Raw genomic sequence first — 252844 nt, forward strand, 5'->3', positions numbered from 1 at the left:
TACCGGTTTAGCCCAGAATGTTCTCGAACACAAGCCGAAAGCTATATAAACCCTGCTGGTCCGCACCCAGTCAGAGTGTGCCTCGTCTAGCGAGCTGATAGTCAGTCATTGAGCGAGTGTCTCGAAGTCTAGCGCCGAGTTGGTTGTCGAGTGCATCGAAAAATCTCTTAGTGTATCGCGGTTAGTGCATCGTCGAGAGAGTGTGTTAAGCTCCGGGAACGACTGAACCGAAGAGTCGGGAGCTGTGCTCTGTGTGTCGTCGAGTGCATCGCGAGTTGTAGCGTGGAGACTCTCGAGAGTACGTGGAGTTCTGAGCACAACCAAGCAGAGTCGGGAGCTATACTCTGGTGCTTTGCTCTGCTAGACTGCAAGGCAACGGAGCCACTGTTCTCTGACGTATAATAATAATAGTGAAGCTGTCTCCACCGTTATTGCCTGACAGTGTGAAGTCTGTGTCGTTGATTTCTCCAACGCGTTTATTGTAGATCTTCGACGACTGGAAAAGTGTTTTGGAGCTGTCCTGATTAATATTGGTAAATAAAGTGTGTTTCGATATTTCCTCAAGTGTCGTCGTTATTCACTCGAAATCCGCCCGAACCCCGTACGAACGTGAAGGAAGAAAATAACGTAACAACTGGTATCAGAAAAAAACGTAACAATATATGTGTGTGTGTGGGGGGAAATGTTATGTTATGATATTCCTTAATCCCCTACTGTGTGACGTATGCATTGCATAAGCATGTGTTTCCTGCCTTCGGGAGAAGACGAGGACTAGCTGGCGAGCGGAGCAGATGTCGCTCGATCGCTCGTATATTATTTCATTAATTGAAATCCTAATGTAATCTATGTTTGTGAATAGTAATAAATGTGCGTTATCAACTATGGTCGTTGCCTTTCCCCACATTTTGGGGGCTCGACCGTTACTTTTGTGCATGCGTTAATCGAACCCTAGACACCAGCAATCCCTAAAGACGTTCAGAAGGCTAACAAAGGCAAGACGTGCCTTTATGAAGATTTAATATTCTTCTTCAAGCCGGACGACGTATGTGAATGAAGACGTGCCTTTATGACGATTTAATATTCTTTAAGCTGGACGACATATGTGAATGATGTTACATGATACTTGACCATTCTTCTGATTTTGGACGTTAAATCGAAATTCGATTTTGGATTACATTGGATTGGCCAAGAAACATATTGGATTATAAGGACTTCCCGGAAGTTAGGTAGGCCCATTTTTCCCTGATTCGTTCGTAATTTATTAGTATTACGATTTTAAGTTGTGTTTATACTGTTTAATTCTCATTCAAACATACCCTATTTCATATTCATATTGTCCTATTTTACTGTTTAAAGAACTATGGTTCTAAAATTAGGTGGTATCCCGTTGATAGCGAATTCTCTTAAATATGGCACAACACGAGTTATTAAATTATTTAATACCGTGCTCGGATATTCCGATTTTGATCATTCTTCGCGAAAGAGAATGCGAAATTTTGCCGCGTTCCCGGACAGTTTCGATTTGGCAAAACATAAAGAACTTCTATTAAAAGATTTTTCTTTATCATATTTTATATCAGTGGCTAATTTATTGCATTTGGAAGCTTCCACTAATACAGATGTTTTATGTGAAAAAATTTTTCATGCGCTCACTAATCTGACGGATTTTCACAATTTCCTAGATGTTAGTTTTTTATCCGATGACGATCATTCAATTTCAAACACCGACAGTGCACCGACGCCTGTAGGTCTAAGTTTTTCTGTTCCCCCTTGCCCTCCCTCCACGGCGCCAAGCCCAAATTGCGGATTTAAGTCTGTTCCGCGATTCCTGTTTCCGCGTTTTTAAAAAATCTTCCTGTTTGCGCGAAATCGGGGAGTACATTCCCCTTCCCAAAGTTCTTCAGGGGATGTCAGGATGAGTCATTAAGAAGAGTTGGGCAGTTTCTTTGTGAATAAGTTAGTCATCGTCTTGACATTGTTAGACTGAAGCAACGAGATAATATACTGGTAGAGAGCGTATTGCAACCTTCAACCGGTTCCAACATTAGTGTCACGTGACTGCTGCGCGAATTCCGAAAGTGCGGAAATACTTTACATTGCTTTCTATGGGACGAAAGACTGCTGCTCTGCTTGGTCACATAAAATTTAAGTAAAAATGGTTATTCGCTGCAGCGCCTACGGATGTAAAGAAAGTTTCGTGAAAGGAGGACTTGTAACCTTTCATAGGTAAGTTAAAACTGCATGGTTTATTATTTTATTTTCAGTATTTTTGTCATTTTACTATCTCTGTTGAATTGGTTGGAAAGTTTCAGCCATACTGTATAAGAAAGTTGCCGCCGTATATGACATTTTCAGCATGTATTATTAGCATCAAAATGTATTAAATACTGTGACACTATTTACTGGAATCACCCTTTACAAATAATTGAATTTTATATGTTTTTTCCGTGTATTCCGTTGAAATAGAAAGCTGCGCCAATTGGCGTTAACCTTTTTTCGCCAAGTCGTACGCGTTTTGATTTCATAAACAATTACTGCTTGCGATAAAAAAAAAAAGAAAAACGCTATTATTAGCATTAAATTATTGAGAAAAGATTGTGCGATATGTTTACTTTGTTTAAAAAAAAAAAGCATCTTGATTCATGCAACATTGAACATAAACAGTTAAACAGCATTATTTTAAATATCAGATTACTTTTATAAAGCTCAATGCTTTATCATTATTTTCTATAAAATCAATTAAAATAAAAATAATCTGGATTATAATTCTGTCTCATCTACGATGCTGTTAGAAATTTATTGTAATTGAAAAAATGCGATGTGAAAAACTTACCATATTTTAAATAGTATTTTTTAAAAAAAAAAGGAGAGAGAGAGAATTTTTAACTGTAATATCGTTTTGATCCTAATAATAAATACTGAGTTGAAGTTTGTTACCGTTTGATACATATTCAATATAAAATAATTTTTATAGTTAATAAGATGTATTGATCCCCCCCATGACATACACATGAGTGTGGAAATCAGTAATTAAGATTGCATTATTTTGTTCCAGTAATATAATCTCAAGAAAAGAAAGGCAATCAATGGCATAAATACATATAATACAATGTGATTTTCTTTTTCTCTTTAGGATGCAATGGATTAAAATTAAACGAGATTTTTTTTACCTTCTCAAATATTATAACAGTAGTGCAATTAATTTTTTAACGTTATTCAAAATTAAAGTTTCCATCTCAATTTTTTATTATTTATTTTAGATTTTCTTCCTAAAATTATTTAACATAAACATCTTAAACAATGGTGCAAATAATTTAAAGCAATTATTAAAAATATAGATAAAATATTCAGGAAAAAAGGGGTTAAGTTATATCTAAATATACTTGTAAAAAATCGAACAACCTAATTCGAGGCCGTTGTCTGCTGACTGCTAGCAGACGGAAATAAAAAGTACTACCTGCCATATCAAAAGCGGGCCAAACTGGCGATGAACAGCCTAAGCTATCACTCCCCAAGAGCGCCAACAGCATTAGTCACGTGGTGTATGTTGGAGACACCCTAGCAGACGAATTCTCTGTGGGTGAGCCGTCTACCTGTTATGTGAAGTCGTTGGACTGAAGACGTTTAGGCTCCTCTCGAAATCATTAGTTTCATTACACTTTAAAATCTTTAGTATTAGCTGTTATTTTTCGTATCTAAATCAGTATGGATGTTTTAGAGATTATTGAAACTAAAAGGAAAAAGCCTTTAGATCTTTACAAAGGTTATCAATATCGAATTCGGAATAGAAATAAGGAAAATGTAGTTTATTGGATTTGCATAAATGAAAAAACTAAAAGCTGTAAAGGCTCAATTAAGACCAAGAAAAAAGTTGTTTTAGAAGAAAAAATTTATATATGTCAACCTGATACAGCACATTCTTTAGTAAGAAAACAAGTATTTGTAGCAAAAATGAGAGCGAAAGAAGAAAATGTTCCACTTTCTCAAATTTACAATGAAGAAGTTGGAAAACTATACAATCAAGGCTTTGTCATATTAACCAATATTCCGCAATTTTCAAGTGTTAAAACAGCTCTATACAAATCTAGGCAAAGTGCCGAAGGATACGATCGAGAAGCTACATGTATGGAAGATTTAGAAATTCCTAATGAATTAATAGCAATGGATGATAACTTTAGTTTCTTGTTGTTCGATGATTTAAAAGATAGCCGAATTTTGGTATTTTCAAGTAAGAAGGGGAGGGAAGCAATGAAAAGCGGCAAAACTTTCTTTATGGATGGAACTTTTAAAAGTTGCTCAAAGCTTTTCTCTCAAATTTATACTATCTATGTTGATATTGGAAGTACCTCTAACGAGATTAATGTTGTTCCTGTGTTGTTTTGCTTACTTCCCGATAAGCGAAAGCAGACATATGAGAGATTATTTCGTTTAATTAAAAATCATATTTCTGACTGGGATCCTAAAGAAATTGTGATGGATTTTGAAATTGCAGTTATAATTTCACTGAAAAATAGTTTTCCTTCCTTAAATATAAAAGGTTGCAATTTCCACTTAAATCAGTGTCTGTGGAGAAAAATTCAAGACTTAAGACTTGTTAACGAATATACGCATAAAGAAGAAATTAGAACCCATCTCAGAATATGCTCGTCCCTTGCATCTAAGCGGCATGAAAACCTCTCAATTCGTTATTTAGTTAGTTGTTGTTTTAAACGTTTGTTTAGAAAACTGCTCTTGTTGACTGTAGCGAATTCGCGGATTGGTCTTCTCTAGCTGTTTTGAATTAAGTTCTGTTGAACGTTTGAGTAGTTAAAAGATAACTACTGTGAGATATTTATTGCACTATTGTACGAATATCTGAGAAAATTTAAGTATTTTGTTTTATTTATTTGTGATAATTATAAATCTCATTCATTTTTTTATCGGATTTGTGCATTCAATTCATAACGAACCCGTATGCACGCAACAATACGATTATACTAATTCCAGCTTTCAATAATAGTATTACAATAATAATACCTATGCACATATAATGCAGCTGAACAGCTGCATATGACAGTATAGTCACGAAGAAACAAGAAAGCAATACAAAAATATATACGTAGGCACACTTGTGCAGTAATGCAGATACTTTCAATCTTTAGGTTAATACTTGATACCTTACTGTTGAAAGTAATGCAATAATACTTTAAAACGTACATTCATACCAACCTACATACTCACTATAATATATATAAACTACAGCAACGCGTACATACAACAATTTTCGCGTATATGCCATGATAGCCTGATACAGTCACAATTATACGTTACGAGCATATGAGAAAGCAATATACACATGCAATAATGCAGAATACAGTTATATTCAATACTTCAGTTAGAGTTTGCTGTAAAACATTCATGTATACCAAAATACATTCATATCAAAGTACACACATACTAGAGCAATGTGTACATATATACATATACGTACTCATATGCAAGCATACAATATACATATACATACTCATATGCAAGCATACAATATACATATACATACTCATATGCAAGCATACAATATACATATACATACTCATATGCAAGCATACCCTAATGCATCACAATATTACAATAACAGTAACAACAATACCTAAATACATATAATAATGCAGTTTAACTGTGACACACAACAGTATAGTCACGGGAAAAAAATAAGGAAATACCGAGATACATACCTACGTACGATAGTGCAGTAATACTGTTACACTCCATATTTCAGTTAGAATTTACTACTTTGCTAGTTATGCCGCCTAGACGGTATAGTGGTTAGGGGAGGTAAACCGCTGAGTTGGCTTCCGACCCAGGTATAGATATATTCATGCAGAATTGGTTACCAACTCGGCGGGAGTCAACCACTAGCTACCAGGCCGTAGCCCTGGGCAGCCCTGGCTGAGAAGACGACATTTATAAAACGCAAAATAGAGGTATACATGTGCATACAAGGCACTTGAAGAAGAGTACAATCAAAATATATGTATATACATATAAATACAAACTTATATACAGAGATATACACACTTACATACATAGATATTACGAAACAAATAAAAGTATACATACTCTCACTCATATTGATATATATACACCCATACATATACGTTATCATGATAGTTAAAGTTTACAAGAAGCATGCCATTGAGGTACGCGTGATCTTTAGTATAAATTTGGTACCATAAATAAAAGATAGAAATATGTACAGATACATTACAGCGTTCAGATACAGTACGAACTTTATGTATGAGAACCTGGCACAGCATAAATACAAAATTACATATTGAACATACATATCACATACTCTGTTGCTGATATATTGAACTAGCTTATATAGACTTTTATGACTCCTAACTTTCAGTGTCAGAAGAGTAATTGCTAGTACAGTAGTCAATTATTGTTTTCAGTTTCCGCTGGGCAACTCTGTTACTTTGTCGATTCTGGAACCAATTTGGCCAGAATCTGGCTTCTGGTTGCTTGAGGCTGTTAAGTGCTGTGTGTGGGCAGGAGAACACAAAATGATCTGGATGACCCTCCTCCCCACATTCACAGTTACCCTTCTCTCTCAAGCCAATCATTTTTTGTATTTTTGTACATAATATTCAACAGTTAGAAGAGAAAGATTCAACGGGGCCTTTAGTGTGAAAAATTTTGCCTTTATTTGACGAAAACAATCATTATGTCTAAATCCATTTTAAAATCTTGGGATGTTCATTTTCTGAATACAGTAAAAAGGGGAAAATTATGCAAATATTTTTTTTTAATTTTCAGAATCTGGTTTTAAAGCTGAGTGGGGTGGAATGTGCAACGCAATACGGTAATTCTAAAGATCATTGCTCACGGTAGTACAAACTGAACGGTGATAACTTCCATGCTGTGGAAGACGACACAAATTGCAGTTCCAGAATCAGTAAATGCTTTGAGGTCTAGGGAATAGCAGTGGACAATAATAAGAGGGAAATTCAAGGTATAGGGAAATAGGAATGGTGTATTTAATTATGTGGTGTATTTAATTATGGCAAAGCACACTAGGGCTATCTGCCTAAGGGGAGAGATGCCTTCGTGGAGGACTTTCTAAGGGTAACTGGCTCGTATACACGTTACACATGGGGAAAACCACGAAAACACCCATGCAGCCAGCCAGTTCGCGGGATTCAAACCTCGGACCGAACTGCCAGTGTTCAGCGACTTTACCGCTCGGTCGCTGGTGGGCGGAAATAGGAATGAAAATTATTATTATCAGATACTGAAATGCTAATGTTATTAAGCATTCTTATTGGAATATAGGTTTCTTTTAAATAATAATACTATGATAGTTACCAGTAGTTCATTCATGAATATTTTTTTTTGATTGGTTATGGTCTTACTGTAATCACTTCCTGCAAAATTAAATTTATTGCTTAATTTGCCCCTTGATTTGCATACTATAATATTAGTGAAAAAGAGGGAAAAAGTCTGCAAATAAAAATAACACCTCTTTCTCTCTTTATATATAGACATGTGTCTTCGGTTGCAACTAAGCAAAACAAATGTGACTTTTTCTTCTTTAAAAAATTTGTGTTAATAAACAGGATGAGATCAAGTTCATTTTAAAGACTTATGACACATGAAATATACGTGATCAAAATAAATTAGAAAATTAAGTTCAAATAAATTTTAAGCCAAATTACGTGTTTAAGTTGCAATAATTCAGTTGTAATAATTAATACTAATAAAACGAAACATCATATTCCCATTCTGCAAAGTATAAAAATTCGTCTGCAAAAATTACCAAGACCTTGGCTTATTTGATAACTTTCAAATTCACTCTTTTGTTTACATTTAGAATTTATAACTTTAATTTTCCACAGATATTTGTTTTTGAATTTAAAATCTTTCACTGGCATAATTTCATTCACTTCTGCATCTATTAATAGATGCAGAAGCTTTTTGTACCTTACATAATTTTAAACCTTATGTAACCTTATGTAATTAATAACAAAATCAAAACAGAGATCAGAAACTGCATAAATTTAATTAGTAATTACTACTAGTGTCACACGAAATGCTATGAAATTAATCAATAAATTAAGAATGAGATAAAATAGATAGAATTAATATTCCACATGTGTGAAGTGTGGAAGTTTTACGTTAAATACTTTTAAATTAAGTATTTTTAAAAATGCCCCCTTAAAGCATGGGCCCGTAATTAGAACTTGCAAATCCACTTCGCTAGTCTTTCATAACATTGCTTTTCTTTCATTAACAAGAAATATTGCATTCAGTTATTTAATTTAAGATTTCCAAAAATAATGCTACTGAAAGGCATGAATACTTACTTAAATTTGAAATTAATTTGGTGAACTTAAAATAATATTTAAAAAATAAATCTTCATATATACGTCTAAACCAGACCTTCATAATTTTCTTTCATTTAAACGATTGAATTCTGCATTAGTTTGGACTAGTAAATAATTGGGCAATTACGTGCCATGCTATAAGAGAACTAATGTAGTTTACAAATCCACTGAATTTCATTTCCTGCATTAACTTTCAAAGAAAGTAAAATTTTTTGCATATTTGCATTGATAAAATATGGCAAAGCATGCAAAGACTTTCACTATTGTAATTCTCAGTTACTGTAGAAAGTGACGAATCTTAAGAACTAGTTAGCAAATAATCGCTTAAGTTCGTGTGGCAAGAAGCAACAAGATGGATGGGTAACTAACCCTTTATTATTCCAATAAGATTTAACAAAACTCCGTCTTGGCGTGTGCAATCAAAGCCGACACTCGGGCTTGAACTTAGGAGACTAAGAATTAAACTAAAACTAAGATTAACTAAAGAAGTATAGCCGAAGCTATCAAGATTCAAATCGTGTTGACCCCTTAACTTATTTGATTACAAAGCTTAGCAAGGGCCTGAGTACGGCCGAGCGTAATAACAGCTTAGAGAGAGAGTGGCCAAAAGGCAGACGCGCGTAAATCAGAAACTCTGATTCTCTTTCTCTAAGACCGCAGTTAAACTTCGCAGTTAAATACTACTCTTCCTCATTATGTATTCAGACGTGATTCTAAAACTACGTTCTGGACGGAAGTAGTACGTTGAAGTTAAGAATTTGACAGGAAAGGAACTTTAACTTAAAATTTAACTGCTAATAAAATTAACATAATCCTTACATAGCTTCCGACCAGACTTTTAAGTACTCGAAAAATAAGGTCTCAAAACGACCTTGTTTAAGACTTTAAAGTCTGAAAAACTTCTTACATTTAACTACCCACTTCAACTTTTGAATTAACTAAAGTAATATTTTAAAGTTCTGTTTTTAGGGCCAACTTTATGAAAATTATGCAAATATTTTTTTTAATTTTCAGAATCTCGTTTTAAAGCTGGATGGGGTGGAATGTGCTACGCAATACGGTAATTCTAAAGATAATTGCTAACGGTAGTACAAACTGAACGGTGATAACTTGCATGCTGTGGAAGACGACACAAATTGAAGTTCCAGAATCAGTAAATCCTTTGAGGTCTAGGGAATGGCAATGGACAATAATAAGAGGGAAATTCAAGGTATAGGGAAGTAGGAATGAAAATTATTATTATCAGATACTGAAATGTTAATGTTACTAAGCATTCTTATTGAAATGTAGGTTTCTTTTAAATAATACTATGATAGTTACCAGTAGTTCATTCAGGAATATTTTTGATTGGTTATGATCTTACTGTAATCACATCCTTCAAAATTAAATTGATTGCTTAATTTCCCCCTTGATTTGCATACTATAATATTAGTAAAAAGGAGGAAAAATGTCTGCAAATAAACATAACACCTCTTTCTCTCTCTCTATATATATACAGGCATGTATCTTCGTGTGCAACTAAGCAAAACAAATGTGACTTTTTCTTCTTTAAAAAATTTGTGTTAATAAACAGGATGAGAATTAAGTTCATTTTAAAGACTTATGACACATGAAATATACATGATCAAAATAAATTAGAAAATTAAGTTCAAATAAATTTTAAGCTAAATTAAGTGTTTAAGTTGCAATAATTCAGTTGTAATAATTAATACTAATAAAACGAAACATCATATTCCCATTCTGCAAAGTATAAAAATTCGTCTGCAAAAATTACCAAGACTGGCTGATTTGATAACTTTCAAATTCACTCCTTTGTTTGCATTTAGAATTTATAACTTTAATTTTCCACAGATATTGTTTTTTGAATTTAAAAAATTTCACTGGCATAATTTCATTCATTTCTGCATATATTAATAGATGCAGAAAGTTTTTGTACCTGACATAATTTTAAATCTTATGTAACCTTACGTAATTAATAACAAAATCAAAACAGAAATCAGAAACTGCATAAATTTAATTAGTAATTACTACTAGTGTCACACGAAATGCTATGAAATTAATCAATAAATTAAGAATGAGATAAAATATGTAGAATTAATATTCCACATGTGTGAAGTGTGGAAGTTTTACGTTAAATACTTTTTTTAAATTAAGTATTTTTAGAAATGCCCCCTTAGAGCATGGGCCCTTTCATAATTAGAACTTGCAAATCCACTTCGCTAGTCTTTCATAACATTGCTTTTCTTTCATTAACAAGAAATATTGCATTCAGTTATTTAATTTAAGATTTACAAAAATAATGCTACTGAAAGGCATGAATATTTACCTAAATTTGAAATTAATTTGGTGAACTTAAAATAATATTAAAAAATATAAATCTTCATATATACGTCTAAAAATCAGACCGTCATAATTTTCTTTTATTTGAACGATATCTGAATTCTGCATTTGTTTGGACTAGTAAATAATTGAGCAATTACATGCCATGCTATAAGAGAACTAACGTAGTTTACAAATTCACTGAATTTCATTTCCTGCATTAACTTTCAAAGAAAGTAAAATTTTTTGAATATTTGCATTGATAGAACATGGCAAAGCATGCAAAGGCTTGTAAGACTTTCACTATTGTAATTCTCAGTTACTGTAGAAAGTGACGAATCTTAAGAACTAGTTAGCGAATAATCGCTTAAGTTCGTGTGGCAAGAAACAAGATGGATGGGTAACTAACCCTTTATTATTCCAATAAGATTTAACAAAACTCCGTCTTGGAGTGTACAATCAAAGCCGACACTCGGGCTTGAACTTAAGAGACTAAGAATTAAACTAAAGAAGTACAGCCGAAGCTATCAAGGTTCAATTCGAGTTGGCCCCTTAACTTATTTGACTACGAAGCTTAGCAAGGGCCTGAGTACGGCCGAGCGTAATAACAGTTTAGAGAGAGAGTGGCCAAAAGGCAGACGCGCGTAAATTAGAAACTCTGATTCTCTCTCTGTAAGACCAAAGAACTTCGCGGTTAAATACCACTCTTCCTCATTATGTATTCAGACGTGATTCTAAAACTACGTTCTGAACGGAAGTAGTAAGTTAAGTATTTGACAGGAAAGGAATTTTAACTTATAATTCAACTGTTAATAAAATTAACATAATCCTTACAGTCTATCAGTATATAGTCATAGACGGCTTTGTAAGGAAAAGTAATTCATGTGTGTATATATATATATTTATTCATGTGTGTATATATATATATATATAAATATTTACATTGCTAATGCTAAAATCAATGCTTCATTAAAATTTTATTATTATTTTATTTTTGATACTAACATACAGATACAGAATTGTTTTAAATTCCAATAAACAATCATAATTTATTTTTAAGAAAACTCATTTTATGATTTATATATTATATTACATGAATAAGAGAAACATTTGTCAAGAAATGTATTAAACTTGTATTAGCAGATTCATTCTATCTTAGTAGCAAGACTATCATACTTCTGGGCAAAATAAAATCAACATAAATTTTACATTAAATGTTTAAAAACTTATAAGTATGCAATGGTAGTTATATATACAATATAATAAATTTTGTCATTTATGAAATATTAATGAAATGATATTTTTGGAAATAATGTACAAAATTTTAGTTTTCGTTTAAAATTAGTTTAATGAATTTTTAGAAAAATATTTTACGTCATTTCCATCTTTGCCTTGTTGATGTTGGTATATCAAAATATATGGAATAATTAAGTTGCATCTAGTTAGTAAAACAAAACATTACGAAAAGTATGATGCGGCATATTTTTAATCAATATAATTACTTCATTGCATCTAGCTAGTAAAACAAAAAATTACGAAAAGTATGATGCGGCATATTTTTAATCAATATAATTACTTCATTTTGGAATTATAACATTTTCGTAAAAAATTAATACCACAGAAAAAAATATTATTAAACTAAAGAATAAAACGAGATTCTCGGCCGCGTTGTTCAAGTTTTTGTAATTTTACTTCATAACACACTCTTATATAAAAATATTAGACTGAATTATAAACCAAGTATAATTAATCAGATAATCCTAAAAAAAGAATAAAGGAAACTTAGTAAGCAAAAAATATATACATTACATTCAGAATTCTAAATGTTTACATAAACTTTTCTCGCAAGGTCTGCCGGGAAAAAGATGTCAAACGTTCTTTGGTCAGACGATTGCAAACGAACGCTAACATGATTAATTTTGTTTTCAACAACCACATTACTGTTTCAATTAAATACCACAACAGTGATTAAATTTTGGTATAATTAGTTATAAATAATAATACGGTCAATTTAAGGCGTAATTTATCGGATGCACAATGACAAAATACTACTATTAGATCTGCATTTGGAATAAATATTTTGCACTCTTTCAACTCATTAGACATTATGAGCATTGATATTAATTAATCGCAAAGCTTAAACGTTAAAATACTTACTCACTACATATAACAGTGCAAAATGCATGAGAATAATCTGCATAAAATGAACAAAAAATATTTCAAATAGTAATTGTAAACATTTTCTTACTTACCTGTGCTATACAACCAGCATGCATTCAGCCATGTTTTTTTCTGCGACTAGCTTTCAAACACTTTTCTCCTAATTGGCTAATTTGCAGTCAGTCACGTGTTTCTTCCGCGAGGGTTCTGAAACATTATCTGTAATGCTACAGGCAAATCAGCTGTACCCGCCACGGTTTGCTTTCAAACTGTTACCATTACAGGAAATTCCTGTATAACTTTTTGATTTCTGTAACTTTCCAAAATTTTGCCTGTAAAGAGCGACCTTTGTTTTTACAGTGTACAATACGCCAAATGTAGGACCACAATACTTAATACAGTGATACAATTTACAACATATAGTAATTATAATACTGTAATTCATCCACAACAATACAATGCGGTTAATTTTTTTGCTATAGCTCTAGCTTGGTACCTGACTTCACAGGTTACTAATATTACCATAGGAGTACCGCTACTACAAGACCTTATTTGCGTCTATGAAATGCATACGTAGACATATGACACTAAGCCTAACTGTCTCATTCTGAGGTAAGACACTTTAGATAAAAGGTTAGTGGCTCACCAACCTAGAAAGGTGTGACATGAAACAGAATTTCCTAGCTCGGTGAATTAGCAGTTTGCAGGGGTTTTTTTGCACAATGGTGCGTTAGAAGTTTAAGTTTGACCCTGGCCATTCTGTTGTTTGCAAAAACACTGCCCATGTATTCCAATTTCTTGCACTAGGTGACTTAAGATGAAATCCTGCCGCGTGTGGGCATCGAAACGCATAGTGGTCGGGATCTCCAGTAGCCCCAAATTTACAGCTGTCAGTGTGTGCCCGGTGAAAGCATTTCAAATAACTTGAAAATGGCCCATGTCCCGTGAAAAAGTTGGGTCATATAACCGTCTTTTATACTCAGGTACATATTGACCCTTGGAAAGGTACTCAGGTACATAAGACCTTGGAAAGTTCTTCCTGTTGAAAAATCATCCCATCTTTTTTTGACAAATTTCCATCATTCTTATTTTCGTTATTCGTTTCAGATAAAACCTATGACCTTTTCACCGACCTCCAACAAGTTAGGATTGTTATTAGCTGACCTCCTCGTGAATTTCAAAATGTGCGGAAGCAACAAAGGAGGGGTCTGTTAGAAATATACTCCCAGAAGTATGCTTCTAAAGTCATTTACCAAAGCCGCTCTGCCGCTTGATAGCTAGAAGACTAGAGGCAGAGTCACTAAATATTCTAGATGACAGGTAGACGTTAGGGCCAGCACAACTGTACTACTTATTAAGATTCTACTGCAATTTTGAATTCCGAGAAAAGCTACCTAAGGGCGGTCTGCGGGTCACTCTACTCTTCTCCAGATTGCCTCCATTTCACACATACTCTGTGCGCTTACAAATATCCATGCCCTTTTCGGGATTCGAACCCAAACCCTTCGATACGGCAATCAACTTCATTAACCACTATCTCGAGACAAGTACAGGTTAGGCCCCCACCTATGTGACCATAGGTGACCTACAACACCTGTGTGACGATATACCACCACCATAGGTGATTAAGGTATTGCTGTACCTAGCTAACTGTTAAGCTTCCAACCCACTTTTAAGGGAGAAGACTCCAAAGGGCGTTCCGAGGGTCTCCCACACCTCTTCCCTCACCCCTACCACTAACTTCTTCACGATTTTTGGCTCGTAGTGCATTTTGAGTGCTCCTTGCCGCAGAGACACTATACGCCTACAAACATGCCTTCTCCGGAAATCAAGCACGGGCCTTCAGGTAGTCAGTCAGTGAATCTAGCCACTATACCATCTGGTTGGCAGTAAGCATGGGACAGCATTTGACAAAGTTACGTTCTGTGTAATGGGAAGAAATAAAGAGAGCCGCCTAGGGCGACAGTTAATACAATTCTTGCAAGCGACAATTAAATTAAGATGCATTTAGCTTTCAATTTACTCCTATGCTTAATTTATACCGAGTGACGACAATTATACTTATAGCCTAGGGCACTGAAAATTTTGGAGCCGGGCCTACAAATGAATAACAGAAGGGGCACTTTGTTCCTTTATGTATATTAATATCCAAGCGAATAATTAAAAGTTACTTCACAGCTTAAGGAACAAATTGTACTTTCCTTAAGACAGATTTTTGGAAAACTGCATCTCAGACAGAAAAAGAAAAAGGCTTCTTTTGCAAATTGTAACTTCCGAAATTATTTTTTACATAAAATATGTTTCTTTCCTAGCTTGATTAAGTGTTTTTCATCCCCTTTCAGCAATGTCAGTTACGTAGGGGATAAAAATGAAAACCGTATAAACATAATACACATTCTATTTCCAGCGCCATTATTCTGTAATTTGGCATTACAGTTACCAATGCTTTAAAGAATGCCTGACAGGTGGCGGCATACCACAGACAAGAGAAACGCACCCAGACTACCAGTTTAAAACGGCTGCTCCGCTTGCGACATGCACCCGCGAAGAGCAACCTTTTGTCATACTTTTCCCGAGCAGTGAAGGTATGAAACCTATTGAAATACATTGTCGAATGAAAATCCAATATGGCAAGACATGTTTATCACTGTAGTAAATGTACAAGAGGAGTAGAAAGTTAGAAACAGCGTGACTTCTTTGGCAGATGTTCCCTGCCCAAGTCAGGCACACCGCGTTATGACACAGGCTACTTCAGCAGCTGAAGTCATCGTTATGGACAATCACCGTGTGACGGTGAATGAAATAGCCAGAGATCTGACTATTTTTCATGGTTCATCACATCACATTATTCATAAATCGCTGAAGTTTCGCAAAGTGGCTGCAAGGCCAGTGTCACGGCATCTCACTTCAGAACTGAAAGAGCTACTAATTGACGCCTATGAGAACTTTTGAGGCGCTTTAAGCAGAAGATGATGGCTTCCTTTCCAGAATCTTTACAGGGAAAGAAACCAACTAGAAACCAAATGAGCAAGCAAAGGATGGGCCATTTCTCATCACCCAAACCCAAGAAGCTCCGGGTGCAGCCATTTGCGGGAAAGGTTATGCTGAATCTCTTTCGGGATGAACGAGGCGTTGTTTTGGAACACTACATGCTAAAGGGGAACACCATCATGAGCGCGTCATATGCCGGTATGTTGAAAAGTCATCTCTGGCCTGCAATCAGATCAAAACAACGTGGAAGTCTGACTACAGATGTCATTTTGCAACACGAGAATGCTCGACTTCATACGGCTTGTGAAACAATTGCAACTATCACTAGCCTTCACTTTGGTTTTCTTCCTCATCCACCATACTCGCCAGACCTTGCCCCATGTGATTACCACGTATTCAAAGAAGCGATAGGTGGGAAGAAATTTTGTTTTATTGAAGAGGTTCACCAGACAGTGCATGAGTGGCTGCGCACACGACCACATTTTTTTTTCTTCAGAGGAATCTATGCGCTTAATATGCACTGGAGGAGGTATGTTGAACGTCAAGGAGACAAAAAATGATACATTTTCAGTCTACTTTTGTTCAATAAATCACATATAAAAAAGTATTTAAGGTTTCATTTGACTTACCTAATAGTTTTGGTAAATAGAGGCTAGGCCTCGATCCTTTACGCATCTCAAAAGAGGGAAAAGCTAGCCACCCATCTTTCTTTTTACATACTTCTGCGAGTGCTTGAAGTGATTTAAGTGTTTTGATGGAGAGGATTGGATTTTTCGCATAATACTGTAATCTCTTTAGATGAGGTGTTATTGTTCTCCAAATAAAGGGTTAGAAAATTTCTCTGGAAACTTATCTCAAAGTAAGAAATATTTTACATATATAAAATTTTCTGTTTCTTATTTCAGCCGTTTTCAAAGCTTGAACTACACAGTTATTCCAAAAATTTTAGCTTGAAATTTTTTTTAAATACCGCATTAATTATTATTTTCTTCCTTAATTTAATATTTGCTGACTGGTATTGAAGTTAAAATCCTTTGTATTGTAGTCAAACAGGCAAACCGATAAACTAAAACTCCAGACTTCTCAGTTATTAAATTACAAAGAAATTTAATTTGTCCTCATTATTCGTGGATCATTCAGTGGCACATGTACTTATTACCCCATCCGCGTATTTAGTAGTTTCGAGACGGGTTCTGATCCGTATGCAAGGAGTCGAGCCGTTTTCTTAGTAGTGAGGAGCAGTAAGGGGCTTGCGAGGGATCCTGCCAGCCTTTGTTAAATTTGGATCTAATTTTCGAGCCAACTTTTTTTTTTTTTTTTTTTTTTTTTATCTGCTTGTTATTTATTCTAAGAAAAACACTTCTTGCTTGTCATAATTATACTTTGACAAATTTTAAATTTTATAAACGACGATATAAAAATTAATTATTTTTCGAGATTTCGCAGAAAAACTGTATAACAAAATTCCTAATAGTAAGAAAGCTATCGCTATTGGTAAAGCTGAAGGTGAACGAGCTTTCAGCTTGATATGCCAGTATTTCTACAACAAAATTGTCTTTGACATTTCAGATGAAAGAGCTTTCAGCTTGATTTACGTGTATGTCATAAAAAAAATATTTAATTGTTAGACATATTTCGAATTTAAGGAGATTGTCATATTCGAATATGACAATCTCCTTAAATGGAATAATTAATGAATAACGTCCTTTAACAGAATTTAATTCTACACAAGGTTTTTATGTATAAACCTTTCTTAAAAACCTGCATTTGCTCTTAAAAATCTTCTGAAAAATCAGATGTGGTGAAAGAAAAAGAAATTAATCTGCGGCGGCATCTGGTATAAACACTGCTGCATAATTGAATTTATTCATTATTTTATGTAGCTCTGTGATATATTGTATTGTGCTTTTTTAAATATTTTTAAATTTTAAAGCACGAGCTCTTTGTTAAAATTTTCATGATTCACCACTGATTATTCCCCTTAATTTTTCTCGTTACTACGGGAGCTGAAGTTTTAAATATTCGGCGTAATTGTTTAGATAATCGTGCAATGTTTTGTATGCTGATATTCTACACTTAGTTGCTTGTCCGGGAAGTAAACCTTACGTAAATCAATGCGCAGCCGTTCACGTGCCCAGTTTGGATACAGTAACACTGAGGAGATATTGTATTATTCAAGGTTCCCTCAGCTGGAATATTTCTTCGGACTCTCACTGCTCTGTCTAACTCTAGAACAGATCCTGAAAGTGTAGACCTATAGTCTTCACCACTACAGAAGAAATATGGAGCAATCAGTAATGCGTAGTCTTGAATAATTACATCACATTACACTGCTTCGTTAATTATCAGTTTCTTGTTCACCTACGTAATTATTAGATACACTATCTTCTTATTAAAAAAAAGCATTAATGAAATATCTCTTTAAATAACTTTCTATTATTATTCCAAAATTTAAAATTAAGTGGTATTCATATTGTAATACAGTTATAATAATAATAATAAAGATTTTCCTTAGCGCAGTTTTAAATAAATGCTTATTGTTATAGTTGTTTATACTCTATATAAACTTAATGTGAGTATTTTTAATTTAATAATTTACTTTCTTCCGCAGTCTACTAACTAATTTGCTCATCATGTATTCAGAAAATTCTGTATAATTAGCACATCTGCTTGATTACTTACGATTTAGCATGCAGTTGTGCATAAAAATATCAAACAGAAGAAAATTTGTAAAATTAATGAAGCAATCTTAGCATGCAGTTGTGCATAAAAGTATCAAACAGAAGAGAAAATTTGTAAAATTAAAATTGTGAATTGATTATGAAGTCTGGAGGTGATATTTCTGTAAACTATTAACTTAAGAGGGATATTTCGACGTGGACAGTCCATCTCGGTGCAAATGAATTAAGTTTTAATTCTCACTAAGAAAGAAGTTTACTCGGAATGCAGGGCGAATGCATTGCCGACTACCAGTCATATCGCTTTGTGTACGTCACGTGATGATGGCGTAGAACAGGGAGTAAGCACGTGCTTCCTTTTAGTCTGCAGGCGTCGTTTGACTGGTATACATTTCGACAACGGTCTTCGTGTGTATAGTTTAATTTCTAAGTGAGGTGTTTTATCAAGCGTATCAATGGCAGTCAGGTCTCTCGTCAAGGCTTTTATGTCCGGTTATGGTAAGTTAAGAAAAGAGAATTTAAAACATTATATTGTGCCTTCAGATTTGGAGATTCTTACTTTTGTTTATATTGACTTACTTAAGTCGCAGTCAGCCGGATGTTTATACAGGAAGCGGGCTATGCTTATATCTGAGCTGCACTCGTTCATAAATACTGCTGTCCGTGTACGTGACTTTTCATTCTTTCATGTTTTTATTGGAAGGATGTGTTGTACTCAGGATTTAGGAGAAGTAGAACGTTAAGTTGCAAGATCGAAATTTTAATAAAAAAGAAACCAAACCATGAAAGATGTTTTTGGAAAATTAAGGAAATCTCTTCAGTACTGCTGTTGTAGTAATTAGAATGGTGTTATTTTTATTACAAAAGTTAAAACTATGGAAGACTGTGCGCAAAAGTTTCAGAAATAGATGGAGAAGTTTTAAAAAGTAATTTTCATTTAACGAGAGTGTAATAGTAACTTTAAAACACATTGACCTGTCAAATCGATCCAGTTGAACTACCAGTTCAATACGGAAAACATGACGTGAATAGTGTATTTTACAAGTTTAGTTGAATATCATCAGAAATAAGTTATAAGACTTTATTTAAAGAAATCGCACATAGGTTTCATATTTACTGTTACTGTTTATTCGAACTGCTTGGACCAGAGACAGTCGGATAGAAGCGTGGTCCCTATCATTTTATTAAAAATGCAAACAGCTTATTTCCGTGCAGAGATTTTTTTCGGCAATAACTTTATTTTTCTCTGCCAGTTACCACTTTTAAGCAATTAAACCAACATCCCATAAATGAAATTGATAAAACGTTTAATGAAAATTCAGAGTGATGTATTTTAAGGGCATAAGTATTAAAAAAAATTGCCTTCTAAAAAACATGAAATTAAGAAACAAATTCACGTTATTCCAAAGTAACCAGTTTCAAAATTCCTGTACAGAAATACTGTTAAAATCAGAGGTAGTCTTCTCTCAAGAATTATAATAATTTATTTGCAGTATTCTGCAAAAAACTTTATTGGAATTTTTTATGCTTCCATTTATAGTAGTTTCCTCATTTGTGGGGATGTCTTTCAGTTCTAAGTACTTAATTGATTGACATTATCCATCAATGAGCACAGATATTTGGGCAAGGATTTCACAGTCCATTGTTTTTAGGTATAATACACGACATCTTTTTTTTTTTTTTTTTTTTAAATTTTTATAAAACATGTATGTATTTTTGTAAAATGAAGCAGTGTAGGAGGGGAAATTGATAAATAATAACTAAACGCGAACAATTTTCGGACCGACTAATTCAGAGATGTTTTTCTGCTTCTTTTCAATTAAGCGGAGTTTTACTGTATGTATTTTTTTTTTTTAAATTTATTCCTCTCTCACTCTCGTGTGTATTTTAAGAACTGCATAACTATTCGTTGATTACAAGTGCGTTACATGTTTGTGATAGATGGCTATTTCTGTTACTCAGTTAATGCGGCAGGGAAGCCATCTAAAATAATTTAAATAAAGAATGAAGAAAGGTTGAGTTACTTTCCTATATCCGGCAATTATTGTGAATAATTCAAAGAGCCCATATTTCGGTAACGTAGAGGATGGAGTTCTCAAACTTTTCAAATTTTGTACCACATAAAAAAGAATAAAAAATATGTGTATTATCATATACCAATATATCTATAAAAAAACGCGCCGTTTCACTTTCATTTAAATCTTTTGTATAAAAATTGTGCGACCAAAAGTAATTAATTTACTATTAGGGGTACATATATTATACTTTGAGAAACTTTGATTTAAGGGTACAACGCCGAGCAGGAAAACAGTTTGTTCAAAGCCAGTTTTTGACGTATCTGGCGCTTCAGAAGCTCTTCTTGTCGCAGTTTGCGTTTCATGCGACGGCTCATAGTAAGAAACAAGCGGAGCAAAGTTTCGTCTCAACATGAGAAGAATCTGACATATTTTTTTTTTCCCCCAGGAGCTTTTGTCAATACCTGCTCCGATTTATTTCGATTTTCATCTTTAGGAAAAGAAATTTCCTACATTTTACAAATATTAGTTCTCCAGATTTCCATTTCAAAAATTTCATCTCATATTTTCAGATGTTTAAGAATCATTATTACATCTATATATATATATATATATTTATGGAATATATATATATATATATCCATAAATGATACATATAACAATAACTTGGCATTTGATGACTTTATACAACATACGAATATTTCATCAAAATCATTACCAATAACCCACATCATATATGAAAAGTATATAGTAAATTAAAATAACTCAGCCCAAATCCGTCTAGAATGGCGATGTATATAAAAAGGCCTGCAAAAGCAAAACCATAGCACATTTAATGACACATGTGAACAACTGTGTGCCGTAATACCTCAGCATTGTGACAAACGCTGAAAGACAAATTAAAAAGACTATGCTAACAGTATTCTACCTATGATTTTGCCACTCTATTGCCTTTATATTTGAAACACAAAGAAAAAAAAAAAAAAAAAAAAAAAAAAACCTCCTGAGCAAATATGAATTATATTTCGGAAAGAACAGGAAGCATATTATAATGCGGTGCCTGCATGTTTTTCTTCTGTTACTGCCTTGAAGGACTTTGTTCTATTGCAGAAAGTGCATTCGAACTTTGAACGCGAGATTTAGGTAGCAAACTGAAATGTTATCTCACATCACACAATCTCTAGTTCGTCTTTCGAATAGTTGGTAAAAAAAAAAAAAAATAATAAACGTAATAGAAAGAAAATGAAAAAGAGGTTGGGAGTTCATGGATGTCATGAAGACGTCCAGAGTCTGCTAAACGCTGTGTTACATCTGCTGTACTGTTGACATCAATTTATTTGCAGTTGCGTTAAATCCTGAAATCCTGCTTGGATATAATATCAAAATCCATCCGAAGAGTAACTCGATATCTGAATTTCAATGACGAAGTGCAGGATCGCTATACAAATATTTGTCAAAGCGCATGTTTTTGAATTGAGAACATTAAATGTGTTAACTGAATTTTAAATTCTCCCTAGGTAAAAGAAAGTAATGTTATGTTTAAAATAATTTTCTTTTTACTAAAACAAATTCGTTTCATTGTAAAAACTCTGAGAATTTATGCATACAACTTCAGTCCGTAAAATATCAGTTTCGGTGCTTTTTACAATAATCCACGATATTCTTGTTTACTTGAAAACTGCAGTTGCTGTTGAGTTTCTTATTGCTTTAAAGTTCTACATTTTTTTTTTGTGACTGACTAATGATAATTATATATATAATAGTTTCACACTGTTTACTGGATATATACATTGGCTTGTAGTAATTAGATCTGTGCTTTAAACTTAAATATAATAATGAGAAATCCCCTTAAAATATTTTCGATAACCATTTCACATACACATACAAAAAAAAAAAGGGGGTAAGAGAATGCATATGTAATTATCAGTTTTGAAGGAATATCATTCATTAGTATTCACTAGAAAATGACCGAATCCATTACTTCTTTGTATTTTCATCGAGAACATTGCCCAGAGTACATCACAAGAGAATGAAAAGATATTGAGAAAGGAGAGGTAACAAACAATCAGTATAGCAAAGGAGTCGAACACCTGTCCACAAAAACATAAACGTGACAGCTACCCGTCGCCTAAGAAAGGGTGGTAAATCAGGGCTTAATTTCTACAGTTAAAAATGCCGAAGCCTTATGCATTGCCGTCAATAAAGGTAAATAAAAATAAATAAATAAAATGCGACATAATTAATGATTAAAATTAAAAAGAATGTAAATAGATAAAAAATAAATACTTTAATGAACGATAAATAGTTAAGTAAAAATACCGGAGCTTTTCATATTTGAGATATCGGTTTGGTCTGATTTCACTCAAAACTAAGAAGTATGGAAGCCGAATCCCTGTGGCAAATATTAGCATTTGATGAAGCTTGAATGCTTTATTTCTTAATCGTAGTTTACTGTAGTGACTTATAGGTAAGGAAATCTGCTTATAGTTTTGTCTTGTTTGATTTTCAGCGCAAGAGGCTTTCCGTCTGTCATTTTTTTGTAGGTAACGTAAATACAACCAAGGAGCCTAGAGAAATGAGCGCGTCTGTAGAATGAACATTTAATCATGTCAGAGTTACGCAGAATATATACAGAATTGATTTTCTGTTATTAGTGTGTCCGGTGTAAGAATGAGAAAATTTGACGATTTATCAGAATTGGATAAAGCACATGCAGCAATGATGCTGTACTTCAGAACTACACTCTCTAGAAAAGCGCGCCTTATGAATTACTCATGTGTCGGTGTTCCGAGAAGGTATTTAAAGTGGCTCGATAACTTGCATATGATGAATGATGTGGTGTGTCATTGCTGCTCTATGGTGTGTCATTGCTGCTCTATGGTGAGAAACCAATGTAGACTGTCGCTGCGAATCGAGTTTATCCATCCATGCCGATTGCGTTCCTACTAGTGTTGGCCATTAGCAATTGAACTGTACGACTATAGTTGACCGCCGTAGCTGTGACCATGCACGCAAATACACATGCGCCATTTGTACCGGTTTACTCTCAAAATAAGGTGGATGGAATCAAAGTGGGATCATATGTTGTAAGGATTTTTTCCTTTCTTTTTTTTTTTCCTCTGTTTATTTCCACGACGTTCAGAGGGCTCAGACATAAGAAGATAAAATTACTTTTAAGTAATCTAAGCTGATATGCTGGAAACCTATCGACCGGTTTCCTTTTTTACTACAAAAAGAATACTTTCAGGGGGAAAAAAATATAGTTCTAATGATTTTCAGTGACCTTATCTCTAAAAATAAGCTATGAAATAGGGATTGTTCATACAAAATTCATATATTATTTAAAAAATTCAACGTTCTTGGTTTCCGGGCTGCAAACCAATGTGAATCTTAGCATTCTTTTCTGAAAAAAAAAAAAAAAAAAAAGAGAGAGAGAGAGAGAAGGAAGAAAGGAAAAAGGGAGGGAGAAAAAAACAAAGGCCCGAAAGACAACTGATGACAGCATCATCCGATGACATGGGGACCTTCCCTCATCCCGGTCATATAAATTCCCTCTTTCCAGAGAAGAGAGAACTCTCACGTGACCTCTCGCTTCGTGACATATAACTGATGCCCTTTTGGACGATTCTATGTGTTTTGACAGAGTGCCAGCCAAGGTTGCGTTTAAGACGATCGAACTATAACTTCCAGACTGCCAGGATAAGGAATGGTTCGACAAACATCACGGTGAATTTTGCTTAATACCATGGCTCTCATATTCAAAGTACATAAAACTAGTCGAGCATTTATGGGTGGAACTGGAGAATAGATTTTACAGTGCATCACCGGCCTCCCGTAATAATCTTCGTTCACATGGTGGTTTGAAAATCATAAGCGGTCTGAGCCCCAGCTTCGTTGCTAGGCAATCAGACCTTGCTACGTCAAAAAAAAAAAAAAAAAAAAAAAAAAAAAAAAATGGTTTAAGGATTTTGCCAAAATTTTCTAATTTTTCAAGTTTATGCCACCTGGTATGAAAGCCGACCAATCAAAGTGAAGCAAACCTCAGTCGAAGGTTTTGCTGATTCAGCTACATATTTACGCATGCACAACTTTTGTTTCCCTGATTGGTCGTGACTTTAAACCTTGCTAAACAGGTGTGAATGAACTTCATGATTTTTTATACCTTAATCCATAAACCTTTATGACGACAAAACCATCGTCAGACGAAGCATAATGTACAAGAATCTCCTGCTGTCGAGATTCTGTCACTAGATATCCCAGGATACCTATCGCCATCTCATAAAGTTGTTGTCTCGTACAGTGACTATTGCTTTGCGGGCTTTAGGAGGTCCTGTATTTTACAGTAGGTAGTATCAATAATAATGGCTGCTTGATGCATAAGTCAGTTGTTCCTGAAAGAGACCTCCTGTCAGGCTACTGGTTCACATGTTCTTTCTCATATACATCATAAGTGCTTTGTAATATCTGTATCTTAATTTATTACGTTTAATATGCATTTTTGAGTATTCCGTTCACTGTTATTATTATTTTTTTAAAATTTATCTATGACGTTGTCGTAAAGTAAGTGGGTCTCAGGTCACAACTGTAAGTATGCTTGAAAGTTATATATGCTAATGATTTTAGAATGAGACAAACATCACTATAATTTAGCAGAAGAAGCGGAACGTGTTATAGCCTTCATCCATATTCTTAACAGCTAGCCACATTTCGTCCTGCCCAAATTGAATTGTAATAGCAGTTACTTATACTACGTTAATAAATATTCATGTATATGAGGGGTCACTAAACTTTTCTGATATTTGACCCATCAAAATTTTCTTAACTTTTTATCGACCCCTTTACTATTGCATAGTTATGGTAGGACAGAGAAAGGAAAAAAAAGGTGATGTCCTTTTTAAATTGTTTATTGTGCAGTGTTCATTGATTTTTAAGATTGCAGTTATCTAATATATTTATGTCTCATAAGTAGAATTGACTTACATTGTCAGTGGGATTTTTGGTGAGATTAACAATGTTTGGTTCACATTTAGAGCGCTTTATACTTAAATTTGGCCGGTGTTTCACTTGCTTATTCTTCTTATTTTTCTCTCATTCAAATGGAATTAATATGCCTAAAACCAGCTTCAGACATAAAGCGAAAACTGAAATACTACATCAGAAAGTTTGGTATATTTTGTTTCATTGACGTTAAAAAAATAAAAATACCATTATAACCCTCAATAAACTACTTAAAATGATATGTTTCAATCTGATAATATCTCTGCAACTGATTTCTTTTCGATTATTTATATTTTACAACAATCATAAAATATAACGAATAAATGTTTTCTTCTTTTCAATAGATAATTCTTGAATTTTAATGAATCATTTCATAAAAATGGACGTTTATTAATTTCACACAACTATTTTATTAACTATTTTTATTAATTTTCACAGTTTATTTTTCCTAGAAGATAATTAGAAAAACTACTTGATAAATATATATATATATATATATATATATATATAACGTCAAATAAATTTCAAAATTAAATCGTTGCACTGTTTTATTATGATTTAATTTACTTCTTTCACCGACCCTCCTGCAAGAATCGACCCTTCTCAATATCTTATACCCTGGGAATTAATATCGACCACTTCGGAAACCCCTGATGTAGATAATGAAACAAAATAAAAATCAATAATAATAATTATTATTTTTCCTTTTTTTAATAGAAGTCTTAAAATTATATGCATCACTTTCAAACTAACAGTAACTGTATTGAAACTAACCGCAACTATATTTAAATATATTAAATTATTGAAACATTGTAAATTCATAAACATTATTGAAACGTCCGAAAATTTTTCTCCAAATTGTGTTTAATACTGAATTCGCACTCTACATAAATTTCAAACTAATTCTCATTTAGATATTATTTTGGGACCTTTCGAAAGATTGAGATTAATATTGTGTTCTGATATCTTAATCTGCTGGGAAAATGAACAGGTGGGAACACGGAGATCTCATACATTTTGACGTCATGTGATTGTGTTTACACACGTTCTACGTTTGGTACGAAGTATGTTAGACAACAGCTTCATTCATAATATTGCTTTCATAACACGTTTCAAATTGTGGCACCGAAACAATTTAGTAATGTTGCATCATGAATCTCTCATTCTCTTGCAACAAATATAGATCGAATTATTTAGACTTTAATTTCTGTTCCTAATATTTTTGATAATTTGTTCTCAAATGATCGTAGAGCATAATATTTCGCAAAACAAAAAGTGAAATTAGGCAAAAATACAACCCTATATTAGTGGAGAATAAATGTAAATCCATGTGACACAAATTCTTTTTCTGCAAGCAGTGAAAACATTTTGTTGTTAGGAAAAATCTTTTGCACCTTGAAGAACAGGGATCAATGTCACTCACTGTGGAAAGTGAAGTTTCACATAAAGTTTTCCCCAGTGTGATGTTTTTTCCTTTATCTTACATAGAAGTATATTTTCCACTTCCTTTGAAAATTACCGCTAGGTCTAAAAACTGAAAGTCCTTGGAAAAAGAACCAAAAATTTATTCCTATTAAAAAAAAATCGCGAAGTCGTAAATGAGTTATAGCGGCACCAATAGCTCAACCGAAAATGCAAAATAAACTTCTTTATAAAAAGTAATGGGTTACATTCACTCGAAATGCACGAAATGCATGGATATATGAAAATCTTTAAATATGAAAATCTGACTGAAGTGGAAAGTATTTAATTAGAGGCTTCTATTCACCTTATAAGGTATTTCTCCCGCCTTCTTAGTATGCCTTCGTGGGGTAATGGTCAGCGCATTTGGCGCGTATTCGAGAGGTACGAGGTTCGAGTCCCTACGAGGATATTGCTCATTTTTCGCATCTTTCAGCATCAAAAATCCTAATGTCTGTACAAGTGGAGCCCGAACTAGGGTGGTGGTCGATGATGATTCTCCACCACCAGGATTTGGCGATTGGGTCCCCTAATCCATAGTCACCCTTTAAAAGGGGGAGTATATAAGGTATTTCACCCGCCTTCTTTGTGTAATGGTCAGCACGCTCGGGAGGTCCGAGGTTCGAGTCCCGGCGAGGGCATTGCTCATTTTTTCACATCTCCAGCAGCTATTTAACCTAATGAGTCTACACCGTAAGGGAAGCTTGGCCCTTGTGTAGGACTTTCTAAGGGGAAATTTGCGGCTAACGCGTTAAAATCCCCATGAAGTCAACCAATTCAGTCATTAGGAATTACGTAGCATTCCCTACAACGCTCGGGTTTTATATATATAATGTTGTATGATTTTAAATTCATTTAGTGCGAAAATAAGTGACTACTACTTGCACAATTGCTGCAAAGTTAGTTAATAATAATTTATTTCCTAAACAACATTGATTAATTGATTATATTATCTCCTAAGTTTAATTAAAGTAGAATTATTTTAAAAGAGTGAATCCATACTGGTAAGTTATATTTTGAAAGATGTTTTGAAGTAACTTGAAATCAAAATGTTAATAATGTTTTAACGGGGACTGGAATTAAATCATCATGAAGAACAAAATTTCAATTGTAAAAGGAAAAATTAAATTAAAAACATGTAATCATTGTCATTGATCGGAAATTAGTTGACTTTTCAAGGGGAACAAACCAACTTCCGTTCAATGAACAATAATTAATAAAAATACGTAAATACGAAGGTGTTTCGTCTTTACTCGAGTTATAAGGTAAAGCCAAACCGGCAATTCTAGTCAGTCCAAATATTTCCGCAAATAGAACGGATTACGAACCAATGCTGATACTCAAAGAATTTATTCTTATAAAGCATTTTAGCCAATTCAATTTGAAGTAAAAAGCAATTTCTGTAGAGAAATCCGAAAAAACTCGAGTAACCGTTCCCGACACCCTCATGTTTATGCGTTTGAGTTCTATATTATTTGTAAAAATTAAACATTAGAAATTGTCATTATGAAATAGAATTCAAAGTAAAGTTGAAATAAACATAGAAGATTACAAAATAAGATAAATAATGCAAACTTTGTAAAAACAAATCAAAAATAATATAAAAATAATATAAAAAATATAATAAGAACAGTGAATGTACATGAAGATATAAAGGGCAGAAAAGGTATTAAGTAACTTACATTCTTTCTAGTGGGAAGTTGGCAAAGTGTCCTCTTCGTGTCTGACTCATAACTGTAGGGTGTCCGAAAATTCTTAGCGGCAGTGGGGGCTTTGAATAATATCAGTCGGTAAGACTTGGGTGAAGTAATTTATGGTAGTGGGTGGGACTCGGAATTCTTGAGGGATGTATTATGTGGAGTTCTTATTTGAGTGAAACTGTCTGTTAAGATTTTTTTGAAAATACTAGTGACTGGAAATTAATTAATTATAATGTTGTATGATCTTAAATTCACTTAGTGCGAAATCCAGTTATTTTACTACTTGCGCAGTTGCTGAAAGTAAATTAAAATAATAATTTATTGATTATATTATCTCGTAAGATTAATTTTAATTTTAGTAGAATTATCTTAAAAGAGTGAATCCGGCGCGGCACAAAGATGAAAAAGACTATTTATTTTCAGTTAAGATTAAATATGTGTTATATCATGGAAGGTTTTTATAGAGATATCCTGTAATTGGTTGTGTGGACAAGACTTACGCAATTTTACATAAATCAGTGCACGGCGTTACATGTGCAGTTTAGAAAGAAATGTTGCTAAGGGCTAACTAAATATTCCACGGCCACTAATGATCGTATTAGAGTGGATGAGGTGGAGCAATAGTTGCGAAAAGTCAATTACTCATCTTATAATTACACTCTTAAAAAAAACATTAAATATATACCGCGTTCATAGTAAAGCAAAAATTCTGACCTCGAGTCTGCTTACTTGTATTGTAGAGTCATTTGCTCCATCCTTCCAGCATACTTTCATGGTGTAACGGTAGCACACTCGGCGCATATTGGAGAGGTCCAGATTCGAGTCCCGGCGAGGGCATTGCTCATTTTTCATGTAAAAAACACCTAATGACTCAACAAGATTTTTTGGGGCGGAAACAGGAGACGTGAAAGCCTCGAACCCTGGACTTCTCGAATACGCGTCGAGTATTCTTCCAATTACACCACGGAGGAAGGGAGGGAGAAAATACCTTATCGTATCATAGTGAGTGTGCCTGAAGATGCTCATATTTACATCACAGTGAAATATCTTAAGGCAAAACGGAGCACAGTTTTTGAGAAGTACTAAAACAAAAAACATTTCTAAATAACTAAAAAACAGGAAAGTATTTGGATATTACAATCTTTAAAAATCTTAATGAATAAAAGCATATTTATTTTAATATAAAATTTATCTCGATGTAAAATTATGCGCAAAACCTTGTATGTATGAAATATGCTTAAGTTCCCATTTATTAATTTCAGACTTATATTTCTCGTCACATATAAGCATGAGTTCAGTTCAAGGTCAAATCAAAAGGCAAGTGATTACAGTTGCTGGATATTACGAATTTTGTACACAGATAGATAATTTTAATGAAATTATATGTGAAAATTTTGTATTTCTTTTGTATAATGTAACATGAAAATTTATAGAAGCGAAGCTTGCCGGAAAAATAAGAATACAGGGGCAAGTCTATTTAACATTGAGTGGATAGCTCTCTCGCTGAATTAGCGAGATATCGCCAAGAAGGCAGTGGTTTCGGCGACCATTTGGGAACATTTTGGTCCGGTCTCTACACCGGACCGTAATAATACACCGTAATAAGTATTGTAGCTGAATGCATGCAATTGATTTCATCTGTAACTTTATTTGCCCCTCATATGCCTTCCAGTAATATCGAGAAGCAGAAAGTACTAGAAATATCTCGGCGGCCGGGTGAAAACTATATAAGGCCGGAGAGAGCATCTGGCCAGAAAATTCCGTGTTCAAATGAGAAATATCTCAAACTCTGAAATCAGAATCTACAAGTATAAAATTATAATTACAATAGCATGACTAACAACAACAAAAGATTTATGGCAGTTTTAAACTCCAGCATTGTGATGGAAAAGTAATGTATTATGTGTTTTCTCTGCAAGTATTATAAATTTTGGGTTGTATTTACACTAATATAGTATTTCTATTTGTATTTATTATATCTTTTGTGTAAATATGTTATTACTTACTGCAATTGGGTGATTAGCATTTACCTTCTGAATTATGCACCAGTTTAGCAGATTGCCGTTTTCCCCTTCTCTTAGTTTTAGTATTCTAAATTCAAGTTGTTTAAAAAACCTATTAACATCATTATTTAAGATAATTGATCTAAGTTATTGGCAGAGTTTAATTCGTAACTTTCAATTTAATTCGATTAGAGGTAGGGTCTCGCACCCAGGCACCCTGGCGTTTGACACCGTTAAACATGCTGCTGCCCTCAGTTGTAGTTTATGGGTTGTTAGTTCAGCGTGAGTCGGAGTATTGAGATATTTCACTCAAGAAACTGATTCATATGGCGAAAAAAAAAAAAAAAAACTGAAGCATACTGGTTTAGTATTTAGTTAGACGCAGCGAAATATTAAATAGTAGAAACGGTTCTTTAATTCAATTTACTGCGTAATTTATATATGAATAAGCACTTAAATGATAAATATTTATTAAATATAAAAAATCTCCAATTGGATACATTTTGACATATCTTTTACCGTATATCCTTACTTCAGTTTTCCCTTTTACCTGTTATTTGGTCTGCACCACTTAGATGGGATCTTTAAAAATCTGTACTTTCTCTTTCCATCAATTATTAAAAGGAATAAAAAAATGTTAAACACTATAAACCTGGGAGATGAGAGATTTTGTTCCAGTTACATAACATGGCGTTAGAAACTTTTTTTTTATTAATTACAGTATACCTGTAAAAGTGCATAAAAATTATTAGTTAGATATATTGTACATTAAATGCATTTTAATTTCTATCAGTTGGACACATTATTAAAAATAGAAAGATTTAAATTATTAATAAATACATTTATTGTTTTTAAATCTTTTACTTTGTTCATCTCTAACAGGTTGATTAAATTTTTACGATGAATTAAAGATTTTACGCTTTTCCGAATGGCAACACGTTGAAAATCATGCCTCTGAGCATCGGTGGGTTCTGCGCAAAGGCATGTGGAAGATAAATTAAGAGCTGTAAGTTTGACTCGGGAGCAACACTTGCCAACGACTGCTTCTAGATACCTACCGTTTTTCCGATTCGTAAATTTTCAAGGCATTATTCTATCTATGGATTTTATTTTGCCTGGAGAGAATTTTTATATAATAAGTTAATAAAACGTACAAGGAAAAGACAAAAACAAGTTTGATGGCAATCTTACACGGGGGAGGCAGAAAGTAGAAACGGAGCACTGCCTGGATTACAGTCCAAAAGTCATATAGTAAAATTACTTATCAAACGTTGTACGATAGAATTTCTTACCAAAAGTCGTATAGTAAAATTTGATTGCTGGTCTTCCCCCTCCCTTCTGTGTTTAATACTTTTTTTCCCTCTCAGTATCTGAAGATTTTTTCTAAGATCAAACTGATATATTCTGTGAAGCACTTGTTGACCACTTTGCGGATTACAGACACATCTAACAAACTCCCTTAAATATTACACTTTAGAAGCATCTTTAGCATATTGCTGTGTAGAAAATTTGTTGTAGAGGATTGAGTTTTCCATGTAAATGAAAAACTAGATGACGCTGAGTCGCCTGGGAATTTCTGAGAAGGTTGATATCTCTAGCTGTATCTTCCCCCCCCCTTCTCTGTGTCGTACATGAACTTTATCATTGATATTTGCTGTTACTGAGATACAGTGATAAATCATTCACCTTTTATTCGTTAAGTCTTATCTATGAACGCGCAATTTTCTAGATAAGTTACCTCTTCTGAAAATCTTTAGAAATCTTATTAAACTTGAAAAAGGTTATTCATTTGAAAATTAAAAATTGAAGATTTTCAAATATTTCTGTTATGTGATGTCTTGCGATCCAAAAAGACCATTCGCTGGCTGATTTATTGCTTTTTGAGAAGCTGTTTGATTTATCAAATTTTAGTATATCTGAGATAATATTGTTTCAGAAAAATGCCATCATACTTCATAGTTTTAATTAAAAAATTGAAAAAAAATATTTGAGAGTTTTTCACTTTAATTTGGGGTTAGCTAAACATTTTGATCAAGATGCCAGAAACCGCAACTAAAATATTATATCCCATTGGCTTAAACATTTCGTATACAGGCTGTATGACTCTGAGCTATGTTTGCTACATTGAATGATTAAATGAAACTGCACAGACGAAAAATATTTTTGATAACTGGTAAAAATTGAAAATATCATGTTCAGTTTTGTGCGTTGATAAACAGCAGTTGTCTAGAAGAAGAAATCTAGGGTTATATAGAGGATGTCTAAAAGAAGGCGAACTTCACTTTTTTTATATGCTGGTCCAAACCATTTATAGAATGAGTCAGAAATACGGCTACATTTTAGATTACATCATGAGATGATAGAATTATGGATAGAGGAAAAGAGATAGTGCATCTGAAAAAGGTCAACTTTTTCAACGTAAACGACAATACACAATAATAGGAATCAGACTGACTTTATTGTCCCCCCCAGACTGCTCGCTGTTTGGAACACTTCCGCCATCTTAACGTATGTTGCTACATCGGTGCTACTGCGAGATCTTCCGGGAGGCTTTCTTTTCTGGATGTTCCCCGTTTTAAGCAGTTGATTGTGAGAATATAGAGGACACTTCGTGAGAAAATGGAGAACACTCTGCCATAGTCGATAACAAGAAAGCTGAAAACTGCATTAAAATCACATTTCTTTAGTTTCATGGCCTGGGGCGCCCAAACGGTATAGTAGTTAGGGGAGCCTGACTGCGATACCAAAGGACCCGGGTTTGAATCCCAGAGAAGGAAGAATGTAAAATTGTCTGCCCCTTCATAGGAGTTAACGGTGGCCGTCTATTAGGTGCCTCCACGATAAAATGGCCACCACTTCTGGCCTTAGTAGTGGCCAATGCCGTTATAGGCAAGTGCCCGTCATTTGTCAAAAAAAAAAAAAAAAAAAAAAAAAAAAAAAAAATGTTTCATTGCCTGGTGATCATTTTGGTATGCAGTCTCCGACGCTGCAACTATTTCATGCTACTGCATGTTCAGGGCCATCTTGGCTAATGATATAAGCTCGGGCATATTGCTCTCATTTAAAATGAAACAAAATGGAGTTTAATGTACCGTTACTATATATAATGTACAGTAACACGGTACTTGTATATTTTATATTTTAGCGTGTAGCCATATTTATAACATATCCTGTACTTACACAGTTTCTTAAATTAAGGTGCAATGTTTCATGAAAACAGTGTCAACAACATGAGTTAGAAGGATTCTGCAAAAATAAAATTTTTTATATAGTTGTCTTAGAGAAAAACGTTTAGTTCGGTGTGTGGAGTTCATTATGCTATAAATGAAAGTTCCATGCCTTTACATGGTGAAATAGTGGGGAATTCGAGTTCGCATTTATTGACTGAAAACATTTTCCCATGTCAATTATCGACGAAAATTCAAAACTTCTGAGAACGAATTTAGTGAGCAGGTACAAAAGGAAAGTTGCGGTTCTTTTTCATTAATGCTTACGTCTTGACTAAAAATGCTCAGTCATTGACAGGTGAAACTACAAAATCTATTTTGCTTGATCTTAGGCCGGTCCTTAAGGACAGAAGCAGCGTGTAACGTGTTAATTGTGCAATTGCCCCTTTATTTCCGTTGAAAATATTCTCTCCATAGTAAATATTTTACTAACTGAAATTATTACTCTTCATTTATCTGATAAAATATTAGGTCATTTTGCAGAATCCTTTTCATCCATAGTGAGGATATAGCTTTGATGCAACTCTACAAATTATTCGAACAAATTTTTTTAACGGTCTATTAAATAGTTACGGAAATGAGCCTGCAAACAACTTTTTTGAACTGACAATCTAAACAAATATGTCCTGATAAGGGACATCTGACAAAGCTGTGAATATATTATGATGCCAACCGTTTATAAGTACGTAGAGAATTTCAACCTGACATTATAATTTGTTAGGATATCAGTTATTTTCTGGGTTGCTCGACAATAATAGTTATCTTCTGCATGAATACTTTTCTTTTTGACCTTGAAAATTTTATAAATCGATTGCTTTTATTTTGATCAAGAATCATCCAGTTTTTTTTTCTTTTCGTTTTTAATATCGGCATTTTTCTGAAGAATTAATGACCTTACACCAACGTCCAAACAAAGTTAATAAAATTTTCTGACTCTTCATCTTATTATAGAGACTTCATGACCTTACGCAGACTTTCAAACAAATTAAATAAAAAAATAGAGGCCAATGTTGGTATATTAAAATACCTTAACGAGTAAAATAAAAATTATATTCTTTCAGTTGCCTGGTACCATTAACTGAAATGAGTATCAGTGATGAACGTTAAAATCGTTTAAATGCTTGTTTGAAGATTAACGTGTTTTGATTTTAAATCACATAATTTTTTTGTTTAATCTTTTTGTTTCATTAGAACAGTTTTCGGAAAACCAAAAGTATTGTCAGTTAGCTTTAAAGAACAGAGAAGGACTTTCGGGAATCACAAATCGAATTATTCGGATTATTTCTTACGTAGAGGAGCGACGTTGAGTTGTTGGGCTGTCGTCTTTTATGTGCAGAGAAATACTACAATTGAATGGAATAAATGCTGTTTAATGATATGTATGATATGGGAAGTATGTAAAGGCATTTCGAATTACGAGTAAAATTCATATTTAGTAAATCGACTGCAGTATTTGTCGTAACATGTCATTGCTTTGTCACCAAATGGTTGTGACTTACTAGATGCTTAACGCAGAAGCAAAAACACACTAATCTAAACTTTTTCTCAATTTATTATTATTCTCAATTAATTATTATTAACTTTTAATCATAATTCTTAATCTCTGGAAAGCTTATCGACCTACTGGAGTCAATTTCAAATATTTTGTGGATGCATGACTTAGAGAATTTCAGATAATTAACATTATCCTTCCTTAATTTTGTCCATTTCATTAATGACAGCATTACACACGATGCATCAGAGACGGTGAAACTATATTTCGTCCTCAGACTAGGGAAGAGACAACATATACTTCCATATTTTATCCAAGACTTGAATTTAGTCCCATCCATGTGGAAACTGCCTTTCCTAATCACTGCATCAAGTGAACAGAAGTTGAGTATAAGTGAAATTATTTTTTTTTTTTTATATCGAAAGGCGTGCTTAAAAATTAAATCTTTCGATGAACTAATGCTGGGATACAAATAAAAGAATGTACCACTGCATTAGTTCAACGCAATAATAAAATCTTAATAAAGCAGTTTTGATGAACATGTGTAATAGCATAGCAACAAAATATTTTGAAAGAATCTTACGGTGGTGTAACGCTTATGTTAACACAAGCTTATTGATTAATGGAATGAACTTAATACTGTGTTACATATATTTGCTGATGCCAGGCTAAAGAACTATTTTATTTAAAACAGTGTCTTACTTACATTTTATTTAAGGCTGATATCATGTTTTTGTAGACCTCTCAGTTGAAGAGAAGACAAGAAGAAAATTAAAGTAGCATCTGTGTATGTGAAAATACATTTTTAGAATAACTCGGGTAGTAGTTTGAATTTATTCTAGAAATTAAATAGTCACATTCAAAGCTAAGTAATAGAGTTTCTGTAACGGCGTAGGTAACCGAAAGAATGAATGAGAAACACTTGCTCTTTCTACTGAACAATGTGTTTCTAGTTCGCGAATGCATAATTAGGAGCATGATTTTGCAGGATATGTTCAAGTGTATCATGGTTGCTTACTGAAACTGATGAAATGGAAGTAGTAGTATTATCACATGGATTGCCGATTCTCTGGTATGAATGTCCTGAATTTTTTCAAATTTCTCAAAAAGCCATCATTGTTTTCAATTAACATCTGAAATCACATACGATAATGTCTTAGAAACTAAGGCAAGAATTTAGAAGCAGCATTTATCATCTACTGTGTTGACAAATGTCATCACTGCGCGAAACTTAAGACCTTTAATTCGTCTTTCACGCATCATAGTACCAATCAGCCATCATGGTGAACTGTACCGGTACGACCCATCGGTTTCGAGAGAAATGCGAAAAAAGTGTATGATGTCATATACGATCAAAAAAACTTTATTTGGAAACACGAACATCGGTATTTGCATATGTTAGGCTCGGGCGATATATCCATTAAATTCAAGGCGCGATTGAAACAGTTTTCGGATCCTAGGCAGAGCATTCTGTCAGGGACTTCAATCCTCAATTCCCTTGCTTTTATGAAAAAAGCAATAGGATTATGAAGGGGCAATTTTGGCCTCTCTACGACCTGGGATCCTAGGCTTAGGCTATAATAAGTTCACCTGAAACTTTTAATTTCTTGGTTAGTTAAGCGTAAAAATATGTCAGTCTTCGAAATAAAACACTTGCAAATTTTAAACTGTCTCCTGAATGATTTTTGTTTGTTGCGACATCGCTGAAATTCAAAACTCAGAATCAAGTTTGCGTGTAACATATACATGGTTGTGGTTCATATTGATACAAATATGTCGTGAAATGTCTTTTAATAGATTTTGCCTCTATTTGCTTAAAAGTTCCCTGAATTACACCATTACTGTTAATATTGTGATGGAGAGGGTATTTCTGTTAGTATCTTTAAACAAAATAAGACAGAATTCACCGGAATCTTCTTGATGCTTTTGTGAAAGTCCACGTAAAACTACTGTTTTTAAATAAGTACTTATAAAACTTTTTTGTTTTTGCATAAACTCGGAAAAAGAATATCTTCATCTATCAAGATTTATGCGACAGATTTCAGGTATTTCAGTGTATGCATAATAGTGGATCTGAAAATTACGAGTGATATTTTGTAAAATGTATTTAAATTTGTATATAGTACATATAATTTATATTTAAACTTGTATGAATTCGTATATATTTAAAATATATTTAAATTTGTAAAATATATTAAAATTTTCCACGGCTATTTAAACATAGCTTAAGCATTATTTCAGAATTTTTCATCTAAAAATCTGTTTTTCAGTTACATACAATAAGTTAGATGTTTGTTGTTGCGGAAATCAGCTAGCTTTCCGCATGATTTGCATTTTTAGACCTTATCACCGAAGTGGATTTTTAGACCTTATCACCGGTGCAGGTATGAACTAGCTTTATGTTGTCTAGGGCTTGCACCGATGACAGTTGTGATGCTTAAGCCATAATGTAAACATTCTGCTATGCCACATATCCCATGCCTTGAATCTTAACGTAATGCATGTAGCTTCCCAATAGCGATTTCTGGCCCATATGCTTTCGCGGTACTGTGAAGGCAATAAGGTGATTTATGACCCAGTTATGTTTTGGAAGCCCTCCCCACTGGTACCTTTCCATACGATCGCACCTCTCTGCTTTACTATAACACGCAACCCAGTTGTTCGTTACGTACAAATACAATTATATATAATTATTTGTCATTTTTGCAAGATTAATTTCTAAAGTGGCTGCTTTCAGCCTTTAGTTGGGGGTTATTTTCAGTTAAAAATTTTCTGCTTGGAGTAAAAGCTAACGAGGAAAGAAAGAAAGTACATCAACAATATAAGCAACAGGTATTTTACAGATGTGCATCTGTCTGCTATTAGCAAAATTATCAATTTCGCTTTTCCTTTAAATGAACAATTAATGATTTCAGAAATTGTAATGAGTTTATTTTTTATCAAATCAGATTCTTTGATTCGGTGCAACAATTTATTATTATTATTTTTTTTTAATGTAGCAGGTTTGTTAATCAGCGCAGCTTGCTTAAAAAGTGTGTATTCTGATCGAACAAAATGCCTTCGAGCTGGTTATTTACATATGCCATAGATGAAAAACAGCAGCTTCAGTTTGTTTTCAGATTCTTTGTCTGATAACATTCTGCTGATTTAAATGCAATGAAACCAAAATCCACTTTCAAGGTTTTTACCCTGTCAGACGACAAATACTAGCCATTACGCAATCAAATGTTTTAGTGCTGCAAAATGGAAATGACAGGTGCAAGAATAAACGATAGAAAGAGATAACGTAGCGTTTTTAATTCTTAAAATTTTATCTACATATATTTAGTGGCTGCTGATTCACTTACAAGATCATCATATCCGATGAATTGCTTTTTTTTACGAGGTAAACTACTGTCATTTAAACATAGCCTAAACAAATTTAGCATTTTTCATCTAAGAATATATTTTATCTTTTCACACAATAAATACCCAGTGTTAGATTTACATATCTGTGTTCAGTAACACGAGCTGTTAATTAGTAGATGCAGTCAACTCCAAATAATTAAGGGGCGGGATTTTCGGGTTGTGGATTAACCGAGTTTATAGAGACTTACTCTTTTTGGAAGCATAAACTGTAGAAGACGAAGTAGCAAATACTTGCTATGTAATTGAAGAACAAATACTACAGAAGAAAGTTTTAAATAACCTTTTTATTTGAACTAAATTTAACAACAGGCACTCACTCGGTGCTCACCACCATATGTAGCTAAATTGAAACAGAAAATAAAAATGTAAAATCACAGTAAATTCGGATGGCTAAACGACTGGCTCCTTAGTCTGCTATACCGTTAAATCGGCTGCATACAGTAAAGACGAGCATAGAATATAAATATAATCTGAAGGGTGTCTAGCACCGACTAAAGAGCTAATTTCAAACACGCAGCATAAACTCGGAACTAACTCCGCTACTACTCCTCACGAATCCGCATCCGCATTAGTATGGCCGAATACTGCGCGAAGCGGAACGTGTCCAGCTCTTACTTTAAAGCCCCAGTGAGCACATTACGTTGGGAAATGGTGGACGAAGTGAACGAAAAGGTAAAAGATGGGTAAAAAAACGGGTGACTAGGAGTCACAAGTCCTAAGAAGCCGAAATTTGAAAGCAAAACGACCCAACGGAGCGGTGAGGGAACTTAACAGGTGCATGTTTGTGTTGTGCATAAAGAACAGAGACCAGTCATGACACAGTATAACTTAACTATATAAGTAGAAAACAAATGACATATTACATTCCGAAAATATAAATATACAACATACAAGAGTTATATAAAATACGAGAGAAAAGCTAATTATAATATGCATATGAATTAATAGTAAAAATCATATTAGCAAGCGTATATACAATTACTAAGTAGGAAAATTTAAGTCACGGATGAGGATGGTCGCGAGAGGTCTAATATCAGAGTTTTCTTCAAGAATAACATAGTTGAAGACGCTTAATTTGTTTAAATGGCTGCAGTTCATAGCTTTCTAAAAGAAATTTTCATTCATCCTGTGAAGAAATTTGTGAACAGTCTCGATCTGTAGGTCTTTGTGCAGAGTGCTGTCAGAGACAAAATAATGTTCACGCGTCATGATTCTAAGCAGCTTATTTTGTGTGAAGTTTGGATAGATCCTTATTTCGGGGCTGAAGCCCAGGCAGGTGACGCATATGCAAATATAGGCTTGATGAAAGAAAGATAGCCGCCTTCGCCACAGATCAAGCTTAGAATACGAGGTAAGCAGGGGAGTGAGGCTTTGAATTAATCTATTTTGGGTTGAATATAATTTATATGCGCCTTCCACTTAAAATTTGACGTGTATCTGGTGCCCAAGTAGGTAGCTTTTTTCACGATCGGCACAACTGTGTCGAATAACTTGAGCTGTGTAGTAACTGGCGTTTGTGAATGCTTTTTCCTAATGATCAAAAGATTTGACTTGTCAGCCTTTATAGCAATTCTCCACTTGGAGCACCAGTGCTCAAGTTGAGGCATGAGTCTTTGGAGCTTTGTGACTGCAAGGCTAGAGCAGGCAGACTTGAGAGCAATCGCCGTGTCGTCAGCATAGCACCAAATAAAATAATTGTGATCCATATTCATCTTTGGTAAATCCGCCACATAAAACAGGTACAATATGGGTCCCAAAATTGACCCCTGGGGCTCACTAGCATTAATGCATTTGCTATCCGAGGAATCTGTACCAAAATGCACGAAAAGTTTTCTGCCCTTGAGAAAAGAATTGATAAATAGGATAAGTTCTTTACTGAAACGGAAGAAGCGTGTTTAAGATCACACTTTCGTAAATTTTGTCCATACTTAGAAGCAGACTAATTGGTCTGTAACCTTCAGGCTTAGTCCGATCCCTACGTGGCTTAGGAATGACAATCAATTTAACATTTTTCAGTGTCTGGGAAAACAGCTGTTGTGAAGACAGGCGTTAAGAATCTCGGTGTATCTTGTAATTATTCCCAGGGGGAGCCACTTGAGTGCCGCATTTGTTATGCTATCAATTCCGGAGGCCTTTCTTTTTCTAAGCCTCTTGATAATATCCACAGTCTCTCGTGGAGAAGTGAGTTCAAGATTATTTTGCGTGAAAGGTGAATTTATCCAATCGTTGACACAGTACCTAATGTCATATACAAACTCTAGGTCACAGGGATTATTGTTGGGCATAAATTGTTTTTCAAAATGATCTGCCAGTACCCTTGGCTTTATCTTTATTAGTTAGAGTAGTAATATGCTCTACACAGATAGGTTTGTTTACAGTGAGTTTGTTCTTTAGCCTTTTAACAAATGACCAAAACGCATTACTTCTCTCGTTAAAGCTAGTGATCTTTTGGTCCCATAGCTCTTTGCGGTGATTTGTGATTAATTTCTTATTCTCTCTATTGAGTTTATTCAGCTGCTTTTCAGTGTGAGGGTCTCAGGTTAAGTGAAACCTTTTCCTAAGTTTATTTCTGTCCTTGATGTGCTCTCTAATGTGGAGCGGAAGTCTTTCAGAAATATGCTGCCTTGGGATTTTCCGAGAGTAGCTTTATTGTAAGCAGTGTGAATCTTCATAGTCAGCTGATTAATAGCGAAGTCGATTTCCTGTGGTGTTTTTAAGGCTACTTGTATTTGAAGGGTACTAATTTAGTAGATTATAGTATAGTTTCCAATCAGTAGTCTTGATGTAAATCATTCTCTATATTCTTTGTAGTGCCTAAAGCCGTGTCGTCAGCATAGCACGGAGTGGCGACAACAGGGCAGTGGTCCGAGTTTAATTCGTGTAGAACGTCCAAATAAAAAGGGAAGGAAACAGTGGAGATAAACAAATCCAGGATGTCACTTCTCCGAGGATTATGTGGCAGGTATATTCATTCGGTGCATAGAAAAAGACACAGGATACTTGTTTGTGAACTCTAGTAATTTTTCTTCATTGGTGTTAGTTTTTCTGCAATACCATTCCTTATTTTTAGCATTGAGATCTCCTGCGAGTATTACTTTTTTTTTTAATATCCAATATTTTAGTAAGGCTAGTTTCTTCAAGGAGACTTTGAGGCGGATTGTAAAGTGAATTAAAGTAAACAATACCATAATATGGTAGAAGTACCGAGACCATGACCAATTATTGTCCGTTATTACGTTCCTCGTTTATCATGCAGGACTGCAGAGTGTTTTTGACGTAGATGGCGGCCCCCGCCTCTGCGACTCGACTTATCACATCTATAACGTTTATAATTTGTGATACTCATTCGTGAACTCGGTGTAGCATATGTCTCAGTCAACATAGCTATATCTATATCGTACTTAATTAAAAAGTTCGTAAGTTCAGGAATCTTGTACTGAACGCTGCAAGCGTTCATTCCTCACGAACTCTTGAGACGCAGCTTAAATATTGCTTCTGAAACACACACTCAGATTTTGCATACTACGTCATTAAAATTTACATTCCGGGAGGAAACTGAAATGAGGAGGGAAAGGAAAGTTGAACTAAAAATAATTGGTTAGAATAAAAAATAAGATCTTTACAAGCTTTTTCTAAAAAACGTTCAATTGCCGTAGTCATAGAATTACAGAAAAGTTTTAAATGATGAATATATTCATGTTTTGGCAATGTCAGATCTAAAAACAGAATTAATTTTCACAACTAACGAAATCTAACTACAATATGTAATAATAGTTTATATATGTAGTTAATCTAACAAATTTAATATCAGTTTATTGTTGTAAATATCTGACAATATCTGTTATAAGTTTATTGTTGTTCTAAAAAGATATTTGATAGGCAGCACAAGGAAGACGTGGTGTCTACATCAGAATTTTTTTTTATTTACTAAATTGTTTTTTGAGAGCTTTCTTTACCCATGGAAATAGAAAAAAATGTCTTATTGAATAAGAAAATTTTGTGAGCAGCGTGACTCTTTGAGATACAAGCACCATGTTCCTTTTCCCCCAAAAATTGTCGGATATAGAGAATTTCTTCAGAAATCTAATGGACGGTCTTTCGACAATCTTCACGAGTAGCCTAGTAAAGAAAACATCGAGAAACCAGCAAAAATAAAGAAAACATTGAAAAAGATCACCTTTTTCGGTGTTTTCTTTATTTCTGCTGGTTAGTAGATATCCAAGACGTAACAGCCTTCAATGAACGCGCTGCCATTTCTGAATCTGGAAGTCCATTAAACTTGTTATTTCGTGTTATTTTTGTAGGTTTTCAGAAGCATAATAACGATCTCAACTGCAGTTTTCCTTAACAAAAAACAAAATTTCATGCACGCACTGTGTTCTTTGTGGCAGTCCCGAATCTAGGGGCGGGCAAGCCGGGGTCTGTGCCCGGGGCGGCAACTTCTGAGGGCGGCAAGTTCAAGCGTTACGCTGGATCGTATTTGAAATGTTGTCAAATTTTGATACAACGTTTATTAAGGTTCAGATTAAAAGGTCCATTAAAAGAGAAGATGCAGACTTTTTGTTGAAACTAGGTAGTAAAGATGAAGTAGTTGAAAAATTGAGGAAGTATATTAAACCAAGGAGGCGTAGATTTATTAAACTGAAAATTTTTGTTTAAATTTTGTCTTCGAAATGACAGATTCTTGTCTTCAACATGGAACAGGAGCCCTGGTATCGAGAAATATTTTAAGAGTCAACAGGGCTCTGTAAGTCGATATGATGAGGCTTGGTGAGAGAATTAGTGCTGTAAGTGACAGTGAACAATTGATTGGTGTAGTAAACGATTTTGAAATATTGCTTCAGGCAAGAATAGATTGCGATCTGCTAATACATAGAAAAACTCGAAATGTAATCTCATTTACGTTGAAAAAGTGTAAAAGACGTATCCGTGGATATAGGAGAAGCTCACAGGTGATTGGATTAGATGATAATACTAGAATTTTACGTAAGAGAGAGTATGAAAGAGAATTGACTTTTTATAAACGTTTGATTAGGACGACCAAGAGAGTATATAAAGAGAATTATTTTTTACGAAGCGTTACTTATTACGATGGTCTTCATAAGACGGCATTGGAAAGCGAAATTTACAGCTGAAGGTGAAAAGATCTGATGGTATGGGTAATGAATAAGATATTAATACTGTACATGTTAAAGAGGTGTTTGATTTGGGTGAACCAGAAGATATACATATATAGATGTTTGAAGATGATGTTTTGAAATGTAGTGAGAATATGACTCACCATTCACATATGATGAAGTTAAGAGTATTGTACTGGGTTTGAGGAATATCGCTGCTGCAGGTCCAGATTGCATACATTCTGTTTTGATTAAAAGATTATTCTTCTACTACCCAGATTTTTTTGTTTGCCTATATAATGCCTGTCTTAAGTTTACTCTTTTTCGTTAGAAAATTGGTCGAATTATTTTGATCCCTAAGCCTAAATGGAAGGCAAAGACTCATTACTCTTTTGAATATTTTGGGTAAGGTGCTAGACATATTGGTAACTAATAGAATTTTACATTTTATGGTTAATAAATGTCCACTTAGTGAGTTTCAATATGGATTTACCTTTAGAAGAGGTATGGAGGATGCACTTTACCGGGTTGTTGGATATGTCAGACGTTTTAGAGGTGAGCAACACGCAGCTTTGATTTCTCTAGACATTTCGGCTGCATTTGACTCTGTTGAATGGTCTTCCTTGTTGCATGGTTTAATTGATTTAAAAACACCTAGAAATTTGTTTCATCTATTTAAAAGTTATTTTAGTAATAGAAAAATTGTTTTTAATTTCTTTAAGGATAAGAGTAAAGACTTAGTAATGAATATTTATAAGGTATGCCCTCAGGGCTCCTGCAGTGCTCCCCTGCTCTGGAACATTATTGTGGATAACTTGCTGAAGCAGAAGTTTTCTCAAAATGTGGAATTAATTGCATGTGCTGATGATATTATGATTCTAATGAAACACGATTCCCTTGAAAAAATGGAAATATTATTTGATGAAACTGCTCTAATACTGAATGATTGGCAAAATAAAGAAAAATTACAATTTAATATTAAAAAAACATGTGTATTGCTTTTTCTCAGAGGAGGTAAAAAGATTAAACCACCAAATTTGAAATATCAAGGCAAAAGAACACAATTTGTAGATAATATGAAATATTTAGGCGTTATGATTGATAACAAATTAAATTTTATAGAACAGTTTAAGTTTATACAAAGACGATCTGATCTGATTTTACTAAACTTATAGAGAAGAACTTTTTGATATAAAAGAACCTTTTCAGCTGAGATTTTAGCCTTGAAATCCTCCATTTTGAGAAAGATTTACTTAAATGTTGTGCTTTCAATCATTATGTATGGAACTGGAGCCTGAGGATCCAGAGCAGGGGAACTGGTAATTACGGATGAAGTTAAGACAGTATTCAGAGAGCTTGGGGTTTAGCTTTAACCCGATGTTTTAGAACGGTGCCTACCGAAGCCGTCTTTGTGTTGGCTGGGCTGTGCCTCTCTCAATTTTATACCAATTTTATTATGAGAAAATGTTATTTGGAACTGGACGAATGGAATTGAAAATGTATGAAGATTATTTGGTTACAAAAAATGTTTTCGAAAAATTTTTAATATTCACTTAATACATCCTTCCAATAGCTTGGTTTTGTTTTCGATAAAAATAATCCAACTGCTGATATATTTGATATTTATACAGATGGTTCTGTGGTCGGGGTGAGCGTAGTAGTTGCCTTTGTTGTTTATTACTATTATTACTGGAACTGAGGTGGATTGTAGAATGTTTAAGTTGAACATATATATATATATAATTCAGTTTTCCAAGCAGAAGAGTTCAAACAAGCCTTATTGTGGATTAAAAATACCTTGTTTATACTCACGTCTGTAAATATTTACACTGCCTGCCTGTCACTTTTCCATGCTCTCTCCCGCCCAGACAATTTCAATCCATTATTTATCAAAATTAAGAGTCATTTAGAAACTTTGAGTTCACATTTAACTACATTGGGTTAAAGCCCATATAGGCTTTATTGGTAATGAGAGGGCCAACAGCCTGACCAGGCAGGCGGTCTCAAATGTCAATGCGATGGATATTGAAGTAACAGATTCGAAGAAAATTCCTATTCGAAGAATGCAAGAGTTTTACGTTAACAAATGGAAAATACAGTGTTTCTCTTCACCTAAAAACAAAGGATTTATGGAACTAATTAAAATCACGAATAAGATGGAAATGTATGAACAATATTTACATTAATCAGGTTTTAACTGGACATGGTAGGTTAATTTCTATTTCAATCGATTAAATCTGCAGGAAAATAAATTATGCAATAATTATCAGGTTGATGGTGATGCTAGGCATTTTGTGGTTAATTGTAGTTTTAACAGCCCCTATTAGACAGATTTTTAACATTACTGATTTTAATGTAAGTACCATTAATTTGAAAGTTTTTAAATCATATACCATTGCTCTAATGAAGTTTATTAATGAAAATAGGCTCTTGGAGGAATCTTCTGTTAAAATTGAATTCTGTACTTATATGGGTTTTAGATATTTGTGTTCCATGTTGTGATTTTATGTTTGTGGGTTTTTTGTGTGTGTTGTTTTGTTTGCTTGTAATTTTGTGTTAGGTGTGCTTACTTATTTTTAATTTAGTATCTTTGTTGTTTGGGGCCAACTGGATTGCTGGCTGCCCTTGTTTGTGGAAATACGGAGCCCCTTCTTTTGAGCTATGGGGACACTTGTGTGCAAGTGGGCTGAAGGGAGCCTCCAGTTCTTACAACATTAGTAGCTTTAAAGCCAGGTTTAAAATCTCTTTTAAGAATATTTATAATTAATTACTCGGAAAAAATTTAATGGAAAAAACAGTTAAAAGTAAAGTACACCTGAATACGAGTCTAAGGATAAGATCAGATAGAGAACAAATAGAGGGACTCCAGGCGTCACTGACAAGGTCAAATGATCCTGTCCCTCTGCCAACCCAACATGTAATTTTATTACATAGGTACCTCGTAAACGCTTTGGTCTTCGGTCTCTGTAAGCACGAGTTAGAATATCGTGAATTAGCTGGCTGCATGGGTGTTTCCGTCGTTTCGCTCATGCGTAACTTGTATATAAGCCAATTACTCTTAGAAAGTCCTCAACGAAGACATATCTTCTCTTAGGCAGGTAGCTCTCTTATGCTTTGCCATAAGTAAAGAAACTAAACCATTAGTTATATATATATCTTTTATAACAAAAACGGCATATAAAGAATTTCTTACTATAAAATGTATTCTACAATTTATCTCAAACCCTACCTATTTCCATGTTTATTTGAAAAATTAAAATTCGTTAGAGAAGCTTAAAGGAAGATGGGTGAGTGCGGCAGTTTTAAGTTTTTGCCCCGCCTAGGAAAAATGCTAAATCCGGCACTGCTTTGTGGTCATCACGTTACGAAAATGGCAGGAAGCTGCGAGTATAACGCTTACATCACAAAAACATCATAAGTACAGTTATTAAATTAAATGAGAGGAAGCTGCGAGTATAACGCTTACTTCACGAAGACCTCATAAGTACAATTACTAAATTCTTGGACATCCTGCAGTTTAATTTGAGCATAAGATTCATTTTGGCCAGGTATGCCACATCCAATTCTGAATGAGTAATTGTTAAATTTTCAGGTTACATTTTTAAACTTATGGTTGGAGATTTTGCATTAACATAGAAGGGCTATTAAAATTCGTTTTGGCATTTTACGTTGAAAACTTTAAATTTCGATTCACTTTTCAAACTGTGGTCCTGTATTATATTTAAAGAAATGAAATAATGAAGACTCTGCATAAATGTATGTATATTTCTCGCATTGTGTTATAACGACGGTACCTAGAGCCATCAAAATTTGAATAACATACGTTTCCACCGGAATATGGGCATCTGGAAGCCCAAATTTGGTATTTGGAATTTGTTTTATTATCTATTTCACATTCTGTAAAACTTTAACGAATTTTCGATTAACAACGATTAAACTCAACAACGATTAAAATCATTAACGATTAAACGATAACAACGATTAAACTCAATGATTTCAAAGCGAGGAATGCCAACGCTGTGCGGGAGGAAAAAAAAAATCTCCAGCGCACGAGAATGTGTATGGGAAATTCAAAAGATATGCTGATTTTAAAATTATTTTGCGATATTGCTGTTGAACTGAATTTTATGGTTTAAGTGCGAAGAAGTGATATTTAATAAATAAAGAAAAAACGTTAGAAAAAAACCCAAAAAACGTTAGAAAAATGGGGGTAATGTAAGATCTGATATCTTTCAGATTTTTTTAGTCCAAAGGGGCTTTGTTCCTGAGGGAGTATTGTTTTCATTTTGCGTCGAATCCCTCTAAATGTCTGTTTCACTTTTCAAACTTTTGCCACCAAATGTTATCGCCCTGTACTATATTTGAAGAAATTAAATAATGAAAAACTGCATAAATGTATGTTTCTCGTACTGTGATAAAACAACGGTACCTAGAGCCATCAAATTTTGAATGACGTAATCCTACTGCGAATATGGGCATCTGGAAGCCCAAATTTGAAATTTGAAATTTGTTTTATTATGGATTGCATCTAAAACTTAAACGAATTTTTGATTAAAAAGCTCAAGGATCTCAAAGCGAGCAATGGCTACGTGGTACAGAAAAAACATTTTTATTTCCAGCGCTTGAGACTGTGTATCGGAAATTCTAAAGATATGTTCAATTTAAAATTATTTTGCGATATTGCTCTTGAACTGAATTTTATGGTTTAAGTGAGAAGAACATGATATTTAATAAATAAACGTAACACACAAAATGTTAAAAAAAACGCCCCTTTGGACGTAATATAAAATCTGAAACCTTTCAAAAATTTTTAAAAAATTTTCTTGTATTTATTTATTTATTTATTTATTTATTTATTTCGGTAATCCGCTTTTATAAACACGAACTTGGTAGAGCAATGAATGATTTTGGCAGAGGCTCGATTTCTTATCAGCAAGTAACTTATCTGTACCGAGGAACATGATATCAGTTGAGTTGTTCTGTTTATGAAAGCCCGATCGGCACAGTAGGAACGATAGACAGTAGGAAGGTCATTCACTTTTTCTTTCCTGTTACTTGCTGTGTCATAATAGTTTTTGTATTTACAAATTCACATATTTTCTAGATTTCATAACTTGGCACTTGTATGACAAAGTAATATGTTTTTACTTATAATTTGATTTCGCATGTAATGCATGCTTAAAAATGTTAATTCTGTAATTATGGAGACGTTTTCGAGTATTTAAATGGCTTAAGTTCCAGATGTAGTAAAGTAAATGTAGGATTGGCATTCTGATTGTTTTGAATATAATTGTCAATTAACCTCAAAATTAAAATTAAATAAAATCTTAATGCAGAAAACTGTCTCGATGCATGTTTTAAAAATTTATTTTTCATTTAAATTTTTACTATTCTCGATATTAATATGATATATAGATTTCAATTTTGAAATTACCGTTAGGTATATAAACAGTAAGTGAATAATCAACTGCACACAGTATAATCAACTGCATATTTTAACAAATTAAAAGTAAGAGTCAGGAAATATGATAGGACTTCTTGTCAGTTTTAAAAATAGTGGTGATAAACATTTCCATATCATAGTTAATAAACTGTGTATAGTGGTATTTTTAAAACTGAAGATACTCTGCAGATTTGAGGAATAGTCAATTGAAAGTGTTATTGATCTGCCAGTGTTGAAGATGATCTATAGTTTGGCTTTAAAAATTGAATTAGTTCAACAGTTGTCAGCAGACTGAGAGGTTGTAGGTCACGCTTACTTTATAAGGTATTTCTCCCGCTTTCTTAGCATGCCTTTGTAGGAGTAGTGTCAGCACGCTTGGCATTATTTCGAGAGGCCCGTGGTTCGAATCCCGGCGAAGGCGTTGCTCATTTTTCAACTCTCCGGCTTCGAAATAATTTAATGTCTCTATAGTGGCGTCCGAAATAAAAAAATGGTGGTCGATGATGATTCTCCGCCACCAGGATTTGGTGATTGGGCCCCCTAAATCCCCAGTCGCCCTTTAAAAGGGGGAATATATAAGGTATTTCTCCGCCTTCTTAGCATGCCTTCGTAGTGTAGTGGCCAGCGCGCTCGGCGCGTATACGAGAGGCCCGTGGTTCGAGTCCCAGAGAGGGCATTGCACATTTTTCATCTCTTCTGCGTCGAAATAACCTAATGTCTCTACAAATTGATGAAGTAATTTTGCAAGTTAATGATATTTATATTGGTTGTGTTACTGCAATAAATAATTAGTATCCTAAAAAATGTAATATGGAGTTATCAGTATACACTAAGTGTTAAAGCAACCTCCTAAATGGCCTTCTCTAGCATTTGTCGGGAATCGCCGTCTCTGGAGTGACCTACTCAGTGTGATAAATTTCATTAATTAAATTAAATTCTGGGAATTAAAGTCTGTGAGTAGCTAAGAAAGTGACTGTAGCAGGAAAACCTAATTTTTTTCTTTTTTTTTCTTTTTTCCTGCTGCAGACTTCTACGTGGAATGATCGCCACAAAGTGACTGTAACTGTACATGTCCCTTGTGAGCATTTGTAATACGTTCGATTAAAACATTCGTTGGAAGGCTTTGCGGTTTAGATATTTATGAAAACTTAATTTGTTGACTCACAGCTTATGTGGTTGTTGATGTCATGTTCTACTGAATAAGCATACTTATTTTTCTGCTAATACTAGTACTTTATGAATCAGCTATTTACAAAATTGTTAGGGTTGCATTGTAGCTCGTTTGACACTCTCTTACCCCATTTCTACATGATCACATGTACTCATTCTTTCAGCATTCCTAGTTCCACTTTTATGCCGCGAATATCGTGCACAACGGCTCTCTGAAGTTGCGCATCACAGTGTAACGTGAGCTCTGAACGGGATGCGTAATGGCAGATCGCACATTGAGTTGAACAGTGTTAAGCGAATTTCCCTTACTGCGCATGCTTGATTGTGTACCTTTCGCGCGGGGAGAAATATTGGCGACTAAGCAACCCTACGTTAGCTTATTCGTGATCTCCATGGCTGTCGAGTGTGTTCGAGTGATGTTTAAATTGCAATATTGTGGAACTTTGCTTATTAGTTATTTTAACGATTGCACTTGCTTATTTTTCTAATATATGTTTCATTTTAATTTGTCAATAACAGTGCATTTAATATTTGTTAACATATATTCGTAATAATTCGTTATTTAAATGTAATTTGTTTACATGTTATAATTCAGTAATTGTAAACTGGAGTGTCTCGCTTAGTTTGTTAGCGTATATTCGCGCTTTTATTTTCTCATTTCGAAGAATTTAATAACTAGCATTAAAGATTTGTAAAATTTCTTCAGAGTTATTTGCAAGCACTTGTTAAATTCCTCATTGTTTCTTTATGTATGTACGAATGGAACGTATGGTAAATCCTGAATTGTTTTTATTGCTTAAAAGTATAATGAATAAATTTTCAACTAATATATCCTAAATTTCAGTCTTTTTCTGAAAGAAAATTTGTACAGTTCCAAAGGAATGTGCAGAATTTCATAAGTATTATATCTTACATTTTGAATGCAAACACTGCTTCACATAACTTCGCAATAATTTCAGCTTTCTAGTTGTTTGAGCAGTACAGCAAAAAATAGTATTTTAACACAGTAATTAATACATTTACATTATACTCTACGAAGTTTTAAACGCCAGATTTGTTTACAATCAGATGGCGGTACATATACTGTATTTATCTTCTTTTCAAATCGCGCCAACATAGTTATTACGCCAAATTCTTTTCTGAGCATGCGCAGTATGCGACATTCGTTTAACACTGTTTAACTCAATGTGCGGTTTGCCATTACGCGAACGGGATGGGATTGGAGATGGTGAGTGAAAGGTGTGACCATTTGTCACGTGGGCTTTGAGAAGCCAGGCGAATTGTAGGTAGGTCGTGGAGAATTGAGAAAATTCAAGCAGAAATACAATTTACACCATCAAATAACGTACTCTTTCAGCACTGAAACGTTTTATTAATTATGTACAGGCGTCACAGCGCCCTTTATAACTTTTCCCACAATATTCTTTCATCATGCGAAGACTAGCATTAGATGTCTGAACTAATTTGCAGCGTCTTAATATAAATAATTTGTCAAAATTTAGATGTAATACCATATATCAACGGTCTTAAACTGAGACTGCATGCGGGCCGAATGCAGCTTCGGCCCGCATGCAGTCTCAGTTTAAGTCTCAGTTTTTTAGCTGACCGGACTTATTTTCAAGAAAGTGAAAAGTTTTTAAATAAATTTTAAATTATACATATATAAATATTTATCAAAGCATACATAAACAGTAATAATAACGCAAAAAAAAAAAAAAAAAAAAAAAAAAAAAATTCAAATTTGCGTTTATTTGGTGTCTGAAATTTAAAAGTTGGTATTTTCAAGAAATTTTTGTTGGTTGCATTTTGTAATTCAACCGTATTGACAGCTAAATATTAAATTTTCATGCTGATATATATATTTCAGATTTTTCTAATGTGTTGAATTAACCATTGAAATAACTTAAACTAAATATAAAAAAAATATGGAAAAAAATCGTAATTGAGTATATTTATGGTTTGACAAGAACGAATAAAATTTTATCAAACAGTATCTTTAAATCTTCGAATAAGATTAGTATCACAGTGTTAATTAAGTAGCTCTATTTGTAGATTTAATTTGGCGTTACTCACTGTTTATAATGGTAATGAAAACAATGTAAAATCGGACTCCAAAAATCATTTAATCTGGAAATTTTATTTCAAATTTTTTATAATAATTTATGTCATATTAATGCCAATTAATACAACCACACAATGGCAAATACAAAGCTCCAATCTATTATTTTTTCTTTTTAACAGCAGTCGCACACGTTAAGTTCTTTGTCTCTATGTAGGCCTCTAAAATTATAAGCATAGCATTTATAACAAATACGTGATTGAAAATATGTATTTGCGGGATGTGTAAAATAGCTTCGGGGTCAGATGCGGCACACGGTACGCCATTTTGTAACCACTGGCATGTATCGTCGTCAGGGGATTCTTGCACAATGAAATCGGAAATATGAAATGTTGAAGATGTATTCTCTTCAAAAATACATTTTTCGGATGCATTTTTATTCTGTAATTTACATTAAAAATATTCTTCGTACAAGTTTTTGTATCATTTATTTTAAATACATATAGTTTTCCAAAATACACATATTAATTCAAGTTAGGCTTAGAAAAGTGTTATTTGTGCTTTTTATATGTGTGCGTATGTACACTGTTTATATATGTACGAATTAAAGAATAATTATTAAAATTTTTCACCTCTAATGAAGTCGTAAAATTTCAAAATGCTCAATAATATATATATATTTTTTGTCTTCCTTCATGCTTCCTGTTGACAGAATACGCATAAGTTATCAGCTTCTCTTTTGCCGGTCACTTTTACATCCCAGGTAAATGATAAGTAGACAACTCCTCGCAAATATTGCTTAATCATGAGTACTAGGGCTGCATATCTACAACTCTTATGTAATGTATGCAAGCATTATTTCTAAAGAAGTAATGCACCCTAAAAGGCATTGCACACATAGAAAGTTACATTCGAAGCGTCCTGCCATTGATAATAGCATTGATAATAATAGTTCATAGCTTACCGTTTAATCCTATGGTAAAGCACTATCTGCAGTGAACGTTCAACTCTCCACAGTTTGAAGGTATTTAATTACCATAATAGCTCTATAAGTTCGAAATTTTTCATCCCTGATCAAAAAGTCTGGGTTCATAGCATCCCTATGCTTTTCTTCTGCAGGATTTCATCTTGAGTTGGCTGCGTGAGTTGTTAATGTTTTTCCTCATGTGCAGCGTAAATGCCAGCCACTTTTCCTTAGTCCATCACGAGAGCAGCCCATCTTAAGCAGCTAACCTTTATGTGCTTTGCATATCCAATTGAATAAGTAAACAGAATTTTATCTTTTCTCATTATTCTTTCCCAAAATGTAAACCGTCACCACGAAAACGGTGTATTCCATGAAAGATTGTGTGTTCCAGATGTGTGCTGACAGATAGCGGTCTTCAAATGTTGCAGTTATTCTCGGACTGCTTGATCAGCAAGACAACAAAGTGTTCTATTGCTTAAAAAACGTTTTTCGACTTTTGAGATTTTTGGGAATTTAGATTTTTGGAGATGTCAAACTGAGTTTCACCAGTCTAGAGTTAAATGACCTCTCGCCACTTCTGGTCATTGTCTAAACGATGCCTATCAGCCATGGTTAATGACAGCTAACCACTTTTTAATTTACCACTTTACATTTAACGAAGGTATGTACGCGACGTTAACATGTTCCCCTCTAGGATTTCCTTGCGTTCCCTATATGTACAATTCTGTGCGCAAATGTGTGAGCAGTAGTAGATTTCTCTACTCATTAGCATATAATTATCATAAGTAATTAGTGAAATTGTAATCAGTCTCTATAATTATCATCACATTTGAAATTATCCTTTTAATTTTGAACATGATTGTATATATCTATGTTTTAACTCCGCTTTTGACGCTCTGAGGATCGCATTCCATTTCTTAATAATCCAACTAATTTACTTTTAATTGTACTGTAGTATACTCTATTTTTTCGCTGGCGTCATGCCTGGAGCTTTCTAAGCCTGATTCATATGAAATGAAATAGCTTCTGTACATTGATTACGAGATATGAATGTTTTTATATATAAATTAAATATGTTAGCAGTACTATATGATAACATTTTTCTCAGATCACGTACAGAATTTTCCCGATTTGCCCTTATGTTATGGTTTATACAAAAATCTAAGCACTTTTTAGAATATATTAAGTGGGACATTTACAAATTTCTAAACATTTGGGCAAAAGGGAAACGATCCAAAGACCCTTGGTAAATTTACAAAATTATTTTGGGGTAAAAGATAAGGGCAATAGAAACGCAAAGTTTAGAGACAAATGTCATTATTTAAGATCATGTTAAACATTACTTTATTATTTAGATTGTTACTTAACATTTATCATGTTAAAATAAATTACTTAAAATTACTTTAACATTCATCATGTTAAAATAAATCATTTAAACTTACTTTAACATTCATCATGTTAAAGTAAAAAGTTTAAAATTACGTTTACGTTTATCATGTTAAAGTAATTTTAAAATTTGGGGGGGGGGGGCTTTTTTTTTTTTTTTTTTTTTTTAAATCATTGCAGAATTCCATGTTAGAATCTCTTGTGGGAAGCATATAACTTTCAGTGAAAGTATGCACCAAAACTGATTGTGAAACAGGCTTATCTTCCCGATTCTTATTTAGTTTTGCAGCATTTGTTACCTGCGATTTATGCTGCCAATGTGCCGTTAAGTACAGAAAAAAATTAGACTGTGTTTAAAGCAAGTTTGTAGAGACGATAGTATTTTTGATGCTGGAGACATGAAAAATGAGCAATGCCCTCTCCGGGACCCGAACCACGGACCTGTCGAATACACTCCGAGTGTGCTGACCATTACACCACAAAGGCATGCTAAGAAGGCGGGAGAAATATTTTAAATACTCCCCCTTTTAAAGGGCGACAGGGGATTAGGGGCCCCAATCATTAAATCTTGGTGGTGGAGAATCATCATCCACCACTTTTTTTAGTTTGGGCGCCACTGTAGAGATATTAGGTTATTTTGAAAGCAGAAATCGTGGAAAATCAGCACCGGGACTCGAATCACGGATTTTTTGAATTCGCGCCGAGTGTGCTGACCATTACACCATGAAGGCATGCTTAAAAGTCGGGAGAAATACCTTATAAGTTATGCCCCGGAACGATGCCGTTAGCAATCCAAATGGTTTTATTACGGTTAAAATTCAAGGCGAAAAATTAGGAGATCTGCGTCTAGGAGTTTTAGGGAAAAATATTTTGGAGTGCTTTCTTTGGCATTAAGTTTCCAGATCAAGAAAAATATTTTCTGATAAAATTATCTCTGTGTATTTAAAATTAAATTAGGTGTAATAAAACAGTTTTTAAAAAGTCTTGATAAGAATGGTGAATGTGTTAACATCTCTTGTAGATATTTCCATATTTATCAGATGTTAAATTGAAATAAAGTATTCATTAGTGCAAACATATGAAATATACTGGGCATCTAAATTGTATTGAAGATGGCGACCAATAGTCTGCGAAGATAAAAAGTGCAATACAGAATTTTATGGATAATCTCAAAGAGGTGAATTACACAATCATAACAGAAATCTATGCAATGTGTTAAGGAGTGTAGAAAAATAAGCTAAAGGATGATACTTAGAATCTCTTCTTTTAATTTTTATACAGATTTTCTGATATTCTTGATAATGATGAAGAGAAAGGACAACAGTTAAAAAACAGAAAATTACTAGATATTCGTACGAAGAAAACAAAGCAAAATATTATCGATTATTTTAACTGAGTGAAACTAAGTAGAAATATGTATAAACTGTTCGTAATTAAATTGTCCTCTTTTAAGTTCGTGACCCATATGCTGCGAACTTTACACAAGAATATATTATTATTTATCTGGAGAAGATTAATGGCACTAATTCCGAATTTAAATTCAGAAAACGTGGGAACCTTTAATATGTGATTAGACTATAGAATCCAGAGTCCAAATAAGGGTGTAAAGAACCCTTTATTAACTCAGTATAATTTCACAGATGGCACCACTTGGGCGTACACAAATGCCAGCACTTCTGGCTTAACTCAAACAGGTAACGATGAACTTAAAATAAATAAATGTATTAAGGTTAGCCTAACTGCTTACAGGATAATATAACGCGCAGGAAGGCTCTGTCTCGTAAAGGTTGGCGTAAACAAGCTGAATGGCTAGAAGCGCTGAACGCCACAGAAATGTAATCGCTGGTAATTAGGGATAGCAACACGGCATTCAAGCAGGCATAACACGCTCTAAAATTACTTTCCAAAACCTTCCCTTAATTGCTTCTTTCTACCTCATTTGAATACAGACGCGTTAGCTTATTAACATTCTGGCAAGAAAGTGTGGATTGAAAAACAAGGATCGAAGGAAATGTTCTTTAAAATAAAAATTAACTGTTACGTAAATGAATCTTCACAAAACTATTAAGCAAGTTAGGAAGTGCTAGGGGAGTCAAAAAATAGACTTGGAATTTCCCCTTTTAGATCGTGATATTCTTAATTTATTTTACTTGCAAGAGTTATCATGAGTATCATATATTATTCCCATATATATTATGAGTATAAATTATTGTATAAATTAGTATGAGTATTATATATTATTAGTTCTCTTCCATTTTATTTTCGAAATCTTGATATTATGTTCCTTTATGAATGTTAGAAGCAACTACTGTTGCATTTCCTTTTACCTCCGAGACCATGCAATCCTTTTACAGCATCACTTCACTTATCATCTTGCTTTGTGCTTTATATATTGCTGAGGAGATGAACTTAAAGCGAAGTATAGTCAGAAAAAATTCCGTTCCTTTGCTCGGAATCGGATCTAAAGATCTCATAATTGTTATACCGATGTCCTACCCATTATACCACAAAAGCGCATAGGAGGAATACCGTAATTCCTTACAATGTAGCATCATTTTTATTATGTATAAGAGCGCTTAGCACTAGCATAAGATCAAATCCGGGATACGACTACATCTTCATTTTGACGATGATATTGATGTTGTCTCGAGGTTCATGAACCACAACTCAAGATTTCAATGTTGCCTGTGGAACATTGGTATACAAAATGGAAAAATTAACGCCGACAATTCGAATTTGCTCTTAACCAGGAACTACAACCCAAATATAGGAAATAATAAAGTCGATCTTACACATCTTACTGTTGGGGTTCTAATTGTGTAGAAGTTTAAATGAATGTCTTTAGACCTTATTAGACTGACAAGCGAAGTATCGCTCCGTCCGAATTAACAAAGGTCTGAAAAGGTTATAATAACCGTTTCCTTAAATCTTTAAATTAAACACAAGGCACCATTTATGCGCAAAAATAATCTTCCCCACTTGCGGATAACACTAAGTTGAAATTCTAATTCGAGATAATTCGATTCGAAGTTGCTCTTAACCAGGAACTACAACCCAAATATAGGAAATAATAAAGTCAATCTTACACATCTTATTGTAGGGGTTCTAATTGTGTAGAAGTTTTGAAGTAGAGTCAAATTTGAGGTTACCCAAATATAGGAAACCTAAAATTCATGTCACTGATAAGAAGTCTTACTTGGATCGCGCCATACATATAGAGCATTATTACCAAGACATATGGTATGCAAAGATTACAGCCCATTTCTCTGTCGGTCTAAATTGTAAAACACATATTTATGTATTTCTCTTACGTTTTTAGTTTCAGTTAAGCCATTCCGGTTTGAGCAACTACAGTTAACTGCGACATATAAAATTTTGCAAACTCTTAATAAAAATACCACAAATTATCGCGGAAGCGCCGTAATTACTACATAAAGAACAACTACTTTGATAGGGATTTATTTGAAGGTAAACCAGTCTGACGACTTAAAAGACTGCATTGGAATCACTAGGAAAAACTACTTTACAGCCCAAACTTCTGAGAGTACATTTCCTCCCATGAATATCGTTATCTAGTATGTATGTATAAGGAAACCTTATGGATGGTTGACGTCGAAGATGCTGAGGGTGCTTAATTACGATATTTGCTTAATTACTTAGATTCTCTTTATTGAAGCGTATTTCAATGAAAAATAACACAGTAAAGAATAAAGGAACAAACGCTCAGATTATATATGTTCATTGGAATACAATTAACGGTAGAATAAGAAGGGATGGACATGACGTTAAGCAAAAGGCAAACGAGAAGAGAATGTGTAGGTTATGGTGTTGAAATTAGAATAGGATAACAATGTTCCACTTTAATTACTAGTAGATGATTTGTTGGCAAATTTAGCATGATTATTACCTAAAAGGACCTTTATAGACGTTATGTAATTATATGCATCATGAGCTTAGAACCATGTAACAGGTGTTAATTTTGTATTACACAGTTCAGATAGATTCATAAGCGTAGTTCAGATAGATTCATAAGCGTAGTTCAGTTTTCAGGACAGAAAGAGGAATTAGCCAAATGAAAAAGAGAACGGACTATTGCAAATTAAAAGGAATTTTAGCCAGGATGCATGCATACACATTATATGTATGTATTCTCATCCTATGTCTCACATTTTCATTTTATTTTCATTTTAAATAGCATCTGTGCTTATTTTATCTTGACAATTTTTCGAATCTTGTTTTTGATTTGGAGTGTATTTTTTTTTAAATATCTACTCTGTTTAGTTAGCTCTCTTCCGCTTTATTTTCGACATCTTAGTATTATTTCTCATCACTGCAATGTTCCTTTATGAACATTAGAAGCAACTACTGTTGCATTCCTTTTACCTCTGAGACCATGCAATCCTTTTACGCATCACTTCACTATCATCTTGCTTTGTGCTTTATATTGCTGAGGAGATGAACTTAAAGCGAAGTATAGTCAGAAAAAATACTGTTTCTTTGCTCGGAATCGGAACTGAAAAATCTTCCAATTGTTGTACCGATGTCCTACCTATTATACCACAAAAGCGCATAGGAGGAATACCGTAATTCCTTACACTAATAGCATCATTTTTATTATGTATAAAAGCGCTTAGCACTAGCATAAGAATGCACATCACGTACCCGAGCTTATAAAGTAGTTTACATGAATTAATCAAATACTGTGATTTAATTATTTACTAATTTCTCTTTTCTGTGGTCCTTACCAGAATTCAAATTAATTACTTAAGTTGAGAGTTTTGAATGTTTTAGGGTTAGAGCTTCTGGCAGGCTCTGATGCAGCTTACATCCTATCTTCAGCTTTGTCAAAGATTATTCCGGCTTTAACCGTTTTGCGGCCTACGTTAAAAACGCGCCATTAAAGTATTTGAGGCAACTGCAAAAGACCATTTCGTGTAGTCTCCGATTACGTTACCTCGAATTAGAATTGGAACCTTAATGTTACCCGCAAGTGGCAAAGATTGTTTGTGCGCACAAGTGGTGCCTTCTGTTTAATTTAAAGATTTAAAGAAACGGTTATTTTAACCTTTTCAGGCCTTTATTAATTCAGACGGAGCGATACTTCGCTTGTCAGTCTAATAGGGTCTAAAGACATTAATTTAAACATGAACACAATTAGAACCCCTACAGTAAGATGAGTAAGATTGACTTCCTATATTTTGGTTGTAGTTCCTGGTTAAGAGCAACTTCGAATCGAATTATCTCGAATTAGAATTTCAACTTAGTGTTATCCGCAAGTGGGGAAGATTATTTTTGCGCACAAGTGGTGCCTTGTGTTTAATTTAAAGATTTAAAGAAGCGGTTATTATAACCTTTTCAGGCCTTTGTTAATTCGGACGGAGTGATACTTCGCTTGTCAGTCTAATAAGGTCTAAAGACATTGATTTAAACTTCTACACAATTATAACCCCTACAGTAAGATGTGTAAGATTGACTTTATTACTTCCTATATTCGGTTTATAGTTCCTGGTTAAGAGCAAATTCTAATTCGAATTACCTCGAATTAGAATTTGAACTTAATGTTACCCGTAAGTGGCGAAGATTATTTGTGCGCACAAGTGGTGCCTTCTGTTTAATTTAAAGGTTTAAGGAAACGGTTATTTTAACCTTTTCAGGCCTTTATTAATTCAGACGGAGCGATACTTCGCTTGTCACTGTAATAGGGTGTAAAGACATTGTAAGGTGTGTAAGATTGACTTTATTATTTTTAAAACCAGTCGTCTTTCAAAAGCTAAGCTTGAAAACTTCTGTCATCATGCTGGTGGTTAATACTGCCAAAACGATACCGTACTATTTAAACAACTACAATACTGTTGCTGCTCTATCGAATTTCGTCCCCTGATCCTTATTAATCCCTGAGCCTGATTAATTAACCTCATCACCGTGAAATTCTAAATTACTCTGTGATGAATTTGTAAACATGGTAGATTTAGTTGCTGCGGAGTAACTGTAGACTAAATTATATTTAAAGAACAATTAGGTATAAGAAGGAGAACTGATAAAACATTTGCCTCAAATTATTGAGTTCTATGTTATGACACGAAATAAACAACGTATTTTTTGTATTTGTGCGAAATGTACAAAAAGGCCTCAATTTCGTGGTATCAGACCCACAACAAAAGACTGCTCGACCAAGCAAGAAATATATCTAAAAACATAGCATTACAAAATAGTATTCAAATAAATTTAATTTGTATGTGCAGAATTCGTAAATGTTACTAAATTATTTTAAATCTGCGTATTTTTATTTCAGTGAGATTGTGAAGTACAGAAAAGCTTTTTATTTACATTTTCTAAATTATTATATTAATTAAAACGGAAAGAAAGGATGATTCAGAACTGCGGTACATAACTTAAATACAGATACTTCGGTTCTACGTTTTCTAAAACCTTATGGTATTTCTTTACTTTTTTCCTTAATAACGCATCAGCAAGTGTTGATGCATTGAATTATTAAGATTATAGCAAAGCAACGATCGAAGGGGATTAATTTTGAGTGCAACCTTTGGGGTGGAACTTTTAAGGGATAACTGGCTATGTTGCACATAAACAAAAACCACAGAAACTCTTAATGCAGCCTGCCTGTTCGCTAACCCAAGTCGAACTGCCAGTGCTTAGCGATTTTACCGCTTGCTGCTGGGCAAGAAAGAGAGGGAATGAGCTGTTATGCATGAATTCTTCATGGTTGCAGTGCTTCAACTGACAGATGAGTTAAAATATTTGAAAAGCTTACTTTTCATTATATATATTTTGATTTTTTTGGTAACGTGTATTCTTTTACAATTTAAAGTACTCATGGATAGTCTGCTTTACCAAAATTTCTTAATTTGCTTTCGAGATGCTAGAATTTTGCTTTCGAAATCGTTAGGCTCTCAGAATAAGGATTTGGATTATGACAAAGCATATGAGGGCCATCTGTTTACCAAGAGAGATGCTTTCGTGTAGGATTTTTAGAAGAAAACTAGTTTGCAAAACTCCCACGCAGCCAGCCCGTTTATCAGGATTTGAACCCGAGTCAAACTACTGGTTTCTTACTGATCTTTGGGCTGTTTTCTTTTGAGATTCCGTTGAGCCTGTCTTGTAGTGCGGTTTTGACAAAGATGAGTAAAAAATTGGAGCCATTTACGTTCTAAAATTCTACATGTGTACTTTATACTCTAGCTGTCCTAGACTATAAATTGGTTACGACCGTCCCTTTATACGGACATCCTAGACGGTTAGCTAAACTGCCTGCCATATCATTGTGCTTGGGTTGAAATCTTCGAGAATACCATGGATGTTTGTAAATGTGTGATGTCTTTCTAGCATGTATAAATTTGAAATTCATCGAGCTGAACGTCAGGTAGAGAGGGTTGATGGTAGGGAAAAGGGTAAGAGATCCTTTGATTCCATTCCCCACGGTAATCTCGATCAGAATAGGAGGAATAGCGTTGAGCAACGTCATTTTGTTAAAAAGTGCTCAAGGCCTCATGCCCATGAGAAAAGCTTTCGGCTCAACCTATGATTATTAATGAGGTTGTTCGGAGTGTATACATATGAAAACTTAACAATAACAACTTTATAATATGGTATTATTCAGATAAATACAATACATTCTGTTATATCGTCTTGTGCTGTATCTTGAGATCATAAACCCTTGGAAATACCATGTACTGTTTTGAAGACCGAAAATCTTGGAATTTCGTCTTCCCACGTTCGCATAGATATTATTAAATATTCTGAACCTCAGAAAATGACCATGGTTCGGGGAAAAAAAAATAGTAAACCGAAGGGTAAAGTCGTATTTTACGGAAATGCAAGATCATCTTGTTTCTTTGCAAATGTTAGATTTTTTGGCGAGCGATATTATGTGCATTGTAAATTATGATGGCTCTACAGTTTCTTGTATTTTTGGCACATTAAAGCATAGAATAGTCCGTCTTTAGGAGGATATCAAAGAGAAATTCCTAATACACTTATCATCTTTAATTCAACAAATGCATAATGCCACTTTTTTCTTTTCAAACCTGTCGCTTTGAGCCTATTATTTGTGCCGCCTTACGTGATTGAAGCCATTGATTACTGGCGTAGAAGTATTGTTAACGTTGACTGTGATGTCCACTTTCATTCGTGGAAGTTGAGCCGAAAAGGAAAATAGTGGATTTTTAGGCGAAAATATCAGGTCGATTTTTCATGACCTGTGCCATTTCTTTATAAAGCCATATGCCATTTGGATTAAACAGCAATTGTTTGCTGAGGGTTTCCAAATTCCTCTTTAAGCCGCGATTAGCACGCAGTAATTACGTGCTGTGTTCCGGCTGTCTTGATTTAGATGCTACTAAGAGCGCTGTAGGTGGGGAAATGCTTGAGCTGGGCGGTGCAGGAAGCTGAAATGTAGAAAGGGGTGTGAACAAAGTCACGTAAGCTCTGAGATGACATCTGATTGGTGTTGAAGTATTCGTCAAAAAGTAACATACATAGAATACAAGAAAAATATAAAATAAAGTGCAGAATAAATAGTTGAAAAACAATATGCTACGTTAAATATAGATTATATACATATGTACATAGTATCAGGAAAGCTTGATTGCATGAAAATACATCTGAATAGCGGTGTGCACAGGTCACGTGGGACGCCACCATCCCAAGTGCTGGCTGTGATTAATGCTGCTTCGTTTTGGACTTAGACTTCCAATAGTCGCTAAATGAAATAGATAGCAATTACGTAGGAAAGTTCTGATTGCTATTCAGGATAAAAGCAGCAAAAGTACGGAGATGTCTGTCTTCGTCTAAGATTTCGTAATGAAATAGATTAAATAAATTCAGATGTTCACAGTCTTTAGCTTTCCTGAAGAACTTGTCATTTGTTTTGCGTAAGAAAGTATTTAGTGGCTCGATGTCTAAGTCCCTGTGGAGTACTTCGTTCCGCACAAAGTAATGAGCACTGGTTATCAGTCTTAGAAAACGATTTTGCACAACCTGAAGCATTTCTGTGCATAACGTTGAGCAAGATGTCGGAAGAAACTTCTTCTGTGCGCTTCTCCTCGGATTACTTCTTGCTTTTCTAGGGTGCGTTTTTTGTGCTGTCTTTAGTGTTTCGGCGCTTGAATCACCATGGAAACGTCGAATAGTGCGGCGAATATTTCTCCCACGGAGGAAAATTTTCCCCCGCTTCGTGATACTTCGGCTGCTACCGGCGAAGAAGCTAAGCCTACCTCGTGGTCCGATGTGATGGATAACAATGATACTATGGATACTGAAACGGACTCGATGGAAAACGGATCATCTGAAAAGGAATCGTTGGAATTTCTGCGTAATGTAAATCGGCTAAATCCCACAAATATTAACATCATCAAAAAATGTGTTTCAATTGACGTGCAAATTGTTAAAAAGTTAGATCAGGCGCACGCAGATGCAGTTATCAAGTTCTACGGTGTGTGCCTAGAAAAATTACAAGCTGCTATCCAACGGGATTGTGCACTATTGGATATTCCAGTGTTTTTAGCGGATCACATAATTAGTGAAATTAAATAGAATGTGAAACTGTATCAAGAATACTCCGTGGACTTGCAAGGTAAGTGTGCATGGTTATGTTATAATCTGTACGACTCTACCAAACTTGTTTTAGATGTAGACTGTAATGTAAATGTTAGTAATTCTAATGGTAACAAAGTTGTTAAAAATAAGAGAAAAAATTCGGCCAAACACGCTAAAATTAATGATGATGATGGCTTTCAGAAACCATCAAAAACTGCAAAAGGAGTTCGGCTGACTCAGCCTCAGGCTATCCTGCCTTTGCAAAACAAATTTGCTAACCTATCGGTGCAAAATCCTAATACTGAAATTTGTCATGATTTAGTAGATGAACATGTTAATGCTTCTATAGAAAATGTTATTAAAAATTCTGATGTTGCATGTACTAATGGTTCTTCTGATAATAATGTTGATAATGTTAACTATGTAAATCAAGCTGGTGATGTAAATCCTCAGTCAGGAAACCCGCACCCGCAGTATTACCTGCAAGCTCCCCCTCCTATTATGGTTAGGCCGAAAGTCGGCACTAAATACTATGATTTTTTGAAAGAGGTAGCTACAGAACTACCGGACTGCAAGTTCTTTGGCCGGGTCACTGGCGAATTTCTAAAAGTACTTCCTACTACTGCCGATGATCATCGGACTTTAAGTGAATTCTTTCTGGCTCACAAGATTGAGCATTATGTAGTTAGTCCAAAAAACAAAAAACCAGTCAATGTCCTTATTAGAGGCCTCCCTATCGACGCAGATGTAAATATTATTGCAGAGGCACTGCGTGAGTTAAACTTCAATATTAACAAAGTCGTGCAATTAACGAAGTATCGCACCAAGGCACCCATGCCGCTATACCAGGTACAAATTTTCCCAGATAAAAACTTGGATGATATTTACCAAATTAAGCACCTAATGTATTTTAATATTACAGTTGAAAAATATATTAGCAAAAATCAAGTCCCGCAATGCCATAATTGTCAGAAATGGCATCACTCTTCTGAAAACTGTCACGTAGCACCTAGGTGCGTTAAATGTGCGGGTTTTCATAAAACCGGAAACTGTGATAAGCCAGGAAAAATTGAAAATCCTGTTTGTGTAAACTGCCTCGGGCCTCACGTGGCTTCGTATAGAGGGTGCCCCAGGTTCCCTACATACAAAAAAGCAAATAAAACCAATAATACTAAGCCAGGAGTCAGTTATGCTCAGGCAATTAAAAATACTAACAAAGTCAGCAATGCCTCTGCCACAAGTGTCTCTGCGTATGCGGGTCAGGCAAAAATGTTACACCATAACAAGGCTGATTTACCCAATTATGTAAGCAAACCAAACCCCAGGCATGAAAATGCTCTTAAATCTAATTCTGAATTTATAAGCAATGATAAGAAAAATTTTAGTCATGGTTCAAATGATATTTTTGAACTCATGAACATAATGAAGGAAATCGAAAATATCTTCGGATGTAATTTAAGTAAAATTATTAATGTGTATAAAAGTAAACTGCCTGAACTAAGGAAATGCGAGCATATCCTGGATAAGATCCAGGTTCTGCACATTATGCTTGAAGAAATACACGGGCTCGCACAAAATGAGTGATTATGAATAATGACCTTTTAATTGTAACATGGAACGCAAACGGATTGTACCATAAATTAGATGAATTACGCATTTTTGTAAATGAGCACTGTCCTGATATTTTACTCCTACAGGAACACAAGCTTAGTCCACACACGAATGTCCAGATCGCCAATTACTGTGTCTACAGGCTCGACCGGGAAAGGACCAACAGCCACCCAGGAGGTGGACTTCTGATCCTCGTCAAGCGCTCCATCACCCATCATCACACAACACTGCCACAGCTTTTAGGCCTTGAAGCCATAGCTATTACAGTCACTACACTCACCTCACATCCACTCACTGTTATCTCTGCCTATATACCCAGCAACAAAAGATCACAAGCAAATATTGCGCAGGATTTTGAAGCGCTATTCCAACTCAACAGGAAAACAATCATAGGCGGAGACTTCAACGCACACCACCGCGCATGGAACTGCAGTAGATCAAACTACCTAGGCTCTGTACTTCACCGATTTGCCACTGAGGCCGGTGTTACCATTGCAGCTCCAGACACACCAACACGCTACAGTGCCAGATCAGCGAATGTTCTGGATTTCTTCCTTCTAAAAGGTTGTTATCACAGATCCATTCAAACCCTCACCGAGTTATCCTCTGACCATAATCCGGTCATGATACAGGTGGGAACTGCTGTTTGTAGCACATCACACAAAAAGGCCTTTATTACTAACTGGGCAGGATATGCCAAAGCCTTAAACAACACCACATTACACATTCCAACAGCCACCACGGGTGATGAGTTAGATGCTTTAGTCCAAGATTTTACTGCAAACTTAACAACTGCCTTGGATGCAAACAGCATACCAGTTACTCACCGGCACAAAGCAACTGATCCAGAGCTCAAGAAACTCATACAAGAAAGAAACGCTGCAGGAAGATCTGGCAAAGGCATCGATTCCCGGCAGATAAAACCACACTCAATAGACTGAATCATCTGGTCAGGACTCGAACCTACAAACATACACAACGTGACTGGACCAACTATCTCACGTCCCTTTCAGCAGATCCTAGCTCTGTCTGGAAGGCGACTGCTAAACTCAAGAGATGCTACACAAACATTCCGCCCCTTAACGGCCAACAAAATATTGCCCTCACAGATATTGAGAAAGCTGAGTCACTAGCTGACCACTATGCTTCTCAATTTTGCACAAACAACATTTCTCACCCTCAAACAGAACATCTTGTTAACACCACACTCACAGAATTCCTTTCAAAACCACGCACGAACAACATCACTCCTGTCAGACCCTCGGAGGTCTATGGCTACATTGAAAAACTGCTCATCAAGAAAAGCCCTGGCATTGACAAGATCTCAAACAAGATGATCAGAAACATGGGAACTCTCATGCTACTGAAGCTTACTTCTATCATCAATGCCATCCTAAGACTTGGACACTACCCATTGCCATGGAAGATTGCTGTTTTAGTACCCATCCTTAAGCCTGGAAAGCCTCCCACAGAACCAGCCTCCTACAGACCAATCAGTCTTCTGTCCTCGCTCAGCAAGGTGGCAGAGCATATCATCCTGACAAGAATCCAAGCCTACATGGATCTTAAAAATCTAATTATCCCTCAACAACATGGTTTCAGGAAGAAACATTCCTCTGTCCACCAGCTGTACCGGGTGACAGATTACATCTCCAAAGGACTGCAGGAGCGGCAGACCACAGGTGCCATCTTTCTTGATGTAGCTAAGGCCTTCGATCGTGTTTGGCTGGAGGGCCTCATGCACAAAATCATCACTCTGGGTTTCCCAGACTACATCACAGCCATCACCTACTCCTATCTTAAGGATAGACACTTTGTCGTTCGTGTAAACAACACATACTCAACCACACGGGCTATCAGGGCTGGGGTCCCACAAGGGAGCCTCCTTGGGCCCATATACTACAATATTTACACGAACGATATCCCACAAACACCACACACCACCCTGGCTATGTACGCTGATGACACGGCAATACTCTCAAAAAATGCATCTCCTGGTCCAGTTATACAAGCACTTCAATCTCACATCCACACACTCGAGTCCTGGCTGACTGCCTGGAAATTTAAAATCAACGTAGACAAGTCGGAGGCGATCTGGTTTACAAAAAAAGTACATATCGAGTTGGAGGACATCCTCATGTATAATACCCCTATTCAGTGGACTAGGCAAGCCCGATACCTAGGCATCACTTTAGATAGGCGGCTCACATGGACCCCACACATTACACAACTTATTGCCAAGTTCCGTGCTCGTAAACGAACACTTACCCCCTTAATTAGCCGGAACTCCGTTCTCTCTATTGATAATAAGTTGCTCATTTACAAGACCCTTTTGCGTCCCATATTTTCTTATGCCTGCCCTGTTTGGGGATATACCAGCAACACTAATATCAACAAACTGCAAGTCTTGCAGAATGTCACCCTTAGGCAAATTTCCAGAAGCCGATGGTTCATTAGAAACACGGCAATCCAGGAGGAGTTGGAAATTCCAACAATCCCAAATTATTTTGCACTCCTCGCTGAAAAATTTTATGAAAATATTCCTAATGTAAACAACAATACAATTACTGTACCTCAATATGACCATACACTTGCTGCTAATAGCAAGCGCCCGCTTGCGATTCTCAGACATTTAAATTAACCCCTTTTTCTGGTAACCAATTATGTAAACACCCTTCCTTACTTCAGCTTTGTTTTTGTTTTTTCTTTTGATCTTAAGTATAGATTTGTACTGCTGCCTGACTCTTATTTTTGTAAATAATGTACATAATTCCTATTTTACATTTTATATATGTTTTCCTACTATGTATTATTTAAGTATCTCTGGATATATTTTGTATTTAAGTATCTATGTGTGTTATTATGAATTACCCAAATGTGTTATTACGAGTGGTCACACGGACGCTTGTTCGGACAAGCAATAGGGAAATTCTTTTACATGCCATTGCACACTTACCTTCGTCTAAAGGCTGATCAGTTTCACTGGTTGTTTCTTCTGGACTCTGTCATCGGTTCGTGTTATGAACTTTCATTGTGTTCGAATCTTCATGTCAATTGTTCGAAGTCTCATTGAATCGAAAGTCGCACATATTATCCCGGGATAGCGTTGTCACGCGGGCACCCACTTTGCGATAACTCATCGAGTTTGCCTGAGCCGAAGAAACTTCTTCTGTGCGCTTCTCCTCGGATTACTTCTTGCTTTTTCTAGGGTGCGTTTTTTGTGCTGTCTTTAGTGTTTCGGCGCTTGAATCACCATGGAAACGTCGAATAGTGCGGCGAATATTTCTTCCACGGAGGAAAATTTTCCCCCGCTTCGTGATACTTCGGCTGCTACCGGCGAAGAAGCTAAGCCTACCTCGTGGTCCGATGTGATGGATAACAATGATACTATGGATACTGAAACGGACTCGATGGAAAACGGATCATCTGAAAAGGAATCGTTGGAATTTCTGCGTAATGTAAATCGGCTAAATCCCACAAATATTAACATCATCAAAAAATGTGTTTCAATTAACGTCCAAATTGTTAAAAAGTTAGATCAGGCTCAAGCGGATGCAGTTATCAAGTTCTACGGTGTGTGCCTAGAAAAATTACAAGCTGCTATCCAACGGGATTGTGCGCTCTTGGATACGCCACAGTTTTTAGCGGATCACATAATTAGTGAAATTAAACAGAATGTGAAATTGTATCAAGAATACTCCGTGGACTTGCAAGGTAAGTGTGCATGGTTATGTTATAATCTGTACGACTCTACCAAACTTGTTTTAGATGTAGACTGTAATGTAAATGTTAGTAATTCTAATGGTACCAAAATTGTTAAAAATAAGAGGAAAAATTCGGCCAAACATGCCAAAATTAACGATGATGATGGCTTTCAAAAACCATCAAAAACTGCAAAAGGAGTTCGGCTGAGTCAGCCTCAGGCTATCCTGCCTTTGCAAAACAAATTTGCTAACTTATCGGTGTAAAATCCTAATACTGAAATTTGTCATGATTTAGTAGATGAACATGTTAATGCTTGTATAGAAAATGTTGTTAAAAGTTCTGATGTTGCATGTACTAATGGTTCTTCTGATAATAATGTTGATAATGTTAACTATGTAAATCAAGCTGGTGATGTAAATCCTCAGACAGGAAACCCGCACCCGCAGTATTACCTGCAAGCTCCCCCTCCTATTATGGTTAGGCCGAAAGTCGGCACTAAATACTATGATTTTTTGAAAGAGGTAGCTACAGAACTACCGGACTGCAAGTTCTTTGGCCGGGTCACTGGCGAATTTCTAAAAGTACTTCCTACTACTGCCGATGATCATCGGACTTTAAGCGAATTCTTTCTGGCTCATAAGATTGAGCATTATGTAGTTAATCCAAAAAACAAAAAACCAGTCAAGGTCCTTATTAGAGGCCTCCCTATCGACGCAGATGTAAATATTATTGCAGAGGTACTGCGTGAGTTAAACTTCAATATTAACAAAGTCGTGCAATTAACGAAGTATCGCACCAAGGCTCCCATAACGCTATACCAGGTACAAATCTTCCCAGATAAAAACTTGGATGATATTTACAAAATTAAGCATCTGATGTATTTTAACATTATTGTAGAAAAATATATTAGCAAAAATCAGGTCCCGCAATGCCATAACTGTCAGAAATGGCATCACTCTTCTGACAATTGTCATGTTGCACCTAGGTGCGTTAAATGTGCGGGTTTTCATAAAACCGGAAACTGTGATAAGCCAGGAAAAATTGAAAATCCTGTTTGTCTAAATTGCCTTGGGCCTCACGTGGCTTCGTATAGAGGGTGCCCCAGGTTCCCTACATACAAAAAAACTAATAAAACCAACAATACTAGGCCAGGAGTCAGTTATGCTCAGGCAATTAAAAATACTAACAAAGTCAGCAATGCCTCTGCCACAATTGTCTCTGCGGATGCGGGTCAGGCAAAAATGTTACACCATAACAAGGCTGATTTACCCAATTATGTAAGCAAACCAAACCCCAGGCATGAAAATGCTCTTAAATCTAATTCTGAATTTATAAGCAATGATAAGAAAAATTTTAGTCATGGTTCAAATGATATTTTTGAACTCATGAACATAATGAAGGAAATCGAAAATATCTTCGGATGTAATTTAAGTAAAATTATTAATGTGTATAAAAGTAAACTGCCTGAACTAAGGAAATGCGAGCATATCCTGGATAAGATCCAGGTTCTGCACATTATGCTTGAAGAAATACACGGGCTCGCACAAAATGAGTGATTATGAATAATGACCTTTTAATTGTAACATGGAACGCAAACGGATTGTACCATAAATTAGATGAATTACGCATTTTTGTAAATGAGCACTGTCCTGATATTTTACTCCTACAGGAACACAAGCTTAGTCCACACACGAATGTCCAGATCGCCAATTACTGTGTCTACAGGCTCGACCGGGAAAGGACCAACAGCCACCCAGGAGGTGGACTTCTGATCCTCGTCAAGCGCTCCATCACCCATCATCACACAACACTGCCACAGCTTTTAGGCCTTGAAGCCATAGCTATTACAGTCACTACACTCACCTCACATCCACTCACTGTTATCTCTGCCTATATACCCAGCAACAAAAGATCACAAGCAAATATTGCGCAGGATTTTGAAGCGCTATTCCAACTTAACAGGAAAACAATCATAGGCGGAGACTTCAACGCACACCACCGCGCATGGAACTGCAGTAGATCAAACTACCTAGGCTCTGTACTTCACCGATTTGCCACTGAGGCCGGTGTTACCATTGCAGCTCCAGACACACCAACACGCTACAGTGCCAGATCAGCGAATGTTCTGGATTTCTTCCTTCTAAAAGGTTGTTATCACAGATCCATTCAAACCCTCACCGAGTTATCCTCTGACCATAATCCGGTCATGATACAGGTGGGAACTTCTGTTTGTAGCACACCACACAAAAAGGCCTTTATTACTAACTGGGCAGGATATGCCAAAGCCTTAAACAACACCACATTACACATTCCAACAGCCACCACGAGTGATGAGTTAGATGCTTTAGTCCAAGATTTTACTGCAAACTTAACAACTGCCTTGGATGCAAACAGCATACCAGTTACTAACCGGCACAAAGCAACTGATCCAGAGCTTAAGAAACTCATACAAGAAAGAAACGCTGCCAGAAAGATCTGGCAAAGGCATCGATTCCCTGCAGATAAAACCACACTCAATAGACTGAATCATCTGGTCAGGACTCGAACCTACAAACATACACAACGCGACTGGACCAACTATCTCACGTCCCTTTCAGCAGATCCTAGCTCTGTCTGGAAGGCGACTGCTAAACTCAAGAGATGCTACACAAATATTCCGCCCCTAAACGGCCAACAAAATATTGCCCTCACAGATATTGAGAAAGCTGAGTCACTAGCTGATCACTATGCTTCTCAATTTTGCACAAACAACATTTCTCACCCTCAAACAGAACATCTTGTTAACACCACACTCACAGAATTCCTTTCAAAACCACGCACGAACAACATCACTCCTGTCAGACCCTCGGAGGTCTATGGCTACATCGAAAAACTGCTGATCAAGAAAAGCCCTGGCATTGACAAGATCTCAAACAAAATGATCAGAAACATGGGAACACTCATGCTACTGAAGCTTACTTCTATCATCAATGCCATCCTAAGACTTGGACACTACCCAATGCCATGGAAGGTTGCTATCATTGTACCCATCCTTAAGCCTGGAAAGCCTCCCACAGAACAAGCCTCCTACAGACCAATCAGTCTTCTGTCCTCCCTCAGCAAGGTGGCAGAGCATATCATCCTGACAAGAATCCAAGCCTACATGGATCTTAAAACTCTAATTATCCCTCAACAACATGGTTTCAGGAAGAAACATTCCTCTGTCCACCAGCTGTACCGGGTGACAGATTACATCTCTAAAGGACTGCAGGAGCGGCAGACCACAGGTGCCATCTTCCTTGATGTAGCTAAGGCCTTCGATCGTGTTTGGCTGGAGGGCTTCATGCACAAAATCATCACTCTGGGTTTCCCAGACAACATCACAGCCATCACCTACTCCTATCTTAAGGATAGACACTTTGTCGTTCGTGTAAACAACACATACTCAACCACACGGGCTATCAGGGCTGGGGTCCCACAAGGGAGCCTCCTTGGGCCCATCTACTACAATATTTACACGAACGATATCCCACAAACACCACACACCACCCTGGCTATGTACGCTGATGACACGGCAATACTCTCAAAAAATGCATCTCCTGGTCCAGTTATACAAGCACTTCAATCTCACATCCACACACTCGAGTCCTGGCTTACTGCCTGGAAATTTAAAATCAACGTAGACAAGTCGGAGGCGATCTGGTTTACAAAAAAAGTACATATCGACTTGGAGGACATCCTCATGTATAATACCCCTATTCAGTGGACTAGGCAAGCCCGATACCTAGGCATCACTTTAGATAGGCGGCTCATATGGACCCCACACATCACACAACTTATTTCCAAGTTCCGTGCTCGTAAACGAACACTCACCCCCTTAATTAGCCGGAACTCCGTTCTCTCTATTGATAATAAGTTGCTCATTTACAAGACCCTTTTGCGTCCCATACTTTCTTATGCCTGCCCTGTTTGGGGATATACCAGCAACACTAATATCAACAAACTGCAAGTCTTGCAGAATGTCACCCTTAGGCAAATTTCCAGAAGCCGATGGTTCATTAGAAACACGGAAATCCATGAGTAGTTGGAAATTCCAACAATCCCAAATTATTTTGCACTCCTCGCTGAAAAATTTTATGAAAATATTCCTAATGTCAACAACAATACAATTACTGTACCTCAATATGACTATACACTTGCTGCTAACAGCAAGCGCCCGCTTGCGATTCTCAGACATTTAAATTAACCCCTTTTTCTGGTAACCAAATTATGTAAACATCCTTCCTTACTTCAGCTTTGTTTTTGTTTTTTCTTTTGATCTCATGAATAGATTTGTACTGCTGCCTGACTCTTATTTTTGTAAATAATGTACATAATTCCTATTTTATATTTTATATATGTTTTCCTACTATGTATTATTTAAGTATCTCTGTATTTTTTCTGTATTTATGTATCTATGTGTGTTATTATGTGTTACCCAACTGTGTTTTTATGAGTGGTCACACGGACGTTTGTTCGGACTAGCAATAGGGAATTTCTTTTACATGCCATTGCACACTTACCTTCGTCTAAAGGCTTATCAGCTTCTGGTTGTTTCTTCTGGACTCTGTCATCGGTTCGTGTTATGAACTTTCATTGTGTTCGAATCTTCATGTCAATTGCTCGAAGTCTCATTGAATCGAAAGTCGCACATATTATCCCGGGATAGCGTTGTTACGCGGGCACCCACTTTGCGATAACTCATCGAGTTTGCCTGAGCCGAAGAAACTGCTGTGCGTTTCTCTTCTTTTTTCCCGGATTACTTCTTGCTTTTCTGAGGAGCGTTCTGTTTGCTGCTTTTAAGGTTCGAGACGACTTAAGCTCTGATCATACTCCTGTGATTGCTACACTAGGGGTCACCAGTATTAATTATACGAATGTTAAGACCCATACCGACTGGAGAATGTACCACAATGTTGTGAAAGTGAGGCTCCCTAAATTAGGTGCTATGAAAAGCCCTTCTGATATTGACAAGGAGATTGATAAGTTTACTACATGTCTTAATGACTCTTACTATGAGGCCACCAAGGTTACTCAAAGGTCTTGTAAAATCGCTAAGATTCCAAGGTACGTCAAATCTCTCATAGCCGAAAGAAACAGGCTGCGAAGGAGGTATAATATCACCTGGGACCCAATTATTAAAACGGAGTTAAATAGGATCAGTAAGCATATTAAGCTTGAAATGCATAAATTAAAGTGTGAGGCTTGGAATGTTAAAATGGAGGAGTTAAACTTAGACAGTGATGCCTTCTGGCAGTTTACAAAAATGTTAAAGAGGACGCATCAGTGTGATAGGCCAATTATTGCTAACGGCGTGACTGCTTATTCAGATACTGACAAATGTCAGATTTTTGCTTCACATCTTGAAAAGCAGTTTTCTCCCAATCAGACACCTCGTAATATTCACTTTGAGACCCAAGTCAGAATGAAAGTAAAAGAATGGCTAGGTGCTCCCACGGCTCTAAATGCCGATGGTTTAACTAATCCAAGAGAAGTTACGGATATTATCTCCAAATTGAACCCCAAGAAAGCCCCAGGTATTGATGAAGTTACAAATTTAATGATCAGGAACCTCCCGCGCGGTGGAATCACAAGACTTTCCAGCATTTTTAATATATGCATTACGTTATGCTACTTCCCGGACTGCTGGAAGTATGCAAAAGTTTTCCTACTACCGAAGCCTGCAAAAGACATCACTAAGGCGGAAAATCACAGGCCCATAAGCTTGCTCTCTAATATAGGCAAGATCTTTGAACGAATAATTTTAAGGAAATTCCAGCCTTATTTACAGGTACTTCCGGAAGATCAGTACGGATTTAGGAGCGAACTTTGCACATCTAAACAACTGATTAGGCTTGTGGAATTTATCGGCTCTGCTCTGCATCATAAGAGTTGTACTGCAGTGCTCATGCTGGACGTGGCCAAAGCATTTGACCGTGTCTGGCATGAGGGCTTAATATATAAATTGATAATGATGAATTTGCCTAGAGAACTGATCTTACTCACCAGATCTTATATTGCAAATCGTTACTTTACAGTTAGCTGCAAGCAAAGTCATTCTGGATACAAAAGTATCGCTGCAGGCGTCCCCCAGGGGTCCTGTCTTGGCCCAGTACTCTATCTTTTCTATGCGGCTGATTTCCCGCGGGATAAACTCAACAGAAATACATTGCTGGCCTGCTATGCGGATGACACCGCTGTAGCGGTCAGATCTATTCAGCCTAACAGGGCAATTTCTGTTATGCAGGATATAATTATGGACATTGAGGAGTGGTGCTCCAGGTGGAAGATTTCCATCAATGCGACTAAATCACAGCTACTTCTTGTTAGAAGGAAGAAAATACTGGTCTCAGTTCAGCCACTTTACCTATTCGGCCAACGTGTCCCGATGGTAAACAAGGCCAAGTATTTAGGTGTTTACTTGAATCGAAGACTCACGTGGAGTACGCATGTCAATTACATTGCAAACAAGACCAGAGGAATTGCTCAACAATTACAAGTACTGCTAGGGCGCAGCTCGCAGTTAGATCTGAGAAGGAAAAGACAGATTTATATTTCCATTTTAAGACCAATTATGTGTTATGCGTCCCCTGTCTGGGCGACTGCTACGAGCTCAGATATCAACAAATTGCAGGTGACTCAAAACACAATCTGACGCACCATGACAGGAGCGCATTTTTACATCCGTAACAAACTCCTGCACGATGATTTACAAGTTGAATATATTGACAAATATCTGCAAAAACTTAACAGCAAGTTCTTTGACAAAGGCTTGAATTGCAGTAAAGGAAACTTTAATGCTGTACTGAACTATGTCTGCATTCCTGAGGACTACATCAGGCCTTTCACGGCTCACAGAATGAGGGATCACAATTTTGTCACTTAGCCCACTCGTTTTCAAATATGTAAATAACACATTTTTATGCGTACATTACTTCACTTTCATTTGTTTATTACATATTCAACACTGTATCCTATGCACATTTCGTGTATTTTCATTTCTTTTGCATCTTCATAGCTCCATACACGTGATTATTACTCTTGTCTCAGGGGTAAGAGTTAAGTTACTTTGATGATTGGACTTTGTCACTATGGCCGATGGGCCCTCTTTTCCTTACCCGCTCCGATTTCCTGGCTGGGAACTAGCTGATAGTTGACATTCTGATTGTCCTTAGGGGATTAGATCAATATAGCTTATTAAAGCCCAACTGGGCTAATATAAGCATAAGCAATTAGCATTTAAGCATTTAAGCTGCTTTTAAGTGAACTGTGTTCGGCGCGATCGAAATGGAATCAACGGATAGTAAAGTGAATATTTTTCCCTCGGAGGATAATTTTCCTCCGTTATGTGCTAACCCGGATGAAAATGGCGAGGGCGCTAAGCCTACCTCGTGGTGTGATATCATGGAAAGTGCGGATAAAATGGATAGAAATACCTCTGTAAATCTTACGGAAAATGTGTTCTCGGAAAATGAATCGCTTGAAAATCGCTTGAATTTCTACGGAATGTTGATCGACTCAATCCTACGGATATTAATGTGGTGAAAAAGTGTGTTACGATAAATGCGCAATTTAGCGAAAAAATTAGATCAGGCTCATGCGGATACTGTTATTAAATTTTACGGTGTGTGTCTTGAGAAGCTTCAATCTGCTATGCAACGTAATAGTGCATTACTGGATACGCCTGTGTTTCTTTCAGAAAATATTATCAAGGAAATTCGCAAAAATGTGCAAATGTACCAGGAATACTCTGTTGATTTACACAAGGTAAGGGCGCATGGCTTTGTTATAATTTGTATTATTCTGCTAAATATGTTTTGGGTGAAAATTGTGATGTAAACTCAAATGTTAATTCTAATGTTAGGTAAAATTGTTAAGAATAAGCGGAAAAATTCCGCTAAACATGCTGACAAAAGTAATGATGGTTTTCAAAAACCCTCTAAAATGGCCAAAGGTGTTCGGCTGACTCAGCCCCAGGCCATAATACCTCTGCAAAATAAATTTGCGGTTTTCATCCGCAGAGAACCCGTTGGCGCTTCGGGAAAGAACCCGTTGGCGCCGTTGCATTTTTACTCGCCAAGCTCGCGGTTCATCGACGATGAGCCGAGCCGTAAGCGTGATATTTATTATTTTGTAAACGTGATTTTTAGTGCATGTAAATTCAAGTTAGCAGACAAAACAATATATTAAGCATATGGTAATAAAAATTCACAGATAATATGCATGTAGATGTAAAACTAACAGGTTAAACGTGATATACGGATATAAATTTGTATTAAATTCAAGTTAGCACAGAAAAGAATATATTAAGCATAAGACAATATATAAGCATTTATAACGGAAATAAAAAATATAAATTCGTATTAATGTACTGAAATTACCCGGTTAAACGTGATAAACGAAAAAAAATTGTCTTAAATTCCAGTTAACACGGAAAACAATATAATCCTTACATCAGCAGTGGTTTGCTAATTTTGATGACCATGGTGATGCATCAAACTATTCTGTCATCTTAGATAATCAATCATATTTTTTATTTCAATTTAATGATCTATTTATGTCACACCTGCAATCCTCTGAAAGGTTATTGTTAGAAAAGCATTAACAAGATATTATCTTGTTAAAATTTTACGCCATAAAAATTGATTTATTCTCATAATTTTAGATGACAATAACCAATAATAAAAATAAAAGCATTACTTAAAATGCACATGCATATTTTTGCGGCCTACGAAAACAAATTATTTTACGGGTTATAAACCTCATAGTTCTGCATGCTTACACCTGTTAATAATTAAGAACACAACGTCAACAGCCGTGTTACAAATTAGCATTCACCTCTCCCGCCGTATTTTCCTTTCATCCCGAACCGAGAACCGGCATTTATCTACCAAAATATTTCTATCTATTCGTTGTTAAAAAAATTCAGAAAAAATAATAATAAATAAGAGAAGAATAATATAAATCTGCAAATGCGAACAACGACAGTGATAATTCAACAAAGTGAACGCAAGAGGACTGGTTGCAAACTTCGAACAAGCGAGTAGGATAAATCCGCGGGGTTACCAGTTTGAACTATTATCGCCAAAGTTGGCGATGTTTACATTTACCGGGTTCTCTGCGGAAGTGCTTCCTAAATTTGCAAATTTATCTGTTAAAAATACAAATGTAAATAAAAATAGTGAAATATGTAACGACCTGCGTGATGAACATATTAATGCCTGTATAGAAAATGTTGTGAATAATGTTACTGTTGTTACTCCTAATGTTGAAAATGTAAATGTGTTTAGTAATAATGAAAATATGGATGTTCACGCTGGTGATGTAAATCCCCAAACAGGAAACCCACATCCGCAGATCGACACTCACCCCCCCCCTGTTATGGTCAGGCCCAAAGTGGGCACAAAATATTACGATTTTCTTAAGAAGTATCCAGGGAACTACCTGAATGCAAGTTTTTTGGTCGCGTTACTGGTGAATTTTTAAAAGTCGAACCCTCCACCCCCAATGACCACAGAATACTTAGTGAATTCTTCTTAAAGAACAATATTGAGCACTATGTTATCAACCCGAAAAATAAAAAGCCAGTCAAAGTCCTCATTAGAGGCCTTCCCATTGATGCTGAAATAAGTACTATTACAGAGGCCTTGCGAGAGTTAAATTTTAATATAAACAAAATTGTGCAGCTTACTAGATTCCGGACTAAGGCATTAATGCACCTTTTCCAAGTCCAAATATTTCCAGATAAAAATATTGAGGAAATATATAAAATTAAACATCTCATGTATTTTAATGTGTCTGTGGAAAAATATATTTCTAAAAACCAGGTGCCACAATCTCACAATTGCCAGAAATGGCACCATTCATCTGAAAATTGCCGCGTCGCACCTAGGTGCGTTAAATGGGCCGGTTTCCATAAAACTGGCAATTGTGATAAACCTGGAAGAATCGAAAATCCTGTATGTGTTAACTGCCTTGGGCCACATGTAGCTTCATATAGGGGGTGCCCTAGGTTCCCCACCTACAAGAAAGTCAACAAATCAGCCAACATCAAGCCAGGAGTCAGTTATGCCCAGGCTATTAAAACTGTAACAAACTCCAGCAATGCCTCTGCGGATGCGGGTCACGTAAATATGCAAAGTTCTCAGAAAACTATTATGCCTATGCATACCAATAAGGATATTAGCACTCCTGATCATACTAAAACTCAAAAATTAAATTCTGAAAATGTAAATTTTGTCAAAAAATAGTTCTAATGATATTTTTGAATTAATGAATGTTATGAAGGAAATTGAAATTATTTTTGGTTGCAATATTAGTCAAATTATCAATATTTACAAAAGCAAACTGCCAGAGCTTAGAAAGTATGATAACATCTTAGATAAAATTCAAGTCTTACATTTGATTCTGGAAGAAATCCACAGGTTAGCTAATAATCTGTGATTATGGTTAATGGACTTGTAATTGTCACATGGAACGCTAATGGGTTACTCCACAAACTTGACGAATTACGTATTTTTGTAAATGAGCATTGTCCTGATATTCTACTCCTAGAAGAACACAAGCTTAGTCCACATTTTACATTCCAGATTGCCAATTACTGCTTATACAGACTCGACCGAGAGAGGACAAGCAGACATCCAGGAGGAGGACTTATTATCCTCATCAAGCGCTCCATCACCCACCACCACACAACACTTCCACAGCTTTTAGGCTTTGAGGCCATAGCTATCACAGTCACCATACTCACATCACACCCACTCACAGTTATCTCTGCCTATGTACCAAGCAAATATTGCGCAGGACTTTGAGGCGCTATTCCAACTCAACAGGAAAACAATAATAGGCGGAGACTTCAACGCACACCACCGCGCATGGAACTGCAATCGCTCCTCATACCTAGGCACTGTAATTCACCGTTTTGCCACTGAAGCAGGTATTACCATTGCAGCTCCAGGTACCCCAACACGCTACAACGGCAGATCAGCCAATGTTCTGGACTTTTTCCTCCTCAAAGGCTGCCACTCCAGATCCATCCAAACCCTCAATGAGTTATCCTCTGACCACAACCCGGTCATGATACAGGTGGGGACCTCTGTCTGTAGCACACCACACAAAAAGGCCTTCATCACCAACTGGGCAGGATATGCCAAAGCCTTAAACAACACTACATACACTACACATTCCAACAGCCCTCACGGGTGATGAGTTAGACGCTTTGGTCAACAATTTCACCTCTGACCTAACAGCTGCCCTGGGTGCCAACAGGTGACAGGTGACGGAGGACGGGGACGCCTGGCGTATAACATAGGTAAACAGGTATATGTCCCACGTCCTCCACTATCTCGAAAAAGCAACTCGCTGGAGCCCCGTGAGGCTGCACCGGGAGTTTACATGGCCATACAGGTGCTAGATGTCGGGTAATTTTTACATAGGACGTTGTTAATATCACAAAGTAACTTAAAAATGAATATTAAGGATAGCATTAAAACACTAAAACACTCATATAAGCTGAAACACATAGATATACAAAATTAAACGTAAAAGCATAAAAACACGTAATTACGTAACATAAAGACATAAAAACACACACGAGAATACATATCATGACACATAGAATACATATGGAAACACGTAGAGCACATAAATGCAAATATTACACACAGAAGAAACATATGAGACATAGTAACGTGTGCGTAAAGCAGTAGCGCTGTGCGGAAATATGCTCAGTTCACATAATACATAATGTACACTGCTCAAAAAAAAAAAAATGGGACAGTCCTATATCTCCCGATCTACTGGGCCGATTGACAAAATTCAAATTGCGTTCTTCATGTCTCGAAAGCGCGACTTAGGATATATATTAGATTTATATATAGCACTAATCTAACATAGGTATTTTGACACAAAATCGGACTTTTTCTGAAATAACATACCAATTTTTTTACATATTTCGATTCTACGACTCAAATTACGCCTAAATATGAAATTTTGTAAAATTTGGAGCGAAATTTACGGAGAAATTCACAAATTTATGTTGGCACTTTTTTGTCAGTTTGCGCCTAGAATACTTCACTTGGCGAACTTCTTAATATATGGCAACCTAGTTTCCTTTCCCATGAGAGGAGAAAAAGTCACCATCGTTCCTTTTTTCCAAATAATATTCGTTATATTATATTTTTAATTATAACTTATTATTTTAAGTAATTTTTTCTTTTTCGAATTTCATTTTAATTGTTTAAGTTGCACGTTTTTTTTTTTTTTTTTTTTTTTTTTTTTTTCGAATAACTGTTTTAAAAATTTCTATTTACCTATTCGAACTGCGTAAATAAAGGTGCAGCGTTTATTTTTTTTAAAATAGTTTTCTTTATATATATTTTTCGTCATAGTTATTATTTAAAGTAATTTTTAAATTTTTATACTTTTATTTTAATTGTTTGTGTTGCATTGTCTCTTCAGATAATTGTTTTAAAAATTTCTATTTATTTCTTCGAACTGAGCATTTTAAATATATTTATTAATATCAATTTTCCAGAATTTGATTTTATTTATTTGAACTGCGTTTCTTTCGGAAGAATACTTTGTAACCCAGACTACGATGAGTTTGAAAACTGAATACTATATTAAAAGAGAAAATACAGTAAAGCACAGTTTTACACGCCTTTCAATGTTCCGTTCAGAAAAGATATATATAAATAAGAGAGATGTATAACCGACATTTTAACTTAGGATGACTTGCATACACTGCTTTAAACAGTTTTATCATTGTGCCCATTGCTTTACACAATTTTATCCTACATTTGGTTTCTTAAAATGTTATTCATATTTTAGTCAAATATTTTATTTTTGAAATCGCAAGAATCAAATATCATAAACATTGAAAAGTTTTAAATTAAAAAAAAAAAAAAAAACAAATACTAAATTTTACGAAAAAATTTATTTTTCTTCTCTTTTTCTTTAAGCATTCTGAAAGTATATTAAAAAGTATCCAACTTTTCGAAACATTTTGGTATTTCTGACAATCATTTTAAATAAAGTTATCGCCTTCCATTTCATAAAGGCCCACAAACGGCCGAGCGGTAAAGACGCTGATCACTGGTAGTTCGGTCCGAGGTTCGAATCCCACGAACAGGCTGGTTGCATGGGTGTTTTCGTGGTTTTCCCGATATGTAACGTGTATACGAGCCAATTTCCCTTAGAAAGTCCTCCACGAAGGCATCCCTCCCTTCAGGCAGATAGCCCTCGTGTGCTTTGCCATAATTAAATAATCCAATCCAATCCTTAATTAAATATAATTGATTTGTAACTTCTACTAGAACTGACGTTAAGAATTGAAGTGCAAATAAATAATATCGTGTGCAATCTTGATTAATATAAAATTAAAAATATTTGCACAGAAAAATATTTGCATTCAGACAGAAAGTTTTTTGAAATATTTGCAATTACTTTATAAGAAGGATTTATTAATAACCGTAATAATTACTTATTATATTACTGATGATTAGGAATCAGTTCTTGACAATTACATTCTAAATTAGAATTTTAAATTAGAATAATAAAAATACACTACTCACAAAAATACATTTTAGGATAAAAAATGAGTTGATTTTTTATGTTTTAAAACTTCTTGAATTCATTTAATAAACATCGTATCCTCGTTGTTAATTGAATTCAGAATGTTGGGTGTCGTTTATATAATTATTCTTACTTGTCCACGGAATCTGCTGACTTATCCAGAGATTAAGTAGCTGCGGATCATTTCTACATAACCATTGAACTTCCATTAATTCAGTTTCTAGAGGGTTGTATATTTATATCATAATTTGACTTTTATAAAAATGATTATTCTAAATCTTATGTTTCTATAAAAATATACTGTGCTTTAAAAATATGGATGATAGTACCAGCCGCTCTTTCAGCCACTTCAAAAGCATCAGTTTGTTTAGAAATAAATTGTGCAGTTAATGTCATAAAATTGAAATAAACATCAAACGAAAATTCTCAGTTTTAGACAATTCGATTTAATTGAAGTAAAGTAGCAGACGATAAAACGCCGAAGGTAAAAATTTACTCATACAAAAATTTACTCATATTTAAAAAAAAAAAAAAAAAAAAAAAAAAAAAAAAAAAAGATAGAGAGAAATTTAAAAAAATATTAAAAAATTTATTTATAAAAATAGCTTTTCATATAGTATTAATAAATATTTATTACGTATCATTGAGGGAAAAAATGTCATATAATTAATTCTCCGTAAAATTTTACTTAAAATTTAAGGTTAAAAATAGCTGTGGCAATACAGTGTAACAAAAATCCATAGACCACATTTGGCGTTATTATCGCTAAAAAAAAAGATGCCAAATTTCAGAACGCGAAAATATGTAAATTTCTGTATATCTTAGAAAATTTTGAATAAAAAATTCTAATTTTTTGCAGATATGCTTAAAAATATACCTACTTTAAGATGATGGTAAAAATTTTATAGGTTATAATTCAAAATTTTTTTCGAAAAATTTATAAAAATTATTTAAAAATAGAAATTTAAAAAATAAAACACAAAAAATGGGTAAATTTTATTTGGAATGAACCTAAATTTCGAAATGTGAGAGAAAAAATCAAAAAAGTTTAATAAAAAAAAGAGATATAAATAAATATTTGCCAAATTCAATTAACATTGAGGAGCTAAAATTTTGAGAGCTAATATTTCAAAAACTACTCGTACGATTTTTACAAAACTTGGTATTCTGGCATAATTTGAGTCGTAGAATCAAAATATGTAAAAAAAATTGGTATGTTATTACAGAAAAAGTCCGATTTTGTGTCAAAATACCTATGTTAGAATAGTGCTATATATAAATCTAATATATATCCTAAGTCGCGCTTTCGAGACATGAAGAACGCAATTTGAATTTCGTGAATCGCCCCAGTAGAACGGGAGATATAGCACTGTCCCATTTTTTTTTTTTTTTTTTTTGAGCAGTGTACATACTTTCATTAGGGGCTTCTGTTGCATGAATTACATATTTCGTTGCATACACTACATTCGTGCATTGTACGGATATTATATATTTCGATTTACGATAACACATCATTCCATTGGGTGCCCAGTGCTTTACACTGATAAACATGTCAGTAACATTATTTCTGCAAGTTGGTGGCTATTGAAATCAGATGTTAACACGAGGCTCGAAATTGAATGTGGAATGTGTATTACAGAATGCGTACATACTGCGAATATCTAATCGTTGAGTACATTGTCTGCAGTACCATGCTACTGTGGCTCGCAAATGTCTTGCCCTAGGGCGTTGATTTGCTGTACAACTGCGCAGATACTCCTTATAGCTGGCGGGTGTTTGATTATGAAACGATAGTAAAGTGTTTTATCATTCGTTGGATGTGGTAAGTGGTGGTTTGTTGTTAGACCGCAGTCAAATAGGTAGTGCTCGGGAGAACCTAGCATGCCACAGACACAATTGTCAGATGCTGAGATGCCATGACGCATAAAATAAGATGGAAATGGGCCATGACCCGTTATGTACTGTGTCAGTGGGGCTATTGTTATAAGACGTTCCGTGTCTACCTTTGGTAGGAAGTTATACGTCCTTCTCCCTGTGTCGCAACTATTCCATTCTTCTTGCCACTTTTCTTTACAGATATTACGCAGAGTTTTCTTGAGGTGTGAGACGGGGGTAGGGGCTCTTATAGTTTGAGCGTGGATGTTGTTGGCAGCCTCATTAGCCAGTCGGTCTGCGACGTCATTTCCTTCGTTGTCGGAGTGTCCTTTCACCCATACCATGTTAAAGCGGGCTTGATGATTATTGCGTAAAAGTTGCTGTATATCTATGATGATGGGTGAAGTGTGGTGATGATCCCTGAGTGCGTGTAGCACTGACATGCTGTCCGTGTAAAAAGTCGCATTGGTAAGGGAAAGGTTGAGGGCATGTCGTAGCGCATTAAATATTGCTAGTGCCTCTGCTTGGAAGATACTATTGCTGTTAGTGAGATGTCCTTTCCATTCCTTTACTAGTGTGCCATGTTCGTAGTGAGCAAACGCGCAGCCCACTCCCTGATCATGTTTTGATCCATCAGTGAACAGTTGTGTAGTCGCAGAGGAAGTGTGTTGTCTGGAGTGCGATTGCTGATGTTGGATTTTGACATGGATCCCTCTACCTTTGATGGCAGGGTGGATGTGTTGCACACTGCCAGGGAGTTCATAGTCTGTTGTTCTGAACGTAATTCCTGCATATGTGGCTTCTTGTCTGTGATGGGTGATTCGTACATAGGTAGCCTCTGCCTCTGCCTTTATGTGTAATGGCAGCAGGCCTGCAAGTATCGTGGCGGCGCTGGACGCTGTTGTGCGATAACCTCCGCAGATGTTTAATGCAAACGGCCGTTGAATTGTGGTCAGTAGCTTGGTCTTTCGGCTGCTCATTGGTTGTGCCCATATGACTGCTGCGTAGAGAATTATTCTCTCTGCCACTGTCAGATATAATAGTTTCCTGATATGAGGGTTTTGTCCCCAATTTCTCCCTTGAAATTGCCTGGCTTTCCTTGCGATGGTCGATGTTTTTGTACGTATTTCTTGGAGGTGCGGTAACCAGGTGAGTCTTTGATCCCAAGTGACTCCTAGATATTTAATCGTCTTCGTTATTTTTAAGTTCTTGCCCAGTAGCTTTATACATGGACGTCTTGTGGGATTTGTGCCAGGACGTGGAATTACGATGGCTGCGGACTTTTGTCGAGAGATGATTAACTTAAGTTTATTTCATAGGTCCGTGAATATCGAGCAGGTTTCTGTGGCATTCCGTTCCAGTTCATCTCTTGTGCGGCCAGACACCAGAAGAGCTACATCGTCGGCGTATGCTATGATATCTGTGTGCAAAGGCCATTCATGTTGTAGTATGGAGTTAAAGGTGATTATCCAGAGCAACGGACCGGCGCAAGAGCCTTGTGGACACCCTCTTTCCTGCCGCTTGATAGTGAGGCCATTGTTGTCTACTATGAGGCTACGTGCATGTAGATAGTCCGTGATGATGTTAAAGATGTTTTTGGGACATTGTGCCTCTCTAAGTGCTTGCTTTATAGCAGGCCACCAGAGGGTGTCAAAGGCGCTTTGCAGGTCCAGGGATATGAATGCCGTGTGAAGATTTCTGCCTCTATTTTGTTCTATGCTATCTTTAAGATGACTCAGGGCATGCGTGGTTGACAAGCCAGTTCGGAACCCGTATTGCCGGGGACTGAGGAAGTTGGTCTGCTGGAGATGGAATTTAAGTCTGTTTACCAGTAATTTTTCATAAATTTTTCCCAGAGACGAAAGTAGGCAAATTGGCCGAAACGAGCTTGGGTCATCTGGGGATCTCTGCTTCTTCAGGAACAGGACCACTTCTCCTTTTTTGAAAGCAGTAGGGAAGATCTGGTATTTTAAGAGCTTGCCGAAATATTTCTCGAAGAAGGTAGGGCGGGATGTGTAAGCCACCTTTATTATTGCATAGTCTAGACCGTCTGGCCCCGGAGCCTTTTTTATGGGAAGAAAACGGAAGATTTGCTGTATTTCAGCTGAGTCGAAGGGTATGTCGTCTGGTGTGTTAGGAATGGAATGGTTGTCCCGTATCTTCTGTTGTTCTGTTGAGTCATCATCCGGGTTATCTGCTAGGAAGATTGCATTAAGGATAGCAGATGCTGTGGTTTCTGCAAGATTGGTGTTGTCTGAGTTATTGGCTGATTGGGCATAAAGCTGGTCAGGCTTGTAAACTTTATTTGTAGCTAGTTTATGCAGGATTCCATAGACGTTGGTATTAGCTGTGCAAAATTTCCGCCAGCTATTGACTTTAGCTCGTAGTATGCATTTTTATAATGCGCTCTTTCCCTGCGGAATGTGGTCAGCAATGCCATTTTGGTGCCTTCGTCCATTACACCTCGGAGACGCCGTCTTAGGGCTCTGCACTTTTGCCGTAATTGGCGTAGTTCCTTAGTCCACCAGCATATGCCTTGTATGCGTTTAGCAGTGCGAATCTTCAGGAGCTTGTCGCAAATACATCGCAATGTATTGAGGAGATGATCTGTATAAGTGTCTAATTCCTCTGGGCTGTTTATTTGGTCTATTACTTCTTCTTCACTCTGTAGGGTATCCGAGAAAGCCTTTGTTAATGCACGCAGTTTATTGCCTGGGATCTTGTAGCGCTTAAGGATAGTGATGCTTGTGTCGGTATTAATTGCAAAGTGGATATATTTATGATCAGAGCAACTCTCGTCGTCTGTGACCCTCCAATTTGTTATATTGTTGGCTATGTTACTTGTAGCTATTGTTAAATCAGGCCATCCTTTGTTGTATGAGTTGTCGAACGTCGGTGGGGCATTCTGAGTATTTATTAACTGTAGATTGGCTGTCATTATAAATTCTTCTAACGCTGTTCCTTTCGGTGAGGTATCTGGGTATCCCCAAATGACGTTGTGCGCATTTAGGTCTCCACTTATTACGTGAGGAATGGTAGTATGTTTTCTGTGTATTTCTGCAATACTATCTACTGCATTGCTGATGTCTTCTGGTGGAGAGCTGTAGACGGATGATAGGAAAATCTGGGAGTTATTATAATTCAGAAGAATTGCAACATGATCTCGTGCCTGCTTGATAATGAGTGGGGACCATTGTGGATTACAACAAATGATCGCCGCTCTCGGGGGTAGTTCGTTAAGTTGCGCTTTCCGCTGGAAGATCTTCCATGAGAGTGGTAGGCAGGCTATTGCGCCATTTCTGCAGTAAGGCTCGTGGAGAAGAATGATATCTATCTCATGATCGAGGACATGCTGTACTAGTTGCGTATTAGCTGCTTCTGCCCGCTGGAGGTTAATTTGCGTGCATTTTATGGAGCCTGCTGAAGAATGAGTTAGAATCAGGTTGACTGGGTTGTCAATATTTGTCGGTAGGATCTCTTGTGAGAAAGTGTTGCTTTCTTCAGACGCATTAGGTAGTAACATAGCATTGGTAGGCTGCTGAGATGTTATAGCTTTAGTATTGTGTGTTGCAGCGTGTGTTGTAGACGGCTCTCTGGTACATCAGGCATTCCGGGTGGTATGCCGGATGTTCAAAGTAGTAGGAGGTGCCGTTGCGGTAGTTACAGTCCCCGCAGTTAATACAGACTGGTGACTCTGCTTGACAGACTTTGGTGTTGTGCGACCCAGCGCAGAAGGCACAGAACTGTTTCTTGCTGCGGCAGAGATCCTGGGAGTGCCCGAATTGCTGGCATCTATAACATCTACGGATTCCCAAGAACTCCGTGATAGTATGAGCCTGCCATGCTGTGAACAGACGTCTGATGTTGATGGCGATTCCAAAGCTCTCCGTGGTACACTCGAGAACCCATTTGACTCTGTTTGCTCGGCGCTCTTTAAGTCGGAACAGGGGTTTGTATACTCTTGCTGATAGACCTGCTGTTGCGCTGAGCTGTTCTGGTTTAACATGTTCTGGAACATTATGGATGGCTATTCTCGGCTGCCTCTTTTGCCTGAGACGAACCTCTGCCTGTACCTCAGCTTTTTTGATGTGCTCCTGTAACTTGAGTACCTCCTCGTTTGTATTACAAAAAACTTCTAGTCCGCCTTTTGGAGCCGGTTTGATAGCGTTGACGACAACTGGGATCTCACTAAGTGGAACCTTTTCTTGTAACTGTGTTCTTAGATCACGTGGATGGATACTCCCTAAAGGGTTGATGATCAGACTGGGTTTACTGAACTGTTTAAGCACTGCCGCAAAGGTTGGTTTCTGGGGCATAATCGCTGATGGTGTTGTCGCTGACTTCAAGTGGCTATGCCTTTCCCCTGTGTTCCTGGGAGCCTGCGTAGTTGCTGTTACTGGCAGGGAGTCCGTGTTTGTACTTGAAGTAACCACCTCAGGGTAAGGGGTGTTAGTGCCAGTGGTACAGCGCGGGATTACAGAAGTGTTCACGTCTTTGTTGACTACCTCTGTTCCATGTAATGCGATGTCCCGAAAGATCTCTAGAGTGGCTATGAGGCGTGGTAATATATTTTTATTACCTCGAACTGTATTGGCTATTTGTACGCTCTCGTCGAAGACCGCTTTTATTTTTCCTCTATATGAGAAGTCAGTTGAAACTAAGTGATTTGGCAAATCTGGATCACTGCAGTGTGTGGAGGTACGCATTTCAGACATACTGCATTGAGTCTATTGTGTGAAATCGCTAATGATAAATAAAAAATATATAAATTATTCTGCTATTCCACAGAGTCACTAATTACTATTGGAATCTTTAAAATTATGCACTAAGTCTCTAATTTCACTGTGTAGACTATCTCACTACCAACCTGGGTGCCAACAGCACTCCGTTTCTCACAGGCAAAAGGCCACTGATCCTGAACTAAAGAAACTTATCCAGTAGAGAAATGCTGCCCGCAAGGTATGGCAAAGGTACCGGTTCCCTGCGGACAAGACCACACTCAACTACCAAGTCAGGACTCGTACTCACCAACACACACAACGCGACTGGACCAACTATCTCACTTCCCTTTCAGCAGACAAAAGCTCTGTCTGGAAGGCAACTTAAGAGATGCTACATCAACATTCCGCCCTTAAACGGCCAACAGAAAATTGACCTCACCGAAATTGAGAAAGCTGATTCACTAGCTGATCACTATGCTTCTCAATTCTGCACAAACAACATCTCCCACCCTCAAACAGAACACCTGGTTAACACCACACTAACAGAATTCCTCTCAAAACCACACACGAACAACATTACTCCTGTCAAACCTTCAGAGGTCTACGGCTACATTGGAAAACTCATCAAAAAAGTCCAGGAATTGACAAGATTTCTAACAAAATGATCAAGTGTATGGGGATCCTCATGATACTAAAACTGGTTTCAATCATTAATGATATGCTTCGCCTGGGAAACTACCCCACGCCCTGGAAAACTGCCATCATTACTCCTGTTCCAAAGCCTGGAATCTCCGGCAGTTCATAGCAGTGGAAAAGAATATGTTCGTCTTAATTGTGGGCTGGTTTGCTTGAATTTTGTATCCACCTTGGATTAGTTGACCATAGTAATCTCTTTCACAAGTGAGATTGTGGCTTAGGAGTAGTCCTCTAATCTTAGAAAAATTATTTTTCTCATCTTTTACCATAATAGGTGGTGGTTTCCTTCCTCCTGAATTCTGATTGGCCGTTGGTGATGGCTGTGCAGTTATGGGGGTCGTATCCATATTCTCATTGTCGTAACTTGCTGTCGTTATTTCCGACGAATCAGCGTTGTCCGTGAGATTTGTCTTTCGAATGGGCTTTTTCAAGCGAACAGTGATATCTCCTCTGGGACCAGAGTCTGAGTCGCTGCTGTCTTTATCTAGAGCTTTGAATTTTCGTGTTTTCTCCTTATCAGAGCGGGCAGGACTGCTTGCTCGGCGGGCATTAGGTTTATGTAGTTCTTAATTCTGGTTAATTCCGTCAGTAGTCTTAGCGGCTGGCAGCTTAGACTTCGGAAGAGCTGCAGTACGCTGTAGGGTGATCTCATTTTAGATGAAAAGTTTGAGTTTCAAAAAGAATTGTAGATCCCGGGCATCTTTTTCGTTGAGAGATCCGTCAGCTGCCTCTATGCACTGAAGGTTAGTAATTTCAGCACTAATAAAGTTGATCATGCGATCCATGATGTATCACTGACTTGCAAAGTACGAGCAAAATCAGAGTTATTGCAGCGGTGGCCTACTGTTACTGCACCGTGCACTCTGAGAAAGCATAGCAAAAGATTAGAATCACAATAAAAATCAGAGCATCAACTTTAGAAGATGATGACAAATACTCGAACAATCAGGAACGAGGGGACAAAGCACCTTCACGCTTCAAGTCGCGACGGCTACTCGCTGAGGGTTTCTCGCTTCTGAGTCTGTTATACTTCAGCCTGTGCTGACAAAAATAACGGGACTTTCGGGGCAGCGTTGTCTGTATATTAGTACAGAATGTGTTTATACATTTTTAGTACGATTTCGGGGCCGTTTAATCCATGTTTAAAATGTAAAGAGTATTTTTTTTTGTCTGTATATTAGTACAGAATGTGTTTATACATTTTTAGTACGATTTCGGGGCCGTTTAATCCATGTTTAAAATGTAAAGAGTATTTTTTTTAAATGTGATTCTGATAGCCTGTTATCTGGACTATAAATATATGTATCGTAATTTCCATAATAGAAGGGCTTTTCGTAAAATTTTCAGGGCTATTAATTTCCGTTCCTCTTCCGCTACTTACCGGAGTCTAGGAATCGTGGTGGGTTTGCGTTTAGAAAGAGCTCCTTTTAAAGACCGAAGATACAATGCTTCATAGGTGAAATTTCTGGGGACTTCGCAGGAATACGTTGAAAAGGTATATATGCAACATCTGCATCAATTTTCATATTTTTTCAAGGAATGAAGTAGTACTTTTCAAAGTATGACTCATTGCTTTGTCTTGATGAAATTTCAGTCTTTGAAAGTCAATGGAATTTCTTCTCTAAATATTCGACTTAAAAGTTATCTCTTAATAGTACATTGAGTTGATCTTAACAATTTTGTTTCACTCATCTTATTTTTAATTTCCCACTGTAAGAGAATCCTGCGAGGATCATAGATCCCTTACTGAAACTTTCTTTGCATTGACAAAACCAAGTTTGTAAGCTTTTTTCTCCTCTTCGTTTCCGATAGTAAATAGACCTGTTTTTTGTTGCAGTCATTTCGGTAAAAATCAATGTTTCATCAAGGAGCGCGATGTCTTTCTATTTACCTCCTGGGAAATAGTTTTTATACCGGGTGCTACGAATTGTTCTGCGTTTAGCCATATGCCTCCACAAAATTTGATGAACATTGTTTTTTAGCTTTACCTTGTAAATCTTGGTTTATTATTTTATTTATTGCTGTTACAGATGTATTTAAAGACTTTGGAATTGTTCTGCATCGGCGGATTTTCTCTTGTTACCAACAATTTAACTTTAGAAACATTAGAACATTAGAAATAATGTTTCTAAAGTTATAATAATGTTATAATAATGGTTATAATAATGTTATAAAAATAGTTATAATAATGTTATAATAATAGTTATAATAATGGTATAATAATAGTTATAATAATGTTATAATAATTATAATAATGTTATAATAATGTAATAATAATAAGTCTAATTTTATGTACCTTTTTCGAGAATTAGTTTGGAATCTCTTTTCCATGTAGAAGAAATAATTGGCGGGTTTTCCCATTCTGACTAATGATGTTGCTTATTTTGCACTGAGAGATTTTAGTACCGTGCATTTCACAACTTATTTGAATTATAGAATAGGAATATTTTTATTCTGAAAGCGCAAAAACTTATTCATCAATTCTCAGTTTGTTTACATGCGACATTTTAAAAAGATAATTAATTTAAAAGTAGAGGACGATATTTCTCATTTCAAAGAATAAGCTGTTGCCAGAAAGTTTTATATCAAAAATTTGCTTTTTTTTTTTTTTTTTTTTTTTTTTTTTTTGAATTCTTCGTCGAAATCGTTCTAAAAGTGCGTAAATACCCTCCGAAATAACCGAAAATAATCAAAAATATTTTTTTGATTAGAAGGTACCAATTTAGAAGAGATCAGATTCGCCTTTACGGAGGGTATTTACGCGTTTTTAAATCTAATCAAAAATATATTGTTGATGAGAGGATACTAATCTAGAACCCAGAACTTTCCTAACGCGTATAACTCTACACCTTCCTTGATCAGAACACAGGGAAATAGGCATTATTCTTGCAGGATCCCATGCAATGTATCTGAAAGTAGAATCTAACTTGTTTAAATGCAGTGATGTAACTTTCGTCGAGGACGTCACGCCCATAATTAAGCACTCATAACTCTGTGCCATTAATATTCAGCTGTTGCTTGTCTTCGAAATTCAATTTGCGTTTGTCTATTAATGTCTATATCAATCATTTGCATATATCACTAGGAAGTAAAAACCTTTTGTATACTTTGCTCATTTGTATTCCAGTTTCCTCCGTCTCCGTATTATTTAACTGAGGTTTGAAATAAGCGTCGGTTATTGAAAAGATTTGCTTATAGTCATACTGCATACACTTCTCACTGTTCCGACCTTAATCGGTATAACTTCGTTCTTGGAAACACATTGTACGCACATTAAAAAAAAAAAAAAAAGAGAGAGAGAGAGAGAGAGAGGGAGGTAGATTGTGCGAATCTTGTTTGTTAAGCTAAAATTCTTGCGCCCAAAATTTATCAATAAATAAACACAATGATTTTATGCACAAATTTTGCATAAACATATGCAAAAGAATAATCAGCCATTAATGCATTAACACCTGTTTAATTATTTCCTTAAATAGTTTATATATTAAAATAATATTTTGTTTTATATAATTTTAATCTCTTTAGTATTTTTGAAAAGCACAAAGTTTTCTTTTTAACATTTCATTTTAGAAATTTTGTAATGCAGAAAATTCCTGAACGGTTGTCGCTACAGCGCATCTGATCTGCGCAACTGGCAGGATATTTAAGAGGAAAAATTACGATTCCAGGTCATAAATTCTTCGCGAATTTCATTACGTGTATTCTGGTAGACAGTAACTATGCCTGGCATACAGGTACGCGAACGATATGCGCAGATGTCAGAATTTGAAGGAGGTCGTGTAGTTGGGCTCAAAGAAGCCGGTTGGTCTTATCGGCGAATAGCTCGACATTTGAGCAGGAGCGATGCCACTATTAGACGATGTTGGCAGGAATGGATGAAACATGGCCGCACACACCGTCAAGAAGGAAGCGGTAGCAATCGTCAGAGCGGCACTCACAGCCCCAGATGCATCATTATCATCGATTGTACGTGCAACTAGTGCTTCAGTGACCGCAAGGACCATTCATAGTTGGCTCACAGAAAGGAGCTGAGGTCACGGCGCCCCTTGCGCTGACTACCATTGACCTCTGTACAACGTCAAGCCCGTTTGCAGTGGTGTCGGGTTCATTCGCACTGAAATGTCACTAACTGGAGTAGAATAGTCTTCAGTGATGAGTCCCGCTTCTAACTGAGCCCCGATGGCCCGCGAAGGCGAGTCGGGAGACGCCCCGGACAGCGGTGTGATACCAACCTGACTGTCTTCCGGCAGACAGGCCGACAACCAGGAGTGATGGTCTGGGGTGCCTTTTCATTTCATAGTAGGAGCCCTTTGGTTGTCATCCGTCGCAACCTTTCAGCACAGAGGTACGTCGACGAAGTTCTAAGGCCCGTTGTGTTGTTTTTCATGTCACGCCACCCTGGGTTTACATTTTAGCAAGATAGTGGCCGCCCCTACACTGAACATGTTTCTACTGCTTGCTTAACATTACCTTGGCCAGCAAGGTCGCCGAATCTCTCTCCTATTGAGCACGTTTGGAGCATTATGGGCAGGGCCCTCCAACCAGCTCGGGATGTTGACGATCTTAACGCGCAAGTTGGACAGAATTTGGCACGATATCCTTCAAGAGGACATCCGCAACCTCTATCAATCGATGCCAAGCTGAATAACTGCTTGCATACTGGCCAGAGGTGGACAAACGCGTTACTGACTTTTTCACTTTGTGAAGCTCTATCACTTCAATAAATCATCCAATTTTTTCTCAAACTGTAATCATTTGTTTTTCTGTACATGTACATCACTTCTACCAATTTTTGTCCCATTCGGATAACTCCTTCTTGGTGCGTCTTTTTTTTTTTTTGTCTAAGAGTGTATATAAGTGATTCTTATAAAATCTCTGATAACTACCTTTGGAGACTTCTGATATAAATTATGGATTGTTTTGGGCAGTGCTGCCCAAATTCGATATGTTAGGAAACCATTTCGCATTCTCTATAAAAATGCCACAGAGAATATTAATAGTTATATTTATGAAGATTCTGTGTAAGTAAATGAGACGGAAATTATTTTATTAATAGAAATTAAATTACCCGTCAAATCTAAAAGACACGCATACTATATAAATTTGGTTCCCAACGAGCTAAATTTTTAGACAGTAAGCAAAGCAATTACAGATGCTCATTTTGATCATTATACTTTACCTTTTAATTAAATATCTCCATCAATGAATTTTATCATCGTAGCGTAGCATTTCTTGTACGTGATTCTTTTTATTAAATTTAATAAGATAACTCTTCTTTATAACCAGCAATAAAGCTTTTAAATTATATATTTATTTCAAATAGAAATAAGATCCCATCAAATTATAGGATGCTTCTTTTATCCGATATTGAAGTCAATTCCTTTCATCCTGGAATTGATGACTGAGTATTTTGAAATTTCTTGAAGATATCAAGTTTGGTTTTCTTAGCTATCATAAGTTGTATCCAAACTCTAGGTAGACTGACAGCAAATTATTGTTAAGTCTGAAATAACAGCTGAGCCTTAAAAAGAGTGTAAAGAGCCTTTTATTATAACTAAAATAGAGTAGAATGCACACTTGGTACTCACACACTCAGCCTACACTTACGGCGAAATAACTTAAAAATAAGAGTCGATTGAAATTTAAATAAGCTAGTAGTCAAGGGACTACAGAGATCAATTTAACGCGTGGGCAGAAAAGTAACGTGCGCGCACGCAGGCAGAAATACGCTCTCTCTTAGATTCTACAAACCTCAACTTAACTACTCCTGTCTAATGTACATTCTGGCGAAGAAACTGAAGAGCCAGTAAAAGATCCTAAACATAAACTAACTGGTAATAAAAAATAATAGTAAACCTTTTGAAGTTTATTTTAACTTCTGAGATCTGTCATTGTATTTGAAGAAAACGATTTATTTTTAATACTGCTATTTTTGCCATTTAAAATAAGATTGCCTAATAGTCAAAAAGCATCTAAATGGGTTTGATGTGGCCAACAGTTTTCGTAAATGAATGAGTGGTTTCCTTTCCAGCAAAAAGTAGAACATTAGCATGTTGGTTGTATTTCGTTCGATGTCAAAAAAAAAAAAAAAAAAAAAAAAAAAAAGTACCATTTTGTTGATATAAGCCTTTAAATAAGAATCTACATGTAATTCTGGGCACGTTGTGGTTAATTTGTTGTGTCTCGTTGGACCGCGATCTACACTGAAATGTTTTGAAATACCATTATTTTTTACACATCTTCTTTTGAAGTACACTCGCAAAACATGCAAGATATGAGAATAATTTTTGTACTGTGTGATGATATTTATAATTAATTACGACAAAACTCGACTTTAGGCATTGGGATCTTGAATAATTATTTTATATTTGTAAATAAAAAAATAGTATATATAGTATAATATATGGCGTAGTAGTATCTGTTAATGAAATGAAATTCCAGGAGTAGTCCTAATTTTCTTCGGAAGGGAGAAAAATCAACAGTCACTGAAAGGTTATGAAGTTTATCAACAGCTTTATGAGTTTTAACGAATCTATTCTGCCGAAACTATTCCTTTTAAATCATTATGTATATATGCTTTATAAATTAACAGTCAGTCGCTTATAATTTAACTACTTTTTGATGTAACAACTGATAATATTCTGAGAAACACATTTCCCAAACAAGAGGGTCTAATAAACACTCTAAGTTTGTGTCGTGTTTAGTTGCGGTGACTGAACAAACTAGCTGTATGAGGATTTATGTGCCGTACATGTAACCTGAATATGAGCCTATTTTCCTTGAAAAATCCCCCATAAATGCATCTCTTCTAAGAAAGATAATCTTGGTGTGCTTTGCTACACCATCAACCAACCAGCGAACAAAATCCACTAATATTGTCAGTGAGATCATTCTCGCAATTCACTTGAATTATCGTATTGTTCTCATCAATACTATTGTATTTGCATTTTTCCTTCAAAATATTTTCATTTAGCTCAGGAACAAAACTGGAATCTGACCTTATACTTTTAGGTTTCACTGCATGACAGAAAAGCATTTATTGCCGATACAGTAAAGGATAAATATGCCTATACACAGTTTCCCGGAAAGATGCATACATTTTGAATGATTATAAAGTCAGTGTTTAATAGTTTATTTTCAGAATTTAAGAGAATCTACAGAAATGAATAATTCTTTTGTCAGAGCGTGTTTCCAAACTGATGATAGTTCTGGTTCAGGCACTGCTACTGACACAAAGCAATAAAATCGCAAGCATCGAAATAATTTCGTTCGATATTTGTGTGTTCGTTGATTGCGTTCAATTTGTAGGGATTTATATTTATTTTAAATGATCAATTTTATTAAATTTAACATGCTTTCCAAGCCTTCATTCCCGTAATTGTCAGTGCCAGAATGTTTAAATTTGGTAGCGCGCGTGAAGGAATGCAAATTCTGCCTTATGGGGAAAGAGTTTAAATACCAAGTTTTCGGAGGAAAGATAGAGAGAGTTAGGTTATTGCCGTTACCTCTCTTGCGTAAGCTTCTACTCTCGGAGTTACTGCTGGTTTACGTGGCGTAACTGTATTTACTTGCTGCCACTGGTTTCGACGCGGGTTTAAGAAACAGGAATATCTGAGCCCTGTAGCTTTAAGTCCTACTTCTTGTGAACATATTCGAATTTTTAGTTTAGTTCTGTGATTTCAGTTACCGTCCAAGGGAGGCGTAGTGTGTTAGCGTCGAGTTGACGCATTGTAAATTTTAAAGAGTTAATAAAGGGTACTTTTAACCCTTCTCTTGTGTAGTCCCTGCAAGAACTCGCTACACGTACTGTTGTCACTTAGAAGTAAGCAAGTGGACCCTACAAATTATGTGGATTGGCTGGTCAGTATGTGCAATTTTGGCTGTTCATTGCACAGTTTAATTTGAATGTAGCCTCATTGCACCCAGCAATCTTTCTCGGAAACTCTGCATCCTTTGCACATGTTGCTAAGTACTTTTCACCAAATTGGGTTCTCTTGTCTCGGTCATTTTCATTGAGAGTATGGATTTTTCTTGCAATGCAGTTTTTCTAAGGATACTGTTTCAAAATGTGATGGATACTTGATTTTGAAATTTTATCACAACCCGCTTGCGCAAAGGTTTTGTGCAATTCCAATCAAACTTCTTTTCCTTGTGGGGCTTCCTTCAAGGCTTGCCTAGCTTCATCTATTATTTCAAATCGGTTTACCTAAAAGCGAGTCTAATTTAAATGAATTGCCAACTTTTAAAGTATATATTCATTTTTGAAACACATTGTATATTTTCTAATTACTTCTTATACGTTATCAGAAATATGGCTGTCTATAAGTTACTCCTTTGATTCAGCCAGTTAATTAAGTGTATACCCAAAGAGGTAATTTTGTAATAAAAGCTGTAGAGAAACTTTTGAGAACAGCAAACAAGCTGTTAAAAGCAAATTGTTATGCCTAAGCGCGCAATAGTTCAAGCACAGTTCTTGATGTACAATATGTTTTTCGAAAGTTCTGCATGTAACGAAATATATAATAAACGAATTAAATAAAAAAAAAAAAAAAACAGAAATATTATGAAAAAATATTTAAGCACACGCCTTCAGGAAATGTAGAGTAGCAATATTATTGCATTAATTTGTAAACAAATTAGAGTAAACAATTATGGTATTTTCTAATTTAAACTCCACGAGAAATGCTTTAGCGCAACGGGCTCTTAAATTTTGTAAATTTGACCACTCCTTTCATATAATGCGCATTCTGTCAGTCTTTTAACCATTAACTTCATACTTTTGCTTTGCACAAAGTAAAAAATTTCTTTCATGTATATAAAATTTTTAATTTTCGCTTTTGAAATTACTACAAAGTCTGAAATTTATTGAAAAATGAACTTTAATTACTAAAAAATGAAACGTAATATACATTTAGTGCTTTTTTTACGAGCGCATCAGTAGATATGAAATATACGTAGGCTATTCAGAAAGTAACTTACATTTTGGAATTAAAAAACAAGTAAACATTTTTTATCACTTACATTTGAAAGGCACATTATTCAATCACTTACATTTGAAAGGCAATGCGTAAGTATTTTTCAGTTATTTTTCTGCATAATCTACGTATAAATTTAGACACTTATCATAACGGTACACGAGGATGCTAGTTCCACTGTCACAGAATGTTGCCGCCTGAGACTTCAACCATGCCTTAGACACCTGCATGCAGTTCCTCATCATCGTCGAAGTACTGTGTTGCAAGCCTGGTCTTCATGTATGGAAACAAGTGGAAATCGTTAGGATCAAGGTCTGGACCAGTGGCGTAGCGAAGGGCGGGGGGGCAAGGAGGTGTATCATGCCCGGGCGCCGCTCTCAGAGGGGCGCCAAATGGTCTCCAAACAAGATTTTCCGGAAAATTTCAGTTTTTATTTTGATCGATTTCTGGAAAATGTATTTAAAATTAATAATTATTGTAATATAATTAATTAATTATTTTCTTGATTTGTCTGATAAAATGTGTAATAAAATGTTTGCAGAACATCAAATATCTCCGCATGCAAAACGCTCTTTCTGACCACTTTACTTCCCTAAAATAGAGATATATTTTTAGTTCTTTTTAAACAAAATGCGCATATAGCTCCCGTTAAAACTATCGTTTTAAAATTAAAATTTTGGACGAGGTCGTGTGCTTTAAATAATTCTTCAGTTTCGGTGCAGCTACTATAGCATCAAAGACTCGTGTAGCTCCCCTGCTCGACAAGTTTTGCTCGACAAGTTGCTCGACAAGTTTTAACTAAGTTGGGTGTAGGTGAAAGATAAAATGGCTAATTCCACAAAATGTTAAAAATTGGCCATAGAAAGCAAGTATAAATTGGAAAAAATAGTAAATTGTCAATTAAAGTCGGAATTCTTCAAGCTTCAGGCTATCAAGCTTCATGAAGCGAAATAAGGCCCATAAAATCAATAACAGTATAGATATGGCCAGAAAAAGTTTAAAATCTATTCAAGAATAGAATTAGAAGTACTGAGCCAAATTTGAAGAGGAAAATTGAAGCTGTGAGATGAATTAATTTTACATTTTTACATTAGATCCTTTGAATCAGCCATAAAAACAATTATATAAATATGTAAAATAAATAATACCTTTTTAACTAATTCCAGATCATCGTCTGTCTGATTTTTCAGCCGACACAGATACATTTCCGAATCCAATGCTATTGTAGTTAGGTAGTGACTATTCTTAACATATTTTATGGCAGATTCAGCATTTTATTATTATTTGCATTATTTTCTTATTACGAATATATTCTATATATTATATTACTCTAAGTGTTTTTTATTGAGGGGGCGCCAAAAGGTATTTGCCCCGGGCTCCTGTTATGCTCGCTACGCCACTGGTCTGGACTGTACGGTGGATGACCAAATAACTCTCGTCCGAAACCATCCAAGAGCCATCTCTTTGGAATGGCTGTGTGGGGATGTGCATTGTCATGAATTTAAAAAAAAAAAAAAAAAAAAAAAAAAAAAAAAAAAAAACAACCTTGGAACTCAATTTTTCTCGACGCTTGTTTAGTATCGCTCTTCTTAACTTCTTTAATATTTCGCAATATCTCTCACTAGTTATTGTTTAACCACATTCGAGGTAATCCACCAGAAGCACAACTTTCCCTGTCCCAAAAAATAGTTGCTATGATCTTTGTTTATGACAATATTTGCAAATATTTCCTTGGTTTTCTGGGAGAACTTTTGTGACCCCGCTCCATAGACTGTCGTTTTGTCTCACAAGTCACGAAATTTACTCAAGTCTCGTCTCCTATTATGACACAATCGAGAAGTAATTCACTATTTTCGTGGTAAACTTTGAAAAATGTCAAAGCTGCTGCCATGCGCTGCTTTTTGTGGTGTTCTGACAAAAATTTCATCTGGCACGAAACTTGTGATAGCCTAAGTCTTGCGTCACAATACCAAACAACAAAGTTCGTAAAGATTGAGGAAACTCTAGTGAGAGCTCCGAAATTTTTGAAGCAGCGATTTTCATGAATCTTTTCTTTGAATTTCTCTACCAGTTCAGCATTAAAAATGCTCGGCCAGCCACTTCGTGCTCCCTCATGAACAGTAGTATGGTCATTTTGAAACATTATGCACCATTGTATCACTCCAGTTTCACTCATTCTGTCGTTTCCATACACCGTAGAATGTTCCCGATAAATTTCAATTGGTCTCAGTTTTTTTTTTTTTTTTCCGCGAACGGAAATTAAATCACTAATCGCACTTCACAACTGGCGGGATTTTCTATTGCCGTAGACATTTTAAACATTCACAGTGAACAAAGCAGAGGCAACACTTACTGCCAACAATTACAACCGAATGCGTAAGTATTCATTAGACAGTCTGACACCAAGATGGGGATGCTATGTCATCTCTCACTGCGCAGTGACGAAACGTAAGTTACTTTCTTAATAGCCATCGTATATGTATAGAATTTTTTTTTACGTAATAGCTACACAAAAGCAAAACTGAAACAATAGATTCTTTCTTATGATGATGTCAAGGATTTGATTAAATCTATCCCAGTAGTCGAGTTCATCTTCCACATCCGTTTCGGAAACTAAATGATCCGACTAGTGATCTCAAAAGAGCTCAAGCTTTGATTTCTGGGAAGCTTCGAAATTTTCTCTTTATTGCTTTCTGTCTGTATGCCTTTTATTTCGTATCTGGTATTTTCTGTATTTTCTATGCAGGAACAATAAATGCTGGCAGTTGCATGTGATGAAAGATTAATTGGGACCGCATGGTACATTTACTGTATTTTTTATTATGAATGTAAATAACAATTTAGATTTTAGTTTTAAAAATCACTCACGGAACTTTGATTGTCAATCCTCGGATTACGGGATCAACAGACCACAGTTCAAGAAACTACTGTGATAGAATGTTGTTTTCACTTGCGAACCAAACGATTTTATAATATCGGAAAATACGTGAAAGACTCTTAATTCACCATTCAGCAAGCTAAGACTATACAAGTAATGTAATTTTAGAAGTTCTAATTTTATCAACAATGTATTTGATTAGAGCTGTAAAAAAGCTATATAACTTATATTTTATAATAATCAGATTAGAGGGAATTATTTAAGGCACATGAGTTGCCAGATGCCTAAAGCCACTGAAAACTGTTTATTCGACGCAGGTTCAAATCCCAGCGGACGGGCTAGCTGCATGGGCATCTTAGTGATTTTTTAATTGTACTATTATTAAACTGTACTGTAAAGCCAGACAATTCTCATTTTCTGTATGCATGTGGGTAGTTAGGCTTAGAGTTCCACATGGTTTCAGCAAGAACCATGCAGTTGAATATTCAGGAATGTTCCTCCCAGCCAAGCTAACGTCAGAAGGTCGGACATTCCATTATGGACAGTCCATTGCGCGACAGAATAAAACGGGGTGTACATCTAACAAAAAGACATCTACCTTTTAAGATGTTTTCATTGATGAATACGATTGTTAATAGTTTTCTTTGTTTTTTACAGAAATAAAGGCTTTTGTGCCTTTAACTTTGTAGTCCTGATTTAAGTGATAGTCTGTGATATTACAACACTATTGAAAGGTATATAAATTACATTTCGCATGAATTATTTAAGGCCCATCAGTTGCGAAATGGCTACAGCCATTGAACACTTGTAGTTCAATCTGGGTTCTGCATGGGCATCTTCGCGATTTTCTCCATGTTTAACGTAAATACGGACTAATATCTTTTAAAAAGTCCTCCAAGAAAGCATCCTTTAGTATTCTTCATGCGCATGACCGTAATAAATTAATCTGATATAATCTGGATCGTTTAATTAAAATACGTGTGTTATCTCCCTAAAAGAGAACGCAATCACAAGAATTTTTTAAAGAAAATGAAAAATAGTGGCATTACTCGTGGGATACCTATTGATTTGTCCCTATAATAAGTATATACCCCATGAAACTACGAGAATGGAATGCAGACAATCCATGCATCCGCTTTGAACAGAACCTGAGCGAAAATGCCAGTGTTTACAGACTTCAGCCACTGGCCATTGAGCTTCATAATGGAAAGCAAATGGCTACATTATGAAATCTAATAATTACGGAATCAATTTAGAATAAATTTCCAAACTATTCTACATATTTTCGAAAGTTTTAAGTTTTAAAGACGCTGTGATTTAAAAACCTCAAGATTAAAATAATACAACTTTTATTCTTTCATATGCAGATTAAGAGGCAAAAATAGAAAACAAAAAATATGTATGGCGTTCTTTAAATATAGGACTTTAAAACAAGCGCAAAGAGCTACTTTAATTAAATTTAAAATAGAAAAGGAAAGCAATGCGAAAAATTCTCATATTATTTATTAAAGGGATGACAGACTTCATAAACACCTATGAAACAGGCAACAGGGACAGACTCTGATAGACATAATGTATGTTATGAAGCCGAAGGTGTAACACGGGAAAAATGTAAAGGGAAAGTTTAAACAAACACAGTTTAAGAGCAAAGAACGGATTGCATATATTGCCAAGCAGACATTTAGCCATGGCACTGGGTTAGTATTTATGTTTTACTCAGTGCTTTGGAAGTCTGCCAGTATTCTAGGAAAAGTAAGCGATTTCAGCACACGCATTACAGTTTAAAATTTCAGCTGAATATAAGTCTGAGAACTTGCACGTATGTAAACTATTCTTTTCTCGGTAGTTTTTTTGAACCTCATGTATAAGCACGGAATGCCCAAAACATGGTAAGTAAAACGGAATTCGAAACTCCGTTGTTTTGGACATTTTGCGCTTCTATTCGAACTAACAGCAGTGTAGAACAGTAAAAAGGAATGTTTAGCATATAAGGAAGTAGACAAATATGAAATATGTATTTTGATTGTGCAGATAGGCTTCCTTTATTTTGCTTTGTTTTGAGTTAATTGCAAAATTATTTTTGAATAAAAGAATCTAGTTATTTTTCCTAATATCTCTTGTTTGAATATTTACTTCCCATATACTAGACACACCGCACATTTTATCGCACACTTCGCTGCTATCACAGCCTGTACCCTTCGATGAAGCGTTTTCTGTTAAATTTCCGCAATGACTAGTAGGTATCTTGAGCCATTTGTTTGATTTCCTCCATGAGCAACGTGGAAGCAAGCCAGAATGTGCTCCATGAGCACATCCTTTTCCTTTTTCCTTAAGGAGATAACCACAACGTCCTTTAGAGTATTCTACCAAGTAAAACATTTTGCGCTGTTCTTCTTGTAATATATGGAAACATCTGTCTTGCTATAAACATCGTAAATGGAGATCCAGGTAATCTGATTGATGCTCATTTGGACTGAGGTCAGAGCTTTAGGCCAGTCAGCTAATTCCCTTCCATTTCCTCGAAACAGTCAGTTATTATTTTTTGCTTTATAGATGTGCGTCTTTTCATGTTAAAAAGAAATTAGCTAGTTCGAAACTGTTGCCACGGATTAAGCAGAAAGGAACTGTCCAGCATTGCCCCAGAGTCCTTGGCATTCAATGTTCCATACCCAAAAACTATAAGGCCAAGTACTAAGCAAAACAGGCCAACGCGAAAATTCCTTCTGCGCTAGAATTGTACAATGTTGTGAATAATGTTCTTCTAGTAATACCTTATCCAGAAGCAAGATGTTCCACTGTCTATTGGGGACGCGCTTTACTAGATCACGGATGACATTCCGCATAGTGATAAGGTAATAACTTGTTTACGTGTTGCAGCTTCCCATGGAATGCAAGTACGAATACTTATTAACAGATGGTACAAGAGCTAGAAACACTTCTAGAAGCCTATCGAAATTCTAGAGACAGAACTGTTAACGAAATCTGCTGATCTGGCTTTACCACACATCAGAGACATTAACGATCCCCAAGCAATAGTGTTTTTTTAGGGGGGGTCACGTTCTCTGGTAGGAGTTGGAATTTTTGTCTCGTTTCCGTTTGACTACTTAGTTACTCGTTACTGCAAATATCGAAGTTAGAATAACGGAATCGGTGGGCACATTATCATGCCAGCAGAGCCTCTCTCGGTTCGCATCGTTAATTTATTTCCAATAACAGTAGCTAGTATACACATCCACTATGAGTTGTACGAGTTTTATTGAATCAGGACATGTGTTGATGATATACGGGCTGTAATATATACGTTTCAGAAGGTTTTCCATCATAAGTGGTACGTAGTAAATGTGTTACTTATTAAAATGGGTATTCTTCACTCGAAGGTAACTAGTGAGTTGTCTGATATGGCGGCGGTTTATTTAGCGATAATGATTGCTAACTGGACATTTTTTAGGTTACTAGTAGTAACCTAAAAACCAAAGGTATAGTTAAAATTTACAGTTACACCTTACTTTTCGGCTTTGTTAATTGGCTGTTTCTTTTGTAATGGAGCATTTATGGACGCCATTGCGACTTCTGGTTTCTAAAGGAAGAACATTCAGTGTGGCCAGCTGGTTAATGTATCCCTGAAAATGTTTATTTGTCTGTGTACAAGTGTTAGATTGATTGTAAGTATATTTAAAAGTGCGAAATATGGGAATGATATGAAATTTATGCTATTTAAGGATGGCAAAGATACAATTGAATGGAGTTGAAAGCACTATGAAATATTAAGTAAGTTTTTATATTTGAACGATTTCTAGTCCTCCCCCCGATTTCTAGTCCCCTCCTTTAGAGCTGTGACTATACATAGTCACATCTTTAATGAGGTTTAAAAGTAATGTTTGATCTTCTTTAATGAATGCATTTTCAAACCAATCACTTTTATTACCCAAGATTTTCTATCCCACTTCCATACAACGGGCAATTACTCAAAATTTCAAATCATCTTCATTCTTCTTCTTAGATCTCACACTGAATTTTTTAAATTAAAAGAAATACAAATGCAAAAGGAGGAGAGGATAAACACTCATAAACATGTGATTACAGCTCTGCTAAGGAGAGTGATACGATCGAAACTGGGCCTGGTTCACTCAGCTATTAGGCAGTGCCAAGCGAATTTAATCAGTGGTCTCTTGTAAAGAATAGGTTGCTATGGTAACGTGGCCGCCACTGTGCAGTGTACCGCGTATGAATGAAATTTTAACCTGAAGACCAATTAAATATAAGCAGTTAAGGTAACGCGTATAAGCAAAATCGCGGTCAGCACAGCAAATCCCCACTAAGCCGTGGCCAGCGACAATAAATCAGGCCATCGTACTCTCTAAGTGAAAACGTGTGACATCTTCAAACTTAGGGTTAGGGCGTAAAAGTCGCCGTTAAGGCCCGTCCACACGAGGACGTTCGCGACGTAGTTGACGCAACTTTTTTGACGCCGGCGTAAATCCGCGTGACGCAGAAGACGTAAAACTGAGTACGCTACTGTTCAGCTTTTCGCGCGCGTATAGCCAATAGCCAACCGAGTTCTTATCACGTGTCGTAATCAGAAAACCTTCTTGCTTACCCGTTTCAATATGGCGTCAGAACCACACAGAGATGAGTTTTTGCTTAGAAATATCATTACTGTATACAGCAATAAAATTATCTGCATTGTTCACGCCATCTTCAGATTTCTGCAAACCGTATATATTGGTATAAATTTAAAATTCTTATTAAAGGGGAAAACTGTATATTTATAAAGCAATGATCCGACCAGTATATCCATATGCTTCACCTATTTATAACACCGTAAGTAATAGGAACCTAAATAAATTACAGTTTCTACGAAATCAAAGTTTCGGCCTTACAAAATTCTCCTTAATTATTATAAATATTGGCTACATCATGTGTAAGAAAAAGCTCTATAAATAGCCCAATATTAAATACACCAAAAACTAACTTCAGCAACATAACAACTTCTAAAATAAAGCAGTTGACTGGGAAAGAGTATTCAATAAAATACAATTACGAAATTTTGGAGGAAAGTTACAACTTGTGTCATACAGCAATCATTTATTGAAGTTTAATTAAATTACCTTTGCAGCGACTTCTACTTGTTACATTATTTCTCACAAACAGTGCTATCACAGATAGCTGAGTGGTCAGCGCGCTGCTTTGCAAATAGAAAGGTGACGAGTTCGAACCTCGCCCGTAGACAGTATATAATCAGTTAGCTTTTCTCATTTTGAAACGTGTTTCTTATATTTAATCATGAATGATTATGTTCTTATTTTACCTATTATTATTTTTTTCATTTCTTATTTTATTCATTATTATTATCGTTTTTAATTTAGTTTAAAAATGTGCATTGCAAATAGAAATCCTTTGTAATAATATATCTGCATCTCTTTATCATATATCATCTATAAATTCTCTCTTTATTTTTACTTTATTGCATATTTTATCATGCACATAATTTCTCATAAACTGTACAAAGTTTGAACCTCGTTCTAAATTCAAAAATAAATAAAAAGAAAAACAAAAGACCAAGGAAGGGGGAGTTAAAAAAATATGAAGTTGGTTTTATTATATGGTGGATGGTGTATATAAAGAGAATTAAATTACTGTATTCCAAACCAATTTTATAAATCCTAATTTTCATACAATATACAATCTGCAAGTCTGTCAAACTGGTCAATACTCATTCTGAAGTAATTAAAAAACAAGTAATATTAAAAAAAAATTAAGTCAATTCCTACTTAGGTCCACAAAGAAAAATTTAAAAAATACAAATAAATAAATAAATAAAAATGCAAACAGAATTTTTTTAAATTAAAAATTTTAATATGTGAAAAAGCTGTATTAACATCAAGTGTCTTTCAGTACAAGTTAAAAAAATTGTATTTGAACTTGAGTAGATGAATAAAAAGCATTTTATGTACTCAAAATTTGAACAAGATATAGGGAGAGTGTGAGCTAATAGTAGGAATTTAATAATTAGGAATATTCATTTCGCAAACGAGGCAGTAAAAAAAAAAAAAAAAAACCTCTTTGAACAGGTCTCTTTAAATAAATCTTTCGGACTCATTCTTGCCATTTTTTGCATTTTTGCCTCTGCTTAATAATTGCACTTAATAGTAAAGTTTCAGCTATTAAAAAAAAAAAATAATAATCTGATTCGGACAACTTGCCGCAAACATACAGAAGCACAGTGAAATAATAAGATACAGCTCTGTTGACGCTATATTACAGCGTCACGTGATTTTTGCGAAAAATAATTCTATTGGTTAAACGCACTCTTCGCAAGCGTACTCGTTTGGACGTTTTTACGCTGGTAACGTAAAAGCGCGTTCTTCAGCTATGTTTCGAGCGTACTCGTGTGGATGGGCCTTTACTCGTCGTGTTTGCGCTACTGACTTCTGACTTCTATTGCTTGTACTATCACGCTCGCTTTCTCGCTATATATATATATATATATATATATGCAGGTATATATGAAGCTACTAAGCAGCTTAAATGCGCCGCAGCCCACCGAAACCCGCCTCTGGTATATCTCAAATTTTGAAATAAATCATAATTCTAACCGGAGCGCGTCACACCCAAAATAGAGGACCAGCGATACTTATGGTTAGGCAGCTGGACCACAATTTCAGCAGAAAATTCTTTCTATGTTGAACATTAAAAGTTAAGTGTTAAAAATAGATTTTTTAACTTCTGAGCCTGTCTTGGGAAAGAAATCATTTGAGGGAGTGTGAGATTTTTAAGGAAAGAAAAGCTCCCACCAACATGTCAAAGGCTTATTCCCCAGAAAATGTAATGAATTTATGAAAGCGGATAATTTTTTTATTCCCGAAAATATGAGAAGTGATCGCCTTGTACGTGTACGTCCAACGCTAGTGACGATTTCCCACGAAAACAAAACAATACTTGCAGACGAGCAGATATTGTGCAGAATCGATGCACAGTATCTGCATGGAACGATGTAACGAAATCCAGGGGACAAAAATTATCACTTGTACAGAATCTCATATTTGTTTTCAGCGTACAAATTTTACTCACAGCATATTTTTCCCCTTATACAATCTGCTTGGCAGCTAGAAATGTATCGACAAGAAATAGTGGTCAGAAAGTGCTGAGCCAGTTGTTCCCTGGATTTATAGTTTTAGGGATTGTTGGTTGAGCTTTTCTTTATTTTAATACTTTACGTCCTTCCATACTATCATACTATTTTCTAAAATTCTGCCTATTCTCTTTAGCGACACTTTAATATTTCACCGTTTTTCATTGGTGTGCTGGAAAACGAATAGTCTTTATTTCTGTCATCCTTTGAAATAATACATATACCATATTCATATAATGTATATTCAGCGCTTAAATTCAGCCAGCCCCAAATAAGAGATCCTGTAATTTATTTTATTATTTAATTATTTATCATTAATTTAAAGCTTTATAAAATATTTATGTCTTTACATTTTATTGAATTTAATTATTTTACTAGTTATTTTATTTATTTATATTTGCCCCTCTTTCTTGACGGCCTTCTGTAAGGTTCCGACAGTTTTAATTTTAGAAATTAAGCCTTGATCTACTTTAAATCAAAAAGTGCTTTACTGTGCCTCAGTTTTGCATAATATCAAACTCTAACACTGTAGAGACATTAGGATTTATTTTTTGGAGGCCGGAGAGATGAAAAATTCGCAACCGCCTTCGCCGGGAATTGAACCGCGGACCTCTGGAATACCGGCCCAGCGTGTAGAGCCACTATACCACAAAGGCACGCTAGGATGTTCCAGTTCCAGTTCCAGTGTTAAGCCGCGAGTAGCTTGCAAATTTGCTCGCTTTGTTTCGGCTGTCGTCACATAAGTTGCTACTACCAGCGATGCAGTGAGTTGAATGCTTAGGGTGGGTCCTTAGGATCCATCCATCCATGCCGATATTGCCGGTGTGCAGCGAGTAAATGCCGCTTTACCGGCTCCTGATGAGTGAGGGTACCTGGCATTTGATGGTCCTGAAGAGTGGCGGTGGAACTGAAGGTTAGGAAAAAGGGGGGTGACCCTGCGTCACAGAGTACAAACCAGACAATTGATGTTGGAGAGTGCGGTGATGATAATTTAAATTTCATTCCTGATAATTGAGGTGTTAAAGTACAAAAAAGATACATGATAATGCATAAAACATAAGGATATATAAATTATTTCTTGCATAAATAGTTTAGTCTGGGATAAATATGAATTGAGCAGAAAACAATATAAAAGATAAGTTCCTAAAAATAAACAGAAAATTGATTATGATACATATGTACAACACTGCGAAATAAAAATAATAATTTCAGGAGTTCAGTACCTGAAAAGGAATTACATGATAAGTTAGTTATGTTACATAAAAATTATAAGATGCTAGATTAAATGCAATAAAATCTTGGTTAAATATAGAGTACGAGATACGTAAAATAAAATATATTACAGTTATGTACAAGAATAATTACGTGGGAAAATTTTGGTCGCAGAGGTGGGCTTACCAGGGTCTCAGGTCTCTGTCTTCTGGCAGAACTGTGTAATTAAACACTTGAAAATATTGCATAGAGGGACAAGTAATAGCCTTGCGGAAGAAGTTGTCATTAGTCTTCATTAAGTGATCTTTGATATAATCAATTTTAAGGTTTTGATGAGGGGTGGCATTCGATACATAGTAGTGCGCATTCGTTATAAGTCGAAGAAATTTGTTCTGAACAATTTGAATTTTCTTGATGTCATTAGTCTTCACCGTAGCCCAGGCAGGAGAGGCGTAGCAGAGAGTAGGCCTGACGATAGCCGTGTAAATGTGCTTCTTTCTTTTTAAATCAAGAGAAGAGAATTTTCGTAAGAGTGGCATAAGGCTTTTCATATTCCCGTAGGCTTTACCTATAATAATATTAATATGATCTATTCAGGTGAGTCTATTGTTGATGGTGATGCCTAGGTATTTTGCTTTGTTTACAATAGGAATATTTTTGTCGAAGAGTTTTAAGCTATTGTTGATGACTTGGTGGGTTTTTCTATTACGGCTGATGATAAGGAGTTGTGATTTCTCCGCATTAATAGCAATTCTCCATTTTTTGCACCAGTTTTCAATGGTAGGCATGATACTTTGTAGTTTTTGAATGGCAGCGTTGGGGCTAAGGGATTTTACTGTAAGAGCCGTATCGTCCGCATAGCATCCAAGGAATCTATTGATTTCATTATCCGGATTTGGGAAGTCAGAGACATAAAATAAATAGAGAATCGGGCCTAGAATCGAGCCTTGGGCCACAGAAGCACGAATATATTTGTAGTCAGAATTCTGTTGGCCGAAAGAAACGTAAAATTTTCTATTTTTGATGAATGAGTATAGCAGCTTCGTCATTTCCGGAGAAAAGTTGTGATTGATTAATTTGAAGATAAGCCCCTCATGCCAGACGCGGTCAAAAGCCTTTGCCACGTCTAGCATGAGTAAGGCGACTTTCTGATGATGATTATGCAGCGCACTTCCAATGAATTCAGTTAAGCTTACCAGCTGCTTGGTGGTAGATAGTTTTCCAAAATCCCAACTGTTCTGGAGGGAGTCTGCTAATATATTGCTGCATTCTGTTAAGAATGAGTCTTTCGTATATCTTGCCAAGTCCGGGCAGTAGGCTGATTGGGTCTGTAACCCTCTGGAGTAGTGGAATCTTTGCCAGGTTTAGGAATTAAAATGATCTTAGCAATTTTCCATTTCATAGGGAAGTAGGATTTATCTAAAGAGGCATTAAAGATGCTGATACGTTTTGAGATGGTATTAAGAGGCAGGTGTTTGATAGTAGTATTGTTGATTTCATCATATCCGGGAGCTTTTCTATTTTTCAAATGCTTGATAATCTCTATTACTTCTTTTGGGTTGGTGAAATCAGTATTAAGTCTGACAGTGGTCCTATTTAGGTAGTTTTGCATAAAGTATCTAATATCGTAAGTGAATGAAGGATCACTGGGAGTCTCATTTGGAATAAACTGTTTTTCAAAGTGCTCTGCCATCAGTATGACTTTATCCTTATTAGTAATAGCAATTTTATCATCTTTTTTAATAGGCTTGCTGCATGTGGGATGGTTTCTGAGACGTTTTGCAAAGAAAGCTCCAGAATTCATTGCCTGGTTCGTTAAAACTTTGAATTTTGTTTTGCCATTGTTCATTTTTAAATTTATCTATGTTTTTCTTAATAATTCTATTTATTTTGTTCAATTCAGATTTAATATGTGGGTCCCAGGTCAAGTTCCAACGTTTTCTAAGCTTATTTCTATCTTTGATGAGAGATCTGATGTTTTGGGGGAGAATCTCCGATACTTTGTTAGCAGGGATCTTCTGCGTTGCAAGATTGTAAGCATTTTTAATGTTACTGGTAAGGGTGTCTATGGCGACTTCGATGTCGTAGATGGTCTTGAGTTTGCCAATTTTAGGAGGATTTTCATGTAGATAATTGTGAAATTTGGTCCAGTCAGTTTTATTGTATAATTTGCTGTCTGCTATTTTATTAGTACCAAGGGTGGCAATTACAGGGATGTGGTCCGAGGTGAGATCTATGGTAGAATCTAGATATATTGGAATAGAGGAATTAGTCAGGAGAATGTCGAGAATATCTCCTTCTCTGACATTATCAGGAAGATAAGTATAATTATCTGGTGCATAGAGATAAACCGGGTGATTAGTGATGAAATTCTTGAGAATAATTCCATTGCTATTAGTTTGTCTGCAAGCCCAGTCAGTGCTTTTGGCATTGAGATCACCGGCAAGAATAGTAATATTATCAGTGCAGAGAATATTTTTGAGGATTTGTTCATCCAGGGGATTGTACAAAGAGCTAAAATAAGTGACACCATAAGAGGGCAGTAGTACTGAGACCGTGACTAACTCATGGTTATTAGAGCGATCTTCATTAATTAAGCAAGATTGTAGGCAGCTTTTAACGAAAATAGCTGTCCCCCCACCTCTGTGACTTCCCGCTGAGGTATTTGGTTTGGTAGATTTCTGTCGCACCGGTAGTTTGGAATGTCCATGCGTTTACTGGGGTTCGCATGGGTTTCAGTAATTAATGCTATATCAATATCTTTGGTGATAAGAAAATTTTGTAGTTCCGGGATTTTGTGGAGAACATTATTTGCGTTCCAAATCATCACTTGTATGGGCGCTTTGATGAGAAGATTAAGACCCATTATTGGTATTGTTTACAGAATTGGTATCCTCATTGGTGTTTTTTATCTGTTTAATTTGCTGGGTGATTTGCAGGAATCCTGCGCTTTTAATAATTGAGACAAGCTCGGCGAGATCCGAAAAAATTTTCTTGGCTTCGCTGATAGTTTCGCTAAATGTTCCTGAGGCCAGGGTTTGTGCGTAAGTTTTACCTTCTATGATTCTACTTTGATAGGTTTTTTTTTGCTTGTCTTGTTTAGGTTTGGGGAATTTACTACACCCTTTGAATTGTATTCTTCAACATTGATTTTTAGCCCGCAGAGGTATTTGGTCTGGTAGATTTCTTTGGAAGCTTCATTTTGGGGCATTGTCACAAGAAATAGGGGAAGTTTTGATACTTCACTATTTCTTCTTCTTGTCATTTGTTTTATTTCCTCTGGTTGGAAATTGAGCTCTTCTAGGTCTTCTTTAATTTAATCTATTTCAGTGCTCCTTAGGAGACCTTTAATTACAACTTTGAGTTTTCTGTCTTGGGGGAGAATGTAAGAGTGATGTTCCACCCCCAGGTCCTTGAGTATTTTTACCATAGCCCTGTATGTATTAGGTTCTGTGATAGTGATTTTAACCCCATCAGATATGCTATTGCCAATAAAATTAAATTTTTGCTGATTAAAAATTTTCTTGATTTTGCTATAAGAAAATTTATTTTCCTTTAAAATGATGGGTGGTAATTTGTTGGGTTTATTACCCTGGTTAGTATTGTTATCAGTCGAAGGATTTTCAAAATTAATTGTGGATTCTTCCTGGTTTGTAGTATCCATGTGCGGATTGTCCGCCTGTTCACTAGTAGTTTCGATAGTGGGTTGGGTAGCATTGCTGCTAGCTTGTTCGTTATTTATTTTATTTGATTCCTGATTTTTGTTATCCTTGTATTGAGAAGTATCAGGATTTTTCAAGCTTAATTTAAGTTTTTTGGCAGCCATGTGCGAGTTCCTTTTTCTTATGGTATGATCACCTCGACGTTTGCAAGTGACATCTTCGTCCGAAGATATGTCTTTGTCGAGGGTGATCTCGTCATCTGTGTTTGTAGTTGAATCATCATGCAGTTTGATAGGGCTGCGGCCTCTATCATTGTCTGAAAGAGAATTCTGATTAATGCATGTATCAAGATTATGATTTTTGTTAATTTGCTCTTGACATTTCTTAAGATTCTCCTCATTGAGAATCTTAATCATGCCCAATGAGCTAATGAGAAATGAGTGGAATTTTTCTTCAATATCAGTAAAAGAGCCATTTAATTCTTTGGATTTTTCTAGGTCTCTAATCTATATATTATAGAACTCTATCAGTCTCTCCATTGTCTGATTCGTATCCATAGTGACACATGGAAGCCATAAATCCTGCGCCCCAGAATATGGAAAAGCCTGCGCCCGGAACCGGACCCGCACGACGGCGTTCCGGCAGACGGATGGGCAGGTGGAAGTCTATCAGGCCCCTGACTCACTCCTAACAAAGTGAGCTTGGGGGTAACTAGATAGACAATGCAACCAAGTCTTGATTAAAAATAATATACGCGCCGCAAAACGCAGTCGAAAAAAAATAGGCATTGACATAATCAGATAAACGCAGCAATCATAGGCTAAATCTGACAAGACGCGTTGGCTACTGAGCATTCATTGTTAAACGAAGTCAGCAAGTCAAGAGATGGTAGTCAGATAGCGTCGGACAGGGAGATCTTATCAGGCAGATCGATGTCGGATCGGTGGCAGGCACAAGACCGGCACGACGTCTATTCCCTTTGAAAGACCCCGCTCGAATGAGATATGAGATATGGGTCCGGAGGACAAATTAGGAGGTGAAAAGACGTGACCAATAGTCACGTGTGACGCAGCAAGGCATCGGGTTGGTTGTCCGAGACGAAGTATTTAAAATAAACTTTTACATGCAAAATTACATGTAATATCAAAAGTATAATGTGGAAGCATGACATTGAAGATGGTGTAGATGTCTCATCAGTAAAGGCATTATGTAAAGATAATGTAGACAGGTAATTTAATATGTACAGGTCTCGTGATCAGAAAAATTTCAAAAGCTACATGCTGGTACTTAGTTAACACATTGCAGTAACACATAAAATAGCATGAAAATAGTCAGGATATATAAAATAGAAGGAAAACCTGTATACATATTTACAAAAATTCTGCATGGGTAGCAGGTACAGTTCGGAGTGGGTCACGTGAGGTGGTCACCCTCTTAACCTCAGACCCTGGAGGATGCTGCTTGAAAAACGTAAACAGTACACTCAGTTACTTAACGATGATCCGCACAGCTGGGAAATTGCGATTCCCTTAATTCTGAGTGATAAAATATGCAGCATAAGGGCGTAAAATCTTATCCTCATTGAGGATTTCGTAGTGGAACAAATTGAAGTGTTGCAAATGTTCACAATCGAGTGCTCCAGCGTGAAAGTTCCTGTTCAGTTTGTGCAGGAAGTCCTTTATAGTATCCAGTTTTAGATCATGATGTAAAAGGTCGTTACGGACAAAGTTAGTGTGCATTCGTAATAATGCGTAAGTACTTGTTTTGAATGATTTGCAATTTCTGGATATCCGAGTCTTTGGCAGTTGCCCAGGCTGGTGATGCGTAGCACATGATGAGGCGTATAGTTGAGGTATAAATGAGTTTCTTTTTGGTCAGATCGAGTTTCGAGTATTTCCCGATAATTGGGAAGAGACATTTCATGACTTTTAGAGCTTTATTTCGAACGTTGTTGATATGACTGGTCCAGGTTAGCTTTGAGTTAAGTATAATCCCAAGATGCTTAGCTTCCTTCACGATAGGGACGCTTTCATTAGATAGGATGAGGGCATTTTGATGGGGCGGTTTTTCTTACGGCGACGTATGATGAGAAGTTGCGATTTAAAGGCATTTATGGAGACTTTCCACATTTTGCACCAATTTTTAATCATCTGGACAACACTTTGTAGTCGTTTTATTGCGTGGTTGACATTTGCTGATTTCACTGCCAGGGCAGTGTCGTCAGCGTAGCATGCTAATAAGGTGTTATTATGAAATTACACATTTGGGAAGTCGGATACATAGAATAAAAAGAGTGTTGAGCCGGTGACACTTCCTTGAGGTACTCCAGCACTAATTGTCTGCATAGAGGAAAGACCATCCCCACAACGTGCCCGAAACGTGCGGTGGGAGCGAAAGGACGGCCGATGCTATTCGCACCAACATTAACCACGCATGCGCATTGAGTCCGTGAATAGAACCCAATTCTACGTACGCGAACTCTTCTAGTGAACCTTTTTTTTTTTTTTTTTTAGAAAAAAAAAGCGGGTTTCTACCTTGGCGTAGTTTATCCTTTTTTTAACGTTGGCGACTTTCAAAAGTTTACAAAGGAAAAAAGGTTCCTTTTTTTATAAAAAGAAGGAGCACATTTCCTTTTAGTAAGGGCAGATTTTTATGTTCGCAATGTTTATCCTTTTCCTGAACGGTTTTAATAGTTTAAATGACTGATTTTTTTTTGGGGGGGGACAAAATCTTGTTTACATTTTTTGTACTTCTTAGAATACATTTAGCTTTAAAGATGTGTTTTGCGCAATCAAGACTTTAATTCATTCCTCTTTGAAAAATTTCGTCTGAGAAAAAAAAAACTAAAAATTAGCCAGAGGATTTCTGTATAGAAAATTTAGACATGAAATAAGTTAAAAGCGATTATATCAACTATTAAATTCATTATTCTGTATGCCTGCTTATTTTTTTTATGGAAATATTTGGCATTTTCAGAACACAAAAAGTGCTTCAAAGAACTTTGAAATATTAGTACAAACACATTAATCAATTAAATTGAAATAAATAATGGGATGTAATTTAAAAGACAGAAATAATTTAATGTAAGAGATTTTGATTTAAAAATTTGCACACACAAATGATTTATCATATTTTGTATGGTTTTATTACATAAATAACTTTGATTTTGAAATATGGCATTTGAACCTATAAACCTGTGTGGTTACTGAAAAAGTGATGAATATATAAGAATATTATCATTTTCAGTAAGTTTTCTTATTGAATAATAAATTCTGATAGTCCTATGCTATAAGAATAGAGTCTAAGTTTGCATAAAAATTCCTCTGTTAAACAAAAGAATTTAAGTAATTTCTGTAGCCTTTTTGTCAATACACTAAAGATTTTTTAACTAATTACTCGTCCTCGCTTGCAATTAGAACCATCATTAAATCCCTATTTTATCTAATCATTTCCTGAACATTCTCATGTATATAAATCACTTCGTCTTTGTAACTGATAATTATTACTTGCAAATTATTCTCTTGCTGGTGAACTATTAACAACCCTTTGCTGAGTTAGGGTTAACAACCTTCGCTCTCACTACCGCCTGCCTTATGGAAATCGGCGTAAAACCGCTGCTACCTGGGCTGCTTGTGCGCATACGCGAACGTAGGTGGTGTGAATAGCCTGTTAGCTATTCGCACCGTCGGTGCGATTAGCCACTGCGCGAGAGGACAGGATCATGAGTATCAGTTCCCTTGGGAAATTCGGGTCGATGAGCTTGGCGATGAGTCCTTCATGCCAGACGCGGTCGAAAGCTATCACCACGTCTAGCATGAGAAAGGCAACATTTAATTTAGAATGCAGGGAAGCTCCTGCAAATTCTGTAATTCTAAGCAGTTGTTTTGTCGTGGATAACTTAGGCCGGAATCCAAACTCTTCAGGAGGGAGCAGATTGAAATAGTCCTTTATTCTATGCAACAGGATCCTTTCAAACACTTTTCTCAACCCGGGGAGAAGACTAATCGGTCGAAAGCCATCAGGAGTTGAATGATCTTTCCTGGGTTTCGGAATAAGTATGATTTTGGCCATTTTCCATTGAGTAGGGAAGTATGCGTAGGTTAAACAGGCATTTTAGAGTCCGGTGAGCTTGCAAATGAAATTATTTGGGAGTACTTTAATCGCTCTGTTAGTAATTTTATCGATTCCAGGTGCTTTTTTCAATTTAAGTTCTTGATAACGCTATGAACTTCAGAAGGAGTGGTAAGAGTAATACGATTATTAACTGACGGCGCGTTGAGCCAGTCTTTAACTTTGAGGAGGGTGCTTAATTCAAAACTAGGACCCACCGGCCAATCATTTGGCTAAACTTGGCAAGGTGGGATGCAAACATATTTGCTTTGTCATTATTGGTAGTTGCAACTTGATTGCCATAATAGAGGGTTCGATTGCTCGAGAAATCAGACTTTAAGTTTTCGATGAAATTCCAGAAAGAACCATCGTTAACGGTAAGATCAAGTATTTTTTCATTCCAAAGTTCTTTTCTGTGTTCCTTGATTAAGCGTTTAATAACTTTACTGAGCTGATTAATTTGTCTTTTGAGTCTTTTGAGTGAGTACTACGTAAGGTGATATTTCTTACGAAGTCTGTTTCTTTTGCTTCATCATCTGACGGATGTTGGATGGGAGCTTATACAGCTTTTCATTGTTATTGATTGTTTCACTTGCATACTTAATAGCGTGTTGGATAGTGTTAGCGAGGAGGTAGACTGCATTATCAATTCCAGTATTGGAATTTACTAGATTACAAAAATTGAGATTACTGACCTTTATAAAGTTTTCAAATAAACTCCAGTTCGTGATATTTCTCACTGAGGGGAGAGAATCCTTAGAAATCCCAGTAGTAGCGATCACGGGAGGTGATCCGAGGAAAGTTCATGCAGTACACTTAATGAAAAAGGAGAAGTTATATTTGTGAGTACTATGTCAAGAATATCCGAGCGGCTCAGTCTGCCAGGACAATAAGTGTACTCCGGCGGGGCATGGAGCACTATCGGATGGCTTGAGATAAAACTATGAAGAATATCCCCATTACGATTTCCTCTTCTACAGTTCCAATCACAGTGTTTCGCATTTAAATCACCGGCCACAATAGTCGGCATATCAGTAGGAAATAGACACGCACGCTAGGAAAGCGGGAGAAATACCTTATATACTCCCCTTTTTAAAGGGCGACTGGGGTTTTTTGGGGACCCAATCGCCAAATACTGGGTGTGGAGAATCCTCATCCAACACCCTTTTGGTTCGGGCGCCACTGTAGAGACATTAGGATTTTTAGAAGCAAGAGAGATTGAAAAATGAGCAATCGCCTTCGCCGGGAATCGAACCACGGACCTCTAGAATATTGGCCCAGCGTGCAGAACCACTACCTGACGAAGGCACGCTAGGAAAGCGAGAGAAATACTTTTTAATAGAAATTACAAAAATGGGGTGAAAGATCATGCGTTTAGTACCCCCCTCCCCGAAAAAAAAAAAGAACTGTGTTCTAAATGGATACACGCTGGGTGTATAAAACGATTATTTAAGATTGCTTCACGTAGCTCTGATAATGTACACCCCCCCCCCAAAAAAAGAGAAAATTGCAAACCTTCAACAAACAATGATTCTGCATTATCACATTTTTTGTTCCAATGAATGTACATGAATTTTATTTCTTATGAACTGTTTTGAGATTCTTCAGCTCGTTATAATGCACTTAAATTGTTAAATTGTCTCTAATTCTAAAATTGTTAAATTGTCTCTATTTCAAAGAATGGTGTACTGCACGTATTCATGTCTTGTTTCATTAAGAATTCTTCTTTATTAAAAACTATTATGAAAATACATTTTAAAAACTGAAGCTGATTAATTAAGTTACTCTTCTGTACACTTTTTTTAACATCTAATTTAAAATATAGGTAAGTCTATGTAAATATAACCACACTGTTTCTTTTAAAAACATCATTTGAAAAATCAATAAATGCCTTAAATTTATAACTTGGCAAAACTCTTATATAAGAGTTAAATTCATTCATCTTAATTTGAAGTGTGTATATGTATGTATGTACGTTATCATAATTTATGTTTATTCATTCTTAAGAAAATCGCTAATTTAGCTCTTAATAGTATGGTTATATGCCTGTTATTTTGTGTACTGTATCCTGTTAACATGAACTGATATCATAGTAAATTAATGCCAACCGAATGAAAAATATTGGTTAATTTTACAAAATATTTTATTTCATACAATCTTCTTGCATAAATACTATTATACGAATATTAATTAATAAACTACAGTATATTAATTTAGAAGTCAATCAACAAAAATCAGCATTATAGTTGCAAATTTTCACAGGACTAGTTTTGATGGTCTTACCGAAACATCAGTCTCAGCTACCAAAGAGCAAATGAATGAGATAAGATATAGTGATAAGCTGAGAATAGCTAGACAGGAGTTAAGGTACTTTCCAGAGTCGTAGCTAGGGTTTTTAGTGCCCCTGCTACTTTCGCCCTCTGTTAATGAAACAAGAAAACTAAAACATAATTTCCTTAAATGCTGAAGGTAAAAATGGATTGAAATTAGGGTCGTTAACTAGAATAGAAAGATTTTTTTTTTTTTAATGTGAAACGTCTCTAGAAAATCTAATTCATAAATGGGAGGTGTTTTTTAAGTAATTTTGGCTACAGAAAAATGGAAACTGTGACTGTCGGATCAACATTGCTGGGGAACAGAAGACTTCTGTGTTTCCTATTTCCTTACATATGCCTCATGTTCTTGAACACGAAATTTTAAGGATCTCTTAGTTTGACCAATGTAAATTATAGCCCACTGGCAAGGAACCCTCTAAATACCTCAGGAATTCATATATATATATATACACCTGATATACATATATATATATATCAGGTATAAATATATATATATTAGGACTGGATTCAGAAATATATGTATGTATGTGTTCACGTATGCAATGTACATATGTGCTTACAAATGTATGTGCGTATACATATACACATATATGCACATACATATCTGAATCTGGTACCAATAACAGAACAGTACCATTAATTACATAATACAGGGACATTGGCTGTCTGTGTACTTTTCAAAAATTGCTGCCCCCAAATTAAATAAAAAATGCTCGATGATTAATAAAATTTTTATTTTGTACTCAACATATGGCAAATTCTATAAAAAGTACTTACATGTGACAAGTACTTAAAATGAATTAAAAAAATTTAGGTGGGGTATCGCGAGAGTCCATGCACCCTGATTTTGGCAGCCTGCATACTTCTATGTGCTGCACCCCCACTAGGAATGGTCCAGACATAATACAATATTTGTCAAATTAAAGTGCTTAGCTTTTAGAGATTTATTTGGTAATGAAAATAATTATGTCCATAAATTAGTAGCAACTGTCTCTAAATTTTATTCAATATTTGCCCAACATTTACATTACGTTCACATATTACCAAAAAAAAGTTGCATTTGATTTAGGGAATGGCGTAGAATAAAAATCATTTGGATAATTTCTGAAAGAATAAAATAAAACACAGTGAACCTGCTCTTAATGAACACATCTGAAAGGGACTATTATTACTAAGAATCAAGGACAACAGCAGAGCAATGAATCTGGTGTGGCCATGAGACGGCACAATTCAGGAGGCACAGGGTGGCAGAAAGCATAGAGCAGGCCCTTACTGAGAATATAAATAAGCATTGGTACTGAACATAATCTGTCTAAAATGACCTCTTCCACACAAGACGAAGATCATCTGGAATCATAGGTTATTGTTTTAAAAAGGATTTCCCTAAATTTTAGAAATATTTAACAATTTGAAGTAATATTGATCATTTAAAAACCCTGAAATATTTCCAATTCGTGGGACTATTCTGGAGTTGAACCACTATAGACTACACAGTACATTCTAATTATCTAACTCCCACTTTTAGCATGCAATACAATGTGTCTATGGCGTATGTTTTATTATACATTGCATATACCACAGATATGTTACCTACCATATGGCTGGACAGTATCTACCAGTTATAAGAATATCAATATCAGCCTCTCAGACTTGTTTCCCTGGTAAAATTTATATCTTTTCAAATATTTATTATTATTTTATAAGCATAACATTACCTATTTTTCTCTCGTGTACCACCAGTTGAGAACTCCTGATATAGTGAATATAATGTGTAATGAATGACATCATATATCCCAAATTTCAGAATAAATTATTTCAGTATTCTTCTGTTAGCGTGACTAGATTCAGAAATGTATGTGTATGTGTATATTGTGTGTATGTATAAACACATAAACATACCATATGTACATATATACATGAATACTTTAACAAGTACATCCACACATGTATTTCCGATTCTGGTCCCGATAACAGGAGAGTGCCATTATTTCAGTATGGTTTTTTTGGCAACTGAATTATTATTATCGTATTTATTTAACATGTCCCATGCATTCATTACATTAAATAAGGCTTAAAGAAATTTAGTTTACTATGCAGGTTTACAATTTGTTACTTAATGCGGAGCAGAAAATAGCAGATCCTTGTTAATTTGTTTTTCTCTTCCTTGCTGATTGAATAGTTGACTGAATTGCCTCAGTTAATAAAAAATTAGTGTCTATTGCTCAGATGTAAAAATTAAGAGCAATTTCATATTGGGAGAGGCTACTATGTTTAAAATCATATTAACATTAGCCAACTGTATTTAATAATTTTTTAGCTGTTAAAATCATTGTATTCTGCACCATTTTAAATGTATATAAAGTTCGTGAATTAAACATACAAACCATCCATTATAGAATAGAAAATTTTGATGAATTAAAAAAGTTGATCTCAGAAATCTAATATCAGTGTCCCTTCCTTTAGTTTTGTTTACTTATTTTACTGTATTTGTATTTCCCTACTGTTTCAAGCTAAAATTAGTGTTGATTTTATTAAGGTTGCAGTACTTTTCAATTTAGAAATATAGGCTTGCTACATCATTATTTGTTACTATTTCAAGATATACATCAGAAGTTAGTTTTTTTAATATTAAAAAAATATCAACTGTCAAAAACAGAGGTTTTTCTGTTTACAACACATCCTTAAATGTATATTTGCTACCACTTTGAAAATTGTTACATGCACCTGTAATAACCGAAAAGTCCCAACAGTTGAATTTTTATTAAAAAATATATCAGCATTCTGCTTGGAGTTACTGGATTAGAGGAAAACACAATATTGGTTAGAGTAGACTGAAGGATACCCCTTGTATTACCGTGAAGTTATTGTTTCATTTATCGCCAAGTTGTTGTCTCATTTTTGGTAACCTGAGTAGTTTGAATGTTCCGTAAATATACTTTTACCTCGAATTGGGTGCTTCTTTGACTTTTTAAGAGAAAATATATCGATATATATTTTAATCGACATGGACAAAATCGAGGGAGTGCGCAGTTTTGTGCAATTCTCTGATGTTTTTTAAGTGAAAATAGATCGACTTGTTATTTTGTCTTTGTGTAGCGGGAATTAAATTCGGTATCTACGTACTGCCAAAAATCACCAATTTTTGCCAAGGTGTAACCGTAAATATACTTTTACCACAATATGATATTTTTAGTTTTCACTTCCTAGACAAAAATAGTATATAATTTTGATTTATTGTGGCTATCACAGTAAAGTCATTGATTTATAAATTATTCCTGTAGCCAGACATGCTGACTATATGGGGCTTTCTTCATGTGTTATGATAAATACACACAAATTTCCTTAGAAAGCCCTTCATGGAGACATCAATCCCCATAGGCTGATAAAATACTTTGCCCATTCGAATAATGTATCAATTCAATATTTCAAAGATTGTTAACTATTATAGCTACAGATGTGAACAGTTATATACTGTGTGATTCACACTATAGGCAGTAAAAGGTAGTTTCATTAGTAATGCTTTCCAATCGACAGAATTTATTATATAAATTAATATATCTATTTATTTTGCCTACGATAAGTCAATTCGACTTCACTACATGTTAATCGGTGAGGCGAATTTTCTTAACAGATGTTGTAATTGGCATCTTATCCATGAATATTTTATATACTACTTGTATATTATACACAACATGCACTACGCAGAATAACGTTTAAGTAAAATGCTGCTTTCATTGCATTTATGGGCATTTCAATTACTTGCAAAAACAAATTTATTTAATTCTTGAAAACGAAAGAAAAAAAAGTAACTAATATACGACAGCGTGAATGTCGAACAAATTTTTAGTTATAAAGTTATCAGAATTCATAAACTAATTTCCACAGCAACTTATATCACAAGTCTTGAAACACCTGCTTGTTCTTCTGTTTATTTATTTATTTTTAAACGATCAGCATGCTACGGTCGACAGTTAATGACAATTTATACACTTATTGTAGTAAACCATTCGTGATATATATCCGCACTAAAATTACCATATATTTCTCTCTCTCTCTTTCTCTAGTAAACTACTCTTTGTAGTAACATGGTGCATATAAATATCAATTAGTAAATTACTATAAATTATTTGGAATTTCGCTTAATAATATAGAAACGCTACTTATACATGCCACCAGATGGCAGAAGGGTGCTGCGCACTTGGTGAAAAATTTCCGTTAAAAGTCTTGAATATAGTGCCTGACTTTACGAGCAATTTTGAGGGTATTGCTTTTCTATGTTTTTTAAAGTACATATTCTGTAACAATTTTAATACTTAAAAAGTAGTATTGTTTGTTGATGAGTTTATTTTACATCTTAAAACGTTTTGAATTCTAAGATGGCCGTAGAGCTCCGTAACAGGATGTTGTTGCCAGGAAGTATAACCAATCATATGACTCTGCGGAGGAATACCATGTCTTAGCTTTCTAATCTGTTGTAGCCAAAAAATGGCACTGCTGTATTTTCGGACATTATGAGGTTTGGTGATAGTTAATCAGAGTTGCGTGTAAATTGCAGTTCTTAATGGCGGAAGGTACATCCGTAAGTCCGGACGATGTGGTATGTCGTTTTTTTTTATTTTCATCTTGCCGAGAAGGCGATAGATGTCCATTTTCTCACGACAGGACACGTCGTATACCTGATAAAGTATGCCGTTATTATTTGCAAGGCATATGCCAGTACGGCGAACGTTGTATTTATGATCATGTACGAATAAAAAATGACGTACCTTCGAAATCCTCTACTCGGAATGATAAGCATTTACCTGGACCATCTCGGTCGCGTCCGGAAATCAGCGAAAACACTAACACGAAGGTGGATGCGAAAAGGAAAGATATCTATCAACCCAAATTTAATCCTTTGAATCGAAATGTAATAAAAAAGAATACTTCTGGCAGAAATTCATATGGGCCAAATTCTCCAAACTGGGTTAATGCACCCGAGTTTATTCCGAAAACTGGTAGATCATATGCAGATACTGTGAAAGCGAATACTGTGGTCACAAATACTGAGCCTGATAGAAATAATTTAGAATTGTGCTCCTATTTCATGCAAGGAGATTGTCCATATAATGACCAATGTCCTTATGTTCATGGTGATGAGTGTGAATTGTGTGGGAGTGCATGCTTGCATCCATATGATGAAAGGCAAAGAAAAGCACATATAGAATTATGTGAAAAAGAGCTGGAGCAGGACATGGAATTGTCATTTGCAGTCCAACGCAGTCGTGATAAAATATGTGGTATATGTATGGATGTAGTAATGGAAAAAGACTTGATTTCTGAGCGACGCTTTGGTATCCTTGAAAAATGTAATCATGTTTTTTGTTTGACTTGTATTAGGACATGGCGAAGAACGAAGCAGTTTGAAAGCAATCAGCAGATTGATAATGTTTTGGATCCAGTTGTTATACGGGCTTGTCCAGAATGTCGGGTACCATCCGATTTTATAACGCCGAGTCAGTACTGGGTTGATACTGAAGAAGAAAAGAAGAAACTTATCACAGAATATAAAGTAGCATTAAGCAAAAAGCCATGCAAGTATTTTAAACAAGGTGAAGGGACATGTCCCTTTGGTGGTGCATGTTTCTATCTTCATGCGAAGCCTGATGGTACTAAAGTTGAATTACCTCTGCCGACTAGAAGGCGAAGGCAGAATCAAGATGGTGAGTTAGATTACATGGGTAGAATATTCTTATGGGATTACTTGGAATTTCGAGAAGAAAACATACTCATGCATTTGGAATTGGAAGATATTGGATATAACTGGTCAGATTCTGATGATGATATTTCTGATGTTAGTGACAATTTTTTTCTAAGTGAGTCATTTTGAAATGTATTATTTCTTGTGCAACATTATTTCTGCATATAGGCCAGCTTAACTCCCTTTTTCTATATGTAATTCCATTTTTTCCCCATCCTAAATGACATTCTTCACAGTGAAAAAGCAGCTGGAGGATTTGTGCACATTGTGCAGTAGACAACACAAATCTCCAAGATTTGATGCCTTTATAGTGTGCCCTATCTTTCAGTGAACTGTTGTATATACTCAATCAAGAACTTATTACATTTGCAGGGTGCACATAGTCATTAAATTTTATGTCATTGCATATGATGGTGTTTAGGATTGAAATTATAAAAAAGCGCTTCAAGTTTATATCAGGTTTAGATTCAGTTTTGGTAGAAGAAAAAGCTTATTATGTTGTAAATGTTTGATATAGCGTGTAGGTAACAACTATAATTGGAGATGTGTAAAACATGTTATCAAAATGTTTAAATGTATTTGTAAGCTTTGTATGTGAAAGAAATGTGTGCCACTTCATCTAAGTTTGTGATCTCATTACACAGCCTAGAACTTTGTCTTCGGTATACTCATTTTAAAAAAAAATATAGTTTGCTAGTCTGAAAACTAAAAAAGTATGTTTTCATTATTAAAACTAATCTTCCAATACATGGTATTGTTACTTCTGAAGCTGGGAGAGTCATTGACTTTGTTTATATTAAACTATACCTTTGTTTACAACCATTTGCCATCCATACCTAAATGTACAGTTAGTATGTGGAAGCAATTTTAGACAGTTTTTAATCACTATCACATATTATTTTCTTGGGCTGTCTAGGCTTTTCTTTTTTTTTTTTTTTTTTTTTTTTTTTTTTTTTGACTTCAGGAAAATGGAATTGTGCTGGATTTTTTTGTGCTTATTCAGTAAAATTAATTCCTTATTATAATTTTTATAGAATTTTTAGTTTTAAGATTACTTAAGAATGTTGCAGTACTCAGCATTTCATCAATACATAAGGATTTCATAAAAAAAATAATCATTTACATTGTTTGATGTTATCTTTGAAAGCATCTCATTGTTTAAAATACTGAGACTTTAGCTTTGTTAATTTCCCCGAATTTCTTTGAGGAGTATTTATTAAAGTAAGAGTGTATCATGTACATGAAATTAATCTGTTGAGTATTTTAATAAGTTATAGTATGGTAATGTTTCTAAGAACTTTTTACCATGAAAATATGAGAGAGATGTTGTTTTGTGAACTTTCACGAGCCATAAGTATTTATTGTAAGCAGTAGGGAAATGAATGAAATATGGCTGTTTAGAAAATAAAATATGTTAAAGTATTTCATAATCTAAAACATTGAAGTTTTTGCTGTAACATAGATTTTTTTTGATTTTATCATTGATTCAAAATATTTATTAAGCTATGTATAAAGTGTACATGAGTTTGATTTTAATTAATTTTGCTTTAATGTTATCTGAAAACTGCCGATAACATTTTATAATATGAAATAGTGCAGTTTCTGTGAAATTGAGTTCATAATGAATTTTTGTTAGTAATCTGTAAATAGTGATACATGAAATGTCTCTAAGTGATTAATTTGTTATATTTTATCTTTTAGATTATTTTAAGATATTGTGAGTCTTAACATGAATTGTATATTGTTTTGTGGCTTCTTCGGTGATCCTTAAAATCCTCACATTTATGATGCTCGTATTGAATTAAATGTATTTTAAAACGTTTCAGTCATTTCTTACCCCACTTATTAATTAGTTATTGCATATATTTTAAAATAAGCCAAAATTTACATATGAATCTTTGACTTAATTGTTTTCTGAATAAAGATGCAATGTCTTAAAAAGCTTTACACTTGTGACTGTTGTTTTTCATTAATGTTTATAAACTGACATCCACATAACAAATTTAGAAATGTCCTAGTAATTAACAGTTAGTGTTTTCTGCAGCTAAAAGCGTTGGTATTTATAAACACTGTATTGCAGGAGGAAAAAAGCAACAAATTATGATTTATTAATTCATCAAAAGTGGATTTCCTATAACTGTGAAAGAGTTATGAATTTTGTTAATGCGTTGCATCGGTTATTTCATTTTAAAATATTCAATTTTAAAATATAATTATTAAATAATAAATTTAAAATTTTCTATAAGGAAATACATCATTGCATTTCCATCTCACTAACATAAGAACTTAAAAATAATGTACTTATATTTGAATGTGATATCATTTGTATTTTGCAATAATAAGATTAATATTTTATTTCTTAGCAAATTTGTTAATAATATTCATTCATTTCTGTCGTTTTTCGTGCCAAAAACTGTAAAATAACGGATGTCGTAAAAAGTACGACGCACGCGCGCATGCTGGAAGGTTAACTTTAATACAGTCAAAAGTAGTTAATTCGGACACCCATAAACCAGAATGGGGCGAAACTCCGCGGCGCACAATGAATTGGATGTTGATCTGTCAGCACTATCCTTATCTTCAGGGCAGATGTTTTTATTTTATTTGGCTTATCATTCCTTACTAAATGCAGTATTTTATCTCGATGTACTCCGTCTTTGATGTGATTCAAATCAAGTTCGTCATTATAATTCGCTTCCGATAGTGAAGAAAGTGACACAGAGGCTATTGAAAACGAAAAAATTTCGATTGACAAATTAGTCGGTATTCTCGACACGGCAATTATAGGACTTGAACAGTGGGACTTTTTAACTAAACAAGAAATTATGTCTGTTTAATAGAATTAAAGAGAATGTATTATCGCATGAAACGAAGCAACTTAAACAACTTACATTGAAAGAAATGTTTAATAAAGTAAACAAATAAATATTAAGCTTTTTCTTTTTGTAAATTTTGAAACCCTTTAGATCATTATTGTTCTTTATTTCATAAATTACGGTTTCATATTTTTAATTTTGTAATTTCTGCATGCCATCTTACCAGATTTAAACTGATGATCTATAATCCGGAATCGCTGAAGTACGGATTAACGACTTTTGACTGTATTGAATTGGTGTAAATATGTAATGCTACACTGAATTCCTAATCGTCTATAATATAGATAACCTGAAAATGGTTTGTAAACAATACATAGGTGGTATAAAAAATTAGCTCTTCAGATATTTTAAGTAAGCAATATTAGCAAAGTTTAAAGTAGTTTAATTAAATCTTGCATAAATTATCTTTATCTTCAGAAATGTTTGTCAAGATGACTAATCTTGTCTTATATTCAAGTGTCATACTGTTCTTGTTAAACTGTGTTGCATTTTTCACTGTCATCAAGAATGGCTTCATTATTCTTGTTTTTCTCACATTTATAAATAAAAATTATAAAACTAAACAAATACTACAAATCAAAATGATTGAGAAAACTCATTCATTAAAATTTCTAGTTTCTGAAGAGAACACGATGTTGCAGTTTTTCATTTGAAGATGGGACATGAGTGTTTATAAAGTTATTTGTAGATTTGAATTCCTTCGTCATTTAATTATGTAGTATGTGATACTGAGGTTATGCTAAACACATTGAAAACTGTCCATTGTTGGCGAGGAATATTTTTGAAAGATACTGCTAGATATTTAATTCAGGCCATACAGACTGCTTGATTATTTTCAACTGTTTCTGATTTTTGATGAAAGTTTTTACCATGTTTTGTTCCTCTGAGTACGTTTTAAAATTTTATTTTGCTTGTTTTTAAATTCCTTTTGTGTTGTGTGCTTCTATGTACTTGTGAATAATCATATATAAATAACAACTGCTAGAAACCTTTGTTTTATCCATTTAATATTTTAAAATTCTAGGGCACCAGAAATACTTTTTAGAAGATGCCTTGAAAGGCCAATCGAGGTTAATGCTATACTTTTGCCTCCCAATGCAATCTCTACAGATCCTAATCCTAATTCTCTTTAAATTTTGAAAATTTTGCCACCTGGTGTGGTTGCACAGGCCCTGAAGCCATTATTCCAGTAAAAACTTTTTTGATATAACATACGTAAAAAACTAGGGCTTTACTCTTATATGTGGCCTAAGATCACCAAGTGTAGTGGTGCGTGTTTTGCGCTGGTTTTTGGCACGATTCTGTGCTGTGGGATGGTTTGGTGGACGATGCTGTTTGTATAGCAACATCTTTTGATGTTGAAACTTAACTCTTTTGCTGCAGTGGTTTAATTGCTTTTTGGTTTGTGTCATGCGTGTTTTGAATGTTGCAATGAGAGACGTGGTGGCAAGATTTCAGTCGTGTATTTTAGATTGTGTGTGAAGTAAATTTAGTATTAAAAGATACGATGTTGGAGTTGTTAACGAGGCTTTTGTTCACGGGTGTGTTTATGCAGATAGAAGTGCATTTTTGGAATTTCTGTAGGAATCAGGACTTTTAAAACTGAGTTTGGCGTGTCCAAAATGCAGAGCTGATATGAGAACTCGCACGAAGAATGTGTTTCTGATAGATTTGTGTGTGTGTGGGTTTGCAGTCAAATTTTGCTTGTAAAGTATGCGACTGTCAGCGGAGTCGATTTGGATCATTGTTTTTGCGTAGTAAGTTAATTTAGGAGGAAGTTTTTATCATTACTTTCGAAATTTTGAATCGTAGAAAGACGTGATATAGCAAAATCGTGGTACTTTTGTTGATAGACTTTGTGTGACTGGCAAAATTTTACTCATGTATGTATTACGGTAAGTGCATTTTATTTTATTGTTTTTATTTTGTAGAATGTAATGTTCATTGTTTTTTTACTATGAATTTCTGTTGTTATTTGAATTGTTTGCAATTTTAGTTTATTTTGTTGATTTCTGCACAATTGCAATTCGTAGATGATTTTTTAAAAATAAAACATATCAGTAATTACATGGATTCTTGTCAAATATATTTGGTTAGAAATTTAAGTTTTTGTTTTTGTGGCTAATGTTTGGAATATATTGTAACAAGTAGTTTGGCGACATTTTGGTAAGGCGATAAAGTTTACTAGCTAGGACTTTAGCAGTGTACATAGATAAAGTCAAGAGTGTGCACAATGCCATCTGGGATGCTTTTTTAAGTGAAAATAGGTCGACGTGTATATGGATGATACTGTGTATGTGCAATTCTTAAAAATGCGGCAAGCAGGGGGGCGATTCTGCACTTTCTCCCAATTTTGCACCTAATCTTCATCATGATTAAGCACTTTTTTGTTCCACAAAAGTTCTAGCATAAGCGTAATTCGGCTAGCAGATTGTTGGAAAAAAATGTTGAGTTAAAAAAAAAAAAAAAAGCCTTTACTTCATGAAAACAAAATGGCGTTCAAAAAAAAAAAAAAAAAAAAAACTAGCAGGTTGCTGTAGCAGGGTTGGTCGCCAAACTTTTGCCAAAAAATCGCAAAGTTACCATAATCTGAAGATTAACCGTTTTTGTTTCGGGTTTTCAGCTTAAATTGCATGTTCAAAACGTGGTTTTTGCATGTGTGAAAACCGAGTTTTTGGAGATATTTTAGGCTTAAAGTTTTAAATGTAGACAAAAAATTTAGACAGTAAATTGGCATCAGAGTTTCTCGCCAAAAATGTTTGTCGAGAAATTTGGGGACCTGAGGGTGCATTATGAGAGTAGTTCCGAAAATAGTATGGTTAATGGGGCAAGATCTACTCTGATGGCATTCTGTATGAGACAACAGTATCTGTTTGTGTGAAGACTGCCATTATGCAAATATTTATTAAGTTTGGGTGGTTAGTTTTTGTATTATTGAATTATAAAATTATCACACCTGTTATTTAAATCAGGGCTTCTTAAACTTTTTTTCAGTTGCACCCCTTTTTATCATTGAGATTTTTTTGCGACCTCAGGACCCCATAATATTTACGAAAATTTTGTGGGACCCCCATAAGCATTGCGCAAATCCGACACATGCGTAAGTGAAACTGTCAGTTTTTTCATTTGTACTGTAATATACTATTTCAGTTTTAGGTCATTAACTTTAATTTCTAATTTTAAGACATGGAACAATGTGAAAATTTTAAGTAAGTAACAGACGAAATGAAAGCGTCATGTGCAAAGCAAGGAAAATGAACGTTTATATTATAAAAAGAATGCGTGTAAACGTTTTCGTTTTTTTCTTTGTCTGCATAGTCTTATCTTTATCTATTTTCAAATACATTGTGTAAAAATATTTGGTAATTGTAAAATTATAATAAGTTAAAGAAATATCAAAAGTGCTAAAATTTTTGGCGCCTTTTTGCTGCAGGTCCAGCAACTCCCATCGGCCCACACTTTAAGAAAATCTGGTTTAAATGATGTGACTTTTTATCTCGCGATCGTCAAACCTGCAGCAAAAGGGCGCCAAAAATTTGAAATATTTCTTTAGAGGAAGAAAGAAGAAAAAAAATTGCTGGCCATTTAAAGTCCATCACTGTGACGACATGTTGATCTGAGACCAGTTTGAATTTTTCCAGAACAGAAATTGTGACACTGGTATGTGCCCAAGCATTGTAGAGTTGGCAACCACTATGTATCTAAATTTCCTTCCTTTTGTTTTGGATGGATATAAAAAATCATTTTAATGTTCACAATATTCATCAACATTAGTTGCTGTTCATGAACTCACCTAAGAGAACATCCTGTTTTTGCCCAAAATCTAAAACCATGTCTTGGTTGGCGACTGTTCAGTTTTTGATGTTTGAAAGTATTGAAGTGGTTTTGCTTAGATTAAAATATGTGGTGAAAAGTCAAATTTCATTCTCGATCACAGGGAAAGATTCAAAGACAATTTAGCTTTTTTTTAGTAACAAGAGGTATTTTGTCCCATTCCTCTTTATTAACAGCATTCCAGAGGGTTTAGATCCACGTCTGGACAGTCCGCTTTTTAAAAGTCCAAAAGGGCAAAAATCTGTGGATGATACATCATGATCAAGTACGAGATTTAGTAGAGACATGAATGAAGAGTATGGTCTTGATACATGATTCTTGTTCTTTTTTTAATATTTTTTTTATGAAATTAAAAGTGGATTTTGGCTTGCGTGTGCTTCCTTTGTCTTGATGCAGTTCTATTGATTGATTGCACTGTTGGTAAAGAGAAAGTGTTTTGTATTTAAAAATTGGATGTAAAATATGTTCCTGCTAATATGTGGAGTCAACCTGAATAGTTTTCTGTACTCTGTTTTAATGTTTATTTGTTGTTATATCAAAAACCAGCAATAATTGTAAATCCCATTGGAAAACTTTCTTTAGATTTTTTTAACCTTGTTTTAAGATTTTTGATTATGCAACTGTCCTTCTTTTTTTAAGACTTTGAAGATTTTCTTTTAACATTAAAATTCCTACGTTTGCAATATTCTAAACTTTTCTCCCCTTGAATATGTATTTTGAACAATTTTTCTCCGTGAAGTGAAACTTTGACCTTTTTTTCCCCCTTTAATGACAACATTATCTATCATTGCTTTAGATACTGAAAAATCATGGCTGTAACAGCATTTTTTAATAGTTGGATACAAATAATTTTCTTCGGAAATGGTACAAACATTGCCTTCCGTACATTGCTTCTTGAGAAGTGCCATTTTGCACGAAAACAAAATTGTCAAGTAGCAGACTATAATTTACACTTTCAAAAATGTAGTTTCAGTGTAAAGCAAAGCAAAATCATCAAAAAAATGTGCGAACAGCCTTTATATTATGGAAGTTGAGGACATCTTAACTTTGTGCTTGTTTGTTATCATTTTGGGTATCTAGTGTATCCAAAAATTTTTATCCTCTAATTTTTTACTTATGGCTTCATGGTTTTGAGATTTGGGATAATGTTTTGTATAATCTTTATCATTTTGGGCCAGTTAGAGGAAGAATTTGACTTTGATTTGAAGGAAGTTGTCATGATGATCAAAGACAGCTGGCTTCTTTTGAGTATTAGTCCTATCTGTCTAATTCACAGCTCCACTTTTTTTTGCATTATGTTAATTCATAATAGCAACATAAATGCCACAAGTTTGTCTATGAATTTTTGCTAGGCACTTGCATCTTTACAGCAAGAAATTATATAATAGCTTGTTTCTTAAATCTGGCATTATTCTGCTCAACCGCTGCCAATTCGAACATGTTTGAGTAAGTGTAGCTGTGTTAATTAACCACTTGCCTAGTAGCTGTGAGTAAACTTGATCATCAAAAATCATTTTTACAAGTTAACTTGAGATTCATGATGGACTCCATTAGGTTTATAGACAGAACTCTTTTTATTTCGAATAAACTCGCAGTGTATTTTGAGGCTGTGCTGGTGATCTTCACGATATTTTACTTTGAGAATATGGGAGTTTAATGCCATGCCTTTTTGCATTCGCCATCTGGGCACCTATCCACCCACCTTTGAGCCTGTTCTTATTTCTGTCAAGTGCATTAAGATAGTAATTCAGCCTGTTTTGCAATTTGGTGGGAAATATGGAAGTTAGAATTTGTAAATTCATTCTTCAACACGTTCATAGATGTGCTATTTTTGCCCAGATTGTAATGTGCCTTTATGTATAGTGCCATGCTTCAAGGTCTACCACAATGTTTTTAATTTGAACTAAAAATTTTATGCGTTTTTCATATTTTATTTCTTTTTGATCATATTTTTCTTATTTTCTGTATAAAGAAAGTATTCAGTTTGTGATAATTAATGTACAAAATTATTTCTTGTATTCATTCTTAACTAACACACATTAATGAGTTAACATGGAATAATTATTTACCATTTATTTTACATCATAAAAATATTGAAAAAGTATAGAAATACTGGGAAAATATTAGTAGAATCTTTTGTGTCTGTTTGTAGTAATTAAAAGTACGTAGTAAAAAAGGCCTAAGTTTTGCATGGAAACTGAAAAATAAAGTGTTAAATGCGAGAGTAAATTCATGATTTCAAGGCCAGCAGATGGTGTCTTTTTTTATTTCCGGACATATATATATTTATAACTTCATTGCCAGAACCTTTCTTCCATATAATATCATGAATCACTGCTTCAAAATTCTTAAGTTTCTTTCCTAAGTTGCAAGGTTTCATATTCCTCAGTAATAAATATGGAAGCCTTTTTGGGCACATATGTAAAAAAGGGTTTAGATAGGCTCTAGTCGGCACTGTTCGAAATTGGAATGGAAATTGAGTTCAAATTAGTTTAGTAAGGACTACAACCTAATATAAAATTTTATTTTCATTTTTGTGATTTTGCATTGCCATAGTTTTTGGTGGCATAAAATCTGCTTTTGCAAAAAAATTGCTTTCAACTAGTCATTTCCCCTCTCTCATTCTCCAAATGATTTCAATGAAATAGACAAGTGTCAGCGCACATTGTCCCATTGATATCTTTTTTTTATTTTATTTTATTTTTTTTTTTATTTTATGTTGATTCTCAGAGTAGTTAAGATATTGCATCTTCTTTTGATAGAGTATAATAATTAAAAAAATTTTAAAAATTTAGTAGGTTCTGAATTTTAAACGAGTGGTGACAAGTAAACAATTTGTTTAAAAATTTAAGAAAACTGTATAATATACGAAAACGCTCACTAGTAAGTAGCTGATTTTATGGAATACTTTTATGCATTTTTAATGGCTTCACGTTTGTTTTTCTTAACGTGCATGACCACTTTTCGACAGGTTTAATCTTGACGATAATTTTTCATTAATTTAATCTTTTGCATGAGCATTAGCAAATTTGCTAATTGTGGAATTACATTTTTAACGCAGAAAAAGAAATACAGTGAAAAGCCCATAATCCGGACCTCAAAGCTACAAACTTTCTGCGCATGCATGTTTAATGTATAACGGACGGTATAAGCTAAGCAATTTTCTCTTTCAGTTAAATGTTGCAAATTGCGTTGTTCCTTAACCTTTTAATTGGATCCGGCTTATTATTTTTTGCACACTGTTAGAGCAATTTTATAAAGGTAAGCTTGAACATTCGATTATGTCAAAAAGAATTTCTGATTCTGGAGCTGCCAAAGAATCTATCTACAAAGCGAAAGTATGTTTCGATGTCCATCAAACAAAAAGTGGAATTGCTGCAAAAAAATGGATAAAGTCATAACCTTTGTTTTTCTAACCATTCCGAAATCTGTTTATCAATTTCACGCTACTCTTGGGGGGGGGGGTAACATCGCAGCGTGCAATGAACTGGAAGTTGCTCTGTCAGCACTATCCTTATTTTCAAGGCAGATGTTTTTATTTTATTCGGCTTGTAATTCCTTACTAAATGTAGTATTTCATCTCGATGTACTCCGTCTTTGATATGATTTGAATCAAATTCCTCGTCATTATAAATATCACGAATACACATCAAATGTTTTTCTGGTTGCAATTTTCTAATTTCGACTATGCGTAATGTATGCTTTACGCATGCGCGTGTTGAAAGAAATGTTTAATAAAGTAAACAAATAAATATTAACCTTTTTTTTTTTTTTGTAAATTTTGATACCCTTTAGATCAGCGTTTCCCAACGTAGGGCCCTACAAGGGGGCAATGCGACTGTTAAGGAGGGCAATTCGAAAATGGACTCTTCCAGAGTTTAAGGTGACAAAGGAAGTTCAAATTTCTAAATATGCTTCAAGAAGTCAAAATTTTTAGAAATTTCATTTTTTATTCCCCAAAATAAAGAATATAAGTGATGCATGCATACGTAAAAAAGTTTTTAAATTGCGATGCATTTTAAATATTTTATAAAGAATTTTCGCTGTAGACATGGACATTTAAATGCTTTTAAGGGGCATTTAAATAACTGACACATTATGCTTTCCAGACGTTTCTCGCACATTTTAGCCAACGAATTTATTTTATTTTTTATCGTAGAAATGGCAAACGGTATATTATTTTTTCCTTGAGTGGGAATAGAAGCTGCTTTCAGCTTTGTTTATATTGATCTTATATTTATTTCTTTAAGCCCTTAGTGAAATCAGGGGTGCAAGCAAGAAAAAAAAGTTTGTCAGTATTCGGAGGTATATGTAAAATTTGGTTTCATACCTGGTCGATAAATGGTCACGTTTTGCCTTTTATGACAATAATGCCTGACCAACAAATCAATGAAACTAGGTCGTCTTAACGCACATTTGAAGGTGAAACATAGACTGGTGTCCAAAAGTTAAGCATAATTGATCGGGAAACGTGATATGCGAGTGTAAAATGGTTATAAAATAAGGAAGCAAATCAAAAGAACAATACTAATTAATTTTATTATTCAAAGTAGCAGTTTGAAAGAAAACTGAGAATAGAAAGGGTTCACACTTTAAAGAAAAAAAGAAAGAAAACATTAAATAAATTACAGATGCTGCAGTTTAATAAGGCTCTGACAGCCGCGCAGGCTGCATAGCGATTTACGATACTTGTTATGAAATGATGAATGAGTTGTGGACTCAAACGGTTCCAAGCTTCTTTGAGAATTCTCCTCAGTTCTGTAACGGAGCTTGGTGGGTGCGTAAGGGCTGCAGTTTGTCTCCCGAGCATATCCCATACATGCTCCATAGCATTTAAATCAGGGTAGTTCGCAGGCCACGACATGCGCTGGATGTTTTCCATTTCAAGGAATTCATCAACCAGCACCGCTCGGTGACATGGCACATTATCATTTATGAATATGAAGTCAGGACCGACAGCACCTCGAAACAAGCGAACATAAGGCTCATGAACTTCGTCTCTGTATCTTTGACCAGTCACAGACCCCGTGTCAAAGAAATGGAGGTCTGTGTGGCCGTCCATCATGATGCCTGCCCATACCATTACTCCTCTTGATGGAAAATGATGTCTTGTCGATATGTTTCTTGGTTCAAAACGTGTTCCACGTTCTCTCCATATTGTTACCTGACGAGAAACAGAACTCAGAGTAAACTGGGACTCGTAACTGAACATCACATTGGCCCACACTCCAGTGTTGATGTTTCAAATGAGCGCTTTTCATCGCAGACGTGAGGGGAATGCAAACTGCTGGTCTTCTGGCATACAGGCCAGCATGATTGAGCCTCCTGTAAATAGTTTGTCTCGAAATTCGTATTCCTGTGGCGACTGTGAGCGCCGAACCCAGTGCTCTGGCAGTACTGCGTGTCATGACTCGCGCTCGTTCAAACATGAGGTGGGTTCTTCTGGTGAACTTACCATAATGGGAAAATAACACTTGTCCGCTTTAATATTTTGTTTACTAATTTATTACACATACTGCATTATTGATACACCATAAAACGAATACACTGTAAAATAACTATATACAATATATATACAAGGCGCGCAAAAGAAATTAAAACAGTTTCCAGTTCTCTATACTGTCACACGGCATGCTTGCCGGTCCAACTCCAAGACCCAAGTCCAGTCTTTTTCCCCTCACCAGCCTGCCTCAACCAGTTTTTCCGGGGTAGGTCACTTCCGCTCGTCGTCTTTCATCAGGGGAAGGAACTTTACACCTCCCCTCTGGTTTGTAAATATTTGCAATTGAGTCGAAAAATTTGAAACCCTTATTATTTTGGCACTTACCAGGTAGTCCCTCTTTCTCGAAACACAGCACAAGTAATCACAGTAAAATCAGTGAGCCAAAAAAAAGGGGTCATGCTAGAGTTACAAACACTAACTCACACACACACACACACACACAAAAAAAAAAAAAAAAAAAAAAACACATAAACATAAAAACTGCACATGTCCCAAATTTCTATAGCAATACAAAGAAAAACATTGAAATGTCAATACAACTCTCTGACACTTCTGTAATGAATAATTCTTTTACTAATATACCATAATAACATAATAAAACAATAATGACATATTAGTATTGATATTACCTTTTCTAGAGTAACCACAAAAATACAAAAAAAATAATAAATGAAAGTTACAATATCCATATACGTTTTGCCATACTAGCATTGAACATTATCCTTTCTAGTGTTACAGTAATAAACACACACACACACACACACAAAAAAAAAAAAAAAAAAAAAACTATAATATGATACCAAACATTAGTTTCGGTTTCCCCCCCCCCCAATTTAGTTCATATTATTGGTCACTTATACATTCGTGCGGGATCCTAGACAATGCTTCTGCATCGGAGTTTTTAGCTCCTGGTTTATGCAATACAGTGACTTGGAAGCGAGATAGAGCTAATGCCCATCTCTGTAATCTAGCATTCCGGGGTATCCCTTCGGTTAAGTACTTTAATGGGTTATGGTCTGTATGCAACAAAATTTTATTTCCGTATGTCCAAGTTTCGAACTTGTCGAGAGCCCAAATAATTGCATACGCTTCTCTTTCTATAGTGCTCCATTTAGACTGAGCGCTAGTTAATTTCTGGCTAGCAAACGTTATCGGTTTAGCTTTCCCATACTCATCTCGTTGAAGTAAACACGCTCCAATATCTATTAGTGAGGCGTCTGTGTTAATTTCAAAAGGTTTCCGTATGTCCGGCGTATATAAAGACGATGCCGTGCACAATGCATCCTTTAATTCTTTGAATGCCTTCTCGGCTTCAGACCCCCAAGGTATATTATTAGGTATAGATTTTCTCGTGAGATCAGTTAACGGCCTAGCTATTTTTGCATAATTCGGAACATACTCTCGATAGTAATTATATAACCCCAAAACTGATCTTAATGCCTTTTTGGTGGCTTCAAATTTTTAATGACCTGCAATTTCTCTGGATCTGGGCCATGTCTGCCCGAGCATACTATGTGACCTAAATACTTTACCTCTGACTTGCCAAAAGAGCATTTCTCTAAATTAGCCGTAAAGTTCAGTGTCTGTAAAGTAGTGAGTACAGCTCTTAAATGTTTAAGATGTTCTTCCCACGTTGACGAACAGACAATTATATTGTCGATGAAACTTTCAGCATAATCACTATGCGGTCTAAGAGCTTGGTTCATAACTCTTTGGAAAGTTGCGGCAGCACCTGACAAACCGAACGGCATCACTTTCCACTGATACTGACCCTTCGGAGAAACGAAACTCGTCAGATGTCTACTTTCCTTTCCCATAGGGATTTCCCAATACCCCTTAAGAATATCTAGCGTAGACAAATAACGTGCTGCCCCTGCCTTATACGGAAGTTCTTCTGCGTTTTGCATAGGAAATGGGATTATCTGACTCCGCATTAAGCCCTCGATAATCACAACGTAAACGTACGCTTCCGTCCCGTTTCGCTGCACACACAATAGGGTTAGCAATCTCTGCTGTGGAAGGTTCAATTAAACCTCTTTCTAACAAATCAGCAATTTGTTTTTCCACCTGTGGTTTCAACGCCTCAGGTACCTTATAAACATGAGTTTGCTTTCTTTCAACTCCCGTTTTTAACCTGATACTGTGGGATCCTACCTTCGCACATTTAATCTCCCCGTCAAACACTACATGGAAAGATTTGATTAATCTGCTCAACTGACCCCTTTGTGACCTATCTAAATGTTTCCATTCCTCTGAAACACAGATCCTATCTAAAAGTTTGTCTATTTTAGGGTTTCTTTGAATAGGCGCGTGCTGCACCTCCCCAAATTCTGTGTCGGCTTCATAGATTATCCCTACTGCATTTATCGGTTGTATATGTTTCCGTAACTTATTTTGATGCAAATGTCTAACAGATTCATCTGGCAATTTTCCCAAATATGAATATGGAGACATTTCGCAACTATTTCTCCAGGTCCTGTCCATTTCGAGCAAAGTTTATTTGTTGACGTTGGTATCAGTACTACTACCTCATCTCCTATCTCGAATTCATTTCCCTTAGATCTCAAATTATGATGATGAACATATTTCTGCTGCTTAGCTTCCGAATTTTCTTTCGCGAATTTCTCTGCCTCCTGTAACCTACTTCGAAGAGAAATTAAATATTCAGTAACTGATTCCCCAACTCCTTGTGGTAATACTGTCTCATCTACCCAATTTGATTTAAGTATCGCCAGTGGCCCTACTGACACCCGACCATACATCAGCAAAAATGATGAGACTCCTGTGGTTGAATTCGGTATCTCCCTATAAGCCCATAACAAATATGGTAACTGCTTATCCCAGTTCCTTGAGTATTTATCGCGTGATGCAACATTGACATTGTTCCTATCCACCTTTCCACTAGCCCGTTTGACTGCGGATACCCTGGTGTAGAAAATTTTGGCGAGGTCCCTAACTTACTTAAAAATTCTTGTGTTAACTTAGTCTTAAAGTTCGTTCCGTTATCCATGGCTATCATTCTCGGAACTCCTGTTCGCATGAAAATGTCAATGAAAGCGTCACATGTAGCCTTCGCTGTTACCGCCTTTAGTGGAATTGCCTCCGGCCATCTTCTATGTTGATCAACAACACATAACACATACTGGTGCCCTCTTGAAGATTTCGGCTCAATCGGCCCTAAAACGTCCGCATTAACCACTTGAAATGGAAGTTCTGGCCTCCCTACTGCTGTAATTGGAGCCCTATCCTTCACTTTAACTTTCCTTCGTAGCTGGTATTCCTTGCAAGCTTCACACAACTTCCGCACCTCCTTTGACAATCCTTCCCACCAAAACGACATTTTAATCCTTTCCGCCGTCTTCCTTGCTGCGAAGTACCCCCCTTGTAAGCTTTCGTGAGCCAACTTCACAATTTCTTTCCTGCGGCTTTGAGGAACAACTAACTGACTACATCGCTGCCTATTGATACTTCCCGTATGGTACAAAATTCCTGACTCTAGCCAATACCCATTCTTGTTATTACGTGCATCCATGAACGCGCTTTTCAGCGAAATACATTCCGCTTGCTCCTGTCTAAAACGTTGAGTTTGCGATAGGGGTGGGTTATCAGTTGACACTTGCTCACTGCCCCCCAGTTCTACTTCCCCCTCATCTTTACTCCTTACCAACGGCGTAGTACAAGCTATTTCCGTTTCACCTTCGACCTCGTGACTGGCTTTTTCTGTCGATTCCTTTCCGTCCAAGTTACTCGATACCTGACCAACTCCCAATACTAGTTTTCTTCCTTATTTTCTCCCCAATAAATATCTCTTTCTTCTCTGAGAAGTCTAAAATCTCGAGGTGTCACCAGCGCTTCCTCGTTCAAATTATGCACTACTGCTGCATGAACATTTACATAAGGCTGTACCTCCTATTCTCCTAACCAGATACTCATAGGTACTGTAACTAATTGGGCTTCTACCTGGGGTCCTACGGCGGGTTGTAACCATATCTTCCCTCCAGACTCCAAATATTTCTGTGGAACTACCGATTTCCGGATTACAGTAACTTCTGCTCCGCTATCAATCACTCCTTTGAATCTAGCTTTGCCTATCTGCAGATCTATCCTAGGTAATTCCCCACTTGCCCTAGTTAACGGAATTTCTTCTGCATAGTTAGCTAACTTCAACCTTACGCATATTTTATTTAATCCCTTTGCTTCCACCTCATCCGTATCCTCTTTTTCGCATCCTCTCTTGGGTTTCGCTATCAGGTTTATCGCTGGACAAAAACGCTTTATGTGTCCTTCACCCTGACACTGAAAACATTTTAGAACTTTCTTATTTGCCTGCATCATTCCTTGAGGTTCTAAAGTTTTTACCTCTTTGTACTTCTCCTTATCAACCCTGTAATCAGAACTGAAATTCCCCTTACTCTTATTTGGTCGTCCTAATTTCTCCCCTTGTCTTATCGGTTCCTGTTTTGGTCCCACTTTATTTACTTCCTGAGCACTCGCATTGTAATTTCTAGGCATTGCTGCAACGTAATTATCCAAATCATTTGCAAGCTCTGACGGAGATAACCAGTTTTCTACCTCTTTTAACAGTATATGCGCCTTAACATTTGTGGGTAATTGGTCCTTTACTTGATCGACGATCAACAGTTCTCTTAATTTATCAAAAGTCTTAACTTTTCTGGATTTTAAGTAGAAATCAAGTGCTGCCTCAACCCTCGCTATGTGCTGAGTATACGTTTCCTCATATCTTTTTACACATTTTCCTAAATTCTTTTTATGTTGTAATGGGGTAATCTGGAATTCTTTTAATACTGTATCTTTAATCTTAATATAATTATCCAAATCCCTTTCACCCAGAGTTGAAATCAAACTTTTAACTTCAGTTTTTAAACTCTGCAAAATAATTTTCCCCCTATGTTCTTCAGGAATTTCATAGAGATTAAACATCATTTCCGCGTGATGGAAAAAGAACGGCCATTCCTCAGCTTTAGATGGCGGGTCAATCATAACTACTTTCATTATTTCTAAATGTTTCAAGAAATCATTTCCCTTGCTCTCAGCATCTGAAACCCCTTCATCGTCTAAGCCCGATTTACTTCCTCCTTTATCTATTTTCCTACTCTGAATTTCTAGTTCTTTAATTTTTATCTCATGTTCTCTCTCTAATTGTCTTTTCCGAAATTCCATCTCTTTTAATCGGTCCTTAGCCGCATCTGCCTCTAACTTACACTTTTCTAACTGCAGCTCCATTTCCTTTAACTTAATTTCAGCCTGCATGTTCTTAATAATTTCATCAGATTCTTCTGACACCCTATTTCTCCTTTTAGGACCCATATTAACATCTGATATTTCGTTTTACAGCTTTACACATTCAACACATAAATAACACTTGATTTTACAGACAAACATACATATTTCATTACTACTGAATACTACCATTATTCATTTAGCAAACATTATCATTAGGTAACACAATCATGAATACCTTTCTCATATTACACTATTAACATATATTTCACCATATATTGTTAACACATAAATACCAGAAATTATATTAGCTTTTGAATTAGTACAAAAAAATAGCTCTAGTACTTTGGCCTTACGCCATAATTAATACTTTACATATTCTGGCAATGAAACAAACATTTACTTATTGTTCTCAAATTATTAAACTAATTAATTTTTAATCAACCTATTAACTTTAATGATTAAAATATTTTGTCAAGCAAAGCAACAACAAAAATAGATAATAATTTCTACCTTAATTAGTAACATGAGCACACAATTAAATGTTTCGAAATTACTGCTGACATATTTTTGAACTATTTTAACATTCATTTAGCATACATTATCTCCTTAATGACAAAATTAATCATAATTCCTTATTTGCATATAAAGTATACTTTCTAAGTGTCTACTGGCTTTAACGCCTTGCATTCTAATCATGTTATTAACCGACATTAACACAATTTTAATTTTCTCCGTTACTATAGTAATTATAGGGAGGGAGCTCTGTTCATTTATATATTGTGCTTCCCAAGAAATTAAGAGGGACTTACCTTTGATCCCGATAGCAGAAAATGACGAGTTGTGCTCCATTTTGTACAATTTCCTCATCGCACTGCATAACACTTCACTTAATATCACCACGGTAATACTGATGATCACTTTTACCACACATTGGTTTCACCACACTGCACGAACACTTCAATTAATAATATCACCACGGTAATACTGATGATCGCTTTTACCACACATTGGCTAATCACTTTTCACACGACGAGGTTTCATACACCCTTTCGTTTATTTGCACGTGTAGGCTTACGCGTGCCACTTTCCGTCTTTCATGACCATCTTTTGTCATCTTCCTTGCTTTCGTGAATTATTTCCTTCATTTAAACGACGTTCACTTAAATCACGTTTTACGATCTTATTTCCTTCGTATTTTTGATGATTTCCTTTTTCCCATTATCCTGTCGACTGAGCCATTTGTCATGCCTTGCGATCGTTCAAACACGAGGTGGGTTCTTCTGGTGAACTTACCACAATGGGAAAATAACACTTGTCCGCTTTGATATTTTGTTCACTAATTTTTATTACACATACTGCATTATTGATACACCATAAAACGAATACACTGTAAAATAACTATATACAATATATATACAAGGCGCGCAAAAGAAATTAAAACAGGTTTCAGTTCTGTATACTCTCACACGGCATGCTTGCCGGTCCAACTCCAAGTGCCCACCATTCCAGTCTTTTTCCCCTCATCAGCCTGCCTCAACCGGTTTTTCCGGGGTAGGTCACTTCCGCTCGTCGTCTTTCATCAGGGGAAGGAACTTCACACTGCCCCTCTGATGTTGCGCACTTATTACCAGATATCGGTCTTGGCGAGGGGTTGTGACTCTTGGTCGACCTGATACTGGTCGTCGGGTAACAATCTCCCGTTCTGTGAAACCTCTGCCACAGTTTTGAGATCACAGACTGGTTCACATTCAGAATTCGAGACACTTCGGTTTGTGATCGTCCGGATCGCAGCATTCCAATTATTCTTCCTTTCGCAAAAATCTCTAATTGGCGTCTTTGTGCCATAATTCACCTCGTATCAGCGTCGTAGCTAAAGTTTTCGGCGCCCGGGTACAACTAACGATTTTGCGCCCCCTTCTCTGTTCCAAGAACGGAAAACATTTCATTCTAAAATTTCGTAACATCAATTTGGCGCTCCCTGAATGCTGCGCCCGGGGACAGATGTCCCCCCTTGCCCCACCCTAGCTACGCCACTGCCTCGTATGATGATTAACAACGTTCTTTCGCACAGTAGTTGCCCGAAACTTGTCTGAACTGCCTATGCTGCGTGAATCGGTTTCTCTGCTTTCCGACATGCGCAGGTGTTTCGCGCAAGACGTAGTCGACTGAAAAGTTTTGTATAAACCCAATATTTCTTCTTCACCCAATTACTATCCGCAAGAAATTTGGAATAATTTTACGAATATTTACTCCATGTTTTTCGCATTTTACAATTTAAGCTTAACTTTTGGACACCAGTGTAATGCTGATATTAATTCAGATTTGAATTATTTTCACACTTTAATATTACTCTTTTTTAAAAAATTTTCCTTAAAGTCTCTACTTACTGCTCATAATACAAATGTTAATCGTGCTCTTGAGGCTATTTATCAAATTTCATCACTGATCGCATAATCTGGGAAAAGCCGTACTATAGAGAAGAATTTAATGAAACTATCAATATCAGCACTTAAAATTGTTCTAGAAAAAGATGACAAAGACGTTGTAACGTTGCGCGCCTCCAACTTGCACGCAACCAAGAGGTGACTGTGAAAACTGGATAAAAGACAGAGTCTTGTTAAGGGTTTAAGTCCCTTTTTATTCAACGTAATAAATTACAAGTGCGTGCTCTTGACGCTCACAAACTGCGCCAACTCGGCGGTCAAATAAAAATAATAACCTGAAAACAAAATAAAGACAAGACTCTAACTACGAGGCTCCCTAAAAGTAACTAACCTCACCGCGTTTTACAATACCGCTGCTAATTCAGCAAACTTGAAGATCACGTTGAACGATTAACAATACTTCCAGGCAAGCACACAGGCCGAAACGCGGGGTTCTTCAATTTCTGGCTAACTACCTCCGCGCTCGTGAAGTAAGAACAGCACACCTTGAACTCGTTTCCTTTCTATTTAATTCAGAATACTTCCGCTGATAATTTGAATCCTTGCGCGTTCTACTAAAATTTACATACTCTGGCATTGGCAGTTCCAGGGGAAAAGTAAGGCTTGACAGGAAAGGTAGTTTAAACTTAAAATAAATGTTAGTTAAAATAAATATAAACCCTACAACGTTAAAGCTATGCCACTAAGTAACAATACTGTTTAGTGAGGATATTGTAATACAACTTGTTGAAAAGCTGAAAACAAGAAAATTTTCGGTGCAAATGGATGAACCAACTTTGGGAGACGGTGAAGCCGTACTTGTTACTTATGTAAGATATATTCATAAAGGGGATTTTGCTGAAGAAATGTTCTCCTGTAAATCATTAGAAAGCACCACTACCTCCAAAGATATTTATAATAAGCTAAAAAATTACTTAGATATAAAAAATATAATACATCTTGTATTGCAGATGGTGCTTCAAATATGATAGTTGAAAAATAAAATAAAGCATGGAATTTGAAAAGGGTTGCTTAAAATTAATAAAAGATGAGAATCCAGAAATGCATCTTGTGCATTGTGTTATTCATAAAAACCTGGTTAAAGTGCATCAGTGCTATAAAAGCTAGGGCCAAATGTGAACGCCTTTTCAAGTTATTTTATGAAGAACAAAATGAAGACTATATGAGACTTATACTTCACGCTGAAGTAAGAAGGCTGTCGAAAGGGAACTGCTTGGGAAGATTTACAGAACTATTTGATACTCTTAGTTATTTTTTAAGCGACAAACCTGAAAGGAAAAGTCCGTTAACTGATGATAACAAGGCATTTGTGAGTTATTTAGCCGATATCTTTTCAAAATTAAATATATTAAATAAACAACTTCAAGGAGCAAATAATACTTATATCGATGCAAAAGCGAAGATATTCGGTTTCATTATCTTTGTTGAATTATGTCAGGCATGTACTATTTACCACAAAAATTTTGAAAAGTTTCATTGGCTCTAAAAATGTGACATGACTGATACCGCTACACTTGTTATTGTCAATCATCTGAAAAATCTATTGGCTGATTTAAAAGATTTTATTACTTAAAAAAAAATGATTTCCCAACTTGGATGATGCAGCCAATGCTAGTTGGTTTGGCTGATATTTCAAATATGCAGTAAAAAGAAGAACTCTCAGAAATGCAAAATGATGAGTCAATTAAATCTTTATTAAATATAAAAGGAGCGATGACATAGCTTTGTGAGGAGACCAGAATCAGATATTCAGATATCCAAATGCAACAAAATTTGCAAGAGAACTATTGTTACCGTTTCCATCTTCATATTTTTTTGAATGCGGATTTAGTGCCATAAATGATTTGCTGCTAAAAAAAAAAAAAAAAAAAAAAAAAATCGGTTGGATTTAATGAAACAGGGAGACTTGAGACTCAAGTTATCTAAATTGGAACCTGATATAAAATCTCTTTGCAGAAAATATCAAGCGCAAGGAACTCGGTAAATTAAATAATAAAAATTACTAATACTTAAAATAATATTAAAAAAAACTTTCACTAAAATGAGTTTGTTCTTGAATTTCACTTCTCCATGTTTTGAAAGTTCACTTACTGTATTTGCTCACAAAATTTCGTAGTCATTTCTTCCTAAAAACTATCATTCAAGTTTCTTTCACGAACATTTCAATTTTTAAATATGAAACATTTTGTATATGCTAGGGGGAGCTTTATCATTTTAGAGAGCATTAGGTGGGGCATAGCACAAGAAAGGTTGGGAAACACTGCTTAAGATCATAACTGCTCTTTATTTCATAAATTACGGTTTCATATTTTTAATTTTATAATTTATTACCAGATTTAAACTGATGATCTATAATCCGGAAAAACCGATAATCCGGAATCGCCGAAGTCCCGATGAGTCCGGATTAACGACTTTTGACTGTCTTATATAAAACTCAAGAACAAACTCATTTTAGTGAAAGTTTTTTTAAATATTATTTTAAGTATTAGTAATTTTTATTATTTAAATTTAGCGATTTCCTTGCGCTTGATATTTGCTGCAAAGAGATTTTATATCAGGTTCCAATTTAGATAACTTGAGTCTCAAGTCTCCCTGTTTCATTATATCCAACCGATTTTTTTTTTAGCAGCAAATCATTTATGGCACTAAATCCGCATTCAGCAAAATATGAAGATAGAAACGGTAACAATAGTTCTCTTGCAAATTTTGTTGCATTTGGATATCTGATTCTGGTTTCCTCACAAAGCTATGTCATCGCTTATATTTAATAAAGATTTAATTGACTCATCATTTTGCATTTCTGTGAGTTCTCCTTTTTACTGCATATTTGAAATATCAGCCAAATCCACTAGCATTGGCTGCATCATCCGAGTTGGGAAATCAATTTTTTTAAGTAACAAAATCTTTTAAATCAGCCGGTAGATTTTTCAGATGATTGACAATAACAAGTGTAGCGGTATCAGTCATGTCACATTTTTAGAGCCAATGAAACTTTTCAAAATTTTTGTGGTAAATAGTATATGCCTGACATAATTCAACAAAGATAATGAAACCGAATGTCTTCGCTTTTGCATCGATATAAGTTTTATTTGCTCCTTGAAGTTGTTTATTTAATATATTTAATTGTGCAAAGATATCGGCTAAATAACTCACAAATGCCTTGTTATCATCAGTTAACGGATTTTTCATTTCAGTTTTGTCGCTTAAAACATAACTAAGAGTATCAAATAGTTCTGTAAATCTTTCTAAGCAGTTCCCTTTTGACAGCCTTCTTACTTCAGCGTGAAGTTCAAGTCTTATATAGTCTTCATTTTGTTCTTCATAAAATAACTTGAAAAGGCAATCACATTTGGCCCTAGCTTTTATAGCATTGATGCACTTTAACCAGGTTTTTATGAATAACAAAATGCACAAGATGCATTTCTGGATTCTCATCTTTTATCAATTTTAAGCAACCCTTTTTCAAATTCCGTGCTTTATTTTATTTTTCCACCATCATATTTGGAGCACAATCTGCAGTACAATATGTATTATATTTTTTGTATCTAAGTAATTTTTTAGCTTATTATAAATATCTTTGGAGGTAGTGGTGCTTTCTAATGATTTACAGGAGAACATTTATTCAGCAAAATCCCCTTTATGAATATATCTTACATAAGTAACAAATACGGCTTCACTGTCTCTCAAAGTTGGTTCATCCATTTGCACCGAAAATTTTCTTGTTTTCAGCTTTTCAACAAGTTGTATTTCAATATCCTCACTAAACAGTATTGTTACTTAGTGGCATAGCTTTAACGTCTTTGTCATCTTTTTCTAGAACAGTTTTAAATGCTGATATTGATAGTTTCATTAAATTCTCATCTATAGTACGGCTTTTCCAAGATTAAGCGATGAGTGATAAAATTTGACAAATAGCCTCAAGAGCACGATTAACAGTTGTTTTATGAGCAGTAAGTAGAGAGTTTAAGGAAAATTTTTGAAAAAAAGAGTAATATTAAAGTATGAAAATAATTCAAATCTGAATTAATATCAGCATTACACTGGTGTCCAAAAGTTAAGCATAAATTGTAAAATGCGTAAAACATGGAGTAAGTATTCGTAAAATTATTCCAAATTTCTTGCGGATAGTAATTGGGTGAAGAAGAAATATTGGGTTTATGCAAAACTTTTCAGTCGACTACGTCTTGCCCGAAACACCTGCGCATGTCGGAAAGCAGAGAAACCGATTCACGCAGCATAGGCAGTTCAGACAAGTTTCGGGCAACTGCTGTGCGAAAGAACGTTGTTAACCATCAAACGAGGTGAATGATGGCATAAAGACGCCAATTGGAGATGTTTGCGAAAGGAAGAATCGTTGGAATGCTGCAATCCGGACGATCACAAACCGAAGTGTCTCGAATTCTGAATGTGAACCGGTCTGTGATCTCAAGACTGTGGCAGAGGTTCCAAAGAACGGGAGATGTTACCCGACGACCAGTATCAGGTCGACCAAGAGTCACAACTCCTCGCCAAGACCGATATCTGGTAATAAGTGCGCGACATCAAAGGGCCAGAGCACTGGGTACTGCCAGAGCACTGGGTTCGGCGCTCACAGTGGCCACAGGAATACGAATTTCGAGACAAACTGTTTACAGGCGACTCAATCATGCTGGCCTCTATGCCAAAAGACCAGCAGTTTGCATTCCCCTCACATCTTCGCAGAAACGCGCTCGTTTGAACTGGAGTTTGAAACATCAACATTGGAGTGTCAAACGTTGGAGTGTGGGAGAGTGGACCATTGTGGACTTCAGTGACGTGTCCCGGTTTAGTCTGAGTTCTGTTTCTCGTCGGGTAACGATATGGAGAGAACGTGGAACACGTTTTGAACCAAGAAACATATCGGAAAGACATCATTTTCCATCAAGGGGAGTAATGGTATGGGCAGGCATCATGATGGACGGTCGCACAGACCTCCATTTCTTTGACACGGGGTCTGTGACTGGTCAAAGATACAGAGACGAAGTTCTTGAGCCTTATGTTCGCTCATGCTGTCGAACCTGACTTGACCTGACCTGACCATGACCTGTCGAACCTGAGGTGCTGTCGGTCCTGACTTCATATTCATGGATGATAATGCGCCATGTCACCGAGCGGTGCTGGTTGATGACTTCCTTGAAACGGAAAACATCCAGCGCATGTCGTGGCCTGCGAACTACCCTGATTTAAATCCTATCGAGCATGTATGGGATATACTCGGGAGACAAATTGCAGCCCTTTCGCACCCACCAAGCTCGGTTACAGAACTGAAGAAAACTCTCCAAGAAGCTTGGAACCGTTTGAGCCCACAACTCATTCATCATATCATAGCAAATATGGTAAGTCGCTGTGCAGCGTGCCTGGCTGTCAGAGGTGACCACACGCCTTATTAAACTGCAGCATCAGTAATTTATTTAATGTTTTCTTTCTTTTTTTTCTTTAAAATGTGAACTCCTGCTATTCTCAGTTTTCTTTCAAACTGCTACTTTGGATAATAAAATTATTATCGTTCTTTTGATTTGCTTCTTTATTTTATAACCATTTTACACTTGCATATCACGTTTCCCACCATTCTGATTTACAGTTCCTTCTTTAGTCACATAATTATCAATTATGCTTAACTTTTGGACACCAGTGTATGTTTCGCCTTTAAATGTGGCTCAACACGACCTAGTTTCATTGATTTGTTGGTCAGGCATTATTGGCAGACAAGGCAAAATGTGACCATTTATCGACCGGGTATGAAACCAAATTTTAAATATACCTCCGAATACTGACGAACTTTTTTTCTTGCGTGCACCCCTCATTTCACTAAGGGCTTAAAGAAATAAACATAAGATCAATATAAACAAAGCTGAAAGCAGTTGCTATTGCCACTCAAGGAAAAAATAATATACCGGTTGCCATTTCTACGATAAAAAATAAAATAAATTCGTTGGCTGAAATGTGCGAGAAACGTCTGGAAAGCATAATGTGTCAGTTATTTAAAAGCATTTAAATGTCCATGTCTACAGCGAAAATTCTTTATAAAATATTTAAAATGCACCGCAATTTAAAAACATTTTTACGTATGCATCACTTATAGTCTTTATTTTGTGGAATAAAAAATGAAATTTCGAAAAATGTTGACCTTCTTGAAGCATATTTAGAAATTTGAACTTCCTTTGTCCCCTTAAACTCTGGACGAATCCATTTTCGAATTGCCCCCTTAACAGTCTCATTGCCCTCTTGTGGGGCGTGGGCCCCTCGTTGGGAAACGCTGCTTTAGATAGTGGCTGTTCGTTAATATATGAATGACTAACTGAAGTAAATACTGTTACATTTGAGGTAAAAAATATGTACATAAGGCGGAAACTAAAATAGTTTTTTTAAAAAGGGCTAATGTTAACTGCTAAAAGCAGTTATTTTTATTAACTTAAAAATAACTGCTTTTTTTTAATTGTAATATTTAATTTAGTAATGTTGTAAATCCTACATTAATATTAAATAAAATATACCTTTTCATTGCATTATTTAAACCATTTAAGGGAAGTTTATTTAAGGAAGCATTTAAGGGAAGTTCATACATCATGCAAAAACAATTATGCTATTCTACCCCATGAAAAATTTACTCTCTGAAATAGAATCATGTAATTAGGATTTTTTAATTATCAGTCAACAAAATTCATAAATTAATTAAATTAGATATATACAGCGTTTGATATATGCAGCGATCCTTTTCTGGGATATCCTATTCCTATCGTCCAAACGAATTTTTTCTGCGATATTCTGACAAAAATTAGTGTTCTGGTTTTGATTTAATAGTTTAATGTGCGCTAGATATTCATCGAATTGATGAGGTGTCATGCGAAAGAAATGAAAAGAAATTTTGTTTCGCTCAAGCGCATTTCTTCAATTAAATTATTTGCATCTCCTTGCTGCAGTCATCTCTCACATATTAATATAAACCACTGTACTTTGCTTCTGTTACACAAAGCAAGATAGGATAAATTAAATCCATTTTAATTAAAAATGTAATCGTAAAAAGTCAAAATACCACAGAAAAGTTAACGTTTTTTCCCCAAAGTTTCCAATATGAAGCGCCATCTAGTGCGAGGATGCTGCGCTGGTGTTAACTGACATACGCGGATAGCATTTTTTTTCCACGTTGACGCTTTTCGCTCCAACGGACCAGTGTAAACACAGCTTTACAGTTTCAAAACGGTTTCTTGGGAATGGTTTTGTGAAAATACCAACAAGTTGTTCATTACCAGAGATATAATCAACATAGAGGTCGCCATTTAAAACTTTATCACGTACAAAGTGATGCCTAACATCTATGTTTAGTTCTTTTTATTTTAATATGTATGTTAACATCTATGTTTAGTTTATTTTATTTTGAATTTTTAGTCAGGTGAACAGCATTTGCATCGTCAACTTGTAGTGATGGGGTTACTTTCAGAGGAATTATGTCTTCAAATAACCGTTTCAACCATATTACAACTTTGGTAGCCTCACTAGCTGCAACATCCTTTTCTTTAGTAGTGCTTTAAGAAAAACACTGTTGTCTTCGGCTTGTCCAACTGATAGCTCTACCACTGTATTTGAATACAATGCCAGACACTGACTTTCAAGTACTAAAATCATTCGCATAATCAGCATCATGATATGCTTCCAGGTCTGAAGGTTCCTTGGAACAATATTCAGAAGTTAATTGTTCCTTTAACATATTTTAAGACTCTTAATCATTGATCAGTGTCTCTGATCAGCCTTTCCCAAAAATTTTGAGCAAAATGATGCTGCAAAAGTAATGTCTGGTCGAGTAGCCACAGCCAAGTACATCAGACTACCAACAGCTTGTCAGTAAGAATTTTTCTTGCAGTTTATCCAATCATCATCATTTTCCCCTGCAAGCTGACACTTCTGAACAAGTGTAGAGACAGGATTTGCATCGTACATATTGAACGTCTTTAAAACTTTCTTAACTTTGGTATAATTCGGTTGGCCAATAAATATATCACCATTACTTAACCTTTTTATCTCAAAACTCAAGAAAAAGTCAGCATCTTTATAAGTTACTTTAAATTCTCTGTGCAATTCCCCAAAGAAATTGACTGTAAACTTATGTGTAGTGGCAACAAGCTCATCATCAACAAATAATGCTAGTAACAACTTTTGCTCTTCGTTGATACTGCAAAACAAACATGGATCAGCCTTGCTCTCCTTCGGACCATAATGTGACAAACAATTTTTGAATCATCTATTCCAACAACAAAGAGACTGCTTAATCCTATACAGGCTTTTTACCAATCTACACACTTTGCCTGCCTTGTCATCATAACCTTCAGGTTGAAGCATAAAAATCTCTTCATTCAATGTCCCATACAGAAATGCAGTTTTGATATCAAATTGTATCAAATCTAGATCTTCATTAGCAGAAACACTAATCACACAATGAATGGTTTCAAAATGTACCACAGGAATAAACGTTTCACAGTAATCAATGCCTGCCTTTGGGAAAAGCCTTTAACCACCAACCGAGCTTTAAATCCGTCGATATCTCCATTTGCATGCCGTTTCACTTTGTAAGCACATTTATTTGAAATAGCTTGTCTGCCCTCTGGGAGATCAGTTAAGTATCATGTTTTATTTTCTGATATAGATTTCAGCTCTTCATCCACTGCAGCCTGCCATTCCAAGGCATTATCTGAATTTACAGCTTGGCAATAATTCTCTGGTTCCACATACTACACAAAACAACACTGTGTCAGTCTTTCAGGTGCTTTTAGGTTTTGTCAATTTCTCGGCTGTCTTTCTGATTGTATGTCCTCTTTAGCTGGTTCTGGATTATTTTCTTCTTCATTGGTGTGTGATAGGTAAGGTTGTACATTGATAGGCTGTTCAGGAATTGATGTAATAGTAGTAGATGATGAAACAACTTCAGGAGTAAACACTACTTCTCTACTTCTTTTTATTTCTGTTGTACCTCTTAACCATACCGGATAACCATCAACATCATTTAAATAACTACCAATATTCTTTTTTCACTTCTTGGACTCCATTTCTTTTACTTCTGTTTAGGTACATGAATAAAACACTCTGTACCTATAAATCTAAGGTGATTAAATCTTGGCGTTCTGCCACAAAAGAATTCAAATGGAGACTTGTCATCTACTGATGAGGTTCCAGCATGATTAAATATATATACAGCAGTATTAACCTACTCAGCCCACAATGACTTTGGCAAACAATTAGCAATCATTATTGTTCGAGCTAAATCAACAAGTGTTCTATTTGTTCTTTCAGCCGTTCCAATTTGCTGGGAGTATAGGGGTTGCTGCAGTGAAGCTCTGCTCCCATTCTTCGCAAAATATTCTTTAAGTCCTTGTTTATATACTCCAGTCCACCATCACTTAAAACTGCCTTGATTGGCTTCTCTATTTGATTTTTTAAAAATTACAAAATTCTTCAAACCTAGCTACAGTTTCTGATTTATGCTTAAAATAAACTTTTCTGTACTTAGAGTAATCATCTGTAAAGCATATATGATAGCGAGAACCACCTATGGATTCTTATTTCGTAGGCCCTCAAAGATCAGAATCGTAGGCCCTCAAAGAATGAGTTCACTAACGTCTTTAGCACGTTGTTGACGACTTTGGAATGGCAACCTATGCTGTTTTCCTAATATACAGGCCTCACAAAATTCACTATCCAGTTTTATTTCAATGCCATGGGACTGTAATACCTTTTAAACATGTTATTTATTTAAATGTCCCAGCCTTTCATGACAGAGTTGAAGAGAATTTGTTTGACTTACCTGCCCTTCTCGGGGACACACAACACTACCCTGAACTTCAGGAGGTACAATTTTGCACAATAACTTGAATAAGTTACCATAGTGCATTCCAACAGCAACAACATTTTTTGATTTCAAAAATTCACATTTATCATTTGACATATTAAACTTGCATCCATGATCTAGCACCTGGCTTACAGAAATTAATTCCTTGCAACATCGGGGGCATACAGTACATTTTCAGAAGCTGTGTCTCGATGAACTTTGTACTAACATTTTAAGTGATATGGCGCCATGTCCATAAGCTTTTATTGTTGCATTATTACCAACTTTTACTTCAAATTGGATGCTTAAATTTTGTATATTATTGAAACCAGTCAATTTTGTTTGTAATATGCTGAGTAGCTCCAGTGTCGATTACCCATGCATTATTTTCGGTCACAATGAGACACTAATAAAGGCTTCCCCACCGTTGGAATTTTTGTCATGAAATAATTTTTGTGGGATTTACAGCCCCTTTTAAAGTGACCTTTTTGCCACATTTAAAACATACCGTTTTCTCTGTTTGTTAACAGGCCCATTTTTTCTTGAAAACGTTTGCGCGCTTGGAGTTTTTCCAACAGTATCTTTAGCCATTAAAGCAACAAGTGTACTTTCCCTACATGGCTCTGACATCCTTCTCTGCTGTTCTGAAATTAGCAGTCTCTTCGATTCCGGCAGTGTTTGCTATTCTTCGGCCTTGCACACCAAGCCATTGTTAGTGGCTCAAATTCATTAGAGAGAGTTTCTAACAGTTTGCTCATAATAACAAAGTCTTTTGGTTTAATGTCTAAATCATGCATTCGTGACACCAAAAACTGCAACTGGAATGCATACTGTGCATGCTTATTTTTCTTTTCAAACAATTCATGAAACTTCACCCATATTTCTCTTGCTGTTTTGCACACGGAAACTAAATCACAAATTGTTGAGTCTAATGTCCATGAAAACATTCCACAAGCAGCTCTATTACCCTTGTCAAACTTGGTTAATTCTTGGCTGTACTTATTCCGGACTTCAAGGGGAGCACCTTCGGCAACCGGCTCTGGTTTGACTATTTCCCCAGAACACACCTCGAAAGCTCCTTCTTTTTCCATAAGTAAACCTTCAACCATCCACTTCCATTGCACCCAATTTTTGTGATCCAAAAGTTTTTCTATACTAAATACTTCCATGATTACAATGAAACTCGTTTTCACTTCTGAGGAACTCATATGGCTAGGCTTATCAATAAAATTTCTTATAATGCAGATAAAGTTATACTGGCCTATTAACCTGTTATAATGTTATTCAATCAGTGATGCAAAGCACATGAAAACTTAATTTATTCAATATTATACAACCAGGAAAGCATTTATTACCGTTACAGAGTTGTGAAGCGAAGACAAGGGGTGATATTATTATTCAATTTCTTCAGAACAGTGTTTCTAAACTACATTGGAATGTTGCCAAATGAATTATACAAAAAAATTAGGCATTGCACATGCAAACAAAAGCATAAAATAAATACATTAAATAAATTTGAGTTCCTAATATTAACTTGTACATGCAAACAAAAGCATAAAATAAATACATTAAATAAATTTGAGTTCCTAATATTAACTTGTACATGCAAACAAAAGCATAAAATAAATGCATTAAATAAATTTGAGTTCGTAATATTAACAATGTTGATGAAAATAGTGCTGTAATCAGTGACTTTGAACTTACTGCAAGGGGAAAAAACAGATAAATAACCTTATACAGTTCAAATCATGCTGCCATATTTAAAAATTTAGTGCATGATTGTCAGTGTAACAGATTGCCGGTGTCTATCTCATTTAATATTTACTTGTTTTGTGTAACTATATTTATTGTAGTTCTTAAAATTGATAATTTAGATTTAGGGTATTTGGGAACATTTTAAACAAAATGAGGAAAAGGTTTCAAACTGAAAGAGAAACACACAAATGTAAAACTTAACGCTATGGTAAAGAGCAACTGTAGGTTGGCATAGATTTCGAATAAAACAGTTTCGTGGATGAACTGACAGGTCCTTTTTCACAAGAGCAAAAAAATTTTTTTGAAACGCGGAACGAGTGACAGCCATTTTATATTGAAAACAAAGTGGAATTCTTACATTTTAAGGACTTATTAGTTAGAGGTTAGAATTTTATTAAACAAAAATCAGTTAAAATCACAGAAAGCTTGAATTTGATCCACGTAAGTTATAAAAGTATAAAACAAAGAATTTTAAAGTCTTTTTATGATTACAAGCTATAAAGAATTGTAATTTTATTAGGTATGATCATATGTTATCATATGTTATAAATGTGAATTGTGAACCAGAATGCAATTTATTTATATCTGTTCATATGTGATGGTAGTTTTGGGTTTAAGTGCGTACGTATTAGATTTTAGTTTTTCTGTAAATGACATAAATGTGGTGCCCATATAACTTCATAAAATATCAAACACTTAGTCAAAGTGATGAGTACTCTGGAGAAAATGTGTGCGATTTTAAATGCTGTCTGGATATCAAATTTCACATCAGCTGCATCTTTATTGTTAAAATTCGACCTCCAAATCTATCCCGAACCTGGATTTTCTAGAGGTTTGGAATTAAACATTGTATGTTCTGAGTTGGCATGACAGTCTGTTTCAAGTATTCATTATTAACGGTATACTGTGTGACAAGTTGGCCAAGCCTCACATTCTTAAAATTAATTCATTGCGTGTGCCAGTAGATTGAAAGCTAAATGTTAGAGTTAATTATATCTGGGACGTTTTGTATGTTCAGATATTTTACAAGTGTACCTCTCTTTTCCCTAGGATAGCAAGATGCATACAGGGTGGGATTCAAAAGTTTCTAGTCTTAAATTATAACTAGAAATTTATTGGCGGACTAAAATTCTTCAAAGTATGATCCTTCAGTATCAACACAGCACTGCCAGCACACGTCTTCCACTGTTCGTAGCCCTTCTGGAAGGCCTCGGGCGTCATGCTGTCAAGGGCTGTTGTCGAATCGCTTCCCTTTTAGTCTGTCTTCCCTGTCTTGATTCGGGGGAAGAGGAAAAAGTCACTTGGAGCCAAGTTGGGGCTGTAGGAGGCTACGGCAGTGTTGTTACGTTGAACTTGACGAAAACTTTGGCGGCAGGCGCGTTGTCGTGGTGGGGAATCCAATCGGCGGGCGGACGCGGCGGACTCGATGCCTCAAGCGGCGGAGCACTCCAAGTCACCTGTGACAGTTTGTCCACAAGCAACAAACACCTTGTGAATGACTCCTTTACCATAAAAAAACAGTCAGCATGCACTTCACACGTGACTTGCTCATGTGAGCTTTCTTGGGCTTCAGCGAGGAAGCAGTGTGCCATTCTGAGCTTTGACGCTTCGACTCAGGATCGTACTTGTAGACCCAGGTCTCATCACTAGTAACCACTTTCTCCAGAAAGATCGGATCAACATTCAACCGTTGGAGCATTTCCTGGCAGTCATGCGCCGTTTCTTCTTGATCCACCAACAAAACTTTTGGCACACACTTTTCGCATCATCAAATTCTCTGTCACAATCCTCCACACCGTACTCTGACTGAGTTCCAGTTCATCGGCAATTAATCTAGTACTAAGACAACAGTCATTGTTTAAAAGTTCCCGTACTCTCTCCACATTTTAATCCTTTCAGCTTGATGATGGCCTCCCAGAGCGGTCGTCGTCTTCAACATTCCCACGGCATTCTTTGAAACGTTTGTGCCACATGAAAACCATTGCACGGGACATGGCTTCTTCCTTAAAGGCCTCTTGAATCATACCGAGAGTCTCTGTGGCGGTTTTGTTTAGTCGCACGCAAAACTTAATCGCATAACGTTGCTCCAAGTGCTACTCCATTTTCGCCTCTCTCACTTTTCGACCAAGGTCAATGACATTCACTCCCGCTACAAGCAATGCACGCTCTCCAGGGTTCCGGAGGCAACTGCCGCAGCGTCAGTTCGTTCCCCGAGAACCCGCCCGGCAGAACCGGTCCGCACGCACTCCCCTACACAGAAATGAACCAGTCTTGAAACTTCTAATTCACACCCTGTATTCAATAGCTAATATCAATAGAAGTATAATTTTACTAAATGCTAAGATAAATATCTCAGGAATGAATTGATTTCTTATTGACTTTGCAGTTCAATTTCATTGCAAAGAAGTGCTGGAGCTTGTCTTATTTAGGGTTTTGCTGCACTCTCAACAAGAATTCCAAGTTTTTTCTGTTCAAAATTTAGTAGTACACATAATTTATCAAAATTCGAGTAAAAGTTTAGTAGTACGTAAGTACTTGATTTACAGGGCTAAGTGATCTTAATTCAAATATGGATTTTTGCTGGACGTTGAAAATTTATTAAACAAGGACAATGTTGATAACGGTCTTGAAATGAATTGTAAAAATTTCGGTGAATTTTTTTATACAGATTTTAATGGAACTGAACTCTGTGTCTAAATATATGACTGCAAGATGTTGCTTCGTAGCAGGAAAGAAATTGAACCTAAAACTCTATTATAGCATTTTACTTTTATGATCTCATATGGAGAAAGGGTTTTCCAAAATCTACAATCAGCAATGGGACAAGATAGTCTAAGTGGTGTAGCATTTTTAAATGTGAAAAGAGAAAAATTTGAAATGATCGACTTTGATAAAGGAATCAATATTTTTTTTCGTCAAAGGCAAGAAAAATGTATGCATAGTAATTAATTGTATTAATGTATTACGTTATTATTAATAAATATATCTACTAATATATAATATACATTAATTTTTCATTATTTAAAAAGTGTATTTTAAAACAATTATATAAATACCTAAAATAAATAATATCTTTTTAACTAATTCTAGATGAGCGTATGTCTAATTTTTCCACTGACACATTTTAGAATCCATTCCTAGTCTTGATTTTTAACTAGATCTTTTTGCCTGAAATTTAAAGCCTAACCTATTATCCAGAAAACTGTATATTATTTTGTAAAAATGTTGTTAGGTAGTGACTGTTCATAATATAGTATAGAAAATTTTAAGGCAGATACTGCATTTTATTATTATTTGTTTATATTCTTATTACGAGTATATTCTAGATATTTATATTACTAGATGTTTTTTTGGGGGGGGGCACCAAAAAGGGATTGTGCCCCGGGCACCAGTTATGCTCTCTACACCACTGGCTCTTAAGTATCAGCTGTGCTGGAATGTAATTTCCAATTCATCTCTGGGAATATTCTTCAAGTCGGCCTCATTGAAAAAGTGGTGAGAAATAGATGATTAATTCAAAAATAGTGTCTGTATGCATGTTACTTTATTTCAAGAAATGGGTAATCTCAGAGAACTGAAGAAATTTATATAAATATAGATAAGGATTTAGCAGTACTCAATATCGTAGATCTGTTGTCTTTGGTGTAGAAGCATGCTTAATATATAACTTTTTAATTAATACTATGAATGATATGCTCTCAAGATTTAATTGTATCTACCAGAAATAAAGTAAAAGAAAATAATATCCATATTTGTTAAGTTATGTTTTTAGATTCCAATGAGAGTACCCAAACCAGTATTGTTTTGGCTTTGTCTAGCATCCACATTAACATTCTGACTAGCACTACTTTTTGGACTTGGGAAAGAAGAAGAGATACAGTATACACAATACTGACTAAATAGATTTTAACCACTTGCGCTATGACTAAACTTCACGGTTGCGGTGCCGTGGGCTACAATATAACAAGCGGTAAAATGTCTCATTTACGCCGCTCTGTGTCTGCGAGTGCATGCGTATGTGTGTGTGATTATGGCAAAGCCTCGAGGGCCATCTGCCTAAAGGGTGGGGTGCCTTCGTGGAGGACTTTCTAAGGGAAACTGACTTGTATACACGTTACACATGGGGAAAACCACGAAAGCGCCCATGCAGCCAGCCCGTCAGCGGGATTCGAACCTCGGACCGAACTACCAGTGTTCAGTGACTTTACCGTTCGGTCGCTGGTGGGCCCGCGTCTGCGAGTGCAATCCAGAGCTGTAACTCGAGAAATAAACAATCTGTTAGGCGACGTGTGCACCACGTTATTTTCATTTTTGCGCGCGGTTTGAGACAAAAGCATCTCGACGTACGTGGCACGTCTTCTTAGCGCAAGTGGTTAAGTACTTGCATGTTATTGCAAATTACCTGAGTAGATGACTGCAAATTTTCAGAATATGCTAGACTTTGGCAACCATGCTTATAAAAACCCCAATATTGAGCAATGCCGCCATTTTCATATGTGTTCTTTTTGTTGTATCCCAAGTTCCAGTGGTTTTCATAAACGGCATGTCGTATTCTTTGCTTTAAACTTAATTTTGAATTATGGGGCTTGTAGAATTTGTCAGCAATGAAATCTGGTAAAATTTCTGCAGGAATACAGAATTTTCCAATAAGATTTCTAAAGGGAACAATGAGAACGTGCATTTGGTAGATAGAGCTTGCAAGCGACACGTCAGTCCTCGTATGCATTTGTGAACACTTGAAGTAAAGTTGATGATAGATTGATTGTATGTAAGATGGGATAACATCCTTGAGTACTTGAATATTTTAGGTTGATCCTTGTACCATAGTTTCCCCTCACCCCAGAAAAGGACTTTTGCCTTCTATTCTTGTACTCCATAAGTAATATAGAATCGGTAAGGTTTCAGTTGCAAAAGCATGATGCTGGACAATCCAACTCTTCATAGCTTACAAATAAAATTAAAGCTCATTAGCAAGATTACTGGTTCATCTTGTGTGCATTGATGTATGTTATCCATTGAAATGTGTGAATCAAAATTAATACAGTCAAGTCTTTAATCCGGACTCGTCGGGACTTCGGCGATTCCGGATTATAGATCATCAGTTTAAATCTGGTAAGATGGCATGCATAAATTATAAAATTAAAAATATGAAACTGTAATTTAGGAAATAAAGAGCAATTATGATCTAAAGGGTATCAAAATTTACAAAAAAAAAACTTAATATTTATTTGTTTACTTTATTAAACATTTCTTTCAACGCGCGCATGCGCAAAGCATACATTACGCATAGTCGAAATTAGAAAATTGCAACCAGAAAACTATTAAATGTGTATTCGTGATATTTATAATGACGAGGAATTTGATTTAAATCATATGAAAGACGGAGTACATCGAGATGAAATAGTGCATTTAGTAAGGAATTATAAGCCGAATAAAATAAAAACATATGCCCTGAAGATAAGGATAGTGCTTACAGATCAACTTCCAGTTCATTGCGCACTGCGACGTCCCCCCCGCAGGAAAGTAATAACAATGGTAAAATACTTCATGAATATATTTCTCAGCATCCAGTGGCATTTCACGCCCCCCTGAATATACTAGACGACCCAGCCGGATAGAACTCTCGGACATACTGGATATTGTGGTCACTACTACTACTACTGTTCCTATCTCCATGGAAGTTCTCCATGAACTGTCATCCGATCACCTCCCCGTGATTGCTACGCTAGGTGTGACGAAGACTATGAAATACACCGCGAAACGTTTCACAAATTTGGAGACTTTTTGAAAATTTGATGAAAAATTCCCCATTTCGGTTTCAAAAATCTTCATACCGTGCACGGAATTAACTGTACTATCACTGCATTATCTGACGGTATCCAACGTGCAATTTCGGAAGCTAGTGAGACTTTTCCCAGGAGTAATAAAATCTTCCGACTTCCTCCCAAGATTCGTCAGCTCATGAGAGAGAGAAACCGGCTGAGAAAGTGCTTTCACTTAACATGGGACCCGGCTCTCAACCGTGACATCAATCGGCTTAATAAGTTAATACAAAAGGAAATTAAAAACTTTAAATCTGAACTTTGGGATGAAAAAATGTTGAATCTTGATGCCAAAGATGGCGCCTTCTGGACACTTATTAAAAACTTAAAGACTGCCTTCTCGAGCAATCGACCCCTTCACTACAATGATAATGTGGCAATATCCAATAAGGACAAAGCTTCCATCTTTGCCTCACATCTCCAGGAGCAATTCACACCAAATGATTGGCCAAATGACTCTGCTTTTGAATTAAACACCCTTCTACGAGCTAAACGCTCCAACTGTCCGCCATCCTATTGCTTTTTGCCACTTCTTCTGAAACTGCAAATATTAAGCAGCTAAGACTGAAAAAATCTCCTGGTATCGATGGGATTTCAAATGCAGCAATTAAAAATCCTCCTACGAATATTATATGTAACCTGACAAGTATTTTTAATGCTTGCTTCGCAATGTCGTACTTTGCCACCCCATGGAAGATTGCAAAAGAAATTCTGCTGCCTAAAACCGGAAAAGATCACTCAAAACCCGACGGATATAGACCGATAAGCCTACTGCCGGGTTTAGGTAAGGTCTATGAGAAAATTATTCTGAACAGGCTAAAACCTTACTTTCACTATCTACCGCCGGAACAATTTGGTTTCCTCGCTCATCTCTCGACGACTAAGCAACTCGTTAGAATCACCGAATTTGCCGGAGAAGCTCTCCATTGCAAGCTCAATGTTGCTATTCTCATGCTAGACGTGGCGAAAGCCTTCGACCGCGTCTGACATGAGAGTTTAATAGCCAAGCTTATCGATCTCAACCTGGACAGAGAACTGATTTTACTGATCTACTATTTCATCAGTGACCGGACTTTTAGAGTTTCTGTTGGATCAGAATTATCTAATACAAAAATTATGGCAAGTGGCGTCCTCCAAGGTTCGGTGACCGGCCCTCTACTCTACCTTTTCTATGTGTCTGATTTTCCACGAGTACATCTAAATCATAATTCGTTGTTACCCTGTTATGCTGACGACACAGCACTTGCGGTGACGTCTATGAACCTAAATCACGCGATTAAAAAACTGCAGGATCTTATTCCCTCTATCGAACAATGGTGCAGTTTCTGGAAAATCCGAATAAATGCGCAAAAATCGCAGCTGCTACTTATAGGAAAAAAGAAACGTAGTGTACCTATAAAGAAAAGTGTTTTCCTTTTTAATGAAGCGTTTTAATACTACCCATGTGACACACTATGCAACGCCCCTAGAATGTAAATAATTATCTGCATATATTCCTGCACATTTGGACTTGAATATATTTTAGTCATCATTAGAATTGCAACCCACTTATTTTAATACTGTTGCGTGCGTACGGGTTCGTTACGAAATGAATGCACAAGTCTGATGAAAAATGAACAAAATTTATTATTATTACAACAAATATGCTTAAATTTTCTCAAATTATCGTGCAGAATTACAATATCTCACAGTAGTTATCTTTTAACTACTCAAACGTTCAATAGACCTTAATTCAAAACAGCTAAAGAAAGCTAATCCGCGAATTCGCTACAGTCAACAAGAGCAGTTTTCTAAACAACAAACTAAGTAACTAACTACGAACTGAGAGGTTTTCCTCCTTTTATAAGATTTTAAAATCGCGTGCGAGAATTTTCTAGTACTTTCTCGAAATCAAAAAGAGATATTTATTAAATGTTACATGCACGTGCTCTTGTATTTTCAATTTTCCGGCTTAGCTTTCTATTAGTATACGTCACGCGCTGCTCTGCGCGGGAAATGAAACCATTTAATTTATAATTAAACTAACATTAGCTTTTTAAAATACAAAATTCGTAACACTGCGCCCTTCCCAAGGACTGCACGTCCCGGGCAGTACAATCCCTGGACAGGAAGTCAAACTTATAACTGAGGCATAAATGCAACTGAGGCATAAACATTACATTACAATATCAAACAACATGAACAATAAATGCAATAACAAACTTAAACAAATCAAATGCTATCAAGTACTAAATACAAAACAAATACTAAATACAAATCAAATACTAAATGCAAATCAAATACTAAATACAAATCAAATCAAATACACATTTAAAAACAAAAAAGACCATGGTCTTATACTATTTGCAATTATTTACATTACGTACTATAGCCATAGTAATGAGCTAACCTGTCGTAATGAACGACTTTAGGTTTAGAGTTCGAAGACTTACAGATCCGAACCACGACGTCATTCAGCCTGTTTAGGACTGTGTAGTGACCATCCCAAGGTGACCGTAATTTAGGCCTGACTCCTTTTCGTCGAATCGGGTTCCACAATCACACCTTGTCTCCTTTGTTGGATCTAAGTCCAGTAGCTCTCGTGTTGTATCTGGATTTCACTTTCTCCGTCGCCAAGTTCACTCGCTTTCGTGCGGAACGGTGCATCACTTCAAAACGGGCCTTGACATCTTGGATGTGTTCCTCAGGCGATGAAGGCGCATCCGTATGGCGATCAAACAGGCGGTCACAAGGCAGACGAAGGTCTCGACTGAAGAGCATCTGGGATGGAGAATAGCTGGTAGTCTTGCGCTTCTTTTCGACCCTAGTATGATTTCGGCAGTTTCCCGAGCTGGGTCTTTCGGACAAGGCGTCGACATTTCCAGGTAAGGATCCCTTCTGAGGATGGATAGTCATGTCCTCAGATGCTGAAAGCAATTTGTTGGTTTTAAAGTCTAAGGAAAAATTTTATTTCCTTAAAAAGACCAATCCGAGAATGCATGTATCTGTAATATCCGCCACGTATGCCGTGTGATGGTAGGCGGCACTTCCAAGCCTGATGTTCACTTTTAACTTCCCAGCTATCTCGATCTTGTCACCAGACGCAGTCTGAAGGGTAACACAGGATGGCTTTCAAATAAGTTTATCTTTAAACTGTTCAGCTACATCTTTCCTAATGATAGTAACATTAGCTCCTGGGTCAATGATCATATTACAAAGAACTCCATCGATATTTCCATTGATGGACAGTCCGTTACTGTCCATTGATGGACAATCCGTTACTGTTGCCACTCACTCTAGAAATCTTGAGTGCTTTAAAACAAGGTTTTTCACTATCTGGCAACCTCCGTTCCTTGATATGGTCATTAATTTGTTTCCTGCGTCGTTGCTGAGAAATGGTCTCAATTTCCGTACCTTGGGGTGTTCTGCAATTATTTCGTACGTGGCCTTCAGTTCCACAGTTCCAGCACTTTGGTTTCTTGTCAATCATTTTTTGTCCCATGGCATTTAATTTTCTATTAAACCCGCCTATTTTCCGTGCTCTGGAGTGTTCTGCAGTTCCTTCGTATGTGGCCTTCAACACCGCAGTTCCAGTACTTTAGGGTTGGTTTCTTCTCACCAGTATTCTGTCTTAAGCCATTCACTGGTCTTATCAAATCATCCGCTTTATTATCCGTGCCCTGGGGTGTTCTGCAATGCCGTCGTATATGCCCTTCAATACCACATTTCCAACATCTTAGAGCCACTTTGTTCTCACTCCTACTCTCTATCAAAGCGTTGACTTCTCTGGCTATGAATGACTAATTGAAGTAATTACTGTTACATTCAAGGTAAAAAATATGTACATAAGGCAGAAACTAAAATATTTAAAAAAAACTTATGTTGTTTATTAACTTAAAAATAACTGCTTTTTTAAGTGTGATATTTAATTTCGTGATGCTGTAAATATATTTAAACAAAATATAATTTTTATCGCATTATTTAAACCAATTAAGGGAAGTTTATTTAAGGAAGCATTTAAGGGAAGTTCATACATCATGCGAAAACATTTATGGTATTCTACCACGTGAAAAATTTACTCTCCAAAATAGAATCATACAATTAGGATTTTTTAATAATGATTCAACAAAATTCATAAATAAATTAAATTAGATATATACTGCGTTTGATATATACAACGATCCTTTTCTGGGCTATCCTATTCCTATAGTCCATATTAGTCCTATAGTCCATAGAATATTTCTGGGATATTCTGACAAAAATTAGTGTTCTGCTTTTAAATAAATAGTTCAATGAGCGCTATAAATTCATCGAATTGATGAGGTGTCATGCGAAAGTAATTAAAAGAAGTTTCGTTTTGTTCAAGGGCATTTCTTCAATTAAATTACTTGCATCTTCTTACTGCAGTCATCTCTCACATATTAATATAAACCTCTGCATTCTGCTTCTCTTACAACAAAGCAAGAAGTAAAATACGTTTTAATCGAGCAGAAATTAAATCCATTTTAATTAAAAAATGTAATCTTAAAATGTCAAAATACCATACAAAAATTTTGAATTTCGTCCCCCCCCCCAAGTTTCCGATATGAAGCGCCATCCAATGCGAGCATATGATAACTTTTAAAGCGAAAGTTTCCGCCCTGGTGTGAACTGGCGTACGCGGAAAGCGTTTTTTTTACGCTTTCACGCTTGGCGCCCCAACGGACCAGTGTCAACGCAGCTTTATAATTGGACGCGATGAAGATTGAATGCTCTCATTTGGTTTGCTGCGAGTATCCTTCAGATAATGGATGAAGATAAACCCACTTGTTGGGCTATTGTTCGAGTATTCGTACTTGGATTGTCTTCTGCCGGGCGTAAGCCCGCATCCTCATTGCCAGTGTCCTCGTCGTTCGCTGTCGATTCGTTGTAGCTCTCGTTTAAACAATCAATCTGACGTAAGCTTCTGTTCAGACTTGCGAAGGTTAGGTGATATGGAGCACGCCTGTCCAGGTAACGTTCTTGATACAATTGCTGAGTGGCATTGCCTGTTACAATCTTCAGCTCCATACACGATCAGCATGTCGACCAGTTTATCGTTTGAATACGCATTCATCCTCTGTTACCTTGAGAAATGGATCGCAAATGACGACTTCCAGCAGGATGGCTGTTCACGCGCATATTCACAAAGCCTACAGACCATTTCTTTTACGGTCTGCTCATTGGATGAAACATCTGTTTGTCGGTCATATTTGGAATGGCGAGTAATCGCCTTGTAGGCGTGGTAATTAACACCAAACAAACCTTGTAGGCTTTCAGTACAGCGAGGAGAAACAGCTTTTATTTCATTTGATAATTTTTTATTTTATGAATGAAATACATTTTAAATAACCTACTGATCTTATTAATAGTTTATTTGTATTTGAATTTAAACTATTAAAAGTACGATAATTGTTTTGCAAGAAAAATGTTTACAGGCAATATTTACAATCAATTCAATAAACATTTAAGGGCGTCGGATACCTAGTCTTTTAGCCTAAATTATGAATAAGTATAGCTAAAATTATATTTTATTCCATTATGCGCTGTTTCTATTCAAATGCTTTTCGGGATCTTGGATCATAATCTTGCTACTGGTACCTACTACAAAGAGTACAAACGAGTAGATAAAAATAAGAAAAATTAGCATTAACAAAAATAGAGAAAATGAAGGTGTTAAATTTTTAACACCACACCCGAAGGCAAAAAGACCAATAATGACAAAGTCATTCAATAAAGTGAGAATAAAAACAAAGGGCAGAGTTCGTAAAAGTTCACGAGCGGGGATAGAACCGGCGATCTAGAAATCCGAGAAATTTTTCCATCCTCGTTACCGTTGTGCTGCGGTTTAGCCGTTGGCTTTTGCACACTTTTCCGTACACGAGGCCGATATACAAATAGTATAGGCGATGAAGCAAAAGTCGCCAAGTACAAGATTCTGTAACCCTACGTTTCCTGTTTTAACCAATCGGAGCAAACAGTAGAAGAAACGGTCTGTAGGCTTTGTGAATATGCTGTTCATGCAGCCTTCCGTTCAGCGCCATGTACCACAAGACTGCAGGGAGGAATCTTCCAGAATGTAAGGAATTCCATGCCTGACGACTTCTGGTCGTAACTTTTAACACCTGATGTAACCTTTCAATAAAATGTTTTCTGTCCCATTAATGTATTGCTGTTTCTACTTTTTTCTCTGCTTCTTTGCACCACAGCAACTGCGCCATTTGCGACTCTCCATTCCTTTTGTCTCTGTACCCCCTACACACCCTGCAAGTTGTCGGTCTGGTAGCAAAGCACCCTGTATATTTCATATATATAAATAAGATTTATGTGATTATTTGGGAATGTCAGGTATCAGATATTGAAGTATTAATTCCAGTCATAACTGATTTAATAAGAAGCAGTTGTAGCAAATTTACATAATATTGCTTTTAGGCATTTTGCGGCCACAAATAATTTATCGCATTACAATTGTCTCAGAACATTTACATTTTTTATAGTGTTGCAGTAAGAAGAGACCAGCGCAGCAGTAAGTTTGACCGAATAGCAGAAGAGAAGTGTGTTATCTTCAGGATGAAATTTTAATTCAGAATGGGTTAGTTTCGGTTTCGATAGCGTTTGATTGGATAAGTAATAAAGCTCTAAAATTGTAATAAGTAATAAAGCTCGTCAAAGTGTTATGTAAAATTCTAATGACGTGGATTAATGTAGAAATGACACAGTCCTGAGAATGTTGTAAGCAATTACTGTTTTTTAGAGTCGAAAAGGGAAATACACAAATTAAAATGAAGAATAAGAGGGACTATTCCTAATTCAAATTACACTTTTGATTTATAGTGTGATAAGATAAAAATAGATATATGCATATTTGTGAGTACTTCTTGCTCAGACATTTTGGATGTAGTTCCCTCTCATATTAAGTAATTCAAATGTAAAACAAAGTGATATTAAGTTCATGTGAATCTTAGTAGAAATTACCATTTTTGTTAGGAACCCAGAATTAATTACTAGAACAAGAGTCTGCTCTGAGTGAATGCTGGTAAAAAAATAAAAAGCTTAATGCATTTTGTGCACAAGAGAAAGTTTTGACTCATTTTACAGGATTAAGTAATTTTCTTCCAAAATGCATTAACTTTTTAATTGTTTTTAAGACAAAGAATAAAACTTTGTTTCGTTATTAAGTTTATGTGTCATTTATACATAAATATTTTGAGCTTCAGTAATGGCTGGTAAAGTCAGTAAAATTATTAAAATTAATTTCGATTAATGTATAATGTCATCGAAAAACTGAACCTGATTTTAAATCACTATATTATGTTTTATTGTAAGTCAAATTTTCTTAACTTTTATACTAAAACAATCGGAATGTGTCCAAACTTTCACTATACACCGTATTCACAGAAGTCCTTATCTGACGTTTCTTTTCGCAGTCGGGGATTTTAGACATATATTTCCAGTTGCAAAAGTGTTTTAAATAAAGCAAAGATTAATTAATGTTTTGACATTTTATAATTAAAAAAGAGTAAATTTGTAAAATACGAAATTAAACTTTTTAAACGCCTCGCCCAGTCCATATAGTTAGTAGCATTTACAAAAAATTAAACACAAAAAGTTTGACTCCCGCACGAAAACAATAAACCGAGATATTAAATTTCAAAATTTGTGATATTTGACTCAATTTTTAATTTTCATTGAGGTATTGATTAATAAATAAATAAACATCATCTGAGGTTGATTTTTGCCCTTAAATGCTATTCAGGGGTGTTCTTTTGTGATTTACTAGTGTCTTTATTTGTAATTTTATTACATTTAATATGCCGAAAGAATTTTCGTCCCAGTAATTTGTTAGTTTTTAAAGTGTAAAAATACGTTATTAATATTCTCGTGAAGTTTTATTACTTTAGGGTCGTAAACAATTCATTAAAGTACAACTATTTTCCATTTTTAATTAATGTAGATAATATTATGAGTAGGCTACGGGCCAATACTTGAACTTGCCACTGTTTTCTGGAACACGAATTCTGTAAAATTTTGTGAATATAATCTCCAATTTGGGAAAGAAAAAAAGTATTATTCAATATGCTTCATAATAATTTGCATAGAAATGTTCATCACGCAATCTCTCAAGATCAGAAACCTTTTTCTAAACGATATTTCATCTTTAGTTATGTACAAATGCAAATATTCCGCTCTTCAATTTGTGTAGGCCTCTGAATATGATCTCCGATTTTAATGTCAAATATCTCAGCTAATTTCGTCGTAACTTTCTGTGCTTCATTTTTTATATTGAGTATAAAACTTTTTTAAATATAACTATAGGGACCGGAAGAACGTTTATATAATATTGAGTGAAGAAATATTATCGAATTGTTTTGTTACTGTATGTTTTTGGTGTACTTGTTTAAAGGCATGGTCAAGTCTTGCAGAAACAATAAAGTATTTTTTCGCGTAATGTGGTAATAATTGTGACAGGGCATTAATTATTCGGCATGGCAAGTGCAAAGACTTTGACAGTGTAATATAGAACTGAGACGAGTTTCATTTTCAGGCACACTTTGTGATCATTATTGTTGTAATGAAAAAAAAAGTATTATTCAATGTTTCATATTCATTGTAAGGCACACTAGCGGCCGAGCGGTAAAGACGCTGAACACTGGTAGTTCAGTCCGAGGTTCGAATCCAGAACGGGCTGGCTGCATGGGCGTTTTCGTGGTTTTCCCCATGTGTAACGTGTATACGAGCTAGTTTCCCTTCGAAAGTCCTTCACGAAGGCATCCCTCCCTTTAGGCAGACAGCCCTCGTGTGCTTTGCCATAATTAAATAATCCAATCCATTGTTAGGTAAATCATTCAAACTGCGGAAAAACATTTTGAATAACTAATTGCCGCTTTGATTTAATCTTTTGGCAGTTTGTTATCAGATGTTTTAGGTAAAATATATAACGTGATAATATTTCTTGTATATAGTATGTAATATTTATTGCGAAGTCTGTCATTCTTCCTCTACTTGCTAAGCAGATAATAATTTTAACAAGTTCTCAACTTACTTAGTTAGAGAATCATTACAACACTAGCATCAAATTTCCTTTTCTCTTGTGATATTTTATAAGATAGTAATAATAAGTAAAAATAAGAAAAAATATGATCAGATAAGTAAAAATATGAAATGTTTTTGTAATTTCTGTGTATTGTGAATAAAATAAAATGTACTGAAAAACTTTTTTTTTAACGCGGTTAATATACACTGCTCAAATAAATTAAGAGATTTGCATACTTTATCGAATTGCATAAAAAGAATTGCATGAAGGAATATCCTGTACTTCTAGATAAAAATGGAAATCTTGTACGGCAAATACGTAAGCGTACACGTGTGCGTGTACGCGGAGCCAGCAGAAAAACAGGCTTTATAAGCGCGTGGAGGGTAAGACGAATTGCGTTCGCTAGCACATCTCGGCGAATTTCTTGGTGTTATCTTGCAGCAATCGGTTAAATTCACATCAGAACAGTAAAAATGAGTAACCACCAACGTTTAGATGATGGAATGAGGTTGCGAATTGTGGGGAGGCTAGAGGGAGGCCAATCGCAAGTCAGATATGCAGAGAGTTTAACGCCCAGCGTCGTGTGTAATTTAACGCCCGGCGTCGTGTGTAACATACGGAAACAGTTCCAGGATACTAGATGCATCGAAAGAAAGCCTGGGCAAGGTCGTCCAAGAGCCATGACGGCCAGAGAAGATCGCTATTTGTCCATTTTAGCGAGGTGTAACAGACGGGCTACAGCTTCTCAGCTGTCTTGGGACCTGTATGCAGCCACAGCAGCCCGTGTAACAAGGGTGACTGTTTCCAAAAGACTAAATCAGACAGGGTTCTTTGCCAAAAGACAAGCTGTTTGCGTCCCGCTCACGTCTACGGACAGGAGAGTCCGATTAGCATGGTGCAGGCAGCATAGTGATTGGAATACGGAGCAATGGGCGACCGTTCTGTTCACCGACGAGTCCCGTTTTAGCCTAAACACCGATTCTCGCCGTACACTGATATGGAGAAAGCCAGGGATCCGCTACCTACCCTCCAGTGTCCGCGAAATCAACAATTATGGCGGTGGCTGTGTAATGGTCTGGGCAGGCATCATGTTGGATGGCCGCACACCTCTCCACGTCTTTGACAGAGGCTCTGTGACAGGCGTGAGGTATAGAGATGAGGTCTTGGAGCCCTATGTTCGCCTTTTGCAGGATGCAGTGGGCCCCGAGTTCATCTCACAGGACGATAACGCGAGGCCACATAGAGCTCTTCTGGTCGACGAATTTCTCGAGAGTTAGGATATTCACCGGATGGAATGGCCAGCCAGGTCTGCAGAGTTCAATCCTATGGAGCATGTCTGGGACGCTTTGGGGAAGGCAATTGCAACTCGCAACCCCCTCCAAGAACCATCCAGGAAATGAAAGCAGCGTTGCTGAATGAGTGGGACCAATTGCCACAGGCACTGATAAACTGCCTTATTTCCAGTATGCTAACACGCTGCGAGGCCTGTATGGCTGTAAGAGGGGACCATACACCCTAATAACCCATTTCTTTTGTGTTTTCTGCAACCGCTGTCTCAGACCTTCAGACTCCCGTGAGTGTTACACTCGAACTGTGTCTATTATAACTGTTGAACGTTTATATTGTTTGTATTATAGTAACCTATGTTCACACCAAATTTTATTAAAATCTGCCCAGTAGTTCTGGAGATCGTAGATCAAATATGAAAATTCTCTTAATTTATTTCACCAGTGTATTTACTTATAAACACTGTTTTTATCTATTGTTGATGATTTAATCGTAGTCCAAAGTAAAATTTACTGCAATTAACTAATTAAAAGTAATTTTAACTACAATTTTATGCATGACTGATATGCATCAATTTTATGCATGACTGACAGATACAAATTTTGATATTAACTCGCCTTTATCAAGAGACTTCCCTTCCATTTTACTTTCCAGCTAATGTCAAGTTTTAATTGCAGTCTCTAATGATGAAATAAATTTTAATTTTAAATAAAAGCTATGACTATTTGGTTCATATAATCTTGTTAAAGGTTATGTCCAGATGTTCAGTAATTTGTTTGCTTGCTGATGCTTTATCAAATCGCTGCAGTTTAGTTAGTTAACTCATTTATACTACTACATTAGAAAAAAAAGGTAGGATATTTTTACTCTTCGTTAATCTCATCACTGAAATATTAGATGTGCATTATGGCTATTTGTTAGGCGTCAGTATTAGTTAAAAATTGCGCAGTCTATCACTACGTCATTTTGAGTGCAAAATTACTTTCTCCAATACGATTTCAATTGAATGAATTATCTTACCAAACGCTGAGTAGGTGGAAATCCCTAAATATTTATAGCTTCTTAATTGCCTGCGCTTGCCAGCTTAGTTTGATTGCGATTAGAATAACTGAGCTACTGAGGACTTTCGCCATGGAACGGAAGATGAGAATTTACTTTAGAAAGCCCTTTATGAAGATAGCTTTTTCAGGATAAATAACTATCATATACTTCTGCATAAATACGCATTCTTCTTTCTGGCTGTTACAGTTTCTGATTCGTCTCGATGCTTTTATTTTCTTGTTTGTTACAATAAATCGAAGAATGAAATAATTTTACTTTGTAGCAATAAATTATTGAGTAATTTGCTACCCTTCTCCACAGATGCCTGCAAGGCCGCCCAACCGGTATAGTGGTTAACGTCGCTGATTACCGTACTGAAGGGCCCGGGTTCGAAGCCCGGAGAATGTATGAATGTTTGTAAATGTATAGTGTCGGTGCGGCATGGCGTCAAATTTCCTTTTCTCTTGTGATATTTTGCTTTACCAGGTAAGTAAAAATATTACGCCCTCTAAATATGCATGGCCCTCTAAATATGCGACGAGCCGAGGGACCCGTTCCCCTAGGGGGTCCATCAAAATCAGGGGCGGAACTGAGCCAAATCGCACTGTCACTTGTAAGGTTCTCAAGGCTGTTGCCAACGGCAGGCGTATCTAGCGCTCCTTCCCACGAGGCATTTCGTGGACTTGGGCTGACTACGTCGGACAAGTGAGCATAAACAACAACACCATATGCCTACTAGTGGCTGAGCGGGCTAGCTCGCTAAATACCGGTAGTTTGATCCGGGTTCAGATCCTAAAGAAAATTATATTTGTATAGGCATTTCCATGTTCGCTAGTTTCTGTTAGAAAATCCTTCGTGCTGTGTTTTTATTTTAACACACATTTGTATTTATTTTAACACACATGGATATATGTACTAGAAGGAGAAGTAGTTCTTTCTAAACTAAAATCTGTTGTATAAGAGTTCCAGAAATGAGAAGGCCCTTCTTTTGGCCGAATGACTAAAGCCGTTGATCACTGGTATTTTATCCTGGAATCGATTCCCACTAACTCATTGGGCTAGCATCTTAAGGTTTTTCACCATATGTACCTCGAAGAGAAGCTAATTTTGCTTTAAAAGTTCCTTAGGCATCTGTTCTTAACCACATAACAACTCTCAAAGTAATTAAACCTTTCAAGACCGATTTATGAACAGTTTATCTCAAAAATTTTATATACACCTAAACTGTTTAATGAAAATAAAACTGATTTATTTTCTTAAAAGTTTGTGCAGATTTTAGATGTCTCGCCAAACGCAGATGTAGTAGCCCGATGTATAAATTATTGTTTGTTGAAACTATTATCATAGTAATTGTTACTTTTGGTTTTAGTATATTCTTATTTTTACAAAAAATGAACATATGTTAGGTTTCTACTCGGTAATATTAAATTTACCCTTTTAAATTTTACATTAAGAAAGATCTTAAATTATAAAATACTTCATCAGAAAGTTCATCGCAGTAATATTCATGAAGAATTTTTTATTATTACGGAACAGAAAAATTTTATATTTTGTATGTTAAAAGCGCGGATTAAATTTTACTTTTATCATTGCACAAACCTTGCATATACCTTTTTATATTTCAAATACTGGTCAGCAGTAATCTCTGCTTTCAAAGAAGTACTTTTAGGTATCGAAAATTTTTCTGTTCTAAGGATTCCATTAACCATAATACGTTTAAAAGCCCATTGGGTCTTTTAAAGTGTAAGAAGTTATTCTTTTTTTTTTTTTTTTTTTTTTAGTCCAAAGGGGCTTTGTCCCTGAAGGACTATTGTTTTCGTTTTGCGATTTTGTGTTGGTTCACTATAAATGTCAATTTCACTTTTCAAACTGTTGCCACCGAGTCCTGCATTATATTTGAAGAAATTAAATAGAGAAAAATCTGCATAAATGTATATATATTTCACGCATTGTGATAAAACGCGGGAAATAGAGCCATCGAATATTGAATGACGTAATCCTACTGCGAATATGGCCATGTGGAAGCCCAAATTTGGAATATGTTTTATTATTTTATATTTTGTAAATCTTTAACGAATTTTTGATTATCAAACTCAAGGATTTCAAAACGAGCAATGGCAACGTTCTACAGAAAAAAAAACATTTTTATCTCCGGCGCGCGAGACTGTGTATCGGGAATTCTAAAGATATGCTCAATTTAAAACTATTTTGCGATATTGCTGTTGAACTGAATTTTATGGTTTAAGTGTGTTATTTAATAAATAAAAATAACCGACAAAATGTTAAAAAAACGCTCCTTTGGACGTAATGTAAAATTTAAAAACCTTTCAGAGTTTTATCTTTATTATTATTATTATTTATTTATTTATTTTTCCCTTGATATTTCGCAAACCAAAAGTTTGCAATTTTGCACACAGGAAGATAATAAAATTTTACTTATCTAATAAACAAGTGAAAGAAAAGAGTTTAGTTTGCTGTGCTAATCATTGCCAATTCTAAGAGTAAGAAGTTATTATTGTGTGTTATAATTGTGACAAAGCACACTAGAGTTATTTACCTAAAGGAAGGATGCCTTTATAGAAAACTTTTGAAGGAAACCCGACTCGAATTAACATTGCACATGTGGATAACCACGATATCCATGTAGCCACATCGTTCGCTAGGATTCGAATCATGATCCAGTTCCCCAGTGGCATCAACCGCAGCGGTATGTCTTCTGCCTCTCTCTGTGAAGTTTCTATAAAATTCCGTTAGTAATGCTTCTTCGAGTTCCACCGAGGCCATTTCTCATTTTTCATATACTCCTGCTTCAAAAACTTAACGACTCTAGAGTGGCGTCCGAACTAAAAGGTAGAGATCTCCTAATCCCCAGTCGCCTTTGAAAAGGGGGATTATATAAGGTATTTTTCCCCTCCTTCTAGCTTTCTTTTGGGGTGTAACAATAGCGGTCTCGGCGCGTGTTCGAGGGATGCAGCTTCGAGTCCCGGCGAGAACGTTGCTCGTTTTTCATGTACTCCTGATTAAAAGAGACCGAATGACTCTATAGGGTATTCAATTTGAGAGTTTAACATGATATAAAGAGGTGGATTGTGGAAACATCGAAAACGTTTATGGCAATCGCCAGCTCATGGTGGTTCATGGAGTGCTCGTGCGACATCTGTGATTCAAGTTCGAAGCTACATCTGTGGGTCGAATCTGCGTTGACTTCGGGGAAGAACTTGAGTCAGTGACATGTGAGCGTGTGCGTTAGTTTCAAGTATTTCAACTCTTTCAAATTTGCGAGCGTTGAGTGGCTCCTCGGACGCCATAAGGTTTCTTTCCAGGACGACTTTAAAAAATCGAATTTTCTCTGGAATAAGTGCATTCAGTGAAATGCGGATTGTGAATGATAAGGTACCTTCCTTCCTAGCTTCCTAGCTTGCCTTCGTGGTATAGTGGTTCTGCACGCTGGGCCGGTATTCCAGAGGTCCGTGGTTCGATTCTCGGCGAAGGCGTTTGCTCATTCTTCAAGTCTCCTGCTTCCAAAAAGAATCCTAATATCTCTACAACCAGTCCAAGTTTTTTCCTTCTTTGATTGTATCATGGTCACTTCTGACCACTTTAGAAGGGCAGTAATATTCAGTTAGCATACATGTGGGGAAACATCTGTGTGCTTGTAGGAATATGATTTCGTGGTTACCCAAGGGACTGGCATTCGAATTAAAGAGTATCAATTCGCATTTAACAGGCGTATGAGATCTTTAAAGGTTCTTCACCTTAAATTTTTTCTCTGTGACCATAATGATGATACTTTTTAAGATGCATGTTGATTGGAACCAATTCCGTACCTGAAACTTTGCAGTGATTGGTTACAGCCGAAAACATCGCAGACGAAAACGTCGTGGAGAAACCAACGCAAGGCGAAAACGTCGTGCTACAAAACATCGTGGGAGAAAACATCGCAAAGAGAAAACATCGCAGTTTAAAAACATCGTCGTCGAAAATATCGTGGTAAAAAATAAAGTATCTACAAATCATCGCAGACATACTTTTTTCAGGTTTTAATAATTGTAAATGGATATTCCCGTAATGATTTGTGAGCGCAAGATGGAAAGAAGGATAATTTTTACTTTCATATTTTTTATTGATCAATAAATTTTTGCTGAGAAAATAAAAAGGATGCTTAAGCATAGAAAATTAATGCAACTTATAGCACTTAATAGAATTTTAAACCGACATAGTTAACTAACAAAGGCCATTAATAAATCATTTTTTATAAAGTTTTACTGGTAGTTTTTCATGAAAAGTATAATCTATAAGTTGCATTAAATTTTCTATGCTTAAGTTTCCTTCTTACTTTTTCAGCAAAAATTTATTAGTTAATAAAAAATTGTGAAAGTAAAAATTATCCTTCTTTACATCTTGCGCTCACAAATCATTATGGAAATATCCGTTTACAATTATTAAAACCTGAAAAAAATATGTCTGCGATGTTATCGTCATGCGATGATTTCTAGATACTTTATTTTTTACCACGATATTTTCGACTACGATGTTTTTAAACTGCGAAGTTTTTGAACCGCTTTATTTTCGACGACGATATTTTGTACCGCGATGTTTTAGAACTGCGATGTTTTCTCATTGCGATGTTTTCGCTCACGATGTTTTGTAGCACGACGTTTCCGCCTTGCTTTGTTTTCTCCGCGACGTTTTCGTCCGCGATGTTTTTGCCGCGATGTTATCGGCGGAGACCGCAGTGATTATAAACATGCAGAATCAACACTGAGCGAAAAGTATACTGTTTTATATGGTGTATGATTTTATTGCTTATTTTTCTTTATAATGTTTAAATGAAGGTATCATTTTCATGTTTATAAAAGATGCATACGATAAGGCTAATTAATTCAGATTTCATGACAGAAGCAATTATTTGCAGTATGTAAAAGACTTTTTCAATCCAGCTAAGTGTCACTTCTTCCAAAATCAGTTTTCTAAAGAAATTTTATGTCAAATTGCGGAAGCAGATGAAATATTTTAATTGACATGCAAATTTGAATAACCCAAATCATGCAATATGTAATTTTTGTTGCTTACCTGAATGTAATTATCCTGTTCGTTCATAGCTTTAATTTCCCCCTGAAGCAACACAGAGAAAAAATACATTTTCCGTCTATTATACGATGTATATTTTTCCATTACAGGACGTAGTTTAGCTGTACCAAAGCAACATGTTTTACTTCGAGCAAATATTCCTGCACAGTTTCGTTTTCAGTCTTCAGATTCGGCAGCATATACAGCAACGTATGACTTTGAAACACTCACTGTTACAGCTCCTGACGATCACATCTTACATGTAGAACTAAACCGTCCAGAATGTTATAATGCTATGAATAAAATGTTTTGGAGGTAAGTTTACAGCATATTTCAAAACTATGTTAATGTGTATCAAATTTGACCTCGGAGAGAATTTTAGTTAATCTGAATAAGTATAACAGTTTTCTATTTTTAGGGGATATTTATGAACATGTTCTTTACTGTTAAAAAAAAAAAAACTTTTAAGTCTCATCTACTGATTTTGTATCAATAGTAAATATGCTATTAATGTTTCGGTTTCAGGTTTATTATACTTTTATCTCAGGCAGCAGCATAGTATCGACATGTACAACCTCCTGTGTGTATTATATACAGGATGTACCGAGGAACAAAAATTGTCATGGAACATGCTATCGCGAACGATGTTTAATCGGTGAAAATTGCGAAAATATTTTCATACTCCGTAAGGTGGAATGAACCAACATCTCTAAAGTATGCTCCTTACATTCAGGGGGTGTAGATTGAACGCGCCCTTCTGGAAACAGCTTAAATCACTTATTTATGAGACGTCTGTAAAAAACATAGTGCACCGGATGATCTTATAGCTGGAATCATCGTCGTTGCGGCAGACATCAGCATCACACGGTTATTTTAGAATGCATTTGACAATCGTTGTGATTTAGTTGAGTGACATACTGGTTTATGCTATTCCCATCCCTCGAGTTCATGTTGCTTAACTTAAACAGAGTGATTCTTTTAGCATGTGCAAACTTCGGGGAGGTTAAAGACAATTCGGAATTACATACCACTGTAGAGGTGGAAACGCAATCCTCACGTGCTGGTGTGCAGAGAAGAAAATACAAGAAAAGAAAAGAGAGAGTGATTTGAATAATAATATTTTAATTAGCAAATCGGTTTTGGTTTGGTTTTTTGTTTATTTAATTACGGCAAAGCACACTAGGGCTATCTTCCTAAGGGGAGGGATGCTTTCGTGGAGGACTTTCTTAGGAAAACTGGTTCGTATACACGTTACACATGGGGAAAACCACGAAAACGCCCATGCAGCCAGCCTGTTTGCGGGATTCGAACCTCGGACCGAACTACCAGTGTTCAGCGACTTTATCATTCGGCCGCTGGTGGGCCAATTAGCAAATCGATACACTTGCAATATTCAGAGGTCACGATAAGTGTTCGAAGTTATTACCTTCAGCTATGATACAAGCGTGACACTGGCACAGCATAGAGTCACGGAATTTTTTAAATATACCAAGAGTCTCAATTGTGATCGCGCTAGCTACGCTAATCCGCGCGACAAGATAATCTTCACTAGTCACGCGTGTTTTCCACACCAAGTCTTTTCAGTAACCTCAGAGAAATCTAGGCAGGTCAGGTCCGGGGAACGTGCAGGTTAATGAATAGGACCACCACGACCTATCCACCTTTGACCAAGTGCTGAAATCAAGTGTTGCCGAACGGAAGAGTAAAATGGGCTCAGGCGGCATCATGCTGGAACCATATATGGTTATATATAGCGGCACAACAACTGAATTCAAGTGTCGCCGAATGGTATGATAGCAGGTTCATGGAAAATTTTTGTGCCCCTTGATGCCTACTGTCACCCCTCTGAGTTTGTCGCTTCTTCAATAAAACACTTTTTATTTAAAAACTGACGATGATCTAGCTATGGAAGTGACTTCTTCGTTTTCTGGAACTGAAATTGATGTATGGATATCAATGTTTAAAGAGTTAAAAAAAGTAAACTTGTAGGTGAGCTAACAAAAGTAATGAATCTTCAATCCAGAACTTGGTATGTCACCCGATTAAAAATGTTTCAGAATTTTTTAAAATGAAGAGTATTTTGCTCATACGAATTAAAAAGTTGAATAAAATTTGCTCTCGGAACAGTTATTGAGTTTGTTTCCGTTGAAGGCATCGACAAATGAAAATTAGATTCATTATGCATCTAACAACTGATATAAGAAATAGTTCTCTAAAAAGTGCAGCAAGAATTAAATTTTAGAGGATATTTGTATTGTAACTTGCAAATGAAACTGTTCAGGCATTCTTATATCTAATATCATGTTGTGTTGTCTGAGCGAATGCTGAGTACACAGGAAAACTAAAATTAACCAATCAATAGAAATACTGTTTTACTGTCGTATTTCTCTCTGTTGGGCATTTTCTCTTAGCCTTTTCTAGCATGAAATTTAAATTTTTTTATTCATGGTAGCATTGCTCAAGATGCGGATAGTAAGCAGTGTATAGTGTGGAAGTAAAAAGAAGAGCACCTGAAGGCAATAACCGTAAATGACTTCTTTGAAATGCATAATGTAACGATAATATAGTGTACTTGCATTCTTATATACTTTTCAGTCTGTTAAATTCTTCTGTGACGACCTTCTTCATAAATAAGGTATGCTACGTAATTTTCCTCTCTTGCTCGATTATTAACAGTGAAATGACTGAAGTAAGACGGAGAGGATACGCGAATAATATGGTAAGTACAAAAAGTTTTTGATATGTAAAACATAATTTCAGTGATTTAAAAAAAATGATGATGAATTTTTTTGTTAATATACAAAGGCTGCATAGAGTAGGTTTGTGTAACAGGCATCTACAGTTTTCTAATCCTTTTTTATTGTGGGTGTTATACAAGACTACTACTGACTGTAATGTCATCGTATTTTGCAATTAACTTTATTCTTCATTTGAGCAAAGTATTATATGTTATTCGTGGCAGTACTATGTAACATTCACGTAATATAAGGAATTGTGATTGTGAAATAATATTTTTAGAGCTAGAGTAATAATTGCCGTCTGACTGCTGGCTTAACATTTTGTTGACGTTTGCAGATAGTAACTGACTGGATACTTGGACACTTGCATGATGACTGGCATTCTCTAATTAATAATAAGCTCAGGTATCTAAGATAATCCCGTGCTGAGCCTGACCCCAAGTGTAGAATCTGAAGTGGTGTCTTTGGGAGGATGATATGAGGGACGCAGCCCGACCCTCCAGGCAGACTTTACGTCGCCCTATGGCCTTTTTGCGGGCTGCGCCCATGGAGGTAGGAAAGGGAGGAGGGGCCATTCCGCGCTAGAAGTGAAGCACTGCTTTGAAGCTTGGGTCACCAGACGGGGTATTCTTTGTTTACATTCAGAAGCTCTCTTGACAAGATTCTGATAGTATTTCGACACACGACAGTTCCATAGAAATCGAAAAAGGGACACTCTCGCATGAAAGAAACATTCATAGTGGGATGGATAATAGCAATTTGTATAGTTTACTGACATTTACGCAAAAATCACATCTTGGTTATTTTTCGATAACTAACAACAGCGATTTTGATTATGAATTTGTTTTATAAAATTCTAAGCTGTTGCACTACAAAAATATAGATTTTAAGAAAATTGCTAAAACAGATCTGCCAAAATTTATTTTCTAGAAGATTTGAAAAGTTTGAAACTTGATGGCTAAATGTAAATATAAAATTATGTGTGTTAAAATATTTGTAATTAGGCACATAGGTCAGATTAAGTTTTTATTAAATAGAGTAACGCATGCAAGGGCTATCTGCCTAAAGAGAGAGATGCCATCGTGGAGGGATTTTGAAGAAAAACTGACCTTTGAGTGGGTATTAAAAATAATACTTATAATTTTCATTCAAATTATATTCATATATATTTTTTATGTAAAACTTTCGGGTGTATGCTAAATTAGTGTAAATTACTTTACACGAAAAGTATAGTGAATACACAGAAATTAAAGATTTGCACATGCCGGAAATGATAAATAGGAAATATGTATGGGTATTTATGCATGTGCTTGCAAAAAGCATGTATCTGCCTTTGACAAAATACTTAAATATTCATTAAATTATTTATAAATGTATTTGAAAGGAAGAATTTATTCACTTATAAACAACTGTGAAAGTACTGTGAAGAAATCTAATGATTAAATGTATCTAATTTATAATGATTATAAATGTTATCTAAATATATAATAACCTTAATAATGAATTGTAAACATAAATTGAAATCCTGTTGACAAATACGTTATAAAACTATTTAAGCAAGAATTGTTCGTATTGGAAAGCAATCTGTTAAAAGGTATTGTAAAGCAAATGCTATGAGATGCGCACTTAAGAACGTAATAAAGAGTTTTGGAATATGTATTGTTGAAATGAAGGGTAAAAAAAAAATCTGATAAGTATAATTAAAAGAATTATTCCCCTTACATTTTATAATAACTCAGTTACAAGTTTTAAATAATACTTAAAAAAAAAAAAAAAAAAAAAAAAAAAAAAATTATTTTATTCCCTTTCAGAAATGTTCAGAGAAATCAAATACTATTTAATACCTATTTAATTAATTCTCTAATTTAAAATGAACCGAATAGAGCATTAATTATAAATTGACTTACATTTTTCGATTTAAAAGAAGCCAAAAAATCATGTCATATTTAAGAAAGTATTTTAGGAAGAAGCTCTATAAATAGAAAAGAAATAATGCATAATTTTAATATTAATAATACAATAAACTTTGATCTTAATTTTTGTACCTTAACCGAATAAAATCGAATTACCTTAATTTTTTTTCTAATGTAATTAACGAAAACTTGTGAAAATATTTCATTCAAATTAAACCATTCTGAGAAAACTGTCCTGTGAAAAGTATAGCATTTAATTCCGTTCAGAATGAAATGTTGTTTAAAAATATGTTGTTTTCACATACTTAGGACTCTGAAGTGTTGTAGAAAAAGAAAATATATACATTTATATGTATATTTGCGACGTAATTACAAAATATTTACACCCGAACGCGTCAAATCCCATAGAACTCAATGGTAAATGACCCAATGTTTTGGTCACCACGTAGGGATCGCCGGTGCTTCAGAGCAGGGTACGGAGAAACTTGTTTAGGGCGACTCCATCTTACTTCCTACCTCCATGGCTGCGCCAGAGCAAGCTAGAAACACCTCCAACAAAACAAAGACATCTCTTTGGGAGGATCTAAAAATAGACATTAAATGACTTCTACCGAAACAATAAATAAAGATCACGATACTGACCAAATCGGCGTTTCCCCCCCCTTAGCAGTGTTGGCGTTTGTTATTGTTCCAGTGCCTGAAGCAGCAGAAATCATCATTGTTTCCTAAACTGTGGCATCAGAATCATGCAGTGAAGAAAGTGGAAAATTAATATCTATAACTTAAATAAAAAAAGGAACTGCGAACATGCTATTGGAATGAAATACAAGAGCTTTGATGCGGATTATGAGTAGCGGGAACAAAATTGTGACATTTCTTTTTAATGTGCTGATTTCAGCTAAATATTCCAGACGTCTATGGACTAAATTATTATGAAATCATTATTACATCAAAGAATGGCAGTAGAAAAGGCTGCCTCCAAGTATACTGTAGTTTGATTGTTCAGCTGCATTTATTTGTACTGTAGTTTGGTTGTTAGGCTAATAAATACGTAGTCAATATCTAACTAATAATGTCTGAAGTAAGATAAATATTTAATACCTTCTCACAAGGTGGCTGAGAACGTCTCACCCTATTTCTTCATATTAAATTTAAAAAAAAAATTTTTTTTCAGAGGGGTTATGCACAATTATTATTTGTTAGCATTCACAGGATTCTTTAGAAGCAAATTGGTGTTACTATGTATTGTATTTAATAGAATATTGAAAATTCCCTCCGTTTTCAAATGAAATGAATTCGTTCTTTCTTTGCTAAATTACAAAACTACATATTTTTGTCAAACGAAATATTTATTTTAAGGTTTTCCTTGGCCCGTACAGAAAGGGGAAAATATAAAACAGTAGAGTTGCTTCTGATTTTTTAATGCTGTTTTTCTCTACGTTTACGAAATTTAACGTTTTGCATAGGAGGATAAAGCAGTTTTAATACGGTTGTTAAATATTGAAAAGAAACTGAGCACATAACTCAATTTAGCTTAAAAATTTGAAGATGAATAATCGCAAGGTCATACAAATATTCAAATTAATTTTTAGGTTTCTCTCTTAAGCTGTATACTCAGCTTTATACATATGCGCAGTCACTTTCTGTTGCGACACTTAACATTTTGGTACAGGATCTACTAATACTAGAACTGAAATTCAGGATCGACGTTAAAAAGTATCATCAGTGTAATACAAGCCCAGCACTTTTAAGAAAAGCAATTTTGAATAGTCATTCTACCAAATGAAAGAGAATGAGTACGTGTTTAGTTTGGTTGGGAAAGGTTGACCAGAGCAATCTCCGCCCCCTTCTATGGTGTATCTAGTTCTTACACCAGAATGTTCAAAAAGAAACGTTTTCTCAATATGTTATTCTTTCGTAGAAAATAATTCTTGTCTTTTTAACCGGAAGGCACCCCCTCCTCTTTTAGCCGCTTGGCCTTTTTTTTTTTTTTTTTTTTTAGGCTCCTTTTGCTCAGCTGACGTGCTCTGCTTTGTTTCAGCCCTATTGGCTTTTGCCCACCTTGGTAGTTAGCACCTGTCTCCTCCTGCCTAATCCGGAGTGAGATAACGCAGTGTTTAGAAGCGTGGATTCAAACCCACTTACTGGTAGCAATCGTTACAAAACACCGCAGTTGCTTTCAGTAGCAGGAGCGGTTATAAGAGTTTGTTGTTGTTTAGTAGAAAATTGACACAGTTACAGTGAAGTGAAAAACTTTGCTAAAATCTGTATAAATCATAATTTGTATATGATTGCAGTACTTTATTAGTTTTCTGCCTTCAGTTTGAATGTAGGGTAAATCATAACAAGGATATGTGCAACTTTCATATTCTTCTTTTAAAATACTGAATATTCATATATATGTATAATATTTCTTTTTGTTTTTAGGGAGATGCTAGATTGTTTCAGAAAAATTCGTGATGATCGATATTGCAGAGCCGTGATAATATCAGGTTCAGGGCAACTATTTTCAGCTGGTATGTTAGTAATTCAAAATATTTAAAAGTGTTTTTAATGTTATGCTTACGGATATTGTTACATTACTCAGGAAGCTAAACGAAGTACAAATATTAATCTTTAATTACATAACTTTAAATAATGCATCAACTTCTACTTTCCACTACAAAAATATTTATGTAGAATGTCATATTGTAATTTTCCAGTTGCAAGTAATTATGTGTCAATTCAACTGATTCTAAATGCTCATTATTTTCGTCAAACCGTTTACCTATAGGCAGTTGTTAAGCGTAATTTTTAAATGATTATATTTATGTATGTAAGATATAAAATATGAAAGAAAAAAAACTAAATTAACAATAGATCTGATAGTTTCTAATTTTAATTAAATACTTAAAAAACTTAGCGAACACTTCTTTTCTTTCCTCATACATTGATTTGAATTTGACTGTAGTAGACTTGAAAGGCTCATCCCGTTAAATATTCAAGACTTGTAACACACTTGCTTTAGTTGTTTTGAAGAAGAAACACGTTTCGATGACGCATGACGCATGCAGAAACACACGGAATGGCACACGCAGGCTTGATGTCTTGCCGACTTACTAATCTTGTAATAATTTTGGGTGGAAGATGAAACCAATTGTTTAGCAGTCGTGAGTGAAATGAAGCTAGGGAATGGCTGAAATACTGATTGTGTAGTATGGATGAAGTTTTGGAAAAACTACAAATAAATGGATAATCAAAGAAAGAATTTATTACTTGACGACTAATCTATTAAGACATAGCTTCTCGATTGGCACAACAGAATGTGTACAATCTTCAAGCCGCACCATTATGTAAAACAAATCACATTTTTAGAGAACCGAGGAAACTGTTCAGCGATTAATTATGTGCTTGCAGGGTACAAAGTAAGTGCTTATAAAGCAGATGAAGTATTTATGGGCTCAGTTCCATTGCTTCAGGTTTAAATCATGATTGGATAAAAGCTCACAGCATTGCAGATAAAAATGATGACACAAATGCTGCAGTACGGATTTTTGAAGGGGATATACGAGTATTGGTATAAAGTAAGTGTTTATAACACAGATGAAGTATTTATAGGCTCATTTCCATTGCTTTGGGTTTAAATAATGATTGGATAAAAGCTATTGCAGATAAAAATGATGACACAAATGCTGCAGCACGGATTTTTTAAGGGGAATATACGAGTATTTAAATTAAAAGGTCTGTTGTCAGTTTAGTTAGTTATTTTCTTTCATATTTTTATCTCACACATACATATATATGTATGTGATATTTTAAGGCGTAGTCGTGATGGCTGAGTGGAAAAGGCAGAAAGAAGATGTTGACAGAACTAATTTCGGCGAATCTCCATTTTTATTTTTACACATTTCAAATCATCTCTGGCAGACAAATTACATTTCAATCATAGCTGATTCGACGTAAGCATCTTAGACAAGAAAGCAAAAGAGCACAGAGTTGTTTGCATGGCAGAAGTTAGGAAAAGGAAGGCGTCATTGCTCGTGACGCAGTATTTACACTACTTAGTTGCATATGAAAAGTTAAGGTGCGATTGGTTAATTTTAGGTTTTAGTTCTCTTTTCAAGCAGTCTTATGTAATTTAGAAAGATCTCGAATTTGGGAGATAGGTAAACTTAGGGGGAGAACATAAAATTTAGAATAGTCAATTTTAAGGTCGCTAATTATTTCTTAACGTAACATCGTATTTTATTATATCTTACCTATATATGGACAAAAAGTGAGAAACTGAAAACTAGTTTTGCACAAAGACCCAAAAGAAGTGAAATTCATTACCAGTAAATCTCAAAATGCCCTATAAATATGCAAAAAAGAACTGAAGAAATGTGAAACTAAAACCTAAAAATTACAAAAAAAACTAGTAAAAAATACCAAAAGCAGAAAAAATACAAAAGAAAACAAATTAATCAAATCTGATATAACATTATCAAGAGGGGAATTCATCAGGCTTTTACAGTCCCCTTCAGCTTGAAAACCACTGCGTTTCTGTATGCAGAATTAGCTGATGAACTATTCTGAAGTATTTAATTGTAACAGTTCATTTGGAAAGTTTGAAGTCCTCCCCAACGCAACGTTAAAATTCCAATGTCAAATCAAGCAAAAGAATTTAATTAGGCATTTTTTACTGAATTTGGAATTTTTACGCTGCGTCCGGGTAGACTTCAGAATTTTCAGATGAACTGTTAGAATTAAATATTTAAGATAGCTCATCAGATAATTTTGGATACACAAACGCGGTGGTTTTCAAGTGGAAGGGGTTGTAATCGAGCCTGATGTATCCTCCTCCTCTTGGTAACATTATATCAGATTTGACTGAATTCCTTCTGTTTCTTATTTTTTTTCTGGTTTTGGTATTTTTTTTCTAATTTTTTACTTAGTTATGCAATTTTTAGTTTCACATTTTTTAAATTCTTATTTGCATATTTAAAGAGTATTTTGAAACTTATCGGTATTGGGTTTCACTTCTTTTTAGTCTTTGTGAAAAATTCGTTCTAAATGTCTTACTTTTTGTCTATATTGATCACTTTTCAGCAGCATATTGCTCGGAAATGCTTGGAATAATTATGTTTTTAAATAAAAAAAAATGTTTTGATACTATATATATGTGATGATTTAATGCGTAGGAGGAATAAGCTTGCAGTCGTCACGGCCGGGTTGAAAGCGTAGAGACGAAGATAACGAAACTGGATTTCTGTATATCACCAATATTTATTTTCGTACATATCAAATCATTTCTTAGTAGACAGGATATTTCTAGATCATAAGCAGTTACAATATTTTTTATATGCACGTTATATCATCTTAGAATCAGAACAAAGGAGGGCATAATAGCATAGAGAAGTTTACAAGGCGGAAGCTAGGGAAAGTGTAGAGTCATTAGGTTAACTGGAAGCAGAAAAGATGAAAACTATGCAACCGGCTTCGCCGGGAATCGAACCACGGACCTCTGGAATACCGGCCCAGCGTGCTACCGTTACACCACGAAGGCACGCTAGGGAAGTGGGAGAAATACCTTATAAAAGGAAAGACGTAATTAACTCGGCAGCGGTATTTATACGTAAATTAATGCAGTTGTAGAGGTAGACTATGACTGGTTAATTTTAGATTTTATATAACATGGAACAATCTCGAATTTGGGAGAACACCAAATCTAGAATAGTTAATTTTGAGGTCGCCATTTATTCTTAAAGCAGCTATCGTATTTTATTATCTCTTACATATATATATATGTAATATTGTGGTAGGCAGGCATAGGAGTGACGAAGCTTGGCATCAGAATCCGGACATTGTTATAGCTGAGTGTAAGTAAGACACCCAATGACGACTCAGAAGAATTTAACTTTATAGCTCCATATCTTTATTCACTGCAAATGGCAGATCATTATTCTTTCAGATTCTCCAAAAACTACATATCCAATAATGATTTAAATTAAAGTAAGGTTAAATTTAATCTTTCAACTTCATAACTATTCTAACAAAGAGAAGAAGAAGCGACAGAGCAAGGCAAGATTTTATGGCAGCGATGGCAGGATGCAGTCTCCTGAAAAGTGAGTGCAGTGCAGTGCAGATTTGCCTGAATAAGAAGCCACTCGGTCCTGAAAAGGACACTTTACTTCTATATGTCTCGTGAATTTTTATATCCTCGAAGACGTGAAGTTCGTAAAATCCAGTCTAAAATCCGGAAGGACGTCAATAAATGAAGCAATAATATGGCATAGGCAGGAGCAATAATCTGTGGAGAGCAATTTTCTTGAGTTTTAGTGCAGCAGGTCAAGTACGGAGGCTCAGATCCCTAGGAAACTTCAATCTTCTGTTAAAAATACAATAATGCACATAAAAATAAAATAAATATGTTAAAAACGTAGAATAATAGTAGAAAATCACAATAATATTTACAAGTCCCTTGTGTTGAATTTTTGTAAAAGAATACGACCAGAGATGGAACTGAGTAGGAGCGGTATGTAGAGGCATAAAATACCCGATTTTTCTATCACCATCCGCATGAAATTCAACTTGCTGGGCAATAGCATTCCTTAATTGCTTATTAATAATCTGTTTATTATGAAGGTACAGATGCCCATAAATTTAATTATTTAAACTTATCAAACGTTTTTCTGCAACCTCACAGTTACTGTTCATTGTGTTACAGGCCTCTTTTCACAGTAATTTAGTTTCATATCTTCCATTTTTATGCATGATAAATCCCAAATATATCTATGACATCTGCATCTGATCGTATAATTTCTGTTTCCTGAGTTATTATAATAGCTTCCAAATCACACAAATTCCGAACCCTCTCGATTTCTGGTTCTCCGTTTAGTTATAAACAATTTCTTTTAACACAATTGCAATTTCTATGATAACTTATTTCTTTACTTTGAATTATAAGCCAAACAAACTGTTCTTAATAACCAATAATTTTTCTAAGCTTATTCTTTCATATAAAATTTCTCAAATGCAATCTAATCCGATCAAAATATGTAGTTCTTTTGAAGTCTCAGTATCCGCTAATTCCCTTACCCAAAACTGTATTTCTTATCCGCTGAGAAGGAATTTCAATGTGGTCATGCGTAATCGCATCAGCTACCATCGCTTCTTTTCTAATTTTTAAAGTAGGATATGATTCTATTCTGCAAATCAAACGGAACCGCGTTATACAGCTGCTTAAGTTGGCGTTCGCTTCCAAACTCATAAATCTGGTATGTTTCACGTCAGTAACCTTCAGTCAACCCTAAGAGACTGCAGTTTTCTTTTTCATAACCGTGCTGTTACTCTTGCTTTCATTTAACCACTCCTATAATTTCCTTTACTTGATTTGTTTTACTAAATGTTTGTAATAAAACTGGCGACGATTTTCCTCCTTTCGCAATTTTGGGTACACTTCACATTTTTATTTTTCGAAGCAATGCAACGACAGCCCCGTAGTTAACTGGCGTTCCGTTTCTTTACTGTTGATTCGATTGAATTTATCGTCGGTTCAGCCTTATGGCATGTTTTAATTGATTGTGAGGTTTCTTATAAATTTTGCGTAACTGATCTTTTTCCTATCAAAATCTTGAGATATGTCAACGCCCAAATACAACATCGTCCTTGTGCTTTTAACGAATTCCTTTATTGACGACAAAGGACGTTTTCGAGTTACGTCAGATTTCTAGATGCTTCAGTCGTTGTTAAAGCAATCGCTGTTGGAATGCGCGATAGGGGGGGGGGGCTTTCGAAAGGTTTCATTTTGAGTGTACATAATTTTTATTCTGTAAATTTCGACTCGTTCGGTTATTATGAACAGAAATTTTATTTCGTTTTAAGTTTTGTGAATTTCCTAAAAAGGATGACGCTTCTCTGATTTCTACTTTCTTTCTCAAAAATTCAGCTAAGTCTTTCTGTATCAAATAACTCTTGAGATCTGCGTTCCCTATTTAATTCAAATTTAACTCTTTTGGAATATTTTTTAATATCAGCGCGGACAAAGTAGACTGCTATGAGTGCTTGCTGCAAGACCTAATGATCGAATTTGAATTTCAAATTCTCCTTAACGCTACTACGAACACATGTTTTGAAAGCATTAATCAACAAATGTGTATTCATTTGAGTTCTTATAATAAAATTTAGTCTTCCGAATTTTTCTTTGAACAATTAATTAAGTAATATTTTTTTCGTTTTTTTAACAAAACTTCCGGCATTGTTAAAAATGCGGTGCTTCTTAAAAACGTTTTCAAATAATAAAACTTCTTTACTTAAAGAAACGTTATTGTGAATAGCTACTTCGTATGAATTCCAGAAATAAAACTAAGAAATACAGTTCCCATAAAACTTCCCATATTTAATTTCGGGAATCTTAACAATATGACTTTCGTTTCGAGTTCACATCTTTGAAGCCTAGGATTGCCAAGTCTGTCGAGTTACACCAAAGGGAACTATAAAACATATTTATTATAATTCCTTTTTATTATTATTGTAACTTACTGAAAAAGAATTTTAAAATTAAACATACTGATATAAGGTATTTCTCCCGCCTTCGTGGTGTGGTGGTCTGCACGCTGGGCGCGTATTCCAGAGGTCCGTGGTTCTATTCTTGGCGAAAGCGCTGCTCATTTTTCATCTTGCCTGCTACCAAAATACCTAATATCTCTACAGTGGCGTCCGAACTAAAAAGGTGGTGGATGATGATTTTCCACACCCTTGATTTCCCGATTGGGTTCCCTAAAACCCCCAGTCGTCCTTTAAAAGGGAGAGTATATAAGGTATTTCTCCCGCCTTCCTAGCATGCCTTTGTGGTGTGGTGGTCTGCACGCTAGGCGCGTATTCCAGAGGTCCGTGGTTCGATTCCTGGCGAAGGCGTTGCTCATTTTTCATCTTGCCTGCTTCCAGAATACGTAATGTCTCTACACTGATATAGAATTTTAAAATTAATGTTGATGTGAGCAAATAGTTTCTTACAACTTCAAAAACACTCAAAAAGGTTGATTTTAGTAATTTAAGTAATCGTATATCGACAAATTAAACACAAAAGATGCATTGTTATAATAATCATTAGAAGTGAATTAAAAATTCTTAATTAAAAACATAATAAAATACAAATATTTAGGGTTTTACTTGATCTGGAACTAATAAACCCCTTCAGACATAAAGCGATTTATTGTTAGATCTGAAGAAACTCGAAATCATGATAGGGTTTTAGTAGCATTTTTTATTAAACAGAAGTGAGAACAAAAGTGCACTTTCTTGTGTCAACAATATCAGCCGCAATTCGTGGTGACAGAATTAAACAGAAACAGCAACTGGTGGTGACAGAACTAAACAGAAGCTGTCAAATTTAAGTTAACATTTGTAACAGTAGTCAAAGACTACACAATTTAGATCTTACTAGAAGCTTGTTCAGTAAGTCTACCCGAGCGGTAAAATCAACATATCAGCAGCGATATAATGTAAAGCCGAATAATTGGCAACTATCAAAGCTTGCAGGAACTAAACTTAGTGTGCACGCGCAGCCTGAAACATGCTAACTTCTAAACATACAATATTGAGCCAACTTTTACAAAAACACGAGTTTAAATACATAAAATTAAATTTTAAACTTTACAGAAGTTTCAGTTCCCATGGACAGAACTTCATGTCATCAGTATTTTTAGTTTGATCTTCCAGGTTTGTGGGAGAAAAAAATATTTTAGAAAACATATAAGGTATTTCTCCCACTTTCCTAGCGTTCCTTCGTGGTGTAGTGGTTCTGCACTCTGGGCCGGTATTCCAGAGGTCCGTGGTTGGATTCCTGGCGAAGGCATTGCTAATTTTTCATCTTCTCTGCTTCCAAAAATATACCTAATGTCTCTCAAGTGGCGCCCGAACTAAAAGGGAGTTGGACGAGGTTTCTCCACATCCAGGATTTGGCGATTGGGTCCCCTGGAAACCCCAGTTTCCCTTTAAAAACGTGAGTATATAAGGTATTTCTCCCACTTTCCTAGCGTGCCTTCGTGGTGTAGTGGTTCTGCACGCTGGGCCGGTATTCCAGAGATCCGTGGTTCGATTCCCGGCGAAGGCGTTGCTAATTTTTCACCTTTTCTGCTTCCGAAAATATACCTAATGTCTCTACAAACATATCTTTAAAATTTCATCAAAACCTTTCTTACACTTTGCAGTTTCTTTACAATCAATTTCTCACCCCTGCTTTCCAGCATTTTATTGTATGCAAGCGCATGTGAAAATGTACGGAGTTTTTCGCGAACTACCTCCTAACCGAAATCCTCCATGTTAATAACTTAGTCACACTAGACCTCAATGAGCGCCTATTCATGGATCTAATGTTTTAGGCTTAAATTTCATTAAAACTTTCGTATTGGCTAGATAGCCTAACTTTTAACAACTTACATTCACTATGCTAGCATTTACTTTAACTTGTTATTACTTTGCTAGCTTAAAATTTATCATTCACAACATCAGAGCGTTTAAGTTTTACAAAACAATTAACAGAACACTTTACTTTCACACAACAATTAACAAATATACATTATGAAAAAGATTTAAAATTTCCTTTACATTCAAAAGAATACTCATTCTGCCCTTTACTCTACAAATGTGCCAAAATTTTCTCAAAACAGCCTCTTCGACTAAAATCACAGTATCATGTTTATGCTAAAAACTTAAAATTTTTCAGATAAATACATAACTAAATTAAAAAGCTTCTTGTTGCATAAAATCTAAGATATCCTCGCTTGAGGCAAAATATAAACAGCAACTGTTATACTTAAGGGCGATATTCATGCAGTCTCTTCTGGAGAAATTCCTGCCAGAAAGGGAAAGTTAGTTGTGTGAAGAATTTGTTTTCTGCGACTATGATTCCGCGGTTCATCCGTTGATATTTTGAGCTTCTAGGCTTTGACTATAATTCGTCTGGACTTCCTCTGGGGCTGCGGGCATTCTTCTGTCGTCGGCCGCTTACTTAAGCCTTTCTGGGTTCTTTTGAATTTCCACTGGACCATAATCCATCGGTGGTTTTCCGCGTAAATTCTGGCTTGTCTGCCCCGACGTTTTCCCGTTAATCTAAGGCTCCTGTTAATGTAACGGGTTTTGTACATCATATGGTCCCCCTAGAGCAATAAAACTAATTAGAAAAATGTCATTATGCTTTAGGGAGTTAAATTCGAAATGTTCCATGCATCACACGTCCAAGATGTTGTTGTTGACTTAGACTGCTGACTATTATAGAAAAAAAAACTTGTTGACTTAGATTGCTGACTTTCTAGTGTTCTGTAAAATAATTATAAAATATTGTTATTAAAGGTTTTCCTTGAAACTCCCATATCGATAGATTATGAAGGGGGACCAGAGTCAAAAGCAACACTCACGTCGAACGAGATTGCGACCTCGGGTTCTCGTTTTTGATCGTTTCTTATGTAACTGATAATGATTCTTATGTAACTATATCGTAATGCTCTGTGCTTTGGCGGGAGAGTAAAACCATGTGGATTATAAGATAAAACATATATGTTTTATCGTATAATCCACATGGTTTTACTGTAGTCTGTAAATATCAAATAAATAATAAACAAAAACTGTAGTCTTTTTAATATCAGTTTACTTAAAATTTTCCCTAGGATCTTCAAAAGGCATATTAATATATAGCTACTAATCTTCTTCTTTGGAATCAAAACTAATTTAGCAGTTTCTCAAGTCCCCCAAAAATATTGTAATTAAAACACATATTATACAATAAATTAAAAAAAAAAAGCCTTGAATAATTTTCATATAAAACCGTTTTAGTTTTCAAGAGTTCCAGGGACCATGATGAAATAGTATTATTTGTTTTTTCTTCTTTTTCAACCTCTTGTTCACACTGCGGGTTAATTCTACATCACATTTCGTGATCAGTCCATCTAATCCTTGTGTATTCGATATATTTTGTAATTATCCCACATTGCACCTTTTAGACCAAGGTTGGTAAAATCCAAAATTTTCACTGCATGGTTCTTGCATGCAGGTTATACCCTGAATGTTTGCAATGATTGAAGTAACAACACCTGCGGCTTAATAGCCGATAAAATCAGTTTTTAAATTTGCAGCTATTGTGGCTGCCCTCCCCCTTTTGTATGGACTACTCTCCAGTGTCGATTTGTATGGACAAGGGTGCCATTAATACAGTATTGTTCTTGTATAAGGATAATGACAGGAGTACATGCTAGTATTTTATCTATCGAAGAGAGCTTAACGACGGCGGCTTGATAAATTACTACGGCGGCTTAATTAAGATTTATACTTAAAATGATCATTACAATCAGTGAAAGTCCAATCATATATAAAGAAACAGCAAAATTTTCAAAGTTAAAATCAATAAAATCCTACAAACCTTTTAGTTAGTAAAATCCTATTTATGTGATATAATCCTGTATATACGATAAAATCAACAAGTCTTGTCTTCAAATAAAAACACTATTACGTCGTCTGCAAAGGACCAGACAGATAAAAAGCCCAATTAAAACAGTCAGAAGTAAAAACAATATCAAATACAAAATGTCTGGGCCGTAGTGCCGTAACAGAATCGATTTAAACTTAGAAATGCTCAAATATGTAAGTGGTCTTTAATGAATTGAATTTCGTCGGGTTAGACATTGCAGTCGCGAAATAACTTTTTATGGTTCTCTTTACAACTTACGCAGCACTGCCTTTCTTTTCGACAAACCTTCCTTTGATGTTGTAGCGAGCACAGTCTACATACGACTTCGTTTTTACAGCTGTGCGTATTATACTTTTCACTAATTCAAGATCAGTTTTGAAAACATGACTGTGTTCTATCAGATTCTTTAAGATCAACAATTTTCTCGTCTTCTGGAAACGTTTATTTCATAACTTTGAAAATTTCAAACCTTTATAAAAGATACATTTTTGAATGTTAAAATTTAAAAGTTCCATGAAAGAATGTAATATTGCATACCCCAATAAAATTAAGAAAATTATCTCTTATAATGAAATGCCGAGAAAAACGTTTATAAACTTGTAAAATTGAAAACATTAAAATAACGCTGTAAAATCATAACCTCGAAACTACTTTCCCTGCAATGCCGAATTAAGAGGCAGTTCTCTGTTACAATATAGCGTAATTTTAAAAAACAAATACAGAAAATTGCCCAGTTTATATTTTTGTATCATTATTTTAAAGGAGGGCGAAGAGTGTGTTTTGTTATCTTTGTAAAATTGAAAATTTTGCAACCAATACATTTTTAGATGATTAAGTTTTAAAATCACAAACGTCAAGTTGTCGAAAAATTTAGAGTTTCGAAAATTCGACAAGAAAACAGAAAGGACATTAAAAACGTAATACAAATTTCATTTAAAAGATTTTTTTCCCTCTCTATCTAATGGTGCAAACCGTAAGTTTCTCAGATTGTTTAGTTTGTTCGTTAAACGAAGATATGTGCGAAAAATCGTTTAAACATTAAATTCAAAAAATTTAAATCGAACTTTGAAACAGTCCTTTCACCACATTACATTGTTAATCCACAAACAGTGTGTGTAAAAAATTGAATTCGATAGCTTATCAGGAAGTAAGTTAAAAATCGACGACAAACTTCCGACCATAGCGACAAACATTATGAGTGAGCTAAATAAAAGTTCCTAAAAATGGCGAAAGATAAAACAGCATTATTTGTTAACTTTGTAGCTGACCTCAAGAAATTATTAATTGCTGATAAGTCGTTAATGTTTTTGAGCAAAATATGGAACGCTTTGTATAAAATGTTGTTTTAGCATGATGAACATTCTTCTGATTGGCCCTTTTCCTCTACAGGGACCTTATAAAACGTTAAATTTTATATTTCCTAAGTACAACTGATCGAATTCATTCTCTACATACGGTATAAGAACAATTGTGTGCTTCTTGTGATGGAGAGTAGTTGCGATAAACTCAGCGATTCTCGCAAACTGAAAAGACTTATCTCATCTCGAAAGCCATAGATAAGTCTTTTCGAAACTTAAACTCTTCACTGGATAAAAAGCCAATGTACGGTTTCGTTGGATGTAGAATGGGCTGCTGATAAATTTAAACTAACAGTAAGCTGAAAGGCTTATGACCCCCAGGTTTGCTATAGTTCTTGTTAAGCTTAGATAGTAGGGCAATCTTGGTGTTTTCCATGACGCAAGGAAATAGTTCATTGTGAGGCATGCGTTTAAAATATTGATGAATTCAATAATTCTGTGATAATATTCTTTAGCGCCCCACCAGCGGCCGAGCGGTAAAAGCCGCTGAACACTGGTAGTTCGGTCCGGGGTTCGAGTCCCGGCGAACGGGCTGGCTGCATGGACGTTTTGGTGGTTTTTTCCATGTGTAACGTGGCTACGAGCCAGTTTCCCTTAAAAAGACCTCCACGGGGCATCCCTCCCTTTCCGTGTAGTGCCTAAGGACGGAGCACGTAATAAGCACAAAAAAAAAAAAAAAAAAAAAAAAATCTTTAGCAGATTGTGGATCGTATTATTTGTCTCGTCTATTCCACAGGCTTTTTGGGAACTGATCATGGAAATAATTTTAGCTTCAGAAGTAAGAATTATCACATGAATATCTGTTGGAGCCTGTAGCCAATAAAACGCTTTAGAATCAACTGAATTATTTCGTGATAGATTTTATTTAGCCTTGTAGTGGAGTTCCCAATAGCTGAGTCAATATCACTTTGATTCGAGAGTTTGTAGCATTTGGGAGGGCAGTAAAGAATGATATTGAGGTAGAGTCTGTACTGAATGATGACTTTGAATTTTGGATTATTGTTCTAATTTGGCTATGACTGAAAAATGGTTGGAGCTGGGATCTTAATGAAGCGTGTGCCAGGACTATGGAATTATTCATATTTGTGAGCGTTATATCAGAATGTCCGGTGTACGATCTGGAATAAGGGGCGTATAAGTTGGCTTCCCTGGAGCATAGATGCAGATAGGATTATTGAGGATGTAGTGGTTTGAATTTTACTTTTACTGTAGGCAGCATCTCCTGTCAAAATGCTTAGCATTTAGATTCACTCAGAATAATAGGAGAGCAATCTGGCAATAATAATGCAATGATATTATCTATCAACTTGTTACCTGGAAGTGTTGTCGATCGGTGTAGTAAAATGTCACCAAAATTTAGAAGGGTGACTGAAATGATCACAACTTCATAACCCTTGCTATTATCCTAACACGGCAGAAAGAGAGAACACAACTGACCAAAGTTACTACTGCGGCGCCCCTGTGTGTAAGGCGGTCACAGTGGTATGACTGGAAATTTATGATCTTAAGATTGTCACTCGGTTCAACGTGGGTCTCCATGATCTGACTAATATCAATATTATTATCAAGGATAAATTCTTGAAGTTCATCTTTCTTGTTCACGAATATGCAGGTATTCCAAATGGCCATAAAAAGTGGAGAACACTTGAGATGGGAATTAGCTATTATTGGGATCTGGTGTCACAGTTATTCTAGTGCATTAACTATTTGTTAAATTTGAATAATTTGAGCTACTTCTTGAATACTAGATGAGTTGATATAAGATTTCAGGTCCCTGAAAAATTTCTTGATGTCATCAACAAGATTGTTAATAAAAGTAGCTCCTGCGTCCTCGTCAGTTTTGTGTGAGTTTATGAATGCTGCCCTTCAGTATAGCTTCCCATCCTTCTTTTAAACGCCTACAGACGTCTGTTGTTAACACTCCTTTAATATGCCACATGACTAATTTTTTGCCCGATGTACTTATTTTCAAACACATCTGCATATAATATCAATGAAATAAGTATCTCTTAGGGGAAAAATCAGTACTGGTATATGTTTAAACAACCAGGAGTTTTTCATAAAAAAATCTTTCTTTTTCTTTCATTTTATTCAAATGACGAGTTTCATGTTACCTGATAAAAAGAAAGTTGTAATGATGTAGAGTCATTAGGAGTTTTTAAGTAGGAAACACGCAAAATGAGCAATGCCCTCGCCGGGACTCAAACCTAGACCTCTCGAATACGCGCCGAGTGTGCTACCGTTACACCATAAAGGCATGCAGAAAGTAGGGAGAAAATATCCCTCTTTTCCCCTTTTTCATCTTCCTCAGTTCTTTTATGTGGTACTTTTATATTAGCTTATATAGGGGAAAATCGTTATTTTTATCGTTTAGCCAGGAAAATTCGTTGTTTTTATCTTTTGAAAATGTCACTATATGCTGTTTTCCGATTTCAGTTTAAATAGTGTATCCGATTATTTATTTTTGCGTCTACGTTTTTAGCTGAAGCTCTTCTTAACACGTTACTAGAAATGTAGATGGTGTGTTTATGTATGTTTATTGATTTCGTACATAATTATGTGATGCTAAATACTTCTTTAGTTTCATATACCATTTCTAATAAAAAGAGTAAAAATACGCATGTTGAGTAGTCTTTAAAAACTGAAAATAATGAAAAATAGTGTGCACATTACCACGTCTTATGTCAGTTTTTAATCATACGGTGAATATTATGTTTGCTGTAGCTCAGATTTGTATTGCTCATCATCGAGCACCAGGTAGGATAGTTGCAACAAAGTGATAAAGTCTGTTTTGAATATTGTTACAGTATTATTCACATTTATTTTAACATATTCTTTATATACTGCAATTTGTATCTTTACTGTAGGTATTCATTATCATAATTGGTTATTAATGTACTGCTTAGTACAATATTTAGTATAACTTCCGGAGGATTACCTGAAACAAATATTGCAAGCCAACATAAACTTGAAATCCATATTCTGTTCATTGATATTTTTAAATGTTGAATAGCCATTAATTTTAATTCATATTAATTTATATAATTAATCATTTATATGAACAATTAACTTAGTATTTTAAGGCACAGTTAGTGTGAATCTGTAGTTGATTGGTAAGCTAAGATAAAGAAGATACCGTAGTTTTTATTTATTTTTATTTCATGACATTTTAATAGAGTATATTTGATTTTTATGCCGTCCATATAGATATACTTATGTATAAATTTACTTTTTGTATAATAGGTTTGGATTACTCTGATATGCAAGATCTTACTTCGCAAGTAGCAGGAAAGGGAGATGTTGCAAGAAAAGCAAAATTTTTGTTGTCTCTCATTGCTAAGTACCAGGAATCTTTCAATGCTGTTGAGAATGTTAGTTTCTCTCCTCTAAAATGTTAAAAAAGCTCAAAACTCCTTTATGCATAGTATGTGTAATATAAAGCATGATAAAATTGCAATATTTTTATCATGTAATCTCTTTTTATGATTAAGGTAATTAAATATAAATGCTACTCTTCTCCAATTCTATGTTTCTTATATATTTCTGCATATGTATGAAAATTTTCTTAATATTGCTGCTTTTTCACGTATGGTAGTACACATGCATATGCTTGATAACTTTGTGAAATATCTGTTCTAGTAAAATGATTCTGATATCGTAGTTGGTAGTGGTTAGCTTAATTTGTGTCTATAATGTTCTCAAATACATCAGGAAAAGTTTGTTTAATTATTTACGATAGGAATTCTTGTCATCTGTAAGAAATGTTTGATAAAACATGGGAACATCACTTTTTGCAATTTAAATACACAAGGTATACTTTACTGTCCGGCCGCTAGCGAGCCCATGCTAAAGGAAATCATTGAATAGAATAAGTGAGGGTGTCAAAAAATTAATTTTTGAAAGAATTTAAAGAGACTTCTTTCTGCAGCAATGACTAATCAATTTAAGTATACAAATATTCGAAAAAAGGCCGCTACAAGTATTATTTTCTTAAATATCATGGCTTACATTCGGCCTGAGTCTACCAGAGATGTGCTTCAGTACTTCTCAGGCATTTAGTAAAATCGTAATTCCAGCTGGAGCCCCAAATAAAATGAACGGTTTTTTAATATTATTTAATTATTTGTTTTTAATTTAATTCAATTTATTACTTATTTCGTTATATTTTATTTAATTTAGTGTTCATTATTTATTTTTTTTTACTTATTTAATTTCTTTTATCTTTCCTGACGGCTTTGTATAGGGCTCTGGCAGCTAATTAAACCTGTTAAATATTGACTTAGCTTTTGAGAATAGAAGGAGTTTGCAAATATAAAATTTAACTTTATGTGTGGCTCTTGTAGAGTGACAAGTACAGTTAGTAAAGCTTTCATCATGCTTTCATAATGTAACTATAAAAAGTTCCATACCTTTATGCACAAAATTTGTAGATATATCAGTATTTATTAGTTCTATAGAGTTGGATACAGAATTAATAAGAAGTGCTCTTTTACCCAATGTGAAAGCATTAATCGCCAAAATGGTTTAGTTTCTTATTAAATCTTGCGCAGATTTGTTTGGCTCAAAATTGCTTTTTAATAGGCTCTAAAGCATTGTCTAAAACAGTAAATTCGTTTTCTAATATCTCTGTTTGTTTTGCGCATAAAGGACTAGCCTTTTTTTTTAATGTAGTTAACTTACTAAATCACTGCGATATTGTTGATGAATACCAACAATATAAATAACTATATTTTATGTTTACAGAAGCTTTCTACTCCCAAGTGCTCAAACTATTGTCATAAAATTAGCTGTTTTTAGATAATTGTTTTATTCCTGTAATTGTGTCAGTAATTTAAGGGAGAAAACTTTAGATGAGTTCCCCCGCCCATTAAATATCGTAAATTTTCCTTTAAATGTTGAAAAATGACATGGATCTAGGATTAATATTTAAAAGAAAAAAAATTGCGGTCACTTCATTGGAACACTCTGTGTAACTATGGTTGAACTGTTATGATTTTGCATAAATAAGCAATTTTACTGAATTTTTTTTCAATACAAATGCTGAACAATAGTTTTGCATTAAAGTGATTGGATACTTACTACTATAGTTTCTCATTTCTCATACAGTAATTAATAATTAAAGTACTGTTATGCTTTTAGAACACTAGGAACTGTGAGGTGACTCTCGCTGTATCTGCCATTGTGTGTTCTAAATGACTTCTAAGCTACATTCAACATTCATAAAATAAGCCACATTTCTTAGCACTGAAAAAAATTCAGCTTGAGTGAGGGTCCCAAAACATTTTTAGTTTCTTAGTTTCTATTTGACTCATGCTTTTTTCTCTGAGACTGCTGACTATATTTAAATATTATGCATTAGCTGATTTTTAGAACGGTCTTTGCTGTTATACTTTTGGAACTCCTAAATAATTATTAAAAATAGGTATCATTTAAAGTATTATTATTATTATTCCCCTGCTGTACAAAATATTTGTTTCTGTGACTTGGCATTTGCATTTCTGCTGTAAACACTTTCTATTGAAAATAACCGCATTATATACGTTCAGATTTGCTTTGCTTACGATTTTAACAGTTTTGATTGATTGAAAAGTCGCTCATATGAGTTTTCTTATTCTTCATTAAGAGAACGATAAATAATAAAGAATTTTTATAACGTCTTGAATAATTAGAGGCACAGCTATAATGATTGAATTACTTAATATTTGCTGATTTTTTAAATTTTTTGTGTAAGCGTAGGAGGTGTTGTTGCATAAAATCATCTTTATTAAAAGCTAAATAAAACTGTTAAGCTTTGTAAAATTTGAAACTAAAAATAAAAATTTAACAAGGATGTTTCCTGGTCTCTGGACTTTAGTAGAATTCTCAAGTCACATTTTAGAAAGTTACATTTTAGAAATACAATACGGAGTTCAAAATTTCGATTTCCAGTATTCGGAATGATCTAATATACGGTCATTCGGACCTCCAATCAGAGAAATATAAATGATTAATTAAAAATAATGAACCCTCCCTTCTATTCAGTCTACGAATGGAGAATATAGTACTTAATAAATAGAAGCCGGTTTGCCGTAAATACGATTTTTCCCCCCATCCGAGATTTTTGGATGTCAGTATCAAGCACCTGCTGGCTAGGGACAGGCATCGTAGGTACAGGTGGAATATAGTAACAGGTGCAAGTAAATGCTAGGCCAGCACCTTTGTAGTAGCACAGGTGATTGAAGTATTGCTAAACCAAGCTAATTGTTGAGTTTCCGTACGAATTTTGAGGGAGAACTCTCCGCGGCCGATTTGAGAGTCTCTCACCCTTCTTGTCCTACCAACAACCTCTTGAGAAGATTTTCGGCTCGCCGTGTATTTTGAACACTTTCTTCCCATATGTATGGGTGAATATTTTCTTCCCATATATTTCTCCCCACTAGGTGCTTACAAACATCCATGCGCTCCGTGGGATTCGAGCCCGGACCCATTGGTACGGCAGTCAGCGTCACTTAGCACTATACCGAATCGGCGGCCATAGCCAAGTAACAGTGTATTGATTGATGTTGTCTTTGATCTTGGCCAGGAGAACACTTTCAACCCTTGAATGGTTGTATTTAGGAGGGGCCAGCACTACGCATTTTGTTGTCTGGTGCATTCTCTTCTGTTTCTAAATTCTGCTGCCCCGTACTTCCCTAAATTCTAAAAAAAAAATTGCTGCCGCTAAATTCTGCTGCCCAGTGCTCCTGAATTCTAAAAATTTTGGCATCCCTGATATCTGCCGTTCAGTGTTTTTCTAAATTTAATTTTTTTTTTTTTTTTTTTTTTTTTTTTTTTTTTTTTTTTGCCGCGCCGTTCTTGTTGAACAGATAGTGTTCTTCTATCTGATCTGAATAATCGAAGCCATTGTGTAACCATGTCTATATGTCATCTTACTAGATTTAAACTGATGATGTAAAATTCGGAAATTTCCAAAATCTGGAATCGTCGAAAAGCCGACGATTCCGCTTCTCGGACTTTGTACTGTATATATATCAATATACATTAATATTATAACTAAATCATTCATTTAACTCATTAAAAGTTTCTTAAACATTTTATACTTAAAATGGAGTATTATATGTTATGTAAAAATGAATCGGTAAAATTTAAGAAAATTTCTGTGATCAATTTTGGGTTGAAAATTTGAAAATTTTTCAAATGAAATGAGCTAATGAAATTTAAAGGTGAGTTTATGCCCACTTGAAATTATAATAAAGATCTTGAGATTTGAAACAGTGTAATTCTCAAATAGTATTTATGTAATACATTTATCCTTAAATGTATGTAATAGAATTTTTTAAGCTATTTTCCATCATAGAAGTGTTATCACAAGACATTCTGTTATATGATCTCCATTCTGTTAGAATGGAGACTATTACTCTTTCTTATTATCTAAGTTTTTGGTTTGCTAAATGTTGAAGTGTATTCGTCATCATAATTAGATACCTATTCAGGTGTACTAATATTGCATAGTTCTCATTTTAATTATTCTTCAGAGTAGTCACGTTTTTTAATCAAGATACTTTTCATTACATATTTGCCTGCTTTTTTCTTCCATTATTTAAAATTGGCAAATTAAAATATTTTTTTTATCTATGTGATAATTTTTAATTAACTTGTGATATATTTTTGCAGTGTCAGAAACCAGTTATTGCTGCCATTCATGGGAAATGTAGTGGAGGTGGTGTGGATCTTATATGTGCATGTGATATCAGGTACTGCTCAGCAGATGCTTTCTTTGAGATAGAGGTAATGCATTTAAACTGAATGTGTATATGCCATTTAATTAATTTCTTGCATTTTCATTGTAATCTATTTCAGATGATTTTTTAAAGCAATATATACTATTTATGGGATGTTGCTTTTTTTTATTCTTTTTATTTTCTGCCCTCCTTTAAAATAGAACTCATGTTCATTCATACATCGAACATGAGTTCGGATATTTTATTCTAATAAACATAAAAATGGAAAGCAGTTGAACAGAAATTTCGCCAACGGCTGAAATGTTAAAATCACAAGCATGAAGGAATGAGGCTAAATTTTGTATAAAAAATTCTTTCAGGTTACACGAGACTAAATTAATAAAATTCGGTCTCTTAATTTGTGTTAATTTCAACAGTATTTGTTTTGTTGTAGTTTTTATTAACTTCTCATTAAAAACATTCATTTATCAAATATTGTAATACATTTGTATGAAACATGTAAAAGAAGAGAATAATTAAAAATGCATGTGCAAATACAGTGAAATCTTGGGTCACAAACTTAATTCATTCCTGAAGATTGTTCTCCACCCGAAATATTCGTAAACCGAAACCGTTTTTCCTATAGGATTTAAAGTAAAATATAAATGTAATCCCTTCCCGCATCCCAAATGATTGTTTAGAAAAGACTATTTTGTATGTATGTTCATATTCCGAAACTAAAAGAATTCATTAAATGTAGCACATGCACAAAAGTGACAAATACACAATATTTAACACAATACTAAACATGTAAAAAATAAGAAAACTTGAACTGCATTTTTCCTTGTTTCTACGAAGGAAAGCTGAAGAAAAAAAGGGTGAAGAAACCGAAAGTGCAAAATGTTATTGTTTGAAAGGGAAATCTATTTTTAAAAAATGTCAGATAGCTTCTGTCTACCCCCTGGGTTTTTTTCCTTTTTCTTTTCTCTTTAATCCGCTCACCTCCATTTGAGAATCGCTGATTCTTTATCCCATTAAAAATTTGTTCAATAAGATTTGTTTCGGTTTATGTTTTAAAATGTTCATAAAGTAAAACACGGGACTGTCATTGCAAATACGAGTATTTATGCTACGGCTTACTGCTGCTTTAACAAGGTAAATGTCCAATGAACCTTTGCGTCTTCTTCTTCTCAATACATTTTCTCCACTACATTAGCTTCATTGTGGCGTATAATTTGTTGTCGACTTACTTGTTCGTAACTCGAGACATCCAAGACATTTTTCATATGGAAAATTAGTTTATGAACCGATTTGTTCATGGTCCAAGATTCCACTATATTGAAAACATAGTGAAAACATTTCCAGATAATATTTTATTAGATTTTTGTGAAAATCTGATCATTTCTATTTTGCTATCGTGTCCTTTGTTTTTCAGTTTTATTTACAGCATGTGTTCTGTTATATGTAATAATATATTCTGCTATCTGTAATAATGAACTTTTATTACTTAATATGAGAATTAAAGCAGCAAAAGTTGATAGTTTTTAATGTTTTTTAAATCTTAAAAATATCTAATAATTCACCAGTTAGTTAAGAGCTTGGATAATTGTAGCTTTGCTCAAGATGTGAAAGTATTATTTACTTAAAACATTACACAAAGTCATAAATTTTTCCCTTTTGTAAAACATTGGCACCTAGATCGCTTAAGCACATTTAAACAATTTTGTTAATTTCGAAGATAATTTTTCTTGTCGATTTTTGTAATACTGATAGGTTATACCTTTCCTGTTAATTTCAAACAAATTCATGATCATTGGTTTAATTTATTTTAATATGGGTCATCATTTTCATAAACCAGTCTTTGAGTTCAGTAAAATATGTAATCTTTTTTTCGATTTATTCAGTTCATACATAAAATAGTCACAAGAAGAATGTATCTTCACATTACATGCTTATCCAGAGCTTCATTGGAGATATTCGTTAAGCCATTTTCTTCAATTAAAATTTTTTATGTGCATTTTTGTGTACATGTTATCAATTATTTGATAATTTTTATTATATCAATTATTAGTTAGTATTATTTATTATATCAATTATTTATTAGATATCTGTGACAGAGATTTTTCTTTATCACCAATTCATGCGTTTAGTTATTTTCAAGACATCTTTTCTTTGCTTGGTTATTTGTAGTGCTGGTTAATCAGAATGTTAATATAAATGTTCGATGAAAGAAATGACTTTGTTAACATTTTTTGCTGTTTAAATTATTTCAGTTACAGCCAATTATTTTCCATTGAAATTTCAAACTTATACAGGCCATCATACACCCTTTAGTAATAACTTTCGGTGACCGTTAGAACTTGCTTTGGACATTTCAGTGCTGAAAGCATTCTGAAAAAGAAGAATATATGAAAATTACACAGTCAAATTAGTGCGTGGAATTATTTGAAATAATAAAACTGAAGATGTTTACATTAGCTAATCCTTCTGTTTGGCAAAAAGCTTCTCAAAGTGTATCAGTTAAGTGAATTATTAGTAAGCAAGACTCATTCATCAGATTCAGTGTAATAAAATTCCGTTATCATCAATACAAAACAAGTTGGCTTTGTAGACATTTTAGTGATTCATTTAGTTTCTAGATATTCTAGCATTCCTTGAAATAAAAGTTTTGAGTTTGTACAGGAATTCTGTGGGTTATTTTTATTTATTTATTTATTTATTTGGATGAGGTCTGTTGAAGTATAAAAATGAAAATCTGCTAGCTAAAATTCTAGTTAACAGATATGAGGCAGTTTCTAAATAAAAACTAACAGGATGAATAACTCCATGATATTGCGGCCTCGCAGAAAACTTAGCATAAGTAATAAAGTAAAATTATTTATTTATTTTTTGAGTTGGGAGGATATGTGAAGTTGCAAACGATTTTTTTTAACTTTTGAAGGCTGTGGATTATTCAGAAATGCAACAGTGTGCCGTTCATAAGTATTTCGGGGTAGTATGGGTATTTAGTTTTATTTCCCAAAATGATTTATTCACATGTATTAATTTTTAGATGATAATATTTAAATTGAAATATATTTTCAGCAGTGCTTTCTCTTTCCCCCCTTTTGCTTGTAATTACAAATAAATGATGGAAAATTGAAGGGTTTTGAATAACGGCTGGAGACACATTCTGTCATTTAATCATTTTCTTCTAAAAATATCTTATGAATATGTTAACTTTTGAATCCGCTTTACTTTGGAGATTCACTTTACTTGTACTTTCCATTTCGAACTTTAATAATTCAAATGTCTTACAGACGTAGAACACATAGTTGTTCAAAGTTAACATATTAATACCGATGTAGTTAAGCTTATAAAAGTAATATAATCTAAACTATACTGCATTAATGAATTCGTGAACTGATATAGGTACGTGACACTCCAGACAGAAATAGGGGGAGATCGCAGATTGTTGTAGTTGCTGGCAAGTACCGAACGAAATCTGTGGTTGTCAGCTTGTTACTAAATTGAAATAATCCATAAAGCTATTAAAATAGTAATAATAATTTAAAAAGGGAATTGACAAATCTCGCTAAGAGGTAAAAATTTTGAAGCCTAAGAAAACGCATTTATCCTTTATAAAAAAGCGGCAGGCCGGAAAAAAAAAATTGCTAAGCAGTATTCAAAGCAGTCGAAGAGAAGTTATCTAGATTAATCAATGTTTAGTTTAAATGCAGAAGTTGTATCTTCGCGACCTTTTACTTGGTCTCCTCCATTTAATTTTCTATATATATATATGTAATACATCAGAAAAAGTAATTTATTTTATCCATCATGTACAGACTAGAGATGGACAAAACCGCTGCTTTAAGGGATCAGATCGGCACCGTTCGCTGACTGAACCGAATCAACTCTTTTTTACGATTTACCGCTCACTAACAATGACCTTGATGAATACACTGAGAACGATTATGGATCAAGAGCGGTGGGCAAAGATGAGGAACAGCAGAAAGAATCGAACAAGGAATGTGATCTGTGGAATAAACTCGGATCAAACCACTCACTCCCTGACCTGATTTCCTTAAACTGTAGTTCTGAGATTACCTAAAAACACTTTCTAGAATAAAATTTTGGAATAAAAAGTGCTCCAAAAGTTGAATAATAATGATAACTAAACTAACCTTCTTTAAAGATTACATTATGATCCCAAAGGACGTTAGACCAGAAGGTTTATTAATTTCGTTTCGGTATTTTGCGTTGGTTCACTATAAATGTCGGTTCACTTTTCAAATTACAGAACTTGGGAATAAATGGCAGGATGTTTTTATGTATTAAGAATTCCTTACCACAGCCTTTATCTGCTGTTAGATATGGCTGGGATATTACCAGAATTAAACAGACTGAAACTGGCCTCCTACAGGGAACAGTCATCAGCCCAATTCTTTTTAATGCTTTTATTAGCGATTTACCGGACATTGTGTCAATGTGGGTAGCGCCCTTTTTGCCGAAGCAGGATGGTTTAAATGAGACTCTTAATAGTGCTCTGATACAGCTGGAATATTGGTGTCTAAAAAATGATATGAGAGTAAATCAGGATAAGAGCACATGCCAGTTCTTCAATCTGAACAGAGAGACTTTTACCCCGACGTTGACATATACAGGTGTAGATGTTCAACATAATGGCTCGACAAAATATTTGGGTTGCATCCTCCATCTACCCTTAAATTGGAGAAAACATGCGGAACATTTGAAAAATAAAGCCGTAAGAAGACTGTCTGTCTTAAAACGTGTCAAGGTGACAGAGAGACATTGACGACTACTTACAAATTATACGTTCAACTAATTATTGGTCACTGTAGCGAGATCCTCATCACGGCTCCGAAGAATGTAGTCCAGATCCTCGAATTCTTCCAGAACCAAGCGTTACGCGTAATTACTAGGCAGCGAGATCTACTCCTATTCTTACAATGCGGCTTTTAACCAGTTTGGAACCTGCTCATGATTGTATTAAGAGAAAAAGCGATCCTATTATACCAGAAGTTGGTGTGTCTTACCGACAATCCTTTTTGGAGGAACTATAATAAGGAAATTTCTAGAAATCTTAATACTCAAATTGGCTTTATACAGGCTGCTCATAGAGAATCTGATGCTTTGCAACTGAGCCGAGATTATCTAATTTTACCTTCTCCACACTGTTCCTTAGACTTTTTGAATTTGAATGTGAATCTTGATCTTATTCAAAGAGTTGTTTAAAACAAAATGAGCGATCCACAATTAAGATTTATTGCAATGGAAATTATTGAGGAAATTATTACAAATCATTATGCCAGTATCCTTTTACAATAATTAAAGCCTGAAAAACGCATGTCTGTGATGTTAGCGTATGCAATAATTTGTAGGTACTGTATTTTTTACAGCGATATTTTCGACGACGATGTTTTTATACTGCGAAGTTTTTGAACCGCTTTATTTTCAACGACGATATTTTGTACCACAATGTTTTAGAACTGCGATATTTTCTCTTTGCTTTATTTTCTCCCACGATATTTTGTACCACGACGTTTTCGTCTTGCGTTTTTTTCTCCGCGACGTTTTCGTCCGCGATGTTTTCGGCGGACATCGACGATTCGTCACCACTCTTTTGTTTGTATTGTCAGATTCCAGTGTCAGATTGAAGTGCATTTTAAGCTCTTCTTAGCAATCAAAATAGTTCCCAAAGAATCTTAGACTGTAAGCGTTAAGGCAATGGCACACTGTGGAATTATGAAAAATGAAAAAGCTGATACATCGGCTAAGAAACGAATTTTCATAATGCAACGCATTAATCGACCGATTTCATTTCATACTACTAAATTGTTTGTTAACCTGACTCTTAAAAAAATTCTTAAGAAGGATATGATTCAACGTGCTGTGGATAAGAGTTGGAGGATTCTGGGGGAAGAAACAACTTTCATTCCCAGTTTTCCAATAAAGACAGCGGTAGCTCTATTTAGACGTCTGACCGGACATGACTGTTTGCGAGATCACTTCTACAGAATTGGAGCGGTGGATTCCCCAAACTGTATTTTGTATGACTCCGATCAGCCTATGATTTTTGAACATTTAAATAACTGTATTGCACTTTCGCAGTATGAGGACATTGTTAAAAAGTACTGGAGAGCCCGTGAACTAATGGCTTAAGCGCTAATGTTTGGCATATGTAAAATAAATAAATATATTCAGAGCAGCGTCAAAATTTTCTTTTGTTAACTCAAAACTACTTATACAGTTAAATGTTCAAAGCTCTTAACTATGATCTTAAGTAAATTTATCTATTTTTGTAAGGTTATGGTTGTTATGAATAACGCTTTCTAACTGGTAATAAAATTCTAGTCTAGAAGTAGGATCACCATAATATTTATTTATAATTACTTTAGGAAATTTAATTGTTTTGGTTTCTCTAAAAGTTAGGCTCTGTGGTATAACGTAAGCGGTTGCTGAATAGAAAAGGATACATTAATAATATTTGTTTTATCTTTCATTAATATATTAATTACATTTATCATTTTTTTGTTTCCAGAGGACAATTTTTTACGAGTATTCTTGAGACAGAGTAATTTTACCTTCTATATGATTAACATCAGTAACAGTTTCGACTTCATCTAAGCGTCTTAAATTAATTTTCTTATCTATTATTCGCGCTCGAATTTATTTACAACTATCTCGCTAGAATCTTCAGTAACAAAATTTACAGTTTTGTTAATTTGTTAAAGTAGAGCTAATAGCGCTACGTTCGTTTCTCAACTTAGCGAACTCGGACACTATACAAAAAATTGTAATGGCAAACAAAACATCAAAGCAAATTCTACCTTCACTTGCGGACAAACACAAGGAATCAATAAGTTTCGGTTTGAGCATTCCCATTAACAGCAACGAAAGCTTGTAAGTAAACTGTGAGACTTCACCATATCCTCATTAGTTTGGTTCTAAACACATGTGAAGTACACTCATTAAAATAACTCAACATTTTAACTATAACACTTTAATTAACTATATACAACTATAATAGATTGTACCATCTGTTACACCTCGTTGAAGTACCTTCTGCAATTCTGCATCCTTTCCAACTCTTACTAAGTGAAACTTTTTTTTTTGCAGTCAGTTTAGGTCTCCATGAGAGACCTCACCATTCACCGTGTTTGATTTATTGTTCAGCATTTTACTCATTTTGTCAATGGTAAGCTTGCTTTTCCTAAAAAATGACTAGAATGTAATTTGTTCTTTAACACCATTCATCATTCTTATTTCTTTCGAGAAATCTTTGCTTATGGATTAGTGAATATCTTTTATGAAATCGACTAAATGCAAAGCATCTAAGTCATTGCAGTCATGCCGTAAACTGTGTATAAGTTAACTAATTCTAATGAGTAAATTGTGATGTTCACCATATTGTATGATCGTTGAATTTCTATTAAGTTGTATTAGCACGTACTGTATGATTGTTTATTGTATAAGAAAGTGAATTCGACATAGTAAAATGTTTTATTTCAAATGCATAGTTTGTTTGCTTATTGTTTTTTTTTTTTTTTAATGCAGGAAGTGGATGTTGGCATGGCTGCTGATATGGGAACTTTACAGCGGCTCCCAAAAATAGTTGGAAATGATAGTTTAGTGAGAGAGTATGCGTATAGCTGCGCTAAGATTGATCCCCAAGAAGCTAAAACTGTAAGTTATGAGACTTTTTCCCTTCTCCTTTTTATTTAGGTATGTATTTGCATATTTTATATTTTTGCTCAGTATGAATTTTTGTCATATAAGCTCTTTAATAGAATGCATTTTAATGTTCTCGAGGTGTGTAAAATATTATCACTGAATTTATGTTAATGCTGAGCTTAAGAACTCAGCACTTATATGCAGTGCGATGACTTCTTTAACAAGGTAATCTTAATTTTAGACATATAGCACAGTTTTCCAATGGGTTATTCAAGCTGAGATGTCACAAACAGTTCTGCTTAATAAAGTTTGCATTTTTATTAATAAAATTGCATTAATACAAGCAGACTTCTAGCTTATAAGAAGTAGTTACAGGTTTTTCTCATAATACCTTTTATGAGAAAAACCTGTAACCTGGTGATCATTGGACAGCCAAACCTGTTTGGCTGTCCAATGATCACCTCATTCAGCTTATGATAACTAGCTGTGTTTTGTTTTGATTCTGTTTTAAACTACGAAGCTGTAAGTATTGAACTTTCTCATAAACTGCGCAGGCGAAGTTTCATTTGTATTTCCCAAATAAAATTAGTTGTCTTATATTATCGTGTAGTAGATTTGGTATTTTTGTTAATTAACCCAGTTATCTTGCTAGTTTACTGTCACTTCTGTTTTCATCCATTCCCACCAGGATTCAAACTAATTAACATATATAAGCCCTGAGTTTTTTAATTCGAGAGAGGTTTTTGGCAGCGGTCGCTGACCGGTTACGTTTGTGTTTCTTCCTGCTGCTGACTTGCTTTATCAACTTTAACTTCGCTTGCCGCCATTGCTTTGCGAGCGAACGTCGAGCCAAAGCTCAATAGGCATTTATTACTTTGTGTCTAAATAATTTCATTTGACGAGCATTTGTTCTGAATTTCCCTCAAGCTGCAGAGGTTGTTTTCTATTATTTATATATTAGTTTTGTATAACTGTTGTGCTAATGAGTAGACAGACAGATCTATTTTAAGCCTTCATTTGAGTTTGCAGTTATTTTACTTTAGAAGGGAATAGTTGGCACTTGGAGGTGGGTAGAACCGTACATAATTCGAGGAAAGCGTTTTTTCTGTTGGGTTTTCGCCTCTCACTCCACCAGGTCAATGTTAACACATCTTCATCCAGTTCATCCAATACTCTCCGTAATCGAAACCTTAAAAATTCATGTTTTGTGTTTAGAAGGTACAGAACCTGTATCAGTGCATGTAAATGTGAATTAGATGGTTTATTTAGATTATAGGCAAAGTACACGAGGGCTATCTGCCTAAAGGGAGGGGTGATTTGTGAAGAACATTTTAAGGGAAACTACCTTTTTCACGTTAGATATGAGAAAAACCACGAAAATTTCATGCAACCATTCATTGGCGTTGAGATTCCCACCCCCCTGTTTTAGGGGCTGGGTTTGACAGATAGGTAAAAACTAGGATTGGTAGATGCGCAGTTTTCTTCCACTGGTAGACATTAAGCTAAAAACTTTAATAAACTACTTATAATAATCTCTTTTATCATTATTTATAGAGTTGGACATGAAGACACCACGAAAGCCTTGTAAAAAGCGGTAGATTTGACATTTAATGTAAGTTGTTAATAACTTAAAATAGCTTAGGCGATAAAATATTGTTGATTAGTGCGCTCATGATTGTTATAGCCAATGTGATCAGCTACTAAAAGAATGGGTAAGGTTGAAGAAGGAACAAATGTCAGATTTATTTTACTTTCTAGAAGTGATGAAACAGTGACGAATTTTTTAAGTGAAGTGCTTCCCTCACCTGAACTTTTCGGAGTACCCTCATCTTAAGATAAAGGATATATTTATTATTTTTTAAAAAAACGTAACTGATGCTTGGGGATGTCTCACGATAGCAGATAATCTGCCTGTGCTGACAAAATTGCCTGGCTTGTCCTGTAAGGTATTTTCTCCTTTTACCGCGTGCCTTTGTGATGTAATTGGAAGCTTGTCCGGCTAGCATCGGGACGTGCGACGTTCGAATCCCGGCGAAGCCATAACTCAATTTTCGTGTTTCTTGCTTCAACAAGGGGTACTTGATGTGTTGGACAATAAATTGTCACCACCAGGATTTGTCAACTAGATCTTCTTCTCCCCAGTCGTTGTGTAAGAGAGGGAGAATGTAGGGTATTTTCTACTTACCGCATGCCTTCGTAGTATACTTGGAAGGACGTCCTCCGATAGGCAGTCGGAAGATTCGGAGTTTGAATCATGGCGAGGGCACTGCTCGATTTTCACTGTACCAGCTCTGACAAACCTAATGACTCTAAAATTTTAACTTTAATGGAATTGATTTTTGCCTTTCTTTGTCTTTGGCTTTCAGTGTTCGGCCGTTATTCGCTTCTTCAAATTGGCGATATTCGTAGAATTCTTAAATATGAACTTGTGAATGACAGACTAGAAGCTACTGCTCAGATGTTAACGTACTAATATTATGTAAGTTTGGGGAATTTGCATAGAATTTTTTGTTTAAGCTTTTTTGTTGCCTTGCAAGTTCTAGTTACAGGCGAATTTTCATTTTTCTTTTCTTTTTCTGTCTCTTTCTAGCTTATTTTTTAAATATATGTGTGATATTATTATGTGTGTTATTAATTATTTTGTTTAATATTATTAATTATTGTTAATAAAGCTGAGAATCGCTGAGTAAAAATGATTTGTTTCTTACAGAAACCTATAAAGTTCTAGTTAATTTACGTGTCCTTGGCTACTAGAACTTTGGTGAAGTGTCTAACGACTGTTCACTGGTCTTCTTGCAGCTATAAAATACAAGTCAAAAGAAGAGTTAAAATACCCTTTTATTCACTCAAAGAAATACTACAGACGGCCCCTCTGCGGCTTACAGGGAAGCCTCCATTTGGGCTCAACATAGAAATGAGAGACTAAACTAATTCTAACTAAGTAAATTTTAGCCTAAAATGTACAGAAATAACTAACGGAGTTGGCCCTTGAACGTAGTAAGATAGGCTTAAAGCAACGACGTGGCCCGAAGGCAGAACACACTCTGCTGAGAACTTCTCAGCTGTTCTATGGGTGACTGAACTTCCCATTAAATACTGGGAAATTATGAACTTCACGTTTACATAAAACGCGATACTGAAATCACATTCTGGCAGGAAGTTGTAAGTGGTGAAACAAGAATTTAAAGGAAAGGGTTTCAAAAATTAAAATTAACTATTAGAAAATTAAAATAATCTCTACAAACCTATAATTTTTTAAAAAATTCTCATGCTCTGTGTAAAAATTGATCAATAATCACAACTAACAGAAATACGAAGTTCAGATACAGTAAAAGTACAGAATTTTTTATTGTTATTATTTTAATTTTCAGATAGGACTTATTGGCAGAGTTTTTCCTTCGAAGGATGCAATGATGACTGCTGCTTTAAGCTTAGCTAAAGTCATTGCTTCTAAAAGTCCAGTTGCAATTCAGGGAACAAAGGTCGCCTTGAATTTTTCTAGAGATCACAGTGTGCAAGATGGGCTGCAGTTTATGGTAAATGTTTTTATTATTATTACCATTATTATACAGATCTTCTAGTTTCTGTCATTATTCTGAACACTGTAGTTTGTGGTCTATTTTACTTCTTATATGTCTACATGCATTTCAAATATTTTTAAAAATAAATGCAGCAAAACAGTTATTAAAAAAAAGATAACATATTTTACACTCTTTTATTGAGCGTGTACATACAAAATATTGAGGGTATCATTCTACTTCTTCAGTAATACTTTGTTAAGCTATATGTGTTAAAACTATATAAAATATACTGAAATGTTAAGAAAACTGCATTCAAAAGTTTTTTGAATTTTTTGTTACAGACATACTGGAACATGACAATGCTTCAAAGTGAAGATGTTCTAAAAGCTGCTGAAGCAACTATAAATAAATCTGAGAAACCTCCAAAATATTCTAAGTTGTAATAAAATATAAAGTAAATAAATGTATGTTGAGATCTCTGTTATAGCTTGTAGGTTCTGATTATATTAATTCAGGCATGTGTACTTATTTTAACTTAACATGATATTTCTTATTTAATATTGGCGGTTCTGAGTTTTAATAAGTTTCTTCTTTCCTAAGTTTGTTTTATACTAATTTCACAGTATTCTAGTGTCTTGAATTAAAGCATTTTAATATTTTTTTGTACTTTGGTACACTTAAAATAAGTGGAGAACATTTGTATCAATTATTTTTATTCTCATATCTTTGTGGTGGGTAATGGAAAAAAATAATCCATTTATTTCCTTCCATATGGAGTAAGTTAAATAATTAAATGCTTATTTCATATTTGTTTATATATTTTGATGTGGTTTTACTATATATTTATAATGAAACTTTTGTACTTAGAAATTCAGTTGAAACAAGCTAAAAAGTCATTTTATTGTAATTATAAAATTGTCTAAAATTTAATTTTTTGATTTGTAATTTTGGAAAATTATTTTTGTGCTGCAGTTACTGTAAAGAGTTTATATGATTTAAAACTTGAAAACTAAATAAAATACGCTTAATTTGTATTTTGAAGTAGTCCTTGATTTTGACATACAGTGTAAAAAATTAAGACACAATAACACGCCGGACAAATACTAATTCAAAAGTCAAACAACAAAAATCAGCGTTATATTTTCAAATTTTCACAGGACTAGTTTCGATGGTTTTACCGAACCACCAGCTGAAGATGGTTGTATGTTTATAAAAGTATGCTTGATTGATAAGTTTCAAGGCAAATGAACAGAAATTGCGATCATAGCGCGCATTTCTAGTGCACAATTCGCAAAGTGTAAAACCAGTAACAGACTGATTGGTTGGCTTTCTGATTGGTTGGCCTGGTCATGGAGGTCATAATGTTAAACATGTGCAGTGAATAGTTTGATTTTCTTATCCTCTGATAAAATTTAATAGGCTAAAACATTCGCAAAATTTACAGCGTTACTACTCATGGTCCTGTTGTAAAACTTTTCATTCAATCTATTGATGAAATCTTGTATTGTTCCCATTTTAAGGTCCGAGTGAAAACGTCTATTCCTGACAAAGTAAGGAGCGTTAGTGATGAAACGTAAAACCTTGTTCTGAAGAGTCTGAAGTCGTATAATTTCGTTTTCACTGGCATTCGCCCATGCAAGGGACGCGTAAGTAATGATCGGACAACTGACGGAAGTATACAGTCTCTTTTTCAAATTGAGAGGAAGGTATTCGCTTTTCAGTAGTGGAAAAAGCCTGAATACAGTGCCGTAAACTTTGCCACACACTCTGTACATGTCGTCAGACCAGGTGAAATTTCTGTTCAATGTTATACCCACGCTAAACGCTTAGTTAGACCTTAAATTAAACTAACGTATTTGGCCCTTAAATTAAATTAGCCAGCGAATAGGCACGTATAAAACGGCCGAGCGTAACAGCTTCAAGAGTGACTTAGCTAGAAGGCAAACATGCTTCACTGAGGACTCCTAGCACTCTATCGATGTTAGTTGAACCTTCCTTAAATACTTCCTCTAACTCATTTGCATCCAGCATGATTCTAAAAACTCATTCTGGTAGGGAGTTGTAAGTGGAAACAAGAAGTGATAGGAAAGGGTTTAAAAATGAAAATAACTGTTATGAAATTAAAATATACCTTACAAAGTGATCGCCTAAAAGTTCAGTCTTTTCTTTATCGGAATAAATGAGGCCGCATTTCAGCGGTTTTTTTGCAAGAACTTTGTTTTTTGGGTGACTTTGTCAGCCACTAGATGGCGCCAGAATCGCAGTTCAACGTTTCAATTTTATTTTGCCACATACTGCTTCTGTGAGCTTGAATTTGCTGTTTTATTTTACGATCAATCCCGTTGATCTCCGTCTTGATATTGGGGTTCCAAGTGCGACCAAAATCTTTACGGAGACAGTTTCGAAAAGAGATAATCCCTGATATTAAGCGGGAGTTGTGCTCGTGCTGCAGTCGATCAACCTCTTTTGTGGCTTGAGGTTTAGCATTATGGAGGAATTTAGATAAGTTTTCAACAGCATTATCAGTGTACATATTGGTTTTTAGGGAGCCATTATCCAATGGGGTAGTCATCAAGGATATTATAAAATAAATCCCGGCCCGTGATTTTTACTGACGGTAAGTCCTTGGGTTTAGTGATGCACTTGTACGTGTTCTGACGTCATGTGACATATTGCTGAGAAAGACATGGGAATGTTTATGTTCGCGATGATTAAATCTAAAATATCTTGCCGTCGGTTAATAATATTAGGTCTGTACGTCGGTTTGCCAGGTACATTTAAAAAAAATTGGGTTATTAGTTACAAAGTCATGCACTACCTGTCCATTGTAGTTTGAGGTGGTACAGCCCCAGTCTCGATGTTTGGCGTTAGAACGCCTCCTAAAATTGTTGAGGAGTCCTTTTTAAGTAATCCGTCGAGATGAGCAGCACAGTTTCCCGGTTTGTTATAAATGGCACAGAATGTGACAGCACCGAAGTTTAGTAGCTTGATCATAGTTTTCACAGTTTCCATACCATTGGAGTGGTATGCACTTTTAAAGCAGGATTATAATGTCCCTTTTACAAAAATAGGGTTCTCTGTCACTGCGACAGGTGAAGTAGTTGACAAGCTTAAGGTTGTGGGAAGGGGTGGCATGAGTTCCGATATGAGACAAATATCCACGTGTTGAATGATAAATTCCTGGAGATCAGGCATCTTGTTGGTGATGTTGTGCGCTTTCCACAGCAGAATTTTTATGGGGGCGCAGCGCTGTGAGATGTAATTATTCATCTTACACTCCTTCGGGCCTGCTGGAGTTGCTGCTGCAGAGATGACTGCAGGCAATGATTTGGAGCTAAGTCGGAAAACATAGCTATGGCTGCGGATTTAATTTAACGATAATAGCATTAGCCTCTTCTAATTTGGTTTTCAGTTCCTCTAACTGAGGGAGAGTCATCTCTGGTTGTTCTTTACTGCTGTTGTTTCTTATAACGCGGTCCGCGTAAGTGGCCCCTTTTTTGCACCAATGCCAACCGGGGCTTAGGGTAGAAAGCACACTCTTTCAAAGTAGCTGTGTGATTCAAGCCGCAGTGACATCAGCAAGGAGGATCCCTTTTAGGTTTTGTACAGTTTCTTGACTCGTGGTCGAGTGCACACTTCACACATCTGGGTGCTTGGCCGCACTGGCTCTAGGCATTAAAAAAAGGCCTGGCGGAGGAAGAACTTCAGGATACTACTCCTGCCCTTATATCGCTCCACCGTGATGCGTAAACACATGACTTGGATGCGTAAAGGCATGACTTGGAAGATATCCCTAGACTTGTCACTTCTTTGAAGCGTCACCAAGAGAAGGGGCATTTTGATGATTTCTGGATCCATGCGTCTAGTCATTTGCACCACCTTTTTCACGCTGAAACCTTCAGCTACAAGAGCGTCTTGGATCTCGGAGACATCAGCGTCAATCGGGAGGCTGCGTATGGACAGCTTTAAAATTTTTGACATCAGCTAGCTGGTAGGCATGAAATTTGATGCTCTTACTGTCGAGCAATGCAGTGATTTTCCTATACGCCTCAATCGAGAAAAGTTTGATGTGAAATTTATTTTGGCCTTTCATCTGGGCTTTAAAATCCTGATATCCAGATTTTTTTTAGAAATTCACGGAGGGTTTTTATGAGTAATCGGAGTTCTTGATAACTAATGGAGGGACTGAGACCCATGTGGCCGAATTCTCTTATTGTTCTTTGTGTATTTCTTATAAAACAAGGGTTCCTCAATTATTTATCATTATTTGATATGTTTCATATTCCTGTTATGTTAGTGTGTGAAAGTTATCCAAATCCTGCAAATAATTATATATATTTATGAATTTGGGACTTATTTAATTGCCTGACCAGTGTTTTATTAGAATCCAGTAAATGCGTAAGTCAGCGTCCGACAGTTGAGATTTCCTTGCTCATCTAATTTGGATTAATGCGTCATCATACTCATATTCATTTCCTGGCTAATGGATCTTTAGATGAATGTCATGAAATTTTAATGCCATTTGTTCATTACGGGTAATAAGTTACTTTCCAAAATCGAAACGAATAATTGGGGGGGGGGATCTGGAACGGTGATAAGTTCTTTTCCAAAATGTACTCTGAATTTCTGGACTGCTATTAGCAAACAAGAGGTCCGTTATAGACTATAGTTTTATACGTCATCTAATGTCTTTCTAAAGTGTGCAGTCTGCTATCTTGCCCGTCAACTGCAAAATCAGACGTGTTTGCGGAATTTTCTAATTCCTGTCTCCTGCCTTCAGGGTCAGGATTTCACTTACGACAAAACTTCCAATTTTACCTCATTAAACTTTACGCTAGCTTCTTGTAGCAAACTGAAAACTTCTTCAGGATATTTAATATATTCGTCAATCGTACTAATAGTAACAATTTTATCACACCAAATAAATACACGTGAATTTCCCAAATAATGGCTTAAAATGATATCTTTGCTTATATTAATGTAGCGGGTGATACACACAATCCATGACAACCCGAGAAACACATAAACCCCGGATTTTATTAATAATATCTATTTTATTGACCTTCTTAAACCTCATTGCTGTTTGAAAATACTCATTACTTAGAAGACTTAATCTTCCTGATCATTTCTTCAATAATTAGTTAAGGATGTCACACTATTCAACTTCCTTTTGTCGATCTCAATGCACCATGCTTTACTTTTTATGGGTAGTAGATTTTCCCCCTACATAATACCACAAGGCTTTTATTGAGACTGTTTATGAATGTGATGGTTCTGTTTTTTAATGTCTGCGCTATATGTTTCTCGATAATAGTCTCCTTCATTCTGCGGTAACGATAAGATTTGTATCTACATGGAGGATTATGACGTGTATTATTTTCATGAGTCGCAATATGACAAACCGGGGTGTTATCAGATAGACTGGTAAACTTAACAGATTTTCTTTTCCTACCCCTCGTAAATGCCCTAAATCCAGGACGCATGCTTGAGAAGACACCCAGAGTTCCTGCATACCCAGTTCCAAAATATCGTGTTTAAAATCCAGTCGGGATTTTACCCGACTGCTGCAAATTCTTTGCCGCCATAAATCATAATCTTTATTTTTCATTTTTTATTTATACATTTATTGTAGCACTATTAATCCAATTGCAATTTTCAACTTGATCCGTCACCCTTTTAGCGCCAAACACACGGTACAAATTTCATTTCAAAATTTATTCGAAAAAACTTCCCTGACAAAAAAAAAAAAAAAAAAAAGTCCTTGGCCCCTCTGTCTAGCTCCACTAAAAAAACATTCCACTTGAGTACAGGGTTAGGAAAAACAATACCTGAGAATAGGGTAATTCATATTCTTCAGTACTATGAAATTTAACTTGAAGCGAATTTTCACCTGCATGATTTGACTGAAATCTCTGATTAGGGTCACTTCTTTCTGGTGTGGATGTAACCTCTGATTAGGATCACTTCTTTCTGGTTTAACTGACCCTACCGTAAAATATTTTTCTCAGAACCCAGTTCTTAACTCCAGTATTCTATTTTCATCTTTGCGATCGCAAACAGATGTCTTGTAGGGTTTATATTTATTTTAACTAACATTTATTTTAAGTTTAAACTATCTTTCCAGTCAAGCCTTACTTTCCCCTGGAACTGCCAATGCCAGAATATGTAAATTTGAGTAGAACGCGCAAGGATTCAAATTATCAGCGGAAGTAGTATGATTTAAATAGAAGGAAACGAGTTCGGTGAGAGAGTTATTCTTACTTAGCGAGCGCGGAGGTAGAAATCGAGAATTGAAGAACCCCGCGTTGCGGCCTATGTGCTTGGCGGGATGTAGTTGCAATTGTTCCAGTGAGCTTCAAGTCTGCTGAATTAGCTGCGGTATTTGTAAAACGCGGTGAGTTAGTTATTTTAGAGAGCCTCGTAGTTAGAATATTGTCTTTACTTTCTTTTCAGGTTCTTATTTTTATTTGACTGCCTAGTGGGCACAGTCTGTAAGCGTCAAGAGGACGCCATTGTAATTTATTACGTTGAATAAAAAGGGACTTAAACCCTTTATAAGACTCTGTGGTTTATACAAGCTTTCACAGTCACCTCTTGGTTGCGTGCTAGTTAGAGGCGCGCAACGTTATATTGGCGCCCGAACACTTATCGAACTGAAATGGCCGAAAACTGGATGGTAGCCGCTGGACAACACCAAGAAATGACAACGCAGTTAGAAGGATTTGGATACCTGGTCCAGACTTTGAGAGCATCAATCAAGCCAAATGTCTATTTCGACGGAAAAAATTCGGTGTCCGTATTTTTAGAAGGTATAGAAAACCACTTTCAGCTCTATCCTGTGCCTGAAAGACAAAAAGTTGCTATTGCCACATCAGCACTAAGAGGACAGGCCGCGCTATGGTGGAAAAATATAGGCAAATTTCTTCTAGGTGAATTTGGAAGCCCGACGTATACATTTGAAAATTTCAAAAAATCGTTAGTAAAGGCCTTCCCCATAGTGAAAGATCGCGCACGGCTGGAAGCCGAGCTATATAGTTTCTATCAACGGGATACAGCACAATTGACGGACTTTATTTTACGAAAAATCAAGCTAACGGATATGCTGTATGGCAAGAAACCCGATGCGGAGATTATTGAAATAATATTACCAAGATTGTTACCCGCTGTTCAAGACTACTTTGAAATTAGAAACCCAACCACATTGCAGGAACTTTTCGAATTGGCGGTGAAATTTCAAAATCGAAGAATAGCGGAAAGAGCGAGAGGGGAAACATATTCTCAAAGTACCAGAAGGAAGGAGGAAACCAGAAATGGAAATCGCTCATATGGGGGAAAGAACTATCAAGCTAACGCATCGAAACTTGAAGGTCAAGGCCCAAAAAGAAAATTTGAAAATAAGCATCCGCGTACCCAGAAGACACAGATTGAAAGGAAAGCTTTAAACGACTAGAGGGGCCTGTGAAAGGGAGGGTCCAGACCCCGGAAGTTTTAGAAAAACCCTCAAATAGACATTTAAATACAGTCATCGTAAAAAACTCACAGCTACCAATTATACAAGTCCTGGTTGGCGATGTACCAGTAGAAACCCTCATCGATACAGGAGCAGAAGGAAATTTCATGAGTGAAAAGTTCTTCAAAAAGAATTTTTATAGGATACGACTATTCAAAACCAGAAATACGGAAATTATAGCGGCGCAAGGAAAAACATGTCACTGCATCGGGAAAGTATCATTAAACTTACAGATAAAAGAGGAAAATCTCAAAGTATTAATTTTTGTGGTGAAACACCTGCAACACTCTCTTATTTTAGGTATGGACTTTTTAAGGGCCGCGAGGGCCAAATTAAATTTTCAAGATAGTTCCGTGGTGCTGGAGATGGACCAGAGGGTGGTGGAACCTGCGGAGACACCTGAATTGGACCTTAGCCATCTGAATGACCAGGAAAGTAAAGCAATACAGCAAGTGGTGAGTAATTTTTCTCATTTGTTTTCAGAAAAACCGGGAAACTGTCAGATCGTGACTCACAAGATTCAATTAAATGCCGAAAAACCTTGTAGGACTAAACCGTATCGCTATGATAAACAAAAAGACTTAATCATCGAAGAACATATTCAGGAGATGTTAAAGAATAAAATAATAACGCCCATAAATAGTGAATACGCGAGTCCAGTCGTACTATGTAGGAAAAAGAACGAGTTTCCTCCTTCGGATAAAAGGGCTTGGAGGTTTGCTATCGATTATAGAAAACTAAATAGCATAACTAAATTTCCAGTTTACCCTTTGCCGGTTATAGACCAGATCATTAGACAGATCAAATCGACGAGATATATGTCTACTTTGGACTTAACGTCTGGCTACTATCAAATAGCTATGAGACCCGAAGATATACATAAAACCGCGTTTATAACAAAATCGGGCACTTATGCATTTTTACGCATGCCTTTTGGGTTGTGTGGGGCCCCATCAACATTCCAGAGAGCTATGGACATTGTTCTAAAGCCTGTCCTGGGAAAATCAACTTTAATTTATCTAGATGATATAATTATAACGAGTAGTACGTTGGAACAACACATTAATGACCTCGAACAAGTTTTTAAATTATTAAAAGAGGCCGGTCTTACAATTAACGCCTCAAAATGCAAGTTCGCAACTAAAGAACTTAAATATCTCGGTTATAAAATTTCGCAAAAGGGTATAGAAACGCAAGATTCAAAAATAAAAGCTATTAAGAATTTTCCACCGCCCAACACCGCCAAGAAACTTTCGTCTTTCCTTGGACTATGTTCTTACTATCGATCTTTCATAAAAGATTTCGCTAATATTGTTGAACCACTCTTAGTAATCAAAAGAAAAAAGAGTAAATTTACGTGGACAGCTGAAGCTAACACAGCTTTTGAAAGATTAAAAGAAGCGCTTATTAATGCCCCTGTTTTAAAATTCCCTGAGGGGGACGAAAACCTGGAAATTGCGGCAGATGCATCAGACTATGCGGTGGGTGCGGTTCTTATACAAAATAACCATCCGCTGGCATTTTTTAGTAAAACATTGAATCAAACACAAAGGAATTATACAGCTACAGAAAGAGAAACATTAGCCGTATTAATGGCTGTACACAAATTTCGAGTTTATTTCGGCAAATCGCCAGTAACAGTCTTTTCGTATCATGCGGCTGTTGGTAGACTTTACTCGGGAAAAAACCTAACGCCCAGGTTAATAAGATGGGCTTTAAAACTCCAAGAATATAATATCACAATAAAATATAAACCGGGTAAGGAAAACAATGTAGCTGACGCACTTTCTCGTATAAAACTGGACGATGAAGGTAATGAAATTAAATGCGCTGTGTTGACTTCAAAAATTTTAGATTCTAGAGATACGGTTATTACTGAACTGAAAGCTGATCCTGAATTTGGAAATATCTATGCTTATTTGAAAGACCCCGAAAGCTTTGAGCACACAGATATCGATGCGATAAGATATAGAGCAAAAAACTATGAAATAATAGATAATTTATTATTCTATACGAAAACAACAAACGAAAATCTTGAGTATAAGCCAGTCATCCCAGCCTCGCTTCGATTAAGCATTTTGAGGGAGTTGCACGAAAAAAAAACAGCGGGCCACCTCGGGGTCAGAAAGACTATAAAAAGGGTACGCGAGGCGGTATATTTCCCGCAATTATACAAAATAGTAACGGCGTATGTCAGGTCCTGCAATCAATGTCAGTTAATAAATGATATTAATTACAGCCCGGCCGGGTACTTAAATAGCATTCGCGCTACATTTCCGAATGAAATTTTAGGCATAGATCTCCTTGGTCCCTTCCCCCAGAGCGAGTTAAATAAAAATCGTTTTCTTTTAGTAATAGTAGATCATTTTTCAAAATGGATAGAAATTGTTCCACTTAAACGCGCGTCAGCCAAAACAGTCGCAGATGCATTCTTACACAGATACATTTTAAAATACGGTGCACCGATAAAAGTCATTAGCGATAACGGAAAACAATTCATTAGTCAAATATTTGAAAACATATGCAATGGGGTTGATATACGCCATATCAAAATGGTTCCGTATAGACCACAGGCTAACATAGCAGAAAGAGTTAATAAAAACATTGTAAAAATAATTCGCAGTTACGTTAGCACACATCACAAGCGCTGGGATGGCTACATAAATGAATTAGCTTATGCTTTAAGAACGGCACATCATGATACTACGGGAAAAACTCCAGCAGAATTATTTTTAGGCAGAAAGTTAATTACGCCTTTAGATAAATTATTCTTTGTGCAACAAAGAGAGCAGGAATTTAGACAAAAGGACGTGCAAAAGCTAATTGATCAGGCGCTTAAAACCTCGGATACGGCGAGAAATAGGCAGAAACTTTATTATGATAGAAAACGCCGTGAAGCAGATTTTAAAGTTGGGGATAAAGTATTGAAACGGAAATTTTCTTTATCAAGTGCCCCAGACAATTTTATGGCAAAGCTAGCTCCAAAGTTTGAAGGCCCCTATGTAATTCAGGAAATCAAAGGAGTAGTCTTATATCTTAAAAACGAGAGAGGGGAAATCTGTAAAGCAAGTCCCGACCAGGTGAAAAAATACTATAATCCAAATGATTTTGAAATCCTTAAAAGTTTCTTGCAGGACTCAAGTCTAAACGAAATAGAAGGGCCAGAGACTGCAACAACTATTCCACCACCCAAGAAACGGAGAACTGAAGAGAGACCTAGCACTTCTACAACCCGGACGTCGGTATCAAAAAGAAAAAATGATTTTCAAACCCCGGCGTTTAAGAAAAACAAAAATACAGATGAACCGGGTAAAGAAACCGTGGTAAAGACGAAAACACCACATACAAAAGATGGCAGGAGAAATTACACATCAAGGAGAACGCGCACACGGCCACAGAGTCAGGTGCCAGCAAGGCCGCCGTTCCGGAAACTGAAACGCCAACAGGAGGCACAAAAATACGACGAACAGAAGAAATTCAAGAAGGACTCCAGACCGGAGGACGTCACGACCAGCCGTCCCAGGCAGAAACGCAAAGGCCAACAACCAGACGATTACTCCGTCAAGAGGCCAGCATGTAGAGGACGCAAAAGAAAAAGCAACGGGGACGACACTCGGAGATCAATAAGGAGAAGATTGACATCCATGAAACCTCTAACTTGGGATCAATTTTGCCAAAAACGGATGACGGAATTTCAAGCATCGAAAACTCAAAGATAAGTTAAAACCTTCTATAAATATTTTTCTCTTTTGTTCCGAAATGTTATGCATAAGTACGAAGTTCTATGTTTTGACGAAAGTCAATATGTCTCGGTTGAGACTTAGTTTTGTTTTACTTTATTTAGCTAAGGCAAAAGTATTATTTTCTTTAAGTGTAAAAGCTAAAAACAAGCATTTTCTGTTGGTCGAAAGACTAATTCTGTTATGTTAAAGCCAAAATTTGGCCGGAGATAAAAATAACTTCGTATTCTTGTACTAATAAGAATTTTAGTTTCAGTGCCGCCAGCTTGGCGAAGAATGAGTAAAGTAAAAATTTATTTTCTCTTATTCATTTTATGGTAAATTGTAAAAAGCATATGTATTAAACTTTTGTAAATGTATGTAAATACTTGCATGTTATGTAAAAGTAGAATTTAGTCTAGAAGCATAAAATTGTAGATGCTAAAAGTGAATGCTTAAAAGCAATGAAGTCAAAATTTAAGTATTAAACTGTAAAGTCATGCTTTAGAGCGAAAGCCTGCATGTTTAAAGATGAATGAGGGGGAAGTTAGAATGAATGTGTTTTGTAGGGTTCTCCACCTACATTTGAATTTTTAAGAATATTAAAGTAGCTCATTGAGTTGTAGAATGTCGAGTAAGGTGTGTCTATTTGGTTGTTGAATTCTAACAAATCATGGTGGTTAGGGGAAGTGTTGTAAGACTAAAACACGAATATTCCCGTTTGACACCACACACGGTGGAGAGCCAGGGTAAAGTTAAATTAATGCTTGAAAAATTGAATGAATGTGAAGTAAGCAATAACTAAGAAAAACGAATCGTTAAAAACAAAAATTTATTGTGTCAAGAAAGTGTAAATTATAATGTATGTAGAAAGATACTGATACTTATTCCTTCCAGATGCTGGAAGGAAAGACCAAGATTGATTGATGAAGTCCAGGAAAAGTTGCTGTAAGAAGAAAGCTTTGTAACGAATAACAGAATTTTAATATATAATTGTTACATAAGATTTTTTTTGTGTAAACGAGGCTTTCGCCAGTTAGTTCAGAATTAGATAAACTTACAACAGGTCGTTTGTAGGACCTGCTTCCAAGTTTTCCAAATTCTGGCAGCGGCAAATGTAGGGTTTATATTTATTTTAACTAACATTTATTTTAAGTTTAAACTATCTTCCCTGTCAAGCCTTACTTTCCCCTGGAACTGCCAATGCCAGAATATGTAAATTTGAGTAGAACGCGCAAGGATTCAAATTATCAGCGGAAGTAGTATGATTTAAATAGAAGGAAACGAGTTCGGTGAGAGAGTTATTCTTACTTAGCGAGCGCGGAGGTAAAAATCGAGAATTGAAGAACCCCGCGTTGCGGCCTATGTGCTTGGCGGGAAGTAGTTGCAATTGTTCCAGTGAGCTTCAAGTCTGCTGAATTAGCTGCGGTATTTGTAAAACGCGGTGAGTTAGTTATTTTAGAGAGCCTCGTAGTTAGAATATTGTCTTTACTTTCTTTTCAGGTTCTTATTTTTATTTGACTGCCTAGTGGGCACAGTCTGTAAGCGTCAAGAGGACGCCATTGTAATTTATTACGTTGAATAAAAAGGGACTTAAACCCTTTATAAGACTCTGTGGTTTATACAAGCTTTCACAGTCACCTCTTGGTTGCGTGCTAGTTAGAGGCGCGCAACGTTATAGTCTTATCCTTCCAATTTCCCCGTCGAACAAAGCGACAAGAATTTCTAAATCTGAATTTTTCCCCTATTCTTAATTAACCTTCTACTTTTATATTTTACCGGAAATTCAAACAAACTTTAAACTCTTGCGATTACGCAATTTGAAAAATGATGAATCTGGAGCGACAATTTGGGAATTGTTTCGCATCTAGTTTTTGCTTAAAACACAATTTAATTCATCCCACTTCCCTTCATATAAAACGCCCCCAACTTATCACCCATCGTTTGATATTTGATTCTGTATAATTGAGCTTCTAACCTGATCTTGTCTTTCCCTGGGAGAAATGTCTTAATAAAGCCATCTTAAAACATCAAAATTATTATGCCTCCGAAACAGTCATGCTTAATAATTTAATACCTATACCTTTATGCCATGTTCATGCTTGCTGTCGCTAGACTGCTGAGGCTGACTCTACTGAGGCTGACTCGATGCTGACACTGCCTCGACTCTTTTCTGCTTTTCTGATACTGGAAACTATAAGAAATGACTTACCAGAGCTTTAATGCAGAACTTTTACCATCAAACCTAGGGCAATGATTCATTGTCGTTCGCACGCAATCAATTAACATGCCAGATCCAATCAATGAATTCGCGGCTGCGCATCCTCCGCAATCTTGTTCATTAAAAATTATATATATGCGTATTTTATAATTGTTTTTCTATCTAGTTTGCACTTGTTTTATCCTTCTTATTCCGACAAATTATCATTTTCACAAATTAAAAAAAATGTCTAAACTGCAATAAAAAAGATAAGAGGTAAAACTGAACTAAAAGTTTTATTAAAAATACATCGTTTACTACAACTGTAAATTAACAAATACTAGCCTCTATATGAAAGGTTTTCGAACCGAAGTATTTAAAGTAATAAGCAAAAGAATCACACTTTTATCTGTTAATTACGCTCCGGATACGACGATTCCAACTCTGTACACAAAGTTCACTCATCCGTAGGATGAGCGTCTGGTCTTCTCATGTTAACGTGATGCAGTGAAGAATTGCGACAGTACTTGTTCTACAGCAACAACTTTGACTTTTTAAACTAAACTTAATTTTCATTCTGCTGAAGGCTGACAGAAGATAAAAGGTATAGAAACGAATTTACATAAAAGTAACAAGCTAGTTAAAATAAACCTTGCTTATTAGAATGCAGCACATTCGTATCTTTGTATTTTGGAATGAATGTTGTTAAAGTAAGTTACTTCAGAATTATTTTCTGTAAAACATAAATACGAGATAGTTACTTATAGAAAGTCCTCATGGATGTGTCTCTTCTTTTAGGCATACAGTCATCGTGCTCTTTCTCATTTTCAAATAAACAAACGAAATTTTATGTTTCTGAATCAAAAAATTATAATTTTAATATTCCTTTGATTGTTTATTTAAACTGGTCGCTCTTTACTTTTACATTTACGGGTAATGTAGAACTGACTCTTAATGTGATATGCAAAATTTCTGCCTGAAGCGTTTCATGTGATCATTGAACCTGAAATGTTGCAATAATTCACATGTAAAATAAGCGTTTAGACGTATATTCTAAAATATTGAAAATAATCATAGGGGAAATACAGACTGTTAAGCAAATACAAGAAAATCAGAGATGGAATGTTTGTGGAAAACGCTCTTTTATATGTTTTTGGATGTTTATGGAAAATGCAGGTTTATACTGCATATTCAAATCATTTTTAATTTTTGAAACCGAAACAAATTAACAAAATAAAAACACTAAACCAATCAGCACTTTAAGTGTGGAATTTTCGAAATATACGGGTACAAACTGAAGCAAGGCTGGAACCTGTACATCCATCTAGGCATATCAAGTATCGCCGGCCCTTGCTTACTGCTAAGCTTCCGCCCCAGGTGAAATTCCAAGGGAGAACACCCCTGAGGGTAGATCCAAGGGTCCTCACACCTCATCCCCTATCACGAATCTCTCGAGAGGCTATTTGGCTCGCCGTGTTTTTTAAGTGCCCCCTCACTGCGCAACAGTGTATGCTTACAAACGTTTGTGCTTTCTCCGAGATTCGAAGCCAGGCCCTCGGTACGGCAGTTCTACCGTCTGACAACTATACCGTCTGGCCAATTTTCACAATTACAGCATAATTCATCACTATAAGACATAAAAGCGCACTAAATGTTTTTACATTTTGATTAAAGTCATACTCATAGTTTCACAGGCAGGGACGGTTTAGGGGCTTTACGAGACACCCGCATTTGCGGGGAGGAGTGGCATGATTTCGTACGTTTGCAGCAAATTTGCATGGTACCGATTACTGATTACAGCGTGATTTCGCGAGAAAAATGAAAGACTAATGACCATCAAAGACCGTTATATAACAAGCATACTTAATTATTAATCAAGATATGTTAAACTTCCCACTAAAACATAAGAGCTGGGTTGGTAGCAGTTCCCTATTGGGCAGGAACCCAATGATAACTGTTGTTCATTCTTCTGGTATGGTATATGTTTTTTTTTTTTTTTTTTTTTTTTTTTTGGTGGAAGAGCGGGAGAAGTCTGGGATTACTGTAATTTTCGGAACTTCGAATATGCCACAAATGGAATCCTTTCAGATTGGCCATCACATGATTCACATGTAACTATTGCACTTTTAAAGACAAATTTAGAATTTGAAATTAGCAGAAAACAACTTTAGCTTGGAATAGATTTTGAATAAAACTCTATCGATGTCGAGAGCAGTCAGACACATGCTCGTCTTCTTTAGGTGAAGCGCAGTGGAGATCAGTAGAGATAAATCAATCGAATCAAAATCTATTCGAAACTGAGTTTCTTTTTTTTTGCCTAAGTTTACATTTCACGTTTGTATGTTTCTCTTTCAATTAGAAATTTAGAAGTCAAATTCTATGCTTAAGCTTGTAATGTTGCGCGCTTCCAACCTGCACGCAACAATAGTGGTGACTGCTAAGAACTGGAAAGTAGACAGAGTCTTGAGAAGGGTTTAAATCCCTTTTTATTCAACTTTAGAAATTACAAATGTGTGCTCTTGACGCTCACAAACTACGCCGACCCGGCGGTAAAATAAAAATAAGAAACTAAAAAAAAAAAAAAAAAAAAGAATAGTAACAAGTGACTAACTACGAGGCTCTCTAAACGTAACTAACCTCACCGCGTTCTAAGGTACCGCTGATAATTCAGCAAACTTCTGAATATTACGTTGAAAGATTAACAATTTGCCGAGGCAAGCACACAGGCCGAAACGCGTGGTTCTTCAATTTCTAACTAGCCACCTCCACGCTCGTGAAGCAAGAAAGCACACTTTCGAACTCGTTTCTCTTCTATTTAACTCAGATTACTTCCGCTGACAATTTGAATCCTTGCGCGTTCTACTAAAATTTACATACTCTGGCATTGCCAATTCCAGGGGAAAGTAAGGCTTGACAGGAAAGATAGTTTAAACTTAAAATAAATGTTAGTTAAAATAAATATAAACCTTACAAGCTTATTTTAGTTTCCAGTTATTTTTTTTTGACAATATTTATATTTCTTTGCGTAATTTCTAAAATACAACTACTAGAAAAAATGGAATCGCGTTTTTTGGGAGACAATATGCTTTCTAATATATCCAGTTTTCTCTGGTTAGATTGAACACAAACAGAGGATTTAGAAGTCTTTTCCATAATCAGATTTTACGACGTATTAGTGTCTATACGAACAGATATTTTTATTATCTAGAATATTTTTGCAATATACGAAATGGATTCCAGACGGGGCAAGAGACGGCGTTTTTTGGGAGACAATATGCTTTCTAATATATCCAGTTTTCTCTGGTTAGATTGAACACAAACAGAGGATTTAGAAGTCTTTTCCATAATCAGATTTTACGACGTATTAGTGTCTATACGAACAGACATTTTTATTATCTAGAATATTTTTGCAATATACGAAATGGATTCCAGACGGGGCAAGAACATTATACCATTCTTTATACGAACATATAAATACATTTATCGATCATGGATTTCTGGTCAAGTAGTTAGTGTTTTTGTTGAATGTAGACTGTGTCCTTGTAGCAGTTAAAGTGGATAGAGAAAATATCAGGAGAGGATTAAAGTAAACGATCAAATTAAGTACATTTTCAAAGAAAACGCAAAATGACAGTGCGACTGTGAGTAAACAACGTATGAGTATGGGAAAGAAATGTCTTCACTAACCAAATTTCACAAACCGAATCTGACAAATAATTCTTAAGTTTAAAGGACAAAGATAGAAAAGAAAATACGGTATATAGAGCTTGTAAAACAAAATGGGTTATTGGGGAAAACCATTTGTAAAAATGCAAACATAAAGAAAGCAAGTGAAGCGGTAAAAGCCAACTTAAATTTCAGTTGTATGCGTCAAAAATTATAGTCTGTTAGTTTCCAACACCAGAAAGCTCAACCAGCGGCCGAATGGTTAAATCACTAAAAAGTGGTAGTTCCAGCCTCGGTTCGATTAAAGGCGAACAGGCTGGCTGTTCGCTTGTAATCGAAGTGTTTACAAGCATTTAAAAAGCAGCGATTTCAAGAATTGTGCGACGAAATTACAGGTAGACAGGATTGAATTCATATTTTACGCAAACATACTTTGAACAATTAACTGTATTTTACCATAATCTGGTAAGCATATACTGATTAGAAGTAACTATATTTACAACTGAAAGTTTATTACTAAAATTCCGGGTTTATTTAAACATTAAAAAAATTCGTAAGTACTTTACATTTGAACAAGTGAACTAGCCTGGCAGAAACGAATTCTGTGACTGTCCTTGCCTTGCAAAATTGCATGTACATCTCGCAACAGAAACACCAAATGACTAAGTATTAGAAAATACAAAATTACTAAATATTAATATCATGAAATATTTATAGAAATTTCTGTTATTAAGATCAATATTTGCTTGTTTAAAAAAAAAAAAAAAAAAAAAAAAGGCTTCCTCATATTTTTTTTTCCTTGTGGCAGATTGTGAACCAATTACAAATGCAACCCAGCCCATTAATCTATGCAAGGCCGAATGTGGTGGTCTGTTTATTATGGAGGCACCTAATAGGTGGGACACCATCGCCTTTCCTATGAAGGGACGGACAGTTACAACCATGCCTTCTCCGGGATTCGAACCCAGGCCCTTCGGCATCGCAGTCAGCTTCCCTGACCACTACATCGACTGGGCAGCAGGCTTCCTCATTACAAGATATAACAGCAATTTGGTAAAATATCAAAATCTACTTTAAAGAGGACTTCTCAGCCTTTAATTTCCTCATGATTGGATCTATTAAATTACGTAAATGAGAAATTAAACCTTCTTGTTATAACATAAAACTGCATAGTGTTCTGAGATTAAGCTTCGTTAATAATGTTCACGTAATATCATCACAGCCTTACTGACAAAAAGAATATCAACTATAATACGACAAATGATGAGTTATGAGGTTTAATGATGCACAGAAAACACATAGGAAAATTATAAGCAATTGGTATCAAACAAACTGCCTTTATACAATGTTTCAAAAGTCTGTTGTTATTGTTGTGACTTATCTCACTTTCTTGGTAGTAACGTAACCACAAGCCTACGATTTCATCGGGGCAAGGAGTGCAAGATTCCGCCTGTCGTTGGCAAGAGCCTTGAGCGCCATACAGGTGACAGTACGACCAAAGCGTTTGAAATATTCAAATTCTTTGCTTCGACTTTGCTCAATTCCGCCCCCAGTTTTCAAGGGGAGCATCACGGGGGGACGAGTCTGAGGGTCTTCCATCTCCCCAGCTTCCTCTACCATCAGCCTCTCGAGACTTTCTGCTTGCCGCATATTTAGAATGCTCCCATACCGCACAGACACTATACATTTACAGACATCCATGCCTTCTCCGGGATTCGAACCTGGGGCCTTCGATACGGCATTCAGTGTTGCTAACCACTATTCCGGTTGGCGACTCAAAAGTTAACTTACCTTTCGTTGAAAGTTAAGCAGCGGCTCCTTGCTTAGCGGTCTATCGGAATTCAGGCTTCAAAAATCTTTCATCTGTCTCGACTGACAGTGAAATGTGTCACACCCTATGCCATTCCCACGCCACCTTCTCCGATACTCTACACTAGAGTTGGCTAAGTTCTATATATCGACTTTTTTTCCCTTAGAAATGTGTCGCGATCTATTTACTACAATCTTGATTTTAAACGCTTTCAAACTTGTTCCACTATTCTTGGATAAGCGCTGGATAGTGGAGGACGAGGGGCATGCACCTGCTTACCTCTGGTAGACGCCAGGTGCCCCTGTTCTCTGTAACCTGTGTCTTGTGTACTAATAACTGACAGCCGGGGAATGAGTGTTCATTTCAGTATTAAACCAATATAGTCATTTGTTTCGTTCAGGCATAAAGCAAACTCCATATAAGGTAACGAGCCAAGGTTTGGGTTAACTACAGACGTTTTGCCTATTGACGTTATTTCTTCTCTCGGGCGAGAAGATTTGTAAAAAATTATTGGTGACGTTTAAAATTTACGTGGCGGAAACTCACCGAGAAGATTCAAACATAGAGTGTGATAGTGAAACAAAAGAGCCAGAAGTGACAGATTTTAGACTATGCGTTAAATGTAGTGTTATCTTAATGGTAATTTTGGTGGAGACTTTTGTTTGAATAGTACAACTTAGGATAACACTACAGCAGCACAGTTTGAAGCAAACATATCCCTAATAAATCTGTCATTAATACGCACCCATCTTCTAATATCGGCGATAATGTTACAATACATATTCCCTACGTGGACAAAGAGAGAGGTGCGTACAGAAATATAATAGCTGTTGTTTCATTATTAAAGATCGATGACAACATGTATCAGTTAGGTAAAAATAATGGTGTTATAAATCATCTATACACCAGATCTGAATCTGATGTTTGCAAGCAAAAATTTATCGATATCGCTATAGTAAAGAAAGATAAGCAAATATCTTTACGTCACGCGGCTTCATCTGTATCAATGTCCAGTCAAGGATTTTCCAAGTACACAAAAAGTGTCTCACTAATTTCCGTAAGTGTAAACAAATAAAGTGTTATGCAATTCAAAATGTCACAATAGTGACCGATGTAATAAGAAATAAGTTAATAAGTTAATAAGAAATAAGTTAAATAAGTAAAATTTAGCAACGCAATAAATAATCTTGAAGGCCATTGCGTTTATTCTATACCTAGAAGCGAATTTTATGTAATTCGGCTACATACTGTTATACGTGTAATAAGAACGGGGTCTAAGTGAAAGTTGCAGTAAGTAGCCGAATTAAGTTTTTTATTTGTGTCTTTCCCACCATCCGTAGTGATAACTAGTTGTCACTAGTAAGAACATGAAATTACGGATGCTTGTTGATACTTCGCATTTTTACTAGTAATTACACGTCAAAACGGATTTCAGGTATATACGGTAATATGTACTTTGTGTTGCAACTCACAGGGTTACAACGTGCAGGTTACAAATTAAATAATCACAGCAGGGATTATTAATATAAAGATTTAATATGGATATCTCACACAAGCTGAAAACGTTACATTACTTTAACTAGTGCATACATAACTGAGTGAAAAGGGAATTTCCCCGCTTAGTTCGCATTTAAAGAAAAAATAAGAATAATAAAAAACAGATGCGGCGCTCCTTTTGTTGACCTTCGCCGAGCCGTTATGTAATCGTCTGTCTGCAGCAGCCGTCTCCAACATTCTCCCCCTCTTTGAGTCGACTTCAGGTTGGCTCAAAGACATACAGTACCTGGTCGAAGAGATCCAATTTCTGAGGCACCTTGATCCCACGTCCCAATCTTGACACTTTAGCACCTTGCAGGAGGTTACTAGAGTCATTTGAAGAATCATTAGAATCTGAATGCTCATCACTAGAAATAGAAGAAATAGGATTAGTAAAAGAGTTATCATATATGGGATCAGTGGGTGTGTCCGTTAACTGCACTTCCAATGGAAAGACTCGCTGAATGAGACGAAGCAGCGTACCAGCTTGAGTCTTCAGTTCTACAGTTCTGACCTTGCCATCTTTCCCAGGAATTAGCCGAATGACCTTAGCTAAAGGCCAATGCATCTGTTTTTTGATGTCATCTCCTATTAGGACAATTTCACCCAACCGTAGCTCTGACGATGGGTCCTTCTTATTTTGGACCAGAAGCCCTAAATATTCTGTTCTAAATCTATGCCTTAAATCATTAAGTAGTTTTTGGCGATGTCTAGCCCTTTTTCGAAGACTTTTCGAATCGCAGAAATCAACATCAGGAACACCTAAGCTACGATTCTCGATGAGAAACATGGCTGGGGAAAGTGGGATTAAATCATCGGGATTTTCCGACACATAGGTAAGAGGTCTAGAGTTAATTATTGACTCGCAGTCGCACAATACTGTGTACAACTCCTCGGGTGTAAGAACCGCGTTACCGAGTGTCCTTCTCAACAGTTCCTTTACTACACGAACTAACCTCTCCCACCAGCCTCTTGAAAGCATATCTGCCGGGTTTAAATCACCTGGAAGATGGCGCCAACACTGAGAAGGAATCGGACTGTTTATCTCTTTTACCCTATTCGCAACGAAAACTGACCAATCACCACGGTTCTTAATCCACCAGAGTGCTACCATAGAATCACTCCATGCAATAATTTTCAAATCAGGCAAGTCTAAGGCGGCGTATACTGAGTGAACCAGTCTCGTGCCAATGCAACAGGCCATCAATTCTAACCGAGGTATTGTCAGAGATTTTAACGGCGCTACCCTGGATTTGTCTCTGATCAATCGAATTTTGACTCCCACGGGCGTCACAGTTCTAATGTAAACACATGCACCATAGGAGCTCTTACATGCATCAACGAATAGATGCAGCTCTGAATTCTCATTTATCTCTACATATCATGGAATACTAATTTTCTCAAGATATTTAATTTCATCCTGCCACTTCTGAAAAGTTTTCTGAATGTTCCCTGGCAAGGGATCATCCCATTTTAATTTTATAGTCCAAGCTTCTTGTAATAGCAACTTAGGTAGCAAGGTAGTTGGACTCAAAAAACCCTGTGGATCAAAAATTTTATGTACCATAGCCAAAATATTACGTTTACTTACTTCGTTTACTTATCTCATATTACGTTTACTTATCTCATTATCCATTGAATAATCAAGATTACATTTCATTATGTCGTTATCCAAATCCCATAAGATTCCAAGAAGAGAAGTTATACCTGAACTACGGGAAACACAATGACCTGGAACATTACTTTCCCAACCCCGTAGGTTAAAACATCCCCGAGCCATTACTTCTGTAGCCTTAACTATAAAATTTTCTTGCTGTTTGAAGTCGTGAACCCCAGTGACACAATTGTCAACATAAAACGAATGCTTTAATTTTTGGGTCACATCGTCAAACTCAGCAGGGGAATTATCCAAGAGATGCTCTATCGATGCAGAGAGTTGGAACGGAGACGAACAAACGCCGAACACCACTCTGCAGTGTCTGTAAATCATAGGTTCTTCAAGAGTTGGAAGAAAAAAACCTCAAATAATCTCTGTGTTCTGGGATAATAATACTCAGCTGAAGAAATGCTTTTTCTATGTCCGATGATAAACCAACAGAATACAATCTAAACCTGTCAATTATATCAGGTATGAGTTCAATTAAGTTCGGCCCTCTATTTAAACAGTCATTAAGGGATGGCTGATTTCTCTCTCGGGTTGAAGCGTCGAACACCGGCCTTACCTTCATTGTCTGGCTAGTATGCTTTATAACAGGTCTGTGGGGCAAATAATAACTCAAATTATCAATTTCAGTTTCAGGAACCTTTCCTATTATTTTTAGATCTTCCCATTGCTTAAAAACTACCTTATAGTCATCTAACTGATTTTCCTCATTAATTCGTTGACACATTTTTTGATGCCTTTTAAAAGTCATAGACTTATTGTTAGGTAACAGAATTTCAGATTTAAAGGGTAGTGGCAATTCGTATCGGCCATCAGGAAGAACATTTATATTCTCTTTAAATTGCTTAACCGTGTCAGAGTGAGCAAGTTTACGTTTAACATCATCAGCTGGATCTGTTATGCCAATGGCATCTAAATTCCAGAGTTCGGTTACGCTAAGATTAGCACAATGCAACGAAACTACATTATTGCGCAAATTATTTTGTAGTAATGCTGGAACAGTAGTTAAAGTAGGTTCTTTAGATAAGCTGTTTACTTTACCAATCACAGTGTATCCGAATTTAGTCCCAACTACAGTTACACCAGAGTTCAGTTTCAGAGAACTGCCAGTAATAATGTCCCCAATGGCATCTGCTCCTAAAAGCAACTCAATGTCATATTCTTTAGCTTGCAAATCAGATAAGGTACTATTTCTTTCTTTTAATTCTTTTAGGGTATTGGGATCAACTATTTTTGGAACACATTCACATATTTTGTTCTGAGAAAGTACTTCAAAGTTATGGTCATAAGTGCCCTCAAAATTTCTTAAATTAACATCAAACACTAAATGGGAATGAGGACTTGTCTCTCTCCCCCCAAACAAACCGTGTATAATGGTTTGTTTCGATTTAGGACGCAGTTGCAAAAACGTGATAACCCTTTCTGAAAGATAAGATTTCTGAGAACCACTGTCCAAAATCGCACGAACTGTAAGTTGTCTACCCTCAAATACTATTTTTAAAACAAGTGTTTGCAAATGCACATTTTTATTAACAGTTGACTGATTAGACGATGCATTACTTGAAATAACAGTACTGTCAGTTTCATTTGGTTTTACAGGTTCCCCATTTGAGCACATAATGGTATAGTGAAATCTATCACATGTTAAACATTTAACTTTATTTTTGCATGCCCGTGAACTATGTCCAACTCGTAGGCAGCGAAAACAGGCGCGCTTTTGCACCAAAAGTTTTCGTTTATCGTCTAAAGACATTTTGCGAGCAGAAAAACATTCGGCAGAATTGTGGGATTTCTCACAAAAAATACAACGTAAATTTCGCCTACCTGTATTGTCTTGAACATTTACCAAGGCAGCAGCTGTAGAGCAACCTGGATCATCAGCACGTGGACGCGAATGTTCAGAACGTGAAGCTCCCAACCCGGTACGAGGGAGCTTAATCACTTCCTCACTTTGCACTTCATTTCGAAGAAAGCACAGAAGTTTATCCAACGAACGCGCACTATCTTGCTGTGACGCAGTATCTTCCATCGAGCGGCTTCTTTCCCACGCACGAAGAACAGTCTCTGGTAAACAGGACTCAACAAGTGGCTCTAAAAATTCTGCAAATTTTTCTTTAGTTCTACCGAGGCTGTCCAGTGCCATAAGCTTGCTCTCAAGTAAATCATATAAAGTTCAGGTAAATCTACTTTAATCCTACCAGTAGCATTTTTCATTACTATGGAAAGTAGATCCCGTACATAAATCTGAACCAAAAGTTCACCTCTCCCGAAGCGTTCTTTAAGTTGTGCGATCACCTTTGAATAGTTTTCTTTAGTTGGCGGAAAACTTGTTACGAGTCTTGACGCTTTAGAATCTGCTACCACACATTGTAAAAGATATTGAAATTTATCTTCATCGACAATGGAGAGGTCGTTGTGAATTGTTTCAAACTGGGACCAAAAAGCAAGAAAGTCTTTCGGTTCTCCACTAAATTTCCTTAATTCAAGTTTCGGAAGCTTGAATTTCCTTTTTTGCTCGGTTGTTGTTCCTTCCGTAACCGAATTTGCCTTCTTTGTATTTTCTAACAGCGAACAAATCAAGCACAACTTGTCACGGTATTCTTCTGCTTTCAAAAAATCTTCAGAATATTCATCTTGAAGGGCATCATCACTCAGCAACAAATTCGAAACTTCTTCTTGAGTTGTGTCCAAAAGTGAGAATTTGTTTTGAATCTGCCGAAACAGCGTACTGACTTCGTCACTTCCTAAACTTTTGTTTTCGATCTTCTGAGCTATATCGTTGCAGCATACCGTAAAAGCTGTTCTCAGCAACTTTCGTTTTGCTTTCAAAACTTTTATATCCATATTTTATCAAAAATATAAAGTAGCGGACGCCAAATTTACTATGTTGCAACTCACAGGGTTACAACGTGCAGGTTACAAATTAAATAATCACAGCAGAGATTATTAATATAAAGATTTAATATGGATATCTCACACAAGCTGAAAACGTTACATTACTTTAACTAGTGCATACATAACTGAGTGAAAAGGGAATTTCCCCGCTTAGTTCGCATTTAAAGAAAAAATAAGAATAATAAAAAATAGTTCAATCAGATGCGGCGCTCCTTCTGTTGACCTTCGCCGAGCCGTTATGTAATCGTCTGTCTGCAGCAGCCGTCTCCAACATGTAATAAGAAATAAGTTAATAAGTCTCCGCATGTAATAAGAAATAAGTTAATAAGTTAATAAGAAATAAGTTAAATAAGTAAAATTTAGCAACGCAATAAATAATCTTGGAGGCCATTGCGTTTATTCTATACCTAGAAGCGAATTTTATGTAATTCGGCTACATACGTGTAATAAGAACGGGGTCTAAGTGAAAGTTGCAGCAAGTAGCCGAATTAAGTTTTTTATGTGTCTTTCCCACCATCCGTAGTGATAACTAGTTGTCACTAGTAAGAACATGAAATTACGGATGCTTGTTGATACTTCGCATTTTTATTAGTAATTACACGTTAAAACGGATTTCAGGTATATACGGTAATATGTACTTTGTATATATAAAGCTAGTATCGCATTTCGTTGATTCTATGTTTTTGACAGAGCTTTGGTCTCTAAGCTGCTGACGAGAAATGAGAAACTTGTCTTAGCAGTTGAAGAGCGACAATATTTATTTTATTACATTAGTACTTCCGAATTTCAGTTGAAATTTTTGTTATTTTGGAAATACGATTTGTTTGGTAAGCAAATGTCGTTCTGGTAAAAACTTTACATTCTGTGTATTATTTTAAGTTTATTAAGCCTAATGAATAATGAAAATAACAATATCATTTGAATAAAAACCGTATCGGTACATTATTAATGATGAAATATCTTTTATAAAAGAAATGTCTAGGAAGCGAACACTTATGATACATGGAAGTAATTCTTTCCTGCCAGTTTGAAATCTGAAGGAACTAAATGATTATACCAGAGTTTAAATTAACTATAACCAGTAGAGATTTTGCATCAGAGAATACGATTAATACGTGAGAAAAAGGAATTATTATCTTAGATAATAAACCGCAAACGAACGTAGTCTTACAACCTATTTTTATTTTCAAAACGTGATAACATGCTAAAATGTCTTACTTTTAACGATTTGTGACTTCTCATATTTCAGAAATTAACACTGTGTTTAATTAAAAATTACTTTTTATTATAAAAGAAGTATTTTTTGATTTAGGGAGAAAAAAGTCCAGTTTTTCTTCTATCTGGATCTATTAGTGACATTACAGCGAGTTTATGTCTATTAGAAGTTCATAGATGGCATTATGTATTAAAAGGAAACTGATATATTTGCATTTTTAATAATTTATAATGCTTTCTGAGAATTGTGAAAAAGCATTAATTTCTTATTTATCAAAAAGTGTTCAATTTATCGATTAAAGCTATCTCAAATGTGAAAACTTCTGTATAAATTTAATGTTGAAAGTAAGAAATTATCTGAGCAAGATGATCCATCACTTAAATTAGAAAACTGGGGCGAAATACCAAGTTTTGCGATTTTTATGAGAATTTTTAAATATGTGCTAACTATTGATAAACATTATTTGTTGTTATCATGAAATGCAGATCAACAGCGATATAAGTCAAGATAAAAGTAAGGAATAGTTTTTAGCAAAGATAAAAACCTTCTCTCTCAGGAGGAGAGAAATCATTGTTGACCAAACGATAGCATTAATTTCTGGAACAAAATATGCTCGAGAGTGATAATTGAATTCTGAAGAGATTTCTTCTCTCAGTCTCGTTTCTCTCTTGGTGTTGGGTCCTGTGTTCTTATGTTGCTGTGGATAAGATAGTGCAACAAATGGGTAAGTGTTGGTTTGAAAAGTTTGGGCTGAAAAGCGCTATTTTGTGACAAGACAATTTTCATCAGTCTTTATAGCAGTACGTGCAGATTCAAAGATTCAAAGTTTAAATCAAGTTCAAATTTGCAGGAGCTCTGTAGTGGGATGTCACTAGAGTTGGACATGCGCAGCCAAGGAAATCACTTTTAGTACTTTCGGGAAGAAAAACTTTTACCCGCTCCTCGTAAATCCGTCTCCCGGAGAATAAGAATTTGACATGTGGATAAGGGCTTTTCTTTCCTTAAAAGTCTCAACCTCCGTCAAAATGTTTGTTTCCTAGAGAAATACAGGCATGCATTCGGAAGTTATAATCAATTTTTAAGGCATATTTATTATTAAAATAATATATGTCTGCTGAAACTGTGTTTCACTTGCATAAAAGAAGTGCCAGAGCCCTTTTATTTAGGGCTCCATGCACTCCGGCTAGAATTATGATTTACTTCAAAAACTGGGCTCCGCTGAGCTTTGACGCAATTTAAACTCTAGTGACACCAAAAGAAGAATGATAACTTCTCCTTTAGCTTAAAGTCTTCAGTATAACTCGAAAAAAGTAGAAAATGTAAAAAAAAAAAAAAAAAAAAAAGTTTTAAACAAGGCGAAGAGTCTGTTTTATAATCTGTGAAAATTTCAAGACTTCATTTTTAGATGCTAAAATTTTAAAATAATGGAAGTAAAAAAGCTGAAAAAAAAGAGCGATTTTCGCAAATTTACCAATTTTTGCAAACCAAATTTTCAAAATGCATTAAAAATTTCGTATAAATTTCTTTTAAAAGAATCTTTTTTCTGCTCTATCCGATGATGCAAACTTATTTTATGCTTTTAGTTTGCTGAAGGAAAATATGTGCGTTTCAACATTAAATTTTAAAAACTCTAAATCGATTTTTGAAAAACTCGCTTCACCTCGTAGCATTGTCATCCACAAACAGTGTGTACGTGTATATGTAAAATTTGAGTTACATAGCTTTGCCAGAAAATAGTTTAAAAGTCCATTGCAAACTTTTGACTATAACGACAAACGGTGTAAGTGTACTAAATATAAACTTATAATATTGGTGTTCCTAGCCGCACTCCGGATATTCTCGACACTCCCGATATATGTAGCTTCTAAATCTATCCTTCTTAAATTAAATTAACAAGGTTCTTTTAATTTGGTTTAAGTTTCTAAAAACCTTTTATAAATTGGACTTCCGCAATCCAGAGTAGAATGTCTAGCGACAAGAAGGCTGTACACTATTTCACAGGCGAACTGATTGTGGCATGAAGTTACTGCTATAAAGACTGATGAAAATTGTCTTGTCACAAAATAGCGCTTTTCAGCCCAAACTTTTCAAACCAACACTTACCCATTTGTTGCACTATCTTATCCACAGCAACATAAGAACACAGGACCCAACACCAAGAGAGAAACGAGACTGAGAGAAGAAATCTCTTCAGAATTCAATTATCACTCTCGAGCATATTTTGTTCCAGAAATTAATGCTATCGTTTGGTCAACAATGATTTCTCTCCTCCTGAGAGAGAAGGTTTTTATCTTTGCTAAAAACTATTCCTTACTTTTATCTTGACTTATATCGCTGTTGATCTGCATTTCATGATAACAACAAATAATGTTTATCAATAGTTAGCACATATTTAGAAATTCTCATAAAAATCGCAAAACTTGGTATTTCGCCCCAGTTTTCTAATTTAAGTGATGGATCATCTTGCTCAGATAATTTCTTACTTTCAACATTAAATTTATACAGAAGTTTTCACATTTGAGATAGCTTTAATCGATAAATTGAACACTTTTTAGTTTAATCAAGTTCAAATCAAGAACAAAAAAAAAAAAAAAAAAAAAAAGTTTTAAACAAGGCGAAGAGTCTGTTTTATAATATGTGAAAATTTCAAGACTTCATTTTTAGATGCTAAAATTTTAAAATAATGGAAGTAAAAAAGCTGAAAAAAAAGAGCGATTTTCGCAAATTTACCAATTTTTGCAAACCAAATTTTCAAAATGCATTAAAAATTTCGTATAAATTTCTTTTAAAAGAATCTTTTTTCTGCTCTATCCGATGATGCAAACTTATTTTATGCTTTTAGTTTGCTGAAGGAAAATATGTGCGTTTCAACATTAAATTTTAAAAACTCTAAATCGATTTTTGAAAAACTCGCTTCACCTCGTAGCATTGTCATCCACAAACAGTGTGTACGTGTATATGTAAAATTTGAGTTACATAGCTTTGCCAGAAAATAGTTTAAAAGTCCATTGCAAACTTTTGACTATAACGACAAACGGTGTAAGTGTACTAAATATAAACTTATAATATTGGTGTTCCCAGCCGCACTCCGGATATTCTCGACACTCCCGATATATGTAGCTTCTAAATCTATCCTTCTTAAATTAAATTAACAAGGTTCTTTTAATTTCGTTTAAGTTCGTTTTGAGTGTTGGCTGGAGAGCCCACTTTTAACACATTCATTTTGTTGTTTCTTTCCAATCGTTCATTTACACCAGGTTCACATTTAAATAAAATTTATATTTAAACCAAGTTTAACTTTAAAGCACTTTTACAACTGACATTTAAAATTTTTACTTTCAACACAACATTTTTCCACATTTAACATAAAACATTTTAAATTCACTTTACCTCACAACTTACATAGTTGCTATACATAATTTAAAATCTTTTCCTGAAATTTTAATTTTAAGTTCAAAGTTAACAACAATTTCATCATTATTTCAAGTCTTTCCGACTAAAAGATGTTTACAATATACTTTCTGGCAAACTTTCGAATTCAAAATTCTTTCTTTTAACAGCATTTAGCAGCTTTGAACAACACGATATAAATTGAATTTTGCATTCTAAAATAAGCAAACAAAGGAAATTTTCACTTATCTTTTTGGTTTTTAAACTCCTCCATTCTCTTGTGGCAGAGCTCCTCCTAGGTATGATGTGCCAAGTTTCGCACTTTAATTTTCCTCCTTGGGCGGCTGGTATTTTCTGCCGGAACGTCTTTTCGTTTCTTTTCTCTGGCGATGAACCGGGCTGACATCCTGGTAGGCTGAGGGTTCTGGAACTCAGCTTTTCTCTTGGCCTCTGGGGGCACATTTTTCTTGAGGATCTTTAAAACCTCCTTTTGGGCTTCCAAGATTGCTGGAACGGCAAAGATACCAGACCGGCTGTTCTTTTTCCTCTGGCAATTCTTTGACCTGGATCTCTTCCGAGCTCCCTTGAAGTGGTTGTCGACGGGTAGCTAAAACTATCTGGCGTGGCTTCCTTTGTTGCTTCTGGACCCCTTTGGGGTGCCACTCGTTCCACTGGTTTTCCGCCCGTTGTTCTTTTTCTTTTCTCCGCTGGCAATGGAACTCGTTAAGGTAGGACTTTATTTAATAGCCTATGAAATGGTTGCTCTTTTTCTCTTTTACGCTGACCCTGGACCTTGTACTGGCTGCCATTCGTTTAGTCGGCCTTTCCTCCCTACTTTTCGCCTGCTTTCGTTTCTCTCGTGGGGGATTCCAGTTTGTTGCTTGGCTAATTGGAGTTCTTGGCACGCTTCCAGGATCCTGCAATAAATCTTAAGATTTCAAAATCAGTACCACTATAGTTTAGTATGGTTTAATTTGGTCAATGTTAGCAATTATTTCCTGGCCTTTAGATAAACCGTTGCGAATCTAATCCTTTCATTAATAAAAGGCCCTTCGAACCTAGGCTCAAACTTCGCGACTCTATTTTCCGGTGCAGATGATAACGAATGTTTTATTTTTACACTTTATGACCCACAGAATATTCTTCCTCCCGTCTAATTCTGTCATAGTAGAATTTCTGTTTCTGCCTCGCTACATCGGAATTTTCGATCCCTTCACTCATGATTTCTTGAATGTTCTTCAATTTAAATTCATCTTCCCTTTGCTGCACAAGAAAGAGTTTATCTAAGGGAGTTAAATTTTTCCTCCCTAAAAAGAGTTCTGCGGGGGTTAATTTGCGTAGTATCGTGCTTCGCCATTGTTAAAGCAAAACCTAATCCATTGACGCAGCTATCTCAAAGGTCATGATAATTTTTAACATATGCCCGAATAATTTTAAAAATATTCGTGTTTACACATTCCGCAATATTCGATTGCGGCCTTATATGGTACCATATTCAGATGGCGTATGCCAAGTCCTGTGTAAAGATTTTTTAAATAAGTGTGTAAGGATTATGGTAATTTTATTAACAGTTAAATTTTAAGTTAAAAATCCTTTCCTGTCGAATTCTTAACTTCAACTTACTACTTCCGGCCAGAACGTAGTTTTGGAATCACTCTGAATACTTAATGAGGAGGAGCGGTATTTAAACCGGGAAGTCTACTTGCTGAGTGAGAGAGAATCAGAAGAGTTAAGGGGCCAACTCGATTAGAATCTTGATAGCTTCGGCTATATTTCTTTAGTTAGTTTTAGTTCGGCTATATTTCTTTAGTTAGTTTTAGTTCGGCTATATTTCTTTAGTTAGTTTTAGTTAGTATTAGTTTTCTTTAGTTTAGTTTCTTTATTCTTAGTTTTAGTTTAATTTTTAGTCTCTTAAGTTCAAGCCAAAGTGTCGGCTTTGATTGTACACTCCAAGGTGGAGTTTTGTTAAATCTTATTGGAATAATAAAGGGTTAGTTACCCTTCCATCTTGTTGTTTCTTGTTACACGAACTTAAGCGATTATTCGCTAACTAGTTCTTAAGGTTCGTCACTTTCTACAGTAACTGAGAAATACACTAGTGAGAATCTTACAAGTGACTAACAAATTGTTTCCCATTATCAGATATTACTTTTACTGCGGCCCCGTATTTTAAAATATACTTATTTAAAACGAATCTGATACTATTTTTGCTGATGCTAGTTTAAAGGGAATTATTTTTATCCACTTCGAGAAGTCATCAGCGATAGTTAAGAGATATCTGTTTTTATTTAATCTTGTCCTAGGAGCAAATCATGCCAACGAATTCATTTGGGAAAGAGGTTTTTATGTTATTTAAGTACACGGCCAAGTTGAAATTAACATCGTTAATTAATTGGCACATATGGCACGACCTGACATACGCCGTTACCACCCTCTGCAACTGCGCAAAATAAATCATTTCAAGGACGCTTTGCAATGTTTCCCTGATACCTAAGTGACCTGAAATGGGCGAATCATGTAGCTCCTATAAAATATTTAACCGTAGACTCGCTGGTATCACTGGCCGGTATTCTTGATTATCGTTAGTTATTTTCGTATAAATAGCAATTTATCAATGATTTCATAGTGGGGCGCTCTGTTCCGAATAGCCATTATGTCCACATGCTTGAAATGTTCAGGGTCTTCAAGATATGCCTAAATATCCTTGAATTCAGGGTCCGTCTTCAGTTCTGACATTATTGTTTCACGAGTCTCAATTATTCTGTAAGTTAGCATCGTACATCTGACTGTATTTCCCTCTTCGTCAATCTTAATTCTTGATAGGGCATCCGCAACAACTTTTTCTTTCCCAGATGTATGTTTTATAATTAAATTAAACTCTTGTAGCTTTAACGTCCAACGTATAAGCCGGGGTGAAAGATTTTTCCCCGAATTCAAGCGACCAACTGCCGCATGGTCTGAGTGTACTGTTATCGTTGTGCTTCCAAAATACCGCTAGTAAGACAGCGGGAGTTTCTCTTTCTTTTGCGGTGTAGTTTCGTTGAATTTGATTCAGCGTTTTTCTGAAAAAGGCAATTGGCTGCCCATTTTCAGAGAGGACGGTACCAACTGCGAAATACTAAGGCATCTGCTGCAATTTCTAAATTATGGTTCCCATCCGGGAACTTGAGAACTGGGGCGTTAATTAATGCGTGCTTTAATTCTTCGAACGCAGTGTTCGCCTCTGCAGTCCACGTGAATCTAGTTGTTTGGCTTTTGAGAACCAGCAAGTGTTCAACTATCTTCGCAAAGTCTTTGATGAATTCTCTATAATATGAGCACATGCCCAAATATTTTGGCGGTATTTGGAGGTGGATAACTCTTCACTAATAAGGGTCTCGATTTCTTTTTTTCGGGATTTTATAACCGAGATATCTAAGCTCCTTGGCCGCAAACTTGCATTTCTTCGGCTTCGAGGCCAGCTTCATTTAATAAAGTAAAAACGTCCTCCAAAAGTTTAACAGGTCCGTTTATCGTTTCGCTTGTCACTATTATATCATCTAAATATATGACTGTACTTTTGCCTAAGACGGGTCTAACACAATATCTATGACTTTTTGTAGCCGGAGCTTCGCTTAAGCCAAACGGCATTCTCAAAAAAGGCATACACGTCTGACTTCGTTATAAAAGCTGTTTCCTCGACATCCTCGGGTTTTACTGCAATTTGAAAGTAGCCTGACGTCAGGTCTAGCGTAGTCATATACTTAGTAGATCGGATTTTCCTTATTATTTTATCAATTATCGGAATAGGATACGCTGGATATTTAGTTATACTATTCAGTTTACGGTAATCAACTGCGAACTTCCATGAGTTCGAATATGACGGTGGGAGGCTGGGTTTTTTTTTCTGGCTACATAAAACTACCGGACTTCCATAGGGGCTGCTACACGGAACAATTCTTTTTTTCTCCAGCATGCTCTTAATATGCTGTTCTAATATCTCTTCTTGAACTTGGTTATAGCAATACGGCTTAGACCGGATTGGGGGAGGGCATTTCCAACATTAATCTCATGCTGCACGGCCTGACAGAATCCAGGTTTGCCATCGAATAATTTACAAAATTGTCTTACCACCTTTTCCACTTTTTTTTCTCCTTTTCCTGGAGAAGGTTCAGGTCGACATCTGGCTTAGCCCCCTCTTCTTCAACAGTATCCATATGCACCTGTAAAGTAGAGCTCTTAAAATTTAATTTTGCGCTTGCTACGCGGAAAAATTCGACACCCGAAATAACTGAATTTAACAGGTCCTTCACTAACAGAAAATTTTTGTATTTCGTTCTTTATTTGAACGTGCAGCCCTACTTTTCCAATGCAGACATAATGTTTTCCTTGGGCGTCAGTTACCCTCTGTTCCATAATTTTAAACGATCTGTTACGGCGAAAATTCTTCTTAAAGAAGTCTTGCGACAGAAAGCTGCATTGAGCTCCGGTGTCGAGTAAGGCGGTAGTAGGAACATTGCCCAATAAGGTATGAATTTCCGGCAAGGCCAAATTTTGTACGACTACCGAATTTAATTTAATTTCCGACGATTGTTTCTTCCAGGGGTGACCGGGCCCTCTTCTCGGCCACCCTGATCAGTTTAAATCCTTATTTTCCGCCCCCCTGCCTCTACTGCCTCTTACTGTGATCTCCAAATGCTTTAGACTGACCTGTCTTCTTGGTATCTGTTTTTTCAGCTTTCCCCGCTTGCCGATAAGAATTATGCTTACTTTGAGGTTTCTGTTGAGGTGAAAACCTCGAATAATGGCGGAAATTACCTGAACGCGCATTTTCAGCTGTTCATCTGCTCTGAAACTTAACCGCAAGTTGAAATAGGTTTTCTAGCGTCTGAGGGTTTCTTACTTCCAGAAAATCGTGAATTGACGGGAGTAGATGCAGCAAAATCACTTCACTTAATTCATTATCCTGCCTATTTCCATATAATAAATTAAATATTTGAATTGTTCTAAGAATAAAGTCCGTCAAATCGTCGACGTTCGTCTGATATTTACTAAACAGTTCTGCCTCTAGCTTGGCTCGGTCTTTGACTGCAGGAATCGCTTTCAATAGCGCGGTTTTAAAGTTTTCCCATGCATAGATTTCCTATCCTGGATCCCCTAACAGGAAATTCCCGATTCCCTTGAGCCAACTCGGGATCTGGCCTTTTAAGTTCACTGTAGCAATTGTAATCTTCTGTAGCTGGTTTACAGGATGTAAAGTGAAGGGCAGATTCAGCTGCTCTAGGAAAGTTATCACGGAACCTTTGCCATCAAATGATGCAGCTGGCTTCATGGCTGCTCGCATTGTTTCCACGATGAAACCGAATCCCTCCATAGGGTTTGCTGGCGGTTGAGGAATTTGAAAGGTCAGAGGGATCGACGTAAAATTTTCA

General features: G+C 35.5%; 2 protein-coding genes across 2 annotated transcripts; both read left to right on the forward strand.

Moving 5' to 3' along the window:
• The first annotated feature begins 18865 nt into the window (after positions 1-18865).
• Positions 18866-218862, forward strand: LOC118188069 (delta(3,5)-Delta(2,4)-dienoyl-CoA isomerase, mitochondrial-like). Its single transcript, XM_085809909.1, has 8 exons — positions 18866-19012; positions 180614-180818; positions 187582-187670; positions 202177-202304; positions 206587-206700; positions 214191-214319; positions 217679-217843; positions 218170-218862. The coding sequence occupies exons 1-8, from the start codon at positions 18970-18972 to the stop codon at positions 218269-218271; spliced, it is 975 nt and encodes a 324-aa protein (XP_085666035.1). The 5' UTR covers positions 18866-18969; the 3' UTR covers positions 218272-218862.
• LOC118188072 (E3 ubiquitin-protein ligase makorin-2-like) lies at positions 125235-128708 on the forward strand. Its single transcript, XM_035358414.2, has one exon. The coding sequence runs from the start codon at positions 125583-125585 to the stop codon at positions 126888-126890; it is 1308 nt and encodes a 435-aa protein (XP_035214305.1). The 5' UTR covers positions 125235-125582; the 3' UTR covers positions 126891-128708.
• Positions 218863-252844: the final 33982 nt, after the last annotated feature.

This window comes from Stegodyphus dumicola, chromosome X2 (assembly GCF_044657685.1).
Source record: "Stegodyphus dumicola isolate Sdum_Otavi_A_Nest chromosome X2, ASM4465768v1".
NCBI lineage: Eukaryota > Metazoa > Arthropoda > Arachnida > Araneae > Eresidae > Stegodyphus > Stegodyphus dumicola.

What these genes read in the sequence shown, in the direction of transcription:
- LOC118188072 (XM_035358414.2), top strand. Translation starts at nt 125,583, where the DNA reads ATGGCGGAAGGTACATCCGTAAGTCCGGACGATGTGGTATGTCGTTTT.
- LOC118188069 (XM_085809909.1), top strand. Translation starts at nt 18,970, where the DNA reads ATGGCAGTCAGGTCTCTCGTCAAGGCTTTTATGTCCGGTTATG. An exon ending in AGGGCAACTATTTTCAGCTG is followed by an intron (nt 187,671 to 202,176) that starts GTATGTTAGTAA and finishes TTTGTATAATAG; the next exon opens with GTTTGGATTACTCTGATATG. An exon ending in AAGATGGGCTGCAGTTTATG is followed by an intron (nt 217,844 to 218,169) that starts GTAAATGTTTTT and finishes TTTTTGTTACAG; the next exon opens with ACATACTGGAACATGACAAT.